The sequence below is a fragment of the Rhinatrema bivittatum genome, chromosome 17 (assembly GCF_901001135.1).
Source record: "Rhinatrema bivittatum chromosome 17, aRhiBiv1.1, whole genome shotgun sequence".
NCBI lineage: Eukaryota > Metazoa > Chordata > Amphibia > Gymnophiona > Rhinatrematidae > Rhinatrema > Rhinatrema bivittatum.
In genome coordinates this window covers 40246537-40534894 of record NC_042631.1, presented here as the reverse complement: position 1 = coordinate 40534894, position 288358 = coordinate 40246537, and the positions used below count along the sequence as shown (strand labels likewise).

General features: G+C 42.7%; 1 protein-coding gene across 20 annotated transcripts; it reads right to left on the bottom strand.

The window, feature by feature from the left end:
- Positions 1–59307: 59307 nt before the first annotated feature.
- On the bottom strand, positions 59308–280558 carry LOC115079098 (mucin-2-like). Of its 20 annotated transcripts, none has more exons than XM_029582171.1 (43): positions 280446–280558; positions 267234–267314; positions 263333–263594; positions 262810–262921; positions 254237–254327; positions 247954–248054; positions 247504–247723; positions 246168–246293; positions 242455–242572; positions 239932–240070; positions 232499–232609; positions 226474–226543; positions 224727–224864; positions 224459–224623; positions 223634–223728; positions 218844–218970; positions 215695–215947; positions 212850–212899; positions 205766–205866; positions 199114–199265; positions 198343–198481; positions 197341–197451; positions 194575–194751; positions 193504–193743; positions 174311–174467; positions 171283–171411; positions 169311–169455; positions 158540–158583; positions 158273–158437; positions 146767–149660; positions 141236–146325; positions 138616–139828; positions 127670–127841; positions 124827–124858; positions 108241–108415; positions 99122–99229; positions 94359–94399; positions 92791–92919; positions 82437–82535; positions 75889–76017; positions 68210–68255; positions 68005–68113; positions 59308–59722 (listed from the first exon to the last, which is right to left on the bottom strand). In XM_029582171.1, exons 1-43 carry the CDS (start codon positions 280516–280518, stop codon positions 59527–59529), a joined length of 14325 nt encoding a protein of 4774 aa, XP_029438031.1. In that variant the 5' UTR covers positions 280519–280558; the 3' UTR covers positions 59308–59526. The 20 variants fall into 20 exon arrangements, with proteins under 20 accessions (XP_029438031.1, XP_029438024.1, XP_029438032.1 ...); XM_029582164.1 differs by having other exon boundaries at positions 138616–141377; positions 141621–146325; XM_029582172.1 differs by having other exon boundaries at positions 138616–140781; positions 142192–146325.
- Positions 280559–288358: the final 7800 nt, after the last annotated feature.

The window sequence follows — 288358 nt, the reverse complement described above, 5'->3', positions numbered from 1 at the left end:
AGCAAGCACTCAAGCCCCCTCCTTCATTTCCTTCACATGTACTATCTGTTACCAGCCCTTAACATTGTGCTGCATGTCCTTCCCAAGTATGTTTAAATTGTTTTCTGGTGTTGGTACACTTACAGAAGAACCCTGACCTTTCTGCTTGCAGTAACAAGACAAGCCCGAGGTAGAAGGTTCTCAAAGAAAATCAGAGGAAAGGTAAATGAGATAGACATTGTGCAAAGGATGAGCAAGACAGTGTGAAACTTGGGAAAGTAAAGGACGGAGAAAGGCGAATGAAAGAAAATATTTTGGAATGGACATGTTGTTGAACTAGGCTTCAGAGAAGGGACCGAAGCAAATGGGAAAAGGCGTACATTAGCCAGCTATAAGAGTCACACATGAAATAGTCATCGAATGTAGAAAGTTACCAGGAGCGGCATGGGGTACTGTATCCTGTCCCGGGAGCATAGTTCTCGCCATTGTAGATGCAGTAGCAGTTTGCTTGTGGGATGCAGCCAGAGTGGTTGATGTCATCAAGTAAAGTACCTAAAGCCAAAAGAGAAAATCCACACTGAGTTATAGGAATATTGTCAGTTGTGTTGTACTCTGTACTGCTTACAATAATGGTGCATTGCTTTATGGAAGGTGCAATTGCATTATGTGTTTATTTTGATCTCTTTCCATTGGGGAGTGCATCACCATCCATATTTCCTACAGGTATTGGGGCTTCTGCAGCCTGATCTCATGCCTGATTTGCTTGCTCTCCCTGTGAATTTCCTCTCAAGATGATGCCACAAAATAACCAGGGAGCCTGATCCTCGGTAACTTCAGTAGGTTTCAGACTACCCAACTTGTCTCCTTGTGGAGCGCCTTCATTTATTTTGCAGTTATAGCCAGAAGCAGTGTTTGATATTTTATTGGCTGCCTCCTCTATTTCTCGTCATGCTCAAGAGTCCTGCATCACAACTGTGACATACAAGTGATCTTGGGACGTCCCTGAGACTTTAGGACAAACATGGACAAATGGACATTGGACAGGGGTCCAGCCAAATGAGGGGGAAGAGATTGCCCAAACTAATTTGACAGCAGGGACATTTCCAAAAAGGATTTAAGGATAAAAACATGGCACTAAACAATCGTGTGTTCGCCACAGCAGGCCCAAAACTCTGGAATTCACTACCTGAGATGTTACATGTGATATCAGATAGAAAGAGATTTAAATGTGAGCTAAAAACATGGCTATTCAAAAACGCATATAACCTGGAACAGAAAGTAAAGAACCACAGTAATAAGAATGACAAAAGATACGAATGGAAGAATGAAGAATAAATCACCTAATAAATATGCGAGAACTCTGCACAACATACTAACTGCTATGTGACATCTTTAGTATAAATTGATGTATATATTTCTCAAATGTTCTAGATAGTTATTATGGAATGAACATTTAATTTGATGCATGCTTATGAATACAAGCCAGTAACCCATCTTTAATTGTTGACTTCATAAACTGTTGGGATATTTGCATGGAACAATGGCATATAAAACATTTAAATAAATAAAGTGGCCCAATGAATTTGTGTGATAAGGTAATACCCATGCATGAAGGCAGAAAATTTTCACAAGTATCTTGTAAATCTCTCATCTTATTCACTGCCCATAGGAATGAAACATTTAGCTAGGAAGCAATAATCATGTGCAGAATTCTCTCTTTTTCAATATTTATTGGAGTCTAGAATTATACAATAACACATTTTTTCCTGGTAGTTTACTGAAGAATAGGTTTGCCAGTTTCGGGGAAGAAAAACTTGGTACATCCAGAGGGGAGCAGCACCGGTGCGTGCACTCTTTGGCCCTTGCAAGGCTGTGATCTGTTCCGAGCAGCAAGAGGAAGCAAATCTACATGCTGCTCCCAGATGTTTGACATGCTAGGCCCAGACCTTGCATGCCTGTTCAGAAATGTTTTTCTTTGATTTATATTCCACTTTTTCAGGCCTGCAGAGCCTCCCCTCCCATACACAATCCCCAGAGCTTGCCAATCTGGTCCGATACACATCCCCCCATACGTATTCCCCGAAATCCCTCCCCATATACATCCTCCAGCACCTTCCAAAATACATAACCCCACCTATGCTCAGCCCCGCAGACACATCCCCCATAATCCCCTCCAATTTATCTGGTGCTGTGACTCCTGCTTTCTCTGCCTGCAGCAAGATTTGAGTGGGGAATCCTAGGTCCAGAGAAAGGTGCACTGTGTCTGCAGCCCATCCCCCTTCTGCTCATACAGTAGCAGGGAATGAGTGGGGACAGGAAGTGAGTGGGAGCTTCAGAGAGCAGCCATTGCCTTCTTCTATCCACCAGCTGTCCGTTCTTTAACACAGCAGGCCAGCAGCAAAAAAAGCAGTTCAAAATCAACTTTTCTATTGCTGGTTTTGAACTCATGCCTGCAACCAGCAAGGCCGAATGAATCCAGCCAGTTGGGAACCCTATTAAAAGATTATGGATGTACATTGAGCCTTTTTTCTCACAGATTTAGAACTCTGCATGCATAGGTGCTCTTGGGAGGGGAAAGTAGTATTGGAGTGTGTAAGGGAGAGGGTTTACCTGGGTGCCCCTATCCAGTTCCTCCCCCTTTTACATCATCCCTTCCCATGGCTTCTTCTCAGTCCTCACCTCACCTTACCTCCTGCTATGGAAGCAATGCAGAGCCTGTGAGTTGGCATCCCCTCCTGCCACGTAGGTTCCCTGTTACTAAACCCATGCAATAGATGTGGTCACTGCAGAGCCTGTGACTGCACGCTGGCTTATATGCTCCAGATTCATTGATCAAGCTCATCCATTGTGGGTAACGTGCTGCCTGTGGGCTTAAACTCAGGATCAGCACCCTGGTGGTAAGATCGTGAAGTGCCTTAACAATTTGGCACTGGAAGCAATTGCCTAGTTTGCCTAGGCGAGAATCCACAACTGTCAGAAAGAATTCAGAAAACTGGCTTGAGAAGTGATAAGCTTCATACTTCCTGACTCCACTCTGCACTTCCATGTCAACATGGATTAGAACCTTCTGTAGCAACCTACAGGAAACCTACAGTGAGGGGAACCTGCAAGCTGTGACACCAGTTGCTAAGGGGAAAGGTTTTTAGGGGATACACACAAGAAGCAGCTTGTAAACTTCAGACTGTGAGTAACCTTATGCACAAGTTTTAATAAAGAAACATTTCTAATAGCTAGAAAGGAGTCTAGGTCTTATTAAACAATGTGCTGTGCATCAAATAATTACAAGGAGAACAACAAATTATTTCTTTGATTTATGTCAGCTATGTTATGTGAAATTAATTAGTATACTTTGTTTGCAGCATGAATGAAACATAGAAAGTATGCTTTTTAATTGTAAACAGTTTGTCCTTTAAGATTGTAGAAATGTGTATCATGCTATGAATATTCACAAGAAGCTGCAAATATCTCTAAAATACACCCCACCCTCTCGACTTTGATAGTGACATTCACTAATATCTCCACAAATATCTGTGGTTTTCATGGGCTTCTGTAATGTCTATTAGGCTGGCCCTGCACCGTGACACTTCTTACATATCCTGCATTTTCAGGCCGATACAGTAAAGCGCGGCTGCGGTTACCCTGTTTCTAACCCGCTTTGTACGCACAATTTGGATGCATATGTCTAACCCGCAATTCAGTATCCGGTTTTACGCGTCCTTACCGCTTCTTGAAATTGACGCATATCCCTTTCCGCCCGCCGCATGTATATCATATGTTAATGATCGGATTAGCTATTCCCTCTGTAACCGTCTCTAAAAGTCAGTAAGGAGGTCCAGACAACTGATCCGTAAAGTCACCTCCAATACAGTAACATGCACCCAGATTATCGCCTTTTTAACCAGCTATTTTGCTGCGTCGTAAACCTGCAGATTTACCGCCTACCCTGACCCTGGCGTTAGTGTGGTGAACTTAGCCGCCCAGTCCCAAACCAACCCAATCCACAGAAAAAAATGCTTCTCGCACAAGGGGGAAAAATTATTACAAAAAATAAAGCAAGGCGCAGGGCGAAAATCATTTCTGTATTACGCTCGGGCATTGCCAGCTTGACAAGCGTCAGGAAAGCCCCAGCAGCCGGTGATTGGCGGCAGGGATCGCAACAAAGCACCTGTGCGCGCAGCTCCGATTTTCCGCCACCTTCGGACGGGCAAGAGAGAGACGAAATTTCACGGGCAAACTTCCCCCCGGCCCCCGCTCACCTGCCCTGGCCGCGGCCACGCAAGCCCCCAGCAGCAGCAGCAGAAGGGCGTCCATGGGTGCCAGTCTCCCGTGCGGGCGCGCTGACAGCTCCGGAGCAACCCCAGTCCTCTCTCCCCTCCTACTGAGGCGCACACCGCGGCTCCCCTGCCTCCCGGGGGCAGCCGGCGGCGAGAGCGGCTTCAGCCGCTCGGGGCAGACCGGGCGCTGAAGCATACGAGGCGGCTTCCAGCAGCCCCCGCCGGCGAAGGTGCATGAACGCACGCCGCGACCTGAGCGCCCGGCTGGACGTCCGAGGTCACGGCGTGCGCTCATGCACCTTCGCCGGCGAGGGCTGCTGGAAGCCGCCTCGCGTGGGGAGTGCCCGATCCGCACCGGGCTGCTGAAGCCGCTCTCGCCGCCGGCTGCCCCCGGGAGGCAGGGGAGCCGCGGTGCGCACCTCGGGAGGAGGGGAGAGAGGACTGGGGCTGCTCCGGAGCTGTCAGCGCGCCCGCATGGGAGACTGGCGCCCATGGACGCCCTTCTGCTGCTGCTGCTGGTGGCTTGCGTGGCCGCGGCCAGGGCAATTGAGCGGGGGCTGGGGGAAAGTTTGCCCGTGAAATTTCGTCTCTCTCTTGCTCTTCCGAAGGAGGCGGAAAATCGGAGCTGTGCGCACAGGTGCTTTGTTGTGCTCCCTGGCGCCGATCGCTGGCTGCTGGGGCTTGCTGGCGCCGGGCGCTCAAGGCAGCGGGGTCTGTAGGAGAACCATCCACTTTCCTGGTGGAATGACATTTCAAATGACATTTGAAATGACAGGTACCAGCGCACCCAGGATACTGTATAGGCGCTGTATAGCGCTCTATACAGTAAAATGGATTGCGCACGCCTACCGCTTCATGGACGCGCTTTGGACGCAGCTTGCATTTGCGTCTCATTTGAATACTGTATCAAGCGGTATGTGATCCAAACTGTGCGCACGGCAAATGAGGGTGCGCCCGGCACTGCTGCACTCTTTCTTACTGTATCGGCCTGTTTGTTAGATAAAAGAGGAGTATCGATATATTGATTCTTTCAGACTGAAGAGGGGCAAGCCAGATGACCAATGAATTTTCAACTGTTGCATGTATTCCAATAATTAGGAAACAGACTGAAAGCAACCATTAATTTTTTTTTATTGTAATCCACCTTGGGGTTAATTAAATCAAATTTTAATAGATATATTGTAATGTTTTGTCTTAGGAAAGGTTGTGTGAGTCACAGTGTTAGAGCACGTGTTCCTGTTCAAACCCAGATCAGTCCAGACATGTGGATTTTGCATCCCTACCAGCAGATGGAGGCAGAGAACAAAACTTTGAGGCATTGCTACATATCTGTGAGTGCCACCTGTAGTCCCTCTGTATTTCTCTGACTCCAGCAGTCTGACAAAAAAAAATATATATAGAAAGAGAAAAGATTTGGATTTAGGAAACTGGACTAAGGCTCACTGAGATGTTAGGTATCTTTCTGGACTATGCCTCAGTTGAGCCGGGCAACTGGGGGAGGGGTTGGAAACCTCTGCCTGCTGTAGCCTGCTGCCTCCGGAGGCCTTGATAGCCAGGGGACTGGCTCTCTCTCTGCCTCAAGATCTCTTCCTGCCAGTTGAAGTTTTCTGGTCAGAGGGAAGTAATTCTGTTTTTTGTTTCTTTTATATTAAGTTAAAAAAACAAAACAAAAAAGGAGGTAGTTTTCGGATCAGGAGTTTCAGTCTGCAGCTTGGCGACTGGGGCATTTTGTCAACAGGAACTGCCGGGGTCAGCAGAAGGGAGAAAAAGAGGAGCCCGCTTTGGTTTCCCAGGCGGAGGAGCCGGTTGCACGGAGCAGGTATGCCACATGTGCGGCTTGATTCGGGGCATCGGTGAGCTCAGGCTGCGATTGTGTCTTTAGCGGCCATGTGGGAAATGGTGCCGAAACTGCACATGGCAGCATGCAAGGCATGTGGGCTGTGGTCGGGGAGGCTCAATTCCTGCTCCCTCTGTTCCAGCTGCACGTTGGAAAGAGGGTACTTTCACGGAAGCAATGATGGAAAATAGGGCCTACAACTTACTTTGCATTCACGCTGGCGATGAGTGGAAAACAGCCTTCAGCACCCGGGACGGTCACTTTGCCGAGGTCCCTGACATTGCTACTACCAGACTGCCTCACTACTGCCACCTCTGGTGGTACTCTTCAAGCTGTATAATAAAGAACTAATTGTGTTTGTGCGTTCTGAGCCTAGCCTAGTACTTTGGCTCCTCACGGGGCTCCTCCCCATGGTCATCTGCCACAGTACCCAAGGATCCACCCAAACACCGCTTAACCATAACAGGAATAGCGGTATCTCACTTCATAGGAGTGGACAATTTGCAAGCAGATTTCCTCAGCAGGCAACAACCAGATCCAGGGGAATTGGAGCTGTCCTTGTAGGCCTGGGATCGGATTTCTGCATGATGAGGCATTCCTCAGCTGGATCTCATGGCAATGCATGCCAACACTAAGGTGGCAAGATTTTTCAATCGCAGATGGGAGATCGGTTTAGAAGGCCTGAATGCTCTAGTGTGCCCGTGACCGAAGGGAATTTTACTGTATATGTTTCCTCCTTGGCCACTCATCGGTCGAGTTTTGCAGTGCATAGACATGTACCCAGGGAAGATGGTGCTGGTAGTGCTGGAATGGCCACATCAGCCATGGTTCGCGGATCTAGTGTATCTTGCAACAGACAGGCCCCTCAGGTTGGCTTACCTGCCAGGATTGCTGCAACAAGGATCCATACTTTCAGATCAGGAGGATTGCTTTTGTCTTGCAGCTTTGGCTTTTGAGAGGCGGAGGTTGTACCTGAAAGGATATTCGGAACTAGTAATTTCCACATTACTCCAGGCTGGAAGACCTTCTACTTCTATAAGGGTCTGGATGGTGTTTTGAGTCCTGGTGTCTTCGACAATGAGTGGATCCCCTTACTGTGGGTATCCCTCACATTTTGGCCTTTCTACAGCAGGAGTTGTCTAAGGGTCTAGCTTATAGCTCACTCCGGGTCCAGGTTTCAGCCTTGGGTTGTCTTAGGGGCAAGTTGCACGGGAGGTCTTTGGTCTCTCATCCTGATGTGGTTCGATTCCTGAAGGGTGTTAAGCATTTGTGTCCTCCGGTTCGAAAATTATGCCCAAATTGCAACTTCAACTTTGTTTTGTGGGTGCTCTGTGGGGTGCCGTTTGAGCCATTAAGATGAGCGTTTTTGAAGGATCGGACTTTAAAGACAGTCTTTTTGATGGCCATATGTTCAGCCAGGCGGATTTCAGAGCTTCAGGCTCAGTCTTGTAGGGATCCTTTTGTTCATATTGCTAACAATAGGGTGATGTTGCCTTCGGTCCCCTCTTTCTAGCCGAATGTGTTTTCTCCCTTCCATATGAATCAGATGGTAGAACTTCCAGCATTTCCGGAGTGGTCTAGGGAGCCCCCGCAGGATAGAGATCTTCATCTATTGGATATACATCGGACTCTGTTATGTTATCTGAAGGCCACTAACAGTTTTCGGTGGTTGGATCACCTGTTTGTGTTGTTCGGTGGAACAAAGAAAGGAGATAAAGCTTCTAAAGCTACACTATCTTGATAGCTGAAGGAAACCATTTGCTCGGCTTATATTTGTAAGGGTTGCAAATTTCCAGTAGGCCTGAGGACACAATCTACAAGAAAGCAGGCAGCCTCTTGGGCGGAGTGTCAGCTGGTGTCTCCTCAGGAGATATGTAAGGCTATGGTGTGGTCCTCGCTTCATACTTTCACCAAGCATTACTGATTGGATGTTTGGGTACAGGAAGATACAACTTTTGGTGAAAGTGTTCTACGCGTGGGTCTTTTGGGCTCCTGCTCAGTATAGAGGTGCTTGGGTACATCCCACTTTTCTGGACTGATCTGGGTATGAACAGGAAAGGAAAATTGGTTCCTACCAGCCAATTTTCGTTCCTGTAATACCATAGATTAGTTCAGAGACCTGTCCCGTTACTGCCGAAAGACTGAATTTCCTGATGGTGGTTTACACCTTATATCAGAGATGTTTGCAATCAGTACATACGTTGAGAGTTGTTTTTTGAATTAAGTGTTTATCAAGGTGTTTTTTTTCTGGAAATATGAGAGGCTTCAGTTAAGGAGATTCCAACCCTCTGTTTCCTGTTTGCCCTGAAATGGGGAATGGTAGCTACTCTATGGCTTGGGTACAGGTCAATACTGAGGGACTGTAGGTGGCACTCTTGGATATGTAGCAGTGCCTCAAAGTTTTGTTCTCTGCCTCCATCTGCTGATAGGGATGCAAAACCCACTTGTCTAGACTGATATGTGGTATTACAGGAACAAAAATTAGCAGGTAAGAACCAATTTTCCTATCCTGTGGCCTGACAGCTTTCATAATGCTACTAATTATTGTTGAACACAAACTGAAGAATGAAATGTGGATGAAGAATTAAACATTCATACTTTTGTAACAAAATAAAATAAATATATAGTGCAATAAATAATTAATATTTTATGTTTGTAATACAGCACCCGGGGGTATAGAAATTTTGCCACCCAGTATATTTCCTAAGGCAATGTTTCCCACTGATGTGCCTTCAGACCTGTTCACCATTGCCTGATGCTCAGATCCAGCCCAGCATCTGGACCTTGCAGCAACAAGAGTCATCAGTGGTGACTCTTAAGAGTAGGAGCTCTATTTTGAGAACATGTTTTAATCGTGCATCCCTCTTGTATCTGGCTGCAGCATGAGCCCCCAGAATGTGATAATTAATGGGCAGCATGTAGGGCATGGATAGCTGAGACTCACATTGTGCACCACACCTCCCATCATTGACTCCTCCCAGCTTCTTTCTTATCCCTAGGCTGAGTGAGATGGTGAGAGTGTGCACTGAGCACTTGATGTGACTCACTTTCAGGCCGATGGAATATCATGCGCTGAGCCTAGTGCTTGGACGTGGATTTTGGATGTGCATCCCTAACTCCTGACACAGTAAGAGCATTAGTACGTCCAAAATTGTGCATAGCTAACAGTGCTCATCACATGTAAATTACATGTAGATGAGGCTATTATCCCACGATGCAAAAAATCCCCGTGCGCAGGAGGCACATTTTTTAACCCGGTAAATTTTACGCCTGCACAGAGCAGGCGTAAGGTCTTCCCATGCACAAAAAAACTGCTTTTCTGTGGTTCCTTCTGCTTAGTATTGTCATGATATTATGTAGGAAGAAGCACAGAAAACAGCACCATTCAAAAAAAAAGTCTTGACGTAAAAAAATTAATTTTCGGGGCGCACAATATACACACTCAGGGCTGTGTGCATTTTGCATGCATATTGTGGCAGTAAATTAGCTGCTGCGGGATAAAAAGGACGCTCATAAATTGAGCATCTGTTTTGGTAACCTCCACACACAGGGCACTTAATATTAATTTATTCATTGCTTCACTTACTGCCGATTGGGCCATTCACTGTCACGTGTCAGTGAAAAGGACCAATCGGGTATAGCCCTGCTGGGAGGGTGGCGAAGGAGCTCTGGCCAGGCTGTTGTGGACGCACAGCCATTCTCCTGGGCACCCAATGCAGAGTGCTAGGGATGCACAAATTATCCATTGCGCGTCCCTTTTAGCGCAGCAGCTCGTTTGTGTATTGCATGAGTGCCCAGGAAAGGTGGATGTGCGCAGGTTGAAAAAACTTTGGACGTATGTTTTTTATGCGCATAATATTGCATTGGCCTGTTTGAGTGTTGGGAATAGAAGCAGGGAAAGAGTACTGGTAGCCACATGCAGCAGCCAAGGCAACTAACTGAGCTGGCTGCCCGCCCCACACCAACTTCTCCTTTCTCCTACACTTGTACCTAGAGCAATGATATTCACTCCCAGCCCTCGAGGGTCATAAACAGACCGGGTTTTCAGGCTATCTCTAATGAATACGCATGACAAAAATTTGCATACAATGGAGGCAGTGTGCATGCAAATCTTTCTCATGCATTTTCATGCATTTTCATTAGGGGTTTCCTGCCTCCTCTCTCCCTTTGTTTTAAAATTTGTAAGAGAGTTTGGTGGGCCTTTCAGTGCTCCCTAGCTCATCTTTTGTCCATGTGAGTCCTCTCCATGTCCACACTGCCTGCTCCTTGGAGGTTGATGTGCCACACAACATTATAGTTAATATAGGAATGCACTGGGCATGAAAAGGTTGGGAACATTGACCTAAGGATGGAATATATAACACGACTTTGCACATGAATGCAAAGCCGAGGCAATCATATATTGTGAACAACCATCTGACCACCTCTCCTCCGATCCTAATATTTACAGTGCAGATGAAGCACCTTGGAAAAATACTGACCCACAGAGAGTAGAACAGATATTGGAAAAGCAGTAGGAGTTAAAGAAAAGACGTGCTTGCTTCAGAGGCTGACTTGCCTGGTGGACAGAAACAGCCATCGGAGCACTGATCTTCACAGAGCTGTGAACTCTCCGGATCAGAGCAGGTGTCCACACAAAGTGAGCTGCATTCCTGGTACTCCATGTTTAAAGGACAAGCCTCCGCTGAATTTAGGAAAAGAGAAAATACCAAATATATGTATTATTGCCTCCTTCATTGCCTGATTTGGATTTCAAATTATTTGGATTTGTACATACTACAAAATACCTTTTGTCTGAACAGGAACCTAATATACTTTATGTTTTAATAATTTACAAACATATGAAGCATTTGCTGGAAGAGGCGGCTCTGAATTTCAGGAACAAAGACTGCCAGAATTCTTGAAAACGGTGCAAAGAGAAATAGCAGTGTTCCTCTGGCTCATCACATAGAAGAGTAAATGTCCAGGTAGGTGCCAAACTATAAACTTAACAAATATATATGAAAACCCACACAGAACGAGACAATTTTTAAACACAAGATAGCCATGTGCCTTAGCCCACAGTACTTCCTTTGTATACAGACAAGTTTGTGTCAATTATGAAAGTACACACAGCTGAGAATCCACATGAGTTAGCTCTGTTTTTACCCACATAAGAGGTACTAAATTGCGCTTAAATTCACACAGTAGCATATGAGTAAAAAGCACTGTAAATCAGGTGTCGGCACACAAATGTGTAAACATTAGCTTTTGTGATTTGATGTTTAAAAACTATGCTAATTAGGTCATGAGGTGCACGAGCATGCAAAACCCCTAAGGCGTAATATCCAGTCATTGGCCAGGTTGTAAAGTTAGCTGGATAAACTTATCCTGCTAACTATTCATTGGTGTAGCCCACACTATGGAATATAGCTGGCTATGTTAAAGATAACTGGATAAGTTTAGCCAACTTTATGACTTCCCTACAGCACAACCAGAGTTGACCAGATCAGTTATCTGGGTGTCTCTGAATATCTTAGCCGGAAAACTTAGGGCTTGATTTACTAAAGCGTTTCTCCCAATCTGTATCTATGGGGAAAATACCTAGTAAATCAGGATAATAAGTTATCTGGCTAAACTTTAGCCGGAAAAATAGGGGAAATAATGAAAAGTGGGCTAATAGCTTGTGAGTTATTGGACTAAATGCCACTGAATATTGACCCCCACATTAGCTTTTAAGGCAGAGATAAAGTACATGCACTTCACAAACACCTCAGGAGGTGCACTTGAGCTTTCTGTGATAAAGTCTGTAGGTAAAATATGTGTATACTTAACTGCCAGGGCTCATTTGCATGTTACTAAGATTGAACATTAGTATGGACTACTCGGATGATCTCAATCACACTTTAGTACACAGGCCTTCAAGTCTTTGAAAATTTACATCAAAGTAATCAGAAGGAGGTTGGTCTTCATTTAACCTAAAAAACTATATAACTTTGGAATGTTGCTATTATTACGTCAACTGAGTCAAAGGTGAAGAAAGAGACTCAAACCAGGTGGTTGTATTCAAAATCAAGAGAGGCCTAGTGGTTAGAGCAGCAGGCTGCAAATGAGGGAAGCCAAGGGTCAAATCCTGCTGCTGTTCCTTGTGACCTTGACCAAGTCACTTCAACCTCCATAGCTCAAGTACAGACTTAGAGCTCTATGTCCCATGGACACAAAATGGGTGAGAATCGTTTGTAAATAACCCTCTTAGATTGGAAGCAGGGAAATACCATACTGTTTGAATGTAACTTGTCTTGAGCTACCAATTAAAAGGTGTGAGCTAAATTTCAATAAATAAATAAATAAATACAATAGAGGAGGTTTGGAGTAACATCCCAGTCAAGGACCCCAATTGCATAACAATTTGAGCCATTTGAGCGTTTATTATGAGCTTAAGTAATCACTACTGAATAGGTAAGAAGCACTTAGCTAAACCTGTGCAGGTAAGAAACACAGGTACTTCTAATTAATGGCTCAAACTGCTATGCAATGGGAGCTCAATATTCAGAAGACTGATGTGGGTAGAATCAGCTTTGACCCACATATGTCTCCCCCTTGCGCCTCCTTATTAGCGCGGGCTCTCATTTGAATACTGAATCGTGCGCCCAGGAGAGTGGCCTGGGCGCATGTTGGGAGAGCGGGCGCTCGCCTCGGAGCGCCGGCTCTCCCGCGCAGTTTACTGAATCGGCCTGATGTTTAGATATTACATTTAAGTTCATGTTCTTGAAATTTGTCTTTTCTCCCCTTTCCATGGGAAGGGGCAGTTGTAAGCTTCCTTCCTATAGAGTTAATGATTCACGTGTCCAATCATGCACAGGTTTCTCGAAACTCTCTTATCACTTTCTTTCATCTCTCTCTTTCTCCTCTTAGTATCAAATAGATAATTGTTGTACTCCTCTTCGCTCAAGATCTTCCACAGATGTATGTGAACCCTTGTAGGGGTCCACCAGAGGACTTTTCTCCCCTCATTCCTCTGGATGGGGCTGTAAGTCATCCCCCCTCTGGATGCAGATGATTCCAGGTTCCTCCACAGTGAAGGGAACTTCTCCCTTTTTGAAAATCAAAACAAAAGGCTGAGAGCCCCTAATTAATGGGAACCCGGAAAAGGTAAAATAAAGGTCATTGGACCAAAAGAGGGAAAAACACAGGAGTCCAGGAGGGTGGGAAAAACTCTCCAGCTCAGACAATAAAATGTTCTTAAAAGTGTTCTTCAAAAGTGAAGGAACATATAGAAACTTGACGGCAGAAAAAGACCATATGGCCCATCGGACTGCCCATCCTTCCAATTGAAGTTCTGTCATTATACAGTTTTTTGCAATACGAATCTTTGAAGTTCTGCCATTATACAATTTTTTGGAATACACCTGCACAGCGAGCTTAATGGACAACTTGATTTGACAATTTGCAAAGTACAGTTATTGGACAATTTGTTATAATATCGTTTTTCTATCCTTTGAGAATTTTTCTTTAGTAAAATACTGCAAATGATTGAGAAGACCGAGCGATCTCACTCATTGTAGGAGATACGCTGTCTGTCTGGCTTGCTGATGCGGATTATACTAAACTCACATGAGTTGCACAAAATATTTTTCTGATATGTAATGGTTTTGAAATATTCATTTTTGAGTTTGCAGCTTACATGTGAGCTAAAATTTGTTGATTGGTCGCATTGATCCCTTTTTTGTGATATGGCATTATAATTCTCAACACTTCCTTAGAAATCCCTTGTATTTATCCCATACTTTCTTGAATTCAGATACCATTTTTGACTCCACACTTCTACCACTATCTCTGTAAAGAAATATTTCCTAAGATTACTCCTGAATTTACCCCCTTTCATCATCATCTCATGATTCCTTGTTCTAGAGCTTCCTTTCCTTTGAAAAGGGCTCACCTCCTGTGTATGGAAACCTTTGAATGTTTCTATTATTTCTTCTCTATCTCACCTTTTCTTTAGGGTATAGGCTGTCTGACCCCCACATCCTTCCCAGATCTCACTTCTGAGCACCACAGGGGCAAAACAGGGGACAGCTAGAAGCATGCTGCCCCTGCAAAGGAAACTAAAACCTTCCACACAGTAAAATGGTGATCAGAAGGTTATATATCAGTAGAACTTGCCATCTCACATCTCCCACATGGGGAAGCTAACCACCCACACTAGAACTCTGCTTTTCCCCTATAACAATGGTAGAGATTTAATAGGATCCCTACATTGGCCTGTGATGTGATTATAATACATACTGAGGGTAACTTCCAAAGCCATTCACCCAGGTAAATAGTAATGGTTTGGAGCAAAATGGCCTGTCTGAAAATTTTCAGCACTTGGTCTGGCTTCGAGTACAGTACATGCAGGCTTCCACAGTGCATATATGCCTTTAGCAGGATTGAGGGAGCGGGAGAAGCAATGCATTGTTTTCCATCAAATTTTTGCCTGCAGAAAAAGCAGATGCAAAGTTCGGAGGTTGCTTTGCACCCGGAAGCCATTAACTCTTTATTTATCCAAAATTTTCCAGCATACAATATATTGGGCATCGGTATAAACAAAGGAAGCAAAGTACTTACCTGGAGGCAATTGTGAAAGGGTATCTGCCTGGGTAGCTTCCTCTGGGAAATTAGCAGCAAGGTCTGTGAGGACTTTGCAGCAAGCTGGGCTTTCTGAAAATTGTTCCCTCTATAAACCTACACCATACCGAGCCCCCGTGGAAATGCTGAACCCTATAAGTACCCTGTGGAGGTTTACAAACTCCGGGCCAGAGGTCTGGTTACCAGAATATCTACAATGAATATATATGAGATGTACTGCATCCACTGTTAGGCATATGCATTGTGCACATCTGGAAAACCAGACCTGTTTGTGGCACTGGAGTTGCTAGACTCCGCTACAGTTTATATTCAGGTCTGCCCTTAAAGCCAGCTGAGACATCTATCCGTGAGAGCTCTTGGGAAAAGGGGATAGTCTCCTGCATGGGTCTGGCATTTGTGGCTGGTTAGTTGGAGAGCAGATCCATGTCTTGCCGAGGCACACTTACGGCAAAGGTTTGCATTTCTCCAGTTCTGAGGTTTCCCACCCACAAGGGCGCACTGCCGGGAATATTCAGAGAAAGTGTCACACAGGCAGGAGATCGTAGGCTCATTGCAGACACACAAGTCCTGGACACAAGCCTCAATATAAGGGGTGACACTGATGAGTGCATTGCAGTCTGAAAACGGCGCGCCCGTCAATACTGTCTCACAGATATGTTCATTCTGAAAGAAGCACATGTAAACAGATTGTTTAACCCACCAAGTCCTTTCATATTGTCAGCTGTCATTTCTTTTCCTTTGGTGTGATCTGTTTGCACTGTTCTGTGTTTATATCCCTTTTATTTCACAAGCATGGCAGTAAATACATTCACAATGAGAACAAGGGAGAAAGAAACTGGATTCTTACTACAACGGTGCAGTTTTCCTGCAAGAGAGGTGCGGGGTCCTCACACTCTTCCATGGGCCCATTCAACTTCTGTAAATTCCCAAACTGCAAAGCGGTCAGGTGGACGCCTGAAATATTAAACAAGGAGGGGGAGAAAATGGGCCATAGCTGTACAGGAGAGTCTAGGTGGGACAATCATGTATCTACGAGGCCAGAGAGCAACAGAAAGAGCTCTGCAATAAATGACCGTAGTGAACAATTAGAGTCCTTAAAGGTCATAAACTGGTAATCCAAACCTGAAAATTAACTTATCTCTTCTACCACATATATGCAATATATATATACAGAATGATGAATATTTATTGTGGATATCCTAAAAATTAGACCAGGTTTTGAGCCTTGAGGATCAAAATTGCCCATCGCTGGTTTAAGAGATGAGCAGAGAGGGATAGGAAGAAGACCAAGATCGTGCCTTGGTGGGACCCTTTGATGGGTTTTCAGAGGGTGATGGGAAGAGGTGACTAAAGTCACCGAAAGGACCAGTAAATAGAGTTATTTAAAAAACAAAAACAGAAAAAATGACTGATCAGTATTCCCGGATCAAAAAAAATTCTCATAGAGGACAATTTTCAAAGGAATTTCCCTGGGTAAAAGGGGCCTTTTTGAAGATGGCAATGTGCCGAGATTTAATTTTCAAATGTATGTGCACTGTCTTCCAGCATACGTTTGCCCATGCAGATCCACGAGTATTCCTGATCTGCAGACTTGTAGGCCATTTTCAAAAGGAAACTGTCCTTTCAAGTTTGATGTTTTCATCTCCCAAAGAGAAAAATGTTATAAAAAGTGATGCAAAAGGAGGAACCCTCTTGATTACCTTTTCAAGTCTATGCCAGTATAGACCAAGGATTGGTGACCTAACCATACCCTATGAAGCATAAATGGCTAACATATCCCTGTCCTTTACAGTATCTAGGTGGTTCCTGTCTTTCTGCAGGAATATTAGGAATTCCTATTTCCTATAAAATTATTCTATGAGGGAACTTTTACCCTGAAGACATCAGACCAGGTTATATTATTTATTTTACTTTATAATGTCATTTGCATTTTCAAAACACCTGAAAATCATCCTTGCACGGCTACTCAGGGATGAAATGCTTGACTGAAAAAAAGCCTTCCTTTATGTAGCCAGGCTTGTAAGGGACACAGAAACCAAATGCTGGCATATTCCTTATTCTTACCGTTTGCAATGAACTCATTATAAGTCAGAATGCCATTAAAGTCTCCACAAAGCCCACACGTCTTGTTAAAATATTTGTAGTCCAGTTTCAGCTAAATTAAAATACAGACACATTACATGAGAAGCACACAATGGCAATATTTTTCATATAGTCAGTTTCCATTTCTATTGTATGCTCTCCAGTTGAGAAAATGATTTTGATATCTCTGAATTGAATGCATAAGAGTTGTGGCACAGAATGTTTAATGCTTTCTTTTTAATATGAATGCCAAATGCTGTTAAGTTTCTGTTGACTAATGTAACAACATTTGTTGAAAAACAATTTATATAATAAGAAAGACTACTCCCTGTTTTCTCTGAGGACATGCAGGATGGTAGTCCTCATACTTGGGTGACCTCATCGGATGGAGCCCGGCACGGAACTTTGATGTCAAAGATTCTAGAACTCTCAAATATGCCCTAGTGAGCACGTGCAGCTGTAGTCTTCACCCTGCACCCCTAGACAGAGTCTCTCAGTCTCTTTTTTTCCACGGAGCTGTGTGGTCGCGGAAGTTGTGTGCTCACAGTATTCAGTGATTTTTTCTAGAGAAGCAGCTGTTTTCTTTCCTTTTCCTTAAGGTAGTTTATTTCTTCTCTTTTCCTCTCTTTCCAACTGTCTGCTGGCTGCTTGGTGAGCTTTCCCCTGTGCCAGGCTGGCAGATTCTGTTACTGTCTTTAAAAAAAATTGCTTCTGCAGTTTTGTATCTGTGTCCTCTCCTTGCTCTGTCTGTTTTTTTCTTCCTTTCCCCGGTGCTGACAGGACTGACGTATGCAGTCTGTTGGTGATCCATGTAGGCTGCTGAGCCTGGGAACTTGCCTAAATGCTACCCGGGCTGGAGTTCTATGTCATTTCACCGATCGAGCGGCATCGATGAATTTTGACAGTGGAGGGATCAAGGACCATGCCGTTCCTGTGGGAGGGGAGCTCATCCTGCCCACATCCTAAAACTAGTCCCCACAGGTGAGAGCTCTGGATGACGTAGCCTCCCCTCCTGTTTGCCAGTCTTGGCAGTGCAATCTCCTTGGGAGAGAGGGTTAAGCAGGAGCCTGGGCTAGTAGCTTGCTGCCACACCTCAGTGGCATGCCCAGTAACAGTTGCTCATGCACATCTGTGACATCTGACGCATCAATGTCAGGACCATGGTGGGGACCAGACCTACCATTGAGTACCATGGTCACCCTTAATACCATTGAGGTGCAGGGATTCCCTCGATGCCATCGAGGTGCGTGACTGCCCAAGATGCTGTCGAAGCCTTCTGTGCCATTGGCATCAATGGAAGTGGAGGCTCACTGTACTGGCTTGGGCATCGAGGTGGCAGAGTAGCAGTGCAAATTGACGTCCTCGATGCTATTCATGCCTCAAGGCAGCGCTGGCTCTTAATACCACAATGCCATCAGTATCACAGTCTGTATCAGGCAGCATCAAAACCATGGTGCCCTTGGTGCCGCAGCTCCATCAAAGCCACAATGCCCTCAGTGTACTTGATGCTGCGGTGCCCTCAATGTCACAGTGCCCTGCTGCACTCGATGCCACAGTACCATCTATGCCACTGTGCCTTCTATGCCCACAGTGCTGTCCGACCACAGGGCCCTCAATACCCACAGTACCATTGATGCCCTTGATCCCATCAAGGTGTGTACATGGTTACCCTCGAGGCTGTCAAGGTTGAAGCGCTGGCAGGCCCTATGTTGTGAGGTGCGAGGCCTCGATGCTGCAGCTGCCCCTTAGGTTGTCGCAGTGCATGGCCTCATTTCCAGCTCAGAATGTGGCCTCAATGCCATCATGATACAGTGCTGCCCTGATATCATTGACGCCCTCAAGACCATTGAGATGTGGGGCCACGGTGGAGGTCCTCAGGCCACCCATGCCTCTCATAACCGCCTCGACTACATCAAACACCACCGACCAAGCACTGGGTTTACCATTGAGCCCCCTAGTCGTCCCTGAGGCCATCGACCATGGGGCTATTGGAAGCCCCCAAGTGACCCTGAAGCCCTCAGGTGGCAGGGGTTTTTGGCCTTGAATGAATTGTGCTCGGGGTCGCCATCTACTTTAGGCACCCTGGTATTCTGGGGCATTCAAGCGCAGTGGTCCCATACCCTCATGGCTCCTTGGTGGTGTCCTCTATGAAGCACTGAGGAGTTCTGTGCTGTCCCTTTATGTGCTGTGGCTATTAGACCATGGCTGCTGATGATCTTGGAGTTGGAGGCCCTGCCGGGTTGCATACACCATTGGTGTTAATGGGTGGTAGCGAGGTTCTTATCAGCCTTAGTACTGGCGAGGCCATCAAACTCGCAGCATTGATGCCCTCGGACGAATAGTGAGCTGAGGGGAAGAGTTGATGGCACTGGCTGTCATTGGTACCTTTTGGGCATCGGTGATCAGTGTGTGGGCTGCAGGGCCTCTCCCTACAGATGCCCATGGCTTCCTTGGTACAGTTGGTCCATCAATACATTCGGGCACGGAGTCTCTGTCGGGATCACCGGATGGTTGGTATCCGCGGGTGCCTGTGGTGCTGGGGATAGTACTATATGTCGTCGAACTGATAACGGTTTAGTCAAGTGATGTTGAAGCCCTGGGTGCAGAGCAGTTGGGTGCCCATGTTGTGGCTTTGCGTTGGTATGCATAAAAGCGCCATGGGCCCTATGAGTACCGTCACCACTCTGGGCACCAGTGGCTGCGGTCGGAGGTCGCGGGACATGACCGCAGAACCCCATGTTCTTCTTCAATCACCAGGGACTTCGCTGCTGTCATTCCCTGAGGGAATCGAAGGTGAGCCATTCCCGATACATTTTCGAGGGTCTGCCTCTTGAAGTTTTATCAGGCACTGGAGGGGGCAATGCCATAGACTGCACCCTCCACCATGCCTTACCCAGAGCACCAGTGGTTCTGTGATGCCATCGTCACACTGTTCTTCATTCTGCTGGGAGTTACTGTGACGTTGGTGCACAGCATGTGCAGTTAGGAAGGGCTAAGCATCTACTTTGAGTGCCTCAGACAATGGCAGACTGCATTCTCCCTGTCTGTGTGGTCCTCAGCTATGCCAGGTTTCTGCCATTGTCCCGTCATGGTCTCAGCCTCCTCGTCAGTTCTGCACCACACAGTGCTGAGGAGCATTGGCAGAGGAGGGATCATCACACACTCTGTGCTATATCAAGGTGTAGCGTGTAGCCACCGACTCTGGCATGTGTGCTCTGTCCTCACTGTGGCGTGGGATTCTACCCACAGGCACAGCGCATGGGATCATAGGTGTGCCGCCATCTGTAGGATGGGATACCACTGCATGAGTACCGCTCAGCATGCTTTTACAGCAGAGGGCTTGTTCCTCTGGTTGCCCTCTGCTGTCTGGACGTCGCTGTGTGTGTGTTTTTCCCTCTGGGTGGACATAACAGATTGTGTTCTGCAGCCACAGGACTGACCTAGGACTGCATTCCTGGTCAGACCCTGAGGGGAGTAGACATTAGGAGAGTGATTTGTGAGTCCTCTCTTCCCTCAGCAAAGAAATGTGTCTTTTGACCTCTTCCATGTCCATGACTCCTTTGTTGTGGGGAAGCCGCTGAGGTTCCGTCCCTGGCAAGGTTTTCTCTGAACTGGGGCCTCGATTCTTTGAATCAGTGCATCTCCTTGGAGGCCAGGGCTGGGGAATGGCAGCAACGGTCATTGGACTGTTTTCGCTGGGGCCCCTCGGTGGATTACAGTGGCAACCTCCCACATCTGAGGCTGCTGCCTCTGGTGGGTTGGTCATTTCAGCACCTCAGTGATCAGTGATTGAGCCTCTACTCTCCTCTGGAGAGTTGAAAGGTATTTCAGGATTGGGAGGCCCTGATCCTGTTGCTTTCTTCTCCCCTGTGGAAGGGGGGATTTGACTAGATTTCAGGGCAACCTTTTTGGGTTCCCCTCTGGATTCCCGACTGTGCATCCCTTTGTTTCTCCATTCTCGGAGAAGGGATGGCACTGCTCTGGCTGGCATTCGATCTTGGTTTCTCTACAGCCCTGAGAACCAATTGAATAGTAGTGCTTTCCCTCTGTCGCTTTAAGATGCAGCAAGTCCATTCATGAGGGAGCCTGTCCAGTGTTGCTCCCCGGTGACTCTCCAGGGCTTCCCCTGTTCAGGAGTTACTTTGATACCTGCTGGACTCTGTGAGCTTCTTTGCTTAGGGACGGCTATCGCCAGTTATTCTTGTCTGCAGGACCCTCCCCTGCGAGGAGTGTTCTAGTCCATCAAATGGGCAAGCATGCCTTTCACCCTTTTGCCATGTCCATGGCTAAGAGAGTTGGGGGCCGTGACCCCACAACAGAGGCTGCTCTTTGCTCGGAGTAGTGTGCAAGCTATACTTCCCCTTTTCTGGGATCATCCTGTGTGTGGACAGCAGAGTCCTGGGTCATGCAATGGTTGCCCAGTGCTGGACTGCATGTTTCCTTGAGGGGAAGTATATGCACTCATGGCTGGGGTAGTGATACCTCAGCCGGGTACTTGGCATTCTGTTCTGAGATTGCCCTGGGCCTGCCCTGGTGCCCTTCGGGTTTCCGGGCCAGTAATGAAATCCTGTTCTACTGGTGTTTGCGCATGCGACTCCACGGCTTCCTGTCTTCTAATGGAGTTTTTCAGGATTTCTCCCCTGGGGCATTTGCTCTCAGTTTCCGCTGTTCCAAGCAGGCTGAGGGCTCTATCTCGATGGACAACACCCTGCTGAAATTTGGTGGTGCTTCGTTCGCTTGGGGTTGATAGACAACTTGACGACTTGTGCTTGTCCCATCAGTCCACCGGTCTGTCTTCACTCCTTCCGACTTCTGGTTTAATTGTCGGGGGGGGGGGGGAAGGACAAACTAGGTACTCAAGGTATACATTCTGAATGCCTGCAGGGAAGGATACACCACATTTTTCCATATATTTTCGTCATATTCTGGCCAATATTGCCTTTAGCTTTTCTCATTTCTCTAGGTTGCCAAAGGACCTTTCTGGTTCCCTATGCTATCCTGTGTACAGTATAGATGAGTCTGTTCTTGATAGGTGCTCTTGTGGTGAGCTTCAGGCCTATCTCATCTCTTTGCTCAGGAGTTTTGGGCTACAGGTCTGTATCGAGGATTGCCATTCATCCCCTGAAACCCTTGACACTGCCCTACACGGTCAACTAAGTCTGATGCTTCGGCACCAAGGTCTGTCTAGGCTCTGCCATGGTTTACCACTTGTTCTTCCAAACCTTGCTTGGATTTCTTCTGCCCTCTATGCCTAACAGCCAAACCTGGGCATCCTTCTGCAGAGAAATTTGGTCCGTCGGATGTCAGTGGACCAGTTTCTTACTAGGGGGCTCTCTGGTCCCAGTTTGTTTTTCGGTTGTCTTTTAACACTGACGGATACTGTGCTGTCTTCGTCCAAGAGTCTTTCGCTTGTCTACATCTCTGAGTTCTTCCTGTATGCAGAAGGTTCCTGACTCACTCTTGTTGTCAGGGTTTACTTATCAGGATCCCTGCTTGTACTGTTTTCCATGATGCAGAGTTTGCTTCTGCTTGAACTCGCATCACTTCTCTGCCTTAGGCACCCCTGTTACGCATGAGGGTTTGTGTCTCAGTTTTTTCTATAGTTTTTCTTTGTAGAACCCAACTTTTCTCCAGCCTGGACCCCTGGTGGGTCAGCTGCCTCTCAGGCGAAAGGGAGATGGGAAGTCCTTCTGCAGTGTGCAGTTTCCTGCTTTGTCCTGCTTGGACAGCCTATAGCTAGGGATTTATCCATGTGTGAAGACTATCATCCTGCTTGTCCTCAGAGAAAGCAGAGTTACTTACTGTAACAGGTGTTTTCCGAGGATCAGGATGTTAGTCTTCATGAAACCCACCCGCTTTTCCTGGGAGCTGTTTTCTCCATGTATTAGCTATATCATGGACTCTGCCTAGGAGACAGGGTGATAATTACAGATGCACATGCTCAGTAGGACATGTTTGAGAGTTCTAGAGTTTTTGAGATCAAAGTTCCGTACCAGGCTCCATCTGATGATGTCACCCATGTGTGAGGACGAACATCCTGCTGTCCTCGGAGAACACCTGTTACAGGTAAGCAATGTGTGCTTTATTTTGTTTCCAAGATCGTGTGGAATAGGCAGTAGTCCGAGAACTTGCATTAAGGATAAGGCAGAGTTTTAAATGCTCTGTGATGCTGTTTTCGATAATTGAGTGCAATTTGAAGGATAAGTGATGGTGTTTGTGTACTAGTTGGTTCAAAATAAGAATAGGAATTAGGATCCTTCTTTTACCACCACACCCTCTAAATGTATGCACTGGTCCTGATACTGCATCCTGGGGATTGTTAAGTTTGGCTAGATCAGAATTCTCATCCCTATTAGCATATTAAGAGCCTCATTTAATAAACATTTTTCCCCATCAACTCAGAATGGGAGGAAAGCTTTGGTAAATCAGGCCCTAAGACTGAGGGCATAGCTATAGAAGATGAAGAATGCTTTATGTTAGGAACAATGTGATTTTGGCAGGGCTGCATTAAAATTGTAGGCGTTATTACATGACTAGATAGATATTCATTGGCTAGACTATTTTGCTGGCCAGGGTTGCAATGGTTTAACTGGTTGAATATAAAGAATGGAGGAGATTTTCCATGCTGTAAACTAGACATTGCTTATTGAAAAGCCAGGTGAAAGTATCACCCTCTCTCCCTTTCTAGTTGGTCAATAAATTGTAGATCCAATCTTACATTGCAAATAGGTCTCTACTGTTGGTAATATCATCCAATTGGGGACATATGGATTAAGTATTTTTCTAAGAGGCAGAAAATGGGAAAAAACCTTTAGTATATCTGGACGTTATGCCGGCAGCAATAGAGCAGATGGCAATGTTAGCATGTCCTGTTCTCCACAAACAGGGAAGATTTTATGGCCCCAATATTTAAAGATATCCGGTTATAAAATAGCCTCATTTACAAAGGCGTTTCTCCCATTCTTTGTTTATGGGAAAAAGGTTTAGTAAACCATTGCCCACCGCCAATACTTATTCAGCTAAGTGGAAGCCGTTGAACATAAGCAGATTTTCAGCAGCTGTTACTTAGCCAAATAAGTCCTTACTTATCTGGCTAAGTAGTGCTAAATATTGGCTTCCCTGACTTCAGTGCTATAACAGTGCAGCTAGAACAAAATAAATCTTCACAACAGAGATCCTTGATCAAGGTAATGTTCATTTAGGTCTAAAATGTATTGTCTAGCCAGAGATTATGGAAAATGCTCTCTATAATAAGTACAAAAAGCAAATAAAACCTTGTCAAGGTATTTGATGATTTTGCAAATTATCATGGCCAATTGCAACAAAAACAATTCCCAGAGTTCATAAAACTTAAAGCAAACTTTACAAAGAACATCTCAAAATAACATGTTCAGTTCTATGTAGGAATGTGCTGCTTCATTTTAGGCAGAGAACTCTGCATTCTCTGAGTATCTCCTCTATATGTCAACACCATGACTCAGAGAAACCGAAGATTTTAATGGTGGCTACTAATCAGGATCAGAGTGGTGGCCATAGAGAACTGCCAATGCCTCAAATCCTCGGGCTCTGATCCTGGCACTCTCACAGGTAGCTTAGGATGGGAGCCCTAATAATAGGTCACATGTGCTGTAAAACAGCGAGAAGAAAACATATAAGCAATTGAAGAAATTATGTATGTTGTCATACAGTTGAACTGGGCTGCTTGTTTTGTTCACAAATTATGAAATTATAGAGAAGTAAAAACTTAAGATGTTAAACTATTCATTCTTGAATAGAACTATTTAAAATCATATCATCTATTACAATGCACAACCATTACTATTTCCTTATGCTATTACATTTATGTTTTGATATGTATCACCAGCCTCGTTGCGTTACTCGCCCGTTGGTCAGTAAAAATGTTGCCACACATCTGCTGCCTACTAACTCACCGTGGGATCTGATTTACTAAGCTTTTCACCCATTCTGCATCTAAGGGGAAAAGGTTCAGGAAATCAGGCTCACATCACTGTTGCCTGCTGTCCAGGGGATAGATAATCAAATTACTTGCGGCCTAGACAAATCTGCTTGGCAGTTTTTAACTGTGGGGTTTGCCGAAATAATCAAAGCAAAATGATGCAGGTAGTGTTGGTCGATCATTGCACCACACAAATTTGCGCCTGTTTTCTGTGAGGGTGGTTTTTTTTTAGGCAAAACTACACAGATAATTTTGATTATGCAAAACTACCCACATAAATGCCTCCCCCACCCTAATCCTGCCTCCAAAGATACAGGTGTAAGCGTACCCACGTTGCTTCCATGCTTAGAAGGTGGGCAATAATCAAACAGCTCATGTCCACAGCTAAAACAACCCAAAGAAAGAGCTCTCATTGTACGTTCAACTTTAATATGCTGTACGCTATCGTTATTTCATAGTGACCAAAAGCTTTATCTTCAGCGAATTCCTACCCAAATACTGTCAATTTCATTCCACTTCAAGACCAGCCCCACAGTGGAACTGATTTTCACGTACGTGCCACTCCACTGAATAGAGATTCCGGATTGTCTGTAAGGTAGTTGAATGCTGGAAGACAATGGAACCATTGTTAACACACATGACTGAAATTCTAAAGGTCAGATATTCATCGGTTTTACATGTACCTACCACATTTCAAGAATGGAAAGAATATAAGCAAATGTGCACACAGCTGCTGCTTGACGGATTATGAGCATTTATTGAAAGCAAAAGTAAAGTTAGCTTACATAGATTTCAGTGGAAGATGGGCCATCTGCAGTCAGAGCTTTATATTTCACTGTATCTAGTAATTGAGAATTGCATATTGGGGAAAAAAAAACCCCTGTGTAACCCCTGCTATGGGCATATAAAGTAAATGCGGAGGAGTTCTGATACTTCCTGTACTGGTCTGTGAGTGCAAACAATAAAACTGGTCGAGGCTCCAGAGGCTAGTTCCTTAGTCATCTTCCTCCCTGGAGAGGGAACCTTGCCCTTCTATGAGTGACCACCCCTTAACTACGTGGCTTCTTCAAGCTCACCACAGATCACAGTCACTACCACCTTTAGCAATCCCAAACCCTAGTTTTTAAGTGTTCAATCCACAATTTGGTTGCTGGTTCTGATATTGCCAAATTTATTCAACAAACAAAAAAGAAAAACATAGGGCATCATCACAAGTTCCGCTTCCACAGGATTCCAACAGCAAGACGAACAGCCAGTAACAGAATTAACAGCATCACCAAAAATCCCTCATCCTAGGCAAGTCAGCAGAATTCATCTGAGAAAATCTCTTACTCCATATGAGAACCTAGGATAAATGATGCGATTCCCGAGGGAGGTTGGACCCTTACGTGGTGTCCCCCATAATTCATCCTAGGGCTTCTTCCAAAGGAAGCTAGGCCTTAGGCATGGGAGTAAAGCATTAGATTCACTCTTGCCATGGCAAAAAATATTGCCCTTCCTGGTTCCTGCACCAGGGAGAAAAATCATAGCAAGAAGCTTAAAAAGATCCTCAGCTGGAATGTGCAGAAGAAAATGTCAAAAGCTAAAAATAAAAGAACATCTCACTTTTTATAGTAGCGGATTTCCTCCTATTACATCACAAAGGCGTAAAGGTGCAATCCCCATCTTACATCTAGCTCTGAATCTATTACAACCCATTGATCTACTTGGGTACTGGTTAAGTATACACCGATTTTAGACCAGGGTCACACCTATATACTTCTACATCTTTAGACAAATGGGTACATTTTCAGTAGGGCAAAGCTGTATGCTTACATTTCATCATGCATAAAAGAATCCAATATTCAAAAACAAAGGTACCCACAGAAATTATATTTGAATATTGAGTTGTTATTCAGCTGTGCGTAACCACACATGTCAAAAAACATAACTATGGCATAAATCATGGCTGTGCTGGTTACATACATAGAAGATTCAGAGCACGCCTTCAAAAAAAAAAAAAAAACCAACCCAGAATACCTCTTTTCTAATGCAGTCAGCTTTATGTGTATTATGATTACGGGCATAGTTTTAAGTGACTAAAAAATCCATTGAAGGGTATTCAGCCAACCCACATGGATAATGCCTTATTTTTTAGAAAAATTGGCCCCACCTAAGCTTTTAAACCGAAACCCAAAGCATAGTGGGAAGCACAAAGCTAGCACCGATCATTATAAGACTAGGTGAAGCCCCCAGGCTCGTTTTGTCATTAAGTACCATACTCACATGCCTTCACTTACAGTTTATCATTCATGACAACTGAATGATTGCTGATTTCAATGAGCACCCCTTCAATCCTCATCAAGATATGGCTGATGAGAGACATGTTGTGGAGCAGAGAGTGCCGGATCTCAATGTTAAACTCCTCGTAGCTGTTCCTACAGTCTGATGCGAAGAGGTAGTTGCATGTTCCAGGGAAGGAAAAGATGTCCCCATCAAAAGTTTTAAAGTGAAAGTTTCCCCATGTGCTGCAGACTGATCCACTGCTGTCAATCATTCGATCTGTAGATGCAGCAAAGACTGTTAGAAGCTATTCAAATCCTACAAAATAACTATCTTGTCACCCTGTCTGTCCATATTGTATATATCAGTGTTTAGAAAAGCTATCCTATTTCTGTCTACCTCCCTATAAGTATTCAATTGATTTTCTAACTTGGGGGCCACTGTACTAAAGTGCATTAATGATATTGCAAGCATTAACGTGCATTAAATGCTATCACAAGTGGTTAACATGCATAACAGCGTCATTAACATGCACAAGCTAGTTTGTACGGATTAACAGCACTGTAGATGCATAAACTAGCTTACAAAATATAAGTAATGAGATAGTAAGAGGCAAAACTAGGTAAAATAGCTTATTTCCTATTTAGCACAGCAAAAATAAGTATGTGCTCAGATTGCTTTGCAGTTGTATTAATGCAAAAATCTTAACTATGCCATGCTGTCCGCATGTATGCATGTACTTTACTGTCAGCTGTAATGCATGCCTCATTTGCATTTCATAAGCATTGGCTGTTTATAAGCACCATAAACACTTGGCTTTCATGCATTAATGGCAGAAGTTAGCGTTCTTTGGTATATCAGCTCCTTAGCCAAGCATCCCTCAGTTTTGTTTTTTTAATTTTTATCGTATATTGCCTCCCCTTATCTGCCTACTCAGTGAATCAAGAATCTGCATATCTGTCTTTTGTTTGACTCTGTGCCTTAGCCCATTACAGTAATTCACTGTCCATTTACTTATCTGAATCTTAATATCTGTTTAACTTGAAGCTACATTTTTAAAGATTCCGTTACAGATTTGTGTCAAATAGACCAGCATTTTGGGTCAGAATGAAGAACCAAGCAAAGTTGGGCAAAAGATCTATTTGCATGTTCAGTTTTTAAACATCTTTTTTTTTTTCTTTCAACAAAGTCTTTCAATTTTTAGAAGGGAAAAATCGAACAGAAAGACCTGTCAACAAAGCTCTTGTGCAAAGCATAAAAAACACGAGTTTTGCCATATTGGGTCAGACCAAAGGTCCATCATCCTGTCTCTAACAGTGGCCAATCCAGGTCACAGGTCACGTAGGAAGATCCCGAAAGGTCAATAACAATGTTCCCTCACATATTTTAAAGGCTATCTGCACAAAAATGTTCTTTTGTGCAACTTTTTATAATTTGATTTCAAATGTGTGTGATACAATCCAGTATAATGCAAATAATATCAGAGTTTCTTGTGTGCACATTGTTTGGCCGTTTGCACAGGGTTCATGGCCTGTGTGTGCGCGCACGTGTGCACAGCTTAGAGGGAACAGTGGTCGACAGATTCCAAGCTGCTTATCCCAGGGCTAAGCACAGATCTATAGCCAGGCAATGTGGCGCCAATGGCCAAGAGAAAAACTGCTCCCTCACCCATTATACAACACATGAGACCTAAGAAACCAGGCATTCTGTACATGCAATAAAGTAAATTCAAGACTCTCTCATCCTATCTTTTATGATGCTGGCAATACTGTATTCTACCTGTGTATCTACAGATATTATATGCATTTAATACATCAATGCAGGGAAGAAGGATGAAAAAATTAAAATGTCATTCAGAAGTACATTTCACCGGCGTCATATTCAAATGTTCCCAGCCATCTGCCGAAAATGTTTTATCAAGATTGACGACATTTGGATTTTTATAGAAACAGGAAACCTACATTGATCAGCAATTGAATCCATCCAAAAAGCCCCGTCCACTTCTTTTTTGTTTTGGTAGCAAAGCTTTGCTTCAGCTGTGAAGAAACAAAAGAGGATTGTGAATTATTAAGTTAAACCCTTCTGGGAGGCTGTGTAGCTAGTGTGCGTTAGCCCTTGTGAGGGCTGACGACAATGTTGGACGTGAGGGCTAACGACGTTCCTGTCAGAGCAGCACAGGAAGTGGCCAGGAGTGGGTATGTGTGTACTGTGATGCTGGCTGAAGTGGGTTGGGAAGGGAGAGTGGAATGGGGGGCAGGAGGGTGCTCATTGACTTTATTTTAAAGATCATAAGGGGATGCCCAAGGGTCACTATAGCCATTTTGAGGGTTAAGGGGATATGAAGAGGATCAAATGATAGCCTACATATTCTTTAAAATATTTGGGTGAGTGAGAGGCTGGGGAATTGGGCCTACAAGCCCGCAAGGTGTTTTTCTCTCTCTCTCTCTCTGTTTATATATACAGGACTAGCCAACAACACTCTAAAATGGTTCACATCCTTCCTCGATAATAGAACCTTTACAGTAAAAATAAAAAATGGCACGTCGGAAAAAGTTAATTTAAATACAGGAGTCACTTAGGGCTCAGCACTGTTGGCCACCCTTTTTAATATTTATTTGTTGCCCTTATGTCACCTTTTAACTGGTCTTAGCTTAATTTATTTCATCTATGCAGACGATATACAGATTTTATTTCCAATAGATACTAGTTTAGAGGACACTTTTAAAATGGTCGGATGTATTTAATTGATCAACCTTTAGTCCAAATGAAACGGATTCTAAATTTGGATAAATCTGTTTTTATAGTTTTATTTATTTATTTATTTATTTAGTAACTTTTATATACCGACGAACGTTGGGAACATCTCGTCGGTTTACATATAACAGAACTGAGCAACAGGCTTTACAATTTTTGCGTAATTAGATAATTAAATAAGGAACATTCAGAGCATACAAATAACAGATTAGATTATATAAGTAAAATTATAAAAGTGTGATACATGAAAGAGGTTATCTAAACGGGGGTGGGGAGGGGGAGATTCTGATATATAGGGGTGGGGAGGGGGAGATTCTGATATATAGGAGGGTATCCACAATTAAAGGAGGTAAATATACACGTGATTGGGAACAAATTTTTTATATAGAAGTTTTTTATATACAATATGTAGTTCTGATAAATTCACTTTATGGGGGGTGAGGGGGAAGAGGTAGTTTAGAGTAGAGGGAGGGGGTGAAAAGGAGGTGGAAAATAGGTGGGGGGGGGAGAGGTTAGGAGTTGTAGGGGGTGGGGTTAGAGTGGTTGTGTGAATATAAGGGGTAGAAGTAATTGAGGAGCTAGGATTGAGGATTGAGGATTGAGGAGCTAGGATTTAGTTAGGAAGAATGTTAATCTTGAATGGAAAGTTGTTATTTTAAATAACAATGTATGTTTTAAATTAGAAGATACAGTACGGAATTTAGGTCTTATGATGGATTTTGAATTAAACATGAAGATTTATATCACGACAAAAGTCAATGAAGGGTTTGCCAAACTAAGAATGTTGAGATGATTGAAACCATTGATTTCCTGGAAAAATTTTAGATATATACTTCAGGTCATGGTTTTTACAGGAATTGACTACTGTAACTCCACCCTTTTAGGTCTACCGAAATCCACTATCCAACCGCTGAAGGCACTTCAGAACGCCGCAGTACGCCTTCTGACAAATACCAAAAAAAGAGAACATATTACACCAGTTTTGCAAAGCCTTCATTGGCTCCCAGTTGAATTTCGAATTAAACATAAACTGTTATGTATCATTCATAAAACTTTATATGGTGAAAAAACTGACTGTTTGAATTCCACGATTAGGCTTCATGTGCCCCAAAGAGAATTGAGATCTGCAAATAAAGGTCTTCTTACAGTCCCACAGTAAAATCTTCCCATTTAAGTGAAGAGAAAGACTGAGCCATCTCAATCTCAGGTCCCAAACTCTGGAATACTCTACCACAAAATTTAAAATTACAACCTGACTTGAAAAAATTCAGGAAGGAGTTAAAAACATGGTGTTTCAGGCAGGCGTTTAAGGTTAATCTTCACGGCAATGACTAAGAGGTTGTTGAGTCACTATTTTCTCTATTTTTTATTTTCTTACTGATTTTTTGTAATGAATGTAATTTTATTTTAGTCCTATTTATTTTATTATGATGTTTTATATAATTTTATTCTACTGTTACTTTTATGTTTTTATTTGGTTTTTAATTATTATGTACACCGTAGTGATAGAAACATGTTTCTGTACAACGGTATAGAAGAATTGTACAAATAAAAAAATTAAAAAAATATATAATTGGGCTTACAAGCCCGGAAAGTGTTTCTGTCTCTCTCGCTCTCTGTAAAATAAATAAATATATTTATATACTTAACTGGCTATATTCTGAAAATAGCCAGTTGAGTATCAAGTTATCCTGCTGCATGCACCCAGATACTTTTAGGACTGCTCTGAGGCAGTCCTAGAATTATCTGGCTAACTTATCTGGATAACACTAAATATGGGAGTTATCTGGCTAAGGTAGCTGGATAAGACTACTTTGCCCCAGAATGCCCCCAGCCCGTTCCTGACTTATCTGGCTAAGGGGGTAATTTTGAAAATGACTTACACACTTAAAATTGGGTTTTACGTCTGTAAATGCACTTTGCCTGCATTTAGTGGCCTTTGAAAATTGCTATACTATATACCATTGAATTGTCAATAGGTTTTACCCGCGTTAAGTGCACTTAACATGGGTAAATGGCTTTTGAAAATTGCTACAGTAGTATGTTACATTTATATACATAACTCCTTTGAAAATTCACCTGAAAAGTTTTAGCTGTATAACTGCTTAACCAGATAAGTCAAGCCGGTGAACCCAGCAGGATTTTCAAAACCCACGGTTTGTCTGGCTAAGTTTTGAACATAAGACAAACACTTTGAATATGGACCTCTTAGTATAACAATGCAATGAGGCCTGCATATATGTTTTTATGGGGCTCCAAATGTGGAAATGATGTACTTTGCCATTCTTGAGGCAGAAAGGATGCCAAAGTAGGTAATTAATTACAGGAGCCACATACCAAGCTAAAGGAGAAGACCTCCATCGTAGTGTTTTTTGAGACTGCCTGTGCCATATACTATACGAGGAAGGTTGAAAGATGTCAGGGAAGTAAAAGAGCGACCCTTAGCATGCTGGCATCTGAAGTACAGACCTAGGGGGTCTTGAAAGCTCATGCACAACGTCTGTGAATAATTGTCATGTTGGCCCAAGCAAGGTATTGCAACCTACAAAGGATGCCGTTTTCATTTTTGGTTAATTATTATTGTGTTTTTGGCACTCAATAGCTTTTATATATTTTTGGTTAGGGAGTTATCTTTGTGTAAATGTATTTAGGGTATCAGAATACTGCTCATACATCCGTGAGCATGTTCCTAAGCATGCATATTCACATATAAAGTGGGCCCGTGTTTAGATCATGCATTGTGATATGAAATAATGAAATCCAGCTTTCTTTACTGTCAGCGCTGTACAATGTACATTAAAGTGCACTAGTAGTGGCATGAATTAAATATTTCCAGAATTTCCTTCTGCCTAATTTTGCACTTTTATTTCAAATTGTATCAACATTTTTCTAGAAGAGGACACTTGATCGCTCATGTCACAGTATGCAAAAGCCAGGCTCACGGGGCAATTTTTAAAGGTGTTTACGGAGGTAAAATGGTTTGACTGGAAAATGAATGTACACACACAGTTTTCCTCTGTTTCCCTTGGCTAACAGCACATGTGATACAGAACCTGCGAATACCTTTTGCCATATTTGAGGAGGTTGATTTTCAAAGTACTGCACTGTTTTGTCTCCCCACCTCATCTACCACCTGCACAATAATGGGTTCCAGAGTTTGTGGATGCTTTTAGTGTACGCACTTTGCCCTTGCTAACTACAGAGAGAAAACACAAGTAGTTTCTCTTTGATAATATGTATAAATTAAAACAGCTCATGTCATTTTCAGCTACGGGGGCGGCTGAATTGTACTGTAAAGCAGACAATGAGGTCATCACCATTTGAGAACTAGGCTATAGTGGAACAGCGTATTTATTATTTTCAAAATTACAGTATGATTTTATTATATGTTAGAGAGTCACCCTGTAAATTAACTCGTGCCAGTTCCTAGACCTTCAGATGCCATTACCCTGCTCCCTACATGTTTCAGAGCAAGTCAGTTTTCTCATAGCTGGTTATATTTTCCTTAAATATTTGCAGTACATCAAGAATGACTTTTCCTCAATTAGATCCCCCTTCCTGAATGTTTCTTGAAGCATGAATGCCATTGCGCTTCACGCGAGGAGCTTAGATCTTCCAGTTCACCACTAAAGGAAAAGTCAACACCTAACACATCTCTTTTTAAATTTCATTTGTGAAATTACAGTGCGAACATGTTGAATGATAGAAATTGTTCTATGTCAGATGAGCAAAAAAAGATTTAACGCCAACAAAAATGAGTTCCTACCTTTCTGCTGCAAGTGGAAGGTTATTAAAATTAGAATCCATATTGGTTCCGGGACCCTCCTACCTTTTCCCATCTTCTCTGGAATTTGGTGCAAGGCACCAAACTAGAGCTCTCCAGCTTTTGATGAGCCTTTTATAGCAGGAAACTTTGGCTCTGTTCCCAGACTCTTTCACACATTATGCTGAAGAGGTTGTTCCAAATGCAAAGGGTACAGGATGTTGGGAAACTGTCAGTGTCTACAGCTTCCAGTTCTTGTAGACCAACTTCCAAACGCTTTCACATGTACAAAAGAAGAATGAATCAATGCTAAAAAAAAAAAAAAAGCCCAAACCCTACAACATACTTTCTTCACTTTAAAAACAATTTAAAAAACAAAGTAACCATTAAAACCCCCATGCTCACAGTCCCCTCCACTCCGTAAGAGGTAATCATGGACAAACAAATCTTAAGCATGGCTTTTCTCTGTATGTTTATTTCTAGAACACCAAAGTGTGTCTATACACATACAGTTTTAGCATCCTGTTTTATTGTAACTTCAGAGTTTTTCATTTCACTTGTTACAGTTCTGTTCAGTTATTTATTTTTAATTTACACCCCCTTGTTTAATGTAAACCAGCACGATGTCATTCTAATCTTGAATGCCGGTATAGAAAAACCCTAAATAATAATAATAATAACAATATACCAAAACTTATTCTGGTCTAACCATTATGTCTGTACAGTGTTTCCCATGTCATTGTGGGCCCTCTCTGCCTTTAAATTAAATCGTAGTGTGGCTTAGGAAGCCCATAGAACACAGCTTATTTTGCAACCGCTTGCTCTACCACCAGATCTCACCAACTGATTTATTTCCATTGTGCTGATAAGACGCTCTTCAGTAGCGTTGACTTTGCTTCATTGTTGGGGAACTATATGTGCCTCTCTGAGTACTTTGCTATAACAAAACTCTTGAAAGTCAGCCCTGCTATCCCATTTTGGTTCAGTTCGGCACACAGGACCTCATTTATAAGCCTAAGCAGAACAGCTTTTCCTTTTATATTATTCACAGACATTAGTGGAGGAGGAAAATACTGAGAAGGAAAAGACAAAAATGCAAAGCAAATGAAATTATCTTATGTGTTTCGACACAACTTGGATATGAAAGTTTATGAATATCAGAGGAACCTTCCTTTACAGCAACAGATATAAATGAAAACCAAGCTTGATAATACTTGTGTGTTGGTCAAAGAGTCCTTGTTAAGTTTTTTAAAGCTTTAATCTGTTATACCTCATCAAAGCAAATCTTATATTTGAATGATGATCTTTCTTTCAAAAGAAGGAAATCGAATATCTAGTCATACTACCATTTGAATTACCTTTGGAGGTGAAATATATACTTGATCAGTAGAGTGAATTGGACAAGGGCAACAGCAGAAGATCTTTACTGGTTATATATTTAATACATTTTTATATTGTTTTTGAAAAAGATTGAACATATGCATATGACAATGTGACATAAAAATTTATAATCCCTCTGGTATACGTTTTACACAGTTTTATAGAACAGATTAATTCTAGTTGATGATAGTTCCCGTTTGTTTAAGAGTGTTCATAAAAAATGTTCTTTAAGCTGGATGCATGGTATCATACACGCAGCTGGGTTCCAAACTGGCTCTTATTGTTTCTGAGTGGTGGTTAGGCCCATTTCTGACTCTTCCTGTACTCTTGGAAGCAAGATTGTTCTTCAAGATCGATTGTTTTCCATTATTATTTACACTAGCTCAGTTCTGAAGTGCAAATGCTAAGGTGTATGTCTTTTGGCCTGTATGTCTTCTTAATCCAGGCCTGGATTTACCAAAAGGCATACTAGGCCTGTGCCTAGGGCAGCAAACATTTGGGGGTGGGGGGGGACTACAGACCTGCTGAAGATTTGCTGACCCTTAGCTGAGCTGAATCTCTTAGCAGAAAACAGCGCTTCCCCTCCCAGGCAGCCAGCAGGGAACAGGAGGAGAGGGGATGAGAATGGAGCGGGCATAGCAGAGTAAAGTAAAGCCACTCTGCTCCCCAATCCACTCCCTCCCCTCTTGTCACTTAGGGACCGGAAGGGAGGGGGATGAGTCTGGAGCAGACAGAAAAAAGGTAAATCATTCTGGGGAGTTTACAAGGGATATGTGTCTATGTGTGTGAGAGGGTTGGAGGGCAGTATTTGTATGTGTGAGAGAGAAGGGATTGGTGCTATTTGTGTGTCTTATTGCCAGTTTGTGTGTGGGAGGTTAGAGAGGGTATGGGAATGCAAGAGGGAGCAGGATTGGAGCACAATAAGATCACTTCCCTTCTCCCCTTGCCCACTACAATTTTGATTCTTCCTCCCTTGATCTCCAGATCCTGGAATCTACCTTCCTTCCTACCATCCCCGATCCCAAATCCCTTTCTCTCCTCCCTTTCTTCAGTCCCAGAACCTTTCTCCCTCTTCCTCCTGTTTCCCTTCTCAGATTCCTGAGCCTCCCCTATCATCGTCCTCCTCTTCCTCAATTTTCCCCATCTTCCATCCTCTCTTACCTCAATTATTCTCTCCCTCTCCTTCTCTTCTCCCCTTATCCCAGTCCTTTCACCTTCTTTTTGCTCCGATCCTGATCCCTTTCCTCTGACCATCCCTGATCTTTTCACCCTCTCCTCCTCTTCATCCTTAAGATCTCCTTCCTGTATTGAGAGTTGAGATTTCTTTTCCTCACCCAGTTAAAACAAAATAAATTATATAGACACAAGCAAGTTTGGAAAACGACTTTATTTTTATAAGATGGAAATGTTTGCTAATGTCCATCAGAACGTTCTAAAATTTTTTTCACAGAATCTACCCCTGTGCTGCCACAGGAAATTGTGAGGCTGGGCCTTAGACCTTGTGTTCCTTGTTGTTGAACCTCACTGAATGGTGGTGGTGGGGTTTGGGGGGGGGGGGTGACAGCACAGCCCTGGATCTGAAGACAAGACTTATTCTGCTATGAGATTCCCCTTCTTCCTTCTTCTGTTCTCCTTTTCTGCAGGTTCTTCTCCCTCCTCTTTATTAAGCTGCATGCCTGAAAAAAAAAAAAAAAAAAGAAAGCCTTTGCCTTCCGCTCCTTTACTGCCTTCCTGCGTGAGCCTGTTTTGTTTGGTGCATAAAGTTAAAAGAAAAAGGAGGAAGGAAGTGAACAGAAAGTAAACATCGGTCAGCAGCAGTTTTATTTTTTAGAGTCGAGATGAGAGAAACGTTTGTCATTTGGCTCTATTTGACTCAGGTTAGGAAGGGAGAGCAATGCCTGGCTCGCCCTTGAGCACAGGAAGAAGCCATGCTTTGTGCGGCATCTGGAACACTCTGACAGATTGGTGGGGGGGGGGGGGAGGAGGTTCTGTCACGTGCGCAGACAGGACAAGGAGAGTGAGCCATTTAGTAAATTAGTGGCTCCAGGGGGAATCACATTGGCAGAGTCAGGAGCTTAGCCTGTCCCTGTAGGTATGCTTGCTGCCATGGTGAGAACAGCAGCCATTTTGGAATTGTAACATGCAGATCGTGACCTGGGGCCTTCTTTATCTCCTGTAGTGCAGGAAGCTCTTCCTATTCACTCCTGAGCCACGTTTGCTGCAGCATTAAAGGAACAGCTACTTAATTTCTGATGGGATTCTTTCTGCTTAGGCTTCTGTTTCTACTTCAGGCCTTTTTGTTTAGGCAGAGTGAGCCTCCCAAGTTCTTCTCTAATGGTGCCTGTTCCCAGGATGCAAGAGGATAAGAAAAGAAGGATATGGAGGACCTGGGGGATGATAGCTCCTCCAGATCCAATGGCTTTCTAATTGATTTTAGGGTTCTGAAGGAAAGTGACAGTGAGGAGGAATTAACAGAGGGAAGACAGGTCAGCTACGGTTACATGATTTCATAAAGAGAAGTTTATCTGCCTTGGTTTCTCTGTCCCTCTGAGTCCTAAAATATCTGAAGAAAAGATGGAGGAAGGTCCCAGTTCTTTTGAGGATCCTATATTTATTTTAAAAAAGTCTTCAAGATAATTTCCTTTGCACAAGTCAGTCAAGGTTTTGATTGATTTACATTGGGTCAGGAACTAATTTTAAAAGAAGTCCTTGGTGAAGTTGTACCCCCTTTTTCCCAACACAAGGGAAAGCTTCCCTAAACTGGATGCATTCTTTTGTGCAGTCATGGAAAGGACTACTATTCCAGTGGAGGGAGGCACAAATAGGAAGATCCAGGCAGTACTTAAGCAGACCTTGAGGCTTCCAGTATGACTCTTCAGATAGCAACCAGTAGCTGTTCCAGACAAGGCAGCTCAGAACAACCTTTTTGAGAAATACATCCTTTGATTAGATTTACACGTTTACAAGAAACATAGCTGCTCTGGTGACAGCTAGGTATTTATTGCGATCTCAAAACTGGTCTTCAGATTCAATTTAAGTAATCTGGCTAACCCTTCCTTGAAGGGAAAACTTTTATTTAAAGAGGATCTCAAGAAGATGGCTAAGACTTGGGGAGAATTGAAGGTTCTCAGACTTCCTGAAGACAAATTTTCACATCAATTCCAATCTAGAAATTGGTTCAGAGACTCAAATAAAAGTAATCTGGGAAGATCTTCAGTGGGCCAGAGATCTAGCTCCTTCAGTGGTTTTCACTCCTTTTGTAGTTTCTACAGCTCCAAATGCAGGGGTTGGGATCCAGTCTCATATTATAAGAGGCTATCAGATTTTTACCAGACATGGGTCCAAATAACTTCAGACCAATGAGTCATGAATTTAGTTTGGGACAGTTATGCCTGAATGCTTTTCCGTCCCATTTCAGATGCTTGTATGTTTTTTTTCAATGTCATTCTGCTGAAAAGGAGATGGTGGTTAAAAAAATTACTTAATCATCTGATAGACATGAGGACAGTAAATGAAGTTCAGATTCCTTGATCGTGCTGATATAATTTGTGGTCTTTAAAAAGGAAAGACCTAAATCAGGTCAACAAGGCTTTAATAGTCCGTCATTTCAAAGTAGAGACCTTAAAGTTAGTTATGGTGATGGTGAGACCAAAAGAATTCCTAATGTCTCAAGTTCAGAGGGAATTGTACCTACACATAGCCATCCATGAAAGTCATAAAAATTATCTTTGTTTTTACGATACTGGGCTCTTTCCTCCAAGTTGTCCACTGCCTCAAGGACCTTTTCCAAGGTGGTGGCGGAAGCCTTGTGTTGAGAAGGGATTTTGGTTCGTCCTTATCTGAATGACTGATTAATTCACAGGACGTTGTTCCAGGTAAGTGAGGAGGTATCCACAAGGTAGCGAATTTTGTGAAAAGCAGATTACAGTCAATTCAGTTTTTGGAATATCTGGGGACTGGTTTTGATTTGAAGGAGGGCCATTTTAATTTAGAGCTACAGGGGATCTAAATGTGGCAAGGCATGTGCGTTCATTATTTAACACAGAGAGGCCCTTGATGTGGAGTTACCTGCAACTTTTGAATATGGTGGCAGCCTTGGATCTGGTTCCTTGGTCAAGGGCACATAGGTGGCCCCCACAGAAGGCCATGCTATCCCAGTGGGATCTTTAATCACAAGATTATGAGAGAAGGCTATCTGTGCCAGAACAAGGGCTTGTTCTAAAAAGGGACTCCTGAGCCCCAGGTGTATTTTGTGAGGCTTAGGCTAATAACATAAGCCTGAGAAGTGTCCAAATGGGAAGAACTAGTGATGGACTTGTCAGTAGAAATGAATAGGAGGTTAATCCAGTGTGAATGTCCTGATTCAAGTCTGGCTGGTTCCGGTTTTCTTTAGGATCCTTCAGTACCCTCTGGTGGGTAGAGTCTTGCAGTCGATTATTGGGCATCAAGATCTAGTGATATTAGTAGCTCCCAATTGGCCAAGGCATCCTTAATATGTAAATTTAATGAAGATACTGGACAGTATCCACCAGGAGCTTACTGTTCAGGAACTGGTGGTTCACAAGAATCTGTCTCTGTTTTATCTTTGATTGGCTCTTGGGAAGGCCCATCTGCCAGAGAGAGAGAGATTTTCAGAAGGTTGTAAATTCCCTTTTATATTTGAGAAAGTTTCCACATCCTTGGCATATATGAGAGTCTGAACATAACAAATTGCCATACTAGGTCAGACCAAGGGTCCATCCAGCCCAGTATACTGGGTGAGACCAAGGGTCTATCAAGCCCAGCATCCTGTTACCAACAGTAGCCAATCCAGGCTACAAGTACCTGGATTAGTACTTGGTTAGGAAGATCATAAATAGAGAAGTTTTGGTACCAGTTATCAGAGTTCCTGAAGGGGGTTTGGTTAAGTGTTGGGTCTTAAGTCCCTATAGGTCAGTTGGCAGCTATTGCCTGTTATGGAGTTGGTTGTTTTGCAAACCTTGATCATCTCATTTGGTGGTCTCTGTGCATTTGAGCCTCTAAATGAGGCGTTGCTTAAGTTGCTCACTGTTAAGATGGTGTTTTTCTGGTAGCAATATTTTCCATCAGACAATTTCAGAGTGGCAGTTTCTATGGTATAGAGATCACTTCATGTTCTTTGGATGAGGTGCTGTGAGTTCACATGGTTCCTTGATTGTTTCCTAAAATGATTTCATCTTATCTAGATTGTCTATCTCCCTTTTTTCAAAGGGTCTCAAATGGAGAACAATAGGGTCAATTTCATCAATTAAAGATTAGGAAAGTTCTTCTGTTTTGATTAAGGGTTACTAATAGTTTCAGAACCTCAGTTTATTGGTTCGAAAAGGGTCAGAGCAGCTTCAAAGACGTTTCTAGTCTGTTGGAATAAGAAAGTGAGGACTAGGATTCCATATCCAAGGGATTCTCATGAAACTGAGGACATACTCTTCCGGGGCATAGGCATTTTTGTGGGCAGAATTTCACCCGGTGTCACCATTGAGATAGGTAGAGTGGCGACTTGATTCTTCTTGCTTACAACCTTTGAGCCAGGGAAGAGGCTTCCTGTGTTTTGGAACTCTTGAGAGCGGGTTTGGCAGTGTTCCACCCACAAGAGGAATAGTTTAAGTACCTCCTATGCATCTAGACTGGGCTGGCTGGGTGAAGAAAGGGGAGAAATTAGTTCTTATCTAATAATTTCCTTTCCTTGAGTCCATCCAGACCCGAATAGGACCCTCCCTGTTCTGCCAAGTGCATTATTGTCCCAATATTTTCAGAATAACTACTTGTGTGTGCTAGTCGGCACAGTGATTTTAAAATAAACCAGATAACTTTTGAACATGCACCTCTGTTAATCAGGTAATAAAAGTAGCATAGAGGTGTATAATAAATGTAGATGTATGTAATTTGTGGAAAAATATAGTAATAGTAATTTAAGCTTGCAATTTTAGCTGTTCCACAGCTAGAAATCACTGTTCTTTTTAAGATTGTTACTGAGCACAAAAGTATAAATAGTGTAAAAGAAAAAGCCATGTAAGTGCTCCCTTTATGTTCTTTATGTTTTAGATAATATATTGGTAAACATAGCTCAGCATTTCATGAATGATGCAAATAATCATACAGCTCTGTCTTAAAATAGTCTATGATTTTACACAGGTTCAGGCCAGAGCAACGCTATTTGAAAAACATTTAACCAGTCATTTCTTTCTATGTGTTTCTAGAAACATGAAGCAGATAAAAACCATTTAGGTGTTCCAGTCTGCCCAATTGTACCTGTCTGCTCTGCTGCCACAGATTGTATTTGATCTTTGGTTGCCTCCCTCCCTTGCCCTATCACAATGCAGAGGTCTATTGTTGGGAAGGGGGACAGTAATTTAATCTACTGTGACTGCAAGAGGGGTGAGACATTTGCCAGTTGCTTCCCTTGCAGTTATTACACTGAATGCAAGGAGGAGGATAACCAATGGGGCACTGTGATATCAGGATATAAATTATATACTCATATAGAAATGGGAAATATGGGGGAAAAAAGGCAATATTTGGAAAACTATGTACACTAATGCTCATAGTATGCGAATAACGTTCTAGATCTAGAAGCAGTCATGGAAGAAGCTAATTTAAATATAGTAGCTGTCACAGAGACCTGGTACATGGAAAACCATGGCTGGGATATAGTTATACCCCAATACAACTGCATCATCACCCTCTGCTTCAATTGCAGGGGGAAAAAGGGGGAATTAGATTCAAATGAAAGCTAACACTGGGCCTTGATTTTCACGGTTTGGGATACTGATATGCAGACAGTAGGGATAAAGCACAGGATTGCTTCTATGGTCAAGTCATTTTTGGATTGGGGTGGGCCATTTCAGTCTACCCCCAGATCGGAATTATTTTTCCATCAAAATTTTGTTTTGAAAAATAACCCACCTCAAACCTGCCCCAACCTGTCAAATTTCAAATAAGTTGACCCAGCTTTTTTGGGCTTATTTTCTGGCATAAATGTCTCGACTTATACACCAGTATATACAATATGTAGAGACTAATTAGTAAAAAGCAAAATTGTGTAACAAATACTTCTGTTCAGTGTTCACCATGGAAGGGCCTGGAGCAGGACCACATAAAACAAACACAAATAAGAGTGGAAGTGAGGTAAACCACAATTGATTTTCAGAACAGTGTATTTGTGAGGAGGGGATCTAGTGAAGTTCAAGGAATGGTCTAAGGTCTGGCAGCTAAAATTTAATGCTAAAAAATGCAGATAAATGCATTTAGGATGCAAAAACACAAGGGAAAGGTTCAGTATTGGAGGTGAAATTCTTCGAAGCACAAAGGAAGAACAAGATCTGGGGGTAATTGTATCTGATGATCTTAAGGTGGATAAAGCGATGGTAAAAGCCAGAAAGATGCTTGGCTGCATACGGAGAGGGATGGCCAGCAGAAAAAAAGGAGGTGATGTTTCCCCTGTATAGGTCCCTGGTATGGAAGATCGCACCTTCAAAAAGATGGAGTTGGTCCAGAAGGTGGCTACTAAAATGATCAGTGGTCTTTATTCTAAAGCATATGGGAACAGACTTAAATATGTATAACCTAGAGGAAAGGTGAAATAGGGGAGATATCATAGAGACATTTACCGTAAATATCTCAAAGGTTTCTATGCACAGAAGGTGAGCTTTTTTCAGTAGAAAGGAGGGTATGGAATGAGGGGGTCATGAGATGAGTGTGAAAGAGAGTAGATTCAGGAGTAATCAGGAAATATTTCTTTACAGAGAGGGTGGTGGATGTGTGGAACAGCCTCCCATTGGAGGTGGTGGAGACTAAAACATTATCTGAATTCAAGAAAGGGATAAATACAGGATGGAGGCGGTCCAGAGAAGGGCGACCAAAAAGTCGATTGTCTTCATCGAATGACTTATGAGGAGAGATTGAAGAATTTAAATATGTATATCCTGGAGGAAAGGAGGAGCAGGGGTGATATGATACAGATGTTCAGATACTTGAAAGGTTTTAATGATCTAAAGTCAACGACAAACCTTTTCTGTTGGAAAAAAATCAGCAGAACCAGAGGTCACGATTTAAAACTCCAGGGAGGAAGACTCAGAACCAATGTCAGGAAGTATTTCTTCACGGAGAGGGTGGTGGATGCCTGGAACGCACTTCCGGAGGAAGTGGTGAAGGCCAAAACTGTGAAGGATTTCAAAGGGGCGTGGGATAAACACTGTGGGGCAGATTTTAAAACATACACACGGGCGTACATTTGTGCACGCAACCCGGCGCGCACAAATGTACACCTGATTTTATAACATGCGTGCGCAGCCGTGCGCATGTTATAAAATCAGGGGTCGGCGCATGCAAGGGTGTGCACACTAGTGCAAATTGCAAGTGCCGAACTCTCGGGGAGCCCCACTGGCTTTCCTCATTCCCTCCCCTCCCTTCCCCTCTCTGTCCCACCCCCCAGCCCTAAAGAAACCTCCCCCCGTACCTTTGTTTTGGAAGTTACGCCTGTCAGAGGCAGGCATAACTTGCGCGCGCCAGCCAACTGCTGGCTCATGATCCCCCTGTGCCGGAGTCCTCGGCCACGGCTCCCAGACTGCCCTCGGACCGCCCCATCAAGCCCCCGGACCATCTGCCCTGCCCCACCCGGGGCTTTATGCGTGCTGCTGGGCCTTTTGAAAATAGGCCTGGCGCGCATAACCCCCCTACGAGTGTAAATCCTTGAAAATCTGCCCCTGTGGATCCATAAAGCCTAGAGGTTGGGAATGGAGAGAAGAGGTATGGGGGTGGCTTGCGGGAATGACAGCTACAACCTAGTGATTAATAACCTTATTCAATAAACGTTCACGCGGTTAATGCGACTCCAACGTTGCTCTATGCTTCAATGGCAAGAGGAAATGTGGAAAAGAGGATTTGCTTTTAGACAACAGCCAACAAGGACTGAATTGCATTGTCTGGGTAAACATAAGCTTGGGAGTAGCTTGCTTATTGCAACGGTTACTACCCCTAACCAATTAAACCGGATACTTCACTTTGAATGCATATCCAGCGCAGCTCACTGTTTCAACGGCAGGGGGGAATGAAGAAATAGAATTTACATTCAGACAACAACCAACACGGACTGAATTGCACAGTCTGGTTAAACAAATAAATGTGGGAGTAGCTTGCTTATTGAGGCAGTTACTACTCTAAACCAATCAAGCCTGATACTTCACCTTGAATGCATATCCAGCGTGGCTCTCTGCTTCAGTGGCAGGAGGGGAATGAGGAAAAGGGGATTTACATCTAGACAACATCTAACAAAGCATTGATCTGAGTAGTATGAGTATTCAAACATAGGGGTAACTTCTTGTTACGAAGGTTACTACCCTCAAACATTAAGCCTTATACTTCACTTTGATGCAGCTCCAACACTGCTCTCTGCATCAATGACGGGGGTGGAAGGAAATTGGAATCAAAAAGTTACCAATAAGGGCCCTGAACTCAGCGGTCGGGGTAACAGAAAGGTATGGGAAAATAAGTGGGAGAGCTTGCTGGGCAGACTGGATGGGCCTGTTGGTCTTCTTCTGCCGTCATTTCTATGTTTCTAAGGAAATGATGCTAAATTAATTGTAAAATGGGCAGACTGAATGGGCTATACAGTCTTTTTCTGCCATCATGTTTCTGTGTTTCTTTATATTAACATGAGAGGATACATCAAATTGGTGCAGGGGTGGCACTATAGCTTATTAAAGGATGGCATAGAGTCAAGCATGATAAAAGTCTGCAAGAAACAAAATGCACTGTGGAATCCTTATGATAGAAATTCCATGTGTGGGGGGTAAAAGTATAGTAGTGGGCATTTCTACTATCCAACTGGCCAAGATGAACAAACAGAGAAATGCTAACAAAAATTATAAAGGAAAATAAAATTGGCAACACAGTAATAATAGGAAAGTTCCATTACTCCAGGTATTGATTGATTGATGTCTCATGTGGTCATGCCAAAGAGTTTAAGTTTCTGTATGTCATAAATGACTGCTTCATGGAGCAGATAATCCTAGAACCAATGAGAGGGGAATCTACTTTAGATCTAGTCCTCAGTGGAACCCAGGAGCTGGTGCAAGGGGTTAGGGGCCGCTTAGCAATAATAATTATAATGCAATCAAATTTTGCATAATCACAGGAGTGAGGCCAGTAAGTAGAGCTACTGCAGTAACTTATAACTTTAAAAATGGAGCGGGAAAGCAGTAAAGCCCTCACACCACAAATGCTTCTATGCACAATGATGGAATGATCGAATCCATGATTAGCACCAGCACTGCACATCAGAGCAAGCAGCAGCATGGACAACAGGCTAAAGGATCCAAGGATGCAGGGTAATGGGAAGCCTCCTTTGGATCCACCATCAAAAATGGAGTCTGCAGAGTGGTACATATCATCTGTACTTATAAAACTGGGGATCATGTCTGCAGCTCCTTTGAACCTGGAGATGTTTCTTTGGGCCCGAGCTGCTGCCTGGAGTGAGCCTGATCCTCAGCCTGTAAATCTGAGACTGCTCAGTCATCTTGGTCCTTTTTACATTGAGACAGCTTGTACTGCATAGAAGAGAGAGCTATGTACTTAATTCCTTTTTCCTTCATCCTCTTTCTTGTCATTAGAAGTCTCCTAGTCTCTACCAAGAAGAAAGAAAATGCCCACCTATCTTCTTTGTTTTGAGCTACATAGACACTTAGAAGGGTGCTGCTACAAAGCGCCTGATCACTAGCTACCTTTCTGCTAGTCTGGCAGGACCCTAGGAGAGTTTGGGATTCTGTGACCTTGGCCTGCCTTGCAAAATGAGGAAAGGAGGTTTCAGAGGACTTGTAATAAAAGAAACTGAACTCCTTCTCTATGTCCTCATGTCCTGCTTGAGCCACATGGCTGCGCTTATGCTTGCCTTTACCTTCATGCTGCACAATGCTCCTGATATGTATCAATTTCTTGGTATGCTAGCTTTCTAATGGTTGGTAAGTGCCTGTCTCAGCTCAGCCTGCTGCATGCCATCCATAGAATATTCCTTATAATATAATCCTGAATTATACTCACATTCAGTCAGATCTGTATCCAGCACTGTCTGAACCTTCTTTGCGCGTGTACTCAGTGGGCGGGGCCAGGCTGGAGAGCTCAACGGCGTCTCCCTCGTGGAGACGCTGCAGCGGGGAAAGGCCTGTACAGGCCTGGAACGGCGCCAGGGAGGCCGGCTGGATCTTGGAATCAGCAGCGGAGGTAAGAGCCACTTCCAGTGATTTGGCCTAGTCCTGAGTTCCTGTTGGCTTATTCTTGCAACAGTCATTGATGATGACCTTTGTGCTCTGCCCTTCAAGGAAATCCATCAGACCCTAGATCTTCATCATTTCAGGCATAAAGAAGCCAATGGTGATTAATAGGAAAAAGGTAGGCCAAAACAGCAGACAATAGCCATGATATTCATCGCCTCACACAATGTGGGACTCTCCTTTAACTTTTATACAGCCAATGTAAGAAATTCAAAAAAATTAATAGTAAAGATTTTTGGTATACAAAATATTAAAGGATTTTGCTATTCACTAGTTTTCTGTGACTAATGGTGTCAGCCTACAAAACATCGTCAGCACAATTTCTCCTAAACAGGCAAAACTGTTACTACTAAACCAGGTTGCGGTCACCAAACACTTATATCAATCCAATCTTCCTTGCGTATTTATTATGAAACTGTGTGGAAGGGCATGGCACAGTGAGATGGGAATCTTGTGTTCTGGTTGCTTACAATACTAGGCATTAACAACTAGGAAATGCCCACCATTGTAACAAAAGTAAAACAAAAAGATAACAATGGAGAGCTAATTGCTTGGAACAGGTGTGCCTGCAGGTTTGGGGAGCTAGCCAGACAAATCCCTTTCAGTATTGACCTCTACGAGTGTTTATGAAACCTTGACAATTGGTACTACCTCTCACAGGTTTGATGCCGCAGCTAATGCAACCCCTTTATGCTTTCCTTATCATGCATCAAAAGTGAGGGCAATTTTCAAATTGGCTTGACTAAAAGTTGCTGCCTTCTGCCCAGCTAAAAGCATGGGCTACCACAGCATGAGGGTATGCATGTGTCTATCTCTGTCTATCTGTCTCTATAGAGAGAGATACAGATCTTGTTTTATTAAACTATGAAAGCAGCCATTGAGGAAGCAGACAATCCTGAAAACCTTACTGAAAAGGGGCAAATCACAATTATTAAAATGGAATCACTGCTTCGCTTGTGTCTGCTATCTACAGGTTATTTGGGTATAGCTAGGCCCCATCCCAGAGATGCTCAACCACACAGTCTGAACAGGACCAGTGAAATTCCTTATTATTCCTAGGATGATCCCTAGTGCTCCATGACCTTTGCTAACAACTGAGCATTAAATACTGAACATTATACTCCACATCACAGCTTGCATGCACAGCAAATATGCAATATTGCATACATCGAGGATGTATTTAGCATATCAATAATTTCTAATTGTTAAAATTCTTTTCAGAACTAATGCAAATGAAATATTAATGCAACCACTACAACATGCATTGGGTGATAGAAAATAACAAGGAGATGTGTGAATGTTTCATGATACCTAGTTTTTTATTTGGTACTGAAACTTGTACATCATTATGACAACATTTGTTATGTCAATGTATATGTAATAAGTAAAATATTAAACACTAGAGATTACATTTTCCTATGAAATACTGGTCAATAATTGCAGTCTCCTGGTAACCACAGACTCTAACCAATGGCAAGGTAGTTTTAAAAATGGGCAATGTCAAGTATGGGCGAGATGGCTGATGCAGAATGTAAGCTACTGTGAGAGCTCTGCTGGAAGATTCTTGGTCATCTCGCCTCTTGCCAGATACAGCATAGTCAAGAGGAAGGCTAAAGTGAAGACGTAATGCAGGGATATTGGGAAAGGTCCAGCAGGCTCGATGGATGACTTTGTTCTGTGCACAGCAGTTATTGCAACCTCCAAAAGCAGCGAGAAGGGATGAGTAAAGGAAAAGGGTCCTCTCTCCTTCCTTTCCCCATCTTTGGTCGGCTTTGAGATGGTCTCTTCAGGCTCACTGTCAGGAGAAGCATCAGAGACGCACGTAGAAGTGCTTAATCGTGGTCCTCTAGCCCTAGAAAACAACAATGGCTGTGTGGACTGAGTGCAGGCATCACAAGCAGAGAGTCCAGAGTACCAGAGCCGTGTTGTACAGAAACAGTAATTGTGCCATTCCCAGTGACGTTTGCCCCCACCACAACAGGAGGGAGTTCAGAGGGATCTAAGAGACCTTTTTTTAATACAAAAATGTAGTACCTGAAAATGTTTGGTTATTATAGTGAGGCCATTTTTGGTTTATTTCATTTGGAATGAACCAAAAATGGCTTAATTTGTCCCATTTTATGGATTTATTTTAAATGAATGTGCATCCCTAATTCTTAGTATTGCAGACAGAAAAAAGACAGGCATTCACATTGGTCTGATTCTCAGGATTACTGTTCTGGTTAGCCTGGCCACTGAACGCATAGGGATTCAGAGATGTTATCCTGAAAGCAGGTTTGTTTGTTTGGTTTTTTTTTTTTGGGGGGGGGGTCCGTCTCACCTCTTGACTAGTCACAAAAACAGGGAGCATCTTTCCAGGGTGGGCTCTCCCAGGGACAGGTCACTAGCCAATGATCCTCCAGTCATTCCCTAACAGGCAAATATAGTTTTCACAGGGCAGCAGGAGGGCAGGGGGAGAGTGTCAGAGAGAGAGAAAGAGGTGACAAAGAAACATACTGTCACCCACTTCAGCCCTTCTATACAGGCAAGTGTATTTCTGATCAGTAGGTTGCCAGAGAAAAACATCTCTGAGATTGTTGTCAGGCCAAAGACTAATATAGATGTTCAGAGGCTTGAGGCTAAACTGCACTCTGAGCCTAGAAAAGCCTTTATGAGATGACCAGTTTGAGGCACTAGACGATTGTGTGATGTAGCCACTGCGTACCTACACTACATGAAGATCATGGGGGAGAGTGGTCAGATACCGGAGACCTTCTGAACTGGGGCAGACAGATTCCTCCCTTCATAGCCCCATTTCATACGTTTTTCAGTCCCCGGCCAGGTCCTCTCACACTACCCTTTGAAGACCCTTATTACGTAAAAGACAGCTGGTTCTAACCGTGTGCTGACAAACAATCCCCTTGTGCCAGACCTACTTGCATACCCTTTGGAAACAGTAGGATGACCCGAGAGAAAAACAGAACTGAGCATGCTCGGTTGAGTGTACTCATGCTATTTAGCTTCTCCTCGTTAAGCAGCATGCTCACACTATTTAACCAATGCTTTTTGGGGTTTCCATGAATAATGGAGTAACCATGTTATCATAGACATTTTTTACTGAGACCATGCCGAACCTTTTTGCATCTCTTGTTAACTGTCATGTTAATGTGCATGTTAAATTTCTCTGCAAGGTTATGCTAAACTTGTATTAGTGAAAAGTTTATTGAAATAGGCCTCACTAGCAATTTTTCATTCTAATTAGGATCTGTGTGTTTTAAACACAGAAATACATATGGCTAATTTTTACAAATGGAACTCCTAGGAAGAGTCTTTAACTTCTTATAAATGCAGTCCTGCTTAGCAAACTAGAAAAGTCTGTTTAGCTGTTACAGCTAAAGGAGATTGGAAGGACTGAGAGATTGCTGGAGATTCCTCCGGGGAAACTCATTTCTGTCAGTTTTCTTTCAGGCCTGTTGCCTTCCCCCTGCTTTTCTCATGCTGTTCCATATTGTTCTTTGATAGAAACATGGAATTTGACTGCAAATGAAGACCATAAGGCTTATGGCCAATGTGTTTCCTTTTGCAGAGCCTTAGATGCCAGCTCATTTCTGGGTTTCAGCTCACTCCTTTGCAATTAAGGCTCCTCTATGCTTGGGCATTGAAAATATGATTGCTAATGCTGTTTCTTGCTCCAAGTAGTCTACTTTCAGATGCCTAATACTTGGAGCAGATCTGCAGAGAATGTTGATACCCAAGTATCTATGACAGTTTGGTATGTAGAAGCTTGGGACTTGTTACATACCTTCTATGAGGGTCACTATAGACCAGTGAGCCTGACTTCAGTGCTGGGAAAAATAGTGCAAACTATTCTAAAGATCAAAATAGTGGAGCATATAGAAAGACTTGGTTTAGTGGAACACAGTCAACATGGATTTACCCAAGGGAAGTCTTGCCTAACAAATCTGCTTCATTTTTTTGAAGGGATTAATAAATATGTGGATAAAGATGAACCGGTAGATGTATTGTATTTGGATTTTCGGAAGGCATTTGACAAAGGCCCTCATGAGAGGCTTCTAAGAAAACTAAAAAATCATAGGATAGGAGGCGATGTCCTTTCATGGATTACAAATCGGTTAAAAGACAGGAAACAGAGAGTAGGTCTAAATGGTCAATTTTCTCAGTGGAAAAGGGTAAACAGTGGATCTGTACTTGGACCGGTGCTTTTCAATATATATTTAAATGATCTGGAAAGGAATACGATGAGCGAGGTTATCAAATTTGCGGACAATACAAAATTATTCAGAGTAGTTAAATCATAAGCGGATTGTGATACATTACAGGAGGACCTTGCAAGACTGGAAGATTGGGCATCTAAATGGCAGATGAAATTTAATGTGGACAAGTGCAACGTGTTGCATATAGGGAAAAATAACCCTTGCTGTAGTTACACGATGTTAGGTGATCTACTATGATCTAGGCATCATAGTGGATAAAATCATAGTGGATAAAATCTTCGGCTCAGTGTGCTGCAGCAGTCAATAAAGCAAACAGAATGTTAGGAATTATTAGGAAGGGAATGGTTAATAGAACGTAAAATGTCATAATGCCTCTATATCTCTCTATGGTGAGACTGCACCTTGAATACTGTGTACAATTCTGGTCGCCGTATCTCAAAAAAGATATAGTTGCGATGGAGAAGGTACAGAGAAGGGCAACCAAAATTATAAAGGGGATGGAACAGCTCCCCTATGAGGAAAGGCTGAAGAGGTTAGGGCTGTTCAGCTTGGAAAAGAGACGGCTGAGGGGGGATATGATAGAGGTCTTTAAGATTATGAGAGGTCTTGAACGAGTAGATGTGAATCAGTTATTTACTCTTTTGGATAATAGAAGGGGGCATGCCATGAAGTTAGCAAGTAGTACATTTGAGACTAATCAGAGAAAATTCTTTTTCACTCAATGCACAATTAAGTTCTGGAATTTGTTGCCAGAGGATGTGGTTAGTGCAGTTAGTGTAGCTGGGTTCAAAAAAGGTTTGGATAAGTTCTTGGAGGAGAAGTCCATTAACTGCTATTAATCAAGTTTACTTAGGGAATAGCCACTGCTATAAATTGCATCAGTAGCATGGGATCTTCTTGGTGTTTGGGTAATTGCCAGGTTCTTGTGGCCTGGTTTGGCCTCTGTTGGAAACAGGATGCTGGGCTTGATGGACCCTTGGTCTGACCCAGCATGGCAATTTCTTATGTTCTTATTTATATAAGGGGATGTGACAAGGTGATGTGTTATATTGGTGACTGCGGGCAGGAAGGCGGAGCTCTATCTGATGAGTTAATGATATAATACATAGGATGTGTGAATGCATCAGGTTATCCCAGAGCAGTGATGTCTTCCTAAATTGCAGGGTTTTCTTTCATCATGAAGGCATGCAGTTGCTATAATCCAGCAGTAAATTGGATGTTAACTGGGTGGTCTAGATTTATAGGCATTGTTCCAGAATATCAGAGGCCAAGTACCCATTTCTCTATTCTTGGATATACTGGGTGCACTACCAGCAATTGGTAAGCCTGTTTATGAAATGTTTAGGGTGACTTTTTCCTCTGAATTTTTTGGCACATTTAGGCCAGAGTTGTTGGTTGCATTATCTTTGGTTAATGTAGATGCTGCAAATTTACTTTATGAATACGTATTACTGAACAGTCAATTCATCTTAAGATGCACTAGTCTAAAATAGGTAAAAAGAGCATAGTCAATGTTACAGCGAGCTGGAGAGTGACTTTTGTGCCCTGTCTCAATCACTCAGGCATTTTTGGGTGTCAGGCCTGCAGGGGGCATGCAGTTCTTGATTCACAGTGATGGTGTTCCATTGACAAATTGCCAGTTTTTAGTTATGTCACTTGAGTCACAATCCAAGGGAATTTGAGACTCAATCATTAAGAATAAGGGTGGCCATGAGTGGCACAGAATCCAGTCTTCTAGAAGTGGTGGTTCAGTGACTCAGCAGATGGAAATCAGGAGCATTCACTTTATATATGAAGCCTGACTATGAGATCTTTTGAATTTTGGTTGTATGGTATTGTTTGTTTTATCCTTTAGGATTGATTTTGAACAGTATATCTGGATTTGGAGCCAATCATTTATGTTCTGGGCCTACAAGAGGGTTTGCCCTTGACCTAATGATCCTCATATGATCCTGGCTTCTTGAGGCTTTCCTATCAGGTAATTTGGTCAACAAGGAATGAAGGGGGATCATTTCCTTCTGATGATCTGAGTCAAATTGTGGGTATTTGGACAACCCAACATCTTTGAAATCCATCTGGGTGGTAATGATTTGGGTCATGGTTCTTGCAGGCACCCTATAGCTACAGTTAAGAAAGAGCTCGCTAATTTCATATTATTATTACCCTTGGCAAGCTGCACTGGTTAAATATTGTAACAAGGATGAAATTTAATAATTAACTATAAGTATGAAAGGAAAGAATAAGTATGAAAGGAAAGATGTATAAGTATGAAAGGAAAGATGTGTGAAGCTTGCTGGGCAGACTGGATAGGCCGATTGGTCTTCTTCTGCCGTCATTTCTATGTTTCTATGTAACTATTGTGGGGTCACCGATCGAGGAGGATAATTGACCAGATTAGCTCCTGGCTGGAGACACAAATGGTGTTTCATATCTGATATATTGACTGTATGCTGATGTTGGCATTGATCACACATTACAGGAGGCCATGAAGTGCATATTGAAAGCATGCTAATCAAAGGTTAGACTTGGTTATCGAGGTGACTTGGACAAACTTATGGTTGTCTATTGTCAGTGGTTGGCTCCCAAGCCACCTTTTTAGTGTTTGGGTGGTGTATATTTTCCGAGCCTACCAGCAGCATATATCTTAGAGGGTCAGATATGTTGTTGGCATGATGTGGGGCTCTCAAACTGGATGATGTGGATTGGAGGTGATGGGAAATGGGGGCCTCTCCAGCTAGGATGTGGTGGGCTCGACGTATGGGATCCATTGGATGGTGTCTGAAACCCAGGCAGATTGAAGGCAGTCCACCGTCAGGACGTAGCAGAGGGGGTGCCCAGACAGTGGGAATGAGGCTAACTTAGAATATAGAGGGCAATTTTCAAAAGATTTTACCTTGGTAACTAAGCAGTTACTCAGGTAAAATCAGGGCTAAAAGTTGCCCTTTCCCTATCTGAGTACTTTACCCGTGCTACAAAAGGAAAGGGCAAAGACAGAACTGGCTGACAATGCACAGGGATTTCAGTTTGATGTACTGAAGTATCCATTGCAAGGGCAGGCCCTGCATTTTCAAAGGGAGACCTCACAGGGAGTTGCCTTTGAAACTTTGCTTGCAAGCCTGCATTAAATTTGCCAGTTACACCCGTAATGTTCATTGGCGCAGATCTTGTTATATGTTATCGCTGTAATAAAACTGGGACCTTTATTCTGCCAATTGCACATCTGTCATTTTTGTTCGGTTGTTGCTGTTTTGTGAAAGGGCTTGAAGTGAGGGGGGAGCACTGGTTATCCCAGCTTTTTGTGTTAGTACTTTGTGTCAATAGATGACATTAGTCACTTTAGCCATAAAAACTATTGACAATCTTACTTTGTGTTGAATAGTTATTAGATAAGGGGGGAAGGGGATAAAGACTTGATTTAGAAACTATGCAAATATTAATTAGTGAGGTTCAGGAGACAATTGTAATAAACGGATCCCAATTATAATTAGGATCTGTTTATTTTTTAAAAAGGGATACACATAAGGATAATTTTCCCAAATGGAGCTCCCAGGAACAGTCAATAACTTCTTACAAATATATTTGTTTATGTGAAATTTTTATAACTTGTCTACTCACAATATTAGGCGGGTTACAATAAAAACATACATAATAAGAACAAAAATAATATTAACAAATATATAAATGCCAAATATAAAATGACAGACATATATAAAACACAATCATACATAACAATAAATAAAACAAATACATAAAACCTATTCAAACACCAACAATCATCAAAATCCAGCAACAGATTATCCTCCTTCCTTCCAGAGTGGAAAGTTCTGTTTAGCAGTTGGAGCTAACAGATACCTGAAGGACTGAGATATTGCTGGAGATGCTCCTGGGAAAATTATTTGTTGGTTTCCTTTCAGGCCTCTTGTCTTTAACATGCTTTCTTTGTGGCTTTCCATTTTGTTTTCTCACAGAAATATAGAATTTGATGGCACATAAAGACAATAAGGCTCATCTAATCTGCAGTGGCAGAGCAATGATCACATTGGGCGCTGCTGCAAGTTTTCTTTTTGAACCTCCCCCTCCCCATCACACACACACACACACACACACATATAAACCCTCCCCTCCCCCACTACCCAATCCTCCCCCATCACGGTTCTCACCCTATCCCTCATTCAGTATGTTCAACCCCTTCCTCTAGGCCCAATACTTTCACCCCTCTCCCCTCCACACACTGTCACTGTCATCTCCCCCTATCCCCCACAGCTCTGATGCTCCTTCTTCCTGCAGGGAGCCCCTCTCACCTCTCTTTCAATCTCCCCATCCAGTACTCCTCGCCACCCAGTGTTCTCATCCCATAACTCCACTTCTACCCAGTGTGCTCACTCCATACTCCCCACCCCCACCAGGACTGTCACTAGCCTCGGTTCCCAGTCCAGTGCTCTCGTATCCACCTACCCAGCCTTGATTGCTCCTCCCTCCAGCAAGGGCCCCACACAGTACTCTCACCTGTCTCTCTTTCCAGTGCTTTCATTCCTCTCCCCTTCAGCCAGTGCTCTTGCCGTACACTCATCTCCTACCCAGTGTGCAAAATCACATATTCCCCTCTAAGTATTCACATCCCTCCACCCCCAGTCCAGTGTTATCCACCACACCTAACCAGTGCATTTACCCATCCCATCAGTGTTCTTACTTTTCTCCTCTTCACCTAGTGCTCTCACCCATCTCCCCTCTACCCAGTGCTCTCAATCCTTTCCCTTCACTCAGTGCTATCAATCCCTCCTACCCAGTACTCTTATTCCATATTCACCATAATGCTATCACTGCTCTCTCTCTCTCCATTCCCCCTATTCAGTACCCTTACCCTACTCCCCTCAGTATTTTCCTCACACCCTCCCAATGTTCTCCTTCTGTCCTAGGCTCCTCCACTCTTCCAGTGCACTCACCCCTCTCTCCAACACCCAGTACATTCACCCTGCTCACCTCTGCCCAGTGCTCTCATATATGTTTCCCCTGCCCAAAAACATAGCTTCCCTTCCTTCATCCAGACTTGGAGCCAGACCCATAGCCCCTCTGTTTGATACAGACAGCACTAACGGAGGACCGGCTACAAAAGTATTTATATTCCATCACTATCGGAACACCGTGCTAGGCGGATTACAGTTATCGCTGCGTTAGGCCATTTACCATGTGAAAAAGGGCCTAACACAGCTTTGTAAATGAGTTCCTAAATTTTGTATGGGCTATGATTTGCCTGGTCAAAATGTAGGTGGTCAGCGGCGGGAAAAATTGGAATAGCAAGTTTTGAATGTCTAACTCCAGAAGTTATCTGGACAAACCTTTTGAATATAGGCCTCTAACAGTCTTGCATATACAGTATATGCATATTTTGTTTCTAATATATCATACAAGCATTGCATAAATACTATTCCATACCTGGAAATGCTTATATTGTTATCATAAGCTTTATTGTTTTTGTAACACTACAATAAAATTACTATATTTGAAACATTTTTCAATATCTCTCCATTAAAAGGTTAGACGACAGAGGCATGGATCCCTGTAACATGGTTCAAAAACTGAAAATTCTTCATAATTTAATGCTGTTTTTGTTCTCCTGCTATTGGATCTGTTCAGAGTTTTCCATTGGCAGTAGAAGCTGGAATGATGTCCGCTTATGATGTCGGTCTGTACAGAAAAGCAGGTCATAATTCTGTAGGTTCACAACTATTCTGCACACCAGTCTTGCTGGCAGATTAGAGAGCCCTAAAACCCACCTTATCCTGTCAAGATGAAAAGGAGGTCAACAAGAAGCAAAGAAACATTGTAACACATTTGTTGAAAAATATGAAACGCGTTAAGTCACCAAGAGGCATTGTATCAGTTTGGTCACCTTGCCCTTGAAAACTGTGAATTGGGTGACTGGGCATTACTAGTTTGTATACTTATACAGGCTGGTCTGACCAGAGAGAAAAAATGATGATTGATTTTCTGCACACCTGCAGTAATAAGCCTTTTGTCTTCTCGATTAGTGTGAAATAGATGAAAATGAAATAAGGACGGGATTAAAGAATGAGAGAGCAAGCCTTAGAGCACTATTAAATCAGAGGGACTTTTTCAGAAATGTATAGACCGATGGGATTTTAATTATTTAGGCATTTGGAGATATATTCCGAACCATGCACTTCTGAGCAACTGTCAGCTTTCCCCAGTGATCTAGTTTAAATGCTGCCCTCTCTCTTTTTAAAACATTAGCACCAGTAGCCTCGTTCCACTCCGTCTTCCTGCAGGGAGCCCCTCTCACCCCTCTCACCTCTCTTTCAATCCCACCATCCAGTACTCCTCGCCACCCAGTGTTCTCACCCCATACTCCACTTCTACCCAGTCTGCTCACTCCACACTCCCCATCCCCACCAAGACTGTCACTAGCCTTTTTTCCCAGTCCCGTGCTCTCATATCCACCCACCCAGCCTTGATTGCTCCTCCCTCCAGCAAGGGCCCCACACAATACCCTCACCTCTCTCTTTCCAGTGCTTTCATTCCTCTCCCCTTCAGCCAGTGCTCTTGCCCTACACCCATCTCCTACCCAGTGTGCAAAACCACATACTCCTCAGTATCAGTGACCTATGCAGCTTTGACAAAGCTAGATAGGTATTACTACTGGCACCTTGTGAAAGTTGCTGGTAAATGTGAGAAAAGTGAGATTTATCGATATGAGTTCTGCCTGGGAACAATGAGCTACCATGCTTCTCCCTGAAATTACTTGTAGGATAAACTCAACTACTCTTTTGGAATTGCCCTCCTGTGCTCAGCTTGAACGTATTGAAGACCTTAGTGATAATAATTTTGGTGCCTTGCTCCTGTGAGTTGTTCTTTGAGTGTAGTTGCTGCCTTTGCTCCAGTAAACTGAACCTATTCTGAAGAGAGAGTGGTGTTAAGTGGAGTGCCACAGGGATCTGTTTTGGGACCATTTCTGTTCAATATCTTTGTAGAAGACATTTCGGAAGGGAGAGAAGATAAGGTTTATCCATTTGCGGATGATATTAAGATCTGCAATAGAGTGGACACACCTGAAGGAGCAGAGAGAATGAAAAGTGATTTAAGAAAACTTGAAGAGTGTTAAAAAAAACTTGGCAACTGGGATTCTATGCTAAGAAGTGCAGAGTCATGCATCTGGTGTGCGGTAATCCAATAGAGCTCTATGTGATAGGGGGTGGAAGACTGATGTGCATGGACTTGGAGAGGGACCTTGGGGTAATAGTGTCTGGCAACTTGAAGGTGGCAAAGCAATGTGACAAGGCGATAGCTAAAGCCAGAAGATTGCTGGGCTGCATAGAGAAAGGAATAACCAGTAAGAGAAAGGAGGTGATAATCCTCTTGTACAGGTCCTAGGTGAGGTCTCACCTGAAATACTATGTTCAGTTTTGGAGACCATATCTCAAAAAGGATAGAGACAGGATGGACGTGGTCCAGAGAAGGGCAATCAAAATGGTTAGGGTCTGTAGCAGCAGGGTTACGAGGAGAGGCTGAAGTATCTGAATATGTATACCCTGGAAGAGAGGAGGTGCAGGGGAGATATGATACAGACCTTCAGATACCTGAAAGGTTTTAATGATGCATGATCCTCAAACCTTTTCCATTGGAAAGCAAACAGTATATCCAGGGGGTCATGATCAGTGGAGTAGTTGTGGGTAGGCCTAGGCGGGCCATAGCCCACCCACTTAGGGCTCAGGCCCATCCAATCAGCATTGCCCAGTGGACCAAGAGGAGAGACCCTGTCACAGGGCCACAGCGGACACAACAGGCATGCACATCCAGGGGAGCAGTCGAGAGGAGGAAGAGGCCTGCAAGGTCACCGGTAGACCCCATCCCACTGGCAGCCAAGAAGAATAGGCCTGCAAGGCCGCCAATGGACCCCATATATCTGCGCCTGAGAAGAGGAAGAGGCTTGCAAGGCCATTAATGCATCCCATCTCACCGGTGGCCGAGAAGAGAGTAAGATGACATTCAAAGAAAAAAAAAAACCCTCACCAGAAGGCGCCCATTCTCCTGCTCCTCCACGTATGCCGGCCCTGCGGCATTCAAAATACATGAAGCCAGTAAGTGCTCTATGCTGATATCATGCATCGCAAGATCAACATAGAGAACGTGCTAGCCTCGTGAGTTTTGAATACTGCGGGCAGGCACATGAGCAGCAGCAGAACAGAGTCCCCTGTTTGCTCCCGATGAGGATCCAGCCTCTGTTTTGTGTTTGTGTGTGAATTGTCTCTGCCTGGGGTTGAGGGGTAGGGGGCTGGGGGTGTTTGGGAATAGTAGCCTGCTTGGGGAGGGGTGTGGTGTGTGTGACTGGTAGCCTGCCTGGGTATGTATGCGTGTGTCAATAGTAGCCTTCCTGGGTATGTGTGTGCGTGTGTGTGTGAACAGTAGCCTGTCTGGGGGGGGGGGGGGGGGGAATGGTAGCCTTCCTGGATGTGTGTGTAACTGGTAGCCTTCCTGAGTATGTGTGTGTGTGTGTGTGTGTGTGAATAGTAGCCTGTGTGTGTGTGTGTGTGTGTGTGAATGGTAGCCTTCCTGGGTGTGTATGTGAATGGTAGCCTGTCTATAGGTTTGCGTGTGTGAATGGGAGCCTGCTTTAGGAGAGGGAATGTGAATGGGAGCCTACCTGGAAGACGTGAGAGAGAGAGCATGCTTTATTTAAGCAGGCTTTTAACCTGGAATAACTGTGTTCTCATTGATGGCTAGCATCAATCCCATTGTAGATTTTTATGCATTATCAGCCAGGGAAATGTTTCAAACTCAGAGGTTTACCTTTGGAATTTAGCTGGATAGACTTTGAAAATTAACCGCACCGAGTCCTAAAATATCCGAAAGGAATAAGTACAGAGAAGTAATTTAAGCAATAATGATAGTTTACAAATGCCTGAATATTGTATAATTTATAATTCATCAGTTGCATAACATTCAATGGCAAGCGACAGAATGCGACAAGAATGGAATCTCATTTACAAGTGGATCAGGGAACACGCAAGACACTGCCTTTTAGAAAACATTTTAAGCCCTATAAAATCCTTGGTGCTTTCTTATCCTTCCTATTTTGTCATATTATCTTCTACAGCAGAATGTCCAGTCCTTTTCAGCTCATTCTTCCTCTACCTCTGGAACATTTACTAGTGGAACACACACATTGCTGACACAGCCACAGGTTTCCACGAAGATGAACTGGAACTTGATGGAAAATCCATTTGGACAAAACAGTTCCACCTCCTTATATTTGGTCTTCAGCTCCTGGCAACAAGTGCATTTATGAGCCATCTTCTCTTCTTCTTTTGCAAACCTGCCCATTCACAACACAAAAAAAAAAGCTATTGAAAAACTGCTACTAATTTCCAAAGGAGTTACGTGCGTAAATGTAACGTGCTATTGTAGCAATTTTCAAAAGCCATTTATGTATGTAAAGTGCAGTTACACAAGTAAATCCTATGGAGAATTCAATGGCATATATTGTAGCAATTTTCAAAAGCCCGCTTTCATGGGTAAAGCACATTTACATGTGTAAACACAGTTTTAAGCATTTAAATGCTTTTTAAAATCAGGCCCAAAGTGAGCACAAAGCTCCATTTCTATCTCTACATATTGTATATTTCAGAGAATAGTGGAGAAATCTAAATAATAATTATTTGAGTTCAGCTCTTAAGTCGTTAGATTTCTCCACTTTTTTCCAGTTTCATATATATTCATAGCAGAAGTTCTGTGTTTCTCTCTGTATGATTATTCTATATACTGTATGCCAAACCTTTTATTTTATATTTTTGTAATTGGTCTATATTTGTTAACCTAACTTACCTTCTTCCACATTTTAGCTTCTGACTGAGTCTGAGCCTGCCCTTCAACCTCTCCACTGCCATTAATGACATCAGAGAATCCAAAATTGGGTTTTTCTTAGTTCCCATTCTCCTCCCTTTATAACCCAGCCATTTCAGCAAGAGACCTTTGTATGAGGCCAGAGACTGTGGCCCCTTATAAATCTTGGCATGCATGCATCCTGAATACCACCACTGTTGTGCAAGGACCAGGATTTCCCCCCCTAGAAGCTGCCTTCACATCATCCCCTGACCATATAAGCCTAATGAGCATAAGTCGGTTCTTTGACTCGACCTATTTCTCCAAATGACAGTGCTAAGACAAAGATAGAGATGGTAACCAGAATAAAACAAGGATTAACTTATTTCACCAGCAATTGCTTGGGGGTTGGGAAAGAATGTAGTAAGCAATTTGTATGAGGTGCTGGATCCGAAAGAACATAAAATGACAAATAAAATGGCAGTAGTATTGAAGATAAATTTTGTTTCAAGCAGCAGAAGAATCGGATAAAAGTAGCTCTCAAGGGAGTCTCCTCAAGAATGTGAATGCAGCTGTATTCAAAGCAGACTGAGTGCTAGGGAACTGTGTGCTAGTAAAGATTAAGCAGCCTAGGACAAGCCATATCATTACTATTTATAGCTATCATCCCGCTGTCCTGCTGTTGTCTAGAGAATTGTGTCTTGCAATTTCTTGGCTGGCTGGTTTGCATATCTAATAAGACTATATATAAGATAAGTAAGAGTGTATGCAATAAAAATCATGCATAGCTTGCCAAATATTTAACAGGCTTGTTAAAACGTCACTTAATGAGCCATGAAAAAGGTTTAGCATAGCTATTTTCATATACAGAAATCTGAAAATTGTTGGCTACATAGCGTGAGCACGTTACTACCAAGTGCAAGCTAGATTGTGTGAGCATGCTAAATTGAGCATGGTCAGTTCTCTTTTCTTCTCAATTTCTCCTGCTGGCTTCTAAGGGGTATAGTCAGTTTATTGGAGCCTCCTGCAAGTAAGCCACTTCACTCCAAGATTCCACAACAGAGCTTTATTTTAGTACATACTTTGGGGCCGATGCAATAAATTAGCGCTTTCTTTTTTTTTTTTTTTAATTCTTTATTTTCAGTTTTTGAAAATTATCCAAGATATAACCTCTTTACAGAAAATTTGATGTCTAATACAGAGAAACTAATATACATAAGTAAAAAAGAAAATACAGGAATTTCTTCTTATTGCATTTTAGACATCATAATTATAGGATAATAAGGAGATGATAACAGAAGCATTTTCACAAGGAATTAAATTAATACAATATTTTCTAATTGTGACATACTAACTGAGCACTCCATATAGCCCATTCTTATTCTACTCCAAAGCTGCGGCAGATGCTTGTGGAGGGTGAGCAACCAAGAACTCTTTCAACTGTTTAGGCTCTAAAAATATATAATTATTACTTTTGTAAGATATACAAGCCCTACAAGGGTATTTTAAAGTAAATCGGGCCCCAATCTTTATTAGATCTCCCCTCATTGAAAGAAATTCCTTACGACATTGTTGTGTCGGTTTAACCACATCAGGATAAACCCAAATGGGAAAACCATAAAACTTAGCTTGCCTATTTCTGAAAAACATCCTGAGTATATTATTTCTCTCTGAGAGAAACGCAAATGTAATAAGTAAAGGTTTCCTTTGGGATATCTCTAACTCCAATGATGACTCCAATAAATCTGTTAAATTTAAAGCCAAATTTGGCTCCTCTGTCTGGGTTACCTGATGTAAGTAGTATGCCTTCACCACAACTGGTAATGCGGCTTCGGGAATCTTTAATATTTGCTGCATATAGGTCCTAAATAGATTTAAAGGTGTAATATCTTTAATAACTGGGAAATTTATTATTCTCAGGTTATGAGCCCTTAATGAGTTTTCTACAGCCTCTAATCTTTTAGAAGTGCTAATTTCTGTCTCAATCAGTTTTACCTGATTTTTCTCTACCAAGGTAATCTTACTTTCAAGTAACTCCGACTTAGCATTGAAACGTGTTATTATGTCATTATTAATCATAGTCTGCTGTTTAGTTTCTAAAGTAACCTGTGAAAGAACTTTAATTGAGCTGTCAATTGATTTCAAAATAGACCATATACCTTCCAAACTAATAGAATCTGATTTCTTTATCATTGAACCCACAGTTAGAGCTCTAAGCTGTTCATCTTTCCCATCAACAACAGTTCCTTCTTCCTTTTCTCTACTTGATGATATATAGCTAGCAGCTACATGTAACTCTGGTGTAGAAGTCACTAACGAATCCAGTTTATCAGGTATCTCTGCTTCTGTTGCCATTACTGGTGACAAGATGTTAATATCTCCAGGATAGGAAGGTTTCTTTGGAGATCCAGGGCTCAAGGTTACATCTAAAGTCAAAGGGGGTGGTATATGCTCCTCTACCAACCCCCTAGCGACTAAGATCTCCGGGATACTTGGCTCAGGTACTGTAAAAAACCCAGGTATCTGTAATTGTCTCGGGTCTATTGTTGGTGAGTTTACTACCTCACCCCTCAATCTCCCCTTTCTTTTTGTGTGAGGCATATAGGTAGAAAGTAAATATTCCAATACAGAAGGTCTTATTTTTGGGTTTCAAACAGATGTGCTCAGATAGTCACTTTTACACCTCCTTATAGGGAGGAGTTGTGGGAGAGAGGAGAAGAAAAACAAATTAAGACATACCAGTATACGTTGAGGTGTAGTCGTCCCAGAAGAAAAGAAATTCAAATTGTTCTCACAGGAAAATGCCCAAAATTCTTCCAAGCCGCGCACGCCCCTTTGGAGCGCGCGGCTTAGGCAGCACGCCGCAGGAGGGGCGGTTTTAACAGCTACAGTCCCTACTAAGTGACGTCAGCTTCCGGGCCGGCAGGTGGTAATCTTTCGGGACTCAGCTGTTCCTAGGCCTCTGACTGTCAGCTTCCAGGCCGGCAAGATCTTTCTTTCGGGGCTCAGCTGTTCCTTGGCCGCGACTTCACACGAGTAGGAGAAGGTACTCACTCCTCTCTCTCCCTTCTTCCTCGAAAGATTTGCCGCAGGAGGGGCGGTTTTAACAGCTACCGTCCCTACTAAGTGACGTCAGCTTCCGGGCCGGCAGGTGGTAATCTTTCGGGACTCAGCTGTTCCTAGGCCTCCGACTGTCAGCTTCCAGGCCGGCAAGATCTTTCTTTCGGGGCTCAGCTGTTCCTTGGCCGCGACTTCACACGAGTAGGAGAAGGTACTCACTCCTCTCTCTCCCTTCTTCCTCGAAAGATTCGCCGCAGGAGGGGCGGTTTTAACAGCTACCGTACCTCCTAAGTGACGTCAGCTTCCGGGCCGGCAGGTGGTAATCTTTCGGGACTCAGCTGTTCCTAGGCCTCCGACTGTCAGCTTCCAGGCCGGCAAGATCTTTCTTTCGGGGCTCAGCTGTTCCTTGGCCGCATCTTCACACGAGTAGGAGAAGGTACTCACTCCTCTCTCTCCCTTCTTCCTCCATTAGCGCTTTCTTAATGCACCCCAGGCCAGGCAATATTTAAATTAGGGGGTTGCGTTAGCAAGGAGGCACTAGGGTCACTTGTACAACCCTAGTGCCTCCTTGCTAATGAGAACTCGATCGATTTTTGTGACTCGGCCATCCGCCGGTCATGAAAACCCACGCCGAGTTTATCGGTGTCGATTTTCCTGACCGGCAGACGGCCGTCACAAAAACCAACGCTGATAGACCTGGCATCGATTTTCCTTACCAGCGGACGGCAAAGTCACAAAAACCGACGCCGCGTTTATCCCTTAGTATGCCGGAATGTACTCATCCGACCCATAGCCTTGTCCACTTTGTTTTCCTAGCTCTCCCCATACATTCTCTTTTTTAAATGGAATTTCGTCTACCCCTCCTCCTTCTAAAGTCTTGTCAACCAGCAACGGTCCTTCTCCAGGATCTTTAGTGAACACCGAACTGAAGTATTTATTTAATATTTCTGTTATTTCTTTGTCTCTCTTTACACGTTGCTTCTGCTCACCTTTCAATTTCACTATACCACTTTGGGCCTTCCTTCTTTCTCTGATATATCTGAAAAATGTTTCGTCACCTTGCTTTACCTCTTTGGCAATTTTTTCTTCCGCTTGACCTTTTTGCTTCCTGATTTCTTTCTTCGTCTCTCTCAGTTTCATCAGGTATTCCTCCCTGTGTTCCCCTTTTTGGCATCCTTTATACTTCTTGAACCACTGTTCTTTTTGCCTTTATTTTTTCAGCCACCTCTTTAGAGAATCACATCAGTTTCTTTTTTTCTCTTACTTTTTTATTTACCTTTCTAAACTATAGAATTGTTGCCTTTGTAATAGCTCCTTTTAATTTGGCCTACTGTTGCTCTACCTCACTCATTTTCTCCCAGTCTTCTAGTTCTTCCTCCAAGAACATCCTCATTTTGACAAAGCCTGTATTTTTGAAATTCAAAACTTGGGTCTTCATGTAACGTTTCTATTTCTTATTTGCAGTAACAAACCATAATCAGTTGACTATCACTAGTGCTCAGGTGGATACCTACCCAGGCCTTAGAGACATTATTCCCTTTTGTGAGTACTAGGTTGAGTGGGTTCCATTGCCATTTGTTGAGCAGAGCCCCTTGAAGTGCATACACTATCTCTCTTTTTCTTATAGATTCTGCAGAAGGGATGCTCCCATCCACATTAATCCAGATTTAATCTCCAACGAGCAGCGCTTCTCCCTTTGTTCCCATCTTTTAGATGTCTTCTACCAGATCTCTGTCCAGTTCTTCTCTACAAATTGGAGGCCTATAGCTACACTGATGTAAATGGAAACACTATCTTTTCTTTTTCAGGACAACCCATAATGAATAATGCTACTCCACATCCCTTGCATTTCAGATGCTTGGATAGTATTTTTATATATAAAGAGATATTCCTCCCCCTTTTCTGTCCTTTCTGCCCTTCCTTAATAAGTTATAGCCAGGAATGGCCGTATCCCAATCATGAGACTCAGTGAACCAAGTCTCTGTAACAGCAATGATGTCCAAATCTTCTTCCACCATTAGGGCCTGCAGATCTGGGATATTATTGCCCAGACTAAGCATTTGTGTTCATAACTTTTCACCTTTTCTCCATTGGTTTCTTGCTCTTCCTAATCACCTTTTCTGCTTTTTTAGCTGATTGATTTTATTTTCTCCTCCCACTTCCTGTATTGCTTGGTGGTGACATGCCAGTTTCATTGGCCACCTCCTGCTTTCCCCTAGTTTAAATGCCTGATAATGTATGATCTGAATTTTCTCGTTTAGCATCCTCTTTCCTGCCAAGGACAAATATAGATCATCCTTACCATAAAACATTTTACTGCTCCATTCACGGCCCCAGCCTCCATTGTATCCAAAACCACTTTCTTTACACCATATTTTGAGCCAGAAATTTATCTATATGGAAGATCCTTGCCTTCCCCTTTCCATGAACAGGTAATACTTCCAAAAAGGCAATATTCTTTGCCATGTGTCTAATCTTCTTCCCTAGATTTTGGAAATCTTTCTGTACTGCAAGGATAGCATTCTAGCAAGGTCCTTGGTCCCCAGATGGATAACATTGATATCAGAATCTCTGGTTTCTTCAGTAATTGGTTGGTATTTCTACTGACCGAGGATCCTGGAAGTCATTTAATTGTTGTGTCCCCATCAAAATGATTTCCCAAATTGATTCTTCTGATGACTAAGTCTCCCAGCAGAAGCTTCCTTTTATAACATTTGAGAAAAGTATAAATAAATGAACAAGAAGCAAACCATTTTCCGTGAGAAGGAAAATCTTGAATGAGACTGGAAGGGAATAGACTCAAGAAAAATGAAAGGAAGTATTTCTTCACAGAAAGGGAAGAAGATGCACAGAACATCCTCTCAATGGAGGTGGAGGCAGCAAAAACAGCATCAGAGTTCAAGAAAACCTGAGGCAGACAAAAAGGTTCCTTCAGTCTGAGGAAGCAATGGAAGAGTCTGGGGTAACTGGGGGGAATGTAGGATATCAAACTGGGGGGGGGGGGGGTTGGAGGACCAAGATGTTAATTGGGAGAAACTGGTGGACAATACTGGCAATAGCGTGGGCGCACCCCCTTTTAAAATCCCCCGACTTACGCAGTAGAAGCGAGATTTGCGTACCCATGCGCGCACCCACTTAAAATTAGGTGCAAATGTGTGCACGGGCAGGCTTTTTTATAAAATGCGCACATGCTATAAAATGGCCAAGTCCCTGAGCGCGTGCTGATGCACACGCACCAATGTGCACCTGTGCACCAGTTTGAAAGTTACCATCTTAGAAAGTTACTTAACATCTGCATTTGGACTATTGCAATGTACATTGATTGGAGAGATTTATTATGAGGCATGATGTATCACTTTATGGGGGCGAGTTGACAGGTTACATCTAAGGGGGAGTGTGCCCTAATACAGTATAAAGAGCTCAGAGTGGAAATATATTTCTTTTTGGGAGGTGAGGCAAGAAATGAGTGAGATCACAGCTTCTGGGCAGTGTCGTCAAGCCATCTGGGAGGAATCATGGATCACCAAGTGGTGGGAATCCATTCCTTGACCAACAAAGAAGCTGCATGAGTTCTGAATATGAAGGGGGACTAATCCTCCTGTTTTTTTGCTAGAGGGAAGGAAAGAAGAAACAGTGATGCTGTCTGAAAAAAAGAGGGCCTTACAGAAAAAGTGCTTTGTTGCTGATGTTGCTACTAAATCAAGGCTGTGAACCTGTGAATTTTAACAGTTCTTTATATCTGACCGCTGGAAAACCCTGTCTAGAAAACAAAAGTTTTTTGTTTGAAGATACCTGTGAGCAAGACCCGCCTTTATGCCAAGGGATGGATTCGAGATAGGCATCTGTCAATTCATGGAAGAAACTGCGGTGTAGTCAGAGGATCACAGAGGGCAAAAGTGTTTTGTGGTGCTTTCGGTCTCTAGCTTTAGAATACAGCCCCTGCCTTTGTGTCAGGCCCACTCCTTTATCTGCTTGACCATTTTTATATTTGGAACCCACAGAGACTGGCGCTTGGCTTCTAAACATGCATCAGACACTATGGGGCAGATTTTAAAACCTGCGTGCGGGCGCAGATTTGTTCGCTCAACCCGGTGCGAACAAATCTATGCCCGATTTTATAACATGCACGCGCAGCCGCGCGCAGGTTATAAAATCCAGGATCGGCGCGCGCAAGGGGGTGCACAATTGTGCAACTTGCGCGTGCCGAGCCGCGCAGCCTGCTTCCGTTCCCTCCAAGGCTGCTCCGAAATCGGAGCGGCCTCAGAGGGAACTTTCCTTCCGCAACCCCCCCCCCCCCCCCGCTCCTTCCTCTCCCTTCCCTACCTAACCCGCCCCCCAGCCCTACCTAGAACCACCCCCTTACCTTTGTTGAAGAAGTTACGTGGGCTGGCCAACGGCCGGCCCGCGATCCTCCAGGCACAGCGGCAAATGGCCGCTGTGCCTGGAGGCTCAGGCCACGCCACGCCCCCCGGACCACCCCAGACCGCCCACGCCCTGCCCCTTTTTGCAAGCCCCGGGACATACGTGTGTCCCCGGGCTTGCGCGCGCCGCCGAGCCTATGCGCATAATTCTTTGAAAATCTGCCCCTATGTTTTTAAGAGATTAGGAGTCTTGCATCCAAAAGAAATAACAATACTCCGCTTATTAAACTGTAGAAATGGCATACTCTACACTCCTTTTTCAGAAATACAACACAATCAAACTTTTGCCACTTACATGGAAGAGCTTCTGCAGACTCCTTCACAGTATGTAAAATTTGCAGTATTCTCACAGGCGTCAATTTTTATGAGACGTGATTCGCTTCGAACCCCACAGGATCTTGGTGCTTGTATAAGAAAAACATGTTATGAAATGCATTCAAATATGCCTATATATGTTAAAAATGTATTTCTGTTTCCAGTACTGAGAAAGCTTTACATACCTTTACATGTTTTGCAACATCCATCAGGAGTCTTCTGTATTATACCCTAATTAAGGAAAATAAGGTTAAAATTAAGTTAATTACAGCTAACATAGGAAAGCACTAAATTATGCATATGTTGTTTAGAAATCTGATGCAATCAGATGCTGGGCAAGTCTAACGTCAGAATAAACCAATGTTCCAAGCTTGCTGTACCAACACCCCAGGAATCTGATTATTGGTTAGTTGAAGCCTTGCTGGAAATGGAGCAGGGAAAAAAACAGAACCGAAGGAGGGGTTAGAAAAAGGAGCGAACAGGCAAAACAACAGGGTGAAAGAGAGGAGACATGAATAAAGTTGGAATGAAGTAGAGCTAGAGAAGACAACAAAACTAAACAAAGGAAAGAAAAACTAGACAGAAAGGAAACTGAGGAGGAAAACTAAAATCATGTTAATTACTTCCAAATAAAAGTATCCCTGAAAAAGAGCAGTTGCTACTACCTGCTCAGACATTACGTCCATAGTTTATTGTATAAACATAAATAGTGGTTCCTATTAGTTACATTCATTTGGAATGTTTTTGGGTGCTATTTTGACTCAGAAAGAGAGAATAAAAATAAACTAACAACCATAAGGCTCTCTTTGTCAGAGCCCTCAGTTTACTGAAACAGATTTTTCAAGATCCTGCAGCAGTTATGTGGCAAATTTGTAAATCCATGCTGTGTTCCATGAAACCATTTCTTTCTATATGCTCTGTGATTTTGATCTTTAGAATAGTTTCACTATTTTTCATGGCACTGGTCAGGCTCACTGGTCTTTAGTTTCCCGGATCACCCCTGGAGCCCTTTTTAAATATTGGGGTTACATTGGCCACGCTCCAGTCTTCAGATGCAATGGATGATTTTAATGATAGGTTACAAATTTTAGCTACTAAATCTGAAATTTCATTTTTGAGTTCCTTCAGAATCCTGGGGTGCATACCATCCGGTCCAGGTGATTTGCTACTCTTTAGTTTGTCAATCTGGCCTATTACATTTCTCAGCTTCACAGTGATTTGGTTCAGTTCATCTGACTCATCACCCTTGAAAACCATCTCTGGAACCGGTATCTCCCCAACATTCTCATTATTAAACATAGAAGCAAAAAATTTGTTTAGCCTTTCTGCAATGGCCTTATCTTCCCTATGAGCTCCTTTAACCCCCTTGGTCATCTAACGGTCCAACTGACTCTCTTGGATATATTTTAAAACATTTTTATTATGAGTTTTTGCTTCTACGGCCAACTTCATTTCAAATTCTCTCTTAGCCTGTCTTATCAAGTTTTACACTTAACTTGACAAAGCTTATGTTTTTTCCTATTTCGGAGAAAGGAAAGCATGACGTGAGAGGCCCTGAGTTGCCGTATTGAATGAGGACAGCCCCTGCCTCCATGGCAGTGGCATCTACCTCTACAACAAAGTGCTTCAGGGAATTTGAGTGGTCAGCAGAGCTGCCAAGCACAGAGTGCTTGGTTGTTGTTTATAGCATAGGTCGGTAAGTGATGTGTACTGGAGCAGCAGACCCAGCAGTTCAGGCAAGGTAGTCTGAACTACTTTAACCAGAGCATCACAATGGTCTTGGCAAGATGGGCCCCAATGAATAATCTGCAATGCAGGCCAGTCAATAGAAGGCTGGTTAAGTCTGAGCCATAGTAACCTGAGAATGATAGGGTTGACCGCTTTAGGTAGCACAGAGAAACAATATGAACCAATCTGCATGGTGATGGACATGCCTCAGCAATGGGCCTCTTGCCTGTGCAGTTCATTTTGCTTAGTGAAGCTTTGCCTCATCTAGCCTTCTGGCCTTACCTCATCTAGCCTTGCCTTGTCCAATCTCATCCAGCTTTGCCTCACCATGTCTTGTCTTGTTCTTGCTTTTGCCCTATCTTTGTTTCCTCACCTTGTCTTTCTGACTTGTCTGTACAAGGAGTCTCGATTTGCCTTGCCATCCATCTTGTCCTGTCTTGTACAGTTCTGGTCACCACATCTCAAAAAATATATAGTTACACTGGAGAAGGTACAGAGAAGGGTGACCGAAATGATAAAGGGGATGGAACAGCTCCCCTATGAGGAAAGGCTGAAGAGATTAGAGCTGTTCAGCCTAGAGAAGAGACAGCTGAAGGGGGATATGATAGAGGTCTTTAAAATCATGAGATGTCTTGAATGAGTAGATGTGAATTGGTTATTTACACTTTTGGATAATATAAGGAAGTTGGCAAGTAGCACATTTAAGACTAATCAGAGAAAATTTGTTTTTCACTCAACACACAATTGAGTTCTGGAATGTGTTGCCACAGGATGTGGTTAGTGTAGCTGGGTTTAAAAAAGTTTTGGATAAGTTCTTGGAGAAGAAGTGCATTAACTGCTATTAATCAAGTTGACTTAGGGAATGGCCTCTGCTATTACCGACATCAGTAGTATGGGATCTTCTTAATGTTTGGGTACTTTTCAGGTTCTTGTAGCCTGGTTTGGCCTCTGTTGGAAACAGAATGCTGGGCTTGATGGACCCTTGGTCTGACCCAGCATAGCATTTTCATATGTTCTTATCTTTCTTGGGCCTGTCTGTCCGGTTCCTACTTAAGCTTTGGACTCAACCATCCCTTGTTTGCTGCGGGGAACTGACCTTGCCTTGAATCCTGACTATGCCCTGTCTGCTGCCTGCTCTGACTCTAGGCCTGTTTCTGGACTCTGTCTTAGATCAACCTGTGGGGGAGGCGGCTGGTACAAGTGAAGTTCCAGCCTGGCCTACTTCAAAGCATGATCTCCAGCTGTTGGTGAAGACTTTGTGGGCTTGTCCATAAGGCAGTGTCAACTACATCGTAGCAGTAAGGGTTCACACTGATGCCACTCCTTATATTCTACCAGCATAGCTGCCTCACATATAGGGTGAATAACTTTAGTTCTAATAATTTTCTACGGAATATCAACCTTTCCTTAAAGTTTAAAAGTGATCAGATGATGTTCCAACTATAGTACTGGCATAATACTCAAATTAGTCACCTGCTCACCAAATTCTTGTTGAAACAATAAACCCAATATCTGGCCCTTAACATGAGTAGTTCTATGAATCATTTGTTCAAATTCTAAAACCAACATAGTGTCAAAAAAACCCTAACATAGTTCAATCTTGGGTCAAGCAGATAAAAATTAGTCACTTAGCATGAACAGATTGGCATAGATAATTTGCAAGGCAGAAGAAAAATTAATAATTGCATAGCCTTTGCCTTTAAAACATTTGGCAGGCGATAAATTAAACAAAACATCTGATCAGTAAGTTACAAAACTAAACAAACCCTGGAAGAAAGCATATCAACAGCTGTTCAAATTTGACCTTCTTATTCAAAAATGCAAAATACGACCACCAGCTCGACCTATCATTGATTTGCCTAAGAACATAAGATATGCCATTCTGGGTCAGACCAAGGATCCATCAAGCCTAGTATCCTGTCTCCAACAGTGACCAATCCAAGTCATAAGTAGCTGGCAAATACCCAAACATTAAATAAATACCATGCTACTAATGCTGGCAACAATCAGTGGCTATTCCTTATTTATTAATGGACATCTCCTCCAGGAACTTATCCAACCCTTTTTTAAACCCAGGTATACTAGCTGCCTTAACCTAAATATGTATAGCAGCTAATAGTCATTTGATTTAATAAAATCAAATCAGCATCTGTATGCCAAGTCTCTGCAACTAAAAAAATATCGGGGACAGATGTTTCTAATAACTCCTGTACATACACCCCCTTCTTGCAGACTGAATTTGTAATATAGGAATTCGAATAACCCTACAACCTTTGTTTAATGGCATTATATACTGATTCTTACCCCAATTTCTTCATTTAATTTTATTCAAAGGCCTCCATAATACCATCTACCCATGGTGGCTGAAATCAACTGCTGATCTTGATCCATCATCAAATATAAAAACAAAAAAAAAAATAGAAACACCAATCTAACATAAGAGCAAATTATCACCCAATCTCCAAAGAAAGCCCAGCAAAACTGTAATGACACCTGCATACTTCGCACACTCAGAATACGGGGTTTAGTATGAAGCAAGGACAACAATAAGAAATGGCTAATATCACATAAAGAAACCAGTAAAAGCCAGTATTTTAAAATACCTTAAACTTACATTGCCAAAATACACAGTTCAAGCAAAACTAAGATTGCCCTATAATTAAGGATGGTGATGACTATGCAAACAACACACTCATAAAAGGAGGCCAATCAAACAAATAAAATATGGCTGAAAAAGGTGGGTCTCACAACAAAAAGACTGAAGTCCAGCATTAATAAATAAAATAACCCTACTGAGCAAAAGGCAATTAAAAACACACAGAACATACCATAGCAATATAATAAAAAAGGTATACAAAAACTAAAACAAAAGAATCATCACATCAAATTAATATACAAATGCACAATAATGTTGGCCCACAATTCTCATGCCACACCTTTCCTCATGAACTTGCTTTTGCAGCTGATTAAATTCTGCTGCCAGTTTAAGTTCCTTTTTCTTTCTTACAAAGTTATCCATGGTTTCTCGCCTCTGTCTAATCTTATCTCTCTCTTCTTCTCCTCTTTAGATCTGCACTCTTTTCATCAAGTAGGCTTCTTCTTAGTCTCAGGTCTTCTTTGACCTTATACCCCTCTAGGACAATGGTTAACCCAGGCCTGAAGGATATCCTGGCCTATCAGGTCTTCAGAGTATCCACAACGAATATGCATGTCATATATTCAGAGACAGATTTAGGAGTTTGCCACCCCTAGGCATTGTTACTGCTATTGCACCCTCCCCCCCTTCCACCCTCCACCTCCCAGGTAACGTCAGACAACAGGGAGCAGGAGGTATTGGGCACAATCCTACAGTTTGCTGTGGCATCCCAGGCATAGATCCTGTGGCAAAATCTGAAGCATATTGACAAACATTTCCACGTTTCATATTATAAAAATTAAGTAATAGTTCCAATCTTGCTTGTATCTGTATAATTTATTTTTTTATTGAGTGAGGAAAAGGGAGCTTAAGTATCAGCGCAGGGATGAGATCTCAGGGATGGGCAAAAAAGAAGGAGAGAGTGAGAGGACCAGGAATGGGGAGAAGAAAGGAGGAGAACTAGGAATGGGGTGAGGAGAAGGTGAAAGGACTGGGGATAGAAGGAAGGAGTATGAGCAGGAAAGAGGACTGGGGATGGGGGAGGACAGGAGTGGAAGAAAGGACGTGTTGGGGAGAATGGGATATGGGGAACGTTAGAGGAAAGGGAAGAAATCAGGAATCTGAGATGGGAGGAAAAGAGGGAGAAGGATGGAGATTCTGGGATGGGGAAAGAATGTTGGGGGGGGGGGGGAGCAGGATCTGGAGAGAAGGGAGAGTAAGGAACAGAGGTTCCAGGATCTGGGGGGCAGAATCTGAGATCAAGGGAGAGAGAACTTGAATTGCAGTGGGTGGGGGAGGGGGAAAGGAGAGGAGGGAGGAATCCCTACTGTTCCTGCTCCCCCTTACAACTCCTTTCTATCCTCTCAGTCTGGCACACACACCAGCACCAATCCCTTCTCTCTCACCCACAAACACTGCCCCCTTCCTCCCATCTGTTCTACTCTCATTCCGAAGCCTCACCTTGATGATCCACATTCAGCCCCTCCTAATCTTACCAAAAGGATCCCCCTTTGCTCTCTGTATCTAGGCTCACCCCCCTCCCAGTTTGTTCCCTGCAGGCTGCCTGGGAAGGGAGGCACTGGATCCGGAAGCAGAGGGCTATTCTCGCTGAGTAAGATCCAGCATAGCTGGAAGGCAGTAAATCTTCAGTCAGCCTTCTGTGTCGTCCCCCCCCCCCCCCCCCCCCCCAATTTTTGGTGAAACAGACACAGGCCTAGTGTGCCTATTGACAGATCCCGGCATGCATATATTTGCATGCACTGCCTCATTTGTATGTAAATATATCTCATATATATTTATTGTGGATCTCCTGAAACCTAACTGGCTAGGCAGTCTCTGAAGACCGGGCAGAACCACTGCTGTATGGAGTAAGCTTGATTATGCTTGAAACAAGATTAAAGACCCATTTTCTCATGTTATAAAGTTGGCGTGTCTTTGGAAATCTACCTTTATGCATGCACCGAGTCCCTTGCCATATATGCTATGGATGGCAAGTGAGTAATAAAACAAATTACACAGATAAGCGGGGTTTTTAAGAGTCAGGGTTAACAGGGGGAAAGGGGGAAAGGGAGGCTATTTAAACGAGGGGCGTGTGGAAGTCCTATATCTCTTGCCTGGAGGAACTGGGAATGAACGCGTGAAACTGGCATTGATGTGGACATGCGCCCCTTTTAAAATCCCCCCACTTATGTTGTGAAAGCGGAATTTGCGCACTAAGGGGTCAGTTTTAAGACCCGCAAGCATCCATGCGCGCGCAGTTCCCGGCATGTGCACATGGACATGCCGATTTTAAAACATGTGCGTATTGGCGTGTGCATGTTATAAAATACGGGTCCTGCGCGCCATATTTTCAGGTCCACATGCATGTGTGGGCAGGTGGCCTCTCCATGCACGAGGGGGAAGAATTTTAGAAAAATACATGTGGCGACACAATCGGGCCTCCCCCGGTTCCCTCCCAGTCCGCTCCAATTAAGGAGCGGACGGGGAGGGAACTTTCCTACCCCTAATTCTATCCTTTCTCCCTCTTCCCCTCTCCTTCTCTCCTCCTCGCCCCCTAAACCTACCCTAACTGTCCCCAAATTTTTTACTTTGCTACTTACTGCTCCTCCAGAGCAGAAGTAATCTTCGGCCGGCACGCGCTTCCCCAGGACAGCATCGGATGGTGCTGTCCCAGCCCGCCCCCACCCTCCCCACGCAGACCATGCTCCCCAACCCGCCCCTTTCTAGAGGCCCAGCACTTCGACGCGTAAAGGGGGTTACACATGTGGCTGGGCCCTTCCAAAGATGCGCGCAGCGTGCAGGGCCCAACCACGCATGTAATCCCAGGTTTTTACGCGTGCTCGCATTTTAAAATTGGACCGATAGGTGTGTGCCCATTTAAAATTGTGCGCGCATGTGCACATGCTTGCCTGTTTTAGAACACGCGCACGTATACACGCATATGTTATAAAATGGCGACGACCCTGGGTGCAAGCCGGCAAACGTGCGCACCTGTTTCAATGTTACCATCCCCGATAGCACTCCTAGTAATATGGGGGCAATATTAAAAAAAAACCTTTACATGGATAAACCAGCAGTGTGTGCACCACAAACACTTTCTGAAGGAAAGTGTGCAGGGAGTGTCCTTTGAAATGAGATCACAGTCCCATGAGTACAAAGAACCTACGGCTCTGCGAGCATCAGGCGAAGTATAAAAATTGCCCTCATATTTAGTAGATAGAGACTCCGCAATGATCCATTTAAAAACTGTATTTTCTAAAAGCACTGAGAAAGGAAATACTGGAGGAAAGAAGAAGCCATGCTCAACATTCTCAAGTGATGGCCAGCTTTCCTTTAGGTTCAGCTCCTTTGATGGGGAATATTTTGGAGAGTGCCAGACAGGGCCTGAGCTCTGAGTCAACAAGTCTCTCTAGATTCGATCATTAGATTACGTGATTTCATGTTCTTTTATCCCCTGTCTACCCTACCCCCTACAGGAAAATTAAAAAAAAAATAACATACCGACTCGCAGTCTTTGGGTTCAATGACAGGGCAGGTTTTCTTGATCTCAACTGTGATAAATTGAGTTCCAACTTTATCACATCTATAATAGGTACAGTTTGTAGTAGCAGGGTACCAAGTTTCTCCAGGCTGAAATTGCAAATTAAAAGGGTTTGCAAAATTCTAGATGTTTACATTTTCTTCTTTAACCTTATGTTTTTAAAGTATAATTATTGGAGTTAACTGAAACTAATGAAGCCATATTAAAATAGGTGCGCTAAAAATTAGTGCACATTTGTTAGTGTGGGCATTAATCATTAGTTTACTAGTAGATTAATTATATGCATAGCTTATGAGCAGTATGAGAAGCACACCAAGCATAGTCTTTGTGTCCTATGTAAATTGCTAAAATTAGTAATCTCAATAGAGTTCCGATAGAATGCAAACTTTGCATAAATACCACAAATAGTATCCAAACCGTTTAATTACTTTTATCTCTTTTCCTTTCATTTAGTGGTTTAAAATCTTTCTTCAAGAAGAAAAGATTTTTGGTTTCAAACATGCATCCAAATATATCAAATAGCCAAGGGAGATACACATCTAAATTAGAGTATACAAAAATACATTATTCATCTAAATCCAGTCTTATAAAATTACTTCAAAGTTCATTACCCAAACCACCCAAATATCAGCAAATATCAGCATATAAACATATAAAATGTCAAAAGTCAATCATCTAGGGCCCACAACAAACATACAAACCAAACACAGATATACAAACAAAAAACACTTAAAACAAAAGCTTGTTTCTGCAAATACATCATAAGAAAAAAAAAGTTTTTAGTATCATATCATTCAAAACACCCAACTAACTAGTCATCATGATGAATGAGTCATAATGAAAAACTTTGAATTACAAATGCAAAGTTCCAAAGAGATCATTCAGTGTTATGTATTTGCAGAAGCAAGTTTTTTAAGTGTTTTTTATTTCTATGTCTGTCTTTGGTTTGTATGTTTGTTGTGGGCTCTAGTTGATTAACTTTTGATATTTTATATGATTACTGATGTTTGGGTATTTTAAGTTATGTACTTTGAAGTAATTCTGTAAGATTGGATTTAGATGAATAAAGTGTTTTTGTATATTTATTCTAATTTAGAAGTTTATCTCCCTTGGCTATTTAAAATCTTTCTTGAAAAATTTTGAGAATAAGAAACATAATAATATTTAGCATAAGGCATGTGATTTCTTTGCCTCATTTAAGTTGAAATTTATATAATCATAGGTCCTAACGGTTCTTTTACATGTTTTTCTTTTCTTAAAAATTCATATAAAATCTAAAAAATGGATACTTTCCTTTTTTATATATTCTGACATGATATCATGCTTTGAGGTACTGCTTCTCTGCTTCAGGGCTAATTTATCTTTCACCACCAGCCAGTCACACTTTGTAAGACCTTCGTTGGATAAGATAAACTATAAAAGCACAAATGGATACTTTTAAATCGATTTTTCTTCCAATCACATTTCTCTTTTGGTATACGTTTCACATTCTTATTGGATTACATTTAGACAAACATTCTATCTCAGCGTTTAATCCAAGAGGCTGTTCTGAATGCATACGGAAAATTTACGCTTGTCCATGCTGATTTAACTGTTTCAATCTATCAATCCCGTCCTTATGTTGCTAATTTTTGAAAAAGCAAAGAAGATGGTAGGGGAGATGAAAGAGCAAATTGAACAGATACTTAGGTAGAGATCTTTGATACAAGCATAAGTGACTTAAGAAAACCGCTAAATGTTTTAAAACTGAATTGAAAGTGGTCAAGGTAAATAAGTTTCAGCATGATGAAGCTGATTAGATTAAAGGAAAGGATCCATTTATCCTTTGCCCAACAAGTATATTTGCACTAAAATAGTGAAATTTGATTTATAATCTGATAGCTTGTAAGGCAGTGATGAGGAAGCACCAAGTAAAGATTTTTTTAGGACTACAGAAACGAGAAACCAGGCCAAATCGGGGGCGATGCAAAGGCAGTTGTAATTTCAATGTGGGATGGAAGAGACCATGGGTCCATTCCTATTTACAGGTTCCATAGAACATGAACATCTGTGATCCAGTGAGAATGAGCAATATGAGCTTGCTATTTAGAGGGAAACTCTGCAGTGATTCATGTTTCAGATAAAAAGCTAATGGATATGGGTAAGAAAATATTATCACCAGGGGACCCCACTGACAGTATCTTACAACAGGTAAAGCAAACAGTAATGAGAGGGTTTGAAAGTGGTTATTTAACGAAAAAAGAAAGATTTCCTGATAAATGAACAAAGAAGAGGGCCAGTATTGTACCAAACGTTCACAAATCATTGAAGGATCCAACGTGACGACCAATAGTGACAGCATAGGGTTTGGTCCTCAAACCATTGTCAATCTTGGTGGATTGTTTGTTGAAGCCATTTGTTTGGTTGGCAATGTTAAGAGCAGCAATCATATGCTTAATATGTTGCAAGGATGCAGAATTGATACAAATTAGTAGCATTGGATATTGAGTCATTATATACAGTTATACCTCAAGAAAAAATGTTGCACATAATTGTGAATGTGTTGATACAAAAGCCCTCCTACAGAGTTCATAATAGAGATTGCCCATTTAGCACGATATCAAAAATATTTTGTGGTCCAGGGAGAATATTGTTGGCAGATTCACGGTACAGCCATGGGGGTGTCAATGGCCCCAGATCTGGCAAATATTTATGTGATGCATTCTGAAGAGCAATATATTTATAATAGTGTACAGAAGGCTAATTTGAGCTGCTGGAAAAGGTACATTGATAATATATTCATCATATGGAAGGGGAGTGAGGCAGTGCTGTTAGAATTTCATCATTGACGAGATAATATTTTTTAGACATTTCAATTGAATGGGAAAATATAATAATTATATTGATTTTTAATAATTGATATTTAATTATTTGATAATTAATAATTATCAAAAACTAATGAAAGGAATAATTTATATTAGAGTTTTCATTCAACACAATTTAAGAAAAATTTGCCAGTAAGACAATTCCTTCATATGAGAAAGTTATGTTCTGATATGGGGGAATTTAAAGGGCAAGCAAAATTAATGGAGCAATGATTTCACAGTAAAAGTTATCGCATGCAAAAAAGAAGCCTATCATAGGGCTCTTTATGCAAATTGAGCACTTTCATTACACAGGGACAAAAGTATCCAACAGCCTGTCAAATGGTCATGCTGAGGCATGTGGTCTGCGACCAAAATGGTGGATGGTTTCCATCAAATAACTTATGAGGAGAGGTTGAAGAACATGAATATGTATACTCGGGAGGAGAGGAGGAGCAGAAAATCCAGGCCTAAGTTTGTACCTGAGGCAATGGAAGGTAAGTGACTTGCCCAAGGTCACAAGGAGCAACAGTGGGACTTGAACACTGGTCTCTTGGTTCCTAGCTTGCTGCTCTAACCACTAGGCTACTCCTCTACTCCATACAGCCCCTTATACAGGGTCCCTTTCTCTTGCACACACATTTCCTCATACAGATCCCTCACTCTCTTGCATACACACCTCCGCAGGCTCCCTTTCTCTCTCAAGCATATACCCTCTCACAGGCTACCTATGTCTCTCTCTCACACACTCCTTCACACAGGCTCCCTCTCTCACAAACAAGCATCCTCACAAACACACAATCCATTTTTCACACACACCAGCTCCCAATTTGTCATATATATACAAACTCGTTCACAATTTCCTCACATAGTCTCCCTCTCTCTGGCACCCACGCACCCTCACACACGCTCTCTCTCAGCACTCCCAGGCTTGCAGTCTTACAAACACACACACCTCTACAGACACTCTCACCGGGGCTTGCTCCATCTTTGCTGGGGCCTTCATTTTCTCTGCGAGCTGCGAGCAGGACAAGCTCTGCTCACGGCAAGCCAGGGCTTTCATCTTCGCCGTGAGTGGGATGAGCTCTGCTCGCAGAATGCCAGCGCCTTCTCCGTCTTCACCAAATTCTGGGCAGAAAATGGCCGCTTTGGGCGAAGGGGGGGGGGGAATTCTGCGCAAATTTTGTGCTCCGCAGTAGCGCAGAATTCCTCCCCCCCTCCCCCACCCAGAACTGTCATTTTCTGCCCATGTTAATTTTGCATGTTTTTTGGCCCAAAACTTGCCCTTATTACAAAGCTGCTTTGCATGTGATTTCCATGCATAAATTGTACAAATGCATGCAAAGTAGCTAATGCATAGAATCCTAGGCTAATAAAATAACATAGCATGCTATTTTGAAGGGTGGCATAGACTGGTCCAGAGCCTAGGGGGTACTTCTGTCCCTCTAGAAACCTGGACAAAGTATGGGGAGGGGGTCTGGGGAGTGAGCTAGAGTGGTCGGGCCACTAGACACCAGGACTTATTTCAAGAACATGGGGGTTGGGGGGCCATTAGCCACAAGGAACAACTTCTAATGTGGGGGGAGGGGGACAGGATGCTGGATGGAAGGGTGTTGAGAACCCATAGGGACTTTTTATTTAAAGGGGTGGGGTTTGGGAAGGGGCAGGACGTCATCACGCAGCATTGAAAATTTTAGGGTTTTTTTTTTTACTGTGGTGCCGCCTCAACAGGGATGGGCGGGGGTCTTGCCAGGCCTCCAGGGGGATTTTGGCATGATTTATTTTTGGGCCACATGGCCTTTTAACATGATGACAGTCCCAGGCGAAGTTGGCCACCATCGCTCATTTTTCTCTGCAATAATTTTGTCATCTTTTTTTTCACAATAAAAAATTATATGGGGAACAGCTGCAATATTTTCCTGGGGAGAGGCCCAGTATCGCTGGAATGCCCCCCTCCCCAGCAATATTTTGCCCTTCCTGCAATAAAATATAGCAGTATAGTAAATCTCTCCCTTAGATTTTGAGCCTTTTGGGGACAGGGAAATACATACAGTGCTTGAATATCTTCTGCTTTGAAGTGGCTAAAGGCAGAATATAAATCAAATAAATAAACTGAAGTTACATTGACAAAACTAAATGTATGGTCAAAAACTAGGTTGGTAGAACATAAAAGTTGTAATAGCACACAAAATCAAGAAGCCCTATGGTTGGTCATTTTATCCAGTATGGACATGTATGTCAAGATATTAAATGGTCAAATATATATCACAATATTTGGTCTATCCCACAGGTATTTTTACTCAAGATATTAAATGGACAATTCTTGATCAAATCAAGATGGTTTGGGGAGGGAGTGATAAGTCAATATGAGCAGGAGTGGATTTTGTACATGCATTCAATACTGCCCCTTGGATTAAACGCTGAGATAAGATGGAATGTTTTATTTTGAATTAATAGAATTTTTGGCCAAATGTAATCCAATCAGAATGTAAAATGCATACTGAAAGAGAAATGTGATTGGAGGAACAATTGATTTAAAAGTGTCTGTTTGTGCTCTTATGCTTCGTGACTGGCTGGTGGTGAAGGATAAATGAGCCCCTAAAGCAGAGAAGCAGTACCTCGAAACGTGATGATATGTCGAGCAGCATCTTCTTATTTTCGGCACAGAATTGCAAATAGTATTTCAAAGAAAAAAAAAAGCACCAAAAAGGATATTTGATAAGCAAACCCATGCAAAACAAAACCATACATTAAATATTTGTCTATGCACACCCCAACCAGTCTGATGTCCAGCAATGCGCTGGCCGTATTGTCTGGGGGTTCTAGAATGTAAGGTCCCAGTAGGGAGGGCCAAAGTTAAAGCTGTATTCTCCTGTCGACAGTATTATATACCTTTGTGGGGGGAGGGAGGTCCTGGCAGGAAGGGAAGGTGATTGGAGGTGGAGTGCAAGAGATGGGATATGGAGATGAATTGTTCTTTTTTTCCATTGGCTCATCGGTGAGGGGATCAGGGATGGGGGATCTTTTGGTTCAGCAGATGCAAGAAGAGGATCAGTAGTGGAGAGTTTTTGTTTTTTAGTAGATTCAGTGGATGGGAAGGAAGATCGTGGAGTAGGGGATCTTTAGATGGGTTGAAGGAGGGATCAGGGGTGAGAGAATATTTTGGTTCATCTGGTAGATGGGAAAGGGAATGGGGTGGTGGATGTTGGATTTTGTGTAGGTACTTCTGGTAAGTTTGAGGATATGGTATCCCCTCTGTAGTAAACTACTAGTGTACTGGATTGGTGATTTTGCAGTATGCAGGAGCCCTAAAACATAAGCTAAATGTAAAGCACTAAAAAAGTACATTAGGGTACTTTTCAAAAGGATTTATGAGCCTAAAACTGGGGTTTACACACATAAATGCACTTAAAAGTGCATAAATGGGCTTTTGAAAATTGCTACGATATACACTAATTTTACACATACAAAATCCTTTTGAAAATGACTCCCTTTAAATTGTTCTTGGTGTGTCAGGTGCTAAAGCCCATTATAGCATGCACAAGAACTGGGAAGGGTTGCTGCACTTTGGTGCATAGGCCCATTGTGATCTACTGGTCCTCTCCCAGGGCACTGCTCCGATTCGGTTCCTTCTTAATATCATTCTTTTAGTATTTTATACTTACCTGGAGAACATGAACGGTGCCCTCATCTGTTTGTACAATGCACGACTGCTGGACACATTCGCCGCAACATTCTCCCGGTTTTGTTACGTACATATAGCCCTGTAAGAGAGAGTGAAAATAACGAGTCAGTGCCAGCAGCACTTATGATCTTATTTTTGGAATATTGTAGTGCCAGTTTTGCCAAGAATTACATTTGCACAACTTCTGGATGGAAAAACATTTTGCAAGTGAAAAACTTCTACCAAAAGAGCAATGGGACTTTAGCCCCATTCTTAAATGTTGAACTTTTGGGCAAAAGACCCATAGCAAATGTTTGCACAAGTTTTTGCTTACACATATTTTTTCCTATGGAATTGTTTCCCCTTCCTGAATTTGCGTAACATGAAAGTCAGGCAATAGACATCTTACTTCAAAACTGTGCAAGGAAACCCCCACTCAAAAGTTAAATCTGACCTTTTTCAGAGTAACATATAAAAACGCAAGGAGGCCATAATGTATCCCCTGGATGGATTGAATCCTTTACTTGGCACCCAGGAGAACATAGAAAGAAAAGTAGAGACAGACCCTTTCTGCACAATTCCTCTCAGTCTTTATACAATTCTTTCTCCCTGCCAAATAGCTTTCATTTGAGTCCAAGAGTTCCAATATGTGGGGGATGAACAATAGCTCTTATACTCTGCTTCTTTGCAATTAAGCCCCGTTTCCATCCATAGGTCTCAGTATCAATAATTATACAATCTTAGCATCCAGTAAACATACAGCAGAGGATCTTTGGTTTCCAACTTCTTTACTGATAGTTTGGTTAGACGACTAGATAATATTTACAGCTTAGATTACTTTTCTTCATCAAAGTCAATAAATAATAAACAGCAGATAGGTAGAATAAACTTGCAACTCCACTTCTAGTAAAGTCTCTACTTCTAGAGGAAGCTCTATACATATGCAGAATTACTGCTTGCATCCAATTCCTTACTTTCCTGTATTGTACAGATTAAAGTTAGTTTAATCTTCTTTTGTCTCCCAATTTACTTTCTTTTTGCTCTTCCCACTACCCAGCGCGCACACATGGACGTGCTGATTTTATAACATGCACGTGCATTTGAGCTCAAGGGGAGGAACAGTTTTGCAAAATTTGCGTGGCGACGCTTTGCAGCCTTTCCCAGTTCCCTACCCCCTGCCCATACCCCCTCCCTCTTCCCCTGTCCTCCCTGACCCCTTAAAACATCCTACCTTTTTTTTTTTTTTGTTTAAGAACTTACACCAGCTCCTAAGCTGTGTGTACCGGCAGGCCATCCCCTGGCACAGCGGCAAATGGCCACTATACTGACCACTTCCAGCTCTGCCCTAACCCTGGACTGCCCCTTTTGCGAGGCTCGGCTTTTATGCGTGTAATGGGGGATACGCACGTGGCTGGGCCCTTTCTAAAATGCATGCAGCGCACACAAGGTCTGGCCACACATGTAACCCTTGGATTTTACGAGTGTTTTTTTTTTTTTTAATTCGCCCTTTAATATTCAACTGGTGGAGGAGTACCTAGTGGTTAGAGCAGTGGGCTATGAGCCTGGGAAACCAGAGTTCAAATCCCACTGCTGCTCTTTGTGACCTTGGGCTAGTCACTTTATCCTCTATTGCCACTTTGAAGTGCCAAAAAGTGGTATATAAATAATAGAAATAGTTTTAACTCTTAATTAATAATTTTTTAAATTTATATTCCACCTTTCATGACATTTCAAACCAGATTACATCCAGGTGCAGTATTTTCCCTATCCCCAGAAGGCTTACAATCTAAAGGATAATCTTCATACAATTTCTCATGAACACATATATGGCTGCACAGAGATGTACAACAGTATTTTACAACCAAGGCATATCAGCTATGCACGTATTATATTATATCTCCCCCCAACATGTATGCTTACGCACGAACACATGCAATTCTTTGAAGACGAGTACATCAATGCATTGAATATGCATACTTTTCATATTTATTTTAAAAATATAAATGCATATTTTACATGCAAAAAAAAAGTAGCACTTGCTTGCGTAAAACCCAATTTATGTACGGAAGTCAGTAAAATTTAAAACATGTGCATATAATTGAAATTACCAGTTTTCTGATTCTTCCACCAGTTTGCCCAGTCCTTCTCCAGGTCATTGAGACCCTCCTGGTTCTGCAACCTGACCCTCCCCCAGTTCACCCAGACTTCCCACGAAGCCAATAGTTGACAATAAACAAGTATGACATCAACAGCGCAAGTTAATTAGGAGATGTAAAATTACATGAGTAAGTTGCCAAATATATGAACACTCCACACCTTTTTTCACACATATATACCGGTATGTGCGTGAAACCTAAAGTATGTCCATACTTTTGATTTAATACTTTTGACGTTTATAAAATAGTAATTACAAGCTACTTGTGTGCATATATGATAATTTCATGCATGTAAGTGCTTTGAACATTCACCCCTAAGGGGGTTATTTTCTGAAGCTAGCGCATGCTAGATTGGGGAGGAATAGCCACTGGAAGGGGAGGAGTCGGGGTGGCACCGGGGCGGACACCAGGAAGACAGCACGGACGGTGAAAAGGTAAGGAGCCTTATCGCTTTCAATTTCGCGCCCAATAGCACCACCTTTTATTATAGTGCTATTGGGTGCGAAAGCCGGCAGCGATCGCACCGCAGACGTGCGATCGCTGCCGGCTATCGCAGGCCCGCCCTGCCCCCGTTAGCACATGATTCAGGGAGCCCTGCGACATAGGAAAATCTAGCCCTAAATTTGTAATCAAGGAAATAGAAAGTGATGTGATTTGCTCAAGGTGTGGTACTGGTTTTTGAATTCCATTTTCGCTGCTTTGTGACCCACTGCTCTAACCACTAAGCTACTCCTCCACTGTGAGGAAGGAGGATTGGAATAAACGTGCTACCTGATAGCTATCATCTTCCTGATCCAACCTGGCTTCTGATCTCCCACAGGCTCAGGGACAGGGAAATTCTGTGGGAAGGGTTGAATTTTGCGGCCTTCCCATGGCATCGCTAGGTACCAGGGGCGCTGTCCATTACTAATAATTCCCCAGGAGCTCTTTCCAAAATTAAAGCAAGCAGAGTTTTACAAGATGATGAAAAACCATATAAAAATAAGTAGAAAAAGAGTGAAATTTCAGAAAAATATAGATATCCATTTTAGTCGCTACATAAGATATGTAAAATAGGAAAAAAACATTTTTGTAGTATTTTCACTTTAAGAATCCTTTTTTGTAATTGATTTGAAAACAACCATAAGAAAATAAAGTATTATCATTCCAAGATTTGGAGCAAAATGTGCTAAAGACCAAGTCACTTTTATTCTTGATTGTCTCTATTCCCAGTCTGTAGTCCTTTGAGGGGTTATTTTGTATCCTCAGCCACTTCCTGCCAGCATTGTATTCAGACTGATTTCCCTATATTATATTTAGTCTCAGCCAGGGATGCTAGTGGTCAGAGTCCAAGTCCAGATGGTGAAAAAGAATTATCTTTCTGGGCCCCTGGCATGGTCAGTCCTTTAGCAGTCAAAGGCTCATGCTTTAACATAGAAACATAGAAGAGACTGAAGAAAAGGATCAAGTGGTCCATCCAGTCTGCCCAGCAACCTTATGGTAGTATGTGCTGCGCTGTGTAGGCTACCCCCATGCTTATCAGTTTCCCAGACTGTAAACATCAGGGCCCTCTTTGGTTGTTGTTTAAATCCAGTTCCCTGTTATGCCTTGCAGTTGAAGCAGAGAACAATATTGGAGTTGCATCCAAGTATCAGGCTTATTGGTTAAGGGCAGTAACTGCCGCATCAGCAAGTTATCCCCCTACATTATTTTCTTCATTTCCATCCTTTAGCCTTTAGGGATCCACAGTGTTTATCCCATGCCCCTTTCAATTCTTTCATAGTTTTCATTTTCACCACCTCCTCTGGAAGGGCACTGCAAGCATCCACCACCCTCTCCATGAAGAAATATTTCCTGACATTACTTCTGAGACGTCCTCCCTGGAGTTTCATTTCGTGACCCCTAGTTCTACTGATTTCTTTCCAACGAAAAAAGTTTGTCAAATGTGCATCACTAAAACCTTTCAGGGATCTGAAGGTCTGTATCATATCTCCCCTGCACCTCCTCTCTTCCAGAGTATACATATTCAGAACCTTCAGCCTCTCCCCATAGGTGTTACGGGCGTGGACCATTGGGCCGGCTGAGACGGTGGATGGTATGCTGTGGAGGACCACAGCAAGCGACACAGCCGGGAGGTGGCACGGAAAAGGCTCGGGTGAGGCTTCACCACTGGAAGTCCGAGGTCCCCCCAGGAGGAGCCCATAGGGACCCAGACCTCTTGAACTTAGGTGGGATCCTATGCGACCAAGGATCTGGGCTGCGGCTGAAGAGATGGACGAAGGACGGCTGGGCCCAGGTAGCTGGAGAGTCTTCACCCTCGGAAACCTGCGGCTCCCCCAGGAGGAGCCCGTGAGAGCCCGAGCCGCTGGGACTTAGGAGAATCCTCTGGGCCAGCAAGTACCGGATACCTGAGGAGATGAAGAAGCCAAAGTCGGAGTCCAAGAGCGAAGCTGGGTCAGAAGCCAGAAGTCAGAGATCCAAACCAAAACCAGGGACGAAAGCAGAAGACGGAGTTGTGGGACGGAGCCAGGTCGGGAGCCAGAGGTCAGAAGACGATACCAAGCCAGGAACGGAAGCTGGAGATGAAGTCAGGATTCAAGCCGGGTCGGAATCCAGAAGACAGAAGAAGCAATCCAGGGATTACAGCAGCAACTAGAGACTCAGTCAAACTGAGGAACTTCGTTGCAAGGCCCTGGGGAAGTCCAGATGCAGGGTTTAAATACCCTGAAGGTGTCTGACGTCATCCAAGGCAGGTCTGAGGTTTTCCTGCACTGGCCCCTTTAAATGGGACTCCTCCTCACGCGCGCGCTCGTCTAGGGGGCAGGGCCAGCCGTGCCGGATCGTCGGCGTCTCTCCTGAGGAGGGAGAGATGCACTGGAAGGCCTGCAGGCTCGTGGAGACCCTGAAACGGCCCAGGCCATCCCCGAGGTAGGTGGAGGGACCAGGCCATGGCCCGGGACCGCAACAATAGGTCTTTTCATGCAGACCTCAAACCATTTTGGTCGCTCTTCTCTGGACTCATCCTTTCTTTGGTCGCTCTTCTCTGGACTCATCCTTTCTTTGTACCTCTTGAGATATGGACTGCAGAATTGAACACGATACTCCAAGTGAGGCCTCACCTCCTTTTTCTTACTTGTTATTCCTCTTTCTCTGCAGCCCAGCATTCTTCTGGCTTTAGCTATTGCCTTGTCACATTGCTTCACCATCTTCAGATCTCCAGGCACTATTACCTCAAGATTCTTCTCTTGGTCCGCTGATCCACCTCGAGGCTCTGAGAAAGATCTGGCTAACTCTCCTATCTCCCAGTCCATTTTGGCTTTGGCAACCTTCGAGGAGGAGTTAGAGCATCGAATCCAGCTAGTGGTCAATCGGGCACTGCGGGGCATTGAGCCAGTAGTACTGACGGTATCGGTGCCCGGGCTCTTCCTGCTGGAACCGCTGTTGGAGCATCTCAACATGCTCATTGGTGTCTTACCGACCCATCTGGCATCGGTTCCGGGGCACCGATGTTTTCTCTGACTGATGTGGTTGTCAACGTTCTTCCGGGAAGGAGGCCCCATTGGTGCCGGCCACACTACCGTGACCTGTAGCCCCCATCCAGCTTTGCCAGGGCCAGAACTGGTGCCACTGGTGCCCATGCCTCTGGACAAAGGCTGAGTACTTTGGGCCCTATCCCTTGTGGATTACAGCAAGGATGATCCCTGGGGGGGATGACACTGCGTGGCCCTTTTCAGAGGACACAGAGGGTCTCCCCTTGGAATCATCTCATCTAGAGAAGCAAAGGAGGTCTCCCCTGAGGACTTTACCTTTTCAGGTTTTGTGCAAGCGAAGGTTGAGGCCATTCCATTTCAGTTAATGACTGAGGAGGATGCCCAGCACAAGATGCTGGAGATTAGAGATGTGAATCGGAACCGGAATCGGTTCCGATTCCGGTTCCGATTATCATCGTTAATTTTTTTTTGTGCGACCCGATCGCAGTTTTGTTTATCGGCTGCTCCCGAGCCGATAAACAAAAAAAACCCACCCGACCCTTTAAAACTGTTCCCTTAGCTTTCCCCACCCTCCCAAACCCCCCCAAAACTTTTTACAAGTACCTGGTGGTCCAGTGGAAGTCCCGGGAGCGATCTCCCGCTCTTGGGGCCGTCGGCTGCCACTAATAAAAATGGCGCCGATGGCCCTTTGCCTTTACCATGTGACAGGGTATCTGTGCCATTGGCCAGGCCCTGTCACATGGTAGGAGTAATGGATGGCCGGTGCCATCTTTAAAAATGGCGTGGGCCATCCAGTGCTCCTACCATGTGACAGGGGCTGGCCAATGGCACGGATACCCTGTCACATGGTAAAAGCAAAGGGCCATCGGCGCCATTTTGATTAGTGGCAGCCGACAGCCCGAGAGCAGGAGATGGCTCCCGGGACCCCCACTGTACCACCAGGTACTTGTAAAATGTTTTGGGGGGATTCGGGAGGGTGGGGGAAGCTAAGGGAACAGTTTTAAAAGGTCGGTGTGGGTTTAGGGATTGTTTTGGTGTGCTGTTTTTCCCGCCTTCCCCCAAAACGATAAGAGAACCCCAGGAACAAAATCGTGGGGTTCTCTTATCGGGAGCCCCCGATTTCTGATGATTTTGAAAATATCGTCCGAAGCCCGATTCACATCTCTACTGGAGATCATCTAGTATGTGGAGACTCCTAAAGAGATCATAGTGGTCCCGGTGCACAAAATTTTTAAGGAGTTGCTGTTGAGGATTTGGGAGCACCCCCTCAAGGTTCCTCCTGTAAACAGGAAGGCAAACAGGCTACTGGTTTCGAGAAATGTCACCTGGCACACAAATTTGTGGTGGTTGAATCCACTTTCAAGAAGGTCAAGCACTCTCAGACCCAAGCCTCGGCGCCCCCAGGATGGGATCACAGAGCGCTGGATGCCCTTGGGAGGAAAGATTTTCAAGGGGCTTTGCTCATTGCCCGCATTGCCTTCTACCAGCTCTGCATGAGCCAATACTCTTGCAACCTCTGGAAGCAGCTGCAGGAGGCGGCTGAGCAGCTGCCTCAACAGCAGCAAGACACCTTTTTGTCACTGGTGCATCAGGGCCTGGAGTGCGGAAAACATGAAGTGCACTCCACCTACGATGTTTTCAAGACGGTAGCGAGAGTTTCTACAACGGGAATCAGTGCCCACAGAATGGCATGGCTGCGGGCCTCAGATCTCTGTCCGGAGTTACAGGAATGACTCGCTGACCTGCCGTGTATGGGAGAGAATCTCTTTGGAGATAAGGTGAGGAATGCGGTGGCTCAGTTGCAGAATAACCATGAGACCCTCCAGCAACTCTCTGCCAGCACTACAGACCTGTTCTCCTCAGCCAGGAGGTCGGTGAGACCCGGGCAGAGGAAGTCTTTCTACCACCAGGGAAGAACTATTCTCCACCCTCTCACTGCTGGTCCCAGAGAGTGAGCTCCCATGGCTGTCCCAGGCAGCAGCGAGCTCCCAAGCCCCAACCAGTGGCCCAGCCAAATCCCAGGTCGGGGTTTTGACTGGATCGTAGGGAGCATGGGCCAGCCATCCGTACCAGAGATGTTGGAACCCCTGGTCGGGGCAAGCTGTGGATTCTTCGTGAACCAGTGACCCAGTGTAACCTCAGACCAGTGGGTTCTGTCTGCAGGGGGTACCGGTTGAACCTATTGGGTGTCCCTCCAAATTCTCCTCCATGCCCTTTTTGGGAGCCGATAGTGCTGCACAGGGAGCTCTCCACCTTCTTAATGGCCAGAGTGGTCAAGCCTGTTCCATCAGGGCAAAGAGGGCAGAGATTACAGACCCACACAAAGTGGCAATCCTCTGCCTGGGGGCCTCCCAGCACTTCCTGATTCCAAAAAGAACAGGGGGACATCGTTCTGTCCTAGACCTAAGGGCCTTGAACAGATTTCTCAAAAAATAAAAGTTCAAGATGGTTTCCCGGGGCTCCCTGATCCCCCTCCTGTAATAAGGAGACTAGCTATGCTCCCTCGATCTAAAGGACATGTACACTCACATCGAGATCTTTCCAGGTTACAGAAAGTATCTCCAACTTTTGTGGTGGGAAAACAGCACTTCCAATACAGAATGTTGCCATTCAGGCTAGTGTTGGCCCCACGTGTCTTTACGAAGTGTCTGGCTGTGGTGGGGGCGCATGTTTTCCCTTATCTGGATGATTAGATGATCAAGAACACCTCTTGGGCAGTGGCAGATCAGTCCTTGTGCTTAACCATCTGGGTGTTGGATTCACTAGGATTCGTCATCAACTACCCAAAGTCCCACCTCAGCCCACCACCTTAATTGGATTTCATAGGAGCCCTGCTAGATACTGCTCAGGCGAAAGCCTTCCTGACAAGTTCTGGAGTGTTTACTTTGGAATCCATGGTGGTGTTGACTCAACCAGCATGTTTCAGCTTGACAAATGTTGAGGCTGTTGGGCCATATGGCCTCAACTCTCCATGTCACTCTCATGGCATGCTTGCACATGCACAGAGCCCAGTGGACCTTAAGGTCGCAGTGTCGCCAGGCCACATAGAACCTTCAGGATCGCATCTGCATTACTCCATCTCCCCTGTGACTCCTTGTCCTGGTGAGGGGTTCTTTCAAATTTGGAGCAGGGAGTCTCTTTTCAGGCTCCTCCTACCCAAATTGTCCTTACCATGGATGCGTCCACTCTGGGGTAGGGGGCCCATAAAGAGGGGCTCTGCTCCCAGGGTCTATGGTCTGCCCAGGAAGCATGGTGTCAAATCAACTTCCTGGAGCTCTGGGCAATCAAGTACGCTCTATGTGCTTTCAGAGATTAGCTGTCCAGCAAAATTGTCCTGATCCAAACCGAGAACCAAGTGGCAATCGGGAAGCAGGGAGGCACGGGATCGTACCTCCTGTGTTGGGAGGCGGTTCATATCTGGTCATGAACCCTGCCCCATGGGATGATGCTCAGGACCATGTATCTGGTCAGTACAGAGAACGTAATAGTGGATAGAATGAGTCATGTCTTTAGACCCCATGAGTGGACCCTGGACCAGGGGGTAGCAGACCAGATCTTCCACTTCTGGGGCTGCCCGAATGTGGATTTGTTCGCGTCCCCCTGCAACAGGAAGCTGACTCAGTTCTACTCTCTACAGGTCGGACGGCGAACCAGCCTCGAACGCCTTTGACCGCCATTGGGACAAGGGTCTTCTGTATGCATATCCTCCGATTCCTCTAGTGACAAAGACTCTCCTGAAGCTTCGAGAGGACCAAGGGACTATGATCCTCATAGCCCCTCTTTGGCCGAGATAGGTGTGGTTTCCACTCCTTCGGGAGTTGTCCTTCCAAGGAACCGATCAGGCTGGGGACTTCCCCAGACCTCATCACATAGGATCAAGGCAGACACCACCATCCCAACCTCCAGGCCCTGGCAATCACAGCCTGGATGTTGAGAGGCTGATTTTGCAGCTGCTGAATCTCTCTGCTGATCTCGATTACTGGTGGCTTCTAGAAAGCCTTCCACTAGAAAGTCCTATGGGCTGAAGTGGCGGAGGTTTTCCATGTGGTGTGAGCAGAAGGCCCTAGATCCATTCTCCTGCCCCACACAAAAGCTGTTTGATTACCTTCTGCATCTTTCGGAGGCTGGCTTGAAGACCAACTCCGTCAGAGTTCATCTCAGTGCAATTGGCACTTACCATCACGGTGTAGAGGGTAAGCTCATCTCTGTACCACCTATAGTTGCACATTTCATGTGGGGCTTGCTTCAATTGGAGCCTCCCCTAAGGCCTCCTGTGGTGTTATGGGACCTCAGCGTGGTGCTCATGCAGCTAATGAAAGCTCCTTTTGAGCCGCTACATACCTGTGATCTGAAGTACCTGACCTGGAAGGTCATATTTTTGGCGGCAGTTACTTCAGCATGCAGGCAGGAAGCAGGCTTCTTTTCAGGATATTTGGCGCTTTCAAAATTTGGTGCCCTAGGCCATTGCCTATGTCTAAATCCAGACCTACCCCCACCCCCCTAGACCTATCTCCCCTAACGGCCAGATAATTAAAGAAGGAGCCTCCATGGCCTGACATCACCCCATGTTCCTTTCCTCACCACAGAAGGTCTCTCACATGTCCTGCCCATCAATGAAGAACAGGCAGAAGAGAACTAGGGTCCATCCTGCCCCACTAATGGCAATTTCCAACAGTGGTGCCAACTGACCTCTCACACTGCTTTACCATATTCACTGACTTTAACTCACCAGCTGGCAATCTCTGTGGCAGAAGATGTCCTTACACGTCACCACATTTAACCCTGTCATTTGGTCCTTTTTCGTACTACAAGTACATTCTTTGCACTTTCCTTGGATGGAGGGAGTAGGCATGCCTGGCTGGGGGGAAGTCAAAGAAAAAGCACATACATATTCAGCGCTACCCGGAAAAGTTTGTCCTACTAAGTCTGGTCATGGTGCAGAGCACTGTTCCCTCTAAGCTGTGCACTTATGCACGCGCGCACAAGCCACGAACCCTGCGCACACGGCAAAACAGCGCACACAAGAAATCTCAATATTATTTATATTAACCTGGCTCAGAGTGCACACATTTTGAATTTGGCTTATAAAAAGTTGTACAAAAGAAAATCTTTGCACACTTACGCCTTTCAAAAATTAGAGGGAAGGTCTAAAAGTTATCCGAGTTCAATTCCCCACCCTTCTTCCCCCCAAAATAATTCAAAAACATGTCAGCATCTAACGCTTGATTCCATTCCCAGTCCCCAAAATAATTAGAGCACATTGGACTTAGCGGCCCGAGACCTCCCCTTCACCCCACCATATTAAATTCCAAAGCCTGAATCCTGGAACTCCCTTGCCCTGGCAATCTCCCTCTGCCTGGACCCTGCCTCAAACCTCCAAGGCCAAGCCAGGAGGCAGAAGAGTCTGAATGTGGCTCCAACCATGTCTGGCTTTGCTCTGACAGCATTCTGTCAGGTAAGACTTTTATCATTAATGCTGGTAGCATAGCTCCACACTCCACACATGCACCTGCCCCAATCACAAAGCCATATCCCCACAAGTCTACCTTCCACCTACACACACACACACAAAACCTTCTCGCCCCCTGAAAATAAATCACACAAGCCCCTGTATACACACAGTTCTGTCATACATTATTCCTGCACAGAACACCCACGCGCGCACACAAACCCACCCAAACATATATATCCATCTCTGCAACTGTCTCCCACTATACAACCCCACGCCCTCCCACACACATGCGCACACACACATATATACCCCGAAGATACCCCCACACCAAACCCCCCACAAATCCAACATACCCCCCCCACCCCCACACACATTCCCTCACAACCATGCTCACTATCTACAAACACACAGCCATACCCCCTAAAAAAACAAAGCCGTTAGCTTTCACACACACAACCCCTCCACAAACTCCTATCCATCCAAACACTCCCCACACATCCATTTCCCTAGATATATCCCACCTACTCACCCACACACATTACACAACCGTATAGCTCCAACATACACCACCACATCCCCAAATACCTCCACCACACAGCTCCTTCACATTCATGGAGACCCTACCTACCCCGCACACTTGACCTATACTCCCCCATACCCTCACACTAAACCCAGACATTTCTACAAATACCGTGTATGTTGGAAAGCATTCCTAAACCCATGCCTCTGTTTATTTTCTGCATCTCTTTTTTTGGTGGGGCTCTCTTGGCATTTGAGCCACTGTTAAATTAATTGGGGCATGGGCCCCATGTGCCCATGCTATTCTGCCCTACTAGCATTCTTACCTTATATTCAATACCGTTGACAACACAGACGTTCTTTGGTTCTGTGGGGAGCAAAAGAAATGTATGCTTGTGAAAATTAAAATCACCAGAAATGAATCCTTCATTTAACCACAGGGAAGGTGCTTGACAATCAGAGGCAATGCATAAATCTAATTCAATCCCATTAATATTGCACAGTTTGCCCGATAACAGGTGTTTACAATAGTGATCATAGTTAGTGCTTCCTCCGTTTTCCCAATAGAAGCTGTCCGGCAGTGTGCAAGCTGGTGTATCTTTCCATCCACACTGAAGGTGGCTGTATGTACTCACTGTTGTCAGAAAGTACATATGGATCCAGTTTGGATGGATGGGAAAATGATCAGTTTTTCATATTTCTCAATGGTATTGGCAGTGTTCTTTAACATCATGCTTATTGACAAATGCAGGTCTTCATACTTTATACTTCTACTTCAAACTGTTAATTGATCCTCTGTATGCTTATCCAACAAAGTCAGGTCAATGAAAAAGAAAGAAGGCATGCCCAGCATGTACATTGGGGAGCAGGGCATTATCCAATAACTTAGGCCAAACATCATGTCAGTGGTGATTTCCCGCCACGGCAAACCTTATGTTGTCAAACTGGAATCGTTTTGAACTTACTTTCTTTTCCCCATTGCAGCTGGAGTAAAAAACAGAGGCAGTCACTGGCCCCCAACCTGATATTTTATTTATTTGATTTATATTCAGCCTTTCAGCCATTTTAAAGGGGTTTTTTTTTCTTTCTTTTCTTTTTTTTTAGAAAATTACAACTGCATCATGTGATGCAATGATTGAAAACCTGGTACCAGTCATAGATACTCATGAGAATGCATGTTCCCACCTACTCTTCTTTGGGAATCAAATGTAATTGCTGACATCTGAAAAAATATGTTTAAACTCTGTTGCAAAACTCTCTCTCCTAGGGTGGATGGGATCCATTTGGACCAACAAAATTCAAACATTCTTAATCATCACTCAAGTAAATTCAAGTTTGAGTTGAAGTATTCACAACACTACTTTGAGTCTCTTGTTTGACAAGCTTTTCTAGTATTTTCTAAATCCATGTTGTCAACATCTTCATTCCCAGTAAGGAAGAAAAAGATTTTCCATTAACATATGGCCTTGAATAAAAGCTGAATAACCACACTGACCTTTCAGTTTGCATATACTGAGTCTCCATGTAATGCAAATGTATCTCATGTATATTCATTGTGGATATCCCCAGGACAGGTTTGGGAAGCCCTGCTTTAAATCATAACTCCTGATTATCCTGCTCATAGCCTTATCGATTTTAGCAATTCTCTTAATAAATGAAATTCCCAAAGTGTCTTTTGTCCTGTGTGTTTGTCTTGATAAAATTGTAAGCTCTACCTAGTGAGGTCTGTCTGTGTCTTTTTGAACAGTGCTGCAAGTGTCCTGTTCATCGATTAATCTGTCAAAATGTATCATGTTAAATGTATCATGTCCCCATAAGGCTTGCCTTCGGACAACTCGTTATATGTAAACCAGTGTGATATTTCGAATCGAATGTCGGTATAGAAAAAAAATAATAAATACATAAATAAATACATAAATAAATAAATAAATGTAGCAGTAAAAAAGTGGTAAGTGGTAGTAGTAGTAAGGACATCTTGTTCATCTCTAGAGATAACTTCTGTTTTCTAAGTAGGAATGTGCATTCATTTGAAACAAATAGTTACAATGAGACAAATGATCCTGTTTTTGGTTTGTTTCAAATGAACAAATCTGAGTCAGGAGAAACAAAAATGTTTGTTTTTATTTGTTTTTGGCAAATAGTGTACGCTATCTGATGAAAATGAATAAAAATGAAAACATGCAAATTTTAAAACCCATGAAAAGGAAAAAAAAACTCCAAACAAATTGAAAACAAAATGTTCCCCTGCACATCCTTATTTCAAATCTATTTTGCCTGTGTCTACTATAAGAAAAAGAGTAGATCAATGTTTTGCTTATTTTTGGATCCCAGATGATTTCATCAACCGTAGGGAGTCATTTACTATGGTGCTATGTTTTAACATGGGAGGGGAGGAAGGGGAATTCCCATGAAATGTGGCCCCTACTTGGTAGAATATTGTGGCTGCTTCCCTACAGTAGTTTTTATCACAGAAAACCCCCCACAAAAAATATCACAAGGAAACAGGGAAAAACACGGGATGGCAGGCCATTACATCTTGTTAAAGGGCCACATGGCACATAAATAATCCCCCTTTCCCAATGTGCGAAACTTCCCCAGGGTTCTGTTTAGACCCTCACTGTCTGTCAAGGAGGCCCATAGTAAAAAAAAATAAAATAAAATTGCTCAGTGTAATGCAGCAATAGACCCCCTTCCCAAACCCCTCTGTTTTGAAAAATATCAACCATTCGATAAAATATCCCTCCATTCAAACCCCCCACCCCACCCCAGACCCTCCTCCAACATAAAGCATAATCCCAGGTACTCTAGTGGCCCTACCCCCACCCTCTTTCAGTGAAAATGAATCCCTGGCGACCTAGGGAAACCCTCCCACTCCCTGGACCCGACCTTACCTAAGAGAAGCAGTCTCTGGTAATCCAGCAGCAGCCCTGGGCAGGTCTACGCCGTTTCCAAAATGCCGCTGGCCAGCTTTTGCCCCATCATATGATAGAGGCATAGGCTGGCTGACTACATTTTCCAAAATGGTGTCGATTGGGCCCAGAGCTAGAAGGTGCTCTTGGCTGTCACTGCACCACAAGGATACCTTGTTTAAGGAAAGGTGGACTTTGAGGGACCAATAGACCTCCAGGGATTCCTTTTCTGTGAAAGGAGGTGGGGCCTCTAGGCTGCCATGTAGTGCTTTGTTTGTTGGGTGGGTCTGGGGTGGGGAGGGGGTGGGGGCTGATACTGTGGGAGGTTTGGGGAGTTGAATGGGAGGGTATTTGGGTTGGAGACCAATGTAAAAAGGGGATTGTTTTGGGAAGAGGGTGGAGCCACTGCATGACTTTCAAGTCTATTTTTTTTTAACCTTTTTAAAGCTGTGCTACCTCAACAGGCAGTGGGAGGGGGGGGGGGGGTGAGCAGGAGTCTAAACAGCCCCCGGGGAGGGGCATTTTTGTCACTTTGAGAGGGGGGGTTATGGGTTGTATGGCACTTTAGGCTGCACTGGAGCATCGGGACGTGCATTAATGTCCAATGCTCTGGGGAACAATTAGTTACAAATCCTCAGTTGCCACTAACTAATTGGAAAATGATGTGGCTTTGGGCAGCTGTGTTATTTTATTTGTATAGGATTAGCTATGCATTAGCTGCTTTGAATGTATTGTTAACTTATGCATGCAAGCAGCTAATTTCAATAGAGGCGGATTTTAGGTCAAAATGTCATGCACTATCAAAAATATCATGTAGTATTGCTTTGATATGCAATTATCGCATGATAATTAGCATTTTACAGATACAAACGCTGTTTTTCATGTACTAATCACTTGTAGAGCCATAGTAAATATAGGCCTAAATTATTGAGGACATGAGATTGGCAAAGTTAACTGCATGTGGTAAGAAGAATGAGGTCATGAACCCCCCTCCTTATCAGCAGTTCTTTACAAGAGGAGTGAGGTCATGACCCCCCCTCCTTATCAGCAGTTCTTTACAAGAGGGGTGAGGTCATGACCCCCCTCCTTATCAGCAGTTCTTTACAAGAGGGGGGGCCTTTAAGAGGTGGGTTGACAAATTTCAGTTTACACTTGGAAGAAACAGGTGTTTCCCCTTGGATGTGATGTAAAGAATGCAAAATGTGGAACACTGCTATATTTATTAGTGCCTTTAATTGCACTAGAATCCACTACCGTTTCTAGTTCATGCAGTAGTAAAACCCATGTAATATCTTATATTGTATGAGCAAATGATTTTATATCTTTCAGTACTAATAAATATGGAGGTCCATATTTGGTATCCGGCTAACTTTGGAGCTGCAGCCACACTATTGAATAACTTTATCTGGCTAACATTAGGACAGCTCTATGGCACAACCAGACTTAGCCGGATAAGTTATCCAGCTAATGTAACTCCTCCCCAAAACACCCTTGGAACACTCCTAAGTTATCTGGCTAAATGAATATTTGGGCACTTTTTCATCCTAAATATTCATTTAGCTGGATAACTTCGGAGTTATCTGACTAAATGCCTCTAAATATGGTCCATATATAGTTAAAAAAAAAAAAAAGATTCCATCTTCTGACTTTTTGGTTTTATTTTATTTGCCTCTCTGGCTAGTTCCAAATGTTCAGTGATAGTAGCCCTTAGGGTTGCCAACTGGCTGCAGGTTTTCAGGACAGGTCGATCCAGTCCTGGTTTTACAACCCCTGCATGCAGAGACTTATAGCCTTGCTTTTCTTTAGGAATGTTATAGGGAAAACAGATCAAGTCCCTGCAGGCAATGGGATAAAACCAGGACTGGATCGACCTAACCTGAAAATCTGCAGCCAGTTGGCAACCCTAGTAATTCTTCAATACTTGTTCCTTTTTCCTTTCATTTCTATCAGCATTATTTGCATGAGGAAATCAAATGATGCTGCAGACCCCTTTCCACTAGTAATTTGAGCATGAAGACGATTACTTTTTTCTGCTTATTGCTTCCTCCATTTCTAGGTTACTTGTTACTTGATAAATCAGGTCCATTAACGTTCTTGTAATCAATGTAGCCCTTGGGACTTTATTTTTGCTGTTTCCAGCACTGTTGCCCAGAAATCCACAGATGAAACCCCACACTTACTGCATATGAAAGTAATGCAACAGTCTCCTTCAGCAAAACTTGAGGTTAACTCATAACCAGGCTGGCAAGGCTTTATGATGCTAATTTTGCAGAGATTAGGGTTACATCCTGTATAAGAAAGAGAAAAGGGAAAGATTCACACTATTGATTTCAAACTTTGATAAAACCTCTCCGTTCATAACACTCATGAAATGTATCTGTATTAAAGGTTCAAATCTCGATTTTGAGCAGAAGATGAGGAAATTCTGCACCAACTGAAGTCAAGTCCCTAAAATACAACATTACCCTCTTTACTATTAAGAATTTGAGGGACCCTTTCATCATGACTCTTCTAAAAGATATCTCATACCACATACAATAACAAACATCCTCCTGGAAACCCTACGTTGAGTAATTGTAATACAGTACTATGTGTTGTTTATATATACCATCAATATACACAATACTCTGTGAGATAAATCACATGATTACAGTGTCCCTGTCTCAATGAGGTCCCACAGAGACTGGTAAATAGGGGATTCAACAGGAATTGCTTCTACCTCTGCAGGTTGCTCAGCCTTTCAGAAACATCTTCCCGAAGACTACATTCTATTACAATCCAAAAGAATTATAATGGACACATTCCATTCATGACTTTATTTAGATTTAGCTCATGCCTTTTCATTGGTAGGCATTTCCCTGTCCCCAGAAAGCTTGCAATCTAAGGGGTCTGTTTACTAAGCCATGGTTCTTTTCCTGCAGGATTTTTTCCAGTGGCAGAAAAACAAACCACAGCAAAATAACTTCTGGCCCGCAGCACACAATACCAGCCCCACAGATCGAAGCTTGCAAATGATAAAGAAAAAATAATACCAAGAAGATGAGCTCCAAGGCCTGGGCTCTGAGGCCTTGACCTGTCTCTGGGTCAAGGCCTAGGTATTGAGACCTGGCCTCCTGACCAAGGTCCCAGCATCAAGCCTGGGTCTGAGTTTAGTCCCCAGCGTCGGGGCCCGGCCTCCAGGTCGGGACGTGGCATCGAGTCTGGGTCTGGGCTGAAGCCCCAGCATCAGGACCTGACCTTTGGGTTTGATCACAGCATCGGGTCTGGGTCCTGGCCTAGGCCCTGGCATCGGGACCTGGCCTCCGGGTTGAGTTACGGAGACAAGCCTGGGTCCAAGCCTAGCGTCAGGACACGGCCTTCAGGAGTCTCGGCCAAGGCCCTGGTGTCAGCCCATGCCTCCACCAAGACCCTGGCATTACGCTCAGGCCTAGATCGCGGCCCATGCTTTTGGCCTTGGCCTTTACCCTAGGCGAGGCCCCGGCTTTGGACCTAGGCCAAGACATTGGCGTCACGCTCAGGCGTAGGCTGCGACCCCTACTTGGGTCCTCAGTCTGTGCTCTAGGCAAGGCCCTGGCTTTAGGCTTAGACCTAGCCCAAATCATTAATTTAAAATGAAATGAATGAATAAGGTTTGTTTCATTCGTGGGGTTACCGATTTGTTTCGGGGACCCTCTGAATGAAACAAATTAGCCTTATTTGTCGCGTTTTCCAGTTTCGTTTTAAAAGAATGCACATCCCTAGTAGTTAACTTCTCCTCTGAAAGGATCAGCAAGCTAACATATCTGCTAATACTCTAGGCCTTACACTATATTCCACTGTAATTTGTAAAGGGTCAACAAGTCCCAAGTAACCAACTACCTCGCACTCACAAGTCCCCCCCAAAAAGCTTCCTCCCATACCAGAAGGCCCCTTCCCCAGCATATGCCCTGCAACCAATTTAAGCAGTTATGCTCTTCCCCCTGGATGAAACACCACCCCATCCAAACTCTAAAATATGCTGCCTCCTACACTGACTTTGTACGTCCCTGAACCCCAGACACCCCCTTGAGTGTCTGGGGTTCTGAGTCTTCCTCCAGGGAGGAAGACTCAGAACCAATGTAAGGAAGTATTTCTTCACGGAGAGGGTGGTGGATACCTGGAACGCCCTTCCGGAGGAAGTGGTGAAGACCAAAACTGTGAAGGATTTCAAAGCGGCGTGGGATAAATACTGTGGATCCATAAAGTCTAGAGGATGTGAATGAAGACAAGAGGTATGGGGGTGGCTTGAGGGAATGTTGGCTACTACCTGGAGATGAATATCCTTATTCAATAATGCGACTCCAACATTGCTCTATGCTTCAACGGCAAGAAGAAATGTGGAAAAAAGGATTTGCAACCACATAAAAGCAGGGGAGTAGCTTGCTTGTTACGGCGGTTACTACCCCAAACCAAAAAAATACCTGATACTTCACTTTCAACGCAAATCCAGCATAGCTCTCTGCTTCAACAGCAGGGGAGGAAGTTTGACACTTCACACATATCCAGCATAGCTCTCTGCTTCAACGGCAGGGGAGGAAATTTTTGACAATTCACGCATATCCAGCATAGCCCTCTGCTTCAACGGCAGGGGAGGAAATTTTGTCAATTCACGCATATCCAGCAGAGCCCTCTGCTTCAACGGCAGGGGAAGAAATTTTGACAAGTCACGCATATCCAGCATAGCCCTCTGCTTCAAAGGCAGGGGAGCAAGTCTGATATTTCACTTTCAAAGCAAAGCCAGCATAGCTCTCTGCTTCAACGGCAGGGGAGGAAGTTTGACAATTCACGCATATCCAGCATAGCTCTCTGCTTCAATGGCAGGGGAGGAAGTTTGACAATTCACGCAATTCCAGCATAGCCCTCTGCTTCAACGGCAGGGGAGCTAGACTGATACTTCACTTTCAATGCATAGCCAGCATGGCTCTCTGCTTCAACAGCAGGGGGGAATGAAGAAAGGTGGATCTATATTCAGGCAACAATCAACAAGGACTGAATTGCATAGTCTGAATAAACAGATAAGCATGGGTGTAGCTTGCTTATTGCGGTGGTTAATACCCCTAACTAAATTAAGCTATTTCACTTAGATGCAGGTCCAACACTGCTCTCTACATTAATGGCGGGGGTGGAAGGGAAATAGAATTAAAACAAAAGGTTACTAAGAGCCAAGAGAAACATAAGTATGAGAAAAAAAAGTGCGAAAGCTTGCTGGGCAGACTGGATGGGCCGTTTGCTCTTCTTCTGTCATCATTTCTATGTTTCTATGTTTCTCCTTTCCCTATTTTCAAGAGTAAGATTACTGTCAGGGATAGGAATGATCCCCAGATGCTCCTCTCCTGCTAACACTATCATTCAAAAGGGCACTGGCTGACACAAGACTCCCCTTTGTGTCTCATTCATTCCTAGTGCCACTGTGAGGTTTACCAAACTGTAGTACTCAGGTACCGCAGTTTAGTAAATTCCAAGATAACTAACTCGCATTAAAATGGCACGTTAATGTATCATTTTAATATGGCTTAGTAAACTGGTACCTAAAAGTGATATTATAGAGTTCATTAGAATTTGGAAAAGGATAAAAAATTTTGAATGGAGAGATTGCCAGTGGATAATAGGAAATGTCACAATGTGGGCAGTGGAAATCCTGCGTCTGTAACCCCCTCCCCTTCCCTCCCATACCCGAAAGTAGCTCTCCAAAGACTCATGCTGCTCAAATATTCGATAACGAAAGTTTATTAGTTTGGACAAAATAATGGCCGCAGCCCATAAGCAATACATTCACAGGAATTAGACAATAATAAATTGATACAACAAAAAGCAAAATTAGCCATAATAAACAATCCTGAAACTTGTACTTAGCTAAAGCTGAACTCTTAGTGACCACTGCTCCCCCGCTAACCTGTGTTAATCCCATAATGTGCTGAGGCATATGCGCCCCCTCGGCCGTAGAAGCCGGGGGCTGATGGCGCCATTACTGGTGACCCAACCGTAGAAGTCAGGGTCATTTGGTCCAGTCGCCTCCTTACTCTCACCCCTCTTGGCCATTGAAGCGTCGAGGGTCTGCATTGGGCCGCTGGCCCCCGGAGCTGCCTGCTTTAGTGGCCCGAGGGCCGCCGGCCCCCAGGCCACGACCTACTTAATCTAAAGGCGGGGGTGTCGCTTCTGCTGGTCACCACGCCATGCGCAACGCCAAGGGCTGCGACAGGTTTCTAACTCATACTACTCTTGCTAACAAGACAGAACTCGTGGGAGGGTGGGCGGGAAGCACACAAGGTAACCCGGCGATGTCTGGATCAAAAGGGAAGCGACACCCTCGGACCTTCCCTTTTATCCAGGCCTGCCGGGCCCGCCCCCCCCCTTCCTTTTCCCCCCATACCATCCCTGACTCCTGCCCGCCTTGTCTTCCCCGCCCCCATTGTGCCTCATTCCCTCGTGGAGTTCTTTATTATCATTAAGACTTTGGCAAGGTCTCATTGGAATATTTATTTCACCACTGTGCCAGAATAATGTAGGTGAAATCAATGGAGATAAAGATACTGACAAACCTTGTATGGGGGCTGAAGGGAGCACAGTCCAATGTGAGGTGGAGGGAGCTGACACTTGTGTTAGCCTGCCAAAAGTTTTCAAAAATTAACTCCATCTTAAATGATATAGTAACATTTTTGCAATCCTGGTAAGTCAGGACATGTCAGCACATGTCAGTTTCAACCAACCCATCTTAATTATTCATCAGATGCTTGGCATGCATTTGTATGTTAAATAGCCCATTTACATTTTTTGCATTAGGACACTTTAAGGCCTCATTAACATTAACACAGACTAAGATGGACTAAAGCACAGTTTTGTGTTAACTAATGCAAGCCTTTAACACGTGTTAAAGCATTAATAATCTCACATTAAATGCTTGCATTAATGGTAATGCGCTTTAGTACATAACCCATGTGGAACCCTGTAAAGGTATAGGGCAGAAGAAATAAGGACTGAGTGAGGAGAATAGTGAAATGATGGACAACCAGGTGAAGAATCAGAGACAAAACAATAGAAGTAAGGATAAAATACCATGCGATAGTCTGAATAAGATTAAAAGAAAGGGTAAGTGGAAAGAAGAGAATACTTATATTCCTTTGCTCATCCCTTTCCCCTGCTGGAAGTACATAGGAAAGAAATGTGGCACTTGTGAAGAAGATGTTTTGTGATTTGTGGCTGAGCCCACTGGATGCCTCGTAGAAAGCATTTACTAACATAAAGATAAATTTGAGAATTTGAATTTGAATCAAAGTTGGCCATAGAGGCAAAATAATAATTAAAAATATTTAAAAACTTTTAAAAATATATCCGAAGCAAGAAACCTGTGAGGGAGTCAGTTGGACCATTAGATGACAGAGGGGTTAAACGGGCTCTTAGGAAAGATAAGGCCATTGCAGAAAGACTAAATTAATTCTTTGCTTCCATGTTTACTAATGAGGATGTTGGGGAGATACCAGTTCCGGAGATGGTTTTCAGGGGTGATGAGTCAGACGAACTGAACAAAATCACTGTGAACCTGGAAGATGTAGTAGGCCAGATTGATAAACTAAGGAGTAGCAAATCACCTGGACCGAATGGTATGCATCCTAGGGTACTGAAGGAACTCAAAAATTAAATTTCTGATCTATTAGTTAAAATTTGTATCCTATCATTAAAATCATCCATTGTACCTGAAGACTGGATGGTGGCCAATGTAACCCCGATATTTAAAAAAGGCTCCAGGGGCAATCCGGGTAACTATAGACCAGTGAGCCTGACTTCAGTGCCAGGAAAAATAGTGGAAATTATTTTCAAGATCAAAATCGTAGGGCATATAGGAAGACATGGTTTAATGGAACACAGTCAACATGGATTTACCCAAGGGAAGTCTTGCATAACAAATCTTCATTTTTTTGAAGGGATTAATAAACATGTGGATAAAGGTGAACCAGTAGATGTAGTGTATTTAGATTTTCAGAAGGCGTTTGACAAAGTCCCTCATGAGAGGCTTCTAAGAAAACTAAAAAGTCATGGGATAGGAGGCGATGTCCTTTCATGGATTACAAACTGGTTAAAAGACAGGAAACAGAGTAGGATTAAATGGTCAATTTTCTCAGTGGAAAAGGGTAAACAGTGGATCTGTACTTGGACCGGTGCTTTTCAATATATATATAAATGACCTGGAAAGGAATACGATGAGTGAGGTTATCAAATTTGCGGATGATACAAAATTATTCAGAGTAGTTAAATCACAAGTGGATTGTGATACATTACAGGAGGACCTTGCAAGACTGGAAGATTGGGCATCCAAAAAGGCAGATGAAATTTAATGTGAACAAGTGCAACGTGTTGCATATAGGGAAAAATAACCCTTGTTGTAGTTACACGATGTTAGGTTCCATATTAGGAGCTACCACCCAGGAAAAAGATCTAGGCATCATAGTGGATAATACTTTAAAATCGTTGGCTCAGTGTGCTGCTGCAGTCAAAAAAGCGAACAGAATGTTAGGAATTATTAGGTAGGGAATGGTTAATAAAACGGAAAATGTCATAATGCCTCTATATCGCTCCATGGTGAGATTGCACCTGGAATACTGTGTACAATTCTGGTCGTCGCATCTGAAAAAGATATAATTGCGATGGAGAGGGTACAGAGAAGGGCAATCGAAATGATAAAGGGGATGGAACAGCTCCCCTGTGAGGAAAGGCTAAAGAGGTTAGGGCTGTTCAGCTTGGAGAAGAGATGGCTGAGGGGGGATATGATAGAGGTCTTTAAGATCATGCGAGGTCTTGAACGAGTAGATGTGAATCGGTTATTTACACTTTCGAATAATAGAAGGACTAGGGGGGGGGGGGCATTCTATGAAGTTAGCAAGTAGCACTTTTAAGACTAATCAGAGAAAATTCTTTTTCACTCAACTTACAATAAAGCTCTGGAATTTGTTGCCAGAGGATGTGGTTAGTGCAGTTAGTGTAGCTGGGTTCAAAAAAGGTTTGGATAAGTTCTTGGAAGAGAAGTCCATTAATTTATTTTATTTATGTATTTATAACTTTTATATACCGGCATTCGTAAAAAAAAAACATCATGTCGGTTTACAGACAACTGAGAAAGGAAATTACAATGATAGATGGAGGAAGGATAGGAAGTTAAAAGGTGACAACTTTACTGTAGAGCCAACGGGCGCCACAGTTATTAAATGAGATTACATGTGGTTAACCAGGTTGGACATAAATTAATTATATACAAGAGGCGACAGAGTGGGGGGTAGCGCGGGGTGGGGGATGAAGCGCATAGGGGAGGCGGGGTGGGGTAGGAACTGTACAAGGGGGCAGGTGGTGGCGATGGGAAGGAGAGGTGGTGACTGAATATCAGGAAGCCGTAAAATGGATGGGGTGGTGAGGGAGGGAGGGTGTGTAGGGGGGCGGGGGGACACTGTACTAGGGAGAGGGAAATAATGAGTGTTGAGGAGAAGTCAAATGCTAGGGTTGAGAGGCGTTGGGATAGGCCTGTTTAAATAACCAGGTCTTGATTCCTTTTTTGAATTGATTAAGTGAAGGTTCTAGTCGGAGCTCGGTGGGGAGGGAGTTCCAAAGGGTGGGGCCGGCGATGGAGAAGGCTCTCGCTCTGGTGTTTGTGAGGTGAGCAATTTTGAGTGAAGGGGTGTGGAGGGTGCCCACAAGGGAGTTTCTGGTAGGACGGTTGGCCTGGTGGAAGTGTGGCATATCTTCGATCCAGGGGGAGTTATTTTTATATAGCGTGTTATGTATGATAGTAAGTGTTTTGTATTGAGAGCGATAGGTGATTGGTAGCCAGTGGAGGTTTTGTAATATGGGAGTAATATGATCAGTCTTTCTTGAGTTTGTAAGGATGCGAGCCATGGCATTTTGTAAGATTTGGAGGGGTTTGATTGTGGAAGCTGGAAGGCCTATTAGCAGTGAGTTGCAATAGTCAAGTTTTGATAGTATAGTGGTTTGCATAACGGTACGGAAGTCATGTGCGTGGAGGAGAGGCTTAAGTTTTTTGAGGGTTTGGAGTTTATAGAAGCCCCCTTTTAGGAGTGATTTGATGTGGGATTTGAAGCTAAGTTGTGTATCTAAGAGAACTCCTAGATCTCTGACAGTGGACGGAGGTGTGAGATTTTGTGAAGTGTTCTGTTGCAGTTGGTGAATGGATAAGCTGGGTTGATTAGTAATAATTAGGATTTCAGTTTTTGAAGTATTGAGTGCAAGGTGTAGGTTGGAAAGGAGGGCGTTGATAGATGTGAGGCATGTCTCCCAGAAGTGCAGGGTTTCGTTGAGGGAGTTTTGGATGGGGATAAGTATTTGTACGTCGTCAGCGTACAAGAAGAATTTTAGTCCCAGTTTGGATAATAAGTGGCAAAGAGGGAGAAGGTAGATGTTAAAGAGGGTGGAGGAAAGGGAGGAGCCCTGGGGTACGCCTTGTGAAAGAGGAATGTGTGTGGATTCGGATTTATCAAGTTTGACTAAGTACTTTCTGTGGTCAAGGTAGGAGGAGAACCATGATAGGGCTGTGTTAGAGATGCCTATCTCTGCTAAGCGTGATATTAAGATTTTGTGGTTCACCGTATCAAAAGCTGCTGAGATATCTAAGAGGGCTAGAATGTATGATTGGCCGTGGTCCATGCCTTTTAGGATGGTGTCTGTTATTGCAAGTAGGAGCTTTTCCGTGCTTTGGTTTTTGCGAAAGCCGTACTGGGCGGGGTGGAGGATATTGTTATCTTCTAGGAAGTCGGTAAGTTGTGTGTTGACCACTTTCTCCAGAATTTTAGAAATAAAAGGTAGGTTGGAGATGGGCCTGTAGTTTGCTGGATCATTTTGGTCGAGGGTGGGCTTTTTTAGTAGGGGCTTTACGATGGCGAGTTTAAGCGGGTCGGGAACCGTCCCGAAGGTAAGGGAGCAGTTTATGATATCCGCTAACGGTCTTGCTATGACGGAAGGGATAGTGAGGAGGAGTTTAGATGGGATGTTGTCGGCGATGTGGGTGGCTGGCCGCATCTTTTTTAATGGCTATTAATCAAATTTACTTAGGGAATAGCCACTGCTATTAATTGCATCAGTGGCATGGGATCTTCTTAGTGTTTGGGTACTTGCCAGGTTGTGGCTTGGTTTGGACTCTGTTGGAAACAAGATGCTGGGCTTGATGGACCCTTGGTCTGACCCAGCATGGCAATTTCTTATGTTCTTATAAAATAAACCTGGAGTTGGAAATCAAATGCACAGCAATGTTTTCACTTTCTGGAAGAGCTTCAAGAATACTTACTGCATTCAGTCTTGTTACAGCAGGGATTGTCTGGATTCAGCACCCGAATGGGTTCAAAGCCCTCTTTAGTGCAAAGTTCTGCCGTGGGCTCCATACAAATGATTGGCTCACAGTTCATTTCGAAGTTGTTATCACAGTAACAGTTTTTGCAGTTGCTTATCCAATAATCACCAGGCTGTAATTTTAAGCAGGAAATATATCAACATAGCTGGTTCACAAATTCTACCAGGAAACAGGAGATGGAAGGTGGCTGATAGGGAAAAGTCATATATATATTGCTCTGAAAGACATATTTGTTGCAATATTTAAGGTGTATAAAGTAAAACTGAACAGGAAAAGTATTTTCAGTATATAACAACCAAAATCATCATACTTGCATGATGATTAAGTTGAGACATCAGAGAGTTACTAATGACATATGGGGACACCAGTATCCATACTGACCACCAACAACATGATCACCTCAACCACTCTCTCAAATTTCAAAACGGCAACAGCATCAGAAATTGAAGCGATCCTCAAAAATATCAAACCAGCCATGCACCCGATTGATATCATGCCAACAAAAACACTCCTCTCCATTCCTACAAGGATTGCCACTCCCATTACTAACATTATCAACAAATCTATATCGTCTGGTGTTTTTCCAATGCAACTCAAGCACACAATTATAAAGCCTACGCTCAAAAAATCTGACCTGGATCCCTCAGAACCTGCCAACTATCGTCCAGTCTCAAACCTCCCTTTCTTGTCTAAAATCATAGAGAAAGTCATCAACAAGCAACTCACAGACTTTCTAGACGAAAATCTATTACTCTTCCCATCACAATATGGTTTCCGTAAGAACCATAGTACAGAAACCCTTCTAATGTCACTCTCAGATTCAATACTAAAAACCCTTGATTCTGGTCATTCTTACTTACTGGCTCTTCTTGATATTTCTTCTACATTTGACACTGTCAACCACAATACCCTCCTTTCCCGCCTCTCACAAATTGGCATTGCTGGCACTGCCCTATGCTGGCTCCAATCTTTTCTGAAGGACAGGACATACAGTGTCAAACTGGACTGCCATGTTTCGAAACCCAGAAAACTAGCACAAGGTGTTCCACAAGGATCCTCTCTTTCATCTACACTTTTCAACATATACCTCTCTCCCCTCTGTCGACTTCTGGTGAAACTGAATCTCCCACATTTCATATACGCAGATGACGTACAGATCCTCATCCCTATCAACGATTCCTTATCTAATGCTCTAAAAATTTGGGACACGGCTCTGGTGGAAATTAAAAAACTACTTACTGAAAACTTCCTAGCAATAAACACTGCCAAGACAGAGCTCCTCATCATCACACCACACAATAACATCTCCTTTAACCCTACTCAACATTCACCATCAGTCTCTCTCAATTTACAGCAAGTCCGCAGCCTCGGCGTTATCATTGACAATCATTTCTCCTTAAAGAAATTCATCACGGCTACAATCAAAAACGGATTGTTCAAGCTGCATACTCTAAAAAGAATTAAACCGCTTCTACGTCCACATGACTTCCAGACAGTGTTACAAGCTACGATATTGTCAAAACTGGACTACTGCAATGCCATACTACTAGGTCTCCCTAAAAACGCAATACAACCATTACAGATGCTGCAAAATGCTGCAGCACACTTACTCACCAATACTCACCGCCATGAACACATTACACCAGCTCTCATGTTCCTTCACTGGCTTCCTGTAGCATCTAGGATATTATTCAAAGTACTCACCCTCATTCATAAGTCGATCCATAACCAAGATATGCAATGGTTCTCCGATCATTTTACTTTCCGCACATCAAAGAGACCAATAAGAAAAATGCACCAAGCTAAACTCGCTTCTTCTTCGCTTAAACACATAAAACATGTTGCTACAAGAGACCGCTCATTCACTATTGCCGGAACCAACATCTGGAACAAAATGCCCACAGACCTGCGTCTAGAACCCTGCCATAAGAAATTTAAGCAAAACCTCAAAACCTGGCTGTTCGAACAAGCTTACACTCAATGATCATCTCTTCTTCTGAAATGCCAATTACTTGTTCCTGTTTCTCTGATCCATTGCCACTCACCTATTCTATATATTTTTTTTTTGTTTTTTCTCGCTGCTAAATTTAACTTTATCGGTCTCTGATCTCCCGTTTATTATTAGACTTGCCATTAACTATGGATTTTGATTATCATTGGTTGAATTGTTTTTGTTATTAATTTGTTCTTAATTGATTCATATTATTTCCACTTTATTTCTTATTGACTGTAAAGCTTGTTGCTGATTTATTGTTTATTGTAAACTGAGGTGATGTTATTAACGTGCCACGGTAGGCGTAACAGATTCACGAGAAGTATTCAATAATCTATTCTTGATGCAATGGGAGATGAAAAGTAATGTAGTAGAAATTCTGATGTACAAAGATTTGTGCTGTGAAAAGCATAACAAAGTGCAGGGCTGTGTGGCTTGCACTAATATTTCCTGAATATTTAGGGCATGGCCATAGTTTGCCTTGAAAAACGTTTTGAAAAATATTCAATATACATATCCTGGAATTAATACCTGACCCACATGGATATCAGCAGACAGAAGTGTCTGTTGCAAGGATCTCATGAAGACATTATTTACAGATCACTAATATTAACAAAAATGGTATCTTTCCAGAGGACACAAATCATCTCAGCCACCATGGCTCATCTGCTCATGATCAAGTGGAAAGTTCACTAATGTTAATCAAATTAATATTTTGATGAGGGCTTTATTTCCCAAAGGAGAATGATTTCACAAGTCTTTTTTGGGTCATAGAACATTTCATTCTACAGAAACAATACTCTGTGGTTCCCTAGTTTTTCCACTCTTGGCCTATTGCTTTGTCCTTGTGATATTCTTGTTGAGGTTTATAAATTAAAACCACAAGATGTCATGTTTTGTTTTTTTTAATATTCTTTAATTTGCTAGGTATCCCAGGAAATTTATGGTTTCAGCTCCCTTTCTTATTTTCCCTGGAGAAGAAACATTTCAGTGGCATTAATGTGCCACTAGTTTGCCACTTGGCTCAGGTTAATCCTGACAAGTTCTAGTTTCTCCCTCACCCCTTCCACATCTATGGTATTGTTGTCATTAGAACATAAGAAGTTACCATACTGGGGCAGACCTAAGGTCCATCAACCCAGCATCCTGTTTCCATTAGTGGCCAATCCAGGTTACAAGTACCTGGCAAGTACCCAAACATTAAGTTGATCCCATGCTACTAATGCCAGTAATAGCAGTGCTATTGTTGTGATTGGGCTCAGGGCCTAGTCGATGGGAGAGCGTGAGCCCTTGGGTCATGGCAGAACCCCAGGGCAAGGCTCCAGGTACATGTTGTGGTTAGGCGAGCACATCCAGGCATGGGCTGGGGTAAAGTTTAGAAGCACTTGGAGACTTGCCATACTTGGAGACTCTGCTGAACCTGCACACACAGGAGTGAAACCCAGCAATGCAGTGCTGGATTCTGGGGTAGCCCTTCGGCCACTCGATAGCACTTCTGGACTTGCTGTTTGGGAATGGCTTGTATGTCAGGACAGGTAGAGATCGAGGACAAAAGGTGACTGGAAACATGGACATGATGAAGGCACTGAAGACTTGAAACTTAGATGAAGGCACTGAAGACTTGGAAAATAGACAAAGACACTGGTTCTGGTTTAGGTTCAAATGAGCCCTGCACCACAGCGCGACCTACACAGCCCAGAGGCTGGTCGTGGACCACGCTGAAAGTGGAGCAGACTCTGGACTTGAGACTTGGACGGAAGCTGGAACATCACTTGGAATGAGGAACATCACTTGAAACAAGGAACAAGGAGATCCACTGGCTGGACAAGCTCCACGAGACTGGAACTGGGAACAAGACTAGGAACTTGGGACTTTAAAAACAAAGATGGACTCCGAGAACTTGTCCCAGAGAAGACGGACTTGGAGACAAGCCATGTGCCTCGAGGCACCCTACACAATCTGCTGTGGCTGGTCACAGATGTCACTGGCAAACCTGGAGGACAGATGAGAGAGATGACCTGGAAAGCAGGACTTGGACTGGAACATCAGGAACTTGACTGAAGACTTTGAAGACTTGACATCAGGAACAGGCGAGGACTTGACATCAGGAACAGAAGATGCAGGGCCCGTCAAGAGACCAGGAGCATGGAACAAGAAACATAGAGGGGCTCTCACATAGAACATGAAACATGAAGACCTTGAAGAAGCGAAGAAAAGGAACTCCAAAGATGCCTGGAGCAAAGAGCTGGTACAAGGACAAAACAACTCCTTGCGAAGGCAACAATGGACTGGCAAAGAAGCTCTTTTATAGGGCTGCAGGCATGACATCATCAGGGAGGGCCATGGGGCTTTCCCCACCGTGGTTCCTTTAAATGGTGAGCAGAGGCATGCGCACGTGCATAGGAGAATGTCAGGTGGAGGAGTGGCGTCAGAGGCAGGAGTGGCAAGGCGGTGGCGTTTCCAGTCCGCATGGAGGAGTGGAGGCTTGGCATCCGGCCATGTCGGGCGGTCACAAGGAAAAGCAGAGCTTCAAGCCGCACCAGCAACAAGCAGCGATGGGAGGTGAGTAAGCCACTCGCAGGCTTCCACGAGCAGCAAGTGCAACAGTATCCCCCTCCTCAAAGCCCCCTCTCTTCGGCTTCAGAGGAAACGAAGTTATACTTATACCAATGGTGAAATTAAGGGTCAAACACAGGATCTGAAAATGCTTGGTTTCAGGAACTGAAGCGAGGAATCATAGAGAACAAACTGGAGAAACACGCGACTGTAGACTGGATGAAGACAAATGCAAACTTGGATGAAGACACAACCAAAGACAAAACTGAAGATGCACGTTTAATTTATATGATCCAGGTATACTGGTCCAATTTCTTAGGTTCTCACATGACTATTACCGGAATGAGGGTCAAATTAAAATTGTGTCCTTATGCCACTCTAGCAGTGGCAGAGTTTGATTAGTTGTTAAAGAGTCATTTATTTGAACCTTCAGTGGCAGGTACAGACCCATAATAGAGTAAGCCAGATTGCAGGACTTCAAACAAGTTGGTTGCGGGAGGAAAGATGGTCCTTAAAAGAGAGATCATTTTGTTAGTCACCAAGAGACACTTACTGCTCCGGAGTTACTTCACCTGCAACTACAGCTTCAAGGGAAACTTTGATAAAATGAGAAAAATTGTTAGAAAAAAACTGAAAGGAGCAGCTACAAAAGTAAAAAATGTCCAAGAGGCGTGGTCATTGTTAAAAAATTTGCTTGACTTAACCTCAAACCAGCCTATCTGTTTAATGATAGGAAACTCGTCCCACAGCAAACACCCACAGTTATCAAGGACACACTTCCTTATTCCAACACAAATTTTTGGATGTAAGATTCATAGACCTTCATACTAGGCATCATAGTGTGGTAAATTTTTACCCATGTCCCTCTGCCTCCTATATAATCATAGGTCAGTCCATTTCATTTTTTGTATTTTTCTTAATGCAATTAAAACACCCGGTGATGATAAAACTTTTTTTAAATGTGGATTAGAATTATTAACCAAACTTATCTGTATATCGCCATATTCAGTTCATGCTTTTTTCTCTTCCCGTATCTGGTCTTTGTCAAGCTCTGATGCCCTTAGTTAAATCAGCAATACGTCACTTATTCATATTGCTGAAATTTGCCCGACATGGCACAATGTTTCGGACCCATGTTCAGTCCTTCTTCAAGGGCGAAATTCTACGTCACAAAAAACAAGTTATCAATACTTCACATTATCATATTTCCAAATTATGTTCATACATTCCCCTACTCACTTCTTGGATAGCATGGCGGCTCTCAGCGTTTTTCCTGGCTTTCTTTTCCGGTCATCTAACTCTCCTACGATTTAAAGATCCCACGGAAATGACATCACAACGCACGTCATCGCGTTTTCACAGAGAATACCATTCTATGATATTATTTAAACCTGCCGGCATTACCGTGCCTATTTTGAAAATCCACTGTTGTTCTCTAAGATTCAAACAGAAATTTGGATCACCTCCTCGTGGATTCACAGGTACTACATCGATGACTCTCCATTTTAATTGTTGAAAAGAGTGACCTTTTTCTATACAATGAACCACCATAGGGGCTGCAACTGTTCCCGTGGTGATACAGCTTCTGTGTTCTATCAGGCGCGTTCTTATCTGACGTTTTGTACGTCCAATGTAGTACAGTTCGCATGGGCATATGAGTACATATATTACGTTCACAGATGAACAATCAGTGGATTGCCATAATTTATGTGTAACACCATGTTTATCTGACCATGCTGCGCCCTCAATAGTTTGGGCACACATGGAACAGTGATTACACTGCCAGTGACCCTGTTGACCCACTGTGTCACATTGTACTGTAGATGTTAAAAAAGAATGTACTATATTATCTGATAAATTTTTGCCTCTCTTGTAAGCTATAATCGGAAACTCTCCAAACGGTTCATGTAATTGTAATACGGACCAATGATGGCGAATCAAAGCAGCTATTTTTCCAGCCTTATCAGAATATGGGATAGTACAGACTATACGAGACTCATCACTAGATGAAGATTTTTCTAATAGCAACCACTGGCGTTCAGCATTAAAGGCTCGCTTGTATGCAGATTTAATACACTTAGGAGGATAACCTCGAACTAACAATCTACTTTTTAGTATTTCAGCTTGTACTTGAAACTCTGTTTTTGTATCGCATAATCTGCGCAACCGCAGAAACTGACCCACAGGTAAATTGGTTCTGAGATGAAGCGGATGAAAACTTGTATAATGAAGCAGGGTATTTCTGTCACATGTTTTTCTATATATTGATGTCGACAATTTGCTCCCTTGTTTACTGATGAAAATATCCAAAAAATTAATTACTGTATTATGATATGTAATGGTAAACTGTAGATGCTGATCTAATGTATTAAGCCAATTAAAAAAAATCAATAAGCTTTCTTCATTAGCATGCCACAAACAAAAAATGTCGTCTATATATCTAACCCAATTAGACATTTTTTGGAATTCTACTGCTGGATACAAAAGCGTTTCTTCAAAGTGTTTGACATACAAGTTCGCCAAGCTGGGCGCCATGGTGGCTCCCATAGCTGTTCCGCTAATTTGTTTGTACCAAATTTGCTGAAAAACAAAAAAATTCTCACATAACGCTAGTTCTGCTATCTCTAATAAAAAATCCGTAGGAATACGATGTGGACGTGGGCGATTATCCAATTCATGCTTCAAAATCTTTAATGTTGCTGCTTGGGGAATTGATGTGTAAAGCGCTTTTATATCAAAAGTCACTAGCAACACTGATTCAACATTGTGTATGTTTTGTAATAAAGTCAACATATGTTTAGTGTCTTTGCAATATAACGCTGCTGTACTAACCATTGGATGTATTACAGTATCTACCAACGTTGACAAAGGTTCTAATAGCGAACCTATGGTGGTAATTATGGGGCGTCCCGGTGGATTTTTAGGGTCCTTATGTATCTTTGGCACCATATAGATGGTAGGAGAGACTGGATGTTTGACCTGCAGAAACCTTGCTTCTCTAGATGTTAGAAACCCCAATGCAAGGGCATCCTCAATAATTGTTTTGATCTTATTCTGAAGATGTTCTGTAGGATTATGTGACAATACTTCATAACTCGAAGAATCTTGGACATGAATTTCTACCATTCGAACATAATTAAGATAATCCAATACGACTATAGAGCCTCCTTTATCAGCTTTTTTGATAATCACCCTCTTATCTTTTTTTAAACTTTGTAAAGCCTCCCATTCGTCCCGAGTGAGATTAAACTGCGGTGTGATTCGGCTTTGTTCAATGGATACTATGTCTCTCAATACTAATTCCATATATGTTTTGACAATGGGGTCTATAGGCCCCGGCGGTAACCAATTTGACTTTGGCTGTACAATGGACATATCTCCACTACTTGGATATTTTGAGAAAAACAAAACAAGTTGTAATTTTCTGAAAAATTTGTACAGGTATCTACGGCACTGGAACGGATCGTATGAACAATAAGGCACGAAGGAAAGTCCTTTATCAAGCACCTGAACTTGTGCAGCTGTCAATACAATTTGAGATAAATTTATGACATTTGATTCCTTCCTTGCGATCTTGTCCACGGTCGTGTAGACGGTCGTGTAGACGGTACGGTAGAAATTCATGTCCAAGATTCTTCGAGTTATGAAGTATTGTCACATAATCCTACAGAACATCTTCAGAATAAGATCAAAACAATTATTGAGGATGCCCTTGCATTGGGGTTTCTAACATCTAGAGAAGCAAGGTTTCTGCAGGTCAAACATCCAGTCTCTCCTACCATCTATATGGTGCCAAAGATACATAAGGACCCTAAAAATCCGCCGGGACGCCCCATAATTACCACCATAGGTTCGCTATTAGAACCTTTGTCAACGTTGGTAGATACTGTAATACATCCAATGGTTAGTACAGCAGCGTCATATTGCAAAGACACTAAACATATGTTGACTTTATTACAAAACATACACAATGTTGAATCAGTGTTGCTAGTGACTTTTGATATAAAAGCGCTTTACACATCAATTCCCCAAACAGCAACATTAAAGATTTTGAAGCATGAATTGGATAATCGCCCACGTCCACATCGTATTCCTACGGATTGTTTATTAGAGATAGCAGAACTAGCGTTATGTGAGAATTTTTTTGTTTTTCAGCAAATTTGGTACAAACAAATTAGCGGAACAGCTATGGGAGCCACCATGGCGCCCAGCTTGGCGAACTTGTATGTCAAACACTTTGAAGAAACGCTTTTGTATCCAGCAGTAGAATTCCAAAAAATGTCTAATTGGGTTAGATATATAGACGACATTTTTTGTTTGTGGCATGCTAATGAAGAAAGCTTATTGATTTTTTTTAATTGGCTTAATACATTAGATCAGCATCTACAGTTTACCATTACATATCATAATACAGTAATTAATTTTTTGGATATTTTCATCAGTAAACAAGGGAGCAAATTGTCAACATCAATATATAGAAAAACATGTGACAGAAATACCCTGCTTCATTATACAAATTTTCATCCGCTTCATCTCAGAACCAATTTACCTGTGGGTCAGTTTCTGTGGTTGCGCAGATTATGCGATACAAAAACAGAGTTTCAAGTACAAGCTGAAATACTAAAAAGTAGATTGTTAGTTCGAGGTTATCCTCCTAAGTGTATTAAATCTGCATACAAGCAAGCCTTTAATGCTGAACGCCAGTGGTTGCTATTAGAAAAATCTTCATCTAGTGATGAGTCTCGTATAGTCTGTACTATCCCATATTCTGATAAGGCTGGAAAAATAGCTGCTTTGATTCGCCATCATTGGTCCGTATTACAATTACATGAACCGTTTGGAGAGTTTCCGATTATAGCTTACAAGAGAGGCAAAAATTTATCAGATAATATAGTACATTCTTTTTTAACATCTACAGTACAATGTGACACAGTGGATCAACAGGGTCACTGGCAGTGTAATCACTGTTCCATGTGTGCCCAAACTATTGAGGGCGCAGCATGGTCAGATAAACATGGTGTTACACATAAATTATGGCAATCCACTGATTGTTCATCTGTGAACGTAATATATGTAATCATATGCCCATGCGAACTGTACTACATTGGACGTACAAAACGTCAGATAAGAACGCGCCTGATAGAACACAGAAGCTGTATCACCACGGGAACAGTTGCAGCCCCTATGGTGGTTCATTGTATAGAAAAAGGTCACTCTTTTCAACAATTAAAATGGAGAGTCATCGATGTAGTACCTGTGAATCCACGAGGAGGTGATCCAAATTTCTGTTTGAATCTTAGAGAACAACAGTGGATTTTCAGAATAGGCACGGTAATGCCGGCAGGTTTAAATAATATCATAGAATGGTATTCTCTGTGAAAACGCGATGACGTGCGTTGTGATGTCATTTCCGTGGGATCTTTAAATCGTAGGAGAGTTAGATGACCGGAAAAGAAAGCCAGGAAAAACGCTGAGAGCCGCCATGCTATCCAAGAAGTGAGTAGGGGAATGTATGAACATAATTTGGAAATATGATAATGTGAAGTATTGATAACTTGTTTTTTGTGACGTAGAATTTCGCCCTTGAAGAAGGACTGAACATGGGTCCGAAACATTGTGCAATGTCGGGCAAATTTCAGCAATATGAATAAGTGACGTATTGCTGATTTAACTAAGGGCATCAGAGCTTGACAAAGACCAGATACGGGAAGAGAAAAAAGCATGAACTGAATATGGCGATATACAGATAAGTTTGGTTAATAATTCTAATCCACATTTAAAAAAAGTTTTATCATCACCGGGTGTTTTAATTGCATTAAGAAAAATACAAAAAATGAAATGGACTGACCTATGATTATATAGAAGGCAGAGTGACATGGGTAAAAATTTACCACACTATGATGCCTAGTATGAAGGTCTATGAATCTTACGTCCAAAAATTTGTGTTGGAATAAGGAAGTGTGTCCTTGATAACTGTGGGGGCATTGTTAAAAAATACCATTCTAGAAGCACAGTCCAGATGTATTCCACACATTAAGAAAGGTGGAAAGAAGGCAAAACGATTACCGGCATGGTTAAAAGGGGAGGTGAAAGAAGCTATTTTAGCCAAAAGATCTTCATTCAAAAATTGGAAGAAGGATCTAACAGAAGAAAATAGGATAAAGCATAAACGTTGGCAAGTTAAATGTAAGACATTGATAAGACAGGCTAAGAGAGAATTTGAAAAGAAGTTGGCCGTAGGGGCAAAAACTCACAGTAAAAACTTTTTAAAATATATCCGAAGCAGAAAGCCTGTGAGGGAGTCAGTTGGACCACTAGATGATCGAGGGGTTAAAGGGGCACTTAGAGAAGATAAGGCCATCGCAGAAAGATTAAATGATTTCTTTGCTTCGGTGTTTACTGAAGAGGATGTTGGGGAGGTACCCGTAATGGAGAAGGTTTTCATGGGTAATGATTCAGATGGACTGAATCAAATCACAGTGAACCTAGAAGATGTGGTAGACCTGATTGACAAACTGAAGAGTAGTAAATCACCTGGACCGGATGGTATACACCCCAGAGTTCTGAAGGAACTAAAAAATGAAATCAGTCCTATTAGTAAAACTTTGTAACCTATCATTAAAATCATCCATTGTACCTGAAGACTGGAGGATAGCAAATGTAACCCCAATATTTAAAAAGGGCTCCAGGCGCGATTTGGGAAACTACAGACCGGTTAGCCTGACTTCAGTGCCAGGAAAAATAGTGGAAAGTGTTCTAAACATCAGAATCACAGAACATATAGAAAGACATGGTTTAATGGAACAAAGTCAGCATGGCTTTACCCAAGGCAAGTCTTGCCTCACAAATCTGCTTCACTTTTTTGAAGGAGTTAATAAACGTGGATAAAGGTGAACTGGTAGATGTAGTATACTTGGATTTTCAGAAGGTGTTTGACAAAATTCCTCATGAGAGGCTTCTAGGAAAAGTAAAAAGTCATGGGATAGGTGGCGATGTCCTTTCGTGGATTGCAAACTGGCTAAGACAGGAAACAGAGAGTAGGATTAAATGGACAATTTTCTCAGTGGAAGGGAGTAGACAGTGGAGTGCCTCAGGGATCTGTATTGGGACCCTTACTTTTCAATATATTTATAAATGATCTGGAAAGAAATACGATGAGTGAGATAATCAAATTTGTAGATGACACAAAATTGTTCAAAGTAGTTAAATCACAAGCAGATTGTGATAAATTGCAGGAAGACCTTGTGAGACTGGAAAATTGGGCATCCAAATGGCAGATGAAATTTAATGTGGATAAGTGCAAGGTGATGCATATAGGGAAAAATAACCCATGCTATAATTACACAATGTTGGGTTCCATATTAGGTGCTACAACCCAAGAAAGAGATCTAGGCGTCATAGTGGATAACACATTGAAATCGTCGGTTCAGTGTGCTGCGGCAGTCAAAAAAGCAAACAGAATGTTGGGAATTATTGGAATGGTGAATAAAATGGAAAATATCATAATGCCTCTGTATCGCTCAATGGTGAGACCGCACCTTAAATACTTTGTACAATTGTGGTCGTCGCATCTCAAAAAAGATATAATTGCGATGGAGAAGGTACAGAGAAGGGCTACCAAAATGATAAGGGGAATGGAACAGCTCCCCTATGAGGAAATTCTAAAGAGGTTAGGACTTTTCAGCTTGGAGAAGAGACGGCTAAAGGGGGATATGATAGAGATGTTTAAAATCATGAGAGGTCTAGAACGGGTAGATGTGAATTGGTTATTTACTCTTTCGGATAATAGAAAGTCTAGGGGGCACTCCATGAAGTTAGCATGGGGCACATTTAAAACTAATCGGAGAAAGTTATTTTTTACTCAACGCACAATTAAACTCTGGAATGAGTTGCCAGAGGATGTGGTTAGTGCAGTTAGTATAGCTGTGTTTAAAAAAGGATTGGGTAAGTTCTTAGAGGAGAAGTCCATTACCTGCTATTAAGTTCACTTAGAGAATAGCCACTGCCATTAGGAATGGTAACATGGAATAGACTTAGTTTTTGGGTACTTGCCAGGTTCTTATGGCCTGGATTGGCCACTGTTGGAAACAGGATGCTGGGCTTGATGGACCCTTGGTCTGACCCAGCATGGCATTTTCTTATGTTCTTATGTTCGTAAGGGTATATAGTTGAAGACTGGCACCTATAAAGATGGAGCTACTTCCAGAACTGCTGAGCAGCAAGCTAGCCATAAAATGATTAGAAGGAGAACTTACTCCTTAATTCCATGGTGCATGGTTGAGCAGGCACACATGACCGGTGGATTCAGTTTCTTCATGGTTTGAAATATTTGTAGAAAGATAGATGAAAGCTGAATTTTAATTTTCTTCTGCTCTCCATTGTTCACATAGATGTTGATCGGAACAGGACTACTTGTTCTCGAATGGTAGAAGGTGGTATCTCAGCCATCAATCTACTTACTTAAACATCTCTATCATTTCTTTCTTAATACTCAAAAATGTAGTTTCAAAGTTTCAGTACTCCAAGACAATCAATATTTGCCCTCAAGTTAATTCTAGCAGAGGTGGTACTTCCAAAACTTTGTATTAGAAGGCATGGTTTCATGACTGAAGGAATTGAACTGCACTAAGGAAAGTACAGACGATCCAGAGTAGAAAGGCTGCTGCCAATCAAGGCAGGCAAGAAGAAGATCAAAGAAAAGATGGCAGAGACATCCTTCAATTTGATCCATGGGTAAAGGTACTATAACCCAAAACCTCTTCTGGAGTAAAAAGCAGCTGTTGACGATGAGGTCCCAAGATTGTTACTAATGGGTTCCACTTGAGGGCTACGCAAAAAAAGAACAGTGATAGCCTTTCAAGACAAGATGGAAATGCTGTTATTTAAGCCCATTGGCTGTTAATGGAGAGAGCACTAGCTGCCACAATATCAAAACTGAAAAGCGAATCAGTGTCTCCCAGCCAGATCTCAAAGTCATGCCGACTTGGGGAGAGCTTGAAGGGGATGATGCTGGAGCATGGTAACTTGAAAATAGCAGTGGTAGAAGTTCTTTCAGATATGGAGATGGTGCTATCCACATTGGCATCATGGAAAAAGGTAGTTGATACTCTGCTGTATTCTTGAAAAAGATGTAATCACAATTCTAGGACTTTTTAGATCTGAAGTCCAATAGATCGAGCAATAGGCAACTAGTAATATCCAGAGGCACGACTAGTTTTAATTCCTCTAAAACCAGGAACTGCAGTCTGGGCTAGGGCAGACTGATGGCTGAGATAACGTAGTTGAAGACTTGAAACAAATTGCAGGCTTAGACAATAACATAGCTGAAGACTTGGGACAAGACTGATGGCTTGGAATGCTGTTGAAGGTGAAAACCAAGGCTGATGGCTTGAACCAAGGATGGAACGAAGCAGAAGCTAAAGCTGCGAAGAGAACTAGAAAACTTGGATCAACTGAAGAACTTGAGCGAGAACTGGATGCAGGCGCCTCCTGCGAGTTGTAGGCAGAAAAGATGAAGAGAGAACTAGAAGACTTGGATGAGCTGAAGAACTTGAGCAAAACCTGAGTGCAGATGCCTCTTGCAGGTCGTAAAGAAACCAAGAACAAATGCAGGCACCTCCTGCAGGTAATGGAGAAAAAATAATTCAGGAACCTATGCAGACACCTCTTGAGGATTGTAGAGAAGAAAATATTCAGAAGCAAAAAAAGGCTTGGACAAAATTCAAGAATGGAACGAGTTGCAAAAAATCCAGACAACATAAGCCCATGGCCTTGCAATCTGTTGTGATCTGGCTCAGGACCTGGTTGATAGGAGAGCGAGAGCCCTTGGACCATGGCACAACCCGCAAGCGGCAAGTGCAACAACTATTCTCTAAGTCAATTTGATTAATAGCAGTTAATGGACTTCTCCTCCAGGAACTTATCCAAACCATTTTAAACACAGCTACACTATCTGCCCTAACCACATCCTTTGGCAACAAATTCAGAGCTTAATTGTGCGTTGAGTGAAAAAGAATTTTATCCAATTTGTTTTAAATGTACTATTTGCTAATTTCATGGAGTGCCCTCTAGTCCTTCTATTATTCGAAAGAGTAAATAACACATTTATTCATTCTAGACCTTTCATGATTTATATACCTCTATCATATTCCCCCTCTTCTCCAAGCTGAACAGCCCTAACCTCTTTAGCCTTTCCTCATAGAGGAGCTGTTCCATCCCTTTTATCATTTTGGTCGCCCTTCTCTGTACCTGCTCTGTTCTTCATTTCCTGAAGAAATGGAACCTGTAAGTTCATAGATGCAATAGGGCATCACACTCCTCCTCCCATTACTGGATAAGCTTATCAGGCTTAGGTGGCTACCCATTTACCTCTTGCATGGCCTGTTTATAAATCCTAGACTTAAGTCTGGAAATTCCTAAGATGGGGCCCTTCTTTTATAAGGAAGTTTCCATCCCAGGGATTTCCCCCTTCAATGCAAAATTCAAACTTATTAGCACACTTAGAAAGCCAGCTGCTGTCTGAGGAAATAATATGTCTCATTGGTGGTGCAATTCTGCAAATAAACCAGACTACACTGCAGCACATGGCTATTAGCCATATGCAACATTGTCAGCACCTTTATTCCCAGGCCTCGATAATCACTACAGATGAATCTTGCTGAAATACTGTTTAGTTGTTAATTATTGTTATATTGATTTGTTCCATAAGGTTTTCTGTTCTGTAAGATAAAGGAAAAAGGATAGTTGAAATACATGTTTACAATGCACTTTGGAATCCCATATTCAAGTCTCCAGTCTGACAACTGCTAGTTGAACCAGCAGTAGCTGGGAGGGACCCATTTGCATAAATTAAATTTTCAATTCACTAGACATTTTGGGAATAATGGGGGAATTTCTGTGAAAAAAGATAAGATTTGCCATTTCTTATAGAAATGAAGGATTAAAAGAATGAGCCTTGCAAATATAGCAATAGGAATTAATTTTACCATTTTTTCACCTGGTATGTAAAAAACAAAACGTAAATCTCCAGATTGATAAAAAGCATTTCTCTAAGCCATCTTTTCAAAATTGAAAATGTTCTAAGTGTCCTCGTTTTTACTTGGGTTGCAAATTTTTCTTGCATATCTAGCTGGAAGGGCTTTGGATACAGTAGTGTTCTATCCACCACACTACAGTGACATCTACTGATTAGCTTAGTGGTATTAGGGCCGGTGCTTCCATTAGGCAAACTAGGAAGTCGCCTAGAACGCCAAAGTTTTGGGGATGGCACAGTCCTGCCAGCATGAGGCCCAGAAGGGTGCTGTGTTATCACTAATCCTGCCAAAGATGGGAGCCAATTCCACCAGTAAGAGGGAGTGGCAGTGCTAGTGGTAATTTGGGGAAGGAGGTATAAGACCAAATGTTCGCCTAGGGTGCCAAATGCTCTTGCACTGGCCCTGAGTGGCATATTTGTACCAGATTTCAAAGGGAGCCAAGGTTCATGACGCTCAGCTGCAGGATTGAGTCTGTAAGGACTTGGCTAAGGCTGAAGGGGGTAATCAGTATAGCACCCCGGTAGTTAGGAATAAAAGTCCCACTGCCACCAGCACCCTGTCATAAATGGCAGTGAATATTATAGGTACTGACTAAGATGGAAGTCCAGATACGGAAGTTGTGGAGGCAGAAACAGTGACAGAATTCAAGAAGGCATTGAATAAGCATAGAGGATCCTTAATTGCAGAGAGGTGAAAGGAAAGCCAGAAATCAACTAGGACTTTGTCACTGCAAAAAGAAGCAAATTAGGGAGACCAGGTGAGTCTTACAGTCCTTACTAATATCATATTCTATGTTACTATGTGTGAAGCAAAGTTACTCAACTCGATAAAATAGTGAATTTTTGACTGGATTTATTTTTTCCTAGTGTATAATAGCTCTTCTGTTTCTGAAACATTTTTTGAAATGATGTTTATAAGACAGTGCCTTCCAGAAGACTCACCTTTTTCTTCTCACCCTCTGGTCCCTCGCAGTCTGAAATAATTGAAAGGACAAGTGTTTATAGTCATTCTTCTGATCTATTCTGTCATACCATTACAAGCAGACTAAGAATATGAAATGCACACCTATACTCTATGGCAGAGCTTTCCAAACTTTTCATGTTGGTGACACACTTTTTAGACAAACATAATTTCGGGACACAGTAATTCAGTTTACTAGCAAACCAGAGGTTAAAGGTTAAACGGACTAAATGTATTTTGACAATTTATGTATGTTTCCTTAAATATATACATAATAAAATGTTTCATGACACAACCTATCTTGTGAAAACCTCTCATTTATATTAAAAATATATAATATTCCAAGCTTAATGTTATTGTTCTAATTTATGAATAACAATAATAAAACAAAGTTATTGTGTTATTCAATTTACCTCTTTAATGAGATATATGAGCTTGATGGGATGAACACAGATTTTGAATATTTGGTGTTAATAAGAAAGTCCAAAGGGTCTTCTGCGTAATTTTAAAAAGCTGGCCAGTTTCAAGACTGGAATTTATAGGAAGGGACAGAATGTCAATATAAATCCTGCACCTCCAGTTCTGTAACTCTGTGCATCCACTGAAATTCCCCCAAACATAAGACGCACCTGACCATAAGACGCACCTAGGATTCAGAGGGGGAAAATAAAAAAAAAAAAAATTTGTGCTAAACCAGCTCTGCGTCTGGGCGTCTTATGGAGCAAATTAGGGGAGTGTATAGCTTTTTTTTTTTCTCCCCATTTTGTTTTCGGGTCTGGGGAGGGCCATTTCGGTCCACTCCCCAGATCAGAAAACTTTTCTTTCTCTGGGAACCCCTCCCCCCCCCAAAAAAAAACCCCATCCCAACCCTTTAAATTAACAACCCCCCACCCTCCTGACCCCCCCAAGACCTGCCGACTTAATTTACTACAACCCCCACCCTCCTGACCCCCCCAAGACCTGCCGACTTAATTTACTGCAACCCCCCACCCTCCTGACCCCCCCAAGACCTGCCGACTTAATTTACTGCAACCCCCCACCCTCCTGACCCCCCCCCCAAGACCTGCCGACTTAATTTACTGCAACCCCCCCACCCTCCTGACCCCCCCAAGACCTGCCAAACGTCCCTGGTGGTCCAGCGGGGGTCCAGGAGTGGTCCGGGAACGATCTCCTGGGCGTGGGCCGTCGGCTGCCAGTAATCAAAATGGCGCCGACGGCCCTTTGCCCTCACTATGTCACTGGGACCGACCGCTGCTATTGGTCGGTCTCAGTGACATAGTGAGGGCAAAGGGCCGTCGGCGCCATTTTGTTTACTGGCAGCCGATGGCCGAAGCCCAGGAGATCGTTCCCGGACCCCCGCTGGACCACCAGGGACGTTTGGCAGGTCTTGGGGGGTCAGGAGGGTGGGGGGTTGCAGTAAATTAAGTCGGCAGGTCTTGGGGGGGGGGTTGCAGTAAATTAAGTCGGCAGGTCTTGGGGGGGGTCAGGAGGGGGGGTTGCAGTAAATTAAGTCGGCAGGTCTTGGGGGAGTCAGCAGGGGGGGGGGTTTGTTAGATTTTTGTTTGTTTTTTTTTTATATTCGCTCCATAAGACGCACATACATTTCCCCCCCACTTTTGGGGGAAAAAAGTGCATCTTATGGAGCGAAAAATACGGTAAGTTCCACCACGGCTAACCGATCTTCATGCTGTGTGTCTCCGGCACACAGCCCAGCGAAACTTCACTGCTCAGCCGCCAGTGGGATGAGGTCCACCGGCGGCTGCATTGGTTCCCACTTGCCGGTGTGTCACGTGCACTGGGCTTGCGCGACACACCGGCACACCTCAGGCGACACAGTAAAGTGTCGTGACACACACTTTGGAAAGCTCTGCTCTATGGACTTAGGGCCTCATTTTCTAAAGTATCGCAGGCCTGCGATACTTTAGGAAATGAGGGATGGGGGCGGGCCTGTGCTAGCCGGCAGCGATCGCACCGTCGTGGTGTGATCGCTGCCGGTTTCGCACCAATAGCGCCACCATAGGAGGTGTAGCTATTGGGAGCGAAATAGGACGCGAAAAGGGCCTTGCCTTTTCGTCGTCTGCGGCGGCTTCGCGGAGTCGGCCCCGGTGACGCCCCGACTCCTCCTCTTCCGGGGCTGACTCCGCCCCCATTTTGGTATCGCACACGAAAAGGGACATTTTGCGTGCGATACGTCCCTTACCGCGTGCGATACATTTAGAAAATAAAGCCCTTAGTTTGCCATTGCCATCTGCCCTTCCTTCTCCTGTTCCTGGGCTGTGTTACAATGTTTAATGGAGGAAATTTAGTGCAAGCTGCATAATGGCAAAGTACACTGATATTTTTGCCCTGATATACTTTAGATAATTTTCAATGTGGTTTCTCATTGAAGATTGTTTGAAGGTATGTGGCTACAATGGAACCAGCATACTTTGCCCTGGCTACATGTCCGACTTGGGTTCTAGGGGAGAAACTAATCACATAGAATTGAAAATTCAATTATGCAGGGGAATTTTTCTCCTCCCGACACACACTCCCGTGAATGCCTACTTTATCAACAGTTAAAACAACATAGCTACAGTTAGTTGTTGTGCTTGCGGCAATTTTCTGACCCAAGAATCTGGAAGCCTAATTCAGTGGTTAGACACCAAGATCTCCTCTCTAGGTAGACACATCTTGGCACTTCAAGGCAATCTATGCTGGAGAATATATCCCATTGAGAGCAGTGGTTCACCTTTAGATCATGAATAATCCAAAAGCACTGCTACATTCTTACTCCTAAAGTATATTGTCCATTCATATTGTCCATACCATATTTAATACTTACAGTCACATTCATAATGGTAGCAGCAACCATCTTCATCGTAGATCTTTTTTGGGGGCACTCCCTCGAAGCAAGTAACGCTCAATATAGGTGGACATTTCATAAATTCAATCATAATGGTCTTTTCTATGCAGGTTGCATTGAAACAGGGGTAGACTAACACTGTTTCATTGGGCTGAAATAGAAGAGAAAATACTATTGTAATATCACAGATGAGGCAGAAATTTTAAGCACTAGATGGCAATGAAGAGCTATCATAACTTTTCCGCTAAATGTATTTCTGGCCACTTACAATACCACTGCAATAATATCTTTAGAATTCTTATTTTGACAAATTGTAGATATTTTTACTGGGTTGGATTTTTTTAAGTTTTAGAAGCATATGCTAAACATTTTGTGCTAGTTCCATTTGACTCTGCTCTTGGTAGATAATACTAATTCAGTACTAAAATATTCAGTACAACCTTTTAAAGGTGTTTTTAAAAACAAAAATAAACATTGCATCAGCTTGGTTCAAAGATATTTTTAAATAGATTTCTGGGATGAACACTAGATGCAAATAATTGTTTTTTTAGCATTAAGGGAACCATTTTCAAAGCCATATTACGCACAGAAAACACAGGTTTAGATGCATAAATGGGAATGGCTTAGTATAAAATTGCCAGAGGTTTTGCACATAAAAATATGCATGTACGCTGATTTCATGCATACTTTTATAAATTAAAAACGAGAGGAATTCTGGGCAACAGAATTGAGGCAGAGTTGGATTAACATACATACTTTCGATTTGAAAAATTATGGGGTGAATTTTAAAAGCATTGCATTAAAAGGCCCATGTATACATGTATATGGGCTTTATGTTCAATATCGCACAGGAGCAAAGATGCACTTAACACATCTGATGTATACACCAAAGCGCAAATAGGGTCAGATTTTATAAATCTGAGCACACATGTACTTTTGTTCGCGCACCGGGCGCGAACAAGCGTACGTGGGATTTTAATAGATACGCACGTATCCATTAAAATCCGGGGTCGGCGCACGCAAGGCTGCCCAAAATCGGCAGCTTGCGAGCGCCAAGCCGCGCAGCCTGCTTCCTTTTCCTCCGAGGCCGCTCCGAAATCGGAGCGGCCTCGGAGAGAACTTTCCTTCCACCCCCCCACACCTTCCCTTCTCTTCCCCTACCTAACCCACCCCCCCGGCCCTATCTAAACCCCCCCTAACTTTGCGCACGCCGGGCCGGCTGCCGCGCTCCATGTTCCGGTCCGGGGGCTGATCCGGAGGCCGCGGCCACGCCCCCGGAACACCCCCGGGCCGAAACCACGCCCACGGCGCCACCCCCGAAACGCCACGTCACTCGCGACACGCCCCCGAAACGGCGCGTCACTCCTGGCACGCCCCGGCACGCCCCCGACACGCCCCTCCATGCAAGCCCCGGGACTTGCGCGCGCCGCCGAGCCTATGCAAAATAGGCTCGGCGCGCTCAGGGGGGATTTGGGGTAGGTTTTCGGGGGGGTACGCGCGTACCCCTTTGAAAATCTACCCCATAAACCTTTACTTGGTCAAGTGTTGCATTATAAATTTTTTATTTCACCACGGTAACTCCTTCCAGTGAAGCAGTGTTTTACAATAGTCCCCAACACTGACCCGTGTTTCGCCAGTCCGGCTGCTTTGGGGGGATAATTTTAACAACAAACTGGAATTAAAGAAGAATTTTACATTGACCAATATATAAACACTGGGTCAAATTGAGGCAAAATGAAAGATCCAGCAGTTAACATACCTGTGTCACAGTGATTTCAGAAATTGTCAGGAGCACAAAGTGAGGTCTCAGGTAACAGAATTTAAACCCTGACAGACTGTTTTGGCGCAAAACTGCGCCAATGACGAGCACAACCCACCAACCAACCAGCAACCACTTCCCATAACGTCATACCCGAACTTAAATAAAATAACTCCATTCAAGCTCAGCGTTAAGGCCATTGGGGGCTACTGTATTCAAAATAAAAATCCATTTTTGCTCCCTTCTAATCAAAATTGTGGAAAAATCACCTCCTCTAACTGGAGGCGATACCACGTCTATAACAAAAAAGTATAAGTCAGCCACCGAATGAGGTGTTTGAATCCAATGTGCTACTAACGGAGCTTTGTCTCTCCCCATCTTAATGTTAAATTTATGTTCTGTGATCCTAGTTTTAATTTTACGAGACGTCTTTCCCACATATAACTTGTTGCAAGGGCAAACTATAACATATACCACGCCTTGGGAATCACAATCAGAGTTGCTATATAATGTAAAAACTTTGCCAGTGACTGGATGTGTAAACTCAGTCATGACTGAGGTGTGTTTGCACACAGAACAGTGGTCACAGGGCTTATGGGAACCACCATTCTGTGAAACGTCCTGCTGTTTAAAATGAGAATGTATCAACCTATCCCGCACATTCCTACCCCGGCGGAAAGTAAACCGGAGGGCACCCTGGAAATGTTTTTCAAGTGCTAAGGCTCCCCAATGTTTTCAAATTATTTTAGACACATCATTGCTAATTGTTGAAAATGGTAAGATACAGTTAACCATAGGAGTCAGATCCTGAACCTGTGGTAAAAAAAAGTAAATCCCTATTTACATATAGGGCACGTTTATAAGCCTTTCTCAGTATTTTTCTGGGATACCCTCTCTGTTGAAACCTAAGCATCATCTGCTTAGCTTGAGTGACATACTCCGACCTGGTGGAGCACAGACGCCTAAGTCTGAGGAATTGGCCAGTGGGAATGTTATTTTTAAGGTGATGGGGGTGAAAACTGTCATAAGCCAACAATGTATTCCTGTCAGTGTCCTTGCGATAAATAGATGTTTGAAAATGGTCATCCTGGTATGTGATAGGAACATCTAAAAATGGTACTTGACGTGAGTCAAACAAAAAATTAAACTGTAAATTAGGGTTGAGGTGATTCAACCAGTCTATGAACATAAAAAATTGAATATCTGTGCCCCGCCAGATCAATAGAACATCATCAATGTACCTCAACCAATAAACAAATTATTGCCATTCTGATGTGCAATTATTGCCATTCTCTCCTCAAAGTCTGCTACATATAGCAGATCCTTTCAGATCCTAGTTATTTTTCCTTGTTTTTTGTAACTTTCTCACATCCTAAATATTGTTATTATATTTGTTAAGTTTCATTCTATATGTGATGTTGAATTGGGAAATGTTTTACTATGTTATTCTCTGCCTTTACTCACATTGTTAATTGTAAACCGGGTTGATGTGATTCCTATCATGAAACTCGGTATAATAAAAATAATAAATAAATAAATAAATAAATATAGGCAGGCCAAACTGGAGGCCATGGTTGCCCCCATCGCCGTGCCTTTGACCTGTTGATAAAAATCTGTTTTAAACATGAAATAGTTGCGTGTGAGAGCTATTCGTGCTAATTCTACCAAAAAGTCAGTGGGCACACGTGTATGTGCTGTCTGTGTATTTAAGACATCCTCAACCACTGTTAAAGCTTCGTCTTGAGGGATATTCGTCTTTAAGGACGTGATATCTAATGTAATCAAAAAACATGAATCCATAGTTGGATCACTATTAGATAATAATGTGATCAAATGGGGAGAGTCCCTTACATAGGATTTAATTAATGGCACAAAGGGTTTCAAGAAAACGTCTACAAATTTGGACAGTGGTTCAAGGACAGAGCCTATCCCAGAGACAATGGGATGCCCTGGGTTTTTTTTTTTAAAGATTTGTGAATCTTCGGAACAACATAAAATACAGGAATAATAGGATGTTCCACTATCAAGAATTGTGATTCTCTTAAGGTAATGTATTTTTTCTCAACCACTTCCTGCACTAGATCTTTAATTCTAATTTGCAATTCCTTAGTGGGATCTTGTGACAATGCAACACTTGACCAAGTAAAGGTTTATGGGCTTTATGTTAACACCGCGTATTTTAAAAGCCACAACGTACGCCAGTATATGCACACGTGCAAGTAAAAAAAGGGCCGGAGCTGGGTTGGGTCATGGGGGTTCTGGGGCGGGACCAAAATTTACACATGAAAATGCATATTTTAAATCCGGTGGCACAGCTCGCAGCAGGCTGTTAGTCGCGCATACTTACTTCTGCTCTTAATGAGGAGTAAAATACATAAACAGGGAGAGCGATCTGAGTCAACTGGGGTGAGTACAGGCTGAAGAATCAGAGGGTCTGGATGACCTCAAGATGGACTGAGCAAACTGGTGGACTAATTGGTAAAATTGGAAGCGTCCTTCATACAAGCATGTTATAAAATCTGCTTACCTGCCCATGTTAAAGCCGACAAAGTCCAAAGGAAGATACGTGAAATATATTTGCTCAAGTAGCCACTTAAAATTAGGAGCACCTATGCATGCAGTAAGCATATTTTAAATCTTACACATGCAACTAGGCGCACGATTTAAAATTCTAGTGTATGAATGCTCATGTGCCGACATGCACATGTATAGGCGCTCGTGCATTTATTTTAAAGTTACCATCCCTGCATGTAAATTCACATTTGCCCTGCAAAGAGCAGGTTTAACTGTGTAGACGAGTTTGTGAACATTGTTTCATAAAATTTTCAAACTGAACTTGTGTGCATCACTTTGCTTTGAATATTGGTGTATGTTTGCACATAGCTGCCTTATAAGCTACCCATGATGTATACATCTCAGAGTGCCAAAAGAAATGAAAAATACATTTTTAGATCTACTATTAGTAATCTTTAAACTATCTTTAAAATCAGTTATGTTACCTGAAGACCTGAGGGAGGACATAGCAACACCAGCTTTTAAAAAGGTTTACAGGGATAATCCAGGAAACTACAGACCAGTAAGACTGAACAAAATTGTTGAACATATAGATAGTCATAGTATAATGGGACAAAGCCAACATGGATTTAGCCAAGGGAAGTCTTGCCTCAACAATCTGCTACATTTTTTTGAAGGAGTTAATAAATATGTGGATATAGGTGAGCCAGTTGATATATATTTTGGGGCAGATTTTCAAAGGATTACGCGCTTAACCTCCGAAAAGCTGCCCCTGCGTGCACCGAGTCTATCTTGCATAGGCTTGGCAGCGCGCTCAAGCCCCAGGACGCACGTGTGTCCTGGGGGTTTGAAAAAGGGGCGTTCCGTGAGCGGGGCCGTGGGCAGGGCAGCGGCCCGGGGGTGGGACCGAGGCCTCCAGAACAGCTGCCATTGCCAGGGGATGGCGCGCAGCAGCCAGCCGGCACGCGCAAGTTACTCCTGCCCAGAGGCAGGCGTAACTTTCCTGATAAAGGTAAGGAGGGGGTTTTAGATAGGGCTGGGGAGCGGGTTGGATAGGGGAAGGGAGAGGAAGGTGTGTGGGGGGTAGAGAGAACGGAGGAAGGCTGCACGGCTCAGTGCACGCAAGTTGCACAATTGTGTACCTCCTTGCGCGCGCCGACCCTGGATTTTATAACATGCGAGCTGCAGCACGCGCAGGTTATAAAATCGGGCGTAGATTTGTTCACGCCGGGTTGGGCGAACAAATCTATGCCCGTGCACAGGTTTAAAGATCTGCCCCTTTATCTGGATTTTCAAAAAGCATTTGACATAGTACCTCTTGAGAGAGACTTGTTGAAATTAAAAAGTCATAAGAGAGGAGGCGGTGTTCAATTGTGGATTGAGAACTGGTTAAAAGAAAATAGAGACTAGGACAAAACAGCACATTTTCTCAATGGAGAAGGGTGAATAGTGGAGTGTCCCAGGGATCTGTACTGGGACCACTGCTTTTTAACATATTTATAAATGACCTACAGATGGGAACAAGTGAGGTGATCAAATTTGCTGATGATACAAAATTATTCAAAGTTGTTAAATCACAAGAGGATTGTGAGAAATTGTAAGAGGACCTTTGAGACTGGGAGACTGGGCATCAAGATGGCAGATGATATTTTATGTAGACAAGTGCAAAGTGATGGGAAGAGCAACCCAAATAAAAGCTACACAATGCAAGGTTCCACAAAGGAACTCACCACCCATGAAAAGGATCTAGGCATTAAATAGATTTTGATTTAAATCCTCTGCTCAGTGCATGTTGATGGCCAAGATAGCAAATAGAATGCTAGGTATAATTAGGAAAGGAATGGAGAATAAAACAGAGAAGATCATAATGCCTTTGTATTGCTCCATGTTGAGACTGCACGTTGAATATTGTGTGCGATTCTGGTCACTGCAACTCAAAAAATATACAGAGGAATTAGAAAAGGTACAGAGAACGAAATAATAAAGGGGATGGAATGATTTCCCTATGAAGAAAGGCTGAAGAGGTTAGAGCAAATTTAACAGCATGAGCGAGCAAAGAAAATTACTTTTACCAATTAGACCACCATATTGCCCACTAGGGATGTGAATCGTTTTTCAACGATTAAAATTATCGTCCGATAATGTTAATATCGTCTTAAATCGTTATAGAACACAATACAATAGAAATTCTAACGATTTATCGTTAACAATCGTTAAATCGTGTTAGTGCGCACTAACTCCCGTTAGTGCACACTAACAGAAAATGATACAAATTGACACTTTCCAGGTCAGTGAAGGTCAGTTAGGAATGAATATGTATTCCTATTGGCTGGCTGCCCTCTTATCTATTGATGTTACCAAGGTTCCCACTGAGGTGATGGTTGGAGGGATGGGAAATGGAACTGGAAACTCATGAACACCAACAGAAAATGAAACAAAGTGTTGACACTTCCCAGGTCAGTAAAAGTCACTTAGGAATGAATATGTATTCCTATTGGCTGACTGTGCTCTTATCTATTGATGTTACCAAGGTTCCCACTGAGGTAATGATTGGGGGGATGTGAAATGGAAACAGTTGGAAGCTTGACAAAAAAAGTAATGTGATGATCATCACTCATGTGACTAGAACTTGTTTGTTTATTATTTTTGATAGCAGGCACGTGAAATGCTAGTGCATGTTGAATTTGCCAATCACTGTGCATTTTAGAAAGGTGGTCCTGGCTGGAACTACACAGTTCAAATATATGTGGTAATTGATTGTTGTTAAGTGTATTTTTTAAGTAGCCACACTGGCCACCAGTATGTTTACTTTTCCTCCTACTTAACTCACTAGCTCAGCTTTATAAGAAGGGCTTCTCTGCTTGTGTGTTGCTTTTGTTTGGTGTGAGGAGAGCAGAAACATCAGATCTTTATTCAATCTACTACAGTCATCTATTATATTAACCTACTCAATTTTTTTTAAATGATTTATTATATCACTGAATTGTCTGTGAAGCCAGCCTCTCACTAGTAATGCAGGGAAGGAGCTGTTTCAGCCTCACCATCCTCCCCCCCCCCCCCTCACCCACACACCATTCACTGGCTGGGACATGGGGGAGGGGAGGAGTGAGGGTCAGGAAGCTCCCCCCTGTCTGTGAAGCCAGCCTCTCACTAGTAATGCAGGCGGGATAGGGCACTGCATGCAGGAAGATCACAACACCCCTGGTGTCAGGGTTAGGGCACTGTGTGCAGGAAGATCACAACACTCCTGGTATTAATAGGGATAGGGCACTGTGTGCAGGAAGATCACAACACCCCTGGTGCCAGGGTTAGGGCACTGTATGCAGGAAGATCACAACACTCCTGGTATTAATAGGGATAGGGCACTGTGTGCAGGAAGATCACAACACTCCTGGTATTAATAGGGATAGGGCACTGTGTGCAAGAAGATCACAACACCCCTGGTATCAGGGTTAGGGCACTGTGTGCAGGAAGATCACAACACTCCTGGTATTAATAGGGATAGGGCACTGTGTACATGAAGATCACAACACCCCTGGTGCCAGGGTTAGGGCACTGTGTGCAGGAAGATCACAACACCCCTGGTATCAGGGTTAGGGCACAAGTTCTAGTCACATTGACTGATCACATTACTTTTTTTGTCAAGCTACCAACTGTTTCCATTTCCCATCCCCCATGTACTGTCAGTGGGAACCTTGGTAACATGAATAAATAAGAGGGCAGCCAATAGGAATACATATTCATTCCTAAACTGACCTTAACTGACCTGAAAAGTGTCAAATTGTATCATTTTCTGTTAGTGCGCACTAACGGGAGTTAGTGAGTTAGTGCGCACTAATCGGAAAAAACGATTTTTAACGATTTTTTAACTAAAAAATCGTGCCAAACACGATTTTCTTCTCCTGCCAGACGATTTCAATCGTTAAGACGATAGGGCACACGATTCACATCCCTATTGCCCACTCCTTCTCCAGGTTATCAAGACCCTCCTGCTTCTTGAGCCTGAACTCTCCCCAGTTCACTCAGACCTCCCACCTAGCCAATAATACAGCAGAAACATATTTGATATCATTTACGCAAGATAATTAACAGGTGTAAAGTCAACCGACTGAATGTCAAATCTATATGTGTGTCTTTTAAATGTTACAAAACGATCTGATTTTTGCCTGTCCGTAGTGTTCCATGGCGGCAGCAGTGGCTTCCTCTGAGAGGAGCGCAACATGAGGCGCGCTCTGTTTTGGCCCCTCATTTCTGCCACGCTAAACCTTGCTGCCGGAAGTGTCTGCAGAAGAGATCAGGGGCAGTCAGTATTTAAGCGGCACCTTCCTGCAGTTCTTTGCCTCAGCTACAGGTTTGGTGAGTAGGTGCTTTGCTGCTTCTGTTAGATTGTTCTGATTGTCCTGCTCCTTGTGTTGCCCTCACTCCCTGGTCCTGTCTTGTGAGCTCCTCTTGTGTGTGAGTTCTGTCCTTGGGCTTCCTTTCACTGCTTTGACCCATTCCTGGATTCTGGATGGATTGTTTGCTGCCTGCCTCGACCCTTGCTGGATTCTGGACTTGGATTGTTTGCTGCCTGCCTGAACACTCTCCAGATTCTGGACTAGACTGGTTACCACTTGTCTTGGTCGCCTGTTTGACTCTGGTCGTTGACCGCTCATCAACTGAATCTGCGTCAGTCTCCATTTCAAGGTAAGAATGTTAGTTTCTTCCATTGGATCCACAAAAATTGTAACATTATAATACAATTTATATGCATATATTTTTATCACACCCCGGAATGCCCCAGACCATCCTTTTATTTACATACATATATAATTGCATGAACCTTTATTTACACACTCAAGGTTTGAGGTTTATAAAATAGCAGGTATGTGAGTGCATGCTATTTACATGCTTTTAAACTAATTATTCCAAGCGCAAGCTTTTGAAAATGTAACTGTTAGTCTACATTACAATAATCAAATGACTTAGGATGTTTCAGGAATTATTTTCTCTTAGAATGACTTAAGCCAACATACATGGGTAGATTTTCAAAGGGGTACGCGCGTAGGATACGCGCGTACCCCCTGAAAACCTACCCCAAACCCCCCCTGCGCGCGCCGAGCCTATTTTGCATAGGCTCGGCTGCGCACGCAAGCCCCGGGACGCACGTAAGGCCCGGGGCTTGCATGGAGAGGCGTGCCGGGGAGGGGGGGTGTCGGGGGGCGTGGCGGTCGCGACGCAGCATTTCGGGGGTGTGGCGCGGGTGATGCAACGTTTGGGGGGCGGCGCCGGGGGTGTGGCCGGGGGCGTGGCCGCGCACTCCGGAAGAGCCCCCGGGTCGGGTGATGGCGCGCCAGCAGCCTGCTGGCGCGCGCAGATTTACATCTGCCTCCGGCAAGCGTAAATCCGGCGATAAAGGTAGGGGGGGGGTTTAGATAGGGCCGGGGGGGGGTGGGTTAGGAAGGTGAAGAGAGGGCGAAAGAAAGTTCCCTCCGAGGCCGCTCCGAAATCGGAGCGGCCTCGGAGGGAACGGAGGCATGCTGCGCGGCTCGGCGCGTGAAGGCTGCCCAAAATTGGCAGCCTTGCGCGCGCCAATCCCGGATTTTAATGGATACACGCGGCTACGCGCGTATCTATTGAAATCCCACGTACTCTTGTTCGCGCCTGGTGTGCGAACAAAAGTACGCGTTCGCGCTAAATTATAAAATCTACCCCATTGTATATAGCAATGATTAAAAAATGAGGAGCAGACCATGGATGAAATATGGCTATGCATGGAAAGTTTACAAATTCATTTTATATGTCAGATAATTCTTTTATCAAAATTGTCAACAAAAGCAAATGTAGTAAGAACATTAATACCATTTTCTATTACATTCTATTTCTTATGAGAGATTTGAAATAATGTAAAAAAAACTATTTCAAGTAATTATTTGTTGCTTTTAGTTGTTTTTAATGCTGCACTATATCTCCTAATACAAAATTTCTTCAGAGAAGATGGGTGGCTTTATTTACTGCTTGGATGTTTCTTAAAAAACAAGGGTGTATAGATTTAGAACATGAAACAGTTGGTGATGAAGTAATATGACTAGGGAATTATTGCAAATTGTATCGCTTAAAGCAATTTCACTTGACTCCATTATAATATAAAATGAGATGCTTTAAAATTTCATTTACATTTTAATGTGTTAATCTGCATTAATTTCATACTACCATTAATAAGGATTAACACAATATTGTGCTAAGCTTAATACAATATTAAACACAACTAAACATGTTTTAATGCATGTCAGAGCTGAGTTAACTTTAACACACATTGCCCTAAATGGACATTTAAAGCAGTACTAACTACCTACCTAGTGAAAATATCATAATAGATTTAACCTTGTAAAAGGGTACATTTCCCTGTCTACAGCAACTAATCCCAGAACTTCATTCTATACAAGACATTCTCATAGAAAATCAATCCCATAGTGACTGGCCTACGGTGAAACATAAAAATAGTGGTAGAGGGAATTTGAATCTACTTCCTGGGAGCTATATGGGTTAAATTTAGAGCAAGTAAATAATCACTAGACCCCACTACAGTAGAAAACAAGAAAATATGGAATAAAGCTGAATAATGAAAATAACATTTAGGATTTAATCAAACAATATAAATAATTTCATTTACCGCTTTAGAAGTTTCTTCCAAAAAGGGACGTGTAGTTCTTGAAGATGAAACATGTGTTATATGGGTAGAAGTAGTACTTCTACGTGGCGTTGTTCTTTTCGTTGTTTCAGTAATTATTGATGTAGTTATTGGTGATGTAGTGGTTGGAGTTGTTGTTTCAGTTACTTCAGTAGTAGCTTGTGTCGTTGTCTTTGTATGTGGAGTTGTTGGTGTAGTCCTTAGAGATATTGTACGTGGAGTACTTGTTTGCACCGTTGAAGTAGTCCGTGGAGTTCTCGTTGATATATGGGTTGTGATATGGGTTGAAGTAGTACTTCTGCGTGTAGTTCTTTTTGTTGTTTCAGTAATTATTGATGTAGTTATTGATGATGTAGTAGTTGGAGTTGTTGTTTCAGTTGTTGTTTCAGTAGTACCTAGTGTTGTACTTGTCTGTGGAGTTGTTCGTGTACTCCTTAGTGATACTGTATGTGGAGTACTTGTTCGGACTGTTGAGGTTGTCCGTGGAGTTCTTGTCGATATATGGGTTGTGATATGGGTTGAAGTAGTACTTCTGCGTGTTGTTCCAGTTATTGTTGAAGTAGTTGTTTTTTGAGTTGTAGTGGTAGGAGTTGTTGTTTCAGTTGTTGTTTCAGTAGTTACTAGTGTTGTACTTGTCTGCGGAGTTGTTCTTGTAGTCCTTAGTGATATTGTATGTGGAGTACTCGTTCGGACCGTTGAAGTTGTCCGTGAAGATCTTGTTGATATATGGGTTGTGATATGGGTTGAAGTAGTAGTTCTGCGTGGAGTTGTTCTTTTAGTTGTTTCAGTTATTGTTGATGTAGTTGTCTTTGGAGTTGTAGTGGTTGGAGTTGTTGTTTCAGTTGTTGTTTCAGTAGTTACTAGTGTTGTACTTGTCTGCGGAGTTGTTCCTGTACTCCTTAGTGATATTGTATGTGGAGTACTCGTTCGGACCGTTGAAGTTGTCCGTGAAGATCTTGTTGATATATGGGTTGTGATATGGGTTGAAGTAGTAGTTCTGCGTGGAGTTGTTCTTTTAGTTGTTTCAGTTATTGTTGATGTAGTTGTCTTTGGAGTTGTAGTGGTTGGAGTTGTTGTTTCAGTTGTTGTTTCAGTAGTTACTAGTATTGTACTTGTCTGCGGAGTTGTTCCTGTAGTCCTTAGTGATATTGTATGTGGAGTACTCGTTCGGACAGTTGAGGTTGTCCGTGGAGATCTTGTTGATATATGGGTTGTGATATGGGTTGAAGTAGTACTTCTGCGTGGAGTTGTTCTTTTAGTTGTTTCAGTTATTTTGGGAGTTGTAGTGGTTGGAGTTGTTGTTTCAGTTGTTGTTTCTGTAGTACCTAGTGTTGAACTTGTCTGTGGAGTTGTTCGTGTAGTCCTTAGTGATATTGTATGTGGAGTACTCGTTCGGACAGTTGAGGTTGTCCGTGGAGATCTTGTTGATATATGAGTTGTGATATGGGTTGAAGTAGTAGTTCTGCGTGGAGTTGTTCTTTTAGTTGTTTCAGTTACTGTTGATGTAGATGTCTTTGGAGTTGTAGTGGTTGGAGTTGTTTCAGTTGTTGTTTCAGTAGTTACTAGTGTTGTACTTGTCTGCGGAGTTGTGGGTGTAGTTCTTACTGATATTGTAGGTGGCGTACTCGTTCGCACCGTTGAAGTTGTCCGTGGAGTTCTTGTTGATATGTGGGTTGTGATATGGGTTGAAGTAGTACTTCTGCGTGGAGTTGTTCTTTTAGTTGTTTCAGTTATTGTTGAAGTAGTTGTTTTTGGTGTTGTAGTGGTTGGAGTTGTTGTTTCAGTTGTTGTTTCAGTAGTACCTAGTGTTGTACTTGTCTGTGGAGTTGTTCGTGTAGTCCTTAGTGATATTGTATGTGGAGTACTCGTTCGGACTGTTGAGGTAGTCCGTGGAGTACTTGTTGTGATATGGGTTGAAGTAGTCGTTCTCCGTGGAGTTGTTCTTTTAGTTGTTTCAGTTCTTGTTGATATAGTTGTTTTTGGAGTTGTAGTGGTTGGAGTTGTTGTTTCAGTTGTTGTTTCAGTAGTACCTAGTGTTGTACTTGTCTGCGGAGTTGTGGGTGTACTTCTTACTAATATAGTATGTGGCGTACTCGTTCGCACCGTTGAAGTTGTCCGTGGAGTTCTTGTTGATATATGGGTTGTGATGTGGGTTGAAGTAGTACTTCTTCGTGGAGTTGTTCTTTTAGTTGTTTCAGTTATTGTTGAAGTAGTTGTTTTTGGTGTTGTAGTGGTTGGAGTTGTTGTTTCAGTTGTTGTTTCAGTAGTACCTAGTGTTGTACTTGTCTGTGGAGTTGTTCGTGCAGTCCTTAGTGATATTGTATGTGGAGTACTCGTTCGGACAGTTGAGGTTGTCCGTGGAGATCTTGTTGATATACGGGTTGTGATATGGGTTGAAGTAGTACTTCTGCGTGGAGTTGTTCTTTTAGATGTTTCAGTTACTGTTGTAGTTGTTTTTGGAGTTGTAGTGGTTGGAGTTGTTGTTTCAGTTGTTGTTTCAGTAGTACCTAGTGTTGTACTTGTCTGTGGAGTTGTTCGTGTAGTCCTTAGTGATATTGTATGTGGAGTACTCGTTCGGACAGTTGAGGTTGTCCGTGGAGATCTTGTTGATATATGGGTTGTGATATGGGTTGAAGTAGTACTTCTGCGTGGAGTTGTTCTTTTAGATGTTTCAGTTACTGTTGTAGTTCTTTTTGGAGTTGTAGTGGTTGGAGTTGTTGTTTCAGTTGTTGTTTCAGTAGTACCTAGTGTTGTACTTGTCTGTGGAGTTGTTCGTGTAGTCCTTAGTGATATTGTATGTGGAGTACTCGTTCGGACAGTTGAGGTTGTCCGTGGAGTTCTTGTTGATATATGGGTTGTGATATGGGTTGAAGTAGTACTTCTGCGTGGAGTTGTTCTTTTAGTTGTTTCAGTTATTGTTGAAGCAGTTGTTTTTGGTGTTGTAGTGGTTGGAGTTGTTGTTTCAGTTGTTGTTGTTTCAGTAGTACCTAGTGTTGTACTTGTCTGTGGAGTTGTTCGTGTAGTCCTTAGTGATATTGTATGTGGAGTACTCGTTCGGACTGTTGAGGTTGTCCGTGGAGATCTTGTTGATATATGGGTTGTGATATGGGTTGAAGTAGTAGTTCTGCGTGGAGTTGTTCTTTTAGTTGTTTCAGTTACTGTAGATGTAGTTGTCTTTGGAGTTGTAGTGGTTGGAGTTGTTGTTTCAGTTGTTGTTTCAGTAGTACCTAGTGTTGTACTTGTCTGCTGAGTTGTGAGTGTAGTTCTTACTGATACTGTATGTGGCGTACTCGTTCGCACCGTTGAAGTTGTCCGTGGAGTTCTTGTTGATATTTGAGTTGTGATATGGGTTGAAGTAGTAGTTCTGCGTGGAGTAGTTCTTTTAGTTGTTTCAGTTATTTTGGGAGTTGTTGTGGTTGGAGTTGTTGTTTCAGTTGTTGTTTCAGTAGTACCTAGTGTTGTACTTGTCTGTGGAGTTGTTCGTGTAGTCCTTAGTGATACTGTATGTGGAGTACTTGTTCGCACCGTTGAAGAAGTCCGTGGAGTTCTCGTTGTTATATGGGTTGAAGTAGTAGTTCTGCGTGGAGTTGTTCTTTTAGTTGTTTCAGTTACTGTTGATGTAGTTGTCTTTGGAGTTGTAGTGGTTGGAGTTGTTGTTTCAGTTGTTGTTTCAGTAGTACCTAGTGTTGTACTTGTCTGCGGAGTTGTGGGTGTAGTTCTTACTGATATTGTATGTGGCGTACTCGTTCGCACCGTTGAAGTTGTCCGTGGAGTTCTTGTTGATATATGAGTTGTGATATGGGTTGAAGTAGTAGTTCTGCGTGGAGTTGTTCTTTTAGTTGTTTCAGTTACTGTTGATGTAGTTGTCTTTGGAGTTGTAGTGGTTGGAGTTGTTGTTTCAGTTGTTGTTTCAGTAGTACCTAGTGTTGTACTTGTCTGTGGAGTTGTTCGTGTAGTCCTTAGTGATATTGTATGTGGAGTACTCGTTCGGACAGTTGAGGTTGTCCGTGGAGATCTTGTTGATATATGGGTTGTGATATGGGTTGAAGTAGTACTTCTGCGTGTAGTTGTTCTTTTAGATGTTTCAGTTACTGTTGATGTAGTTGTTTTTGGTGTTGTAGTGGTTGGAGTTGTTGTTTCAGTTGTTGTTTCAGTAGTAGCTTGGGTTGTTGTCTTTGTCTGTGGAGTTGTTGGTGTTGTCCTTAGTGATATTGTATGTGGAGTACTCATTCGGACCGTTGAGGTTGTCCGTGGAGTTCTTGTTGTTATATGGGTTGAAGTAGTAGTTCTGCGTGGAGTAGTTCTTTTAGTTGTTTCAGTTACTGCTGATGTAGTTGTCTTTGGAGTTGTAGTGGTTGGAGTTGTTGTTTCAGTTGTTGTTTCAGTAGTACCTAGTGTTGTACTTGTCTGCGGAGTTGTGGGTGTAGTTCTTACTGATATTGTATGTGGCGTACTCGTTCGCACCGTTGAAGAAGTCCGTGGAGTTCTCGTTGTTATATGGGTTGAAGTAGTAGTTCTGCGTGGAGTAGTTCTTTTAGTTGTTTCAGTTACTGTTGATGTAGTTGTCTTTGGAGTTGTAGTGGTTGGAGTTGTTGTTTCAGTTGTTGTTTCAGTAGTACCTAGTGTTGTACTTGTCTGTGGAGTTGTGGGTGTAGTTCTTACTGATATTGTATGTGGCGTACTCGTTCGCACCGTTGACGTTGTCCGTGGAGTTCTTGTTGATATATGGGTTGTGATATGGGTTGAAGTAGTACTTCTGCGTGGAGTTGTTCTTTTAGTTGTTTCAGTTATTGTTGAAGTAGTTGTTTTTGGTGTTGTAGTGGTTGGAGTTGTTGTTTCAGTTGTTGTTTCAGTAGTACCTAGTGTTGTACTTGTCTGCGGAGTTGTTCGTGTAGTCCTTAGTGATATTGTATGTGGAGTACTTGTTCGCACCGTTGAAGAAGTCCGTGGAGTTCTTGTTGATATATGAGTTGTGATATGGGTTGAAGTAGTAGTTCTGCGTGGAGTTGTTCTTTTAGATGTTTCAGTTATTTTGGGAGTTGTTGTGGTTGGAGTTGTTGTTTCAGTTGTTGTTTCAGTAGTACCTAGTGTTGTACTTGTCTGTGGAGTTGTTCGTGTAGTCCTTAGTGATATTGTATGTGGAGTACTTGTTCGCACCGTTGAAGAAGTCCGTGGAGTTCTTGTTGATATATGAGTTGTGATATGGGTTGAAGTAGTAGTTCTGCGTGGAGTTGTTCTTTTAGTTGTTTCAGTTACTGTTGATGTAGTTGTCTTTGGAGTTGTAGTGGTTGGAGTTGTTGTTTCAGTTGTTGTTTCAGTAGTACCTAGTGTTGTACTTGTCTGCGGAGTTGTGGGTGTAGTTCTTACTGATATTGTATGTGGCGTACTCGTTCGCACCGTTGAAGAAGTCCGTGGAGTTCTCGTTGTTATATGGGTTGAAGTAGTAGTTCTGCGTGGAGTAGTTCTTTTAGTTGTTTCAGTTACTGTTGATGTAGTTGTCTTTGGAGTTGTAGTGGTTGGAGTTGTTGTTTCAGTTGTTGTTTCAGTAGTACCTAGTGTTGTACTTGTCTGCGGAGTTGTGGATGTGGTTCTTACTGATATTGTATGTGGTGTACTCGTTCGCACCGTTGAAAAAGTCCGTGGAGTTCTCGTTTTTATATGGGTTGAAGTAGTAGTTCTGCGTGGAGTAGTTCTTTTAGTTGTTTCAGTTATTTTGGGAGTTGTAGTGGTTGGAGTTGTTGTTTCAGTTGTTGTTTCAGTAGTACCTAATGTTGTACTTGTCTGCGGAGTTGTGGGTGTAGTTCTTACTGATATTGTATGTGGCGTACTCGTTCGCACTGTTGAAGTTGTCCGTGGAGTTCTTGTTGATATATGAGTTGTGATATGGGTTGAAGTAGTAGTTCTGCGTGGAGTTGTTCTTTTAGTTGTTTCAGTTATTTTGGGAGTTGTAGTGGTTGGAGTTGTTGTTTCAGTTGTTTTTTCAGTAGTACCTAGTGTTGTACTTGTCTGTGGAGTTGTTCGTGTAGTCCTTAGTGATATTGTATGTGGAGTACTCGTTCGGGCAGTTGAGGTTGTCCGTGGAGATCTTGTTGATATATGGGTTGTGATATGGGTTGAAGTAGTACTTCTGCGTGGAGTTGTTCTTTTAGTTGTTTCAGTTACTGTTGATGTAGTTGTCTTTGGAGTTGTAGTGGTTGGAGTTGTTGTTTCAGTTGTTTCAGTAGTACTTGTCTGCGGAGTTGTGGGTGTAGTTCTTACTGACATTGTATGTGGCGTACTCGTTCGCACCGTTGAAGAAGTCCGTGGAGTTCTCGTTGTTATATGGGTTGAAGTAGTAGTTCTGCGTGGAGTAGTTCTTTTAGTTGTTTCAGTTACTGTTGATGTAGTTGTCTTTGGAGTTGTAGTGGTTGGAGTTGTTGTTTCAGTTGTTGTTTCAGTAGTACCTAGTGTTGTACTTGTCTGCGGAGTTGTGGATGTAGTTCTTATTGATATTGTATGTGGCGTACTCGTTCGCACCGTTGAAGAAGTCCGTGGAGTTCTCGTTGTTATATGGGTTGAAGTAGTAGTTCTGCGTGGAGTAGTTCTTTTAGTTGTTTCAGTTATTTTGGGAGTTGTAGTGGTTGGAGTTGTTGTTTCAGTTGTTGTTTCAGTAGTACCTAGTGTTGTACTTGTCTGCGGAGTTGTTCGTGTAGTCCTTAGTGATATTGTATGTGGAGTACTCGTTCGGGCAGTTGAGGTTGTCCGTGGAGATCTTGTTGATATATGGGTTGTGATATGGGTTGAAGTAGTACTTCTGCGTGGAGTTGTTCTTTTAGATGTTTCAGTTACTGTTGATGTAGTTGTCTTTGGAGTTGTAGTGGTTGGAGTTGTTTCAGTTGTTGTTTCAGTAGTTACTAGTGTTGTACTTGTCTGCGGACTTGTTCGTGTAGTCCTTAGTGATATTGTATGTGGAGTACTCGTTCGGACCGTTGAGGTTGTCCGTGGAGTTCTCGTTGTTATATGGGTTGAGGTAGTAGTTCTGCGTGGAGTAGTTCTTTTAGTTGTTTCAGTTATTTTGGGAGTTGTTGTGGTTGGAGTTGTTGTTTCAGTTGTTGTTTCAGTAGTACCTAGTGTTGTACTTGTCTGTGGAGTTGTTCGTGTAGTCCTTAGTGATATTGTATGTGGAGTACTTGTTCGCACCGTTGAAGAAGTCCGTGGAGTTCTCGTTGTTATATGGGTTGAAGTAGTAGTTCTGCGTGGAGTAGATCTTTTAGTTGTTTCAGTTACTGTTGATGTAGTTGTCTTAGGAGTTGTAGTGGTTGGAGTTGTTGTTTCAGTTGTTGTTTCAGTAGTACCTAGTGTTGTACTTGTCTGCGGAGTTGTGGGTGTAGTTCTTACTGATATTGTATGTGGCGTACTCGTTCGCACCGTTGAAGTTGTCCGTGGAGTTCTTGTTGATATATGGGTTGTGATATGGGTTGAAGTAGTACTTCTGCGTGGAGTTGTTCTTTTAGTTGTTTCAGTTATTGTTGAAGTAGTTGTTTTTGGTGTTGTAGTGGTTGGAGTTGTTGTTTCAGTTGTTGTTTCAGTAGTACCTAGTGTTGTACTTGTCTGCGGAGTTGTGGGTGTAGTTCTTACTGATATTGTATGTGGCGTACTCGTTCGCACCATTGAAGTTGTCCGTGGAGTTCTTGTTGATATATGGGTTGTGATGTGGGTTGAAGTAGTACTTCTGCGTGGAGTTGTTCTTTTAGATGTTTCAGTTACTGTTGATGTAGTTGTCTTTGGAGTTGTAGTGGTTGGAGTTGTTGTTTCAGTTGTTGTTTCAGTAGTTACTAGTGTTGTACTTGTCTGTGGACTTGTTCGTGTAGTCCTTAGTGATATTGTATGTGGAGTACTTGTTCGGACCGTTGAGGTTGTCCGTGGAGTTCTCGTTGCTATATGGGTTGAAGTAGTAGTTCTGCGTGGAGTAGTTCTTTTAGTTGTTTCAGTTATTTTGGGAGTTGTTGTGGTTGGAGTTGTTGTTTCAGTTGTTGTTTCAGTAGTACCTAGTGTTGTACTTGTCTGTGGAGTTGTTCGTATAGTCCTTACTGATATTGTATGTGGAGTACTTGTTCGCACCGTTGAAGAAGTCCGTGGAGTTCTCGTTGTTATATGGGTTGAAGTAGTACTTCTGCGTGGAGTTGTTCTTTTAGTTGTTTCAGTTATTGTTGAAGTAGTTGTTTTTGGTGTTGTAGTGGTTGGAGTTGTTGTTTCAGTTGTTGTTTCAGTAGTACCTAGTGTTGTACTTGTCTGCGGAGTTGTGGGTGTAGTTCTTACTGATATTGTATGTGGCATACTCGTTCGCACCGTTGAAGTTGTCCGTGGAGTTCTTGTTGATATATGGGTTGTGATGTGGGTTGAAGTAGTACTTCTGCGTGGAGTTGTTCTTTTAGATGTTTCAGTTACTGTTGATGTAGTTGTTTTTGGAGTTGTAGTGGTTGGAGTTGTTGTTTCAGTTGTTGTTTCAGTAGTTACTAGTGTTGTACTTGCCTGCGGACTTGTTCGTGTGGTCCTTAGTGATATCGTATGTGGAGTACTCGTTCGGACCGTTGAGGTTGTCCGTGGAGTTCTCGTTGTTATATGGGTTGAAGTAGTAGTTCTGCGTGGAGTAGTTCTTTTAGTTGTTTCAGTTATTTTGGGAGTTGTTGTGGTTGGAGTTGTTGTTTCAGTTGTTGTTTCAGTAGTACCTAGTGTTGTACTTGTCTGTGGAGTTGTTCGTGTAGTCCTTACTGATATTGTATGTGGAGTACTTGTTCGCACCGTTGAAGAAGTCCGTGGAGTTCTCGTTGTTATATGGGTTGAAGTAGTAGTTCTGCGTGGAGTAGTTCTTTTAGTTGTTTCAGTTACTGTTGATGTAGTTGTCTTAGGAGTTGTAGTGGTTGGAGTTGTTGTTTCAGTTGTTGTTTCAGTAGTACCTAGTGTTGTACTTGTCTGCGGAGTTGTGGGTGTAGTTCTTACTGATATTGTATGTGGCGTACTCGTTCGCACCGTTGAAGTTGTCCGTGGAGTTCTTGTTGATATATGGGTTGTGATACGGGTTGAAGTAGTACTTCTGCGTGGAGTTGTTCTTTTAGTTGTTTCAGTTATTGTTGAAGTAGTTGTTTTTGGTGTTGTAGTGGTTGGAGTTGTTGTTTCAGTTGTTGTTTCAGTAGTACCTAGTGTTGTACTTGTCTGCGGAGTTGTGGATGTAGTTCTTACTGATATTGTATGTGGCGTACTCGTTCGCACCGTTGAAGTTGTCCGTGGAGTTCTTGTTGATATATGGGTTGTGATGTGGGTTGAAGTAGTACTTCTGCGTGGAGTTGTTCTTTTAGATGTTTCAGTTACTGTTGATGTAGTTGTAGTGGTTGGAGTTGTTGTTTCAGTAGTTGTTTCAGTAGTTACTAGTGTTGTACTTGCCTTCGGACTTGTTCGTGTGGTCCTTAGTGATATCGTATGTGGAGTACTCGTTCGGACCGTTGAGGTTGTCCGTGGAGTTCTTGTTGTTATATGGGTTGAAGTAGTAGTTCTGCGTGGAGTAGTTCTTTTAGTTGTTTCAGTTATTTTGGGAGTTGTTGTGGTTGGAGTTGTTGTTTCAGTTGTTGTTTCAGTAGTACCTAGTGTTGTACTTGTCTGTGGAGTTGTTTGTGTAGTCCTTACTGATATTGTATGTGGAGTACTTGTTCGCACCGTTGAAGAAGTCCGTGGAGTTCTCGTTGTTATATGGGTTGAAGTGGTAGTTCTGCGTGGAGTAGTTCTTTTAGTTGTTTCAGTTACTGTTGATGTAGTTGTCTTAGGAGTTGTAGTGGTTGGAGTTGTTGTTTCAGTTGTTGTTTCAGTAGTACCTAGTGTTGTACTTGTCTGCAGAGTTGTGGGTGTAGTTCTTACTGATATTGTATGTGGCGTACTTGTTCGCACCGTTGAAGTTGTCCGTGGAGTTCTTGTTGATATATGTGTTGTGATATGGGTTGAAATAGTACTTCTGCGTGGAGTTGTTCTTTTAGTTGTTTCAGTTATTGTTGAAGTAGTTGTTTTTGGTGTTGTACTGGTTGGAGTTGTTGTTTCAGTTGTTGTTTCAGTAGTACCTAGTGTTGTACTTGTCTGCGGAGTTGTGGGTGTAGTTCTTACTGATATTGTATGTGGCGTACTCGTTCGCACCGTTGAAGTTGTCCGTGGAGTTCTTGTTGATATATGGGTTGTGATGTGCGTTGAAGTAGTACTTCTGCGTGGAGTTGTTCTTTTAGATGTTTCAGTTACTGTTGATGTAGTTGTTTTTGGAGTTGTAGTGGTTGGAGTTGTTGTTTCAGTTGTTGTTTCAGTAGTTACTGGTGTTGTACTTGCCTGCGGACTTGTTCGTGTGGTCCTTAGTGATATCGTATGTGGAGTACTCGTTCGGACCGTTGAGGTTGTCCGTGGAGTTCTCGTTGTTATATGGGTTGAAGTAGTAGTTCTGCGTGGAGTAGTTCTTTTAGTTGTTTCAGTTATTTTTGGAGTTGTTGTGGTTGGAGTTGTTGTTTCAGTTGTTGTTTCAGTAGTACCTAGTGTTGTACTTGTCTGTGGAGTTGTTCGTGTAGTCCTTAGTGATATTGTATGTGGAGTACTTGTTCGCACCGTTGAAGAAGTCCGTGGAGTTCTCGTTGTTATATGGGTTGTGATGTGGGTTGAAGTAGTACTTCTGCGTGGAGTTGTTCTTTTAGATGTTTCATATACTGTTGATGTAGTTGTTTTTGGAGTTGTAGTGGTTGGAGTTGTTGTTTCAGTTGTTGTTTCAGTAGTTACTAGTGTTGTACTTGTCTGCGGACTTGTTCGTGTGGTCCTTAGTGATATTGTATGTGGTGTACTCGTTCGCACCGTTGAAGTTGTCCGTGGAGTTCTTGTTGATATATGGGTTGAAGTAGTACTTCTGCGTGGAGTTGTTCTTGGTGGTGTAGTGGTTGGGGTTGTTGTCAGACTTGTTGTTTCAGTTGTTGTTTCAGTCGTAGTAAGTGTAGTTGTCATCACTATTGTTGATGTGCTTGTTTTTGTTGCTAGATTGGAATTAAATATGCAGAAAATTATATTAAGATTAAGGTATAGATTTTTGTTGTAAGACTATTTTTAAATAGGCTGATCTGTAATATGATCATAATATTGCAGAATAAGTAGATGCACAGTCTGGATATGGATAATATAGTATGGTTAATGTTAAAAAAAAATTTAGAATTATTTTAAACTTGGAATATGTTTTATTTTACTTCATTTTCTTCAGTAAATATGTCCTAAGGAAGCACCAAAATATTTAAACCAGCACATATAGGGGTAGATTTTCAAAGGGTTACGCGCGTAAGAAATATTCGTAACCCCCAAAAACTTATCCCTGCATGCGCCGAGATTATTTTTCATAGGCTCGGCGGCGTGTGCAAGCCCCAGGACGCGCATATGTCCCGGGGCTTTCAAAAATGGGCGGTCTGGGGTGGGGCCGGGGAGCGGGGTGGTTTGGGGGTGGGGTGGGGGCATGGCGGCAGTTCGGGGGTGGTCTGGAGGCAGGGCCGAATCCTCCAGCACAGCGGCCTGTGCCAGGGGATAGCGAGCCGGCAGGCATAACTCAACGAGATAAGGTAGGGCGGGAATTAGGTAGGGTTGGGGGGTGGGTTAGATAGGGTAAGGGAGGGAAAGGTGGGGGGGAGCAAAAAAAAAAAGTTCCCTCCAAGGCCGCTCCAATTTCGGAGCCTCCTTGGAGGGAACAGGGAAAGCTTTGGGGCTCCCATGGGCTTGGCGCGTGCAAGGTGCACAAGTGTGCACCCCCTTGCGCGCGTCGACCCTGGATTTTATAACATGCGCACGGTAGCATTAATTAATTAAATAATTAAAATGCATAATTAACAATCTGAAACTCCCACCTTTGTCTCTTCTCAAAAATAACCTGTTTAATAGATCTATAATATTGAAAACATTTCTAATTAGCCAAGTTTTGATTTTGCATCTGAACTGTAAAACATCTGAACCTGTGCTAATTTGTGAAGATTATTAGTTTCATAACTTTGAACCTGCAGTAGAAAATGCCCATTCCCTTGTGTTTGATAGCCTTGCCTTTTATTCTAAATTTATGGCAATAAATGGTCCTGTGAAGATCTTATTGAAGTATCTGGTTCATATGGGACTATGCAATCTTTCAAATATTCAGGATGAAGACCGCTGATGTCCTTAAAAGCCAGTAGAAGCAGATTATTGGCAAAGAATGTAAATTCCATAATATTAGTTTTATATGATCTCTGAGGTTAGAAATCTAATTGCCATATTTTGGATATACCGTAATCTTTTTATTTGTGTTTGGGGTAGCCTGACATATATTGAGTTATAGTATTCAATATGTGAGATTTTTGATGCTTGTACCAATATAGTAATCTCTTTTGGTTCAGAAAACAGCCTTGTTTACCTCCATAAATGCAGTTGATAGTATGTTCTTTTTATGACTGAGGTTATTTGACTTTCCATTGATCACATGGAATCCAACTGGACTCCTATGTCACACATCATAGTATGGAGTGGTAACTGCAATGACAACTCTACTCATAGTAAAAGAATATCAGAGTTTAGATCTCTTCACCCATCCCATATCACTTCTGAGTTTTTTGGATTCTGTTTCAGTTGACTGTACTTCAACCCTTGAAAGACAGCAGTGAGACACTGATTGAAGTTATGCACTGTAACATTATTATCCTGCTCAACACAAGCGCAGCAGCAACATTGAAGGGACGTACTGTCTGCCTGCCCGAGACCGGCAGGAACAGGCAATAGGATGGAGACCAGCAGGAGCCAGTAGGAGGGAAGGAGAGGAGGCCATACAAGTATAGGAGGCGTGCTCCCTCTCCCCGCCCCCCTGCTGGAAGGAGGAGGACATCGCCAGCGCCTGTGAGGCTGAACCCACCCACCACCTGCCCTGGAGCTCGCCCACTGCTGAACACAAGTGCAGCAGCAATGCCAGAGGTGCTTGCACCAAGACGTACGCAAATGAAAGAGTGCAACAAAGGAGATCGTTCAACAGATCCACCCCTTATTTAATCAACCACTGAGGATCGCTTACTCTCGGGGAAGAAACATTAAGGATCATGTCGTCCGTGCAAGTTGTTTTAAACCCCCTGACAATTCTGAACCTTTAAAACTATGCACCAAATGCATGGTCTGCCCACTTAAATCCTCACAAACAGACATCACTACAGTAACAGGCAAAGTAATAACATTGCCAGATTTCTCTTGTCATTCCACACATGTGATTTATGCCATCTTTTGCCCATGCCCGCTAACATATGTGGGCATGACCAAACGTCAAGTAAGAGTTCACCTTACAGAACTCAAGTGCTGCCTAAACACGGGCAGAATTGAGGAACCTTTGGTCGCTCATTTTAAGGATTTTAACCATGAACTCAAGGATATTAAGTAGACAGTATTAGAGACTGTCAATCAGCACTAGCGAGGGGGAAACCATGTGAAGAGGCTCAGACAATGCGAGCAAAAATGGATTTTCCAATTGCAACCAGTCACTCCGGGTGGACTCAACAAAGAAATCGAATGGTTTCACTTTATGTGATTTCCCGCCGAAATCAGGGGTAAGCTGAGTATCAGGTGAATTTGGGAATTCAGCACATAAAATCATACTCGGTTTCAGCCAGTTCTCTGCTTAATGCCGAGATAGAAAAACGGCGTCGGGTCTGGTAAGTGTCTTTGAAGCAATGCCATCCTGTGTAAATTGCATACATCGTAAAATATTATTTTTAAAAATGCTACAACTTGATTTAACTTAAAGTGTCTCAATGCCTTAGAAATCAGGAGGGACCCTAAATCCACTAATTTAGTCGCCCACAGCAACATCCGCGAAGTGATGCGAGGAGCACCGGACTAAGAGTGTCAGCTAAGTTCCGTTCCTGAGTGATGCGAGGAGCGCTGGGCTAAGAGAGTCAGCCGAAACACGTCCCTGAAGCAGCAGACCGCGAAGCGCACCCGTCAGATTACTGACTCCGACATTAATTAAGGGAAGTAGTATCTTCTGTATTTTAAGTAAAAATAATAAAATATATTTAAAAAATCTCGCTTTGAATATTGGACTTTCTGGACCTATGATTAAAGAGGACCCATCAATGTGCAAAATACAAGCACTAACTTGAAAGCACAGTGGGTGGTATGACGGTCCCTAATTCATTACAAATATATTTACATTAAGTTGAAGAAAGTTTAAGAAGAGGTATAGCATTCACAAACAAAAAGAGCTTGACACCACGTTTCTGATTTATGGTAATTGAAATCTCCCATTATTATTGCACTGCCAAATTGGTTAGCTTCCCTAATTTCTCTTAGCATTTCATCATCTGTCTGACCATTTTGTCCAGGTGGACAGTAGTATTCTATCACTATACTCTTACCCAACACACATGGGATTTCTACCCATATAGATTCAACTGAGCATTTAGTCTCTTGTATGATCTTTATCCTGTTGGACTCTATACCCTCCCGGACATAAAGTACCACACCCCCACCAAGTTGATCCTCCCTATCATTGCGATATAATTTGTACCCTGTTATAGAACTGTCCCATTGGTTATCCTCCTTCCACCAAGTCTCTGTGATGCCAATTATGTCAATCTCATCATTTGCTGCTATACACTCTAACTCTCCCATCTTACTTCTTAGACTTCTGGCATTGGCATACAGACATTTCAAAGTGTGTTTTTTGTTTGTATTAACAACCTGCTTTTCAGTTGTTAGGGATAATTCGCAAATCATTAGCTTCAGTGGTTTTTTACATATAGGCACTTGGACTATGTTTGCTTTTAATGGAACCTCTCTGTTGGGATGCCCTAATTCTCCTGTTTCATTAGTATCCTTCAAGGATACATTTCTCCAAACCATGCAGTGCTGAGTGACTGTCAGTTTTCCCCCTTGTTGTAGTTTAAAAGCTGCTCTATCTCCTTTTTGAAAGTTAGTGCCAGCAGCTTGGTTCCACTCTGGTTAAGGTGGAGCCCATCCTTTCGGAAAAGTCTCCCCTTTCCCCAAAAGTTTCCCCAGTTTCTTACAAAGCTGAATCCCTCTTCCCTGCACCATTGTCTCATCCACGCATTGAAACTCTGGCGCTCTGCCTGCCTCTGGGGACCTGCACGTGGAATAGAAAACATTTCAGAGAATGCCAGGATTTCAGCTTACTACCTAAAATCCTAAATTTGGCTTCCAGAATCTCTCTCCCACATTTTCCTATGTCGTTGGTGCCCACATGTACCACAACAGCCGACTCCTCCCCAGCACTGTCTATATTCCTATCTAGGTGATGCGTGAGGTCTGCCACCTTCTCACCAGGCAGACAAGTTACCAGGCGGTCCTCACGTCCACCAGTCACCCTGCTATCTACATTTCTAATAATCGAATCACCAACTATGATGGCCGGCCTAACCCTTCCCTCCTGGGCAGTAGCCCTGAGAGACTTGTCCTCAGTGCAAGAGGACAATACATCACCTGGAGAGCAGGTCCTTGCTATTGGATCACTTCCTGCTACACCAGGGTTGTTCTCCTTCTGGGAGACCTTTCTGATCCAAGGCAGCACTGGGGCTGCCAGAATGGATTTGGGACTTGGCTACTATGTCCCTGAAAGTCTCATCAATGTACCTCTCTGTCTGCCTCAGCTCCTCCAAGTCTGCTACTCTAGCCTCCAGAGATCGGACTCGTTCCCTGAGGGCCAGGAGCTCTTTGCACAAAGTGCACACATACAATCTCTCACCGGCGGGTAAAGAATCATACATGTGACACTCAGTGCAAAAGACTGGAAAGCCCCCCTCTTGCTGCTGGACTGCTGCCTTCATCTTAGTTTTATTGAGTTTCTAGTTAAGTTTAGGATATAAAGGGAGTCGAAATTAGAGTACTTTAAATTTACAGGTGAATTTACTAATTAATCAGCTAGTGTCCTACAAGGGGATGATTAAACTTTCAATAAAGGCTGGTACAATAGTATGATTTAGATAAGACCCTGATTGATTTTTAATGAGAAAGTGTCTCGTGCCTAAAAATCAAGAGTTGAGTGGGTGGGAAAGACTGACACTAGAATTAACTATCTCTAGCTTGCTTGTTACCTCAGACACACACAAACTCTAAAGAATATATCCCTTAATTTCACCTTTCACCAATTTTTATAAGCCCAAAAATTTCTGAAAGCTATACTTACTAATCCTCTTTAACCACCACTAAATTAATCTTCACTCAGTTAATGCAAGGATTTGAGATTCACGCTGGAACACTCCAAAAAGACTGTTCACCTTTAATTGAGTGTTTTCAGCGCCAGAATCAACTCTAATCATTGGGTACTTTAGCCTACATATAGACAGCATACCTAAATTTACAGCATGTGAAATCTTCCTAGATACTATGGAAGCCATGTAACCATCCCCACTCATAAAGCAGAACACATCCTTGACCTATTTTTTGCCAGTCACACTAACTGTGTAATCATTTCTACTCACAATATATTACCCTAGTCTGATCACCAGCTAATAAAATCTGAAGTAACTCTCCTCACCACACAACAAACAAACTCACATATTAATCAATTTTTTACATTCTAAGAAAGATAGAACCGGAAATACTTGAAGAAATAATTAAAAATAAAATAACTGGCAAGAGGTGGGGTATCTAAGTTGGCCGACAGTACCGGTCGTGAGTAACCTGGGCTCTGAGGGAAAATTATTGTGTTACAAAAATGCTGCATACCAAAAGAAAAAGAAGAGCTAAAGAAAGAGAAAGTGTGGGTGAAATTGTTGAGGGTTGGATTCAGGGCCCGATGGACTCACATGTAATACAGGAGCAGAAACTGGAGGATGGCTCACAGCAGGGAGAGTGGGTGGAAGAGGAAACCGCCTCCCCACATGAGCTCCAGACGACCTTATCCCCATTAAAATGGATGCCCCAGGAAATCCCGTGGCCTTGCTTGAGGCAGACGAGAGCGATCTACCCCGGGGGAATGAGAGTGAAACCGCCAGAAGTTTGTGGCTGGACGATGAAGGTGGAGGAAAAGATTAACGAATGCCACACCCAGGGGAAGAGACCAGCCTGGGAGACGCTCTAGGTTGTACGATACAGCCTCCAACAGAAAGGGAAGTACTTTTAAATTTACCTAAAAAGAAAGATTTAATAAGACCTGACACTTTCTCTTTAGAAAAGATTTGGGAAGTGGTACAAACCGTTAATGATAATCTTTTCAATCAAATAAATCCTCTGGCTTTAATGATTAACAAAACCATGGAAAGGTTGGGAAAAGTAGCGGAAGATTTGAAAATACAGGAGGACAAATATGAAAAAGTTAAGACAGATATGGTTGAGATTAATCTACAATGTAATATTATCAAAGAGAATACCATAATGATGAATCGTATGGAAAATTTGGAAAATCAAATCAGAGGGAGAAATTTACGTATAATTAATTTTTCCAGAGACCCAATGGTGACCCCACATGATATGTGGAGGCAATATCTCTTAATGACAGTGAAGATTCCTGAGGAAACGACCCCCCCAACATCTAAGATATATTATATGCCGTTCTTCAAGAAAATAGCGAAAGAGGGGGAAAATGATTTCCAAGTCTTGACTCCAGTGACACCAGTAACTCTGGAAACTCCAGCTTTGGATATAACGAATTTATTAGAAACATCCCAGAGTGAACAAGTAAAGCCAGCTACATTGATAGTGACATTTCTCCTTGAATCTGATAGAGACTGGGTGTTGAGAACATATTTCCGTAATAGAACTGAAATAGTTTTAGGTTTAAAATTTGGTATTTTTCCGGATCTGGCGAGAAGTACCCAACTCAGAAGAAAGTTGTTTTTGAAATTAAGGCCAAAAGTCCAAAAATTAGGAGCTATGTATATTCTCAAATACCTGTGTAAATGCTGTATAAAATATAAAAATGTTTCATATATTTTCTTTCATCCTGATCAGTTGGAGAATTTCTTAAATAAGCACTTACCTGAAATTATAACATCTCCTGTTTTGGAAGGCTAAGAGTACATAAAACCTATAGCTGGATCCAATGTAAAAGATTATCCTGTATAGAGGCCCTGTTGTTCTTTAATTGTATAAAGATGTATTTCTTAAGGTTGAGTAGGATCTCCCTCTAGTTACGAGGACTTTAAAAGCAGATAGTATGGGAGAAAATGGTATTGAGTTTGAAATTATATATATTTTTTCTTGTTAACTGCTTTCTACACAAGATTGTTTTCTTGATGTGTTAATTGAAAATTCACAAATAACAAAAATAAAATAAAATAACTGAATTCGTTCTCGATAATGCCTCCTCATCATTTGATTTCTGGGATAAAATAATCAGTGAAATAGCGGCTACCAAAGCCATTGTACGCTGTTCCGGGAAAGCGCATGCCAGTAACTTGCTTCTGCTCTAGAGGAGCAATAAGTAGAAAAATAAAAAAAATTGGGATAGCTAGGTAGATGTTAGGAGTTGAGGTGGAGAGGGAAAGGGAAGGAAGGTTAGGCAGGGGGTTAGGGAAGTTCCCTTCCGATCCGCACGGTCCTTTTAAAATCAACCCCTTAATGAGTGGCTACAATGGAAAATCATGCATTGCAGCTCATTAATGCAAGAATTTGCAAAACTGAGCACTTGAAAATGAATCTACAGGCCCATTTTCATAATAAATAAATAAATAACCATGTCTCAATAAGGCATAGTTATTTTTACAGTCAGCCCAGGAGAATGATGGTTCATGCAGTGTTAAAAGGGGCCACATGGCCTGTCTGACCCCCCTTCTTCCCCAGCCTTCCAAAATCCCTGGTGGTCTATGTGCCGCCCCCCCCCCCCCCCCAACCTCCATGTCAATCCCTGACCCTCTTCATGGGACATAAATATGAATAGAAAGTTGTCTTTTAGTAGCCCTGCCCTTAAATCCCCGTCTTCTTTTTCCAAGCAATAAATTGAAAGGTCACATACTGGTGGGGCTGGGGGGAAGGGGAGAGTGAGTCCCCATCCATCCCAAAACTTACCCTAACCAAAGCTTCTGGGGCAGGGCCGCTCCCCACTCGCCCCTGCTTTGTCATCTTGGAAAGGGGCACTGGCTGAGCTCATGTGCTCCTTTGCCCATGTGCCTTGGCTGAGAACACATGAAGTTCTTGGCCTTGCAGCATACACAGTACTTCTATGCTCATTAGCCTCTGAGGCAAGCCTCGATAAAAAAAGATCTCTAACCCATAGAAAATATCGTGGGTTAGTACACTGGCTCTGGAGTTAGTAGAAGGAAGGCCCTAATGGGGTGAATAACCTACATAGGTAGGATTTAGACTTAAATGAAAGCCGAAAATGCAGGAGTAAAGGGGTTCACAATTCATTCCTTCAAGATCTAACACCCCAACCCACTTTGAAAATTAGAGCTGAAGTGCGCTTGTATTTTCTAGATCAGGCTTCAGCCCCCTACGAGGACTCCAATACAGAACTCAGCATCACAAGGTCCCCCTGCAACTTCTCACAATCCGCTCGCATTTTAAACACCAGATAAAGCTGAATGAGGCCACAGGCCCAAAATATATAATTTGAATGAGTCCCTTAATGAAAATGTGAAGGGAGAGAGAAAGAAGTGTGTTGCCTAAGGCCAGAGAAGTCACAGAAATCAAAGAAACATACCAGTTTTGGCGGTTGTACGTGCTGTTGTAAGACAGCGGTGGGTCACAGTGTGTATAGTTCCATTTATGCCACAAATTACGTCCTTGCATAGCCCAGAGTTGTCTATGGTGCTGGAGATTATTTCATTGTACTTGTATTTTACGCCATTATACATGCAGTAACATGCTGTTGATCAGAAGTTGAAAAATGGCATTGTTAGGCATTAGAAAATGAAACTGAATGTTGTCAAGATCTGTTTCATTATGTAATAAGGCAAAAACAACCTACCATATTCATCATACTTGCACTCTATGCCGCCCATGCTGCAGTTACTGAAAGAAAGTGAAAAACAATGTAAATGTGAAAGATCTACAAAAATGATGCTTCTTCTTACTGCTAAAATTCTTAAGATACTTTAGCTTTCAATGATGTGAAGATAGCACTGACTAAAAAACAAGTTTGCTTACCTGCAGTTCTCCATAACCAGCAATATTTATTTATCTTTATTTATTTTCAATTTTTCTATTCCACCTATATAACGCTGTTAGTCTAAGCAGATTACAAATTAAAACATTAAACAATATTACACTAACAACACAGACGGAAGATAAAATCAAATTGAAGCAAAAGCTTTGCCAAAAAGAGCTACTTTTACATGAAGTACTTTTAACATGTAAGTGATGTCATCCAATGGCACTGATAGTTCCAGCTCTCAGAGCTCAGTAAAGACTTGTATGGGGGGGTCCCATATGCACACACTGCCTCATGAGCCCCTCAGTGTCTTCCAGAGGTCAAGCTCTAGCGAGGGAGTTGACTCTCCAAGGAAGTAGGCTGGTATTAAATATGGCTAATTCATCCTGTTGTCTACGGAAAACTCTTCGCTTTCTCCATCGACATACAGGCATGAAATAGCCATGACACGTTGGGAGTCCCCAGCTGAGGGTTGTATTGCAGAGCAAAAACTGAAAAAGACAATCCAGCCCACATCAGTGGAGAGTGGGCTAGAGGGTGAACAAGCTGTACAGAATTGCTTGTCAAACATGACTGTCTCTTCGGGGCATGTTGTCTAGACAACAGTGGGATGTAAAGGTGTGACTTGACCACCAAGTGCAGTTTTTCAAATATCTTCATAGAAGTGGCCTCGAGGTGAGCCACTGAAGTTGCCATGACAGAATCTGTAATCTATAAGCCAGCTGGCAAGTAACAGTGCTCTGTACAGTCTGCTAGCCAATTGGACAGAATTTGTTTGGCAACTGCCCTTCCCAATCTATTGAGATCAAAGGACATGAACGTTGTGAAGCATGACAATGAAGTTGAATGCTCTTTAGGTAATACACCAGGACTTTCTTGTAATCCAAGAAGTAAACAGCCCATTCCCTGTATGTACCCGGATCAGTCCAGACCATGGGTTATGCCTCCCTTCCAGCAGGTGGAGACAGAGAAAAACTTGAAAGGCACCCTTAACCTGGTGTGCCTCCTGCATCCCTTCAGTATTTATCTGTCTCCAGCAGATGGAGGTGGTGCAAACCATGCAGTCTTGCCCTGTTTTTGAATCAAGCAAGTTTTAAAAAAAAAAAGAAGTTCTTCTGCAGAAGGAAGTGCTTTCCCAATACTCCCAGGGAGTTGTTAGATTCTGCGGGGTCATCCCCTCTGGTGGCAGGTTATTGGAGCTGGGGTTGGTAACCCCACAGGCTCCAGCCAGGTAAGGAGCTGGGGAAGAGATTACCTGTAGTCCGGTCCCTCACTTACCCCGTGGCGATCCTCAGCGTTTGAAAAGAAAAAAAATCAAAATTTTTGAAAACTTTTCTTTTTTGGTCGGCTGCAATCCAAGACCCCTCCCCGTCCAAATTGCCACATTTTTGACTAAGGAGGCTGTTCCCCCCCCCCCAAATGATGCCGCGGCCATCTTTGTGTGTGGCATGTGGAGAACCGTCCGCATGGGTTTCCAGGGCCGGTATTTGCTCCCGCTGCCTTCCTGGAGGGGAAAGCAGCTCTTTTTCTGGGTCTGCAGCATTAGCTAAGCCCCGAGGGTCTCCAAAACGATCTGCTCCCCGGGAGTCTCGGGCTGACCCATTTCCCCTCAGTGCAGGGACGGCAGCCATCTTAAATACCTTTGCTGAAGCTCAAGCAAGGGCTATGGGGGCGGGGGAGCTTCCCCCAGCGCTTTCACCGGTCCCTGCCAGTCCTGATGATACTTTTGATCAGGATCAGGATTTTTTCCAGGAGGACCCTGATATCTCAGGGGGAGATGATATTTCTAATGCTTTTTCTTTAGATTTTGTCCTCCTTATGCATAACGCCTTTTTGCATTCCAGGTCTCCACAAGGTGGTGCTTTGTTGGTGAGACCTGTGCAAAGACCGTCCCCCAAGGTAGCCAAGCGCACGGATGTGCCCGCGTGTCTATGGGTCACGAAGTTAAAAGGCTCTTTGACTTCAGTAGATACAGCCAGTCCGGAGGTTCCAAGCAGTGCGGCTACAGGTGCAGGGGCCCCTCCCCTCCCCCCCCCCCCCCCCCCGCCAGTGGGGGTTTGGAAGAAGAGCAGGGAAAACAGACCCCCTTGGATGAAGATGAACCTAAGGTGGTCGTCTGTTCCAGAGAAAAGAATTAGAAACCCTCATTCCTGCAGTTCTTTCTGAGCTCGGAGTGGAGCTCCCCCCACAGGCTCTGCTGCAGTCTTTTAAAATCAACCTCAAAGCCTGTACATTTGCAGTTACTGTCTTATTGAAAATTTAGCTCTATAACTTTAGCACTAACAATGCAAAAATAATGTGCCTATTAATGATAATCCTTGTAGTAACAAATTGTATGGCCTGCAAATTCAGGAATGTGTCCTAAGCCGAAGGTTGGGATAACTCTACTATAAAACAACCTCATTATTGGATTTCGTAAAACCTAGGGCCGGCTAAGACTGGTGATGACGCACCGTGGGTAGGCCCACCGTGGAGTCGAAGCCAGGAGGCGGCACAGAGCAGGAGACCAGTTGAATCTTCACCACTGGAAGCCCGAGGTCCCCCCGGGAGGAGCCCATGAGGGCCTAGGCTGCTTGGACATGTGTCGTCTCCTGTGGGTGAGTCTTGAAGAGGAATCCCAGAATCCTGAGGAGTACCGAAGCTGGAGCCAGGAGACCAACTGGAACTTCACCACCGGAAGCCCCCCAGGAGGAGCCCGTGAGGACCTGAGCCACTTGGACTTAGGCGGGGTCTCCTGGACAGAGCGGAGCAGAACACCAAGAGCAAGTTGAAGCCAGGAACCAGGAACAGAAGCCAAAGTCAGAAGCCAGGGACGAAGCCGAAGTCAGAAGCCAGGGGACGAAGCTGAAGTCAGAAGCTGGGGACGAAGCCGAAATCAGAAGCCAGGGACGTAAGAACAGCAACTTGTAACTCTGGAGCAGAGAGAACCTCGTTTCAAGGCAAGGAACAGAGCAGGCTGCAGGATTTAAATCCCTCACGTGAAAAATCCACATATACAGGAAATAACTAGTGATAACTAGATGAATAAAGATCCTTAAATAATATGATGAGTGGATGAGCTCAAAGAGACCTCATATTTAAATGCCAGCAGGCTAAGCTAATGTAAGCTTTTAATAGCATTCATTCAGTTTTTAATCATTGGTCTCCGTGGGCTATATTTCAAGGGCGCGGAGAAGCTGCCCGTTTATGCACATTGAAACTGAAAGTACTTGTAAACCGGATTGCTGACGCTTAAATCCGAAAATGTACTTATCTTGCCTTATCCGTCAATGAGCCTGGTGAAGATGGTGACAAACTTGGTGGACTCCGACGTTGCCCCGACACTGAGTGTTTCGGAGTGGACCTCCTTCTTCAGGGGGCCGGGTACAACTGGGAACGGCTCTGTTGAGCCGGGTACCACTGGGAACGGCTGGGAACGGCTGGGAACGGCTCTGTTGAGCCGTTCCCAGTGGTACCCGGCCCCCTGAAGAAGGAGGTCCACTCCGAAACACTCAGTGTCGGGGCAACGTCGGAGTCCACCAAGTTTGTCACCATCTTCACCAGGCTCATTAACGGATAAGGCAAGATAAGTACATTTTCGGATTTAAGCGTCAGCAATCCGGTTTACAAGTACTTTCAGTTTCAATGTGCATAAACGGGCAGCTTCTCCGCGCCCTTGAAATATAGCCCACGGAGACCAATGATTAAAAACTGAATGAATGCTATTAAAAGCTTACATTAGCTTAGCCTGCTGGCATTTAAATATGAGGTCTCTTTGAGCTCATCCACTCATCATATTATTTCAGGATCTTTATTCATGGATTTAAATCCCTGCCAGCGTCTGACGTCCTTTGGGGGCAGAGCTGCCAGTTCCCGCACTGGTCTCTTTGTTTAGAGCTTCAGCGAGCGAGCCTAAAGGGGCGGTGCCACCTGGAGGCCATCGGCAGTGTCTCCCTTGCTGAGGGAGCGCTGAGCGGAGGTCTGAGAAGGCCGGAGCAGGCCTTCACGATGCTGCTGCCACAGCGAGCCACCCAAAGTAGGCGGGGGACCGGCCCGCGGACCTCCGTGGGTCGGGACCACAACAGTACCCCCCCCTTCTACGCCTTCCTGGGGGTTTTTGCTTAGCAGGATGGTGTAGATGAAACTGTTGGAGAAGGGATTTATACAAAATGTTGGAGGCAGGTTCCCAAGTATTCTCTTCAGGGCCTTAGCCCTCCCAGGAGAGAAGGTACTCTCATCGTCTATGATGAAATCGCACATCTAACATCTCTTTCACCTGATAGATGGTGTCTTCCTGAGCCACGGGGCTGGTGGGTTCAGGGGGCTTGTTGTGGAAAACTGATAAGACCAAGGGCTTGAGCAGGGCTACATGGAAGACATTATGGATCTTCAGTGTGGACGGCAGGCGGAGACAGCGCCCACCCGTTCCGTCACCGCAAATGTACCAAAGTATCTCAGAGCCAGGCGCATAGAAGGAATTCGCAGATGAAGATGCTTGGTACTCAGCCATACCTTGTCCCCCGGAAAAAACTTGGGAGCTGGGCATCGCTGACGGTCATAAGAATATAAGAACATAAGAAATTGCCATGCTGGGTCAGACCAAGGGTCCATCAAGCCCAGCATCCTGTTTCCAACAGAGGCCAAACCAGGCCACAAGAATCTGGCAATTACCCAAACACTAAGAAGATCCCATGCTATTGATGCAATTAATAGCAGTGGCTATTCCCTAAGTAAACTTGATTAATAGTCGTTAATGGACTTCTCCTCCAAGAACTTATTCAAACCTTTTTTGAACCCAGCTACACTAACTGCACTAACCACATCCTCTGGCAACAAATTCCAAAGCTTTATTGTGCGTTGAGTGAAAAAGAATTTTCTACGATTAGTCTTAAAATTTCTCCGATTAGTCAGCGTACTTCTCTGCAGTACCTGCAGCGCATCACAGTCTTTCACGAGTGGACCCCCAAAGATTTCTTAATTTTTGAGCTATGAGTTGCACGGCTGGAGACGGCACCGCCAATGGCAGGGGCAAAGGAGGCCTGAGTCGTCTCCCGTAGACTACCTGGAAGCGAGACATGTTGGTCGCCGAATGCCTATGGTGGTTGTAGGAGAATTCTGCCCAAGGCAATAAGGCTACCCAGTCATCTTTTGGTCTCCCACAAAGGTTCGCAGGAAGGCTTTTAAGGTCTGGTTCATAAGCTCCGCTTGGCCATTGCCTTGGGGGTGCAAAGCCGTCGTAAAGTCCAGCTGAACCCCGAATTTCTTGCAGAGTGCTCGCCAGTACTTAGCTGTGAACTGTGGGCCACGGTCTGAAGCAATATGCAGGGGAAGTCCATGTAAGCGAAAGATGTGCTGAGTGAAAAGACTTGAAAGTTCGGGCGCTGTTGGCAACTTAGTGAGGGGTACAAAATGGGCCATCTTTGAAAACCTATCAACCGTGACCCATATTACCGTCTTCTCCTCCAAGGGCGGTAAATCAACTATTCAAAAAAAAAAAACTTAAAACGTGGCTCTTCCTACAAGCCTACCCCTCTTTATCCACCCACGCTAACCCCACTCCTTCTATGACCTACTGCTAAAAATCCTTTGCATTATGTCTTATTTGAAAAAACAAAAAGCAATCCAGAAACTCTAAAAGCTATCTAAATGTCTAGTTCTTGTTGATAATCTTATTCCTTATGACATCCCCTCAGATCTAAGCAGTACCCCTATTAGGCCTCTCAATCTCCCCTGTCTTTTCCCCAAATAAAAATAAAACTCAGCAACTTCAATGAATGTATTTTTTGAACCTTGTACATAGCCTTTCCCTTATCACATTGTTGTATACTCCCCCCCAATTTATGCTACTCCCAGTTGAATGTATTAACTAAATTCTTAGGTTTCCTGTTATACTCTTGTTTGCTTCTTGTTCTTTGTAAAGGCCATGCCTATTCGATATTTATTGTTCTAAGTTATCTGTAAACCGATATGATTTGCAAACGGATGTCGGTATATAAAATCTTTAAAATAAAATAAATAAATAAATGAAATCGGTAGACAAATGGGTCCAGGGCTCAGTGGGAATGGGTAATGGTTGGAGAAGCCCCCAGGGATGACCAGGCAAAGGTTTCTGTCGAGCACAGGTAGGACAGGACCCGACATAAAGACGGACATCTTTTTTGACCTGAGGCCACCAGTAGTATTCAGTCAACAGGTCCAAGGTCCGAGCGACTCCTGAATGACCTGCGGTCAAAGAGTCGTGAGCCCATGACAAGACTTTCTTCTGCAGACAAGCAGATACCACTCTCTTGCCCGTAGAAACCACCTCTGAAGCTGCAAGAAGGACCTTGGCCAGGTCGAGAATATATTGAGGGGGGTTGGGGCTATCCCCTGTTTCTGAAGTGCGAGAGAGGGCATCTGCCTGGATGTTCTTGGAAGCTGGCCTGTATCGCAGGAGGAAGTTGAACCAGCTAAAAAATAGGGACCATCGAGCTTGTCGAGGGTTGAGACGTTGGGCTCGGCACAAGAATTCCAGGTTCTTGTGGTTGGTATAGACAATCACTGGGTGTTGGGCCCCCTCCAGCCACTGGCGCCATTCTTCAAATGCTATTTTAATGGCCAATAGCTCCTTGTCTCCTATACTGTAATTCTTCTCAGCGGGTGAGAACTTCCGGGAGAAGTAGGATCATGGCAAGGATTTGCCCTTTGTGGAAATTTGGCTCAGGACAGCCCCTACTGCAAGGTCAGATGCGTCTACCTTTACAATAAACTGACGCTTAGGATCTGGGTGATGAAGACAGATATCTTGAAGAAAGGCTCTCTTCAACTCCTGGAAGGCAGTTAGCGCTGCTGGGGACCAGTTCTTAGCGTCAGCTCCCTTCCTGGTAAGAGCAGTTCATACCCTATTACTCCCATCCGGGAGTAATAGGGTATGAACTGGCAGTAAAAGTTGGCGAAGCCAAGGAAGCGTTGTAGTGCCCTGACCCCTACAGGTTGTGGCCAATCCTTGATGGCCACTACTTTATCTGGGTCCATGTGGAAGCCCGTGGAAGACACAATATATCTGAGGAAGGGCAACGATTCTTGTTCGAACTCACACTTCTCTAACTTGGCAAAGAGACGATTGTCATGAAGCTTCTGTAGCACTTGATGCACGTCTATGCGGTGCGTGGACAGATCCTTAGAATAGATCAGTACATCGTCAAGATATACTATGACTGAAGTATGCAACATATCCCTTAACACCTCGTTCATTAGGTTTTGGAAGACTGCAGGGGCGTTGCAAAGGCCGAAGGGCATGACCAGGTACTCATAATGCCTGTCTCTTGTATTGAATGCGGTCTTCCACTCATTACCTGGTCGTATCCTTACCAGATTGTATGCACCCCGGAGGTCCAGTTTGATGAAGACCTTAGCCCCCTGCAGCCGGTCTAGCAGTTCGAGAATCAGAGGCAAAGGATATCTATCATGTCGTGTGATGGCGTTAAGGCCCCGGGGTAATCTCTACAGGGTCGGAGTGACCCATCCTTCTTTGCAACAAAGAAGAACCCGGCTCCGGCAGGGGACTTGGAGGGCCAAATGAAGCCCCTCTCTTTATTCTCCTGGATGTAGGAAGACATGGCTCGGGTTTCAGGGAGTGACAAGGGGTAGACCCGCCACTTGGGAGGTGTAGTGCCAGGAATCAGGTTTATGGCACAATCAAAGGGCCGATGTTTGGGGAGAAGCTTGGCCTTCCCCTTCGAGAAGACATCTAAGTAGTCCAGATATTTTATTTATTTATTTATTTAGAATGTTTATATACCGACATTCTTACATTAAAATGCAAATCATACCGGTTTACATAAAACAGAAAAAGCAGGAAAAAATATTTCCATAGTCATATTGTGGCGGAAGTGCCACGGGCATGGTCAAAAGTGGCACAGTGGGTCAGGGAATCGTCGCCAGGCAAGAGGTGAAACAAGATGGGCCCGAGGATGCGATTTGAAGAGTCTCCCAGTGGATAACGGGGGAGTGTTTCTGAAGCCAGGGAAAACCCAAGATGATGGGGTGAATGGATTTCTCCAGTATAAGAAATGAAATCTCTTCCGAGTGCAGGAGGCCGGTACGTAAAATTAAGGGCTTGGTGCAGGTGGAGATGCTCCCCGGGAGGGGAGTGCCGTGGATCGAAGACACTCAGAGTGGAGGAGTTCGGGGTTGGACCGCCAGCTGTAACTGCCAAACAAGATCAATGAGGATAAAAATTCTCTCCTGCTCCGGAGTCAACCAACATCAGTGTATCAAAGGTACCTCCGGGGTAAATGAGGGTAACCGGTACGGTACATGGGGAGGCGGAACTTGTATTACCTAGGATCAGCTCCCTGATGAGACCTAGGTTCTGGTGTTTCCCGGCCGCTCCTCACACTGGGCTAGGAAGTTCCCCTTGTTGCCGCAGTATAGGCACAGACCCTGGGTGCGGCGATGTCTTCTCTCCTCTTGAGAGATCGGGCCACGCCCCAATTGCAGGGGTTCTGCCCCTTGGGTGCTGGTGGAAGCAGAGGAGGAGGGTACAGGGCGAGAAAGCGTAGACCCCAAGTTCCCGGATCTGCGACCGAACCTCCCTTCACAGAACCGATGTTGAATCCGACGGTCGACCCTTCCTGTCAGATCGATCAGGATGTCTAGGTCATCCGGAAGGTCCCTTGCCGCTAATTCGTCCTTGAGATGTAGGGACATTCCTTCCAGGAATATGCCGTGAAGATTGTTGTCTCTCCAGTCTAGTTCAGCGGCCAGTGTGTGGAATTTGATGGCATACTCTGCAAGGGAACGGGTGCCTTGGCACAATTGGAGTAACTCGGCCACCGCTGTGGGTTTGCAAGCAGGCTTGTCAAAAATGTGTCTGAAGGCAGAGACAAACTGTTCCAGGTTTCCAAGAATGAGATCCTTACGTTCCCATAACGGGGAAGCCCAGGCCAGGGGCTTCCCATCTAGCAAAGACACAATATAACTGGTTTTCACTAGGTCGGTCGGGAACTGAGAAGGTAGCAGGGTGAAACGTATATAGCACCGATTGAGGAATCCGCGACACTGCTTCCCTTCCCCTGAGTACCTGGATGGCATTGGTAGCTGTGTGGACATCGCAGGTCCGGAACTGGGCAAGGAACCCAGTGTGGGAGGCGCTGCCACAGGTGTGGCATCCAGACAGTTGGCCAGTCTCTCTACAGTCGCCTTCAGGACATCTAGGCAGTGCTGCTGCAGGTGCTGGGCAATTCTGTGAATGGCCTGAAGGCCAGCCAGGTCTGCTGGGTCCATGGCCTTGCAAACTGTTGGATTTCGTGAAACCTAGGGCCAGCTAGGACTGGTGATGATGCACTGTGGGTAGGCCCACCATGGAAGTTGAAGCTGGGAAGCGGCACAGAGCAGGAGACCAGTTGAATCTTCACCACTGGAAGCCCGAGGTCCCCCCGGGAAGAGCCCATGAGGGCCCGGGCCGCTTGGGCTTACGTGCGGGATCCTGTGGGTGAGTGTTGAAGAGGAATCCCAGAATCCTGAGGAGTACCAAAGCTGGAGCCGGGAGACCAACTGGAACTTCACCACCGGAAGCCCGAGGTCCCCCCAGGAGGAGCCCGTGAGGACCCGAGCCACTTGGACTTAGGCGGGGTCTCCCAGATAGAACGGAGCGGAACACCGAGAGCAAGTTGAAGCCAGGAACCAGGAACAAAAGCCGAAGTCAGAAGCCAGGGACGAAGCTGAAGTCAGAAGCCGGGGACGAAGCCGAAGTCAGAAGCCAGGGACGGAAGAACAGCAACTTGTAATTCTGGAGCAGAGAGAACCTCGTTGCAAGGCAAGGAACAGAGCAGGCTGCAGGGTTTAAATCCCTGCCGGCGTCTGACATCCTTTGGGGGTGGAGCTGCCAGTTCCCGTGCTGGTCCCTTTAAGTTTAGAGCTTCAGCATGCACGTGCACCTAAAGGGGTGGGGCCGCCTGGAGGCCGGCGACGGCGGTTCCATTGCTGAGGGAGCACCGCGCGGAGGATCGAGAAGGCTGGGGCAGACCTTCCCGACGCCGCAGTAAGCCGCCCAGAGGTAGGCGAGGGACCGGCCCACGGACCTCCGCGGGTCAGGACCACAACACTCATAGGTCAGAGTTTTCTCAGTTCTTCAGCCACAAGAAGTCCAAATATCAAATACTGTAGGTTTACAACAAAAAAAAATGTAACATAAAGCATGATACACCGTACTATGTTGAGTAAGGTAAAGCATGATATATCAGTATATATCACTGGTAACACAGATAAGCAGTGCTGGGACTGCTCCATTACACAGCAAGAGGTACCCTTTCAAAGTCTCCAGGGAAAATAAACAAAATATATATGAAATTCCAAGCATTTTAGTACACTGGGCAGGTACACCCAATTATTTCTCCCTCCTCCCATCCACTCTGTTCCCCAGTCTTCTTTCACTTTCCCCTCTCTCTCCAACCCAGAAGGTGGATGAGCTGCACTCATCTTAACTTTTCATCCACTACCAGCCCATGCTTACCTGTTTGCCATCTTTCTGCCTACAAGGGACTTTGTGCTCTGGGTAGCTGCCTCTCTCACCTACCCCTTGTTACAGCACTCATAAATTCCATGATGAATGCAATTCACATCTTACCAAGATGTACAGTTCTCACAGGAAGGCACATTTTGTCCAATCTTGTAATAGTACAAGTCGTTACCATAACAGCCACATTGGTCTACACACTTCATTTGCTCCTCATCAAAATAAGGTTTATCGTCAGGACAGTTTGGATAGCAACCTAGAGAAATATAGAAAAGATAAAAATGTAATCTAACGTGCATGCTTTTGCTAGGAAAGGGACAGGTTTGGGTTTATGTTCACAGTGAGAACTGTTATAGATTTAAACTTCTAGGTTGATGCCTCCTTGTGGCTGATTATTAAATTTCAGTGTTTGCTACTTCCTGTCTCTGTTGTTACTTTAACCATATATGTTTGCTGGGTAATACAACTTTTTATACTCAGAAACTGTGTATATGACGTATCAATGAACAGTAGTTAAATAAACATCATATTCATAAGCTGAAAAACATTTCATACCAGATGGTCTATAGGGCGAATATGGACACCTCATATATCAAATGAGCTTCTTTATATTTTGAAAGAATGCTCACAAACAGGTATTAGTAGCGTTTTAAGTGCTACTTGCCAGTCTGTTGTGTTGCTCAGAGACTGGATGACCTTCTTTTAATCATTGGTGATCACATTCATAATTTCACATTTTTTTCATTTTTTATAGTTTTTAAGGAGACGAGACACTTATCATTGCATTGCGTTGTTTGGACAGCATTTGACAACACCGGCCCGGTGTCCAAACAATGCAGTGTTACTTGCATATAATGTCCTTCATTACCTGCACTGACCTACTAATTTTAGCAAGCTCATTTTAGCATCTTTCTGAACCATTTTAATGTACATCATAAGGCCTAATTGCAGAGCATGCTGGGGGGGGGGGGGTACGCGCCCAGGGCCATTTTTCAAAAGGCCCGGCGATGAGCGTAAAGCCCCGGGGCTCTTGTAAGTCAGGGGCTTTACTAAAGGGGCGGGACGTAGGAGGGGGTGGGGTCAGAGGCTCCAGGCACAGCAGCCATTTGCCACTGTGCCAGGGATTGCATGCCGGCAGGGCTGAAGTAAGTTTTGTAACAAAAGAAAGAAAAAAAGGTAGGGGGAAAGGGTGGGGGAAAAGGGGAAGGGAAGGTGGGGTGGGGGGGGTAGGGAAGTTCCCTCCAAGGCCTCTCCGATTTCCAATTGAGCACCCCCTTGCGTGCGCTGACCCCTGATTTTATAACATGCATACATGTTATAAAATCAAGCATACATGTGTGCACTGCACGCGCTCCTTTTAAAATCTACCCCAAAAGATTTAGATACAGATACCATGGGATTAAATTGTAAGTATAAAAAGTATTCTATACTAGCTGTACCCGGTAATGCTTTGCCGTGGCTCAGTCTGGTTTACATTCACAATGAACATTTGCTCTGCTCCGGCCATCCCAACTCCCTCCCCCCCTTCCCCGGCGGTGGACGGACTGGCTCGGTGACTCTTCTACCCTTTCCTCCTCCTGTGTGTAACTGTCCCGCAGTCCCTACTCCCTCCCCCCTTCCCCAGCGGCGGAGGAACGGACTGAGCCGTTTCTCGGAGCGGCGACTCGTCTGCCCTTTCCTCCTCCCCTCTGTGACACCCAGCACGTGGCGCAGAGCTCTATGGTCCGCACATGCGCGGTAGAGCTGCTCTCTACAGCGCATTTGCAGTCCGTCGGTCAGAGCCCATTTATATTGTAGATAGCATGTGTTGCTTTTACATCCAACAGATGGCACTGTTTTTCCCAAAAAGCATGTTTTTACCTGTCACAGGTGTGACATCTATATAATATAGATATATAAAAACATGCGCGTATTCGAATGCAACGCTGTGTCAAAATTTCAAAGCAATCGGTGAAGAACTTTTGGAGATTTAAGATTTTGAACAAACGAACATTTACATTTTTATTTATATAGATAAATGTATACTTAAACTTAATAGTCCAAAGCAAAAACATAGTCAAAGCTTTTATGAATTTTTCATTACCTTCCAAACCTGATAACTTATAAAAGCACATCCCACTAGGATTCTGGCAGGTCTTCAGACATGGATGTCCACAAGGCTTGTAATGCCACTCACATTCTCCAGTTGGGTTGTAGTAATCACAGAATAAAGCTTAAAGAGAAAAGAGAAATTAAAACGATAGACATATCTAGAAAGAAAGATTGCAGTGTTGCTTCAGACTAATCCACATTCAGCTACTGCACTACTGTGCTGGGGATGGTGAGTAGATGATCACTGAAACTGCACAGTCATTCTACCACTAATGATTACTAAATCAGTTCCATATAGGTGTAGATTTTATAAATGTACGTGCGGGCGTACTTTTGTTCGTGCACCAGGCGCGAACAAAAGTACGCTGGATTTTATAAGATACGCGCGTAGCCGCGCGTATCTTATAAAATCCGGGGTCGGTGCGCGCAAGGAGGTGCACATTTGTATAACTTGCGCACGCCGAGCCCAGCGCGCACTGCCTGTTCCCTCCGCCTCCCCTCACCTTCTCCTCCCTTCCCCTACCTAACCCACCCCCCCGGCCCTATCTAAACCCCACCCCTACCTTTGTTGGCAGATTTACGCCTGCGGAAAGCAGGCGTAAATCTGCGCGCGCCATCACCCAACCCAGGGGCTGATCCGGAGGCTTCGACCACGCCCCCGGGCCCGCCCACGAAATGCTGCGTCACTCGCGGCCCGCCTCCGAAACGCCACGTCACTCGCAGCACGCCCCCGACACGCCCCTCCATGCAAGCCCTGGGACTTACGCGCGTTCCGGGGCTCGGCGCGCAGGGGGGGTTTGGGGTAGGTTTTCGGGGGGTACGTGCGTACCCCTTTGAAAATCTACCCCATAATGTATAACGTATCTTTGTAACACTAGCCCTCGGAGATGTTGGTTACAGAGAGTGTTGGGAAAGCAGTATCTCTAATCAGAGCAGGTAATGTATATAAATATGCATCAGAACATATATTCCTTAGGATGAATGTGCATGACTCAATTCAGGGTGTCTCTATAATTAACGTTAGGTAGAATTTTGGGCCTCCTGGAGTACTTTGTTGAAATATATTGAGGCTGATCACATGTTTTCCAACTGTATTGTGAGTTTTGCTGCACTTCAACCCGTAGAGGATTCTGATTTTGGAGATGTAAAAAAAGTGAAGTTACTTTCCAGAAAGAGCCGAACTGGGTTGCTGGACAAACTGTTTTGTTTCAAGAAAGAGGTAGCCACATCTGCACAAAATGTAAGGTAACAAGGGATAGTGCTTTGATCGCTTAAGGAGTCAGGTTAAACCTAGGCAGGGCTAGAGAGAAAAGAGGGCTAGAGCTTTCTGTATTGTTAAAAAAGATTGAAACTGAGTTTGGATCCAGTTGCTTTGCTAAGGAACAGTAAAGTGATGATGATTGACGTGGACCCCCAGTGGATGGAAGTCAGAGAGAAATCTAGAAAGGCTTCATGCTAGGGACTTCATATGAAGCTGTGTGTATATACTGTACAGCATTCTGTACATAGGCCCTTGGGATTTTAATTAAAACTTGCTCATGGAATGTTATTCCTACTCTAGGAGCTCCAATGACTGAAAGAAGCACTCTTTTGATTTTCTGGAGCTATACCTTTTATTTGAAAGTATTTATAAGATACACCATACTGGGTCAGACCAAAGGTCCATCAAGCCCAGTATCCTGTTTCCAACAGTGGCCAATCCAAGTCACTAGTACCTGGCAAGTACCCAAATATTAGATAGATCACAAATTACTATTTCTTATTAATTATCATCATAGCAGTTTATGGATTTATCCTCTAGGAAAATCTAGAAGATGGAGATCTGAACCCTCCGCAGAATCGCAAAACCATGGGCAGACTAAGAGTCAACCTAACCCCACTAAGATGCCATTCCAACTAAGATCAAATGTTATACATATGTTTTATTGATGCATATGTAATTTAGTTAATAATATAGGTTTGTTTTATTTTATTGTTCCTTATTTATTGTTTTATATTTTTCTTTCCTTGTTCAGAGGTCTATAGTTCAATTGGATATGTAATAAGTCTTAACTAAATAAATAAAATCAGCTCCTTATCTTTTAAATTTCATGCTCCACTTTTTTTTCAGTTTTTAATTCAACTGGACTGTAGTTTTTATCAATCAATTTGTTATAGTTTTACTTGTTTGGTGATCAACAATTTATTTTGCTTCTGCCTGTGATATTCACTTTATTTGGGAAACCTGAAAGGTGCCTGAGGGGATTTTAGCTACTGACAGATCCCCGTAGAGTGTCGCCCCAGGTTAAGAGAAGGCGGCTGCATTAACTTTGGGGCGGATTTTCAAAGGGTTACGCGCGTAACCCTTTAAAACCCCTCCTGCGCGCGCCAAGCCTATTTTGCATAGGCTTGGCGATGCGAGCAAGCGCCGGGACGCGCGTATCTCCCTGGGCTTTGAAAAAGGGATGGGAAGGGGGCGAGGGCAGGGCGCTGGTCCAGGGGAATCGCATACCGGCAGCCGGCCAGCGCGCGCAAGTTACGCAGGTGTAAATAGTACAACAAAGGTGTGGGGGGGATTTAGGTAGGGCTGGGGGGCGAGTTAGGGGAAGGGAGGGGAAGGTGGTGGAAGTGGAAGAAAGCTCCCTCCGAGGCCACTCCGATTTCAGAGGAAACGGGGAAAACCATTGGGACTCTCCTAGGTCTCGGCGCGCGCAAGGTGCACAAAGTGTGCATCCCCTTGCGTGCACCGACCCTGGAATTTATAACATGCGCACGGCTGCGCGCGCATGTTATAAAATTGGGCGTATATTTGTGCGTGCCGGGTTGTGCACACAAATTACACGCTCGCGTAATTCTGAATATCCCGCCCTTTGTTTCTTGTATTATTTTAGGAAAATATTTCCCTAATCCAAGATTTTAAAACTACTTAAGATCTTACTTTCTTTAGAATGTGGTTAGACTATTCCTCTCCCCTTGCTCATCCCTTCTTTTTCTAGTCTCTCCCTAGTTATATTTATCTTTAGTTATAGGATAATACTCACGACAGATTTCAGGGGTTCTCCAGGCAATACAAACACCGACCTCATTACATGCCTGTGCGTAGGCAGCAACCGCTGTACAAAAACATTCACAATCTCCTCCAGTGTCACAGGCACAAGCATCTTTCACACAGGCATCATAATATGGGGCTGGATCAACCTATCAGAAATGATCAACAACATATTTGTATTTTACTTTCTTGCACTTGTAACATAAGCACATAGGAACATAGCGGTGCATATTCAGCTGCTGAGTGGCTAGGTAAGTTAGCTGGTTAACCTATCTGGTTAACTCCACTCCTCTCCGGAACACCTACCTCCTGTCCGACTTATCCGAGTAAATTCTAGCCAGGTAACTCATTATCAGGATAGAATTTAGCTGGATAAGCCATTTAATATCATAGCTAAGCCATTTAGATGGATAACTTTTAAGTTATCAAACAGATTGCCAAAAGTGCCAACAGTACATTATCCACTACCCTATCTGTAAAGAAATATTTCCCAAGATTACTCTTGAGTTTACCCCCTTTTCACCCTCATCCCAAGACCCCTCATTCTAGAGCCTCCTTTCCTTTGAAAGAGGCTCACCTCCTGTGCATGGAAATCTTTGAGGTATTTAAAAGCTCTACCATATCTTCCCTATCTTGCCTTTCCTCTAGGGTATATATGTTTAGACCTTTAAGTCTACCCCCATATGCTTTAGAATGAAGACCACTGACCATTTTAGTAGCTACCCTCTGGACAGATGCCAACCAGTTTATATCCTTTTGAACTGTACACAGTATTCCGAGTGAGGTCTCACCAAGGACCTTTACAGGGGAAATATCACCTCCCTTTTTACTGTTGATCATTCCTCTCCCTATCCAGCCAAGCATCTTTCTGGCTTTTACCATCACTTTATCCACCTGTTTGGCCACCTTAAGAACATAAGATACAATCATCCTCTGGTCCCACTCTTCCTTCATGCTTAGAAAAATTTCTCCTCCAATTCAGGTAAATAGCAAATACCAATGCGATGCTAAATGGGGAAGTCCATATTTTGTTACTCATTCCCAGAATTAAAGGATAGCAAGTCTCGTGTCTGCCTGATTAATAATTGTTAAAGGATCTATCTTTCAGAAATGTTTCAAACTTTTTTTAAACCCAGTTATTAACCTTGACCAAAAACTTCCATAGCTTTATTATGTTTGCTGAAAAAATAATTTTTCAAATTTGTTTTAAGTCTCCTACCAGTTTCATGGATTTTCCCCTAGTCCCAGTACTATTTGAAAGGGAAAATAACTATTCCCTATTAACTTGTAATTCTCGACACAAAAAACAAGTTAAGGTGAAACAAGTAGATATTAAACTATAAAGATCACCTAGATCATATCAAAAGGATGCTGCAAAATTAATCCACCGATAAATATTTGCAAATAAAGGGAAATTCTGATCTAAGGCAACCTGTAATACAATTTTTCACAATTAGCCACCTTATAATCATCACCCCTTTATTGCATATGACTCCATCAGTCACACAGATTTTCCAAAAAAATGTTATATATTGTTTTTTTATGCTATTAAAAACGTATATTTAGTGTGGTATCCATTAAATACTGCTTTGTCCACCATTAAACCCTACATGGGCTGCATTTCAAAGATCAACTTATGGACGCAAATGCAATAAAGGGGCAATGATGATAAGGTAGCTAATCGTGACAAATTATATTACAGGTAGCCGTATTTGAGCAGTTCCCTTTATTTGCAAATATTATCAGGGGATTTCACAGCATTTTTTGATATGGTCTAGGTGATCTTTATAGTTTAATCCCTATTTTGATCCACACTATTCAGAATTTTATAAACCTCTGTCATATCCCCTCTCAATCGTCTCTTTTCCAAGCTGAAGAGTCCCAAACTGTTTAGCCTTTCCTAATCAGGAAACAGTAAACAATAACGTTTATTACATGCTTGTATTGGAATCTCAAAATTGGTGCACAAACATAAAAGGTTGCAACAAACTCAGTCTTTAACAAAACTCCAAATCCCAAAATACAGCAAAATAACTATTTAATACAAACAATAATTAAAATACTATTTGAGAGTATAAATATAATACAAGAAAAAATTAAAATTACGCAACTGACTACGGTCAGGAAATAAAACTACATTAAATAAATAAAGCTGAGTCGTTCAATCCCCTGTATCATTTTTGTTACACTTCTCTGTACCCTTTCTAGTTTTGCTATATCTTTTTTAGATGGGGTGACCAGGACTGTACATAGAAGTCTAGTCCTCCCCCCCCCCAATCCAATTCTCCAGCCCTTTAGCTTCCCAAAGGACATCCATCCCTTAAGCCTCACCCATGCCCCCTTCCTTTTCTGGTTCCTACTCCTCCCTTGTCCCCTTGTCGTCCCCCCCCCATGGCCTTTTCCCATATCCCTTCTTTGGGCCTTCTCCTCAACCCCTCTTCAAATGGCTCCTTCCTCCATGCTCACCCCTCCCTCCTTCCCTCTATGGACCTGTGGATTTTGTATCTATGTGGGTACTTAAGAAAATTGCCCCTGTAGTGTCTCCCCTCCACCAGTTCAAATGGCTCTATCATTTCAATACATTTTGTACCTTGGTTTTCACCATGTTCCATTGGTTATTAGGGTGTGCTTGCCACAAAATTTCCTTTAGTTTCATTTAAGTAGACTTCATTTTTTCCATGTCATTTTAGATTTTGTTTTGTTTTGTTTCATTTCATTCTTTTTTTGTAATTTTCTTTTTATTGAAATGTATACAGCTAACAGTCAATATAGCCAACACTTACAACCAGCATAAGTTCACAGATTCCCTCTCATCCCTCCAATATTTCAATGTCATGTGATCAAGAAACGTGAGCTCTAGTTTTTCTTCCAAATGTGAAATAATGTCCACACTCGAACAAAAGAGGAAACAACATGCCTTCATAATGCTGTTAACTGTTCCATTCGGTAAATTCCCCATAATCTCTTTTATACCGAAAGCTTACCAGATGAGCTTTTCTGCTTCCAATATGCTGCCATTTTACATTTCTTGGCCAAACATATTTAGATATCCAATTTATCAGTATCCTTTGGCATCCCGTCCATTGAAGTATGAAGTAAGAGCACCATCCAGTCTTTATTTAAAAGCTCGTAATATCCAAAATCAGCTGTTTGTCCCCTTTTGGGATGGTGATCATCTTAAAACAGGAGCACCAAATATACACCATTGTTCCCACTTCCCCGCATTCCCTCCAACAATGATTAGAAGTAGTGTTATAAATATGACACAACCTCTGAGTTGTATAATGCCACCAGAAATACATTTTAAAAGACTTCTCCGCCAAATGTGTAGATAGATGGTAGCTGTTTTGGCACTCTGCCCTTGAATGTCCTCCCAGGTGGTATCATCCATTGTGCAATCCAGTTCATGTTTTAATTTCCCCTCCCCAGTCCTATTCATTTACTTATATAATTTAGAGATAAATCATTTGGAGGTATTCCGCTTTTACAAAATTTTTCATAGACTATCATGTAGTTATTTTTTGCTGGCCCATAATTTGTTAGCATAGTGCTGGACATGAACATAAGCATAATAGCATCCATCAACTGAAAATTCTCTTTCAGTAATGGAAACTGATCCACCCTTGGGGGTTCATATTTGGCCTATATATGTCAACCCCACTATTTTCCATCATTTGAAACTACTCCCCTCCTTTCCTGCTATAAAGTTGTATTAAACTGTAGCAGCATAAGTGGAGAGTACTTGCCCCTTGCTGAGATCTGATCTCTAAGTAAATCCCACACCTCTAGTGAATGCCTAATGTATGGATTAATTACCACCTTAGTATCATCCCTCTTTTAATATTCAAGGATAAAGATATAGTGGAGTGTTCTCCAAGAAATGCTGCTCCATGTTTATCCATTGCCATTTCTTAGGGCCTCCATACCACTCTAACTTATCCCTAAGTTGGGATACTTTATAGCATTTCTCCACATTTGGGATCCCCAATCAACCCATTCCCATAGTTAGATACATGATTCTCTTTGAGACACTAGGTGGTTTTTGCTGACAGATAAAGACCAAAACATTTTCCTGTATCTTGTTTAACATTATTTCAGGAATAGCAGTTACGACTGTTTAAAACAAATAGCCTAACCGTATTAGAGCAATCATTTTAAGGGTAGCTGTCCTCCCCAAGCAAGAAATGTGGGAAGGTAACTTTGAAACAGCCATGCAGGTGCACATGTACATGCGTATGTCAGCTTGCGCCAAAGGACTTGGCCATATTATAACATATGTGGATATATGCGCACATGGTATAAAAAAGGCTATATGCGCGTATACGTGTGCACAGTTTAATAGGGACATGCACATATGCATGCAAATGTGCATATACCGTGTAAGTGAGGGGATATTATTAGACACACTCACCGATGCAATTACCAGTTTCCCCAGTTCATTCCCAGGTAAGGGATAGGATTTCTTAACTCCTGTAGTTAAATAGCCTCCCTTTTACCCTCTTAGCTCTAAATCTTAAAATCCAACTGACTAGCCTAGTGTTTTTTATTTTATTATTTACAGGCCATCCATAGCAGTAGTAAAATTACGCAGCAGGGAAGCCCGGCGCACGCTTGTGCAGATAAATATTTAGAAGCACATTTTATGTTACAGTCCCGGAACGCCCATGTCCCACCCATGCCCTGCCCAAACCCCACCCCTTTTTTCAACTTCTTGTTTGTGCACATGCTGGGAGATATGTGCGTACTCGGGCACTTGTAAAATCCGTATGGTGCACACCAGTCGGACATACTCACATATCTCAGTTTTGGTGCATCAGACTTTTAAAATTCACCCATGTGGCTCCAAGTCTGCACATACACCTTTACAGTGTTTAGCAAGGAAGAATAATTCTACTGTGCCATCTACTGTCTATCCCTGGTAAATTTCACTCCCAAATATTTTATATATTGCTGAGACCATTTAAAAGGGAAACTGCTTTTCAAATGTGTACCAGATCTGGAATGTTAATATTTTAATATCTCAGATTTCTTCATATTTACCTTAAAGCACTCAACACTCGTGACTCTTGCAAATGCTTGAAGTTTGGAAATCAGGATAGGCAATAATGCAATAGGATTAGCCAAAGTGAATATAATATCATTGGCGAAGAATATCTGATATAAGAACATAGGATATGCCATACTGGGTCAGACCAAGGGTCCATCAAGCCCAGCATCCTGTTTCCTACAATGGCCAATCCAAGTCAGAAGTTCTTGGCAAGTACCCAAACATTAAATAGATCTCAAGCTACTATTGTTTATTAATTAATAGCAGTTTATGGATTTTTCTTCTAGGAACTTATCCAAACCTTTTTAAACCAGTTACACTAAATGCCATAACCATCCTCTGGTAAATAATTCCAGAGCTTAACTATGTGCTAAGTGAAAATAATTTTCTTCAATTTGTTTTAGATGAGCGACTAGCTAACTTCATGGAGTCCTTCTATTATCTGAGAGAGTAAATAACCAATTTACATTAACCTGTTCAAGTCTTTTCATGATTATGTAGACCTCCATCATATCCCTCCCCCCCTCAGTCGTCTCTAATTTCTTTAGCCTTTCCTCATAGGGGAGCCATTCTATGCCCCTTATCATTTGATCGCCCTTCTCTGCACTTTCCCCAGTGAAACTAATTCTTTTTTGAGATGCAGCGACCAGAATTGCACACAGTATTCAAGGTGCAATCTCACCATGGAGCAATAAAGAGGCATTATGACATCCACCATTTTATTTGCCATTTTCTTCCTAATAATAGGGATGTGAATCGTTTTCCATATCGTCTTAACGATAGAAATCGTGTGGCAGGGCAAGAAAATCGTCTTAGGCACGATTTTTTAGTTAAAAAATCGTTAAAAATCGTTTTTTCCGATTAGTGCGCACTAACTCGAGTTAGTGCGCACTAACTGGGAGTTAGTGCGCACTAACTGAAAATGATACAATTTGACACTTTTCAGGTCAGTTAAGGTCAGTTTAGGAATGAATATGTATTCCTATTGGCTGCCCTCTTATTTATTCATGTTACCAAGTTTCCTACTGACAGTATATGGGGGATGGGAAATGGAAACAGTTGGTAGCTTGACAAAACAAGTAATGTGATCAGTCAATGTGACTAGAACTTGTGCCCTAACCCTGATACCAGGGGTATTGTGATCTTCCTGCACACAGTGCCCTATCCCTATTAATACCAGGAGTGTTGTGATCTTCCTGCACACAGTGCCCTATCCCTAATACCAGGGGTGTTGTGATCTTCCTGCACACAGTGCCCTATTCCTGATACTGGGGGTGTTGTGATCTTCCTGCACACAGTGCCCTATTCCTGATACCGGGGGTGTTGTGATCTTCTTGCACACATCCCGATATCAGGGATAGGGCACTGCATGCAGGAAGATCACAACACTCCTGGTATTAATAGGGATAGGGCACTGCATGCAGGAAGATCACAACACTCCTGGTATTAATAGGGATAGGGCACTGCATGCAGGAAGATCACAACACCCCTGGTATCAGGGATAGGGCACTGTGTGCAGGAAGATCACAATACCCTGGAGGAGTGAGGGTCAGGCAGCTCCCCCCTGTCTGTGAAGCCAGCCTCTCACTAGTAATGCAGGGAGGGAGCTGTCTCATCCTCCCCCCCCCCTTACCCACACACCATTCACTAGCTGGGACATGGGGGAAGTCAGGAGTGAGGGTCAGGCAGCTCCCCCCTGTCTGTGAAGCTAGCCTCTCACTAGTAATGCAGGGAGGGAGCTGTCTCAGACTTCACCATCCACCCCCCCCCCCCCCCTCACCCACACACCATTCACTAGCTGGGACATGGGGGAAGTCAGGAGTGAGGGTAGGCAGCTCCCCCCTGTCTGTGAAGCCAGCCTCTCACTAGTAATGCAGGGAGGGAGCTGTCTCAGACTTCACCATCCTCACCCCCCCCTCACCCACACACCATTCACTAGCTGGGACATGGGGGAAGTCAGGAGTGAGGGTCAGGCAGCTCCCCCCTGTCTGTGAAGCCAGCCTCTCACTAGTAATGCAGGGAGGGAGCTGTCTCAGACTGGTATCAGGGTTAGGGCACTGTGTGCAGGAAGATCACAACACTCCTGGTATTAATAGGGATAGGGCACTGTAAGAGATGACTGTAGTAGATTGAATAAAGATCTGATGTTTCTGCTCTCCTCACACCAAACAAAAACAACACACAAGCAGAGAAGCCCTTCTTACAAAGCTGAGCTAGTGAGTTAAGTAGGAGGAAAAGTAAACATACTGGTGCCAGTGTGGCTACTTAAAAAATACACTTACCAACAATCAATTACATATATTTGAACTGTGTACAGTTCCAGCCAGGACCACCTTTCTAAAATGCACAGTGATTGGCAAATTCAACATGCACTAGCATTTCAGGTGCCTGCTAACAAAAATAATAAACAAACAAGTTCTAGTCACGTGAGTGCTGATCATTACATTACTTTTTTTGTCAAGCTTCCAACTGTTTCCATTTCACATCCCCCCAACCATATTGGTAACATCAATAGATAAGAGCACAGCCAGCCAATAGGAATACATACATACATATTCATTCCTAAGTGACCTTTACTGACCTGGGAAGTGTGAACACTTTGTTTCATTTTCTGTTGGTGTTCGTTAGTTTCCAGTTCCATTTCCCAACCCCCCAACCATCACCTCAGTGGTAACCTTGGTAACATCAATAGATAAAAGGGCAGCCAGCCAATAGGAACACATATTCATTCCTAACTGACCTTCAGTGACCTGGAAAGTGTTTATTTGTATCATTTTCAGTTAGTGCGCACTAAATCGAGTTAGTGCGCACTAACGGGGAGTTAGTGCGCACTAACTCGAGTTAGTGCGCACTAACACGATTTAACGATTTTTAACGATAAATCGTTAGAATTTCTATTGTATCGTGTTCTATAACGATTTAAGACGATATAAACATTATCGGACGATAATTTTAATCGTTGAAAAACGATTCACATCCCTACCTAATAATTCCTAACATTCTATTTGCTTTTTTGCCCACCACAGCACACTGAACCAACGATTTAAATGTATTATCCACTATGATGCCTAGATCTCTTTCCTGGGTGGTAACTCCTAATACAGAGCCTAACATCATGTAACTACAGCATGGATTATTTTTCCCTATATGCATCACCTTGCACTTGTCCACGTTAAATTTCATCAGCCATTTGGAAGCCCAATCTTCCAGTCCTCCTGCAATTTATCACAATCAGCTTGAAATTTAACTACTCTGCAAAATTTTGTGTCATCCACAAATTTGATCACCTCATTTGTCGTACCCCTTTCCAGATCATTTATAAATACATTAAAAAGCACCAGTCCATGTACAGATCCTTGAGGCACTCCACTGTTTACCTTTTTCCACTGTGAAAACAGACCATTTAATCATACTTTTCTGTTTCCTGTCTTTTAACCAGTTTGCAATCCACAAAAGGACATTGCCTCCTATCCCATTACTTTTTAATTTTTTAGAAGCCTCTCATGTGGGACTTTGTCAAATGCCTTCTGAAATCCAAATACACTACATCTACTGATTCACCTTTATCCACACATTTATTCACCCCTTCAAAGAAATGTAGGAGGTTTGTGAGGCAAGATGCATTAGAATTAGGGCATCCCGACAGTGAGGTTCCAATAATTAGAAAACCAGTCCAAGTGCCTGTAACTAAAAACTCACCTGAGCTAAAAAATTCAAACCTATCCCTATCAATTAAAAAGCAGAATGATAATACAAACAAAAAACAAACTTTGAAATGTTTGTATGCTAATGCCAGAAGTCTAAGAAGTAAGATGGGAGAATTAGAATGTATAGCAGTAAATGATGACATAGACTTAATTGGCATCTCAGAGACATGGTGGAAAGAGGATAACCAATGGGACAGTGCTATACCGGGGTACAAATTATATCGCAGTGACAGAGAGGAGCACCCGGGAGGAGGTGTGGCGCTTTATGTCCGGGATGGCATAGAGTCCAACAGGATAAACATCCTGCATGAAACTAAATACAAAATTGAATCTTTATGGGTAGAAATCCCTTGTGTGTCGGGGAAGACTATAGTGATAGGGGTATACTACCGCCCACCTGGTCAAGATGGTGAGACGGACAGTGAAATGGTAAGAGAAATTAGGGAAGCTAACCAAATTGGTAGTGCAGTAATAATGGGAGACTTCAATTACCTAAATTGAAATACGTGGTGTTTTTAAGTCTTAGAAAAAACTTTCACGCTGTACATATCAAAATATTACTTTAAGAATTTAGGGACCATCATACCACCCAGTGCTTCACAAGTCAGACTTGCATTTCATGCACTTCGTACGGGTCACTTTTAATCAATTGGTCCATATAGCTTAACTCAATTTTTGTAAATTTTTTTAAAATTATAGATTTTGAAAAAAAGAAGAAAGACAAACTTTCCTTATTCATCCGTTGGCAAGGTCATTCTTCCGTGGCTGTCGGAGATACTCGTCCGACGCGCGCGTTTCGCCAAAGTGGCTGCTTCAGAGACGTGTATTCAGACTCTCCTGATCCAGCACTCCCCTTGTTTCAACAGGGGATAGAAACAAATCTTAAGGCATTAGTAAACTCTTGCAAAAAGAACTTCAGTGGTGTTAAAGGTCCATCAAATTTTTCTACAAAACATTAGAAGTCTGAGTCAGATTCAGCGATATTGATTTTTGTAACAAAGTATCTTAACGATGTATACTAGCAAAGGGAAGTAGCAGATAAACTTACCGGACCCAACGCCGTCTCTCCGCTCAAAAGTTCTTAGCGGTGGAGCGGCTTGGGTCGGTCTGAGTTTAAATACAATAGCGTCTGATATCCACCTGACAGTCAGATGATTCCTGATTTTGGCGGGCAATCACCAGAAGTGAAACCATTCGATATCTTTGTTCAAGCCACCAGGGGTCACTGATTTTAATTGAAAAATCCACTTCTGTTCACATTGTCTCAAAGCCTGTACACGATTTCCACCCCTCCAATGCTGATTAACGATTTCTAACACAGTCCATTTAATGTCATCAAACTCGTGTTTGAATTCTTTGAAGTGAGCTACTAGGGGTTCTTCAACTCGATTGGTGTTAATGCAGCATTTGTGTTCAGTGAGACGAATCTTAACCTTTCTTTTTGTCATGCCTACATAAATTAATGGGCACCGACAAAAGATGGCATAAACTGCATGGGTTGAGTGACAAGAAAAATCAGGCAGTGGAAAGGTTTTCCCTGATGCTGTGACAATTTGAGTCTGAGACGACTTTAGAGGGCAAAATTTGCATTTGTCACATGTTTGAACAGGATCCTTGTTCTGTATGGGCTTAGAACAATTCGAACGTACAACATGGTCCCGAATGTTTTTACCACGGGAATATGCAATCCTCAAAGGTTGATTCAATAAAGGATGGATTTGTTGAATGATCTTCCAGTGTTCCCTCATAGCTCTACTGATTGGGGCCGACAAAAGAGTATGCTTCAGTACAACAGTTTGCGGGTTTGAACCTGGCTCGGAATTTTTTGGCAAAAACAAATAGTCTCTGTTTGAATAAAGCGCTCGCCGGTAGGCTTTTTTAACACAGTGTGTCGGATAGCCGCGTTGTAAAAAGCGGTTAGCCATGTCTTTTGCTTGGGTTTTAAAGTCCTCCTGATCTGCACATAATCTTCTTAATCTGAGGAACTGGCCCACCGGGAGATTAGATTTAAAACTGGTAGGATGGAAACTGTCATATCTTAAAAGATTGTTGCGATCGTTTGGCTTACGGAATATACTGGTGACCAGAACAGTGTCCTTTTTCTTAATCAAAATGTCTAAATAGGAGATTTGATTATGATGATGCTCCATAGTGAATTTTAGACAGGGATCAAGACTGTTCAACCATATATGAAACTCTTGTAGCGTTGATAGGGATCCTTCCCATATGACAAAGACGTCATCAATGTAACGTTTCCAACATTTCAATTGCGGTTTCCACTGACAGTTTTCTATATGTAAAGTCTCAAACCTAGCCACAAAAATATTTGCCACATCCGGAGCCATGGCGGCTCCCATGGCGGTTCCTCGGATCTGTAGGTAAAAATCCCCATCAAACATGAAGTAATTCTTGCTTAATGTGAGTTCAAGAAGTTCAATGATATAGATAATTGGAATACGTTTGGGATGTGAATATGCTTTTAATGCTTCGGAGACGGCAACAAGTGCTTGATCCTGGGGAATAACTGTGTAGAGAGACTCAATATCAAACGTGACTAGCCAGCAATCTTGTGGTAAACATACAGTGTCAAGATATTGTAACATGCTTGTACTATCCTTCACATATGAGGTGGATTTTGACACACATGGTTGTAAAATTTTATCCAAGAAAATTGAGATCGGTTCCAACACTGATTCATTCGCCGAGACGATTGGACGTCCCGGAGGGTTACAGAGTGTTTTATGAATTTTGGGTAGTATGTATAATACGGGTATCCTGGGATTCTCATTAATTAGAAAACGACGTTCTGAACTTGTGAGGTACCCATTATCAAAGCCCCTCTCTACAACCTCTTTAATCTCAAAAAGGATCTCCTGTGTGGGGTGTATTTAAACTCAGACCGACCCAAGCCGCTCCACCGCTAAGAACTTTTGAGCGGAGAGACGGCGTTGGGTCCGGTAAGTTTATCTGCTTTGTATTTAAACTCAGACCGACCCAAGCCGCTCCACCGCTAAGAACTTTTGAGCGGAGAGACGGCGTTGGGTCCGGTAAGTTTATCTGCTACTTCCCTTTGCTAGTATACATCGTTAAGATACTTTGTTACAAAAATCAATATCGCTGAATCTGACTCAGACTTCTAATGTTTTGTAGAAAAATTTGATGGACCTTTAACACCACTGAAGTTCTTTTTGCAAGAGTTTACTAATGCCTTAAGATTTGTTTCTATCCCCTGTTGAAACAAGGGGAGTGCTGGATCAGGAGAGTCTGAATACACGTCTCTGAAGCAGCCACTTTGGCGAAACGCGCGCGTCGGACGAGTATCTCCGACAGCCACGGAAGAATGACCTTGCCAACGGATGAATAAGGAAAGTTTGTCTTTCTTCTTTTTTTCAAAATCTATAATTTTAAAAAAATTTACAAAAATTGAGTTAAGCTATATGGACCAATTGATTAAAAGTGACCCGTACGAAGTGCATGAAATGCAAGTCTGACTTGTGAAGCACTGGGTGGTATGATGGTCCCTAAATTCTTAAAGTAATATTTTGATATGTACAGCGTGAAAGTTTTTTCTAAGACTTAAAAACACCACGTATTTCAATTTAGTTCATTGCCCTCGTGGGGTTATTCATTAAGAGATTTTTTGGAATTAGACTTCAATTACCCCAATATTGACTGGGTAAATATATCATCGGGTCACGCTAGAGAGATAACGTTCCTGGATGAAATAAATGATAGCTTTATGGAGCAATTGGTTCAGGAACCGACGAGAGAGGGAGCAATTTTAGATTCTCAGTGGAGCACAGGACTTGGTGAGAGAGGTAACGGTGGTGGGGCCGCTTGGCAATAGTGATCATAATATGATCAAATTTGATTTAATGACTGGAAGAGGAACAGTGTGCAAATCCACAGCTCTCATGCTAAACTTTCAAAAGGGAAACTTTGATAAAATGAGAAAAATTGTTAGAAAAAAACTGAAAGGAGCAGCTACAAAAGTAAAAAATGTCCAAGAGGCGTGGTCATTGTTAAAAAATACCATCCTAGAAGCACAGTCCAGATGTATTCCACACATTAAGAAAGGTGGAAAAAAGGCAAAACGATTACCAGCATGGTTAAAAGGGGAGGTGAAAGAAGCTATTCTAGCCAAAAGATCTTCATTCAAAAATTGGAAGAAGGATCCAACAGAAGAAAATAAGATAAAGCATAAACATTGGCAAGTTAAATGTAAAACATTGATAAGACAGGCTAAGAGAGAATTTGAAAAGAAGTTGGCAGTAGAGGCAAAAACTCACAGTAAAAACTTTTTTAAATATATCCGAAGCAGAAAGCCTGTGAGGGAGTCAGTTGGACCGTTAGATGATTGAGGGGTTAAAGGGGCACTTAGAGAAGATAAGGCCATCGCAGAAAGATTAAATGATTTCTTTGCTTCGGTGTTTACTGAAGAGGATGTTGGGGAGGTACCCGTAATGGAGAAGGTTTTCATGGGTAAAGATTCAGATGGACTGAATCAAATCACGGTGAACCTAGAAGATGTGGTAGGCCTGATTGACAAACTGAAGAGTAGTAAATCACCTGGACCGGATGGTATACACCCCAGAGTTCTGAAGGAACTAAAAAATGAAATTTCAGACCTATTAGTAAAAATTTGTAACTTATCATTAAAATCATCCATTGTACCTGAAGACTGGAGGATAGCAAATGTAACCCCAATATTTAAAAAGGGCTCCAGGGGTGATCCAGGAAACTACAGACCGGTTAGCCACACTTCAGTGCCAGGAAAAATAGTGGAAAGTGTTCTAAACATCAAAATCATAGAACATATAGAAAGACATGGTTTAATGGAACAAAGTCAGCATGGCTTTACCCAAGGCAAGTCTTGCCTCACAAATCTGCTTCACTTTTTTGAAGGAGTTAATAAACATGTGGATAAAGGTGAACCGGTAGATATAGTATACTTGGATTTTCAGAAAGCGTTTGACAAAGTTCCTCATGAGAGGCTTCTAGGAAAAGTAAAAAGTCATGGGATAGGTGGCGATGTCCTTTCGTGGATTGCAAACTGGCTAAAAGACAGGAAACAGAGAGTAGGATTAAATGGACAATTTTCTCCTGATAGTAGAGGGATAGTAGAGGGAGTTTGTGTTGCTGTTATTGAAGTGACATTAGAATTTGATTATATTTCTATGGTGAGTGATAAGGGGAAATTACCTTGTATTGCTTTGCACCTTTTGTTGGGGGAGTTTCTATGAATCCAGGATATTGTAGAACTTGAGTTGCAAAGTTTATATTGGCAATCTCTCCTATCCCATACAGATCCCAAACTACGCTCCCATATTGATGAGTTTTTATTGATTGATGCTCCTGAATAATTTTGTGGCAATTTTACTAGATAGTTGAAACTGGCCAATGGTTTCTTTGTTGCAATCAATGTCCTTCGGTCTAGAGATGCCGCTGGCATGCATGCCCAGTACCTTGTGACAATGGTGCAAAATATTTGTAATAGTGCTTCCTGCTTTATGAACAAGATAGCTTGTCTCTGCATGGACAGAATTTGATAAGAGATGGATGTAGAAAGAGCCATCAGATTCCCAGGGGTAGTGGATGTGTGGATATTATTACACCTGGCTAGTAAGGATTATACATTTTATTCCATACCATATTCTACCTATTCTAGAACTGATATGCTTTTCCTAGCTTCCTCATTAATGGATCAGATGTCTAATGCTTACATTGAGAATAGGGTTTGGACAAATCATGCTCCAGTCTGGGTTGAGATCAAAAGCTTTAGTCAATATACCCAAAGATCTTTTGTAAATTTAATGATATGTTATTAAAAGATGAAGAGATCTGTAAAATAATTCAACAGGAGATCAAGAATATGTAGCTGAATAGTACAGATGATGTTGATCACAGAAACATAGAAGTGACGGCAGAAGAAGACTAACGGCCCATACAGTCTGCCCAGCAAGCTACGCAGTTTATCCATTTCCCCCCCTCCCCCCTTTTTTCTCCCTCCCACCCGTCTCTATTGGCTTCCAGCACCCTCCGGCCCCAATTCCCTTCCACCCCTCCACCAATGCAGAGAGCAGCGCCATCCTAGTGAACATCCAACTCAATCAGGGGTAGCAACCGCCGCAACCAGCAGGCCACCCCTGCCCCTTACCCACCCCTGTTTTGTTTGCTTGTTTGTTGGTTTTTGTTTTTTTTTTTGAGATGGCAGCCCTCCATCCTTCCGCTCCGTGAAGGTGGAACACCAACCACTGGCCACTGGCATCCCGCTCCGTGAATGCCTCTGTGGCTACTGCCGCTCCGTGCAGTATTTTGTTGCATGAAAGTGGAACACCAACTACTGGCCACTGGCATCCCGCTCCATGAATGCCTCAGTGGCTACTGCCGCTCCGTGCAGTGTTTTGCTGCCTGAAGGTGGAACACCAACTACTGGCCACTGGCATCCCGCTCCGTGAATGCCTCAGTGGCTACTGCCGCTCCGTGCACTTAATAGTGTGGGACTGCTTACAAAGCATGTTGAGGAGTAAATCGATCATGTGGGCTTCGCAGAGAAAAATACTAAGAAAAAGAAGGAGAGGGATCTGTGGGAGGAGCTGGAAAAGGATCATAAAAAGACAGGGTTTATTAAAACCTTGGAGAAGTTAGAACAGGCAAGGGCACATTTGAAGACTGATGGTATTAACTTCCTAATGCTTCAGCTAAACAAGCTTATTTTGAGAATGGTGATAAGGCATCTAAGTTATTGGCCTTCAAACTGAAGAAACAGATGGCTCAAACACTATTCCACACAATACGAAACCATGTAGGGAACATTTTATGTGATCCTGGCCAAATCCTACATAGGTTCCAGGAGTTTTATCAGGATTTGTACTCTGCGGATAGGACTATGGGGGGGGGGGGGGGGGGGGGGGGGGAGGGTGGTTTGATATTACTAACTTATTGGAGGGGATATCCTTACTGGGGTTGACCTTAGAACAACGGAGGGGTTAGAGAAATTACAGATATGAGATGCATATAATTATCAAGGGGCTAAAATCCAATAAGTCTCTGAGGTTGAATGGGTATAAGGCCCATTTTTATAAGGAATTCATGAGTTCTCTGATACCTCCATCTGCAAACAGATGGGAAATTGCCACCTTCCAGGAGGCTAGCCGGAATATTGGTGCTGCCTAAAGAAGATAGGGACAAAATTGTCTGTGGGTCATATAGACCGATATTTTTATTGAAATGGATGTTAAAATCTTAGTCAAAATACTAGTGGATAGGCTGGCTAAAGTGATGCCTTTGTTAATCCATGAAGATCAATTGGGCTTCATTATCGTAAAGAGACCACAGTGGGAAAGTGTTAAATGAAATCTGGGCAGTGAGTGTTGGCATCTGTGGGAGGGAGCGCTAGGGAGTGCTCCCGATTTTGGGGAGATGTGTGCCCATGGTCCATGACGCAACTGCAGAGAGGAGCTCCGTAGAAGCGCCGTGGCAGGCAAGACGTGTCCCAGCATGGGAGAAGCAGGCTGACCACCGCCCTAACCTCTGCCGAACCTGCACACACTGGTAGAGACCCAACAACGCAATGCTGGTCTCTGGGGTAGCCTTTCGGCCACTCGATAGCCCTTTCGGACTTGCCACTGGGAAGTGGCAGATGCGGCAGGACGGACAGAGGTTGAGGACAGGTGATGGTACTGAAACCTGGAACCAGACAGGGCCTCGGCCTTGGACTAGGCTGATGGCTTGAAGAAGAGGTAGCTTGGAGGCTCAGATAAAAAGAAGACACGTGGAGTTTGGGACTCAGATGAGATGAGGATGCTTGAATACTCAGACAAGACGAGGACACTTGGTACTTGGGAGCTCAGACGAGACGAGTACGTGAGGTGGCTTGGAACTCAGATGCAAGACACTCAGATGTAGGTGAAGATCAGAAGTGGATTCTGGAGAGTCAGGCGAGGATTCCGGTTACTCTGATGAGGATTTGGAACTTGGAAAGACTCAGGCGAGGATAAGGACTCGGGATACTCAGACGAAGACAGAGGCTCAGGAACTAGGAGAAATCCAGGCAGTGCTCGAAGACAGATCCTGCCAGAAGAGGACTCCAGCCACCAAACTCAGACACTGGATAGAAACAGATTTACTCCTAGGAAATTCAGCTGAAGTCGAGGTCCAGGGCGAGTGAGCTGGACCCGGAACTTAAGGACTAATGGTACTTCAGGATTAGGACTCGGGACATCAGAGCTGCAAAGTAGGACATCGGAAATGAATGGATACCGGTACCTCGGGACATCAGGACATCTACGGCATCTGGACATCAGGGAACTCTAGAGAAGAGGACCTCAAGGGCATCAGAAACATAATGGACAAAGACATCAGAATGTCAGGACATCCAAAGACAAGGAGACGTTAGGTCATCTGAAGACGAGAAGACATCTGGACATCTGGAGACACGAAGACATCAGGACATCTGATGACGAGAAGATATCTGGATACATGGACACATCAAGACATCTGAAGACAGGAAGACATCTGAAGACACGGAGACATCAGGACTTCTGAAGACAGGAGGATGGGATCCGTCGAGAGACCAATACATGGAACGAAGATGACAACGAAAATTCAGGAACCATGGGCGAAGACAAGAAGGACCAAAGAAAAACAGAATGCCGTGAAGAAGTGAAGAGGGATCATGGAGGACTCCTGGAATAAAGAGCTGGAATTAAAGATTCAGGAGAGATCCGACTCCATGACCAACTCCTTGCGAAGGTGAAGACTGAATGCTGAGCCGTTTTGTAGGGCCGAAGAGGAAATGCCTTGATGACATCATGAGGAGGAGTCAAGAGGAAAGGCCCTTTAAATCCTGTGGAAGAAGCAGGACCTTGGAGAGCAATGTCTTGCTGCACAGGAAGAAGCTGTTGCGTCTGTCGGTGCTAGACGGCTTTGCCCCGTTTGCCTCACCTTGTTCACGGCTCCTCCCGCTTCCCTTGGGAAAATGGCTGCCACCGCGTCTACAAGTTGACCTCTCCAGCATCCCCGGAATGGCTATGATGCTGCCTCCCGCCATGCTCCTCCCAAGGGCCTACTAGGGTGCACGCATGCGCGCTCGCATGCCACCCACGTCTTTATTCCAGCATTGGCGCGAACCTCGGGGGCGTTCCCCTCTACTGACGCCACGCCATCCAGGTATATAGCCTGTAAGAACATAAGAACATAAGAAAATGCCATACTGGGTCAGACCAAGGGTCCATCAAGCCCAGCATCCTGTTTCCAACAGTGGCCAATCCAGGCCATAAGAACCTGGCAAGTACCCAAAAACTAAGTCTATTCCATGTTACCATTGCTAATGGCAGTGGCTATTCTCTAAGTGAACTTAATAGCAGGTAACGGACTTCTCCTCCAAGAACTTATCCAATCCTTTTTTAAACACAGCTATACTAACTGCACTAACCACATCCTCTGGCAACAAATTCCAGAGTTTAATTGTGCGTTGAGTAAAAAAGAACTTTCTCCGATTAGTTTTAAATGTGCCCCATGCTAACTTCATGGAGTGCCCCCTAGTCTTTCTACTATCCGAAAGAGTAAATAACCGATTCACATCTACCCGTTCTAGACCTCTCATGATTTTAAACACCTCTATCATATCCCCCCTCAGTCGTCTCTTCTCCAAGCTGAAAAGTCCTAACCTCTTTAGTCTTTCCTCATAGGGGAGTTGTTCCATTCCCCTTATCATTTTGGTAGCCCTTTTCTGTACCTTCTCCATCGCAATTATATCTTTTTTTAGATGCGGCGACCAGAATTGTACACAGTATTCAAGGTGCGGTCTCACCATGGAGCGATATAGAGGCATTATGACATTTTCTGTTCTCTCTCACACACATATACACACAGGCTTTCACTCCCACAGGTTCCCTCACATTTACATGCCTTCACTCTCGCAGGCTTTCTGACACACACACATATTGTCACAGACACACACACAGTCACTCTGGGCCTCCCACTCTCTTCCTGGCCTCTTCAGACACTGCTGATCTCACAAGGCCTCTTCTTCAGCCACTGTGGGATGGGATCCATGGCAGTCTGCTGGTCTTCTTCTTTCACCATTATGGGATGGGATCTGAGGCAGCCTACCAGACCTCATGTTTGGGCACTGGCAGCATCAGATCCAGCAGTGGTCCTATTGGGCTTCTTTTTTTTTGTCGCCTGACAGCTGCCAAAGAAACAGAAACTTGGTATACCAAGGAGGAGAATTGGGGCATGTGCCCTGTGTGCCCAGAGCAAATGACGCCCCTGTAAAATGGACATACATTATAGACTGAATAAATCACAACAGTTTTATTAGGGAAACTACTGAAATTTTGCAGTATTTGTGGTAAGAATTTGCAATGTTAGCCACAATACTAAGGCCCATAGAGTATTTGTTTCAAGCACTTTAATCTACGATACCTCGTAATGGCAAGGAGCAAACACATGGCCGGTGATGATGCTGCACTGCTTCTGAGCCCAAGCCTTCCTGTAAGGGTTGCTGGTACAAGGATCCTTGTGATCTATAGCATCTGGGCAAGTAGAAGTTGTTTTCCAGCTGTTTCCAAACTCTATCACATTTCCAACTACAGAGTGATGCCTGGTGGTAAAGTCATTGTTGGCATTTCCATCATAATTACCACAAAGGCCACAGACTTTCCCCTGCAAATAGAAAATATTAAAATAGTTTGAGGGAATAGAATGTTTATTACAATATCTAACCCAGAATGGAAGGTTTTATAATAAATGGGCAAATTTTAGCATTCAGTGTTATCACCCTGACTCATCATTGACGGCACCCCTTTACCATTAGATAAAAGTTATATAAGTCTAAATAGAATTTGAGGGAAAAGTAGAGCAACAATAGTGCACAAAAGCCTGTACATTAGCATCAGTTTCACATATCTTGAGTTATTGGAGCTGATTTGGAAGAATCAAGGTGATGTAACTTGACTTCCTCTGTTGTGACCCAGGCATTGTTCTTGAATAACACTGTAGGTGTTTTATCAGCAGTGAATAGCACTTTAACTCTAAATAAATGAGTTGAGAAATGAGTTGAATAAATTCCATTAGAAAGAAGGAACAGTCCCAGGGTCAATGAGCCACAATTCTGTATTCTGTGCTTTCATAAGCCATCTTCAAGCCACTGCAGTACAATATGAACATTGCAAAAGATTCATCCAGTACAAAATGTACTACACTGTCTTTGCATTAGTTCAAAAATTTAGAAATTGACCTGGGTTTTGTATTCTTTCCTCTTCTCTTTCTTGACATATAGGGACCGATTCATTAATGCTTTTTTTCTCATTCTGTGTCTATGTTAAAAACTTAGATAAATTAGGCCCAGAGTAACACTTAATCAGGGTAACACTTAATTGTCAGAAGCAATTTTCACATAAGGAAGGACAATAATCTTAAATTTTATTGTGTGTTGAATGCACCTTTTTTTCTCCTTCATTTCATAGTATTGTACTGTAGACTTCCCAACCTCACCTTGTAGGGCACAGTGAGTTTGATGAAAATGGTGGTTTTCTTATCCCACAAAAGGATCAGCCCAAAGTCAAACTCAATCACCAAGTAGATGCCCATTGTCCTCACTGTGTAAATCACCTTTACACTGCCTTCAGCCACCACTTTAAACTTTTCATCAGAGAGCATCAAGGTGTAGCTCTAAGAGGAGAATATAATATTGATCAGAAATCATAGGATGTACTATATCTATTATAAATGAACCTGTAATTGTATTATTGATAGAATATATTATTTATTTTTTTATTTTTTACACTGACATTCATGGGCACATCATGCCGGTTTACAATATAACTTAAGGAGGTCCATATTATAGGCCAGCGATCAGCAATTTACCCAGTTAAAGTTAACCATGTAACTAGTTGGTATATTCCACGGGACACGTCTCTTGCTAAATATACTTGGCTAAAGTTATCCCCGTAAGTTTACATGAATATTGTAAACCTAACCGGCTATATTCTGATTTTGGACAATCAGTCACCCTCCCACTCCCCAACCTCGCAAGTAAAAAAAAATAGTGACCCGAACACCCACACACATATAAAGATATTTTAATTTCAACCTGGCTCTGTGCCCCCTCCTCTCCCACCCCACCCTCCTGACAAAATGCCAACCCACACCACACCCTCTAAACCACCCCCTTGGAGCCCTCCAAACCTGTAGGACTGGCTGAAGCATTAGTCTTACCACTCTGAACATATCCAACATTGCTCATAGACTGGCACTTTCTGCTGTTGATTTCATGCATCTCAAGGTCAAAAGCAGGAAGTACCTGCGAACAAGTTTTGAACATGTTCTTGGTGCTGGCTCAGAGGAGACAGAGTGATGGGGAGCAGCAGCACAGGCTTCCACCACTCAGTTTATCTAAGGGAGAGCAAAAAGGAGATAAGGGAAGAGGCAGGGTACAGATATTGGGGGTAAGTGAGGGGGGTAGGCAGATGCTGGGGAAGGAGGCAGATGTTGGGGAAGGGGGAGAAAGGAGGCAGGAGAGCGAATGCTGGGGAAGAAAAAAATGGAAGGTCGGTGGCAATTACGTGTATGATTAGGAAAGGAGGCATTATTTGGATGATGGTTGATGTAGAGAAGGAGATGGAGAGGACAGGATAGGAAGCAAAACAAGAAAATGAAACATAGAGTACACGGATAGGTGAAAGCTGAAATATGTGAGAAAAGCTACAGAGGAGTGAGAAGTGACCAATGAAGGGAAGAAACAGGAACCAAGAAGGAAAGAAACAGAGAGAAAGACAGTTTCCATTCTTGGTAGTGGCAGTGGTAAGCAATGGAGCTATGGTAGAAATGGCTCAGGGTTGGGATATACAAACAGCACAGAATGGGGAGACCCCCCTTCCCCACCCTCTGCCCAACTTCACAGGAGTGGAATTGGGCTGGCAAATGCTGAAAGAGGAAAGAGTGGATGCTGGGCAGAGGGTGGGGGGGGGGGGGAGAGAGAGAGAGAAAGGGGATACTGCTGGGCAGGGAGGGAGGAGGGAAATGCTAGGAAGAGCCGCCATTGCTGAAACTGGGAGCGCTATTCTAGAGCCACTGGCAGGAGGGAGTATTTTGCTGGGGCAACTACTGGTAGGTGAGTCGGGCAGTAGGGAGGAAGTACTCAAGGCTAAAGGTTCTTTTAGGGCACCGAGTACCCTTGCTCTGGCTCAGCAAGAGGAGTTAAGGGTTAAAAATGGGGGGAAACCCCTGGGCAATTGTGAAAAAGGCTCATGGCATTGTAGCCCCAGTGAGAACTGGTTTCAATTAAGAAGGAAGTGACAAGGAACAGGAGGAAACTACCGTGAAAAACTAAATGCATAAAGGAAACTTTGTATAAATTGATTTACCCATGCTTGATAAAGGAGCATTTCTCCTGAATTTTTGGTGTATTGTTATTACAAAGGCCTAAACCATGTTTCTTAATGAAATATATTGGCAAGCCCCTGATTTAAGTGACCTGTCTTTCTTTAAAAAAAACAAACCAAATAAAAAGGACTTTGCATCAAAACGTCAAAGTGACAAAAATGGAGTTGGATAACTTTCAAATATAACTGTGTGAAAGAACAATATAATAACGAATGGCACATAAGGAATCCAGTTACAGTAATAAGTATGGAACTGATCCTTTAGCTGAGTAGAAGAATCCTTAGTTTGGACCAATAAAGCTACAAATTCAAGAATGATGATAAAATAAACTTTTCTACAAGTGGAATATCCCAGTTAAGAGTACAATACAGTCCTCATTTCACTATTTTATCCAAAAAACCTGGTGTGAAACTGATTTCAAATGCATGACACACTATACGGAGTTCCAGTAGGCAACAGATTGATCTTTTACAGCAATGGATTCTTGGGTAATTGTCTTCTTTTTTTATGGGACCAACTTGAAACTTTTGCAACAATGTACTTCAGTTATTGAGACCACCAAGGTCCTGTCTTCAGATCTATTCACCCTAGACTTTTGGTGAGGCTGATCAGATAATACAAAACTTACCAGTGAAGATGAAATTATAATTATAAATGTGGCACATTGTGTTGTATTATTTGATGACCTGAAGAAGAACATGAAAGTTTACATACAGTTGATCAACTCAAAGGCATGTATTGTTGTAAAAGTACAAAGTTTCACTGAGTTTTATATAACCAATCAAAATGGTGACACCAAAGTTATAAAGGATATGGGAGCAAATTCTTGCATCTGGATCTTCTTGAATGCTATAGATATTTACGAAAGCAACTCACGCCAACATAGATTTTAACAGTCCTGGCGCAGGTGGTTCCGGTGGTGCCACAGGGGATGTTCTCAGTGATCACTCGGAAAGTGCTTTCAGTGCTGTCTGTACCACAGTGATCCTGAGGAGTAGAATATGTTTGTGAGTAACTAATTAGCTATCATTAACCCCAGTGTGAGTTACTGGCCACCAGTGTGAGCTACTGGCTTGATAATAACATTTATCAAAAGCATGCTTTTTTGAGTTAATGATGTTGAGACCCCTACACTCTTTTCTATCTTTAGTAATGTTTAGGACAGTATTTCAGTCCCTGGTATTAGGTCATATAGACTATTTTCCACTTAGTTCATGGGTCTTCCTGATAAAGTGATCAAAGTTACCCAACTCACTCAAAATGCTATAGCGTGTATATTGTCTTGCATGCCTCATTGGGATCACATAAGTCCGACTTTGCAGCAATTGCATTGGCTCCCAATCAAATGGAGGATAACGTTTAGATTGTTGGAAGTTATCCATAATTTATTACTTGCAGAAGATGCATGCATCTTAAAGGCTAAGTTGCTATGGCACATGCCAAAAAGGTTCACTATGCTCTGAGAGTGCTAATCTGCTTGAGCTACCCCCAGTTAGAGAGTATAAGAGAGCCACTATGTGTGCAAGAGCCTTTTCATGGGCTGCACCAGCCCTATGGAATTCCATTCCTGTGCAGTTTAGAAATGAGTCCATTTGTGCATTCAGGAAACAGTTAATGGGATTATTTTTTAAAGGGGCATATGGATAAGCTATGTTTTATATTTGGTACTGTGTAAATATGTGTTTCATTGTTTTTAATGTTTTAATATGTTTATATATGTACATGTTTTATGAATGTTATTTGAAATACATACTGGACTCATAGCTCTATCGGGAAGCTGCGGAATATAAGATGTATAAATAATTAAATAGTACTGCCAAATATAGGGACATGGGTTAACCTCAATTAAAAGTGATAAGGGACTACTTTAGTACTTACCTGGGCCAGGACATAGTCACAGTCACCACTGAAACTGTACCGCTTATCATCAAAGGTGATGTAATTCCCCTCTCCATAAACCATGCAGGTTCCCAGGCAGACATGTTTGGTGCATTTCCACTTTCTCTGTTTACATTCACTGTGCAGGAAAGAAGAACCCATCAGTCCTTTCCTTTATTTATATGCAGATGCAAAAATCACAAAGCAATTCAGTTTTGGTTGATCATTCTCAATAAATGCGAAACCCTATTAGTATTTTATTATTTTTCGGATGTTGATTAAAAACATGCCTGGTGCCAAGGAATTAGGAAGCGTGGGAAATCCCTCACAGCCCAGACCTTTCCTGATATGCTGATTTTCTTGCATATGGTTTCGAAGAGAAAGGAACGTTTACTTCCATTGATGATAATGAGGGAACATTATTTTTCATGTAGCAAGATAACTCGGTAATAGCAAATACTACAAGACAGATTTCATGATAAATTTTTCAAAAGCATAACAACTGGAAAATAATTTAACTTGGCAGAGGTCAAATCCTTCCATGCATTGATGTTTTAATCAAGCCATTACCTTTACCCCACCCCATACGCGATATATATATACTCACACACACTCTCTCAGTTTTCTCTCTCTCTCTCTCTCAAGACAGTTTCTTCCAACTCACACTTAAACCTCAGGTATTTGAGTCAATTTATTTCAAGCTAGAATCCTTCCTGTGCATGTGATTTTGGAACACTATAGCTGCTATGTGAAGAGCTGTTGAAATCATACCAGGTATTGCAGTGAATTTTAATCTTGTCCCCAGACTTGTAGGCAACCCCATTGTGAATGCATGGACATTTCTCCTCAGGAATGCAGCCTTCTTTGTCATTGAATACCAGCCCATCAGAGCACATACAGCCGGAAACACACTGAGTGCTGTACTGTTAAAAACAAAGAGAGTCCACAATATTAGAAGACATAATTTCAGAGGAGCAGAGATTTTGAACAACGGTATAATGGAGTTTGCTGAAAAGAAATGTCTGATCCACAGAGAATGTCTCTGATCTTCTTCTTCTTTATTGTATAGCACACATAAAAAACAAACCTCACATGTGAAAGTGCAATGCTGTCAACCAAGAAACAGCTTGTCATTTTGCTAAATGCAATGCTATCTTATCCAAACATAGCGGGTTGCTTCTTTCATACAGGTCGATCCAGTAAAGTGTGCTCCGTCGGAGCGCACTGTCACCCTGCTCTGGACGCGTGTTTTCCCTTACCCCTTATTCAGTAAGGGGAGGAAAACACGCGGCCCACCCGCGGCACGTAATAGCGCCCTCAACATGCAAATGCATGTTGATGGCCCTATTAGGTATTCCCGAGCGATCCAGTAAGTAAAATGTGCAGCCAAGCCGCACATTTTACTCTAAGAAATTAGCGCCGCCCAAAGGTCGGCGCTAATTTCTTCCGGCGCCAGGGAAGTGCACAGAAAAGCAGTAAAAACTGCTTTTCTGTGCACCCTCCGACTTAATATCATAGCGATATTAAGTCGGAGGTCCCCAAAAGTAAAAAAAAGTAAAAAAAAAAAATAAAAAAAATTTGAATTCGGCCCGCGGCTGTCGGGCCGAAAACCGGACGCTCAATTTTGCCGGCGTCCGGTTTCCGAGCCCGTGGCTGTCAGCGGGCTCGAGAACCGACGCCGGCAAAATTGAGCGTCGGCTGTCAAACCCGCTGACAGCCGCCGCTCCAGGCCAAAAGGAGGCGCTAGGGACGCGCTAGTGTCCCTAGCGCCTCCTTTTCCTCGTTTGCACCGCGTCGCCTAATTTAAATACTGGATCGCTCGCACCGGCGAGGGGCTGGTGCGCGCGCCAGGAGAGCGGGCGTTAGTCCGCTCTCCCACGGACTTTACTGGATCGGGCTGATAAGTAGCTAAACTTTGTATTTGACCTCAGTTGTTTAAGGAGACCAGCTTCTTAATTTTCAAAATATTTATTTACAGAGTAATTGAAGAATGCTGTAGACTATCACTGAGTCCTTTTGATATTACTGATTCAAATATTGATATAAAAAGAAGATAATTTAGAAGATAAGAAGACTGTTTTTAATGTATTTCCGCCCTGGAGGCGACTGTTCAGTTCCTTGTAAACCGGTGCGATATGTATTCTTTACAGGAACATCGGTATATAAAAATTAAAAATAAATAAATAAATAAATAATTCTTCTGTGAAGATAGAGATGAGATGAGATGTGTAGATTGATGGCTTACACCTTTGTCTAAGATGGTGCTTCTCTCAGACTGAGAGAGGGGGCAGATTCCCAAGATGCCCTGGGTTCAAAGGGGCATACTAATGAGTTAGGAAGTTAAGGTAAGGAAGAGGCATCCAATGGGATGAGAGGAAAGTGACCCTTTGTAATACCTATGATCTATAAAGTCTGAGATTACAAATGTCTTTCTAAGAGGCCTGAGTGACCGATATTGCCACAGGTCAGGAGATGGCAGTATGACACATAGGTTGCATGGCAGAACATTTCCCATCTGGTATTTATTTATTATATATGTATTTATTTATTTATTTATTTATACAGTTTTTCTATACCGTTGCACAGTAAAATTCCATCGCTACGGTTTACAATAAAATATTCTAAATAAATACATAGAAAATTTTACTAAAATCTTCATATGTCATTAAAACTAACTTAGTCTAGACAGGGTTAACTAAACTTAATAAAATTACATTAAAACAGCATAAAAGATAAAAGGTAGATCAGTAGATGCCACTATAATTAACCTTATACAAGCCCCAAAGTAGAAGTCTACAGCATGCAAATAATCTATAATGTCCACAGATCTTCAAAGAAAGTTTGATAAGTACAGATTGTCCTTGTACAGCGATTGAAGTCAGGATTCCAGTGGATAATCTCTCCAAACAAGAAACAGGACACGGTTTAAAGGAGGATGGGCATCCATTCTCTAGCCTAGCACACTGGTAGCATAACATAGAAACATAGAAACATAGAAACATAGAAATGACGGCAGAAGAAGACCGAATGGCCCATCCAGTCTGCCCAGCAAGCCTCACACATTTTTTCTCTCATTCTTATCTGTTACTCTTAGCTCCTTGTTCTATTCCCCTTCCACCCCCACCATTAATGTAGAGAGCAGTGATGGAGCTGCATGCAAGTGAAATATCTAGCTTGATTAGTTAGGGGTAGTAGGGGCAGTAACCGCCGCGATAAGCAAGCTACACCCATGCTTATTTGTTTTACCTAGACTATGTTGTACAGCTCTTGTTGGGTTTTTTTTTTCTTCTCCCCTGCTGTAGAAGCAGAGAGCCATGCTGGATATGCATTGAAAGTGAAGTATCAGGCACATTTGGTTGGGGTAGTAACCGCCGTAACAAGCCAGCTACTCCTCGCTTTGTGATTGTGAATCCTTTTTTTTCTTCACCCCTGTCGTTGAAGGTGCCGATGTTGTTAGGTTTGCACATTTTGTCAATGCAGACTTCGCCCATTATCACCCATCTCAGGCGATAGGCATAGGGGTGTTGTGTGGACCATTGCATAGCTGATGGACCCTGTATACCTACATTAGGTCTCTGCCCAGTAGGAGTAGGATTTGAACATCCTGATCTAGAGGTGGGATCAGCTCATCTATGGCTCTTAGATGCGGATGGTTTTGTGCAACTTCTGGTGTGGAGATTTCCATCCTGTTGTCTGGTATCTCATTGTATTCTTTGAGGGTGAGGAGGAATGTTCTGTTGCTTCCATCTATAGCTTCTCCCATATATCCATTCACTCTTCTGCAGTCTGTGCCACTCCCATGCATGTTTTCAATGTGTAGGGAGTATAATCTGCCTGTATGTCAAACAGATCAAAGAATTTGTTTCTGGATACAATCTGTTGCTCTACTCGTCTATGATCACATACGCCTTGACTGACTTTTCATGTTGTCCCTTGGGGTTTACCCAAGCAAGGACTATTTTAGAGCAAGATCTTCCTTCCAGATTTTCTCAGCAAACCTTAGTGCACGTCAGATGTTGCCGTTCTCTCATCACCATCCTCCTTGAGATAGGGGAAGAAGTTTCTGGGCTATTAGATTTCATGGCATCTGGGTGCAAAGCTGTGACATATTTGTCACTGTCACACTCTGTGTACCGGAAGGATGCCTTTAATTGCTGCGAGAGGTGGCTTGATGAAGAATAGCATCTGTAATGGATTTCCTACTATTTAAGCAGACTATTCCATTCTGTCAAGGTTTGTCTCCAAAGCCACAACATTTCTTTAAAGGGTGAGGTTACTTGTGCAGAGAGTACTGCCTAAATGGGTCTTCTCTTGTTTCATTCATGATAGGAGTAGGGAAAGAAAATACAGGTATTGCAGAAGCCAACTCGGTCTTATACATAGAAATAGATTTTTTTAGCATCGCCATATCCTTTGGTTGTCTTTTGGAGTGGCTTGAATCAGCCTCATCTGGTAGGTTGAGCATGAATCCTGGATCATTCTTTACTCTTCTAGGTCCCATAAATACTGTGAAAAGACCAGCAAAGGAGAAAACGCAACACCAGCCTATGGCAGTTTATTCAAGATTGGTTTTAGTCCCAGGGCAGTGTCTGAATAGCTAAGACCCAAGAAATATGAGTCTATCTTGGCTGTCTTCAGCTTCAGTAGAAGATCCCTGAATTTTAGCAGCTTTGTCTCGATTTGAGATTCTTGGGAAGTTCTCACCCTTCTTGAGAAGTGTACTCTGAATCACTTCTGGGCTGCTGTAGCACTGTTTCAGTTTTTCCATATCACTTCTAGGTCACTGAGAGGTCATCTGTGTGTACTGATTTCAGCCTCTTTGTGCGTTCTGAGGATTCGATCCTCCAAGCATTTTATCAACATGTTGATTTCTTCACTTGCGGTGATGCCCAAGTCCTGGATAGTGTCTCTGAAGGAAGATCGCTATGTTCTGTAGCTCTCTGGACTATCGTCATACTTGGTGAGCTCTGTGTTGACAAGCTCAAGTGAATCATGTATTTGGCTAATTCTGATGAATCTGATGTTTCAATCATTGTTTGAGATGCTTGTGGTGTGTCTCCATGAGAGGCAAATCTTTCCTTTTCCTTTGCAGTAACAGCTTTAGGTATTGAGTTGGGATGAGGTTGACCAGGAACCCCAGATTCATGCAAATCACGTGTGACAGGTGCATTTGTTGGTGGTGTTCTCTCCAACATGTCCTGAACCTAATTTGTGTGGGCTGTTAGGTATTGAGCTTGGAATAAAATATCTTTTTCTGTGCATGTGCCCATGCCATGAGCCAACAGTAGGATATCAGTTTGTATGCGAATGTGTGGTGTCCCATTTTGTTGGCCAGAGTTTGGGGTGCTGCACATGTGGAACTGAACTCTATCAGGTGTAGTGTCTGCTTCTTGGTGAATTTGTCCTGCTCCTGTGTTTTATGTCTCTTCTGTTTCAGGTGGCAAGAGTGAACAGGTTTAATTTTATTTATTTATTTGAGAAGCATTTATTACTCGCTCTTCCTACTTTCAGGGTGGGGTACATTATAAACATATAAGAAGAACAAGATCATATAACACATTACATATTCTTGAATAAGGGAACATAGCCTATCATATGACAACATATTAAAGACATAGGTGTTAATTTCAACAAAACAGAAGAGCTAATAGGGGGCCTAAAATAGGATATCACGGATTCGCAGAGGTAGAGAGATGTTGGGGGCTATCCATTATCACTTAGGTTTGGGAATGCTTTTCTGAAGAGGAAAGTTTTTTGTGCTTTTTTAAAGAATATTGTTTCCCGGAGGCATCTTATTTCCTTTGGTAAGCTGTTCCATTGGCGAGGACCTGCAGAGAAGAAAACACTCTCTCTGGTTTCATCAAGGTGGGAGAGCTTTGGAGACGGGACACCTACATAAGAACATAAGAACATGCCATACTGGGTCAGACCAAGGGTCCATCAAGCCCAGCATCCTGTTTCCAACAGTGGCCAATCCAGGCCATAAGAACCTGGCAAGTACCCAAAAACAGTTTGTTCCATGTTACCGTTGCTAGTAATAGCAGTGGCTATTCTCTAAGTCAACTTAATTAATAGCAGGTAATGGACTTCTCCTCCAAGAACTTATCCAATCCTTTTTTAAACACAGCTAAACTAACTGCACTAACCACATCCTCTGGCAACAAATTCCAGAGTTTAATTGTGCGTTGAGTAAAAAAGAACTTTCTCCGATTAGTTTTAAATGTGCCACATGCTAACTTCATGGCGTGCCCCCTAGTCTTTCTATTATCCGAAAGAGTAAATAACTGATTCACATCTACCCATTCTAGACCTCTCATGATTAATAACATTAGGTTTGCTGACCTGAGGGACCGGGAGGAAGTGTGGATTTTTAGTATTGAGGAGATCCAGGGGGAGTGCAAGTTGTAAATAGTTGAGTGTATGATCATGGCAAGCTTGTATTGTAAATGGTATGCGATTGGAAGCCAGTGCAATGTTTTCAAGGACAGGAGTGATGTGTTCATAAATGGGAGTGCCAGTTAAAGGTCTTACTGCCGAGTTTTGTATGATCTGCAATGGATGGATAGAATATAGTGGGAGACCTATTAGGAGAGAGTTACAATAGTGAAAACCAGAGAATAAAGAAGACTGAAGGACAGTCTGGAAATCAGTGTTCAAGAAGGGACTTGAGGTGACGGAGTAGCCGTCGCTTCTAAAAGGATGAGTTGGTAATGGTTCTTATATGGTTACGCAGAGAGAGAGAGAGGGGTCGATGGTGACTCCCAAGTTACGTAGATTGGTCTAAGACATAGTGAGGTAGATATTGAGCCGCTATGTGGCTAGCATCATTTTTAAATTTCCAGTCAATTGGTTGGGGCAAATGGGATCACTCCTGCCCATTCCATTCTAAAGATCCCATTGAACGGGGTATGTGGGTGCCGGGGAGGAGTCCCTGGCCCGTGCAAATTAAGCTTTCTAAGGATCGGAGCGGGTGGGCAGAGGGTATTTATTTGGTTTAGATTTTTATATTCCCCGTGCTTTTGCCATGGGTAGCTGTCCTGTGCATATTTTTGAAAATACAAATTACTCATTCTGTTTGCATTCCCACCATAAACCCACCACTGGCAACACCTTTGCACTGTGCCCCCTAAAAGAACACGTATAGAATAACACGCGTACTTTTAATTCAGGATGTATTCAGCTAAACTGGCTGTTTGAAAATTGCTAGATAAAAATACCTATGTGAAAAGTTTTCACACGAATTGCATATTCCATATTTCTGTCAGAATTGTTCTCCTCTAAATGAAATGCTCCGATCACCTTAACCTACTTTCTCTTGTCATAAATGTTCCAGTTTAATCCACACTTTCTACATGCAGGAGCTAAGTTCACTAAATACTCTAACAGTTCTTTTTCATACTTCAGTTAACAAAATGATACTTACACAGTGCATTTCTAAATTTTGGCAGCTCTTCTGGCACTCAGAACCCTTGGTTCCCACTGGGGCATTGGTGCAATTAAAGTATATCTTGGGAGGAGTGCATTCTGAAGAAAAAAATATGGTAAGATATCGGCTTGCATTCGGTATTCAGTAGAAATGAAACAAGTTACTTCATGTATTTAGATTTATCTTGCACCTTTTCATTGGTGGTTCAAAGTGAGTTACATTCAGGTTCAGTAGGTATTTCCCTACCTCAGAGGACTTACAATTGGGCCGATACAGTAAAGTGCGCTCCAGTGGAGCGCACTGTTAGCCCGTGTTTGGCCGCGCGTTTTCGATGCACTATATTTATCCCTTATACAGTAAGGGGTAATAGCGCATCGAAAATGCACAGCCAACATCCCCGAAACTAATAGCGCCCGCAACATGCAAATGCATGTTGATGGGCCTATTAGTCATTCCCGCGCGATCCAGAAAGTAAAATGTGCAGCCAAGCCGGCGTCCATTTTCCGAACCCATGGCTGTCAGTGGGTCAAGAACCGACGCCGGTAAAATTGAGCGTCAGCTGTCAAACCCACTGACAGCCGCCACTTCTGTCAAAAAGGAGGCGCTAGGGACGCTAGTGTCCCTAGCGCCTCCTTTTACCACAGGCCCTCATTTACATAAATTTATTTACTGGATCGCACGCCAGGGAGAGTGGGCGTTCGCCCGCTCTCCTGCGAAGTTTTCTGTTTCGGCCTGAATCTATTTAGTAAGCCGCAGGATTTTCCCTGGTTGGGGGGGGGGAGTGGGGAGGGGATACCTCATGATTCAGTAACCTGCAGTACTGAAGATTTGTGAATGCCAAGGTCTTATCCCCATTGTTAAAATACCACTGGGAAACACAATGTGCTCAGGCTAACCCGACAGTATGCCACACAGTGCTAGCCCCGTATCTCAAGGTTGCCATCTTTTAAAGGGGCCAAACTGGCCCCTATAAGCCCCCTCCCTCCAGGTACAATTTCAAAATTAACCTGGTGGTCCAGTGGGCCAAGAGTCCTGGCCTTAGCTTCCCCCTTCCTGCGCTCCCCTCTTTCTGGCAAAAAAAAAAAAAAAAGTGAAAAGTAAAGGGCCCTCACCCCCTAACTCAAAGCTCTGCAGGCGGGAGTGAGAGTGTATCTCTGTCTGCAGGACAAAGAGAGATCTTTTCTTAACAGCTGCAGTGACTCTGACCTGGTCGAACAACAGACTTTCTTTAGTGTCTCTCTGATTGTGTGGAAAAAGTATACACTGACTACATACAATGTATGTGTGAGATTCTTTATCCACAAACTGTGTCCGCTACTATTGTAAGTCTATATAGTCATAGTCAGCAAGCAGCCAGGGTGGAGCTGTTGCATTCACCACCCGCGGAACCCCCATACCGGCTCCTTCCACTCGGCTACGCCTCCGGGCCCTGCCTGGGATGTCAGCTGCCACGGCCTGCCTCTCCAATTCCTCTCCGCTCGCACCCACCGACGCCGAGGCCTCCGCGGCCTCGCCAGAGCATGAGTCACCGCCAGCTTCCGGCTCCGCCCGGGGTTCCCCCTAGGCGTGCGCAGCACCAGCAGCTATTTAAAGGGCCATCGGTGGGAAACCTGGGACCGCCCCGGAGGATGACATCATCAGCGCAGGACTATATAAGGCTCCCTCGGGCCGTACCCAGACAGCTTGGCAACAAGTCTCCTGCGCTGCTTTTCTCAGGATCCTGCACTTCACCTTGAAGGACTTCTGTTCCAGTACCTGACTCCTGTTCCAGTGCCTGATTCCTCTTCCTGTGGCTGACTCCCACTCCAGGACCAGGCCTTGCACCCCTCTTCCTGGAGTCTTTTCTGACGGATCTCTTGGCTCTGAACCCCAGACTGGACCTCACTCTGCTCGTCTGCTGCCTGCCTCTGAACCTCAGACTGGACCTCACTCTGCTCGTCTGCCACCTGCCTCTGAACCTCAGACTGGATCTCACTCTGCTCGTCTGCCGCCTGCCTCTGACCCTTGGACTGGACCTCACTCTGCTCGTCTGCTGCCTTCCTCTGAACCTCGGACTGGACCTTACTCTGCTCATCTACCCTGCGGTGGGATCGAGGCTCTTGGCCATCCCTGACTAATCTGCCCTCCGACTTTAGGCAGGCGCCCGCCTCCTACTGCTGGCTCCTGAACTCTGCCTGTCTTGTCTTGCCTGCCAGCCTTCTGACACCAACCGCTCCCCGCTCCAGTTCCAGGACCCGGCACCTATACCACGCCACAGGGGGCCCACCTAAGTCCAGCTGGTCCTGGCACCCAAGGGCTCAACCCGCAGGGAACATGGACTGGTATTGGCGAAGCTCCAGCCGGCCCCGTTTTCCTCTGGCCTCGCCTCCTGACTTTGGGGACCTGTGGGTGTTTACCCTCTCAGGTAGCATCAACCCCAACTCAGGCTAGGGGTCCACAGACCACGCCGTGGTTTCTACAGGGGCATGCTTCGTAACAAAAGTGACTACCTGTTCTTCTATGTGTGTCCACACTAGTACTGACTGCAAGTGACTGAATGCTTCAAATTCTATCATGCCACAGGGAGGAAAATACAGAAGTGTCACTAGTGGGAGCATCAATAGCAAAGAAAGAGAAAACATTGTTCATTCTCCTTCACAGGTGGACTTCTCTTTTGTTTGCAAGTTTTGCATAGGAGTCTTGGGAAAGTTGTAGAGAGTGTAGTCAAGGGGTGAACTGGGGGAGCTCTCAGTGAACTGATGCTTGGAAGGATGCACACAAGTATTTTCATAAGCACATACATCAGCCAGCCTTATAAAATGCCTTCCCCTGTGCAGAAACCAAGGGTTATGTGCATGTTATAATTTTTGTGTGTATAAAATATATGCACAAACTGTTATAAAATAGGTATACAAACTATGTTGATCATTGCATTAAAAAAAAAAATGTGCGCATAATGAAACTTACACTCATACCTTTGGGGCAAAAATATGCAGTATTTTATAAACTGTGCGGCTTCTGCTCTACAGTTTATAAAATAGTGTAATAACCTTAGGCAAACTTACTTATGTGTGTATGTACTGACTAATCACACTATTGAAAATTATCCTCCTCATTCCTAATTCCAGTGATTGGATGCAAAATCAAGGCCCTTATCTCATATTAAAGACACTAAACTTTCTAGACTCATTTTAGCTCCAGAGAGGCTTTTTTTGCCCTGTGTTCACTTAAAATAATTTATCAAACTGAATATTATGAGATAGTGTTCAGACCAAGGGAACATGATGGAAATGAAGTCTTGGGACTGACCACTTAAAGTGACATCTAAGTGTCAACTTAAATCTCTCATAATGATCGGTCTAGAAGATGTCACAATCACCTCAGTAGTACTCTCTATTAGATTGCCGTATCCCCTGGTGAGTGGGTGACCACCTTGATATCTATGCGTTCTAGGCCCCCAAGTCTAATAAACACCCAACAGGCTGTTGAATAGGTTTTCCAAACAACAGAAGAATGGAGTGGTATAGAACTGCAATATCTCTTTCTCCCTCCTTCCCCTTCCTTTTTCCAATCCTTGGTTGATGAAGAATCTAAGATCCAGATGAGCACTTGGTATAGGTCACTAGTGAGACCCCCAATTCAAATACAAGCTACAAAAATTATACAAGGCCAGCAATACCACCTTGCAAAGAGAAATTTAAGACACTCATATACTTGCTGAAGGTAAGAATGGATAAAACGTATATGATAGAAACATTCAAATGTGTAACATGAAATTTTCCATAGAAAAGGACAAGAGATCGTGATCAGAAGTTACAGGGAGGCAGGTACAAAGAAAATATGATTTAAAAAAATGTATTTACTGAAAACTTAAAGTTATAGATGACTGTCATAACCTATCATATCTTTTGTCTTTGAAATTAGGAAACTGATAGACTTTGACAATCGAGAGGAGTTCATATCTTCATAGCAGCAACCTTCAAGTTTACCCCTGAAGAAGATTGACCTTTCGAAACGCTATCGCCTCGGGTTTGATGTTGGAAATTATACAAAACCTCAGCTGGCTGCATTTCAGAGACTGGAACATCGACACCGTATTTGTGCACTCCAAAGCTCCTACTTCCTTTGGACTTAAGATGTACTTTTGAGCACTTTAAAGCCAGTATGGACCTAAGATAAGTACCTGTTTTTTTGCTTATTTATTTTTAGTTGCATATTAAAATTCTAAAAAAAACAGATGGTTGATTAATTCGATCCACAGTCAAAAGAGCAATAATTGAAACTATTCAAGCAGTCCTGGTGCTTTGTATATCAGATCTTTTTAACAAAATACGGTGTGTCTAAATATATAGCACTGTACCTAATTTGTGAGAGTGAAATTATTCATGTGATATTCGGAACAGCCTACCAGAAGAGGTAGTGATGACCAAAAACATGAGACAGACACAGCACAGAGGTGAGTAACAGGTATAAGAAATGAGGGGGTTAAGACATCAGTACAGACTTGTAAGAACCAAAAAAGAAAACAAGTCTGAAATAGCCTGTCAGCGGAGGCACTGCATGCCAGCCCTGCAATAGAATTTAAACATGACTGGGACAGCTATAGAGTGTAGTGGTAAGGCCAGGAGGATTCATCTACCCAAAATGACACAGAACAAGAGAGGTAGAAAACGGTCAGCTACTAGAAGGTCAGTATTCAGCAGTATGGATATTCAGTAAGAACATAAGAACATGCCATACTGGGTCAGACCAAGGGTCCATCAAGCCCAGCATCCTGTTTCCAACAGTGGCCAATCCAGGTCATAAGAACCTGGCAAGTACCCAAACACTAAGTAGAGTGTTGCTGGTTAGGCACTCACTGAATATAGCCAGTCAAAGTCCTAGTTAGCTGGAAAAACATTAGGACTGCTCTCAAGCATGACCAGAAGTAGCCGTATAAGTTATATGGTAACTCTGAAAATCAGAATTAACTACACAAGTTATCTGGCTAACTTAATTCTGCCCCCAGAATGCCTCCAACTCGTCCAGCAAAACATTTAACTGGATAAGTTAGTGGTGGTCAGAGTAGTGGGAAATGTTAAACTGACAGTTTGTCTGGCTAAGTCCTGAATTTAGCCGGACTATTTGAATATTTACCCAAAGTTGCTATTTAAATAAAACCTATGTTCCTGACTGATCATTAATGAGCAGAAAGATTCCCATCATTTAGGAATACTGAAATTGCAAATTTCTTATGAAAATCTCTCCTCATTTGTGTGAGTAGTACAAAGAAACTATGTTTGACCCATGATGAATTGCGTTTATGGCATCTAAGGGCAATTTTCAAAGCCAGTTCTATGGGTAAAGCAGCATTTCACTAGGGGCGTGCATGCTCCCTTTTTTCTTTTTTTTTTGTTTTGTTTGTTTTCTTTCAGCTTTTCAAATAGCAACACCAAAATTATTTAGTGTGCCTCTTTCACATATAGAAACAAAGGCAAACACCATAAAAATGTGAACTGAAACAACATATTGTTGTTTCAGATTAATGCACATCCCTTCTTGTTAGCTGTGGAAATGAGCATCTTTGAAAATTGCCCAGCCTCAATGTGGGTAGAAATATGTGCATTGTAAAACAGACATTCCCACGGGTGCGGTTAGGTTGGGAGAGGCAACTGCATGCATCGTTTTGCATTTTCAAAGCCACGTGCATGGGGTTCTCCCGAAAAGTATGCGCAGGAAATGCTGACACAAATCTCGGCAGGTACTTTTTCCTAAAGCAAAGGGCAAGCCTGCTCTTACTTTCCCGTTCAAAACTGGTGCGAAGCCTGCTGGTAGAAATCCCTGTGGGGTTTGCTCCAATGCAAGAAGTTTTGAAAACTTCATCCTTTATGAATGCACGTTTTAAAAATCTGTTGAGGTTAATTTGACTCTGTATGCGATATTTTGCCTTGGCTGCAAGAGTCCCAGTGCTCTTCTAAGGCCACTGGCCCCTGAAAAAGCTGCTTTCCTCAGCCACTGACTTGGTGACATTGAACACATAGACTGGCTACACTGGATTTTGTATCATTGATTTCCAGTTCCAGGATGTGCATACATTTCTAAACACAAATAAAGAAATGTATTTTATTCTCCCCACAAGTTTATCTAATAACTGATCAAGTAAAGGTTTGTATTTGATGATTTTTAAGCCTATGCATGATATGCATTTGGGGGTAGATTTTCAAAAAGGGCGCCCTCGCGTACTTTTGTAGGCGCATCAGGCGCAAACAAAAGTACGCTGGATTTTAGTAGATACGCGCGTAGCCGGCACGCGCCGAGCCACGCAGCCTACCTCCGTTCCCTCCAAGGCCGCTCCGAAATCGGAGTGGCCTCGGAGGAAATTCGCTAACGCCCTCCCCTCACCTTCCCCTCCCTTCCTCTACCTAACCCACCCCCCCGGCCCTGTCTAAACCCCCCCTACCTTTGTTGGGGGATTTACGCCTCCCAGAGGGAGAAGTAAATTCCCGCGCGCCAGCGGGCCGCTGGCGCGCCTAGATGCAACCCAGGGGCGGTTCCGGAGGGCGCGGACACGCCCCGGACCGCCTCGCCCCAAAAACGGCGCGCCGCTCGGCCCTGCCCCCGACACGCCCCCCTCGGAAAACCCCGGGACTTACGTGAGTCCCGGGGTTCTGCGCGCGCCGGCAGGCCTATGTAAAATAGGCGCACCGGCGCGCAAGCCCTGCTCACGTAAATCCGCCCGGATTTACGCGAGCAGGGCTCTTAAAATCCGCCCCTTAGTGTATTATTTATTATTATTATATACTGGCATTCAATCTGAGATATCACATCAGTTTACATTCAGGTACTGTAGGTATTTCACTATCCCCAGAGGGCTTACAATCTAGATTTTTGTACCTGAGGCAATGGAGGATAAAGTGACTTGCCCAAGGTCACAAGGAATGACAGCAGAATTCAAACGTTGCTCTCCTGGTTTGTAGCCCACTGCTCTAACCACTAGGCTATTCCTCCTCCTATCACTGCTCTAACCACTAGGCTATTCCTCCTCGTATTAATGTTGGTGTTGTATTTCCATTAACTTGCACAAAGTGTGGGGGAGGATTGGCCAGATAAAGATTTCTCTTACCTGTTGAGGGATCATGTCCAATACAGCTTAGCCTTCCGCTATGGCAGGTGCTGTAAAAGAAGAAGAGATATCAGGAGCTTGATTGGAAACCTCTTTCTTCCTTCATGGGGCCTCATATAACCACTGCTGCATAGCAGATGTATTTAGGTGAAAATATTAATATATAAATCTTAGAAAACACAACATTTAAAACAGATCCGGTTTGCAAACCAAAGTATACAATTTTATCTCTGGGCCTCTTGGTAGGTTTCTAAAGTTAATTATTTGGACAGCTTAGACTCCATAACCACCATGCTAATGATCCCTTAACCTTTCTGTAAATGTTTTACGACTCTTAATCATTAAGCAGGAATTCTGTAGCATGCCCTATAGTATCACAAGCTGTATATAGTTAGTATGCAGCTCATGTATATCATTAGTATGCAACTCATGACCATGTAAGCACTCATGACTGTATATAGTTAGTATACAGCTCATGACTTGCTTTGGTCTTTTGCAGTGTGCAGAATCTTGACCTGCAGCAATTTTTCTCATGTCACAGAAAAAGATAGTCGAGCTGGCTCAGGTCTGTCCCATTGGGATTCATTACTAAACATGATTTATTGCACGCCTCTTAATTTCACCGAGTTGAAGCTTATGAGCAAAGTTAATTCCCGTCATGACCCTTTTAGAGGCCAGAGTGAACCTGCAGTGCTGTCCAGTTAAAACTGATGGGTACCCATGCTTTTTGGACACAGCAGACAGACACTGTTTTTCTGGAAGTCTGGAAGGTGCGGTTAGGCAGTCCCTGTTTTCCACCCATTGCAGGCATGGATTCGTCAATAAACTGGACCTATGAGTCCTTGCATAGAGAAAGTAAAGCCAGGAGAATAGGGACTACTATACGCGATGAATAATGGAGGAAAAAAGGGGAACGCTAGGGACCCAATAAGGGTGGTAAATGAGGGTATTGGGGATCAAGGGGAGCAACTGTGCAGTCTAACAGGGGCGACTTGGAAGTCTGTGAGATAAGGGTGTACGATGGCATTGTGCAAGGGAAAGCAGGAAGAACTGTAGGTAAAGGGAGGATGGGGCAGAAAAGGCAGAAAAAGGCACGAGAGAGGAAAAAAGGGAAGTGGAAGTATGGTAGAAGGAAAGTGTGAAGTGTGGGTTAAGATATTCAGAGTCATTTGGTGTCCGTGATTATTCATGTGCTGTGCATGTGGTGGCATTCAGAGACACTGCTATTGCTTCTCATGGAGCTGCACAGCTCAGAATGGGCAGATGAAGTACTTTTGTTATTCATATGACAGGTAACTTGCATGGGCTTGGGAGAGAAAAGCCTTTTGCAACATGATTATCTTCTGCACAACCCGAGGATAAAGGTGGGGGCAATAACTAAATCTCTATAGAGGCCCTTCCAGGTTTAGTACATTTTCACTGCCATAGAAGTAAAGGCCTTGATGAGACCTGAACCTGGACCCATAGCACCTCTAATTTAGGATAAAGCACTGAAAAGGGGGAACCACTACATTATCTTGTATTAAGAATTCATATTGTATAATATTCTACTTAAATATATCTTGTCACCTTTGTTTAAAATGATGCTAGCAAAATAGTTTTAGAAAATTCCGGAGCCCTATCTATTGATTTAGCCCTTAAGCACAAACATTTCATAGCATTTTTTCACCTGCACAATGGTTTCCCTTCCAGAAGTTGTAAAACAAATTACCATCTTGGTATGCAAAACTCTGTGAAAGTTTTTCCTAATTCAACAAAATTCCCATATCACTTTTTGCAGATGCTATAGCTTGCACATTTTTTTTCTGTGCATTTTTCTCTCCTGAGGTTTCAGGAAATTAAAATCTTGGGCAAAAGATGTGCAGTGCTATTACAAATCTATTTTAGCACTCTGACTTGCAGGCATTTTTGCACTTTATGATGCTGTTTTTTTGCCTGAAACTGAAATCTGGTCCTCGAGCAGTGCTACAGTTAGGCATAAGTGACTGTAGGCAGGGTCTGCTTACTTTTTTTCATAAGGTATGCAAGAGTACAGACTTTGGTAGACGTCTCCCAGAAGATCCAGAATACTTGGGCTGTCCAGCCTCCCTCTTGGTTATACAGAGCAGGCCCACATACCACAAGGGCTCAGAAAAAGCAAACCTACTCTCTGACCCCCATGGCAGAGCCTACTTCTGTTCCTCCTCCTCCTCCCCATGCTGTGCTTCTATGTTGTGTTTCCCAGCAGCACAGCCCGGTGGTTCATCAGCATCGTACCTGAATGTGTACTACCACTGAGAGAGGCTGAGGTCAAAACCTGAAAAATAGGAAGTGGGACTTGGCTAGTCTGGATCACAAGTACCTGGTAGATCCCAAAGAGTAGATCCAATAAAGCCTTGGCTTACCCTGAGTCTACATGGCTAATAATTGTCTATGGAGTTTTCCTCCAGAGACAATTATGTCCAAACCCCTTTTAAATCCATTTATTTTAGATGCCTTGACCACAATCTCTGGCAACAAATTCCACAGTGTAATTGTGCATTGATTGAAAAAAAAATACATTTTCCAATGTGTTTAAAATCTGCTGCTTGCTTCGCTTGCACACCTTGTGCAAATTCCAATAAGTTCCATAACTTGGCTTCTGGTGACTCGCTCAAGTTTAAACCAGGCATTTAGTCAATGCCCTTTCCTTCCTTTAACTTAACATTCTGCAATCTATATGGCAATCAAGTACAGCCTCAGCAGTAACCTGACCATAATAGTGACAATTTATTTAAAGGAATTTCACGAAGGCAACAGATCAATTACCTTGACTTATAATTTCAAAATGGCAGGCACACCAGGGTTTTCCAGAACATTATCTTACCAGAGCATGCCGTCGTCAACAAAGCTGTACCCAACAGGCACAACGTCTCCCTTGTGATAACAGGAGCAGAGAACCGAGGGTACACAAGTATCATTAGCATCCAAATATCGCCCACCCTTACAGGTGCAGCCGTCAACGGGAGTAAACTGAATGTCACAGGTGATGTCATGTTCGCTCAGGGATCGGCAGGTAGGTTCACAGGAAGTGACAACGTATTTGTACTGGAAGGATTCAGGACATGTAGTATATTTATCTGGCGAAAGAAAGAATTAACAGAATTCATCTTGTACTGTTTAGTGCATGGGGGATCTGTGTACTGCATGTATAGTGATTAAATCTGAAAAAGATTTTTTATTGAAAACATTGACCAGCTCAAGTTAAAAAAAAACAAACCAGTTAATAGTCAATAGAAGAGCTCCATTTTCTCCTTTAATTAAACAATCATAGCATTGTTCTTGTATTAAATTTAAAGGCTGCTTACTTCTCCCTTCTTTTTCCCCTCCTGTTTTCAGATTGCTTTCTGCTATTCCATCATGAACTTTAATATCCCCTTCCTGTTCCCGTCTTGAGTATGTTATATTTTCATGTACAATATTCTTGCTGTTTGCCTAGCTACTCTTTGCTTTGATCATCTCCTCTGCTGGGTTCAGGAAACTTACAGATACAGATCCTTAATCCTGTGGAAGACAGGAAAGCTGTACCTCTGTTTCAGTCAACTCAGCGGCTTTATTCTCAGGAACATAAACTTCTATAGGGCAGATTTCCATAAAGCTAACTTTTCTTCTAATTTCTTCCTAGAACACAAATGGAAGGCCCACAAACCAAGGGCAGAAAGTGGCTCCTATGCAGGCCCGGCGCGACAGGGCCTGCATACCGTGCATTTGCATGGGGCGGCACACTTAGGGGGGGCAGTGGCACTAGGTCAGCTGGCTGGTGACCTGGTGGAGTCCGAGCGGCAGGGAACAAAATCAGTCACAGTCCCCGATGGTGTGTGCAGGCAGAAGTGTGCCCTGAGGGGAGGGGAGGGCGGAAGCATGCGGTGCCAACATAGCAAATGTCCAAAAATAATTGCTTATCTGAGTTGCAGCAGGGCCAGCAAGAGAAGAATCTGCAGCACTGCTTAACAAGAGAAGGCACTGAAGCAACAGTAACTGCCACTTTTTTTTTTTATTTCAGTTCCTTCCTTGTTGCTCTGCACCAAGGGTCAGCCCACATGATCCCACTGACCTCACAGGCAGCCAATGGCTAGAACTGGCAGGGGCTGCACCAGCAGGAGAGGGAGGGAGGTACAACGTATCTGCGCAGAAGAAGGTAGGAGCTGGTCAGAAGGAAGCTGCACTGTGTGTCCTGTCAGCCTGCATGGGTCTGGGGGTCACAGCAAGCGGCAAAGAGGAGGAAGGCACCATAGAAGCAGCTTTGCTTTGGGCAGAAGAGAGGGGCGGAGGTGTCATCCTGTGTGGAGCTGGAAAAGGCAACCTGAAACAGAGTATTGAGGTGAGGGAGGAAGGAAGGGGGCAGAGAGAAAACTGAATGGGGCATTGAACTGGGGATGGGGCAGGGAGCAAACTAGGGCATTAAGCAGAGGGGGAATGGAACAAACTGGACTAAGCATTAAGCTGGGGGAGGGGGTCACGGAGCAAACTGGGCAGGGCATTGAGCGGAGGGAGGGAGGGGGTCAGGAAGCAAACTGGGTATTTAGGTGACGGGGTAGAGCCTGGGAATGGGGGGAGTAAGCCGGGAGTTGAGGTAGGGGAGATAGAGTCTGAGCCAGGTGAGAAGAAATGTTGGGGGCTGAGGGGTGTTTTAAGAGGGTCGGATTTAAAATTATGGCGCCCATAGGCGGAGAACCGGGGGTGGAAGATTTTGTCCCCAGAAATCGGACAGCCGCAGAGGGAGTCCCAGTTTGTGGGTACCTTCAGAATTTGGCGCCCGAGGCATGTGCCTATGTTGCCTACACCTGACGTAATTTTACAGCACTCCTGGGGGAATTCTGCATCTTTGAGTAGTAAATCAAATATAATACAAAAAATGAATTATTACTCAAAGAGCATGATTGATTTGTGCTTTGAGTTTAAAATATTGATTATGCATTGAATGTGCTGGAGGCTGGCGGTTTGGCTGTTTGTAAGTTGTAATTTGTGGTCGCCTATTCTGTATTTGGTGTCGGTCTCTCTGTGTTCTGCACGTGTGATGGAGGCAGCTGATGTATTCTGCTAGTGTGTAGGGGTCTGTAGCGGTCTTGGGCATTGTGTTTTCTCAACAGGATGAGTATTATTTTGTAGTTCCTGGTGTCATTTTTGCAGTGCTGCTCTTCCATAGGTAGCGTTGATGCCGTGTGAATCCAGCGTCTTAGTATTGCTATGATATGCAGATCTGAGGTTGGCTGCCTATGTCCTGAGTGTTTGTCTTCTTTTTGCAGGATTTTGTATTATTTCACAATATCAACGTGCCTGGCAGGGGTGGATTCCGGGTAAAGGTCGGCCCGGGGATTTTCCGCCCAGGCTGGCCCAGGAGATACCTCGTGGACTGCCGAGCACGGCTCTGTCGCGGCCGGGCTCGGCAGACCACGTGACCAGAGCAACCGGCCCACCGGGGGGATGCCCGATCCCCCGATAGGCCAGTCTGCCCCTGGTGCCTGGTAGTGGAGGGCTTTTGTGGTTCTGTTACTTAGATGACACCAGAATTTGAAAATGTATTTTTGTATGGTGAATTGTACGGGGAAATATCCTGCACTGCTCCCTTCTCTTTCTATTGTATGTTTGGTTATTGGAAAAATGCTTAAGTGTTGGAACACAGAATCAGGCGGGGCGGGGGGGGGGGGCGGGAATGGGGCAGCTCAATCGTTCGCATGGGGGTGGGGAGATGGGGACAGTACAATCATTATTCGCATGGCCGTTCTGCTGGCACACACGAGGCACAACCTCTGATGGAAAATCAATCCCACTGGCATTAGTGTCCACCCATCTTGCAATTCTAGAGGTCTGACACTGTACAAATAAGGTTCACTGATGCCATTTTCAATTATTTTTGCAAAGAAATTAAAGGGAAAGTATGCTAAAACTAGTCTTTGTAAATTAAATATGTTTATTTTAAATGATTTACAAGAAGGGTTTGGGGGGAAAAATCCATCAGGCAATTTTAGGACTTACCACAGACATCAGCCCTCCATTGTGTCAATAAGATCCCTTTGGCGGCACAGGCTCGGACATAGGATGAAATAGCAGCACACATGCAGGTCTCGCTCTTCATGCAGATACAAGTGTCAAAAACACAGTTCTGGAGAGAGATAAACCAGTCAGCTCAATTTATAAATCACTAGGAAATCCAACCCCAGGAATGTCAAAATGTCCATTCCTTTGTGCTACAAGAATCCCAGAATGTTCCAATTCTGCTAATCATTTTCTTCCTGTCTTCACATTTTGTAAAAAAAAAAAAAAAAAAAAGTTTGTTTCCATTACCAATGAAAATGAATTCCAGCTTTCTGAGAAATGACTGAGTGTTAATTTGATATTTTGAGAAAGGGAGACATGATCAACTAGTTTTGTTGTTTGAGTGAAACAATGGAAACAATTATCAGTAAGTACTACTTTTGTACCCAATATGCTTTTTTGTAAGAGAAACTACCTGGGTAGTTTTTCTTTGAAAATTTGCTTAGAGGATGAACTAGCTGGCTAATGCAGGAGTTAAACAACAATCAAGAGCAAAAGCTCTGTCGCTGGACAATTGAAAAAAATTTTTTGAAAATGTAATGTTATTTTTCTAGTGTTTTTAATTGAAATATGTACCTACACTATCCGATGGAAAAAATTTTTTAGTGTTTATGTGATTTATAAAAATATATAATGGAGTCAGAGAAAGGTTTCATACTAGTGTAGGTGCCCTGCACCTCTGTACGGTGAACATATAATCATCAACCTTCCTCCTCCTCCTCAATGAATTTATAATATAATTTTTTTAAAAATAGTTTTTTATGTATCTGCTTGTGTTATCCCTGAAAACACCTACAGGATTCTTCCGTGGCAATCTAATTTTTTAATTGCAATGCTGCAAGCTAGTTACTCAGTACTACTCAACGAGAATGCTAATAAAGGGTGTAAAAAACAGACTTCCCCGTTTTTGGTTGGTGTGTCCATGTTCCTCTATGTTATCCCAACATGTTTCAGACGAAAGTGCCTTTCCTCAGGGGGTTCGATGTTTCCAAAACCAACTTCACGGAATCTGCAACCCTCTTCTCAACGGTTTCTCCTGAGTGATCTTCCTCTCTGGATCGCCCGGAAGAATAACCTGTCAGGAGAACAGACTCCTAATATATGTTGCTGCTGAGGCTCAGAACAACCAATGAGAAATCTCAACATAGCGATGCAATTAGTGACGTCTCTATCGGACCTGCTAGAGAACAAGCTCCATAGACTAATACTGAAAGCCTCGGACCTGAAAGAGGCACTCTAGACTGTCAAAACATAATCAATGACGTCGATCTCACACCTGCTGAAGAGCTCATTCTATAGGTTGATACTACAATCCTCAGGTCTAAGGTGAGACTTTTCGAGCTGTCAAAAAATGTAAACAAAGGAAACCTTCCAAACAATCCGATTGTTTCAGTCTTTTGAGCGACAAAATGACTGGCATCTGCGGTGAATAGTCACTGTTTGCTCCATTTAATCATTCATAAAAGGATGTTAAAATTAAGCTCGTCGTTCATACCAAGAGGTGTAGAGGTCTGTAAGGTAAAAATCCAAAAGGCTTCTCGTGTGTTGAGCAATGATCGTATATCCCCACCGCGGGGAGAGAGCTGTATTTGCTCAATAATCGTCCATTTCAAATCTGTGATTGTGTGGCCAAAATCCACCAGATGTTGAACCATTGGTGCCGTAAGCTTCAACGTGGTAAATCGTGATTTGTGTTCCCCCAGTCTCACTCGAATGGGTCTAGTAGTCCGTCCTATGTATAGTTTTGGACAGGTGCAAATGATCGCGTACACCACATTGTTAGATTGACAGTCGGTGTTGCTTTTCCTCCAAATCTTGTAACCTGAAGTTGGAACTTCCCATAAGACACCCGTAATGGTCTGTGAACACCAGGAGCAATGGCCACATTTGCGATGACCCACTAAAGGGTCACCTCTATCGTAACTGTCTATCTGAGCGTGTACTGTCTGGTCTCTGATGTTTTTCCCCCGTGACATGGCGAATGTGGGTGGTTCTGAAAAAATATCATACATCGATAGTATATGCCAATGTCTGTGTATTGCTGCTTTTATTGCACTTGCTGCTGTTGATTGTTGCAAGACACACGTTAACCTAGATTCTTCCTTCTGAGGTTTATATTGTAATAGTGACAAGCGTGCACTGAATTTTGCTCTCTTGTAAGCACTGTTAACAGCCTTTTGTGGATATCCCCTTTGTTGGAATCTGCCAGTCAATATCGCTGCCTGTGTCTCAAAGTCCTTCTCGGTCGAACAAATTCTTTTCGCTCTGAAGAACTGACTCACTGGGAGCCCCATTTTGAAGCTCCAAGGATGATGACTTGAAAATCGTAACAAATTGTTGCGGTCCGTCAATTTACGATAAATAGTAGTGTGTAATGCTCCATTGACAATGTTAATCTGAACATCTAGGAATGTAATCTGTCGTTTAGAAACATGAGAAGTGAATTGCAAATTTTCATCCAGAGTGTTAATCCATTCCAAAAACGATTGCAATTGTATTTCTGAACCTTTCCAAATGTAAAAAATGTCGTCTATGAAACGATACCAGCATAAAATGTATTGCCACCAATGAGACGTGTATACCCTGGTCCTTTCGAACTGGGCAACATACAGATTTGCTACCGACGGGGCAAGGGGAGACCCTTACAGACCTCTACACCTCTTGGTATGAACGACGAGCTTAATTTTAACATCCTTTTATGAATGATTAAATGGAGCAAACAGTGACTATTCACCGCAGATGCCAGTCATTTTGTCGCTCAAAAGACTGAAACAATCGGATTGTTTGGAAGGTTTCCTTTGTTTACATTTTTTGACAGCTCGAAAAGTCTCACCTTAGACCTGAGGATTGTAGTATCAACCTATAGAATGAGCTCTTCAGCAGGTGTGAGATCGACGTCATTGATTATGTTTTGACAGTCTAGAGTGCCTCTTTCAGGTCCGAGGCTTTCAGTATTAGTCTATGGAGCTTGTTCTCTAGCAGGTCCGATAGAGACGTCACTAATTGCATCGCTATGTTGAGATTTCTCATTGGTTGTTCTGAGCCTCAGCAGCAACATATATTAGGAGTCTGTTCTCCTGACAGGTTATTCTTCCGGGCGATCCAGAGAGGAAGATCACTCAGGAGAAACCGTTGAGAAGAGGGTTGCAGATTCCGTGAAGTTGGTTTTGGAAACATCGAACCCCCTGAGGAAAGGCACTTTCGTCTGAAACATGTTGGGATAACATAGAGGAACATGGACACACCAACCAAAAACGGGGAAGTCTGTTTTTTACACCCTTTATTAGCATTCTCGTTGAGTAGTACTGAGTAACTAGCTTGCAGCATTGCAATTAAAAAATTAGATTGCCACGGAAGAATCCTGTAGGTGTTTTCAGGGATAACACAAGCAGATACATAAAAAACTATTTTTAAAAAAATTATATTATAAATTCATTGAGGAGGAGGAGGAAGGTTGATGATTATATGTTCACCGTACAGAGGTGCAGGGCACCTACACTAGTATGAAACCTTTCTCTGACTCCATTATATATTTTTATAAATCACATAAACACTAAAAAAAATTTTCCATCGGATAGTGTAGGTACATATTTCAATTAAAAACACTAGAAAAATAACATTACATTTTCAAAAAAAAATTTTCAATTGTCCAGCGACAGAGCTTTTGCTCTTGATTGTTGTTTGATTAATAGCAGTTCGCTGTTTTGGTGTATTGTTGGATATTTAATGCAGGAGTTAGCCAGCTAGATCAAGAGTTTTCAAAATTATCCCTTGCTGAACAGCTAAGTGTAGCTGCCCAGTTTCACTAGCCAGGTAACTTAATTTTGAAAAATTTCTAGAAATTATCTGGCTAATTTTAAAAGGAACGTGTGTCTGCCCATTAACTTGCGTATCGGCGCGCGAGTGGATATCTCCCAGATTTACCACGTGTAGGGCTTTTAAAATTTGCCCTTAAGGCGGTAGAAGCGGGATTTGTGCACCCACTTAAAATTGGGTACACATGTGTGCATGGGCAGGCTATTTTATAGCATGCGTGCATATTCATGCGCAAGTGAAAAAAAATTGCAGTGTCCCTGTGCACGTGCTGACACCCACGTATCGAACTACACCCGCGCAGTTTGAAAGTTACTGTCCCTATATGCAAGCATGTTCTCTCCTCCCTCCACACACCCAGAAACACCCTTTTTTTTTTTTTTAGCAGCTAACTATAATAAGATCAATTTTCAAAATGGTTTATCCAGCCAACTTTTAAGTTAGCCAGGCAAACCCCAAGATACGCTTCTGATGACAAAATAATACCTTGATAAATTTTTATCCAGCTACGTACCCTATCCCTACCCAGGCAGGGCAGGGAATGTGGCTAAAACTTCTCTGACTAGTGAAGATTTTGAGCACTAGCTAGATAACCTTAGCAGAGTAAGTCTGCTCAGAACAATCACTCTCCTAAAGCCACCTGGATAATTTTAGCCAGTTATGTTCAGCAGGAGACCTAAGTCCCGCAGAATAGCCAGTTAAATTTACAAGGTAAATTTCCTCTCACTGGTCCACTGAATATCAACCTCAGTGAATACAGGCGGTTATATTTAGTCATTCAGTGCCAGCTAAATCCTTTTGTCCTCAAGCCTTTGGACAAATGAGTATTTTTTTCAATCCACTTCTTTTTACAAGACCCAGTACAGTCAGTTAAATTCATAGCTTAATTTTGAAATGAGGAATAAAAAAGAAAGTACCTTATAGTAGATGTCTGGAGTCACCACATTATGACACTTTGCAAAAGGTCCTGTGGAGTTGACCAGCAAGGCGCACCAGTAATGAGCATAATTCTCTAGTGAGCAGAAAGGAAATTCATTGGTGTTAATTCATCCCCATTACACACTTACTATGCTGTTAGTCCCAGTAATCATGTAAATCCTGGAGAAAACAGCTGGAGAAAGGATCTACATAATCTTGATCACTCATGAGCAATCTCACCTTTGGATAATTTTTATGTTGGTCCAATAAAAAGTACGACAACCTGAAAAGAATGCAGCGTTGTTTGTTTCTGCATTTGGACACTTCCAGGTAATACAGAGGATTGTTTCAAAGCCGTTTATGCAGGTAAATAACGATATACCTGGGGGAGTTGGCCTGTTTGAATGTTGTCCTCAGAGCAACTCAAAAGTGCATGCGAAGTTCACAACACATTCACTTTTAGCCACATAGAAAAGGGTCTTTCCTTTGGGTGTGTTTAGGTCAGGGAAGGAAAATAGTTGCCCAAACATGAAGGATATTTTCAAAAGTACACATGCTATTTTCCCCTCTCTGCCACCCACTCAAAAGGACTCTTTCAAACTACGCACACACTTCACACAGATTTTCAAAGGGAAAGGATCCAGACCATAGTTAGCTTCCATATTTCCTTCTGTGTTTTTGCAAGAGGCTCAGATCTCAGCATTATTCATGTATTGTATTGTCCTATCCGATAAATATTTCAGGTTTGCTAAAGAGAAAACATACTATTAGGAAATATAATTATAGTAGCATGGACATGTGTGTAGTGTATACAGCATACTTACCAGTCTCGATGTTGAAGGCACAAGGATCCTCAAAGATATTTTTGATATTGGGACAGCTGGCTTGGGTTTTCCAGCTATTGGCAAAGGCAACAGCAGTCCCTTCCACTACACCACTCATAGTTTTGAAGTCATCTACTTGAATGTTATTGAAGTTCCCACACAGACCTTTTTGAAAAAAAATATGCAAGAATTTAAAATGGCTCATATGCAAATAAAGGACATTATTTCCACTGGAGAAAGGGAACAGAACGGTTAGGTTGCTCCTTACCGCACATCTTTCTCCTGTAAGAATGTTTCAGTCTTATGTAAAGCTGTAACATAGGTATAATCTGAATCTGGAGCTGGAGACCAAAGTTTGTATGCACAATGATAAAGAAGGATGAGGGTCTGAAGATGGTGACGTTCACTGTGAACACAGTTGTCCAGGGGGAGAAAAAAAAATGCATTGATCATGAGCGTGGGCAGGGGTGAAAATATTCACAACAGTAGAAAATGAAAAAGGATGCAATGCTTCAGGCATTTACATGAACGGTGCAGTCCATAGTCACAGCAAATGCATGCAAAGGTGGAAGCACGCCATGAATAATCAAGTAAGCAAAATTCAGCAGCCCTTACACTGAAACTCTTGAGAATTATGGAAAGTACAAGACATATTTGCAATTTAAACCAGATGTTCTGCACTCAAGTACTGCTCCCACTTCAGAAATGTGGCCCAAAGACAAAATTTGCACTTGCAAAGTCCACACCCCCACATTTGTATTTATTAAAATGTATTAATCGCTTGTGCCTGGGCCCTAAGCCCTGTACATGTAGGTGCCAAAGGCTTCTTTTCTTTCTGCACTGCAGTCATTTTTCATTCATGCTAATGAGACAAGGCTCTGCGCAAAGGAATGAAAGAATTCAGCAGCCTGCAAAGTGGAATTTCACCACTATCCGTACACTACAGGAGTTTCCACTCAACTTCCAGCAGAAGGGAGACATTTCCCAAAAATGGATATGCAGGCGCGCCCATGTTATAAAATCCGGGGTCGGCGCGTGCAAGGGGGTGCACAATTGTTGTTTAGAATACTTTCCACTATTTTTCCTGGCACTGAAGTCAGGCTAACCGGTCTGTAGTTTCCCGGATCGCCCCTGGAGCCCTTTTTAAATATTGTGCTTACATTTGCTATCCTCCAGTCTTCAGGTACAATGGATGATTTTAATGATAGGTTACAGAGAGAGCTGTCCATTATGACCACAAGATTGCAAGCCTGGTTAGCACTGGTAGGGCTACCACATCAAAAAGACAAACACGTTAGGTCCAGGGACCATATTTTAAAAAGTGCCCAGATACAAAAAGGGGCGGGTCATAGGCGTGGTCTGGGTGGGCATGGGCAACCTGGCATGTGCCAAGGTCCCCTGCCGCGTAACTTTACTTCTGTGGGGTTTTCAGGGTTGGGGCTAACTGGGGGGAGTGAAAGCTATTAAACCAGGGAGGTTTGGAGGACCTGTCTAACTGGGGAAATATGGGGACGAACTGGTAAAACTAGGAATGGCGCTGGTATTCGCCCCTTTTAAAATCCCCCGATGTATGCAGTAAAAGCGGGATTTGCCCCCACATGCACGCATCCACTTAAAAATGTGCACGCATGTACCCATGGCCAGGTTATTTTATAGTGTGAATATATGCGTGTGTATGTTATAAAATGGCCGCATTCCTGGGCGCAGCCTGATGTATGCGCACCGGTTTGAAAGTTACCATCCCTGGGTCCATGTTCACCAGGGAGTCATTGTTTATGGCCCCTGGTCATGGACTGTCACTGCTATGATTAGACTCAGTCAAGGAGAGGGAGGACTTCCCAGGTAGTAGTAATTGAAGGCTTATGGAATTATAGTTCAATAGGGGCTGGCTTCGACTGAGGTGGAAGCCCAATGGAAGAAACTGATGGGCTGATGGGGGAAGAGCTGCCAGTAAAGAAACAACAGTTCAGTGAGTAAATACAAAGAATACACTGGCTTTGAATGGAAAAACTTACCCAGTAAAACAGGCAGCTGGGTGTCCGCTGAGTTCACTAAAACATTGCCTAATGCTTTGATCTCAATAGTCTGGAAGGAAAAGAAAATGTGAAGCTTAGCAAACTCAGAAGAAAACTGCACAATACTACTACAGATGGTTGTCTTCTGGCCCCCAAGACTGAACATCAAGTTTTTCTTTCCTTTAGAGTTAAGTGGATTTCAGCACTAGACATTGCATTGTGAATACAAAGAGAAAATAAATTAAAAAACATTCTTTAAAATGTCTGTATGTGAATGCCAGAAGTCTGAACAGTAAGACTGGTGAGTTGGAATGTATGGCATTATACAAGGATAAAGACATTATATGCATTTCAGAGACATGGCTTTGGAGGATACCCAAAGGGACACTGTTATACCAGGGAATAAATTATATTGTTGTGCTAGGTCAGATCAAACTGGTGAAGGGGTGGCACTAATGCCCAAATTTTAACACCTGGAACGCGTAAAAATCTGGGGATATGCGCATGGCCAGGCCTTGTGTGTAGCAAGCGCATTTTAAAAATGGCCTGGCCACGCATATATCTCCTGATACGTGTAGAAGTGCCAGGCTCGATCAAAGGGTCGGGTAGAGACGAAGGCCGGCCAGGAAAGCACACACCAGCAGCTGGCCGGCGCGCGGAACTTACTTCATCTTTTCAGATGAAGTAAGTTCCGAAATAAAAGAAAGGCAGGGAAAGGGGTTTTAGGTGTCGGGGAGGAGAGGGGAAAAGGGAAGCAGAGTAGGAAGAGGTATAGGGAAGTTCCCTTCCAGCCGGTCCTTAATTGGAGTGGGCTGGGAGGGAACTGGGGGACGCCCGATCGCATCGTTGCACGTAGGTTATAAAATCCCCACCTCCTGCACGCGTGAGTCATGGGCCACCCACCCGTGTGCGTGCGGATTTTAAAATCGACCCCAAATGAAAAAGATGGCATAGAGTCAAACATAATAAAAATCCTGCAGGAAACAAAATGTACTGTGGAATCCTTATGGATAGAAATTCCATGTGTCACTGGTAAGATTATAGCAGTGGGTGTATCCTACCAGCCACTTGGCCAAAATGTGAAGAGCTAGCTGAAATTTGAAAAGCAAATCAATTTGGCAACACAATAAAAATGGGAGATTTCAATTACCCTAGTATTGACTGGTCAGTGTCTCAAAAAGCCTGTGAGGAAATCATCTGGGCCACTAGATAATCGAGGGGCAAAAGAGGTAAACAGGGAGGACAAGGAAATAGCAGAAAAACTGAATGAATTGTTTGCTTCGATCTTTATGGGAACCTATTCACTCCTGAAACATTCATTAATGGTGGATATAACATGGGGATGTTATACTCGCTGTCTCCCAAACCTCTCACCCATAACAAATGAGGCAGACAAAAGCATCCTGGGTTAAATAAGGCCATGGTTTATTAATAACGTCACAGCTCAACCCGAGCACAATAAACAATCTATTATAAACCTCAATCGAATTTCAATTATACCCCCTACCATTGCCAACCGATCTTTGGGGTGGCCCGCTACCAACCAGTGGTACTGCCAATAGCCAAAACTGGCTTCCAAAATGACCCCACCCCATCCCCCACCAGTGTTCCTCCACCTAATCAGTCCCTCCCCGCCATGACCCAGCGGGGGAGGGCCAATGAAATGGCCGACGACCCCACAGGACTGCCTCTGATCTGGGGTTTTCAACTACCCCAAGGTCAGCCCTGCCCCAGTTGTACTTAACATAACAAATCAATGCATAAACTGTACATGATAATCAGTCCGGGCTTGGGTAACTTGCCAAACTGCTACAAGCAACAACAGCAATGAACCCAGTAATGACAAAAACAATGACTTGATCAATGGATGGGAGGGAGAGAAGAGCAAGCACAGGTAAGGTCCATCGGGAGGGGAAAAATCCATGAGGAGGGAGGGGAAAAACATCCCACAACCGATACGAAGGGCAGTGGGAAAATGGAAGGGGAAGGTGGGAACAAATCCCAAAATTGAAAGGGTGGGGGAAAGGGGATTTGGGAAAAGGAGGGTGGAGGCTGCCAACCTCGATGTTAATGACAGCAGGCTGGACTTCTGCTCGCCTACCTTTTCATTCTGAGCAACTAAAACAAATATCTGTGACCGAGACTGGATGGCAGTTATTAGAACTAAAACATGAAATCAATAACCTGTTACTAATAAACTGTAACCTTCCATTTAAAACAACCATTTATTTTATTTAAAGCTTTTTTTATACCGGCATTCATGATAGAATCACATCATGCCGGTTTACAAGTAACAAGGGGAGTGAAAAAACCTAACATGATTTCTAAAGACTGTAAGATGACCAATGTGATGCCGATTTTTTAAAAAGACTCCGGGGTGATCCGGGAAACAATAAACCGGTGAGCCTGACATCAGTGCCAGGCAAAATGGTAGAGCCATTCTTAAAAACAAAATGACTGGCCATATAGATAGACACAGCTTAACGGGGAAGAGTCAGCATGGTTTGAGCAAGCGAAAATCTTGTCTTACCAATCTTTTAGAATGTTTTCAAGAGATGAGCCCCTTGATATAGTATTTGGACTTTCAGAAGAGATTTGACAAAGTCCTTTGTGAGAGACTCCTCAGAAAATTACAAAGTCATGGGATAGGAGACAGAGTTCTGGTGTGGATGTGGATTTATAACTAGTTCAAAGGCCAGCAACATAGGCTAGGACTCAATGGTCAGTTTTCCAAATGGGGTACCACAGGGATCGGTACTGGATCTGTACTCTTTAACATAAATGATCTGGAAAAGGGAACGACGAGTGAGGTGATCAAACTTGCAGATGACATAAAATTATTCAAATTTGTTAAAATGGCAGCGGATTGTGTGCAACTGTGGAAGGACCTTGTGGGACTAGGAGAATGGGCAACTGAATGGCAGATGACATTTAATGTGGAAAAATGTACAGCGATGCACATAGAGAAAAACAATCTCAATGCTGGGTTCTGTACTGGGAGTCTTTGTCCAGGAAAAGGACCTTAGAGTTCTTCAGAACATAAGAATTTGCCATAATTGGTCAGACCGAGGGTCCATCAAGCCTAGTATCCTGTTTCCAACAGTGGCTAATCCAGGTCACAAGTACCTGGCAAGATCCCAAACAGATCCCATGCTGCTGTCGTGCAGTGATAAGTAGTGGCTATTCCTTAAGGGGTCAATGTAATACAGGGCACTGAAGCTGAACAGGATGCCAAAGTCAGATGCATGGCGTCAAGGTTCATACCATTCAGCTGAAGGTGCCATCCCCAGAGAGCTTATGCTTTCATTTTATTTGCATGCCTTGCCAAAATGGCATTGCATGTGAGACTGGAGCCGTGCATCCAAACTTGTAGGCACATTCTTTCATTCAAGGCCATTTTGACCAAGAATGGCAAGTAAAATAAAATAATACACTCTCTGAGGCGCGCATCTACAGCTATATGAACAAAGCATAGGCTGTCTGGAGGGCCACAACAGGTGCTGTCCACCTGTCAGGAAAACCTGTGACTGGTGCCTGTCTCAGAGAGCTTAAATTGGAAATTTAACTCCTGGGTCTGATGTGGAGTAAACTCACATTTCTGATGGCAAATACTGTGTATTGTGTGCCCACTGTTTGTATTCCACCTTTATCTTTATTTTCATTATTATTTATATACTGCAGTCCGCCATGGCACAGAGTGGTTACAATACATTAAAATCCTAGGCTCAGTGCGCAACAGCATCCAAAATGATAACAGAGATGGAATGGCTCCCCTATGAGGAAGGCTAAAGAAGTTAGGGCTGTTCAGCTGGAGAAGAGATAGCTGAGTGGGGAATATGACAGAGGTATATAAAATCATAAGTGGAATAGAACTGGTATATGTGATTTAGTTCTTTACTTTTTCAAAAAATACAAAGACTAGGAGACACTCCATGAAGTTAGTAAGTAGCACAATCAAAAAAAAATACATTAAAAGCATGTATTGTGGACAATGCATTAAAATTCTCGAATCAGTGTGCAGTGGTGTTCAAAAAAGCAAATAGAATGTTAGGAATTATCCTTAAAGGAAAGGAGAATAAAATGGAAAATATCATATTGCCTCTGTATCGAGCCATGGTGTAACCGCACCTTGAGTATTGAATGCATTTCTAGTTGTACCAGAACTAGAAAAGGTGTAGAGGAGGGTGAGAAAAATGAATAAGGGGACAGAACATCTCTCCTACGATGAGAGGCTACGCAGGCTTGGGCTCTTCAGCCTGGAATAGAAATGGCGTGGTCATGATAGAAGTTTATAAAATCATCAGTGAAGTGGAACGTGCAAATGAAGGATGGTTCTTTACTCTTTCAAATAATACTAAAAAAAAAAAAGGGACACTCCTTGAAACTAACAATCAGAGGATTCAAAGCAAATCATGCACTTTTTTACTCAGTGCATAATCACGCTGTGGAATCTGTTGCCACTTGCCAGAGGACATGATCAAGGCGACTAGCATAGCAGGATTTAAAAGAGGTTTGGATAGGTTCCTGGAGGAAAAATCCATAAGACATTATTAGCCAGGTAGGCTGAGGAAAGCTGTTGCTATCCCTGGGAGTGAGTAACAGGAATTAGATCTACTTTATGGGATCTGCCAGATGCTTGCGACTTGGATTGACATTGTCAGAGACAGGTTGCTGGGCTTGATGGACCCAGCATGGAAATTCTTATATGTTCTTAACAGAGTAAAACAATACACTGCAAAATATACTCCTTGAATAAATATAATTAAATGCCCAGCTTTTATGATCGCTGGGGTGATTCTTTTTGTACTTTTTCAAATACTTGGATGTGCCTTTCGAGAATAACTTTCAAAGCCATTTACTGTATTTACATGGGTACAAGTAGCTAGCTGAAAACTGCCTTCTGATATTGAGTAGAAGTACACGTGGGCTTGCATAGCATGTAGCCGGACTGTGAGGAGGCATTCCTAGGAGCCTGGTTATGTTGGAGGAGAAAAATCGCACACAGAGATGATGTCTTCACAAATACCTGCTATTTTACCTTTCTCAGCCACCTGTACAAGACCGCAGGGAGGGCGATAGATGCCCTAGATGGAACTTTATCTTGCCATGGGCAGGAGAGAGGGAAGACATTCTCACCGCTAACCAGCCCATTCATTTCAGGCCAGTTAGCAGTGGAGATTTTGAGTCTTACTGTGCATAGTGGCTACTTAATACCAGGTCCTCGAAGGTATTAACTAGTGGCCATTTACCAAGTACTCTGTAAATAATGTGGAAGGTGAGGATACTACATTGATCCAACATATGACATGCACAGATTCAAACTGTTTGTGCACTCATAATCTCTTCTCAGGCCTCTTTAACATACTTTAACGTACATAAATAACTTGCTTTTCTTATTGTGCAGAAGAGGGCCTTAATATGCACGCAAAGATAAGGGATAAGTCCCTTACTCTGTTAATTTTCTACCCATTTGCCAAAGATATCTCAGTCTCTCTGTGAAGTTAGCAAATCCCACAATGTATTTTCAGCATGATAGAATATGGGCCATCTGCATAAAAAAGGTAATATTGCAGATTGTCCTTCCTCCAAACCTTTTATAAATCTATTTTCAAAGATAAATGATATTCTATAATAATTATAAGATTAATAAAATTTAAAATTTTATCTTACGTAGCATTGTAGTGACATCAAGCCAAAAGTTACATTTAAAATCATATATATTATATAACATATGATATAGGAACTTTTGGTTAGCTAAGAGCCGAGACCCAAGATTACAATTAAGAATTTAATTTTAAAGTTATTTTTTACCTTTAAAAGGTATAACATGGATTTTAAAAATCTATTTTTCCTAGTTTTTTATAGTATTTTGATGTTGTGAACAGATTTCTGAGAGCATTCCAGGCCTTATCATGGGGAACTCCATGAACTGTGGTTTCATGTCATTCATAACCTCGCCCTCTTCTGCTGCTTCCACATGTCTGTCATTCCCATCCTTACTGCCTTTCCCACTCTGTATACTTACAGTTTTCCCCCCATTGAGACGGAGGATTACACTGTCCAAGCATGTCCTGGCACCCTTCATTCCACATCTGACCAGTTTACCCAGAACAGTGAATGAATCATCTGTGCAAACCTGAAAAATACAGATTGATAGCATTCAAAATTTAAAGCTGAGGAATTCAAAGTAGTAAAAGTTTAGAGCTGCAGACTGTTAATGCCATACATCTTTGACAAAATATATGAAAACAATGAATTTAAACAATTAATACAAAAACACCAGTGTGTAAAATACTCTTCCAAACATCTAGGGTCAAATCACATCTAAACATTTAGAAGAGGGCCTTCAGAATATCAGCAATGTCATCAAATTAGAACATACCATGCCCTTAAGTGTCAATTACCATTAAAATATGCTATATCCGCCCATATAGTCGTCCCTTTTGTGCAAAACATCCAGCATATAAAAATTGAAGAAAGGAAACGCTTATCTTTGTATCCATACAGTTCAATCTGAAATACGTTATTCCATCACCCGACAGATGCGTTTCAGCATTCTCTTCATCTCCTTCAGAAGGTTTTCAAACCGATGCTGTCATGGGTCCCAGCAGTTTTTAAATGAAGATACAGCCACGCTTTGAAACTGAGCGGCAGCCACAGTGATGATGTACATGTTGAAGTCCTGCGCAGTGCAGGACTCATTCCTTTGAAGTTACTCCACTCTACCAGTGGTTTATATAAGTTAGTGAGCATCACTGGAGCATTTGTCACAGTTTTTTCAATGCTTTTATTGATTTTGAGTGACCTTGATATAACTGGTATAACAAATGTTTTTCTTTGTTGTCATGGGATAGTAGTGTACCATAAATATACCTTTTTCACTTGTTTGAGGATAGATACATATAGATAGATATATTTATTTAGTTTATGTAAAATTATTTATGGTTTTAATCTAAGATTTTTTGAAGTTTTCATCATTGGATCTTTTTTTCTACTTATCTTGTATTGTTGTCCTTGGCTTTTTTTTTACTATGCCAGAGGACATAATAAAGCAACTAACATATTAGGGTGAAAAGAGGATTGGACAAGTTCATGAAGGAAAAGTTCATAAACGGTTATTAGTCAGGTAAACTTGGGAAAGCCAGTGCTTACCTCTTGAAGGGAGACAAGAAATAGCTCAACTATTGGGGTCCTGCTTGTGACCCAGACTGGTCACTGTTGGAGACAGGATGCTGGGCTCACTGGAGCTTTATATGTTCCAGCATGGCACTTCTTATGTTCTAACAGCGCTATTGAAATTACAATAATAATAATACTAGGCAAGCAAAGAAAAGAATGGTGGCAGTGAAAAAGCCAAAGAGATGAACTCTTAAAAGAACTTTAAAAAACATGACAATGTATTAGCGGTAGTAAAATACAATAAAGGAGAATAATAATATACATAGAGGGCGATAATCAAAAGCCATTTAGGTGGATAACTGAAAAGTTATTCATCTAAATGGCTAACCAGCAATATTAAAAGTCATATGTGGCTAAATTCTAGCTGCACAATGAGTTATGAGGATAGAATTTAGCCGCATAGGTTGGCGGCATTCCAGGGGTGGGTGGGAGGAGTTTTGGGGAGAAATGGAGTTAGCTGCATAAGTTATACGGATAACTCTAATATTCAGTTTCCTAGCGTATAGACAGATGGACTCAGAACCAGTGGGCTTATGATCCCCTGCCAGCAGATGAAGATGGAGCAAGCTGACATCACAGTATATATAACCCTGCAGTGATTCCAGCCTGTCAGTATTCCCCGTCTCCAGCAGATGATGGACTTGCATCTCACTATGAAGATTGCTTTAAGCCTTTTGAAAGGAGAAATTTGAAATTCTAAATTCAGAAAAAGAAACCCCACTATCCTGCGGTGATACCTAAAGGTCCCTTCCCTATTTGAGAATTCCTGAGGCGATTTCCGTGGTCACTCAGAGGTGTTCCTTGGTCCAGTAACTGGGTGCAGAAGAGGATGTTGGAGGGATACCGTTCCGGAAAAGGTTTTCATGGGTGATAATTCAGATCAACTGAATGAAATCACGGTGAACCTGGAAGATGTAGTAGGCTTGATTGACAAACTGAAGAGCAGTAAATCACCTGGTATACACCCCAGGGTTCTGAAGGAACTAAAAAATGAAATTTCAGAACTATTAGTAAAAATTTGTAACCTATCATTAAAATCATCCATTGTACCTACAGATTGGAAGATGGCCAATGTAACCCCAATTTTTAAAAAGGGATCCAGGGATGATCTGGGAAACTATAGACCAGTGAGCCTGAGTTCAGTGCTGGGAAAAATGGTGGAAACTGTTATAAAGAATAAAATCACAAAACATTTAGATAGACATGGTTTGATGGGAGACAGCCAACATCGATTTACCTATGGGAAGTCTTGCCTCACAGATCTACTTTTTTTTAAAGGGGTGAATAAACATGTGGATAAAGGTGTATCAGTAGATGTGGTGTATTTGGATTTTCAGAACGCTTTTGACAAAGTCCCGCATGAGAGGCTTCTAAGAAAACTAAAAAGTCATGGGATTGGAGGCGGTCCTTTTGAGGATTGCAAGTTGGTTGAAAGACATAATATGGAGAGTAGGATTAAATGATCAGTTTTCACAGTGTAAAAAGATAAACAATGGAGTGCCTCTGGGATCTGTACTTGGACCGGTGCTTTTTAATATATTTATAAATGATCTGGAAAGGGGTACAATGAGTGAGGTGATCAAATCTGCGGATGACACAAAATTATGCAGCATAGTTAAATCTCAAGCGGATTATGATGAATTTCAGGAGGATCTTAAGAGACTGGAAGACTGGGCTTCCAAATGGCAGATGAAATTTAATATGGACAAGTGCAAAGTGATGCATATAGGGAAAAATAAACCTTGCTCTAGTTAAACAATGTTAGGTTCCATCTTAGGAGTTACCACCCAGGAAAGAGATCTAGGCGTCATAGTGGATAATACATTGAAATCGTCAGCCTAGTGTGCTGTGGCAGTCAAAAAAAGCAAACAGAATGTTAGGAATTATTAGGAAGGGAATGGAAAATAAAATGTAGGATGTCATAATGCCTCTGTATCGCTCCATGGTGAGACCGTACCTTGAATACTGTGTGGAATTCTGGTCACCGCATCTCAAAAAGGATATATCTGCACTGGAAAAAGTGCAGAGAAGCACCAGTCATTGAAAGAGGTAGAGGGACCACTTGATACCCCTGCTTTTCTTTTTCTCTTTAAATTATACCAGGTGAAACAAGGGTCATTATCCTTATTGTATAAGTATTGCCAAAATATAACCACTTATTCAACTATTCACAGCTTAACTCATAAGTGGCAAACTGACATCCCAGAGGTCCTAGATGATATTATGTTACAAGATGGTTACGTGTCCATTTTCAAAATTACAAATAATGTCTCGTTGAGGGAAATGCAAGAGCGGATAATATTTCATAGAGTGGTTTACACACCGCAGGCTGCGTTTTACATGGGACTGACCTCTGCAAATTTATGCCTGAAATGCAAGAGGGGCCCAGCTACTCTCATACATGCGTTGTGGGATTGTTTTTTAATTCAGACCTTCTGGGAATAAATTCGATTAATAGTGTCCAATATGTTTTCTGAGCAGATTCAGTGGTCCCAAGCTTTTTGTTTGTTAAATATTGATACTGGAGAATCCTCGCTGAATCATGACAACCCATTATTTTTCTCCAAAACCTGTTTAATTATTAAAAAGTGTATTCTATTAAAATGGGTAGAATTCATACCCCCTGAGAGCTCCCTGTGTAAAGCGCAAATGTCTCATTTATTCCAGATGGAATATGGCTCTATATATATCAATGCAACTAATAAAAAGAAAAGTCTCTTTCGAGACATATGGCAGGTTTTTTACGTCACTTTACCAGAAGCTACACAGAAGTTGTTTCCTCTTCATGGAGTGGCCACTTAGAGGAGTGAGGATATTATTCCAAGTGCATCTTTTCTATAACTAGTGTGCTGGTAAATGCATATAGCTTCCTCTTACAGACATGATATTTATTAATAGGATCCTTTATGAGTGTTCTGTATACATGATTTTATTCAGATGGTATGAGCACTGCAGCAGGGGGTGGGGAGGGGTGGGTTACAACTAGGGCTATATTGGTGTCATACTTAGTGGGAGAAAAAGTAAAATACTGTGCCAGAAGGTATAGCCGATATTGTTGATAGAGGTTTTGTGTTGACTCTGTATGTTTTTCTTCTGTAATTCAGCAACTGTTGTATAACTGATGCTTTTGTTAACATGGCTGTATCATTCTGTCTAAAATATTTGGGGGGAAAAAAAAAGTGCAGAGAAGGGTGACCAAAATGATAAGGAGCCCTATGAGGAAAGGCTAAAGAAGTTAGGACTGTTCAGTTTAGAGAAGAGATAACTGAGGGGGGATATGATAGAAGTCTACAAAATCATGAAAGGACTTGAACAAGTTAATGTAAATCGGCTATTTACTCTCTCAGATAATAGAAGGACCAGGGGGCACTCAATAAAGTTAGCAAGTAGCTCATTTAAAACAAATCGAAGAAAATGCTTTTTCACTCAGCACATAATTAAGCTCTGGAATTCATTGCCTGAGGATGTGGTTACAGCAGTTAGTGTAACTAGGTTTAAAAAAGGTTTGGATAAGTTCCTTGAGGATAAATCCATAAACTGCTATTAATTAATTAGTAGCTTGTGATTTGTTTAATGTTTGGGTACTTGCCAGGTACTTGTGACTTGGATTGGCCACTGTTGGAAACAGGATGCAGGGGTTGATGGACCCTTAGTCTGACCCAGTATTGCATTTCTTATATTCTTATATTCTTACATTATGTTCACCTTAGGCCTCCTTTGAGGTTACCGGTTCCATTGCGGAGTCTTAATTTAATGCTGGACTTTTTGGCGGGACCTATGTTCCGACCACTGCGTAGCCTTTCCTTACAGTTGTTGACCTTGAAGACTGTGTTCCTACTGGCTATATGTTCTGCGTGATTGATTTCTGAGTTGCAGGCCTTCTCTTGCCAGAAGCCATTCCTTCGGGTGATTCCGGGGGCGTTACAGCTGCAAACTGTTCCATCCTTCTTGCCCAAGGTAGTCTTCGAATTTTATTTGAATCAGTCCATCTCCTTGCCATCTCTGGATAAGGTCAAGGATGTGGAGGAGTTTCACCTTTTGCCCTCCTTGGATGTTAAGTGTCTTGTCCTGTGGTATCTGGAGGTCTCCGAGTTTTATCAAATGACAGATCGCCTGTTTGTTCTCCATGATAGAAGTAAGCAGGACGCTCTGGCTTCGCGGGCTACCATAGCTTATTGGATTAAGGACGTGGTCACAGCCGCATATGTGGATGCTGGAAAGCCGCTGCCTACTCAGATTAGGGCTCATTCCACTAGAGCTCAGGCAGTGTCATGGGCGGAGTTTAGTCTGTTATCTCCCATCGATTTCTGCTGAGCTGCGACATGGTCCTCCTTACACCCTTTTTCCAGGTTTTATCATCTGGATGTGCAGGTCCAGGAGAATGCAGCCTTTGCACTGCAGGCAACCTCCCACCCTGTTCGGGAGTAGCTTTGGTACATTCCACTGGTTCTGAGTCCATCTGTCTACACGCTAGGAAATGGATAAATTATTTACCTAATAATTTCGTTTTTCTTAGTTTAGACAGATGGACTCAGCTTTCTGCCCTCGGCTACCGCATGAGTATGTCAATAGTCCTTCTGTGGGACTGTGTCCCAAGGGATTACTGGTAAGTGCTCATCCTGTCCCTAACATGGGGTACATAGAATCTTATGTGTGAGCAGTGCTTATGGTTGGTTGAGTACAGTTCTGGTTATCGGTTTTTAATCAAGTTTTTTACTAGTCTGTCCACAGTTACTTTTGCAGAGGATACTGGCAGTCTGGGGTCACTGAAAAATTATACATACGGTAATGTCAGCTTGCTCCGTCTCCATCTGCTGGCAGGGGAGCATAAATCTACTGGTTTTGAGTCCATCTGTCTACACTAAGGTAAACAAAATTATCAGGGCTGGTGCAAGGGTAGTAGGCGCCCTAGACAACTTCTGCCTTGTGCCAGCACCCCCACCTCCCCAGTCATGTTACTCCGTGAAGTAATTTCTCCATTAGGCACATAACTTATGCAGCTAACTCTAGTCACACTGGATATACTTAACTTTAAGATATATATATACATAATTTTAAGATAGCTGGGTACATTCAGCCTGCCATTTCACTGAATATATCCGTTAAGTTTGCTGGATAGCTATATCCAGCTAACTAAACTAACCACTCCATGGCTGAATATCAGCCCCATAATAAATAATAATTGATAAAAACAAACCCAGATCTCTAAAAGAAAATCAACATGGCCATGTTTTTCCAAAATGACTCCATCAGGGGCTGATTCAATAGCAACTCTTACATGTAACACAGAAAACAAAAAATAAACATTAACCTAAGAGCAAACACAACAAACCTGACTTGAATTAACAAACCTAACACAAAAAGGTTTATTAAATTATCCACTTGTTGGGCGGGCTCCTAATATAAGCATCATTTAACATCCAGGAGAGATGGAAATCTTGTTCGTAGAAATAGTTAAGAGATCAAAGAGAGTATGCAATCCTGAAGTCTAACCGGACACTCTTCCAGGTTATGGAATTGGATTTAAGTAGCTGTACTTAAAGGATTCTCACCAAGGTCCTAGTGTATGCAACTGAGCCCAACAGTTGAAACAGTTTCTGATTGCATGATTTTATGGATTTGGTAACATGCAAACCAAATAGTGAGAAGAGTACCCAGCCACAGTCCAGATACCTATGCAACTCCGAGCAATATAAACTGCACACAAATGGTAGCAAGCCTCAAACTGCACCAGATAACCCTACCAGAGGTCTTCTGTTCCAGTCATGCTTCCACGCTAGACATAGATATTAGTACTCATCAGAGAAGTCTCCAAATAGCTTCAAAATCTCTCACTCCTTTTTACTTTCAGAAGGAGTGAGAGATTCAATGATGCAGAAGTCATTTGGAGACTGCTCTGATGGGTTCTGATATTTGAATAGTTTTTTTCTTGTCGCCTTTGGCTTTTTTGCTGCCCCCACTCTTTTACAATGCAAGATAATTCACTGTATGAAAGTTTAGCATCCACAAATAAGTGACAGCCTACATTTGAGCACAAGGATATTAAATGACTTGCCCAAGGTCATCGTGAAGGATGAACAACAGAATAGAACATTAGTTTCTAGGTGCAAACCTTTGTTCTTTGACCAATGTACTGTAGAACTTGTCTAGTGTGGAAGCATCAATGTAATTACTGTCATATCTATCCAGAAATGACTTTCGCCTAAAAGAATCATGGAATACATTTCTGATGTGAAAACTGTTTTGTGAAAATCTGGAAGGAGTCCCAATAGTGTTTACCTTTGCCAGGACATAGACACAGTCTCCATTGAAGTTATAATGAACCTCGTCAAAAGTAGTAAAATGAGAACCTCCTTCTACAGAGCAAAATCCAAAGCATGCAAGTTCCTTGCAGTTCCACTGGCCTCCAAAGCAGGTACTAGAGACAAAGAGCAGAGAGATAGTGGCTAATGCAAAAGGTAGAGAACAATCTGGAGCATGAAGTAAAGGGCAATATGCAATTGCCATTTATCTCTGTTTCTACGTAACTAAGGAACTAACACAGCAATCTCATTACTTTATTCAACAAAAATCCATTAAGCAATGATACTATCAACAAAATCCATTAAGCAATGATACTATCAAGTCGATTTTAAAAGACACTCGCGCGCAAATACCAGAGGTTACGCATGTGGCCGGGCCCTGCGTGTGCCGAGCGCATTTTAGAAAGGGCCCCGCCATGCGCCTAACTCCGATACTCACAGAAGTGCTGGGCCTAAAGAAAGGGGTGGGCCGGGGGGTCAGGGTCCGGATGGGGAGGGGTGCGGACAGGCCCGGACAGCCTCATTAGATGCTGGCGCACGGAGTTTACTTCTGCTTCAGAGGAGCAGTAAGTATAAACAGAATAAATTGGGGATAGTTAGGGTATGTTTAGGGGTAGAGGAAGAGAGAGGAAGAATAAGGTTAGGGATAGGGAACTGGGCAAAGGTCCAATCACGACGCCACGTGATTCTTTTAAAATCCCCTCCCCTGCACACGGAAGAGGCCACCCGCCTGCACCTGCGTGCGCAGACATTAAAATCTGGTGCACATGGGAATCACATTTCATAACATGTGCGCGCTAACGCACACATGTTATAAAATATCCACATCCATGTGCGCGCACTACATGGTGAATAAAGTTTCCACAAATAAGATGAGTACTGGGACTTTGGGGCTTTTTGCTTAGTGGTTATAAAGTCAAATTGAGGCATTAAATAGGAAACACTGTAGAATTAAGTCTTTATTTGCAATAATAAGAGCAATATGAAGACTTCACAGATACTTTAGAACTGTGGTTCAAGCATTCATTTTGAATATATTAAATTACTGCTATTTGCTTTATGCTGGATTGCTGAATTATTGATTATTTTCGAATTATTGATTCTCTTCAATTATTGCAGAACCCAGCTGCCCATCTAATTACTTCTTGCTCAATTAGAGAACACATTTCTCCTTCTTTGCGTCAAATTCATTGGCTTCCTATCAAATACAGGATTCAGTTTAAACTTATGACTCTTATACATAAATTTCTTTATTCTTTTGTCCTGCTTCTTTGGTTAAAAATATCATAAGGTATGTTCCAATGCTGTCCCTATGGTTGGCAGATCAGGGCCTACTTCTTATTCCCACTGTTAAAATTTATCACTTGCAGACCATTCGTCTAGAGCATTTACTGACTCCAGCCCTATGTTGTGGAATGAGTTGCCCTTAGAGTTGAGAACTCTCTCTGATTATAAATCTTTTAGAAAAAAGTTGAAAATGCATTATGTTGGTTTGGCTTTTCCTTGAAGTTTTATTAGTCATTTTTATGTTGTTGCATTGTTTTCGTATTGTTTTAATTTTAATATGATGTATTGTTTGCTTGTTTAACTATTATTGCTTAACACAGTTTTTCTGTTATAGGTGGTATAAAAAAATTTGTAAATAAATAAAATAATAAATATGAAGACATGGTTTTGCTTGAACACAATGCTAAACATACAACAGAACAACTAAAAAAATAATACAAAATTAATTATAAAATTACTTGTATACCTATGATTATAAACCGCATCTTTATTATGTGGTTTTAGCTACAAGGATATAAAGTTCTTTATATGATAGTTTATATATTACCATGATTTTGTTCTGGTATCAATATAAAAGTAACAGTGATAGATTTATTCGCATTTTAGAATTATAATTTTTTATCACTTTTGGTTTAGATTCTATTATAAGAAATATTTCCTTACCTTACTCCTGAGCCTACCCTCTTTCACCTTCATCCCATGATCCCTCATTCTAGGGCCTCCTTTCCATTGAAAGAGGTCCACCTCCTGTGCATTGACACCTTGAGGTATCTAAATGTCTCTATCATATCTCATCATCCCATCTTTGATCGAGGGTATACATGCTTACATCTTTATGCAACTATCCTATGGACAATTCAATGGCATATATTGTAGCAATTTTCAAAAGCCCACTTACACGGGCAAAGTGCATTTACATGTGTAAAACCCAGTTTTAAACACGTAAATCCTTTTTAAAATTACCCACTTTGTGTCTATGGGCAAAATGTTTAGTACATCTGACTCATATGTTTCTATTTTGATTTCCCCAAAGTTCTGTATCATATTGTTAATTGAGGTGCTCTGCTGGGATGTGTGCCTGTGGAGCATCGATTGTTGACATTACTTTTAGCAGCTAAAAGGCAGTAATCCCCAGGGTATAAAACAAGCTCTATGTAGCATTAATGAATTACAGTAGGATAGCATAAAATATTTATCAAGCTCATTCAGTTACCAGTTCTGGCATGACGTAGCATAAGTTGTCTCTGGTGCATAGACTTGGCCACTGTAAGTACAGGGACATTGATTCTGGGGCACACAACCAGAGTTGCTGATGTCATCGTATACAGTTCCTGAAAACATTTAAAAAGAGGAAAAAACAGCACTTTACAAAAGTGATAATCTGGATCCATGTTGATTTACTGTAACAAATGTGTCAGGTGTGCTTGCAAAGTATACGCAGATGACATTCAATTCATTGTCCCTTTTACTGACACTTGGAAAAAAAATGTCTCTCACAATAGATTAAAATTGAACACCAAAAAAACCAGAATTAATATTTCTATCAGTAGTACCTGATTCTATATTTCAACCTCCTGCCATATTCAATTTTGAAGGACAAGACATAGCTATATAATCACATGCAAAAAACGTAGGCATTATCATAGATGCCAGACTCTCTATGACAAATAATATATCAGCTTTAGTAAAAAAAAAATAAAAATCATTTTTTAAGCTCCATATGTTAAAAAAATTGAAACCATCTGATTTCCGTTCTGTGACCCAGTCTTTAATTTTGACAAGTCTAGATTATTGCAATGCTCTGTATTTAGGTTTACTGACTTCAACTACACACCCGCTACAACTTGTTCAAAATGCTACCGCTCGAGTACTATACAATATTTCACGCAGAGATCACATCACCCCAGTATTACAACAATTACATTGGTTGCCAATATCCTAGCGTATTACTTATAACATTCTTACAATTATACATAATTTATTACATAACTCTAATTCTGTATGGCTTTGTACACTTTTAAGAATTTACAAACCAGCTAGGCATTTACGTTCAATGGATAAAGGTATTTTGGAAATCCCATCAGTAAAATTAGCACATTTGGAACTGACATGCAAAACATGCTTTTTCAATTGCTGGACCAACCCTCTGGAATGCACTTCCTGAGGCAATTCGTTTAATGGCAATCACCAAAGAATTTAAGAAAGCTTTAAAAATATCTTTTCACTGTAAAATATAAAATCACCTGATTATCTTTTATCATATCAATAATTATCTCCCATGTAACCATTACGAAATCTAACTGCTATGTTTTAGCGTTAAAAAATGTAATTTTAAGAGGTATGCTGTTTTTTTAAATTACTTTTAAGTATTTATGTTTTAGTTGTAAACCGCTTAGACGGTTTACAACTAAATATCCAATGTCCAATTTGCAGTATACAAAATGTTTTAAATAAATAAATAAAGAACTTTGTATGTTTACAGAATGCCCAACAATTCCCTAGTGCTCTAAAAAATTTCCTTGAATTTAGTCAGGTCTAGGAAGAGAGTCCATCTCAACAGAATCAAGCCACAATGTACAGGGTATTATGAGCTTCATTGTTCTAATGTGTTTTTTTTTTTTCTTGAATTAGTTCAGAACAGGTTTCTGTGAGGATTATTTTCAAACCTATTCTAGAAATGCTTTATGCAAACTGTTTTGATTAAACATAGTTTGTAAAAGCGGTATACAAACATTTTTAAATAAATAAATAAATACATACTGGATGTGCAGAAGTGAAGATTCCATTAATTTTGACATTTTTAGAGGACGGATTGCATAATGCTTTGACAATGAATACCTTATTGATTCAAGTGGCAGTTATGGAGGCGAGTCTTTGTTGGGCCTTTGTCTATCCGTCCGGATGTAGCCCTGTGTTTGAAGGGACTTAGGCATCTTTTTCCGCCCTTGTGTCTTTCAATTCCTCAGCAGAATCTTAATCTGGGCCCTCATTTCTTGTAGGTCCAACTTTTTGGTTGCTGTGTGGTCTCATTGCGATTGCTTAACTTGCAGACAGTCTTTTTCCTAGTGGCAATCTGTTCTGTACATCGAGTTTTCTGAGCTGCAGGTTTGTTCTTCGTGAGCCTTTTCTATGCAGACTCCCAGAGTGGTAAAGCTTCGGACTATGCCTTCTTTGGTCAAAAGTCATTTTGGAGTCAAGTAACATTGGTTGCAATACTTAGAGGTTACTAAGTCTGGCCAGAAGTGTGTTTGCCTGTTTATGCTCCATGGTGGTAGTAACCAGATTGAGCCAGTGGCAAGGGCAACTGTAGCCCGTTGGATTGAGGAAGTCATCTCAGCCTTCTATATGGAGGTTGAGAGTCCCTTGCCAAATCAGACTATGAGGGCTCAGGCAATATAATGAGTGGTGATTGATTGTTGTCTTCTTGCTGAGCAGTGACGTCATCTGTCCTTGCATTACCGCTTAGTTGTTTGGAATCGGGAGGACGCTGCGTTCACGTGGGCAGTATTGTCTGGACCACGAGCAGCCTCCCACCCTATTTGGGAGTGGTTTTGGTACATCCCACTGTTGGGGATTGGCCTGCCTGAATGCTGAGGAAGAAGAAATTACTACTTACCTGATAATTTCTTTTCCTATAATGAGGGCAGGCCAATCCCCGACCCACCCTCGGCTACTGGTTTTTACCTTTAGTTTGCCGTTTTGGTGCAAACATTGCATGGTGTTGTTCGAAGACTGGTAAGTGTCTTAACCAGACCCTCATTTTAGTGAATTAGTTAATTATTTTGTCTACACTCAGTGTTCTCTATTGAATGAAAGGATGAGTAATTGATTAATAATCATTGTCAAGTATAATGAGTTTGTCCACAGTTTGACTTTTTCAGAGAATTCTGGTAGGCCGATGTCGGGCAGGACTATATATCCATGACATCAGCTTTTACTCTGTCTCCATCTGCTGGTAGAAGCATATAACGCACTGGTTGGGATTGGCTTGCCCTCATTAGAGGATAGGAAATTATCAATTAAGTAGTAATTTCTCTTTATGCCAGATAATGAGCAGATATAAATATATGCAAGTAAGTTGCCAAATGTCTTCAGGCAACTTTCATGAGTAAATGTTGGTCCCACCCTGAAAAGCCCCTCGACCACGCCTTTTTAAAATGCTTATATTTACTAGCGAACCCTTATTTACGTGTGTATGTTTGAAGTATATAAAATAGCATATACGCAAGAACGTGCAATGTATGCATGCCTATGCAAATTGTTACACGTGCAATATTTTAAAAATTCACCTTTTAATTTTTGGGAGACATTTGGGAGAGAGGGGGGGCAGAAATTGTTTGCACTGCTAATTTTTTTATGACATTGGTGGGTGTGGGGAAGTTGGCCTCACTTGCACCACTAATCTTTTGAAGATATTGGGAGTGGGGAGGGATTGCAGGCTACCACTATTTCTTTTAATCAATATTCAATACGTTGGTGAGCAGCAAAGTTTCCAAGTTAACTTTATCTGGGGAATTTTACTAGATAAGTCTGCCGCTTGCTAATTTACCGAACATTGACTTGTTAGTCTATCAATTATACATATTTTCCTCAGAAAACTGGCAAATATTGCAGTGTGTCATTGCAAGTGCCTATTGAGGCTACATTATCACATTCTCATTTCATATACTAACAGGTACAGCAGAATTAGAGTGAGACTTCATGATGTTATACTGAAATTTTTCACTCAAATCATGGTTACTCAGTGTTGTAGCTATAGGATATCACACTAAGCTATTATACTCATAATGCATTAGATAGTTTCAGGATATATTGATTTACTTTTTCTAACCTAGAAACTTAGGAAAAGGACTCTTGTAGAAATACAGCTAGCCTATCCTCTCAGATACAAGAATGTGTGGTGGTTTTTAGGATATCAGGAAATACCTGTTGGGCAGAAGCAGCCACGAACACAATGTGCATCACAGAACTGCGAACGGTAGAAATCAGAACAAGTGTCCACACAAGGAATGCCACATTCTTGGTACAGCATGTTGAATGGACATATCAAGGCTAAAATTACAAAAGAGAGAGAAATCATAATTGTTTTAAGTTGTTCCCATTTCCAATGTGATACACATTACATATGGACTATGTGCTTAGAAACAACCCATCTCCTACTGCTTTTGAACCTAAAAGAAGTATTTCCATGACTCGTGTAATTGGTTCACAGTAAGGTAATAAGTATAGTTATGACAGGGCATCAGTGGTGAAAAGGAAAAACTTTCAGGTCACAGGGAGATCTCAGAAAATAATATGAGCAAGCAAAGTCCCAGAAAATAATGAGTGCATGGTAAGTTGGGTACCTCATGCAGCCAAGAAAAGTTCAGAGATGGAGAAAAAGTAGCCAGCCAGAGGTTCCCAGAGGTAATGCTCTTTAAGAAAGATGGGTGAGTTGGTGCTTGTGGATGGGCCTTGATTTGATGTCCTTGATGAGAAGCATGGCATTAAGTTATATTAAATAAATAAATAAATAAATAAATAAATAAATAAATAAATAGGACAACAGAAGCTGCTGGGAGTTGTGGCCAAGCTCACAGTTTTGCGAAGCTGTATTGCACACCTTTTTCATTTGCGTAAAGCTGTGTGATAGGGCTTTATCGTGGTTGCAATGTTTTTCACACATGCTGTTTTGTGTGGTTTTAAGGAGAGAGAGAGCGAAAATGCCATATAGCACTTTGATAAATGACCCCCTAAGTCTAATCAGACCAAAGAGCTGACTAGCTTTATGATAGCCGGCTTTATTCAATACATAACTTTAGAGGTACATTCAATAGTGTGTTTACGCTATTGAATGTACCTCCAAAATTAGCCAAATAAGTTTATCTGGCTATCTTTGCTCTCTGGACAATGACTGAATATGGACTTCAATGTACTCAAAAATGAAAGAAACAAAACATTTGTGGCAATTTCAGATGTAGCACCTATTTGTTTTGGAAGCAGTAAACTGAACAGAAAATGGACTCATTTGTTACATTTTTGCCATTTGTTTCAAATGAATGCAAATCCCTTAACTAAGACATATCTCAGACTAGTGGGTTGTAAAGTGTCATAATAAAATCTCAGAGTTAATAATTCCGACTTAAGACTCTTGGGAAATGGAGGAAATATCGGACGTACAATTCTTGTTTTGTAGATCCCTGATCAGTGCTGGGATTTGGTTCTGATAGCCTGGAAAGCTCAGGGTAGTTATCAATTAGGATCCAACATAAAGTACACATACGGCAAAAATCTGGTGTCCTCCAATTCTCAGGATATCCTCCTGCAAGAGCACATTGGTGGGAGTATTCGGCAAAGGTATCGCACAGGCAGGAAGTCTTCATATCTGATTCATGACATAGACACAGGTCCCGGATACAAGCCTCAATATAGGGGGCAACGCCAACCAGTCCATTACAGATTGAAAACACCGAACCAGTCAACACTGTCTCACAAATGTTTTCCTATTGATAAAATAAAACAAAAGATTGTGCTCACAGCTGAGGTTCAGTAAGAAAATGCATTGCAACATATTCAGCTTTCATAGTAATAACTTGACTTTTTTTTTTTCATTTTTATTGAATTTCTTTCTTTTATTTCCATGTTACAAAACCTTTCTTTCCCTTTATCTCTTCCAGAGATATAATAATGCAGAATTAAATAAAAACTAAAAAGCAGAGCATTGCATCCTCACAGTATCAGTGCAGTTTACGGGGGAAGATGTTGGATCTTCGCATTCTTCTGGTCCATCCAGTTTCTGCAGGCCTCCAAACTGGATCGGAGTTAGAACAACACCTAAAACAAACAACGCAGTATGTTTTCTCTTTCTGTAGTTGTGCAGTGCCCTTCACTCTGCCTCTGAATGAATAATTCCATTCCCTTCAGGACAGGAACATTTTGGCAGCCTTCCTGAAATGGCAACACAAACTGCCTGAACCAGTATAGAAAGGTTTAAGAGGCCGAAGTCACGAAGGAAGTCGGTTTAAAAAAAATAAAAAAAAAAGAGCTCCCTGAGGTTTCACTGTATAATTCAACAAGTAAGAAAACATTGCAAAACAGCTCCTAAAAATTATGAACATTTTGGGCTAGATTGATCGGTTTTATGGGGAACCATTAGGGGAGGATATTTTTGCAAATGGCTTTTCATGGGTAAGCATGAAAAAAACATGTTTAAAAATCGCCTCACCTTCCTCTCACTGTGAACTGCATGCTTACTTTTACCCATCTGAAAAAGAGGCAGACAGGGAAAAGCAAAACTGTGGAAGGCCAAGTATGACAGGGCTTGCCTTTGGAAAGCTCTATACATATTTTTGGCAGGTATAGGTGCACCTGCTTCAACATAGGTGTGAATGTGTGTACCAAAAATGGAACTCTATTCTCACAGCTGGGGCATTTTCAGAGGAACACCCCCCCCCCCCCCCCCCCCCATAGGGTGTCAAAAATGACAGGGTAAAGTAGAATCCAAAGATATCCTCTCATTCCCCTAACCTTCCCCTCCCATCAACGCACCCACAAGTTTCAGCACTCTCACTCACTAATGGGAAGATTTTAAAAGGGCTGCACATGCGCCAGTATCTTGCCACGCACTATTTTAATAAATATACCTCTAGATTATAAAATGCTCTTCATGTGCATATGTCTGTACATATGAGAGAGAGAGAGAAAACATTTTTACAAGGTTCAGTCTGATACTCGATACTCGATATATGGGGGCACTTTGATTTGGGGTGAGTTATTAGTTGGTGGGCTGGGGGGGCATATTACAGACACATTCAGAGGTATCCATTGCAAAATTGATATCATTAAAGAATTTTAGACCTTATAAGTGATGAAAAGGAGTTAATCTGTACAATGCAGCTAGCAGAGATGTCAGTTTTACAATGGATACCTCTGAATGTGTCTGTACAAGACCCCCCTCCCCCCAACACCAACCCATCTCCCAAAAACTCACCCCGAATCTCTCTCTTCTGACTGTCATACCTACCAAGGAGCTGTAGCAAAGTGTTACACCTGCCAGATGAGGAAAATTAGGGGTTACATATGTCAGTGCAGGCCCCACCTCTGGAACACCCATGCTCTGCCCATGCCCTGCCCCTTTTCTACCTACATTTTCTGGGCATCAATGTACGCATGCCCTTCAGGGCAATTTAAAATTTGCATAGCTCCCGCATGGCCCACTTAAACACATATGTGGCCATTTTTGCACAGGCAAGACTTTTAAAATCTACCTCTAAGGCCCTTCACCCCCCCCCCCGTGCATCCCTTCTTTTAGCCCCCCCCCCCATTCAAAATAAGTCCCTGACCTACTAAGCCCATAAAAGGCATCCTATAAGACCCCAATACCTAATACTTACCAACCTTGAGCCCGGTCTCTTCCTTCTAAAATGTCCATTTACAAAAAAATGAAAAAGGTGACAACCTGAATCACAGTTGTGCTTACAATTGGACTCACAGCTGTGATCTAAGGATTTATTTTATTAATTTTTTATTTATATTCTGTCTGTTCAGCCACTTCAGAACAGATTACATTCAGGTACCATAGGTATATCCCTGTCCCTAGAGAGTTTACCATCTAGGTTTATTTAAGGTTACCCTGCATTTTGTTTTTTTAATGGCCATCTGGCCATCTGCAGCCAGGCTTCAATCTTTGTAAGTATTAGGGGTTGGGGGTAATTTAGGGTAGGGTTTATTTAGGTAGGTGGCAATTTAGGTAGGTGATGGGGGGGTGCTAAGTGGTGGGTATGCAAGAGTGGAGTGAAGAGGGTTTAATGAGAGTTTATGTTGGGGTTTATTGGATGGTAGGGCAGAGGAGGCTGCATTGGAAGATGTTCTGGGAGTGACAGGACTTACTGGGTGGTGGAATGACTGTCGAGTGCATTTGGAGATGGGGTTTAGTAGGTGAATGCCTGAGAGGGGGTGCATTGGGGCTAGGAAGATGAATGGGAGGTTGCTTTAGAGAGTGGGGCTTTAGTGGGTGGTGATGCTGGAGAGGGGTACTTTAAGAGGTGGGGGACAGTGGATGGTGAAGCAGAGAGAGGGTGTTAAGATTGGAGGGTTTATGGGGTGTCTTGGAAATGGGGGCCTAAGTTGGAATGAATATTTTAATGGGTGGGACCTACTAGGTGGTGGGAAAAAATATTTTCTGAATTAGGCCCCATGTCATGTACAGAGATGCTGCTGAAATTTCAGCACCATGGTTAGTTCCCAGGTTACATCCAGAAACAAACATCACAAAATTAAGCCCTAATTTTAAGAGGCCTGCACGCATAAAATTCAGGGGTTTGTAGGTCGATGGAGCATTATATTGATCAAATCCTCTTATGATTTAATGCTGCTTATTATAGAGACAGCCTATTCAGCAGCTGAAGAACTTAAATCAGAGGCCAACATACAGATCAATGATTTAAAAGCTACTCTACTATTAAATACATTTACATCCCAGTTAGCAGCATACCAAGATGCTATGGATAAATTTTGGTCTCATTTAAAATCAAGTAAATCAGAAAATTGCACAGGAATGAAAATAATTATATGAGAGGATATGTCTTCCCATGGATGGACAAAAATAGAACCATGAGAAAGTCCTGCACCTTTGATTCCTCCTCAAGTGATTCATCGGAGGATGAAGTTCCATCACATAACAGTAATAAAAGAAGCAATTTGATTCCATCAGTTCAACAACTATCACTCTCGACTACCAAGGAGAATATCCTGCCTGTTGTTCGCAGGAAGGAACAGCTATCAGCACAGTACCCTTTACAACAATGAACATGAACACGATTTCCATGCGAGAAACGCATAACTCGTTTTCAGCAGTGTTTTCAACCTATCATCATTATCCACTTTCTGCAGAAGAAAATAGTCTGTTGGAAAAAGGTTTATCATATGGCCGGGCCATTTTTGAAATGCACTCGGAGCGCACAATGCCTGGCCACTCGTGCATCCTCCAGTTTTAGCAGATGCAGCGCTCTGAAAATCTACTTGTTTATGGATACCTCTAGGCCCTCCTGACCCCTTCATTACAACATTTGAAAAATTGGTGTTGAAAGATACTGATGATGAGAGACAGTGTTCTTTTCTTCCTCAAAATTTGTCATTAGGAGAGAAGCAGGCGATTTGTTCTTTAGGTTCCAATAAATCTATAGTTCTCAGACCAGCGGGCAAAGGTGGGGGAATTGACATTCAAGACATCATTGATTACAATGAATAAGCCATGCAGCAATTGTCAGTTTTTATGCACTTCTACAAAGGGATCAATCAGCAGAAATTCAGGTCTACATCATGTCTATTCTAAATGAAGGAATAAAGAAGAAGCTGATTACCATGAAAAAATTCGATTTTTTTCTAGAACCACACTTTCTTGTTCCTGGTTTCTAATTGGTTCCTAAAATACATAAATCTTGGGTGACCTGTTTCAGCAATTGAATCTATTCTCTGTCCACTGGTTCCTTTCAAATATACAGTGGCAACATTATTTGTATGGATATCATAAATATTAAGATGATTTAGTCTTTAAGGACTATATTTTCTTTGAAAGAAAGGTATTTTAAACACTTTTGATGGTTATATTTTAATGTTAGTAGAATACCAACGTTGAATTTATAATAGTACACCGATCAATGAATAGTGTATACTGAGAAAAAGACGTATCGAATATTTGTGAATTCAGTCTATCAACTTAACTTTATTAAATTAATTCTTTAAAAAAAACTTGGATTTTTTAATTATTGGAAAGATTTCTTCTCCTAAACGCTTTTGGACTCTGGCTCTGGTTTTTAGTTACAACGGTTTTTAAGAAAAAAGAGAAATTTGTTTTCAATTATACTTAAAAAATGTTTTCAGTGGACCGATGATTAAAAATGACTCAGAGCAGTAAATATACAAGTGAAGATTATATAATTGGTTAACCGCGGAGTGTTATGAAGGGTCCAAAAGCGTTTAGGAGAAGAAATCTTTCCAAAAATTAAAAAATCCAAGTTTTTTTTAAAGAATTAATTTAATAAAATATAATTTATACATTGAATTTACATTTTAATGTTTGCATAACATATATATTGGTTTTTATAAAATATAAATAAAAAGATTTCTTCTAGTATGATAAATATTCTTGCTTGAATTTGTTCAAATATTAAGTTAAATCTATACATGCATTCTCCTTTCTTGCTATTTTTAAGTATATTTTTACTAGAACTCTTTATAACATATCTGCATTACTCTACTATTGTTTCTCTCTCTCTATGATAATTTAATAACAGCTCATGCATAGAAAGTATATAAATCCTCATTGAAAATTAGTGAGTGTATGCAGAACCCTGCGCAGTACACACACTTGAAGACCAATGCAATAAATGTGCCCAGAAATAGGCACTCAGTGTTGAGCGCCCTTTTTCCTAACGCGCGCCCAGCCACTTCTCCTGGGGGCGTTATCCACTATTTAAAAGGAGTGATCATGCTAAAAAGGAGGTACTGGGGACAAATGTGTATCACTAACGCCTCCTCGGCATTGGGTGCACAGTAGAAGTGGCTGTCAAGTGGGTTGGGAAAATGGACCTTCAATCTACGAGTGTCCATTTTCTCCTGCTTCCAGCATATACATGCACAAGATAAACAGCATGCACCGTGTATCTTGTGTGTGTATTGGATATCCAGAATTTTTTGTTCAAATGCTTTTTTAAAAATAAATACTGCTTTATTCGGTTCCTCCCACTTAGTATCGCTACAGTATTAATAAGAGGAATCACAGAAAGCAGGATTTTGGGGGTTTTTTTACAATGCCCCTTGAGCGTGGCATACCTTTACGCCAGCTCCTGGTTGGCATAAAATTTACCACATTGCAAGGGCACATTGGCTGTGTGGAAAATTTATTGATTCGCGGACATTAGCTAATAGCCTCATCTACATGAATTTCCATTGATGAGTGCTGTTAGCTTTGTGGTGATTTGGACGTGCATTTTGGATGTGCCAATCCCGTATTGGATTGGGAGCTATGGATGTGCGCACAAAACATATGTCCAATCGCTTGTTAAACCATGTACAGTGGGCAGCGCAAGGTATTGCATCGGCCCCTTCTTGGAAGCAAATGTAATTGTGTACGCTTACATTTAGGCACATACTTTTGAAAATCTAAACCATGCACATAAATGGTTTCCCCACCCCAATTCCACTCCTGGGAACATTTCTTTCAACTACGTGTAAAAGTTATGCCTTAAATTGTTTCCACGCATAGTTTTACATGCACAACCCCTAAAGTAATTTTCAAAATGCTCATTTATGTGCATAAAACTGCATTTTGCATGTGTAAATGCTTTTGAATATTACCCCCATATAGATTAGATTAGATACCTATCCTAAACATTTGGTTATTATAAGTTGAATTGTTGGGAAGAAAATGTATACACAGACAGTTCCATATGTTTAATACAAAAAGGGATTTTTTTTTCAACTTTTGGCCACATCCATAAGTTTTATTGAAAAATGCATTTATATAGATATACTCCTATTCTGAAAATTTGGTTACCAAATGAATAGTCCAGGAGATAATGTGCACACAGACAGATCCATATAGTTGATGGGTTGACAACAACCCATTTCTGTCTCCCAGAATGCATGAAAACTTTCAAACAAGATGGAGGAAAGGAACAATATTGCTGTGGAAATGATTAATTGCAGCTGGATAAATATGAGACAAAATATGACAACAGGCTTTTCTCTGGGTCACTCAGAAAGAAGAAAACTCATATCCCAGGATTTATCCATCCTGTTCACCGTCTCAACCACAAAACTACATTCCTCTCTTATTTTCTTCATATTTGCCATCTCTTGTCTGCTGACCCTTTTAGGTGTCAGTGTATTGGTTTGATTTACCATCGTTATTTATTTATATCATGCTTTTCCAACCATAAAGTTCAAAGTGTATTTGAAAATATCTGCTTTTCCTGTTCTAAAGAGCGACAGGGGGTATGCAGTTTCACTCTTACCATTCAAAATAAACTCATTGTAAGTCTTCTGGCCATTGAAGTCTCCACAAAGCCCACAGGTCTTGTTGGCATATTTATGATCCAGTTTCAGCTACACAATATGGAAATAAGGAAACAAGAATGCTAATTAAAATACTATATGCAACACATTTAGTTCTGGAGTCAGACCTTAATAATAGTTGTATAAATGTCTTAAAATTTGCATTTAGTTTAGAAATAGAGAAATTTTATTTATTTATTTATTAAGGCTTTTATATACCGACTTTCTTGATACAAATCAAATCAATTCGGTTTACAATGAACTAAGCAGAATATGCAATTAACCAATCAACAAGAGTTACGGAGCATACAGTTACATTATAACAAGGAAGCCTTAACTTGGAGTAGGAAAATAAAGAAGGGGTGAAATGTGACTAGTCTGTCCCCTAGGCGCATAGGGCCAGATATTCGTACCTACGTGCGGGCGTAGATTTGTGCGCACAACCCGGCGCGCACAAATCTACGCCCAATTTTATAACGTGCGCGCAGCCGCGCATACATGTTATAAAATCTGGTGTTGGCACATGCAAGGGGGTGCACACTTGTGCACCGTGCGCATGCCGAGCCCTAGGGGAGCCCCGATGGCTTTCCCCGTTCCCGCCAAGGCTGCTACGAAATCGGAGCAGCCTCGGAGGGAACTTTCCTTCCGCCCCCCACCTTCCCCTCCCTTCCCCTTTCTAACCCGCCCCCCCCCCAGCCCTACCTAAATCCCCCCACCTTTATTTTTTTATTTACACCTGCCTCTGGGCAGGCGTAGGTTGCACGCGCCAGCCAAGTGCCGGTGCGCGATCCCAGGCTCAGCGGCAGTGGAAAGGCCTCTGGCCACGCCCCCGGACCGCCCCGCCCATTTTTTCAAGCCCCAGGAGTTCCACGCAACCCGGGGCTCGCACGCATCACCGGGCCTATGCAAAATAGGCTGGACGCATGCAGGAGCGGGTTTTCGGGGTTACGCGCGTAATATACGCACGTAACCCTTTTAAAATCCGCCCCATATTCTTTCCATCATTATTTATCAAGTTGCCAGCTCTCCTTCGTCTGAGGGTGAGAGGAATGTTTATTTCTCAAATAGATAATACATCTATTTTTCTACTTTTTTCTTCATAAAAAGCAACATCTACAGAGTTTTAGGAACTATTTATCAAGTCTCTCATTTGAGCACAATTTAAATGTTGGCATCATGAATTTAGATGATACTAAAAGAATTTGGTAGATGTGGCATTATGCATTGCTTTAGAAATAACTGCAGCAGAGTTACTTTTAGCAAATAAGAATTGTGCATTGCCATTTAAAGCTTATCTAATAGTTTCAAGGATCATATTCCGTGCCATATTTTCCTCCCATCTTACACCCACTCATCCCCAATCCCCTGCTGCAGGCTAGCATAGTAATAAGTTTAATGAGCAAGGAGACAATTTTCAAAGTCATTTATGTGGGGAATACAATACTTTATCCGCATAACTGCTGCCTTTGAAAATTGTAGCACCTGTATGAGCATAAAGATAGTGAAGACAAGAAAGGTAATGGAATTCAAAAGGGTGTGGGATAAACACAAAAGATCCCTAATGGCAATAGAATGCAAATGAAGAAAAGGGATAACTTGTGTTAACTGGGGGTAACCTGCACAGAGTAGCAGATACTACCCTTAACAAAAGGCATGGGGTTACCTTCATATAAAGATTCTGAACCCACCTACACATGGACAGAATTCACCTTGGTTACAGAGGAAACCATACAAACTATCATTAGAAAACAAAACCCCTCCAATTCCCCTAATAATCCCTGCTCTGGTGCTTTCTTTAAAGCATTAGGCCCACATGCTAGCAACTTTTTAGCACAATTAGTGAACCAATCTCTAGAATCAGGCTCTTTTCCATCTTCTCTCAAAAAAACCTCCATATTACCGATCTTGAAAAACAAATCTAAGGAAGACTTCGATCTCAGTAACTACAGACCCATTGCCACATTAACATCACTGGCCAAATTAATTGAATCAGCAGTGCTATCCCAACTATCAGAATATTTATCAGACAATGACATATTACATACAAACCAACATGGATTTCGTAAAGGCCACTCCACCGAGACTCTTCTTCTGACTTCTTTCGATTCTATATTTCGGGCTTTTGACTCTTACACAGATCACATTATTGTTTTCTTAGATATATCAGCAGCATTTGATACCATTGATCACCAAATTCTTATTTCCATTCTTAAATCTATAGGTATTACAGGCACCGTATTACAATGGTTCATTTCATTTCTAACTGACCGTATTCAACAAGTTACTATAAATAATCATTCCTCCGATACATACTCCATTGCATCAGGTGTTCCACAGGGTTCCTCTTTATCTCCTATTCTTTTCAATATCTATCTGGTACCTCTCTGTCACATATTAGCCTCACTAAACATAAAATTCAAAATCTACGCTGACGATATACAATTCATGGTGCCATATAACATCTCCTGGTCCCATACATTATCTTTAGTATCATTATATCTCACAACCATCGATACCTGGCTTTCCCACAACCGTTTGAAATTAAATCCAAATAAAACAGAAATAGTTCACCTCTCATCAATAACTGATTCATCTATAGGTCCCCCTTCTCAACTTATATTCAATGGAACAACTATCCCCATATCAAAATCCGCAAAAAACTTAGGCATAACCATCAATACAGACCTTTCTTTAAAACAGCATATATCTGTACTAACTAGGAATTCTTTCTATAAACTTCAACTCTTAAAACGTCTACATCCTCTACTTTTCTTTCATGACTTTCGGACTATTCTTCAATCACTCATCTTCTCCGGACTGGATTACTGTAATTCTCTATACATAGGTCTCCCAGAAAACACACTTCATTCACTTCAATTAATCCAAAATGCAGCAGCACGTATCCTAACAAATTCTTCAAAAAAAAATCATATCACCCCAATACTTCAATCTTTACATTGGTTACCAGTCAAATACAGAATACAGTTTAAAATTCTATCCATTATACACTCTCTCATTCATACCCCTAACTCAGTTACTTTATGCACTATCCTCCGCATTTATAAACCTACCAGACACCTAAGGTCAATGGACAAAAATCTTCTTGATATCCCATCACCTCGACAAGCCCGCTTAGATATTACTAGAAAAAGAGCTTTTTCAGTCATAGGTCCCATTTTATGGAATTCATTACCAGATTCCATCAGATCCATACCCAACTCCAAACAATTCAAAAAATCTTTAAAAACACATTTATTTCAAATTGCATTTCATATACCACCCACCAAATAATGCATCATATTCCCAGTTTTGGCACCTAATCCCGATTCTTTTCACTTGCTTTCTGATTTGTTTAAATTACCTATTTTATTTTAATTTTATTTTATGTTAATGAATAATTTTTGTAATTTCTATATCTTCTATAACTAAGTTATCTTTAAGTAACCTTTACTTTAGTTTTTATTAGTTTTTATCCCTTTTATTTGATATTTGTAAACCGTTTTGATTAAACACTGTTTGTAAAGACGGTATAGAAATATTTTTAAATAAATAAATAAATAAATAAACAGAGCGGCAGTTACTTCCCTTAACAGATGGCATGGGGGTAACCTGCATGGAGCGGCAGTTACTTCCCTTAACAGAAGGCATGGGGGTAACCTGAATAGAGCGGCAGTTACTTCCCTTAACAAAAGGCATGGGGTAACCTGAACAGAGTGGCAATTACTTCCCTTAACAGAAGGCATGGGGGTAACCTGCATGGAGCGGCAGTTACTGCTCTTAACAGAAGGCATGGAGTAAACCCCACAGTGACAGTTACTATCCTAAAAAAAAATACTTGCTGGGCAGACTGAATGGACCATTTTTGGTCTTTTTCTGCTGTCATTTACTATGTTATTATGGTTATGCAAGGAAATCTTGTAGGTACATCTGGAGAGACATTTTGGGAGTGGAGCTGGCACAGAATCGAGATTTACATATTTTTAACTTTCAAAATTCATGCATGTAAATTCCACTGGAAAAAGTACCTGCACAAATTGCAGGTGCAAACAAGCCTTGGTAGGTAGTTTCTCAGAGTCAATTCGAAAGGGAGAAAAGATCTTTATTGAATGCTTATGATTTGAAATGTAGCAGGACATAAGAATATAAGATTTGCCAAACTGGGTCAGACCAAAGGTCCATCAAGCCCAGTATCCTGTTTCCAACAGTGGCCAATCCAGTCGCATGGGATCTTCTTAGTGTTTGGGTAATTGCCAGGTTCTTGTGGCCTGGTTCGGCCTCTGTTGGAAACAGGATGCTGGGCTTGATGGACCCTTGGTCTGACCCAGCATGGCAATTTCTTATGTTCTTATAGTTTCCAAGCTGCTTATTCCAAGAATAAGCAGTGGATTTCTGCAACTCTACCTTAATAGTGGTTAATGGACTTTTCCTCCAGGAACTTGTCCAAACATTTTTTAAACGCAGCTACATTAATAGATTTCACCACATCCTGTGACAACAAATTCCAGAGCTTAATTATACATTGAGTAAAAACATATTTTCTCCTAGGACAAGCAGGATGGTAGTCCTCACACATGGGTGACATCATCAGATGGAACCCGGCACAGAAAACTTCTGTCAAAGTTTCTAGAACTTTGGCACACTGAGCATGCCCAGCATGCCACTATCCATGCAGCCACGTGGAGTCCCCCTTCAGTCTCTTTCTTTCTGCGGTGCAGTTGCCTTGCGGTGGTGGAGTTATGCTCTGTTTTTAGAGTTCTTTGTTTTTCTTGCAATTTTTTTGCCACTGCGTGGGGTTTCCCTTCCCTGGTTCCCCCCTAGTCAGTGGGTCGGCATGGTAAGTTCTTACCTTCTTTGCGGTCGGTTCCAGGGGTTTTATTGGCATCAGTGTCCACCCTACACCGCTTGTCGGCTCGAGGCATGGCCTCCTCCAGTTTCTGTCAATGCCCCCAGTTCCCGTGGATCATTTATTTGACTGATCCACATGAAGTCTGTATTCTTTGCCTGGGAGCATCGCATGATGTCCAGGGTTGCTGATTTTGCGACCAGATAACTCCCAAAGGTTGTCAGGCACATTTAGATAAAATGGAAAATCTTTTTGGTCCCAAAAAGTCAGGGCCACCTTGCCAGCATCAGGCGCATCGACGCCAAGGGATTGAGGGGATCCCTTGGACACCAAACCATTGGTGTCCACCCCCACTCAGGTTCTGGAAAGGGGTGCCAGAGATTGAACACTGTTGGTGTCCTCCCGCTCCAGGATGTCGGATTCTTCGCCCTCCTCGGCGCTGGGGAAAGATCGGGCCAAGCACCGGGGGAGATCGAGGAAACACCGTCACTGGTCGCCATCGGTGCATGGCTCCGGTTCCAGTAAGGCATCGGCCGTGTTGCGACCCAACATTCCTGGAACAAGGTTCGAGAATTGGTGGAATGCCTCCCTCAACAACAGCAGGATCCGTTCCTAGCGCTTGTCCAGCAGTGCTTCGAGTGCGGTAAGCACGAGGTGCATTCCACGTACAACATTTTTGAGACGTCAGCTCGTATGGCTGCAGGGGACATTGGAGCCCACAGGATGGCCTGGATCAGAGCCTCAGATCTCCAGCCATAGGTCCAGGAGAAACTTGTGGACCTCCTCTGCACATGGCATAACCTATTTGGGGATAAGGTCTGGGATGCTATGGCTCAGCTAAAGGATCATCTTTCGGCTAGCATCTTGGACCTCCCCTCCTTGGCCAGGAGGTCGGTGATGCAAGGGGCACGTTAGTCCTTTGAAAGTCAGAGGAAATATTATCCTCCAGTTTCCCGCGGATGTTCTCAGCGGGTGTCCTCTAGGAGCCGCTCCAAGCAGCCGCGGACATCTAGACCCCAGCCAGTGCCTCAGCCAAGCCCTACTACGGGGTTTTGTCTGGCAGAGAGGGAGCATAAGTCCAGTCACCATGTCCTCGGCGCTGGATCCACCCACACCTCTTTCTGGATCATTGGTTAGCGACCACGTTGGATCGGTGGGTCTTTTCTATCATGCAACAAGGGTATTGTATAAACTTCTTGAATGTGCCTGGGGATGCCCCCCTGTGCCCCTTTTGGTGTCAGACTCCCCATCAGGAAATACTGTTGTCTGAGCTCTCCACCCTCATACAGGCCAGGGCAGTTGAGCCAGCAGCAGCAGGAAATTGGGTTTTACTTCTGATATTTCCTGATCCTCAAGAGGACCTGGGGGACTTCATCCCATCCTAGACCTATGGGCTCTGAAGTTCAAAATGGTCTCCCTCAGCACTCTGATCCCTCTCTTGCAGAGGGGAGACTGGCTTTGCTCTCTCAATCTCAAGGACATGTACACGAACATCAAGATCTCCTGCAGTCACCAGTGGTATCTCCGCTTCCTGGTGGGCACCAGACATTTTCAATACAGGATGCTGTCATTCAGCCTCACCTTGATGCCTCGTGTCTTCACCAAATGCCTAGCAGCAGTGGCAGTACACCTGTGCCGTCTAGGAGCGCAGGTGTTCCCTTACTTGGACGACTGGTTAAACAAGAGCAGGTTCCAAGAGGGGACGCTACAGTCTCTATGCCTAACCATTCAGGTGTTGGAGTCTCTTGGGTTTGTCATCAACTACCCGAAGTCCCATCTGACTCTGTCACCGTGCCTGGATTTTATCGATGCCCTCCTGGATATAGCGGAGGGCAAGGCTTATCTCCCTCGCAACTGAACACTCACTCTGGCGGTGAGCTTGGCGTGCCGGAGCCAGCTGGTCTCTGCCTGTCTTATGCTCCATCTTCTGGGTCACATAGCAGCCATGGTCCATGTCACACCCTCTGCCTGCCTACACATGCACAAGGCACAGTGGACCCTACGGTTCCAGTGGCAACAAATCTCCCAGGACCTCAGTGTCCATATCTGTTTCAATCCGCCACTCCAGATTTCCTTGTCCTGGTGGGAGGACCTAACCAATCTGGAACAGGGGGGTCTTTTTTAATCCCCCTCCTTCCAGGTTGTCCTCACCACAGATGCCTCCACACTGGAATGGGGAGCCCTTGTGGAAGGGCTCCGCACCCAGGGCCTGAGGTCGGCTCAGGAAACTCAGTGCCAAATCAACTTCATGGAGCTCCGAGCGCTCTGTTACAGCCTGAGCGCTGAGGTCCCCTATCGCGTAACTTTACTTTTGCTATGTATGACATGTAATTTTCAAAATAAAAAAATCAGAGCTAATAAGCGGCGTTTGAAAAGGGAGGCTAGTTAGGGGGAGTTAGGAAGTCCTATCCTTTACCAGAACGAACTGGGAAACCGGGTATTTGCGCATGTGCCTAGCAAAATCCCCCCCCCCCCCCATTACACATTTGTGTGCACATACGTGTGTCCATATAAAATCGTGCACACATGAACACGCGTACAGCTGATTTTGTAATACTCGCATATATGTTATAAAATGGCCGCGTCCATTCGCTCGAGCCAGTATATATGTGTGTACATGTACGCCCGTGCCGCTGTTTAAAAGTTACCGCTCCCACTTTTTGAAAATTCAGTCTACAGTATACAACAGATAAAAACTATAAAAGTCAATGTAATTTCACCTGCCCAATTTACTTTCTGGTGCAAAGCCAGTTAATCTCTGACTTTGGGGCTGATGCTATACAGTGCACTCAGCTGAGCGCATTGTATAACCCGCAGTTGGATGTGGGCTGTATAGGCGCTAATTAATCCCCTTATGCAAAAAGGGGTTTAGCATCTCTACAACGAGCGTCCAACGCAGAGTGAATCTAATAGCGCTCATCATATTCAAATGCATGTGAATGAGGCTATTAGGTGTTCATTCCCGATGCAAAACAAAAAATAATGTGCATCAAGGACACACATTTAGCGATCAGAAATTAATGCCTGCCTGGAGCAGGTGTTAATAGCTGAGCACTCCTTAAACCAGTACAGTAAAGCAGAAAAAACTGCTTTTCTGTATTGCCTCCTACTTAATATTGTTGCGATATTAAGTAGGAGGAAAAACAAAACAAAATAAAGTAAAAAAAAAAAACCGGCAGACGGGTGCAGGAAACAAACGCTCACCTGACAAGCATCCGTTTCCTGAAACCCCTGGCTATGCGGCTGTACAGAGTTTAGGAAAACGACGCTGATAAACTCAGCGTCAGTTTCCCTAACTGGCAGACTGCTGTCACCGATCGGGTTCTCGTTAGCAAGGAGGCACTAGGGGCACGCAAGCTAACGCAACCCCCTAATTTAAATTTTGCATGGTGCCCCCAAGGGGGGTGCCTGGGGGTGCATTAAGAAAGCGGGCGCTGACTGTTTAGCACCCGCTTTCTGCTCATTTTTATTGCATCGGCCCCTTTATGTCTTTATAAGCATTTGATATTCCACCTCTTACTAGTGGTAGGACCAAGACAGATTACATAAAGTGATAAGACATTGAGTGTGCATATCCCAGGCCTTCTTGGGTTCTGCTACTGTTATTCCCTCCACAGGTTCTTGCCAGTAAATGAAATGCTAATATAATTCTGATGCACTGCAAAAGCTCTTGGCAGCATACACACTAACCTCAATGCTGTTTTCCTGCCATTTGAAGACCAGGCCCTTCTTATCACTGACCATCACATACATGCCAGTCTTCACAACCTGGATGCCCATATGGCTGAAAGGTAGCTGGACTCTAGAAGGAAATGAGAGGGTTATTATAGAAGAAAGGTCTGAGATTATTATTTTTTTGATCACGCCACATGAATGGAAATAAGATTTACAAAACAAAAGATGAATGTTCATAGAACTGTAAATATTGATTGAATAAATGACTATCTTGGGTTTTTCATGGAAGGTAGCCTTTGGCCAAAGGCAGATGAATTTTTTAGCATTGCCACATGACCCATGACTACCGTATCCCAGGCATCAGCTTGTATTTAGCCAGTATAATTCCAGCACTATAGATGAACTGAACAGATTTCCTAAAGTGCTGGAGCTTGAAATGATGGGAAGCCCCTGGCTGAGTGATGTTGCTTTCCCTAGTGAAAACCAATGAGAAATCATTTTTTAAACATGTCCTTGCTGTCACAGGATCTGAACTTACTCATTGCCATTGCACACTGTGGAGGAGCTTTTGACTTCAATGACCACGCCACTGATTGTTATCACAATGCAGCCGATAGTGGCAGTGCCATTCACCATCACACGCTTAATCTGGACATTGAAATCTTCATATTCACCACTGCAGTGTGAAGCAAAGAGGTAATTGCAAGTTCCTGGGAAATAAAAGATGTCCCCATCGAAAGTTTTGAAGTGGAAGTTTCCCCAGCTGGTACAAACTTGGTCATTTTCAGCAGGCAGCATGGCTATAATTTCAAAGCAAAATGTTAAAATCAACTTTTGTTCCTCTAATCTTTGCAACTATGCATCCATATGATCACTATTAATACTGTTTAATTTATTTATCATTTCTCTACCCATCTATCCAACTATCTTTCTCTCTCAAATGATCTACTTACTGTATTAATCCACATATCCACTTGCAAAGCCTTCTATTGGCACGCTATCACCATCAATTATTTGTCTCTTCATTGGTAAGTAAACTACACTTGTATAACCTTATTGAGTCTGCCCAGTGTTGCTATCCATCTATTAATCTTGGTTTTTAAATCCTCTGAGGGAGTAGGGGCAGACTTGTGGGCGCTATATGGTGGGGGAGGTTCTTCTAATGGTACCGAATTCCTCTTTGACCCCTTTAATTGTAGCTAGTTCTACTTTAAATTATCTCCTTTTGCATTGTAGAGAACTTCAAATAGAGAGAAAGGCAATCAGAAATGGTGTGGGATCTGCACCCAAAGTCATATGAGATGACACTGAAGGACTTAAATATGTACACCCTAGAGAAAAGGAGACAGAGGGGATATAATACAGACTTTTAAATACCCCTGAAAGGTATTATTGATACACAAGAATCAAGCCTTTTCCGATGGAAAAGAAGCTATAGTAGTATGGTAAATGATATGAAACTCCAAGGGGAATATTCAGGAACAACATCAGGAAATATTTCTTCATGGAAAGGGTAATGGATGCATGGCTCGCCCTCTTGGAGCAGGTGGTGATGGAATTAAGAAGGGCATGGGAAGGGCCCATTGGATCCTAGTGGCTAGAGGACAGAAATGAAACTTGATGATTGGTTATCAATGCATGGCAATATTTTGGTGGTGGTCCAGCGCTCATTTAAGAGCTTGTATCTCATCCATTTACTGCAATATACCCTCGATAGGAAAGATCTTGCGTTAGCAATCCATGCGCTAGCTTTTTCCCGTATAAATGTCGGACATCAGTTTAAAATCCTTACAGTAACTTTTAAAGCACTTTTTAACGTAGCACTGGAATATTTTGTGTCTGATCTTTCATTTTACATGTCTGTGCATTTACTATCATAAGCATAGGTATGGTTGCTTGCTTGCTTCTCATAAGCTATTTCGTCTAATTGAAACTTAAGTGAGGGGCTTTTTTTCAATAGCCGCTTTGATTCTCTGGAATGCATTTCCCCAGTATTTATGGGACAAAGAAGGTTATTTTGTTTCTCTAATTAAAAGACTGTGTGGGAATGTTTACTTTATTATACATCTGCTGCTACTTGTGTTTTATGTATTATGGTATTGTTATGTGTTTAACTTATATGAATTATTTTCTTCTATATGTATATTTTAATGCTGCTACCTGCTGAAGACTACTTGAATTGACAGGATATAAATAATTTTAAATAGATAAATCACTTCTAATCTGAAAAGTTTACAGCTCTTTCAAAATACTGCTGCAAGCTTGCTTTATGGGAGAAAGATCTGACCACATTATGCCTGCGCTGAAGGAGCTCTATTGGCTTCCAGTGGAATTTAGGTCAAAACTTAAACTTCTCACACTTATCTTTAGATGCTTACACTTACAGACTGATGCTCCTAAGTATTTAGTGGACTGACTACTACCATATGTGTCTGGATGGATGTTATTATCTTCACAGCAGGTTCTTTTGGCCATCCCTTCTTTGGATGTGGTACACTTGACCTGCACCCATCAAAGAGCTTTCACTTATGTTAGTTTGCCTTATGAGGTTCATACTGAGTTTGACTATCTCAGATTTAGAAGCTATCCAAGGCTTGGCTTTATTAAGTGGCATTTGGGTATGGTTCATGCTCATTTGACCTGTTTGGTCTGAGGGAGTTGTGATTAGAAGGGGTGACTCTCGGGGTGTGTTGTTGGTTGAGATTCCTGTGGTTGAGGGAGAGATGGTGGATTGTTATTTGAACTGACTATGTTGCGGAAGAGTTTGGGGGGGACTTGGTTGAGGGTATTGTGTTGATTGTATTATTTATTGTATAAGTTGTATTATTTTTTATTAACCTGTAATTCACTTTGGGAAAGGCAGGGTATTAAGTGAAATACATAAATAATAAGTTAAATTAATGTAGAAAGGGACAGGAGTGATTCCCAGTCACTCCTGCCCCGCTGGCTCCTCAGCACAATGGTGCCAACTGACCCTGAGGCTAGTAGCATTTTGTGTTTTCTGGCTATATGCTTTAAGCAGAGGTTTCCAAACCTGTCCTGTGGAATCCCCAGCCAGTCAGATTTTCTGGATATCCACAGTAAATATGCATGAAATAAAATTTGCACGATATGAAGGCAGTACATGCAAATTTATCTCATAAATATTCATTATGGATATCTTGAAAATTTGACTGACTGGGGGTCCTCCAGGACAGGTTTGGGAACCACTGCTTTACATCCAAAAATAATTGGTGCAGGAGTCAGCAGGGAAGGAATGACTAGGGATCGCTCCTGCCTCTCTCTATACCAAAGATCCCATGGAAAGGGTAAGTGGGGACCAGGGAGGCTCTGGCTCCTGTTTATTTGTAGGGGCAGGGGATAGGAAGTCTCAGAGAACCCCAGCTCAATGCAGCTCAGACGTCTCACATGCTGGGAGGGCGAGGGGAGACCAGAGATACCCACTTGAGGCAGAGATGAGGAAGTCCCATTTCAGTTCATTATTTTGCTTTAGGAATTTTTTTTTAAATAACCTCAATATAAAAAAAATAAAATTTTCACCCTGCACAACCCTACTTGGAAGCATGCCTCCAACATCCCTACTTAGTTAGTCACCTAAATTTAGAAAGCTAATGAATTTGGATACATAGAAACTGAAAATTCAAAATATTTTCACAATGTTTATACAAGAATTGAAACGATTTGATATTAGGCTGCTCATGCACTTTGAAACAAATACAAAAGGATCTAATAAAGATATTGACTTTCTCACCCATTATCAGATATCAGCCCTTTCAAGTGCAAAATACTGTCTCATCATCTCTAGCATTTTCTTCCCTCCCTGTCTCCTTTATGCTTATGCCTAAGACCTAGATGGCTGTAATGTTTAAACCCAATGCAACTGCACTGTTTCTTCACTGAACTGACAAAGAGAAGATAATTCTCAAAATCGTGTCACAGATATGTTAAATTAGTCCAATAAAAATATATCACCTACAACTTGTTGTTCACCCTACAATGGCATTAATATTCTTTTTTATTTAATTGTTCAGAGCTTGGATAACTTCTAGGAGTAGCAGCCTCCAGACTTCTTTAATGTAAATCCACACTCAAATATATGCCTTATACTTGCTAATAAAATATTTCATAAAACAGACTTTACCATAGCAACAAAACAATTACAAAATATGAACTGCCATTGTATAGAATAGCATTCTGTGACTGATTGATCAAGGATTTTCCCCATTGGCAAACAACAGGAGAACATGCTTGATAAATCTGATTCTCTAAGTACAATTGTTAGTATTTCTGTTCTATTCACAAGTTTTCACTTTCTGTATCTAACTATGTCTGTTTCAATAATTTTATGATTCCTGCTATAGTCTTACCTATTAAAACTGCTTAACTACGTTTATATGATTTGATTTCCCCATCCCTCGCAAAATAAAAATAAAACCTACGTGGTTCATCACGCAGAAGAGACCGGAATCCATGGAGGTCGCCCATATTGCTCTGCATCTGGTAACATTGTTGTGCTTGTGCTGTGAAGACAAAAAAAGGGAAGGATTGCCTTTTTGAAAAATTCACTTTGCAGTGTTGAGAAAAAAATGTTTGCTTATTTTCGAAAAAGTTATAGTAATATAATAAATGATGAAAGATAAAGACCAATTGAGGCATAAAATCTGTCTAGTTTCCTTTTTGTCTGGTTTTCTACCACTTTGGACATATAAATTTCCATATTTAAATCCACATAAGCCCCACCAATGTCTTTTATTCAACCTGTCAACTCTATTGCTAACATTGACCTCTGTACCTGTGCCAAGCATATTTCGATTCTGTTATAGTATTGGCCTCCACTACCTCCATTAGCAGGCTATTCTATATCCAGTCATTTTCCTCTGGTTCTTACAAAATCCATAGTCCAGCACCCATTCTACCAGGTTTTGCAATAATTTACACAGTTGCCAAAAATAGTGAGGCTGTTGTCCAAAACATTTAGTCATACCATGCTTGTTGACGTTAAGGTTATAATCACGGGTGCTACATACAGGATATCCCATCCTTGTTAGAGAAACCTATACAGCTGTACTGCCATTCTCTGCCCATTGGCTTTTCTCTTCCCCTCTTTGGCCCTCTTAAAGTTTCATATGACTGAACACTGAGCCGTAGCTAGCCATGGCCACTATGGTTATGGCCATAGGCGCCTTTGCTTAAGGGCGGTACCGGACAACCGTATGAATATCTGATCCATGGCGGGGGTCAGCTGTACAGGAAGAATATGGACTCAACATTTCATACTCCAATTTGTTCTAGTGGCTCCTATGCCTTGCTCGGTGCCTCCTTCTTCTTCTTCTGGCCCCGCGATTAAAACCTGATTTCTGCTGTTTGAACTGCAGGGCTCTGGATCTATGGAGCACAGTGAAGTTCAAACATCAGCTATTTGCATGTGCAGTTCAAACAGAAGTTATTTGAACCACATGAAGCTCTGTAGATTGCCAGTATCAGCCACAAGGCTCGAAAAGGAAAGAGACACCGTGCAGGGGATTGAAGAAACCAGTAAGCTTCTTAGAAGGAAGACATGGGGATTTGGGAGTGAGCATGGGGAAGAACAGGAGCTAGGTAGAAGAGTAGGGGAAGAATGTGGGCTCCGGGTTTATGGGTGAGTGAGATCAGGTGAAGAACAAGGACAAAAATACAAATCATAACCGATATGATTTGTATTTTTGTACAGGAATGTCGGTATAGAAAAAATAAAAATAAATAAATAATGGGGATAGAACAGGGGGACTAGGGAGAGCAAGGGAAGAATGAGACCTGGAGAGAACAGGGAAGAAAAGAACTGGTGGGGGGAGAGCAGGGGGAGATGGAAGATGTCACTTGAGAATGTGGAAAGCAGAGAAAGAACAGGTACTGGCAGAGGAAGAATGGACCCATCACTTGGGGAAGGGGGAGAGCAGAAAAAGAATGGGAGTTGGAGACAACAGTGGAAGAATGGGGACTAGCTGGAGGAGAGCAAGGGAAGAATGATGTTACTTGGAGATATGGGAGAGCAAGGGGTGGGTACTGGGGTTGGGAGAGCAAGGGAAGAATGGAAATTTGGTGACTGATGGGGAAAACAGGGACTTGGCAATTAGGGATATGTGGGTACTCTGGAGGGCAGGGAATCTACAGCTCATAGTTTGGGATGCAGAGAGCAGGGGCTTGGAACAGAAAGTAAAGAATCTGCATTTGGGTGTATGTGGAAGTGTATTAGATAGGCTAGGGAAGGTATGAGTGAGGGTGTGAATGGAGTACATACTGGAATTCAAGTTGGGTACTGTCAAAGTGAGAGTGAGTGGGAATGGAGCTTGGAAGAAGGTGCAAGGGGGGTAATAGGCTTGGTAGGGGGTAAGAGACAGAAGAAAGGGGACAGGGTTAGAATGAGTGACAAGGAAAGAGCTGGGGTTAGTGAGGGGATTAGAGGTTGAGGAAGGTTGATGAGGGTGGGGATGATGCAAGTCCAGAGGGTAGAATTGGGGGACTAGGGAGTGATTGACAACAGGAGGAACAGGAAGGCGTGAGACAGAGAGGGGAATGGGATGGAGTGAGAGTGGCAAATGAAAACTGGAGACAAAAATATGAGGTAAGTCTCAATTTTATTTTAAAATATAAATAGGACAAAAAATATGGATCAAAAAGCATGATCTTCTTCAATAAAATGTGGATGGTTATGGAGATTTTTCTGACCCTTGATAATATTACCCAATATCATGTTTTTGCTTTCGAAATGAACAGTACATGCTGGATTCTAAGGTCTTTTCCTCCATGCAAATAGTATTCAGCAACATTAGATTATTAACTCTCATAAGCATTGGTGAAGGCAATTTTTTTGTGTGTATTCTGTGAAATCTTTGCTTTCATTTGCCTGCATTGATTGGAGCTACCCCAAAGTTTCCACTAAGGGCAGTAACTGCCACGCTGTGCAAGTTATCACCATGACTTAAGAGAATAGTATACTTACAAGCAAATCAAGCAACTGTCAAACCAAAACAAAATTACTGCAACATTTTTATATAGTGTGAGCACCCTTCCTGAAAATTCAAACAAAGCTACTTTAATCTTCTTTGCTTTTGGACTAGGCCATAGAATCTTTATCCTGAATGTCAGTGTATCAGTACCCCAGACTGTAAAAGTCAGGGACCAGTGTTGGCTGTCTTATAAATTCAATACCCTTTTTTTTCCCTTGTGGCCTACAGTCCTTCTTGCTCCGTGCCTTGCCTTGTGGCCTTCGGGTATTCTAGATTTTTGTCTTGCCTTGAGGCCTACTCTGTCTTGTATCTTGCCTTGAGGCCTTTGGACCTACTCTGTCTGATACCCTGCCTTGTGGCCTATCCAGGCCTTCCTATTGTCTAGTGGCCTACAGGCCTCCTGTGTTGTTGCCTATGGGCTTACATATTTTCTGTTCTGTGTTATCCTTGTCTGCCTTGTCTAATTCCTATCCTAGTCTGCCTTGCTTGGTCTTGTCCTTGGTTAATCCTCTATTCCTGATGCATTTCAACTAGCTTGATCACTCCATTCTTATACTTCACTTTCAATGCATATCCAGCATAGTTCTCTGCTTCAACAGCAGGGGAGAAGAAAAACTGTTACTTCACACATCCAGCAGAGCTCTCTGCTTCAACGGCAGGGGAGAAGAAAAAAGGGTTCGCACTCACAAAGCGGGGAGTAGCTGGCTTGTTACGGCGGTTACTACCCCAAACCAAATGTGCCTGATACTTCACTTTCGATGCATATCCAGCATAGCTCCCTGCTTCAACGGCAGGGGAGAAGATAAACAACCAATAAGGGCTGTATAACATAATCTGGGTAAAAACAAATGGGCATGGGTGTAGCTTGCTTATTGCGGCGGTTACTGCCCCTACTACCTCTAACTAATCAAGCTAGATATTTCACTTGGATGCAGCTCCATCACTGCTCTCTGCATTAATGGTGGGGGTGCAAGGGAAATAGAACCAAGAGCTAAGAGAAACAGATAAGTATGAGAGAAAAAAATGTGTGAAGCTTGCTGGGCAGACTGGATGGGCCATTTGGTCTTCTTCTGCCGTCATTTCTATGTTTCTATGTTAATCTTGCTGTGTCCTACCAGTCCTGTCTGTTCCAGTATCCTTTCTAGTCCTGCCTGTACCAGAGACCTGTCCTTATCTTACCTTGCCTCAGTCTGTGTCTTGTCTAGTTTCAGGTCCTCCCCAGTACCCAGTCTTCTCTTGCCTCCATATACCAAGCCTTGCCTTGACTGTCCAAGCCTGCCCAGCCTTGCCTGCTCAGCCTTGCATGCCTCGTCCAGCCTGTCTTCCAGCCTTGCCTGTCCGGCCATGCCTGCCCAGTGTTTCCTGTCCAGCCTTGCCTGGTCTGGTTCCAGCCTGTACGGACTCACTACCATGTACTGCTGCCGCAAAGACCTACCCACTGGCCCCACAAATCCAAGGGCTCAATCTGCGGGTGAGGGGGCTGGCTAAGCGGAAGCCCGCCCCTTGTTTAGTCTAGAGTCCTGCCATGCAGTCCTGTGCTGCTCCTCAGGTGGGTTTCCTAGATTCCAAAAACCCTGAAAGCTTGTGCAACAAAGGTGAAGGATTCTGCTAGCATGTAATGTGTGTGTAGGGATTTATATATGTATTTATAATTATAAAATCTATATCCATAACATATTCTAATACAAAAATTATCTCTGTCTTGTTAAGCAGTAGAGATTGCAAAGGAGCATGTGTCTTTTAAACCATAATGTTATGCCTTTTTCTCTTCTATTGAATTATAGGATTTGATTATATTAATCTAATCAGGTTCTAAATTTGATTGACAACTAAACAAACACTCTCTACCACAAGGCTCATCGTGATGCACCACAATAACCTGCCAAAAACACACTCAGAACTTTTATAGCAAACCTGGCATTCCAGCACTAACACCCAGGACTCACATAGCAACAAACTTACCTTTTGAAAGGGCCACACTACAAATATTACTACAGACCCTAGAACACCATTGTGCACCACTCAGAGATGATTTTTTATAACAAGCAGTATATCAAATTGAATATATAAATAAATAACGAATCAGTTGGGTAGCACAGAAGGTTCACATCTGTACAGACTTAAGGGTCACACTTATGGCTACTTTTAGATTATAAACTAATAGTGTTATGTATTAAGTTAAAAAAAAATTGAGAGCGTCTCCAAACTCATGTTGTGTGCAGGGCAAGGGCACACTTTTTTACTTGCCATAGATGCTAAATTGCCTGGTCACGGCTATGACTGAGAAAATACTTAAGCTTCCTCCGTCATGTCTCTATCTGTTATCCCCACTGCCCTTATCGCTGCACTCTACCCAAGCATGTATAAATTATTTCATACTTTTGGCTGCCACTACTTCTACCAGTCGACTATTCCAGGTGTCTCCCTGGAAGTATTATGTTTCCTTTGAACTGGGTGCCACAATACAATCTCTTAAGAACATGCCATATTGGGTCAGACCAAGGGTCAATCAAGCCCAGCATCCTGTTTCCAACAGTGGCCAATCTAGGCCATAAGAACCTGGCAAGTACCCCAAAACTAAGTCTATTTCATGTTACCGTTGCTAGTAATAGCAGTGGCTATTTTCTAAGTCAACCTAATTAATAGCAGGTAATGGACTTCTCCAAAAACTTATCCAAACCTTTTTTAAACCCAGCTACACTAACTGCACTAACCACATCCTCTGGCAACAAATTCCAGAGCTTAATTGTGCATTGAGTGAAAAAGAACTTTCTCCGATTAGTTTTAAATGTGCTACTTGCTACTTACATCTACCCATTCTAGACCTCTCATGATTTTAAAGACTATCATATCCCCCCTCAGCCTTCTCTTCTCCAAGCTGAAAAGTCCTAATCTCTTTAGCCTTTACTCATAGGGGAGCTGTTCCATTCCCTTTATCATTTTGGTTGCCCTTCTCTGTACCTTCTCCAGTGCAACTATATCTTTTTTGAGATGCGGAGACCAGAACTATACATAGTACTCAAGGTGCGGATTATTACTCCCCAGTCCAACACTCTAATTCAGTGGAAGGAGATGTTATTGTGCAGGGTGCAGGAACGGGAGTGTCAGAGTCTGAGGAAAAGTGGGGATATAATAGAGGAAAGCATGGCACCCCACAAAGTAGTGATAACCAAAGCAGCACCTTGTCAGCTGCTTCTTCCTCCCCCACACTTATCCATATGCTCCTCTTCCTCCCCTAGTAGCAATGGCAGAATGTTCTCTTTTGAATCAGGCAATAGTTACAGTAGTTAGGAGGAGAGGAGATTATTCTTTCCCCAGTAAAGGAGAAACCAGCACAAATATCATTCATACTTTATATGGCAGAGTCCATAGAGAATGAGGCCAGTGATCTGTTGGCTTATTAGGCATACAAAGTCACCTTCTGACCAGACCATGCCAGAGTGGCCTAGCATTTTCAGTCCTGTCACCACACAGTGTGTGTAGTTAGCATGTATTCTCAATGGTAGGGAATATCATGAGTCCACATCATTCACAGATGGTTCCAGTGTTGATGGAAAATGTGATGTTTCTGAAAATAATCTTCCCTGTGTTGGGTTTCCTGGAATTTCTATGTAAGTGGCAGAAAACTGAGAGTACATTCAATAACAAAGAAACACTGCTCCTGCCTATAGAATTGGCCCTTAGCACCATGCTGTAAGCGTGTTGTTGATAAGTGCCTTTCTTGACACTGCTGCTGCACTGGCCTGCCTGCTTCTCATGCCCTGCTTCAGTGTTGGTTCTGTGAGGTCACACATGGCTCACAGGGAAGGGCTGGTGGCTATAGTTGCTTACACCTATTCTCCATTGATTTCTAAGGCCCGATACTATCGGGCCCATACAGTATAGTGCGCTCCGGTGGAGCACACTGTTAGCCCGGGTTTGGACGCGCATTTTCGATGCGCTAGCTTTACCCCTTATACAATATGGGGTAATAGCACGTCGAAAATGCACGTCCAACCCCCCCGAAACTAATAGCGCCCGCAACATGCAAATGCATGTTGATGGCCCTATTAGTTATTCCCGTGCAGTACAGAAAGTAAAATGTGCAGCCAAGCCGGCACCAGGGAAGTGTACAGAAAAGCAGAAAAAACTATTTTTCTGTACACCATCCGACTTAATACCTAGCGATATTAAGTCGGAGGACCCAAAATTTAAAAAAAAAAAAAAAATTTAATTGGCCAGCGTCCCGCGGGTGGAAGACGGACGCTCAATTTAGCCGGCGTCCGTTTTCCGAACTCGTAGCTGTCAGCAGGCTCGAGAACCAATGCCGGCAAAATTGAGCGTGGGCTGTCAAACCCGGTGACAGCCGCCACTCCTGTCAAAAAGGAGGTGCTAGGGACTCGCTAGTATCCCTAGCCCCTCTTTTTACCATGGGCCCTAATTTGCATGTTCTTCCCCCCTGAATCACGTGCACAGTGGCCGCGACTTTTACTGAATCAGCCTGTATGTTGGTTATACTAGGGTGTTTTTCCCCAAAAAAGGAAAAAATGTAAAAAAACAAAACTGCAGGTTTCTCATCCCAAGCCTTTTCTGTGCAGTTTACTGTGTTTTTCTACCACTGTTACTGTCCAATAGGGTTGTACATTTGTTTAAAACAAATGGGGTCCCCATTTGATTCTTTTGTAGGTCCCCAAAATTAATGGAGGAGGGTCACATTAATGAAATGTCATATTTTGTTCCATTTCTTTTATTCCCCATTCATTTCTATTGCCCACTGAAGTCTAAGGGCCTTAATAATTAACGGGGAACAAGTGTAAGGCAACTGTAGTAACCAGCCCTTCCTTGTGAGTTATGTGTGACCTCACTGCCTTCTCAGAGCCTGGGCAGAACATGTGGGCAAGGAAACCACAGAGACAACATATCTCAATGAAGCATTTTTCTTAACCAGCCTATCACTGCTCTCTAGATCCAGTGATACTGATCCTGAAATCTGAGTATGTGTGAGGAATATTGTGCATTTCTTCTATAGACTTTGTCTTAGAAGGATGTAATAGAGTGGAGCTCTCACAGAGTTCAACTTTTCTAAAAAAAAAAAGCTTTTTGGCAGTTGCTAGTAATTTTAGTCTGTGCTGAAATGGTTTCACCCACTGTGCCAATCAGCAAAGAAAGACAGGCAGTAGCATTTTACTGCTGTTTTCTCTCTTTTAGCAGAGACTCTACACCTTGAGGATTTTTTGCCATTGGGGGAGGGGCTGGTTTGCACCTATCATTGTTTCTTGGTGTATTGCTTTGTACTTTTATCAGTGCCTTGGGGGTTTTTATAAGAACATAAGAAATTGCCATGCTGGGTCAGACCAAGGGTCCATCAAGCCCAGCATCCTGTTTCCAACAGAGGCCAAAAACCAGGCCACAAGAACCTGGCAATTACCCAAACACTAAGAAGAACCCATGCTACTGATGCAATTAATAGCAGTGGCTATTCCCTAAGTATAATTGATTAATAGCCATTAATGGACTTCTCCTCCAAGAACTTATCCAAACCTTTTTTGAACCTAGCTACACTAACTGCACTAACCACATCCTCTGACAACAAATGCCAGAGCTTTATTGTGCGTTGAGTGAAAAAGAATTTTCTCCGATTAGTCTTAAATGTGCTACTTGCTAACTTCATGGAATGCCCCCTAGTCCTTCTATTATTCGAAAGTGTAAATAACCGAGTCACATCTACTCGTTCAAGACCTCTCATGATCTTAAAGATCATGCCACCTTTTCTGCTTCATTCCCTCTTCATGGCACCTTACGATATTGATGCCACTCTTGTTGCCACATTGCCTCTTATGCTGCCTTTGAGGGTCCATGCCACTGTTATTGGTGCCCTCTTTTGAAGCCATGGGGTGTTTTTGATACTCTTGCTCCTTGCTGCTCATTTGCCCCTCTGATGATTCCTTGGAGCACTCCTAGTACACCTTTGCCCCGTTATGGTGCCTTATGCTATTCATGCCACTTTGGATGTTACTTTGCCACAGTTAGGTACTTTGGAGCATTTTCCTCCCTTCTGATTATGGCTTCCCACAAATTTCCTGAGAATTGATTAGAAAACCTCAATTCTAGAGCCCAAAATAGGCTTCACTACTTCCCCCACTGATTTTAATGGCAAACAAATGAGCAAATAAAATGAATGAACAAATTTGTTTTATTTCATAATAAAGAAACAAATTGAGGTGCTCATAAAATAATGAATGAACCATAATTATTTTTGTTTCCACTGCATATCCCTACTGCTCAAGATACTCCTGTCTGTATCATGGTGCCTTGGAGAACTCCTGCCATTGCTATTACTATTTTACCTCTTTTTTGTGCTTTAAGATATTCATGCCACTGTTGGTGTTCTTTCCTCCTCTCATGATGCAACTCTGCTGTTTGCCAAATCCTGCATTCTATGCCTTGGAGTCTTTGATACCTCTGTGCTGTTTGCCATAACCCACATTCTACCTCTTGGAGATTTTAATGCTTTTTTACTGTTTGCCATACTCCACACTCTATCTCTTGGGAGTTTTGAAAACTCTGTGCTGTTTGCTATACCACATACCACCTTGGGGTTTTGATGCCTCCATGCTGCTTGCTCTATTATTCTATCTCTTGGGTATTTTTATGCCTCTATACTCTTTGCCATACCTCAAACTATACCTTTGGGGCTTTAATACCTCTCTGCTGTTTGCCAGACCACACACTCTACGTCTTGGAGGTTTTAATGCCTCCATGCTGCTTTCCATAACACACACTCCATGTCTTGTGAGTTTTGATGACTCCATACTGTTTGCCATACCCCACACTCTGTGCCTTAGGGGTTTTAATGTCTCTATCCTTTTTGCCATACAATACACTCTACCTGTTGGAGGTTTTGATGCCTCTGTTCTATTTCCCATACCCTCTATGCTTTGGGGCACTTTTGCTATTGCTGCTGCTTTGTTGCTCTTAAGTACCTTGTGGTGTTCTGACCACTATTGTTGGCACCCTTTGTTCCTATTTAGATAGATTATGGTGATTATACTACTATTGCTGGCACCCTTTGTTCCTCTTTAAATGCCTTATGGTGTTCACAACATTATTGTTTATGCTTTTTGCTCCTCTTTAGGTGCCTTGTGTTGTACATGCCACTATTGTTGGCACCCTTTGCTCCTCTTTAGGTAGATTGGGATTATCATGCCACTATTGTTGATATTCTTTGCTCTTCTTTAGATAGATTGTAGTGATCATGCCACTGTCATTGGCAACATTGCTCCTCTTTAAGTAGATTATGTTCATGTTTCTATTTGGGCTAAGTTGCCTTCTCATAGAGCCTTGGGGCGTTGATTCCACTCTTCTTGCTGCGTTGATCTGCTCCTTCCATTTTTTATTTTAAATGCCAGTATTGTTGCTTCTCCAAGCCTCTCTTAGTACCTTTGGGTGACTCTGTTTCTGCTCCAGCTGCCGTTCAGGTTCTTTTCAAATTCTCTTAAATTACTTCCTGACTATTGGTCTTGCCATGATTATCTGGTACTTTGCTCACTTGCTGCACTGTTCATGGACCCTTAGGCTGTTCATTCCAGTTATGGTATTGATTTGCTTCCAGACTAGACAACAGAGTAGCATGATAGCCTATCTTTTAAATAATCTAGGCCACACATTACTAAAAATGCCAGTGCTAACATTTTGAACAAAATTGACCAGCTAATAAGGCGCCAGTGAAGGTCAGTCAATAGCTGCGAGTCTCAACTCCACTTTTCCAGCCAGTAATCACACAAGATGCGACATTTTGAATAGTTTGTAATTTAAAGGTTATCTTCCTTTGAAGCCCCACATAGACAGCATTGAAATAGTCTAGTTGGCATATTACCATAGCCTGCATTCGTTTTAAGATCAAAGGCCCTGAGCAATCACTATATTTGTCTTATTAAGCATTTCTAGCTGCAGTAAATAATTATTTATATTCAACACAAAGTCTAAAATGACTCTCAAACTATGGACTTGGGCTAGAGGCTTTAAAGAACAACACATAGTCTCTCAGGTAAGATTACATTTCAGCATTGGAATATTCCCAAACTATATAACTTTGGTTTTACTATGTCTGAAAAAGGCTTAACTTATTTGAAGTATCAAAAGTCACCAAATGGTCACAGGATCTGAATGTCATCTGCATAAATATATGATTTGAAGCCAAATTTCCAAGTAATGCTCCCCAGTGGCTGTAAATAAATGTTAAAATAGGAGAAAAGGGAGAGCTCATAAATTAAGGTATTGAAAGAGATATTTCCTTTCAGCACCTGTTCACCTCTGTCCCATAAAAATGAAAGGAAGCAGCTGACAGCTACTCACCCAGGCCCTAGCCCAAGAACCTGGAGAGTAGGGTATAGTGGCACACCCTTTCAAACACAGCAGAAAGACTGCGTAGCACTAGATTGCCAGAGCCCTCAGTGTCCCTAATCTGCTGCATATTATCCATAACTACTGTAAGGACAGTCTTTCTACCAAACCCCATCCTGAACCCTCACTGAAAGGATTCAAGGAAATGAACTGAGTCTAAGAAAGATCTCAGTTGAGATGTTACCACCCATTGTATTTTCTTAGATAGAAAAAGAAGATTGCATATAGGTCTGTAGTTCTAAAATTGTTTAGTAGATATTGGTCTTTTTTTTTTTTAAGAAACTGGTAAAATACCTTCAGCCGGAGAGAAATTCACAATCAGTCAAAGCCATCAACAAAAGCAGCTACAAATGAGCTCAGACTATCTAAGACTCATCTCCAGGTTTTGACCATGCATTCTTTCTTTCTAGGTGACCCAGGATATAGATATCGGCCCTGGCTCCTCACTCTTGTACCTTCCCAGACAAATCCATGAGAGAGAAAATACAACATTCCAATCAAACCCACATTTGGAATGTTAAAAAGTTAATTCAGATGTTTGAATCAGTCTGGTGTGCCTTACAATGGCTATAATTGTGAATGCCTTCTGCATACTTCACAGTCTTGCTTTAGGTATTACATTCCAGTCAACATTAATCCAGATCTAGAAATGGATCCCCAGTGTCCCACAGCTAGACGTAAGGAAATTAAGTGAAATTAAGGTCAAGAGCAAGATAATAACAGATTACTTCAACTGTGCGCCAATTAACTCCACATTTCAATAATATCCCACCAGGGAGGAAAAAACACTCATACTACCCTTTTCACAGGAAACTTCGCATTTACAGACTACAGCTGCCCTGAAATGCATAACTCCACAGTGGCTTACTACTTTCCCTGTCAACACTAGTCTGGGAGAGCCCAATGAAGCTAAGCAGGGTCAGGCCTAGCTAGTACTGGGATAGGGCACCACCAAAAAAGATAAGCTTTTGTGGACTGTAGAAGGTTATTGCTAACGTCTGTAGTATTCCATCAAGAAAAGGTCATAAGCACTGGTAGGGCTATTCACACCTAATCATCGACACTCAGAAATGGATAGAAAGAAGATAGGAAAACCAACAATTCACTCTCTCTATTTTTTGATGAATTCATTGTGGATTGTTGTTGCTAGCAGCACAATGTATGTAGTGGCTTCCTATTTGCCCTTGTTCTTCTATCAGGCCAAGCTGTTGGCAGTGCTTGAACAAGGGTCAGCACTGGAGACAGACTGGTGCTTTGGCTACTACACCAAACCCTCTTTTTATTATTATTCTCTCTCCATGATTATATTCAGATATTCAATAATATTGCTGTTATATGTTTTATATAAAATGTTAATAAAGATAATACTGAAGAAAGAAGGCATTTTCTAGCAATTTAATGCCCCATGGCAAAAAGTCAAAGCCTTTTACGCAGACTGGGAATACATTTCTAGCTAATGTTCTGTTGACTAGGCATTCTCATTCTTAGAAGCTAAACTTTATTTAAAAAATGTATTTATTCACATTTATTCACTTATATGCTAAAATATCGCAACCTAGATCATCTTGATTCTGATTTGGCTCTTCAAATCTCCCTTGCTTTTTGATGCAACAATGGCACCGAGCCTGACAAGTTAATGCCAGAAAAGTAGACGGCGGTTACTACCCCAAACCAAATGTGCCTGATACTTCACTTTCGATGCACATCCAGCATGGCTCTCTGCTTCAACAGCATGGGAGAAGACTGATACTTCACGCATATCCAGCATAGCTCCCTGCTTCAACGGCAGGGGAGAAGAAAAACAACCAATAAGGGCTGTATAACATAGGCTGGGTAAAACAAATAAGCATGGGTGTAGCTTGCTTATTGCGGCGGCTACTACCCCTAACTAATCAAGCTAGATATTTCACTTGGATGCAGCTCCATCACTGCTCTCTACATTAAAGCTGGGGGTGGAAGGGAAATAGAACCAAGAGCTAAGAGAAACAGATAAGTATGAGAAAAAATGTGTGAAGCTTGCTGGGCAGACTGGATGGGCCATTTGGTCTTCTTCTGCCGTCATTTCTATGTTTCTATATTGCCTAAAAAGATTACCCAAATGACTCATAGAAGGATCTAAACACATGGAGGCAAAATTCAGAGGAATGCAAACGATTATTCACAAGAATAAATCCCTGGAGGACAGAGCTGAATATCCCCCAAGTTGCCCCAAATATAATACACAGAAATTTACAATTCTTCAAAAACCAAATGCCTATTTAAGAACAGTGTATGAGCTCCTACCATTCTTTTGGAAATACAGAATAGCAAAGACCAGGATCCATGACAGTAGTGGTATCCTTTTCCCTTCTCCCATTTTTTTGCAGAGTTCGGCCACAGGATGCCGAACTGGAGTTCTCAAGGAGGGAACAGAAAACCTGTGCCTTTATAGGAGCTTTTATAGAAGAAGGTTTTGGCTGGAGGCCAAAATAGTTTTACAAAGATGAGGTGGGGCATAGAATTGATCTTTGCAGAGCAGTTGACAGGTAAATAGAAGGGAGTCTTCATTTAAAAAATGGACTTATCCATATTTTAATTAATTCCAAGCCCATTTAAAAAAGTAACCCTGAATGCTCAATCTTTATCCACAGAGTTAGTTAGATGTCTTATTACTAGACAAAGATATATTAATTTAACAGTTTTATTTCATATATTTTCAAGAGTCCATAAGTAATTGGGTTTTGTTCTGCCCATATAAAAAGGTTTGTTTTTTACAGATGACTTCTTTTGAAGTTCAGTTATCTAAAAATCAGTTTTCAAACATTTTTTATTTAAAATTTATTGAAAAGGAATTCTCCTTTTAGCTGCTATTTTGAAGGACTCAGTTTACATTACTCCATTCATAAAGCAGCCTAGACAGTCAAAATATGCATTTGTAATAAAAAATCTAACTTTGGAAGCAAGTACATTGCAAGATTTGTTCTGAAGGACAAAATTCAAGTTGGTGTGCCCCAAGTATGTTAAGAAAGGATATCTTACAAAGAGAAGCTAGTTTATTTCTCTAACTTTTAAGAAATACAAAGCTGTTTGTAGTTGGCACCAGTGATCAGTGGTTACTAGTACAGATCCTGGTAGAACAAAAACATTCAAGGATATTTCAAATCATTCTGTATAGCTCTTTGTTATTTTTGAGTGATGGTGGCAGTTCATCAGAAAAGATCCTGGTTCCTACACACATTAGCACAATGTGTCTAGCAAAAACTAATTCTGTTAAGCCAGGTTGGGAACATCAAATCCCTGTGTCAATCCATCACATTTTACCTATTTCTTCGGAGCCAACGTAGAAATCATGTGACAAGAATCCTGCATTTTGATTGGCTGCAGCAGCCAGACTTAACTTGCAAGGACATACCTACCCTCTGTAACCCAAACAATAATGAAATTGAAATGTACTTGATTAGTGCAAGGGTGCTTGTAAATTTGCATATTGATCATTAGGGATGGTAGAAAGATGTATGGAGAAGCGAGGCTGAGGGTGTGATTGTGCATGGTTGTAGATGGAAAGAAGAAAGACATGGCCCTGAGTTTGCATTACATTACAGTGCACAGTCACATAATCTCACTTCCAGGCTAGACAAGACAATATTTTTCTTGCTAACCAGGCCCTGTGGAATTATATAGAAAATTAGAAGATATCAGCAAATAAGGACCACATGTCCCAGTGCTGGGACCAGCTTTCTTTGTACCAGGGCAGATATTCAGAATTATGCTGTATCCCCCTCCCCACCTTGACTTACTAGTGGCTGCTCCAGCACCGCGCTCTCTCCTTTGGCAGTGAAGGCACAGCTATTCTTCTGGTGGCAGTGGCTCCAGCAAAGTATTCTCCTGCCCAGAATCCTCCTCTTTCTCTTCCCCTGCCCCTTACCCAGCATCCCCCTCACCCCCAATCCATTCTGTGCCCTGCATCACCTTTTCTCTCTCCCATCCCATTCTATGCCCTGCATCCCTCTCCCCCACCTCTTTGCCCTGCATTACCACTTTTTATCGTCCCCCTGCTTGCACTGGGTACCCCTTTTTCTGCCTCCCCTCACTACTTGCCTGTTGCCAGAGGATGTGGTCAATAGTCAATAGTGGGGGTTTAAAAGAGGACTGGATAAATTCCTGAAGGAAAAGTCCATAAGTCCCTCAGAGTGTGATACAAGAAATAGATCAACTATTGGGGATCTGATGAATATTAAAGTTCTTCCCACACATCGTTCTTATGCCATACAATGGCACTCAGTGTTAATTACATTTAACCATGCCATACCTGTCTAAGTCTTAATTTTTGTAATCCTCTTTGAGACCAAACCTGGCAAAAATGGGAATATCAAATATCCGTAAATAAATGTTTGTGAATCGGGCTGCCCACTGTTGGAGACAGAATGCTGGGCATGATGGACCTTGGTCAGTCCCAGCGTGGCAATTCATATGTTCTTATGATAACATAGAAACATGACAGTAGAAAAGGATCATACAATCTATCTAGTGTGCCAATGCACACATTCTGCTCAGCTCTACAATCATCAACACTCTCTCTGAGATGCCCTGTGCCTATCATATTCTTTCTTGAAATCATATATTGTCCTTGTTTCCACTTCTCTGGGAGGCTGTTCCATGCATCCATCACTTTTTATGTAAAGAAATATTTGCTTAGATTATTCCTCAGTCTACCCCCATTTATGCTCATCCTATGATACCCCCTCATTCCAGAGCCTTCTTTCCATTGATGACTTGGATGCATTTATTCATCTCTATCGTATCTCTTCATCCTGCTTTTCCTCTAGGGTATACATATTTATAACGTTGTCCATCTCCATATGCTTTAGAATGAAGACCACTGATCATTTCAGTAGCCACCCTCTGGACTAACTCTTTATATTCTTTTAAAGGTGCAGTCTCCAGAATTGTACACGTACTTCAAATGAGGTGTCATCATACCTCCATCATAGACAGAGGAGATGGATAGAGATTTGATGTAGGATATTCACAGGATTGCTGTGAAAGGGGAGGTGCTGCTGCTAGGGGATTTCAATCTGCCAGATGTTGATTAGGACATCTCAGCTGCAGTATTTTCTCGAAGCAGTAGATCCTGGTCCAGATGGTGGCTACTAAAATGGTTAGTGGTCTTCGTTCTAAAGCATATGGGGATAGACATAAAGTCCTAAACATGAACACCCTGGAGGAAAGGCGAGATAAGGAAGATATGATAGAGACATTCAAATATGTCAAAGGTTTCCATGCACAGGAGGTCTCTTTCAATGGAAATGAGGCTCTAGAACGAAGGGTCATGTGATGAGGTTGAAAGGGACTAGACTCAGAAGTATTCTTAGGAAATAGTTCTTTACAGAGAGGGTGGTGGATACATGGAATGGCCTCCTAGTGGAGATGATAGAGGCAAAAACAGTATCTGAATTCAAGAAAGCATGGGATAAATACAGGGGATCTCTAAGAAGTGGTGGGAATTATAATGCTAAATTAATTGGGCAGACCAGATGGGTCATATGTTTTTTTTAAGCCATGATGTTTCTATGTTTTATCAGGGACTTAGACAGGAACAATATCACCTCCTTTTTTATACCATTCCTCTACCTATGTTAGCATTTTGTAACTGCATTGTGATAATAATTAATATTATAATATTTCAAATTTCTATCAATAACATTTATTTTGAATGGTCTCAAAGACTACTGAAATCCAGATAAGCAGTATAAACTGCCCTCCCCTGAACTACTACTCTGGTCATCTCATCAAACTAATTATTCATTTAGCAAGATCTTCCCCTTGTAAAATGCTGTGGCATAGGTTCTTGTAACCTGCTGGCTTCAAGATTGTCTTTCAGTAGTGTTTCCTAGACTTTGCCCTCAACTGTTGTTAAGCTAAAAGATTTTTAGCTTTCCACTTTCTAATTGTTCCCAACCTTGTGAAGCTCTACTCTAGTCTCTTGGAACCTCTACTGTTCAAAGTTGAATAGATTTTTGAGGGATATGATATCTTCTTCAGGTTTCTGGCATGTACCACATCCAATGCACTATCCTTGTCTACTTTCAAATGTAATGGGAGGTAAATCCACACGCCGTATGCAATAGAGAAGAATATAGAAAAAATATAATTGTCCTTCTGACATTGACTGAATGTATTTATAACAGTGAATGAGCTACAGCCCTTCTGTCCCTCCTGATGCAGCCTTTTTGGCGAAACATGGTGTCTGTGTGTGGGGACATTTTGATTTGTAAAACATGAATGATTTCAAGAATCAGGAGTTCCTTTGAATAAATATGAAAAGCTTTATTAAATTGTAAGGACGATTATATTTTTTCTGCACTCTTCTCTATTTTCAAATGTGCCAATCGTACCATGAATATAGGGATTCCTTGATATATGGAAGATATAAATGTTCATAGTTTCTTTTGTATATAAAGTCTCTGTAAATCACTTTAACTCCCATTAAGACCCTACCAACAAGAACACTCCCTTGAAGAGTGTAAGGATGTGTACAAAACTTGTTTGGTTTAGATCAGAAGCTCGTTCATTTTGTTTGTGACATTTCATTTATTCATTTCCGTTAGTCACTGGGGGAAGCAATGCTTTCTATTTTTTAATCTAACATTGGGGGTTTTCCTTCCAGGTTTTATGAAACTTGCTGGTAGGCATCAGCATTAGAGATAGCATCATCCCAAGATAACAAGAGCTGCATGAACACCCCTTGGCACCAAAAGAGAGGCAAAGGACACTAACAGTAGCATGAATAGTGTTGTGAACCTGCCCGCAAGGAGCGTGGGCAGGCCCCCTACCTTCGCGGCGAGACAGGCCGCTGACGCTGCTCTCCCCGAATGTGGCCAGTTGGGCCGCTAATGCCTTGTCCCCGACGCGGCACGGGAGCCATGTTCTTCTCCTGCCCTGCATGCAGGGCTGACTGCCAGGAGAGTCTCTTCGTGGCAAAAGCCACTGCAGCCACTCTTGCTTCCATCTGATGCCGATGCCGAGGTCTTCAGCCGGTGCCTGCAGTCTGCCTGCACTTCTTCTGGCTTTCTGTGCAGCATGGAGCTGCTCCTGCAGTCATTCCTCGTCTAGCCTGGGTCCTCCACGTGGCTGAGGATGCCACCAGCGGATCCTGCTCTCTTCTCTCCAGCTCTCCTTAGGCGCGGGCGCGCCTCTCTTTTGCCTTTAAAGGGCCAGCCAGGTGTGGCCCTCTGTGAGCTCCTCCCTGGGCGTAGTCCTCTTCAGCCCTACTAAAGGGCACAGCGTTCATTCCAGCTTTGCCTTCGCAAGGAGTTAGATGCTCCTGGATGTTCCTGTCTTCGCTCCAGGAGTCTTCTCTGTTCCGGCTCTTCTTCAAGTTCCTGTGTTCTTTGTTTCCTGTTGGAGCTCCATGTCTCGTTCTGAAGTCCATGATCCTTTCCTGATGTCCTTGATCCAGTCCAGATATTCGTCTTCTGCTCCTGATGTCCACAGTAAGTCTTGTCTGTCTTCCAGTTCCTGATGTCTGTGATCCTGTCCAGTTGTCCTGAACCCCTGGTTTCTCGTCACCTTTCCTGGTATGCCATGTTGTGGTCCGCGACCAGCCCCATGGGCGGGCTGAGTAGGGAGCCTCGTGGTACAAGGCCTTCCTCACTGCCACACCGCAAGCCTCCGGGAGACTTCCGTTTGTATCCTTGTCCCTGGTCTACGGAGTTTCTTGCGCCTGCCCCATCCATGCTAAAGACTCTGCAGAACCTGTGCTGTGCCAGTGTGGTCTGTGACCAGCCACTGGCTGTTTGTAGGGCGCATCCCAGTGCAGGCCTCTACAGTTTCTGCAACATGCCTTTCTCATTTTCTCCACTATCTCCCCTAGAGTCTACGCCGATCCCAGCGTGGTCCGTGACCAGCCCCGTGGGTGGGCTGTGTAAAGCGCGCTGCATCGCAGTCTCTACCCAGCTCTTGAACCTCGCTCCTGATACCTTGTCTACAGAACCTCACTCCTGATATCTTGTCTACAGAACCTTGATCCTTCGTCTTCGTCAACATACCTACGTCTTTGCCTGAGTCTTCATCCACCTACCTACGTCTTCGCCTGAGTCTTCGTCCAAGGTCTTCGTTGCTCCTGGCCGCCATCTGGCCTGCCGCTTCTTGCCGTTACCCAGCAGCAGGTCCGAAAGGGCTTGGATCAGTTGGAGGACTGTTCATAAGACCACCATTGCATTGTTGGTCTTTCTAAAGCATGCAGGTCCAGTGGAGGGTCAGTACCTTCAGTCATCATTGTCTTCATTCCAGTCTTGTTCCTGCTCCAGATTCCATCGTCTGTCTTCACTCCAGCCTCCCTCCTGTCCAGCCCAGCCCAGTTCCTCTGGGATCGAGCTGTGGTCCAAGAACACACAAACCCCTGGAAAGTGGAACCGCTCTCCTACCGCTTCCTAACAAATAGCTTAAGTCACCTAGAGGGAGCAAAGTGGCACACATAGTAGCATGGACAACTCTCAGTACCAATGGCATAGCCAGAAGTGATTCTTTGGGTGGGCACAAGGTTAACATGGGTGGGCTGTAGGCATGCAGATCTGAGTCCTACTAGGTGTATTCTTATTGATAAATAATGCTTTATACTGCACCCTACAATGGCTTTCTAAGTAGTTTGCAACAGCCATTATGCATCATGTATAAACCTTTAAAACATTTTATCTCAATTATTTCAATCACAGCATTAAAAATTCCTTATTAATCTGTATTAATTAATTTTATATTTATTGCAGTTTATAAATGCACAAGTATATCATATAAAAAGCAAAGAAAACAAACAATCAGATCCAATCAATCATGTATTCTTTCATGAATCCTCTTTGTAGAAAGCCAGAAATCATCATAAGTACCATAAAATACCATTAATCATCAGAACAGATACAGAGTAGAGCTAGGACAATTCACATTACAACCAACATGAAAAAAATATTCAAATTCTGGTGTCACCTCAGCAAAAAAATATCCCTCCACTGCTAAACATTTTGGGGCGGATTTTCAGAGCCCTGCTCGCGTAAATCCGCCCAAAACCGGGCGGATTTACGCGAGCAGGGCCCTGCGCGCCGGGAAGCCTATTTTACATAGGCCTCCCGGCGCGCGCAGAGCCCCGGGACTCGCGTAAGTCCCGGGGTTCTCGGAGGGGGGCGTGTCGGGGGGCAGGCCCGGTCGTCGCGGCGTTTCGGGGGCGGGTACGGGGGCGTGGCTACGGCCCAGGGGCGTGGCCGCGCCCTCCGTACCCGCCCCCAAGTCGCGGCCCGGCGCGCAGGAGGCCCGCTGGCGCACGGGGATTTACGCCTCCCTCCGGGAGGCGTAAATCCCCCAACAAAGGTAAGGGGGGGGTTTAGACAGGGCCGGGCGGGTGGGTTAGGTAGGGGAAGGGAGGGGAAGGTGAGGGGAGGGCAAAGGAAAGTTCCCGCGGCCTTGGAGGGAACGGGGTAGGCTGCGCGGCTCGGCGCGCGCCGGCTATACAAAATTCATAGCCTTGCGCGCGCCGATCCAGGATTTTAGTGGATACGCGCGGCTCCGCGCGTATCTACTAAAATCCAGCGTACTTTTGTTTGCGCCTGGAGCGCAAACAAAAGTAGGCTATTCGCGCGCCTTTGAAAATCCGCCCCTTTGTGAACTTCTACAAAAAAAGTGACACCTAGAACTTTGCCATATCATACAATCACAGCACTGACTCTCAGGACTCAAATAACAGCAACCTTATGAAAAAGCAGCAATGCAAATACCACACCAGATGTTATGGTTTCGGGGTGGGAACCCTTGGTCCAGCGAAGAACGTAAGTCCAATCGCTGGTTGGCGAGGCCTAGACCAGGACTCTCACGGAACGGACGATAGGGAGTTCTGGATGCAGGCGCCTCCTGCAGGTCGTATGGTCCAGATGGCTGGCGCCTCCAGCAGGTCGTGGAATCAAAGATAAATGTCCTCAGCAGGTCGTGGGGAATAAAGCTGAGCTGGCGCCTCCAGCAGGTCGTGGAATCAAAGGTGAATGTCCTCAGCAGGTCGTGGAAAGTACAGTTGAGCTGGCGCCTCCAGCAGGTCGTGGAATCAAAGGTAGAACAGTTCAGATAATGGGAGTTGGAGAATACTCCACAACCAGTCCAAGGGTCGAGAGCCAAAGAATACCTCACAGCCGGTCCAGGGATCAGAAGCCAGAGAATACACCACAGCCGGTCCAGGGGTC

What these genes read in the sequence shown, in the direction of transcription:
- LOC115079098 (XM_029582159.1), bottom strand. Translation starts at nt 280,518, where the DNA reads ATGGGAGAAGGGAAAAGGATACCACTACTGTCATGGATCCTGGTCTTT. An exon ending in TGGCTGCTTCTGCCCAACAG is followed by an intron (nt 242,573 to 246,167) that starts GTATTTCCTGAT and finishes AAATGTTTTCAG; the next exon opens with GAACTGTATACGATGACATC. An exon ending in GCACCGTTCATGTTCTCCAG is followed by an intron (nt 76,018 to 82,436) that starts GTAAGTATAAAA and finishes TTGCAATTTCAG; the next exon opens with CCTGGAGAAACTTGGTACCC.